The sequence below is a fragment of the Lontra canadensis genome, unplaced genomic scaffold (genome assembly GCF_010015895.1).
Source record: "Lontra canadensis isolate GAN:19392208 unplaced genomic scaffold, GSC_riverotter_1.0 scaffold10, whole genome shotgun sequence".
NCBI classification, from domain to species: Eukaryota; Metazoa; Chordata; class Mammalia; order Carnivora; family Mustelidae; genus Lontra; species Lontra canadensis.
The window spans coordinates 2,186,748-2,444,492 of record NW_022631004.1 but is presented as its reverse complement, the minus strand read 5'-3'; the positions used below and the strand labels follow the sequence as shown (position 1 = coordinate 2,444,492).

General features: G+C 35.1%; 1 protein-coding gene and 1 pseudogene across 2 annotated transcripts; both read left to right on the top strand.

Annotated features, from left to right (window-relative positions):
• The first annotated feature begins 31,571 nt into the window (after positions 1-31,571).
• Positions 31,572-32,197, top strand: LOC116866730 (annotated as a pseudogene).
• Positions 32,198-84,626: 52,429 nt separating this feature from the next.
• Positions 84,627-199,116, top strand: DDX60 (DExD/H-box helicase 60). 2 transcript variants are annotated; one of them, XM_032855454.1, is made up of 38 exons: positions 84,627-84,673; positions 91,650-91,759; positions 91,897-91,966; positions 97,301-97,490; positions 98,803-99,144; positions 100,001-100,117; positions 107,735-107,896; positions 109,698-109,856; positions 119,120-119,261; positions 120,132-120,287; positions 122,366-122,471; positions 122,930-123,045; positions 124,354-124,514; positions 129,686-129,932; positions 131,668-131,834; positions 132,382-132,537; positions 133,905-134,054; positions 136,866-136,985; positions 138,131-138,226; positions 141,112-141,227; positions 142,115-142,257; positions 142,342-142,451; positions 146,787-146,891; positions 147,468-147,596; positions 148,634-148,758; positions 153,184-153,342; positions 156,202-156,349; positions 157,665-157,817; positions 159,984-160,088; positions 162,248-162,448; positions 167,036-167,140; positions 167,403-167,544; positions 169,181-169,302; positions 180,785-180,932; positions 182,610-182,752; positions 186,598-186,749; positions 194,770-194,832; positions 197,908-199,116. In XM_032855454.1, exons 2-38 carry the CDS (start codon positions 91,756-91,758, stop codon positions 198,005-198,007), a joined length of 5,130 nt encoding a protein of 1,709 aa, XP_032711345.1. In that variant the 5' UTR covers positions 84,627-84,673; positions 91,650-91,755; the 3' UTR covers positions 198,008-199,116. The 2 variants fall into 2 exon arrangements, with proteins under 2 accessions (XP_032711345.1, XP_032711344.1); XM_032855453.1 differs by lacking the exon at positions 197,908-199,116 and adding an exon at positions 195,265-196,336 and having other exon boundaries at positions 84,646-84,747.
• Positions 199,117-257,745: the final 58,629 nt, after the last annotated feature.

Below are 257,745 nucleotides of genomic sequence, written 5' to 3'. Positions count from 1 at the left end.
GTACATAGTTATATAGTTATATGTACTAGTTATATATAGTATATAGTTATATATATATATATATAATGTTACAGTTTTTTTGTTAAGTTTTAAATTCAATATATATATTCATTATGGAGTTAAGTGTTGTGATTAGACCTGAATAATAGGAAATATATCCTCTATTATTAAATTTTGCTTACTATAGACTTTTCAAAGCATTAGAGAACATAAAAGACATTCGTCATGTGTCAGAGCATTCAGTGTTGATCATGATGATAGAAGAGCTTACTTAAATCAGTTCAAACTATGTCAGATACTTTAAGCAATTTATGTATTAGCACATTTTATCTTGGTAATTACTCTAGGATAGTAATATTATTCCGAATTTGCAGATGAGAGAACTGAAGCAAAGAGAGAGAATAAGCAACTTGCCTCAGTTCATACAACCTAATAGATGGAGAATTAAGATTTCAGTTCAGTTCAGGCATCCTGGCTTCAGAGCTCATGCTCTCGTTTGCCTTGCCATACTGTTTCTTATTTCCATTCTGTTGTAGCTAAAATGTCTGGCAGATTTTAGATTTTATCTTTGGTGCACTGAAATTTTACCAGGATGTGTCTAGTTGTGGGTTTCTTTTTCATAATCAAATTTACTTCGTTTTTGAAGAACCTTTAAAATCTAGGGACTTGTATCTTTCTATAGCCCTAGATCAGTCTTCTAAAATTACATTTTCTCATTATATTTTTGATTATTTTATTTTTATTTTTTTAAATATTTTATTTATTTATTTGACAGACAGATCACAAGTAGGCAGAGAGGCAGGCAGAGGAGGGAGGAGGGAAGCAGGCTCCCCGCTAAGCAGAAAGCCCGATGTGGAACTCGATCCCAAGAACCTGAGATCATGACCTGAGCTGAAGGCAGAGGTTTTAACCCACTGAGCTACCCAGGTGCCCCATATTTTTGATTATTTTTATCACTCATTTTGGTATCCCAGTTATTTCCTCCTGGATTTCCTGTTAAGTGGATTATACACTTCAATCTACCTTTCAAATGTCTGAATATTTCCCTGGTTTCTACCTCTTTGTCTTTTCCTCTTTGTTTTGGGAGATTAGCTTACCATCTTGGGACTCAATTTTATTGTTCATCAAACTAATTTATTTTATATCTGTAGTCATACTTTTAATTTTCAAGAGCACTTTTTTGTTCCTGTATTTTTTCTTTTCAATAGCAGTAAGATTCTGTTTCATAAATTCAGTATCTTTTTGTTTCTTTATGTGACTACTAGTTGGGATTTTTTATAGTTCTTTTCTGACTCTAAATCATCTCTTTTCTTACAAATTAGGTGTTTTTCTGTCTGCTTATTTATTTTGTTTCTCTTTATATTTGGTGTTTATTTTCTGTCTGATGATCCTTACTTTTATATTCATAGTATAAATAAATGCAGTGGTTAGTAAAATGACTGATTTGGGTTTTCCTAACCTGTTTCTCCTTAAATAGGAGTGAAAGCTAATTATGGACTCTTAAATTAGTGTTTTCTAATTGTGGACTCTTAAATGTGTGTTTCAGGGAAAGTCTCCTGGTAGATTGTGTTTAGGACCCCATATCCTCATATGTAATTTAAAAATTAGCAGAAATATCTGAAAAGTAATTTATAACATAAATTTTTATAATGGAAATCTTTGAGCATGACTAATCAAGAATAGTATGTATTCTAGCAGCAATGGCCACGGTTGCCAAACTGTGGAAAGAACCAAGATGCCCTTCAACGGACGAATGGATAAAGAAGATGTGGTCCATATACACTATGGAGTATTATGCCTCCATCAGAAAGGATGAATACCCAACTTTTGTAGCAACATGGACGGGACTGGAAGAGATTATGCTGAGTGAAATAAGTCAAGCAGAGAGAGTCAATTATCATATGGTTTCACTTATTTGTGGAGCATAACAAAGAGCATGGAGGACATGGGGAGTTAGGAGAAGGGAGTTGGGGGAAATTGGAAGGGGAGGTGAACCATGAGAGACTATGGACTCTGAAAAACAATCTAAAGGGTTTGAAGAGGTGGGGGGGTGGGAGGTTGGGGGAACCAGGTGGTGGGTATTAGAGAGGGCACGGATTGCATGGAGCACTGGGTGTGGTACAAAAACAATGAATACTGTTATGCTGAAAATAAATAAAAAAAATGGTTAAAAAAAAAAGAATAGTATGTATTCATATGCTATACTTCTATTAGAATCACCATGAATTTAACAGCTACAAATGGACCATACTGGTGTTTCAAATACTGTGGGTACTCTTACAGTGGATGCCATAATATTTTGAAATGATGAATAACTCTTGCTGTTTCGATAAAACAAACAGTAGGAGTGCTTGGGTGGCTCTGTTGGTTAAGTGTCTGACTCTTGATTTTGGCTCAGGTCATGATTTACGGGTTGTGGGGTAGAGCCCCTGTTGGCTCCACACTCAAGGGGAATTTGCTTGTGATTCTGTCTCTCCCTCTCCCTCTGCCCCTCCCAGTCCACCACATGCTCTCTTTCTCTTTCTTTCAAATAAATCTTAAAAAAAGGATAATAGGGACACCTGGGTGGCTCAGTTGGTTAAGCCGCTGCCTTCGGCTCAGGTCGTGATCCCAGGGTCCTGGGATCGAGTCCCGCATCGGGCTCCTTGCTCAGCGGGGAGCCTGCTTCTCTCGCTGCCTTTGCCTGCCTCTCTGCCTGCTTGTGTGTACTCTCTCTCTATCTCTGGCAAATAATAAAATCTTTAAAAAAAAAAAAAAAAGGATAATATTCTTTGATGTACATAAGATTGTATAAACTCCATTATATCAAAAATGTATGAACAAACTTTGTATTTATAAGTAATATAGGTTTTAATTCTAGGCTTGGAAAATTATAAGTCTATTTGTAATCTACATCAATGTCCAGCAAGGCATCCAAAACATGTACAAGGTACAGGGAAATTCTTCACAGTTGAAACTATCGATAATTTGTATAGTATTTCCCCAGCATTGAATACCAGTGTCACTTGCAGAATATTCTAGAATGTCGCTGGTAGAGTGTTGCCACTTTTGGGTACTATGGCGCTATACTTTTCTCTCCTCCTATTTCTCTACCAGTCTTACTCCATTTTATTTCTATAGTCCAGGAATTCTTTATTTTCTATAAAATTATGGATATATATATTTAACATGAGTACATTTTCTGAAATTTCAATGACATCTTGGGAGGAAGGGATGCAGAAGTGTCCTTCATCCTACTGTCTTGAACTGAAAGTCTTCATCTATTTTCTGTTCTTCCTTAAACTTCCCTCTCTCTGCTGTCTGCCCAAGCCTTATACATGCTCAAGTCTTTTCCATGTTAAAAAAGACTGGCATGGGTTTTGTACTCTCCTCTATCTACTTTTCTATTTCTTACTTTCCTAAAAGGAACAAGCTTCTTGAAATCGTAGATTATGTTTACCATCTCTGTCTTTTCTCTTTTTTTCTCTTTAAAACCTCTTTCTTTTACTGTCACTTTTGCCCTCCATACAGTGGTCCTTCAAAGAATAGCCAAAGTCATCTTTTGAAGATGAAGATCAGATCATGTCACTTCCCCTTTTCATTTTACACTGAACTTTGATTATACTTAGAATGAAATTCCTACTCCATGTCCTGTCCTGATGAGTCTGCCCTGGCCTCACTCTTCAACTTCAGCTCATGTCACTCTACTTATTTCCCTCTGCACCAGTCACAGCCGACTTCTGTCATTTCCTAGAGTGTACCAAGCCTTATCCCTGCTTAGGTGCTGTTTTGAGTTTCTTCCTGAAATGCTCTGTCTTTGCCCTTTTCATGGCTGCTTCATTCTTCGGATCTTATCTGAAATGTCATTTCCTTGGAGGTATCTTTCCCAATAATCCCATCTCATTTTTAAAAAGATTTTATATATTTATTGAATGAGAGAGAGTGAGAAAGAGAGCATGAACAGGGAAAGGGAGAGGGAGAAGCAGACTCCCCTGCTGTCAAGGGCTCTTAGGTCTCTGCTGCTATTAGGTTTGATATGCAGCAGTGGAAGTAACCAAATCCCTGTGGTGGAAGTGTCCCCATTCTGTTGGGCACCCGCATAGCTCCATCATTGCTACTGTAACTACTTTGTTCATGGTCCACTGTGCAATCTCTAGAAGGCAGAAGACAGAGACTGGCTGCTATCTACTGGATGTATCATCCTGTCTACTTAGTTGTTTAGGCTCCTGACTAGGGAATGATCTTTTAAGGGTGTGTCTGAGACACAAAGAGCTGCACGGTTTGTATCCACTTGCATAGTTTGAACCACACACTTCTCTTCCAGATTGTTTTTTCTCCAGTTTTTCAACCTTGCTTTCTCTGGGCCCTGACCAACCAGCCAAATGATTTGCTGCTGCTTAAGAATATGTGCATATCTTTATATCCAACCACTTTTCCTTACATCCTCAATTGATGACCAGAAGTACTGCCAGAGCCATGCCCACCAGGAGGATTTTTCCTCTGTCATGGTTACTCCTCCTCGAGCCTGTTATGCAGCAACATTCATTTTGGTTTACAACAGCATACTGATTTGACAAACTAAGAAGCAAGCTCAGGCTTTTTCCCTTCCCCTTTCCACTAGGAGTAGGGGACCCCATATTAGGCCATAGGTATGAGCTGAGAGAGAGGCATCAGAACAACAGAGGTGACATGTGGTATCTGTTTGTGTAATTTATGCCCATTAGATATGTTTGGCCATGATCTTTAATGTTTCATTTCCATCATTCAGTGGATATTGTAGTGCCTTCTTGTGATTTGGAACATCTGATGACATTCAGTCTTTGATAGGTGTCTCTCATTGCATAGTCATTTGATATGCCATGGTTAAAAAAAATGCAGTGGTAATTAGGTCAATACCAACAACTTCCTCCTTTATGGTATTCCCTAACTTCTCCCAACTTCCCAATACTTCTTTGAAGCTCTTCCTCATCATTGCAACTTTCTCTTTAAAAATTAGCATCCCAAACCTGCCCTCCAATGCTTCTGGTGTGATAATGACACTTCTGCTCGATGCTCCTGTAACTTTTTGTTCTAATTCTAGTCCTAGTTCTCCTTCTCTGTAAAGCTCATACATTTTGAGTACCTTATATTTTTATTATTGGGAATTGTAGGAGTTCTTAATATATTCTGGATACAGTCCCTTTTCATGTATCTTGTTGCACATACAGCCTGGTCTGTGGCTTGCCACTTCATTTTTTTAATGCCATCTTCAGATGATCAGACATCTTTATTTTGATGAAATCTAAGTTGTCATGCTTTAATAGTTATTGCTCCTGTATTTCTGCTTAAGAAATCACTGCCTATATCTTAATCCTAAAAATATTCTCCTATATTTGGTTCTAGAAATATCTAGTTTTAACTTTGCATTTGAATCTGTGATTTTTTGAATTAATTTTTTTAATGTGGTTTGAGTTAGAGATTGAGGTTGAGTTATTGCAGCATCAACTGATGAGAAAATTTTTCTCCCTTAGTGGATTTCTTTGGTTTCTATGTCAAAATTCAAATAACTACATGCATGAGTCCATTTCTGGCCTCCCTACTCTGTTTCAACAAGAGATTTGATATTTTTTTTTTACTAGTACTACAGTGTCCTAATCAATATCACTTTATACAAAGTCTTGAGATCAGTTTTGTACTTTTTGTTCAGGTGTGGCTATTTTAGGTTCTGTGTACTTTCACATGAATTTTACAATCAAATTGCCAGTTTCTATTTTTATAAAAGGTTGATAGGATTATAATTGATATTCATTAAATCTTAGGTCAGTATAGAGTTTTTCAATTCATAAACAGGTTATACACTTCCATTTATTAGATCTCAAATTTTCCTTGTTTTGCAGTTTTTAGTAAGGAGGTCTTACAAATCTTTGGTTAAATGTATTAATAAATATTTAATGTTCTTGATATTATTATCTATTAAATTTCTAAAAATAATTCTTTTGCTGTTAATATGTAGAAATATAATTGGTTTTTGTTTATTGACTTCATATTCTGCAATTTTGTTAATCCAGTTTATTAATTTTAAACCACTGAGCCACCCAGGCACCCCCAGTTTATTAATTTTAGTCACTCATTTGTACATTTGTTAGGATTTTCTACATGTTTTCAGTGAACGAATATTTTCTTATTTTTTCTTGCTTTGATTTTATGTTTTTTTTTTTCCTTTTTCTTGCCTTATTCCACTGCTGGAAGCTCCAATGGCTGACGTAGATTGAGTAGGTATCTTTACTTCATTCTTGATATTAAAAGTAAAGCATTCAGTATTTCCCCATTAGGTATTATGCTACCTGTAGTTATTTTGTAGATATCATTTATCAGAAGGAGGAAATCCTTTTCTATTTCTAGGTTTCTGTGAGTTTTTTCATAAACAAGTATTAAATTTTTTCAAATGATTTCTCTAAATGTATTAAAATTGTTATGTTTTTCTTCCTTTTTTAAAAATTTGGTTAAATCCATTGACTGATTTTTGAATTGATTTAATCTTTTATTCTTGAGAAAATCCTATCTGGTTATGACATTCAATTTTTTAAAAATACATGGCTGGATTTGATTTCCTAATATTTTGTTAATTTTAGGATTCCTAATATTTAAAAATATTAATATGTATATATGTTCATGAATTTTATTTAATTATTAGATTTTATTTAATTATTAAATTATTAATAAATATTAAATTAAAAATAAAAATTATTTAACTAATAAATTATTAATTTTTTATTTAATTTTTATAATGGCTAGATTTGATTTCCTAATATATTAATTGTTCATTGCTAATATTAGGGTTCCTAATATTTTGTTTATATACATACTTGTGTGTGTGTATATATACACACACATATATATGTATACACACACACACACACACACATATATATATATATATGATATATGGTATATGTATATTTTAAAGGGGAGGGAGGAGCAGAGAGAGAGAGAGAGAGAGAGAATCTTAAGCAAGCTCTCTGCCTACCCAGTGTAAGGCTTGATCTCACAACCCTGAGATCATGACCCAAGCCAAAATCAAGAGTTGGTCGCTTAACCAACTGAGCCACTCAGGTGTCCCCTAATACTTTGTTAATATTAATATATATTATTCATGAGGGACATTGATCTGTAATTTTCTTTTTTTATATTGTCTTTGGTTTTGGTAGCAGCATCATGCTGAGCTAGTAAAGTATATTGGGAAGTCATTCCTTCTCTTTTTTCTTAAAGAGCCTTTGTAACATTGTTATTATTTTCTCAGATAAATTTGATAAAATTTCCTGTGAAACCATCTGGGCTTGGAATTTCCTTTGTGTGAAGATTTTTGATAACAAAGTCAATTTCTTTGATAGATACAGGGCCATTTAAACTTTCTTTTTCACCTTGTGTCCATGTCAAGAAATTTGTTCATCTTATCTAAATTGTCTATTATTTTGGCACAAAATTGGTTTGCAATATTATCACATTTTCCTTTTAGTGTTTGAAGATTTTAGTGATGTTCTCTTTTTCATTCTTTGTTTTTGTTTTTAAGATTTTATTTATTTTTTTGAGATAGAGAGTGTGAGAGAGAGGGAAAGAGTATGAGCCAGGGGTGGGGGATGGTCTGAGGAAGAGGGAGAAGCCTGCTCCCCATGGAGCAGGGAGCCTAATACAGGGCTCAAACCTGAAGGCTGATGCTTAACCAACTGAGCCACCCAGGTGCCCCGTTATTCTTTGTGTTACTAATTTGTGGCTTCTCTCTTGTTGATTTATTTACTTAGAGGTTTGTTAATTTTGTTGATATTTTCAAAGACCCAATTTTGCCTTTGTTGTTTTCTCTATTGTTTGTCTGGTTTTTGAAAAGTTTTATTGATTTCCTCTCATCTTCTTTCTCTTGGAATTTCTTTACTCTTTCTTCCCCTGCCTTATTAGATTGGAAGCTTAAGTCAAGTCCTGTTTTCTTCACTATTATGAATAGTTAAAATTTCTTTCTAAGCATTGCTTTAGCTGCACACTACAAATTTGCATCTGTTTTTTCTTCACTACTTCATTAGAAATATTTTGTAACTACTCTTGTGATTTCTCTTTGACAATGAATCATTTATTTATTTATTTATTTTTAAAAGATTTTATTTATTGATTTGACAAACAAAGATCACAAGTAGGCAGAGAGGCAGGCAGAGAGGGAGAGAGGAGGAAGCAGGCTCCCCGCTAAGCAGAGAGCCTGATGCGGGGCTCGATCCCAGGACCCCGGGATCATGACCTGAGCCAAAGGCAGAGGCTTTAAACCACTGAGCCACCCAGGTGCCCCATGACAATGAATTATTTAGAGGTGTGTTATTTTAATTTATATATTTTTTCTAAGTATGTTATTCTTATATCTAATGTAATTACATTGTGGACAGAAAAACTATTTCTTTATAGTTTCAGTTATTTAAAAATATTAGGACTTATGGGGTGCTTGGGTGGCTCAGTCAAGCATCAGATTCTTGGTTTCAGCTCAGGTCATGATCTCAGGGTAATGGGATCAAGCCCCACATTGGTCTCTGTGCTCAGCAGAGTCTGCTTGAGATTCTTTCCCTCTACCTGCCTCTCTGCCCCCATCCCCACTTCTGTGCACACACACTCTCTTTCTCTTAAATAAATAAATAAATAAATAATCTTCAAAAAAATATTAGGACTCTGTTTATGGCCCAATATATGGCATGTTTTGGTGAATGTAAATGTACCATTTTTTTTTTTTTTAAAGTAGGCTCCATTCAAAGTGGGGTGTGAACTCACTACCCTAAGATTAAAACTTGAGCTAAGATCAAGAGTCTGACTGAGCCACCCAGATGCCCCATGTATCCTGTATTTTTGAAAAGAGTATATAACATATTCTGGAAGTGTCATTAAGTCAGAATGGTAGAGAGCTAAAATTATTTTTTTAAAGAATATGCTAATATTTGGATTCATCATAAAGATTTAAATGTGGTATTTTGGGGCACCTTGCTAGCTCAGTCAGTACAGCATGTGACTCTTGATCTCTCATGGTTTTAAGTTCAAACCCCATGTTGGTTATAAAGGTTACTTAAAAAAAGAAAACAAATCTTAAAAAAAAAATTATGTGGTATTTTAGTTTTATTATTTTAGAAATAGTAGGTATACATCAGTGTTCTTTATATATTATATATAATACATGTATGTTATATACATTAACATATACAATTTTGTTATGATGGATGTTTATTTTAAGGACTCCCAGAATATGAGAAAGGAGGGGAAATTTTATTGATAGCCTTTTTGTTCTCTAACCACCTATCCTTAAATTCTAGGAAGCACTTTAGACTTTAAAAGTCAGCAGGGGTTTCATTTGCAGCTCAGTAGAATGGAAAATTCAACTGAGGTACTAGGCTTGTTGTTACTTGTTATTTATGTTAAATATCCCCAATCAGGTAATATATATATAGCTTTTTAGAATTAAAAATTGAATAGATTCTAGTTTTAGCAGATCTCAATCCAAATACAGAATTTCTCTCATCCCCAGAAGCAACAGTTATTTTATTCTTAAGAATTCTGGTGTAGGGGCGCCTGGCTGGCTCAGCTTGGAAAGCGTGCAAATCTTGATCTCAGGGTTGTGAGTTCAAGCCTCATATTGGGCATAGAGCTTACTTAAATAAAAAAAGAAAAAAATTCTGGTGTATATTTGTTCAACTTTTATTTATAGGTTTTGTTTTCAATTGTTTTTTTTTTAACATTATTTAAAGATGTAAGCAGTGTTTTCATTGATACAGAAAAGTAAGGCTTCTGTAATTGACAATCTAGACTACTTCACTTAAAACACAATTTTGATCTTTTGATTAAAGACTTATATTCTTTAAGGAGGAGACGCATTACCTGAAACATTATATTTTATTTATTTATTGAGAGTAGACCACATTAGCTTCCAAATTGTGATAAAATATATTCATCCATTTGCTACTTTTATCCTCTTTTGAATTTGGAGAGAAAAAGAATTGGAAGGTGAGAAGTGAAATTGTTGTGTACTCTAAGTAGTATGTGCCTGCTTAAATATAGAAGACACTTGATATAAGTCCAAGTTTTGACCTATGACATATACTTGTGAACTGTTATTTAAGGATTGAAACCTAGACCTTATCTAGAATTCAGAGCAAAACAATTGGGCCACATTTGGTTTGATCCTATATTCCTTTATTCTCCAACTAACACAATTAACAACCACTAAATGATTATTTCAAAATAATGTACTTATTTTCCTCACCACAGTAGACTGTGTATATTTTGATTTTCCTGAACTTCTTTCATTGAGTACTGCTTTAAGTCACCATCTTCAATACAACACTAACATTGGTGTTCAGGGTTTTTTAGATGCTTATCAAGAGACTGGAAATTATTCTTGGAAAAACATATTTTCTGATGGCTTTAGAAGAAGGCCTGAATGATCAACAGTCTTTTTCTAAATCCTTAATGATACATTCCTGGAAAATAAGAGTCTAGGTTGCGCTTTCATTGGGGCAAGAATCTGATAACCTCAGACTTTATGCATTTATTATACAGAGTATGGACAGAAACAAAAGCTTTTTAAGGAGTTAACATTAATAATTCCTATTGCTTTGTCTTAGTTTTTCATTTTAATTCTCAAAATGAGTTTCATTTTAATTCTCAAAATGAGTCTTAGTTTTTCATTTTAATTCTCAAAATTAATTCAATATTTTTCCATCATTTTTTTGGAACCTGTTATAGGTAGACCTAAAAAATGAAATAAATTTAATAATAGTAGATAGATTTTCACTCTTCTGCTTTGATATACTGCAACTTAAATACTGTGATACAAAGTTAACTATTAATATAGCATATATAAACCAATAAGAAAATAAAAAAATATATTTGCTTAATATATATACATGTTTATAACAAAATATGGAAGAAATATTCATAACTATTACTGTCCTCATTTCTGATGACATGACATGATTATAGCTGGTATTTATGACTACATTCTTCTATACCTACATAATCTACTACTACTTAATCCATGTTCCCTCTGCTCTCAGAAGGTGCTTCAGCTGGTTAAGATTCTTTGCCAGGTGGGAGGTATTAGTTTCCTAGGGCTACTAAAACAAGATACCCCAGACTTGGTGGCTTAAATCAAGAGGAGTTTATTCTCTACAGTTCTGGAGGAAAAAGTCTGAAACCAAAGCACCTGCAGGTTTGTTTCTTCCTGAAGCTTCTGAAGTAAAAACTGTTCTATACCTTTCTCTTAGCTTCTAGTTATTGCTAGCATCCCTGGCTTTCTTGGTTTATAGATGTAACACTCCCGTCTTTGCCTCCATATTTGGATGTTATTTTTCCTATTTCTGTGTGTTTCCTCTGTGTCCAAATTTCTCTCCCCTTAAAAGGACAATACTCATTGGATTAGGGCCCACTCCAATCCAGATTGACCTCATCTTAACTTGATTATATCTGCGAAGACCCTATTTCACAATAACATCATGTTCACAGGTACTGGGGGTTAGGACGTAATGTGTCTTGTTCCAGAACACAAGTCAGTCTACAACATGGGGTAACCCAAACCTTTATTCCTGAAGGGCTTGGATTATTAGAAACCCGTCTTTTGAGTTGTTACAGTTTCCCTTTGACTTTAATCACATGGCAGGATAGCATTAAGAGATACTTTAAGGGATCTCCTATATTCCAGACATACTCTTTATTACCTCTATTGTGTAGTAGCAGTCCAATTTTTCCTTTGTAATCATAATCAGTTGAAGCACCCAGCACAATACATTCCTTCTTTTTCAGTTGATTCAGAGGCATTAGGAACCCAAAGTGGCAGGATAGTAGTCTTAATTTCTTTTTTTTTTTTTTTAAGATTTTATTTATTTATTTGACAGAGAGAGATCACAAGCAGGCAGAGAGGCAGGCAGAGAGAGAGAAGGAAGCAGGCTCCCTGCTGAGCAGACCGCTCGATGCGGGGCTCGATCCCAGGACTCTGAGATCATGACCCGAGCCGAAGGCAGCGGCTTAACCCACTGAGCCACCCAGGCGCCCCTATAGCAGTCTTAATTTCAATGGAATCATTGAATCATTGAATTCTTCTACCAATCCTGGTAGAAGAATTCCTTCCTTTGGAACTAAGACCTCTAGACAAACAGAGCATAGGGCTGCCACAATAGGGAGCAAAAGTTTTGCTAGGGGATTACTAGGGGTAATAGAGGAGCTATTCTCTTTCTACTCCTTCAATTCTGAATTTGTTAATCCTGCTTATGGGAGAATAGTACCATGTACTGGACGCTGATTTCGAGCTTATACAGCTTCTTGCAGAGCCTTCCCCTAGAGCTGCGAGGTATTGTTACCTAGCTGGTGTGGTAGCTGAGTTTCAAAAGACGATTTGACCATTTTATTGAACCAACTGTCTCAGAATGATGGAGAACGTGGTGAGACCAGTGAATTCCATGTTATGGGCTTATTGCTGCACTTAATTTGCTGCAAAGTGAGTTCCTTGATCAGAAGCAATGCTGTGTCAAATACCAGAATGGTGGATAAGGAATTTTTTAGGTTGAAGGATGGTAGTTTTGGAAAAAGCTTTATGTGCAGGGAATGTAAATCTATATCCAGAATAAGTGTCTATTCCAGTGAGAACAGACAATTTCCACTTCAATCATAGAAGCAGTGTAATCAGCTACCTGCTATCAGGGAATGGTGCCATATCAGAGACAGTGTTGGTCTCTCCTCCTGGAAGATAGGGCATTTAGCAGTGGCTATAGCCAAGTGGCTGTGGTTAGTAGGAGTCCATGTTGATGAGTTTATATATAAACTTCCATCTCTGTCAGCACAGTGCTTTGTTAATGAGCTCATTGGGCAATGACAGAAGTAGCAAAAGAAAGAAGCTGACTGGGATCTACAAAATGGGTCATTCTATCTACTTGATTTTTAAAATCCTTCTCTGCTGAGGTCACCTGTTGGCGAACATTCACATGGGACACAAATATCTTCATGTTTTTTTGTTCACTTTCAGGTAGTGCCTGCATATTGTGCAGGACCATTTCTATTTTTTTTAAGGATTTTATTTATTCATTTGACAGACAGAGATCACAAGTAGGCAGGCAAGCAGAGAGATGAGGAAGGGAAGCAGGCTCCCCTCTGAGCAGAGAGCCAGATGTGGGGCTCGATCCCAGGACCCTGAGATCATGACCTAAGCCAAAGGCAGAGGCTTTAACCCACTGAGCCACCCAGGTGTGCCATGCAGGACCATTTCTAAACCAAACCTGATTTCTGTCTTCCTCAGCCAGCTGGTTGTAGGGAATGACCGATGTGGTCACTGTTGCAGGCCGGCAGGGACAAGTAAATACAACAGAGTAGGGGCTTTTGTAGTGGCCATTTCAGCCATTTTTTAATGCATTTTACTTGCACCTTCAGGTCCTTTTGTAACTTAATCCTGTATATACCACTTCAATTTGAGGAAGGAGTGCTGCTGCGCATGCTCAATTTTGTGGCTTCCTGGGTCAGCTAGTTCATGATGGGAAACTCAAGTTGTATGGTAACTTGGTGGCCCATAATTAAGTACTTAATTTTTAGTAAGGTGTAGTAGCAAATCTTTCTTTCCAAAATATTAAGGTTCTGTGTTGTGATTAACCTATAGGGATCTGCTGAAGGCTTTTAATGGTGTCTGTATGTCTCAGTGACATTTCAAGTGCCATCAGATCTATTGGACCATATGGTCTCATTGGTAGAGCAGTTTGCTTGGCAGCTTGGACATGTCTTAGAGCCTTTTTTAATTCTGGACCCCAATCAGAGCTAGCAGCTTTTCAGGTCAGTTTAGCACACAGAAATGAAGAATATGTGGCCTCCCAAATCTAAAGAGGCCAGTAGCATTGTGCCTCTTTTTGGGTTGTAGCAGGGGCTAGATGCAACAACTTACCTTTCATCTTAGAAAGGACACCTAGATATTCCCTGCATTGTTGGACACCTAGAAATTTCACTGAGATGGAAAGTCCCTAGATTTTTGTTGGATTTATCTTCCACTTTTGATATGAAAACAGCTTATCAGTATGTCAGATACCTTCTATTTCTTACTCATTAGGTCCAATGTGCATAATAGCATCAATGTAATGGACCAGTATGAAGTCTCGTAGATGAGAAAAGTTATCAAATTCCCTAGGGAGTAAATTATGGCATAGAACTGGAATGTTGATATATCCCTGAGGTAGGACAGTAAGGGAGTATTGCTGGCTTTGCCAGCTGAAAGCAAACTGCTTTTGGTGGTCTTTATTAACAGGATTGAGAACAAAAATCATTTGCCAGATCGATAGGAACATATAAGTTACCAAGGTTGTATAAGTTTAACTAGTAAAGCCACATCTGGAACAGCAATTTCATTCAGTCACCTCGTGAATAAATTTATGATAAGGCAGCATCAGTCTTCAAAATTCTTCTGTTTTCTGTATAGGCAAGGTAGTCAAGCTGAATGGAAACGTGATGAAAATCCCGTCCTTATCTTTCAAGTCTTTGGTGGAGGCATTCCTCTCTGCAATCTCTGTAGGAATGTGGTATTGTTTTTGGTTCACTGTTTTTCTAAGTATAGACATTTTTTAGTGACTTCATTCCACAGGTCAGGGAACCATTGGTAGGTATTCTGCCAGTTGCTGAGTCTGTTCCAAGTTGCATCCTGAAACTGGTGAAACTTACACAGATCAATTTAGAATTTAGTAGACTGCCCATCTTATTTAGGAATACCGTGATCAACTGGTTGTGTCACAGGTTTCTGTGAATAAGACTATTCAGATTACTGCTTTGACTCCACTGTCTATTTTGGTACCCATGATTACCTTGTCTGTGGGGATTAAATGCTGCCAGTAAGCCCCTGCCACCCAGGATACAATTATCCTCATTCCCTTTAGGGATTCTGGTTCTAGTAAGCATTTTCCATAGTAATTTCTGAACTTCAGAGAAGAATAACTGCAGCTATTCAAGATAGCTGGGGCTACCCTCACAATTTTATTTCTCAGTTGGGGTAAAAGGTGTGTCCTCTGCATCTTCATGGGAGGGTGAACAGATCTTATGTGATAAATCAACTCTAACATTCTAATATCCCTAAGTTTGGATACCTGGAGTCAGTCGCATGTCTGACTGGAGTTTCAGAAGCAGAAGACAGAGGCAGTATTAGGGTGAGCAATATTCAAAAAGATAATGACTGAAAGTTTTTTGACTTATTGGAAGACATGAATATTTGAATTCAAGATGCTTAGTCAATCTCACATTAAATATGCAAACACACACACAAACATGTAATAAGACATGATTATACAATAGCAGCAAAACAAAGTTCTTCAAAGAATCAGAAAACAGTTACCTATAAAGGAATAAAAGTTAGACTGTTGGGGCACCTGAGTGGCTCAGTGGGTTAAGCTTCTGCCTTCAGCTCAGGTCATGATCTCAGGGTCCTGGGATTGAGCCATGCATCGGGCTCTCTGCTCAGTAGGCAGCCTGCTTCCCCCGCTCTCTCTGCCTGCCTCTCTGCCTACTTGTGATCTCTCTCTCTCTGTCAAATAAAAAAAACAAACAAACTGTTAGTTGACTTAACAGCAACAGTAGAAACGAAGAAAATGAAGTAATGTCTTTTAAGTAACAAAACAAAATAAAAGTCCGTTTTTGGCAGATAGTGTACTCAGAAAAAGTCCAATTTAAGAAGGTGAGATAACAGATATTTTCAGACACCACAACTCAGTAACTGAGTTAATGAGCATCACCCTCTCATTAAAGGTATTTATATAGGTTGTAATTTAGAAGGAAGTAAATGGTCCCAGAGGAATATCAGAGATACAAGAGAAAAACAAATGGAAAATTCAGATATGTTGATAGAAGGGTATTGTCCAGAATTTTAGGAATGAGGGAGGAGAAAGATTAAAATTTGTGTTTATAATTTTGATATGTACAAAAAAATCCCATTAATCCATCATCATATTCAGCATATAAGCCATATATAGGAAACGTGAAACTAAAAATTCAAGGAGGCCTTGAAGAGTATTCTCTGATGGATGAAACAATTTATTAATCTTTTTCTATTTATTTTGTCATTTTATTTTCTTGGTGGCCTGTGTATGGGTCAGTTCTGAGCAACTCTTTTCAAGTGCTATTATTTCTTTACCATGACATAGGAAACAATAAAAACAAGTATTTGGAAATGAAAAGCCCATGTGTTTTTCTGTCTATCTGTTGATCCATCTGCAACTACCTACATACCTACCTATCTGTATGGCTTTATCCTATTTCTGTATATTCTGCCTTGCTCCAGAATTTTTGGTGTAAGGAATGCATCATTGGGAAGATCTAACTTGGTAAACATCAATCAAATGCATGTAAAATATTGTGTTTGTGAGATTTGAAAATAACATTAAAATTTCTTAAAGGATAGTTGTGTATTTCCTCCTAATTTAATTTTATATTTGTTTACAAAAATCTTCTTGGGAAAGATGACTCATTTGGGTTTTATTCCAGTGATGTCTCCTGTAGTTAAAAGTTTATTGGAGACATGATGAAGGATTTCCCTTTTCTTAAGAGAGAGAGTTAACGAAGTGCCGAATTTAGTGCTATAAACTAAACTTGTGCAATGAATGTCTCATCAGAATGCCTGTGTATTATATATCTGGATATAGCAAATTAGATACAATAATGTGACTATAATATATAATATATTGAAGTGAATATAATATCTAATATTTCAATATGATTTGAACATGACCAGGTAAAAGTCTGTATAGTTTTAAACTTATAATAAAAATACTCCACCTATATTCAGTTTCATAAATACTGAATACTGTTGGGACTGTTTGAGAAATGGGTTAGAGTTAATAGAGTTAATAATATATAAATTTATTACATACATACATACATCTTTTGTGATGATGCAGTTTTTACTTTACCGGTTATACAAAAGGACTGCGATGGACTTTTCAACTGGCTTGCTTACAGACCCCTTAGTGATGACCTGGCCATGACTATGACTGTGTCATTTTGATGGTGAGTTCTGTGACCATATTAAAATCGAGCTTAAATGAATTGCCTTTTCAGCTCTTCATTGAACAGTGAAAAAGTATTATATTATAAATAAAAATTATATTTTGAATGAGATTAGTATATATATAATAGAAGTACTTCAGAAAGTATATGATCTGGAAGAAAATCACACTGTATTGCCTAGTGTGTATTGTGTCTGCATGAAGATCTATCTATTATTTCAAATACAACAGTATTCATTTTATTAGAAAGTACACATACATGGTATTTCCACTAACAATATCAGATGTTGTTATAAGTAAGAAAGATAATTTATGCTTTTAGGAGTCTGTCTATTCCCAGAAGTAAATAATGCTGATACAACCATAGCCTTCTTAGACATTTCAGCTGTTTTCATGCTAACGGTTGTCTAGTTGATTGGGTGCTGATAAATACCAGCATAATTGTTCCCACTGAAACTCAATAATAAGGAGGGACTTAACCTGCAAAAAGAGAAGCCTATGAAGCCGTTAAAAATGTGCCTTTAGAAAATAGATTAGGGAGTCTTTTCTTTCTAGTTTGTTCTTTATTTTTAGTATATCTTTTTCCAATCACATGTTTATTCTCACTTTTCTCAGGACTTATTCAACCTCTTTCCAAAAAAATCTATAAATACATATAGTGAGCATGTTAATTGAATATATAAATACCCACTTATATAACTAGCTATCAAGATTTTTTATATGTTTCCAAAAAGGTTTGCTTTGTGATCATATAGATATAGGTACAGAAAAAAAAACCAACAACAAAGGAACAATAACTCAAGCTCATTTGTATCTTTTGTTTGTAAAAAGTGTTCCTTAGGTCTAGAGTGAGTTTAATCTTGCTTGCTGGAATTTTCTATGCCATTTGAATTTCTACATGGTGAAAGATAATTGATAGTAGCTTCTCTTAGCTGTAAGCTGCTAAACCTCTGGCTATATCCAGAGTGATGGTTTTTCTTTTTGGGAATGCTGATGGTAGTCAGAATATTCTAGATCAAGGTTGACAAACTTTTTCTAAGGGCAAGGTTGTTTTAGTATTTTAGGCTTTGCAAGCCGAGAGACAAAATTGAGACTATGATATAGGTACTTATATAACCATCTAAGATGTAACCAGCTAGGATGCCAAAGAGGGGAACCCCCCCCACCAATATAGGTGTTTTTGAAACCTGACCTTGTGGGTCTTAGTTTATTGATCTTTGTTCTAAATGGATAAATTATTTGATTCTGCCCCTACCTGCCTCTTCTCCTACCAAATGATAGAGGTAATGTCCAGGTGTTTTTTTTTTTTTTTTTCCTCATTAAACTTTTGTTTTAATAGATCTTAAAATTCTGTGACAGATTTTTGGTAAATTTGTTTCCATTAAAATGTGCTGATTTTAAAAACTAATAAAACTTCAGTCAACATACACAACACAAAACATGGGCCACAAAACATTCTCCTTTCCTTCTGAAGGTTTTATCATGCATTGGTTATCATTAACTAGTCTTTTACTTTTAACTTAAAAGGCCAATTGACACAAACAGTTCTGAGATTGTTCTTCCACCACTGATAAGACTGGGGTGGTGGGTCCTGGGGGGATAATATTTATTTAGCCTTCTGAGCTTTCTGGGTGGACTGGGTGACCTTGACAGTTACAGCTGCCTTCTTGTCTATTGCTTTGATGACACCCACAGCAACCGTCTGTCTTATATCAAGAACAGCAAAAATGGCCCAGAGGAGGATAGTCAGAGAAGCTGTCAACACACATAAGCTTCCCAGGAACCATATCAATGATGGCAGCATCGCCAGATTTCAAGAACTTGGGACCACCTTCCAGCTTTTTTCCAGCATGACGATTTATCTCTTCCTTCAGCTCAGTGAACTTGCATGTGCTGGTATTCTTGGTGTGAGACTTTAACAGAGCAGATGTCTCTCTTCCTTAGATAAAGAATTATTTTTTAACATATTATAATCTGACTTCATTAGCAAAGGTAGACTAAATTACTGTTTTGGAGTTATAATAATGATGATGATGATGATAATAATAATAAAAGAAGGTGATTTGGTGTGGGATAGTGAAGATATATCCATAATTGTAATGATTTTAAGTACTTCCTGTATTTTGAGTCTTTCTATTTCAGAAAAATCTAGAGACCAATACATTCGTGATTTTGTGAAAAAGAATCAGAGTCATGAGCAATTTTATGGAAAATTATTAGAATCAATCTCTTCAAAAATCATTGTAACTCAAACTACCCAGTGAAAAGAGGACTCTAGTAGAGCTAACTGAAATATTACAGGTAGTTTCTATATATTTTACCTAATTTTAAAAAATCGTTTTACTTTCCTTAACCTGGTGTATGTTTGTCTCCTTGGAGCTTTTTTCCCCCCACTTTTCTTTCTTATGTTTGCTTATAAATGAGTTTTTATTTTCTAATTTTTTATTTTTTAAAATATTTTATTTATTTATTTATTTATTTTTTAAAAAATATTTTATTTATTTATTTGACAGAGATCACAAGTAGGCAGAGAGACAGGCAGAGAGAGAGGAGGAAGCAGGCTTCCTGTGGAGCAGAGAGCCTGATGTGGGGCTCGATCCCAAGACTCTGGGATCATGACCCGAGCCGAAGGCAGAGGCTTTAACCCACTGAGCCAGCCAGGCGCCCCATAAATGAGTTTTTGTTTTACTTATTTGACATTAGAAATTCTGAGAAAATTATATGGAATTTAGTAATTTTATCTTCCTTATGATATTAGAAGATAGACTTATCTGATAAAGAATCTAAGGCATGAGAGGGTTAGGAGCATGGATACAAATGTTGAGGGACATCTGGGTGGCTCAGTCTGTTAGGTGGCCGCCTTCTGCTCAGGTCATGATCCCAGGGACCTGGAAGAGAGTCCCACATTGGGCTCCTTGCTCAGCAGGCAACCTACTTCTCCCTCTGCCTTCTGTCCCCCCTGCTTGTGCTCGCTCTCTCCCTCTCTCTCTCTCTCTGACAAATAAATAAAAATATTTAAATTAAAAAAATAGAAATGTTGAATTTTGGGGCACCTGGGTAGCTCAGCCAGTTAAGCATCTGCCTTTGGCTCAGGTCATTATCCCAGGGTCTTGGGATTAGGCCCTACATCGGGCTCCCTGCTCAGCAATTTGTTTCTTCCTCTCCCTCTCCCTGCCACTCCTCCTGCTTGTGTTCTCCCTCTCCCTCTGTCAAATAAACAAATAGAAAACACAAAAAGAGTTAATAAGAAATGTTGAATTTAAGTTAAAAGAAACATTTGTTTACTTACTTCAATGGAAGTCTTTTTATATATAGTTGGTAAAAATTGGTCTAATGAACTCATCAGCTTTGTTATTTTGCATGAATTTTGAAAGGTGTCTAAACATTTTTAAATTATTTATACCATTGATCTATTGGGGATTTAATTTAGATTGAAGATATAAGAACAGTCTCCTTTCTGTAAGAATGAGTCTCCTCTATACCTATTTTCTTCCTTTTTAAGGGAATATTCTTTCTGTCCCCTACCCAGGGATATACTTGTGGGCACACATGAAATGCCTGTAATTAAAAAAAAATGAAAAAGGTCATGCAGAAAAGGATCAGGTAATGTAACTATGTTTATAATTGAACAAATTGTTAGATGCTGCTGCTTGTGAAGATACCAGTTGGCAATCATTCACTGACAGGATTTCATTAGGCTTCAGTACATTTTTCCTGGTCTCGTGGTTGGGAGTTAAAGAAAGACATTTGTTTCATTAAAACTCCCTTCTGAGGTCGGCAATGCTAAATATTTGAGAGAGCACATACCAAACTGATGACTAAAGGCATTTATCATAGCTGCCTTACCAAATTTGAATGGGTATGGAAATATTTTGAGGAATGAAAAATAAAGTCTGAAATAAAGGAAATTTTATCATTAGGAAAGGACCCCCCCCCCATATGAAAATATTTCCCCTTCCTGCCAGTTTCAGGAATTTTTTTTTTTAAGATTTTATTTATTTGAGAGAGAGAGAATGAGTAAGAGATAGAGAGCAGCAGGGGAGAAGCAGACTCCATGCTTAGCAGGGAGCCTGATGCAGGACTCAAGCCCAGGACACTGGTGTCGTGACCTGAGCCAAAGGCAGATGCTTAATTGACTCAGCCACCTAGGTGCCTCAATTTCAGGAAATTCTTAATGGAGCACTGGACTTTTCCTTTTCCTTACCAGATCTGAATCTAACAACAACAAAAAAACTAAGAGCAAAAAGACTCCAAGGAAGTGCATGTCATTTAGAGATAGAGGACTTTTGCAAAAGGTTTTCTAGATAACATTGGTAAATCATCCACCAATTACCCTAAAAGGTTCTTGGCACTGCTGTGAGGTCTGTCTTCTAGAACTGTTTCAAAGGTCTGTCAAGCTGCGTTTCCCCGGAACACCTGCTTTTTTCGCTGTAGAGGCTCTACCTCATCCCACAGATCTCACCGCTTCCTGGCTGAGGGTGACCAGATGGGACATTTTGGGGCAGAGTTTCAGGCTTTACTTTAAGCAGAAGGACCAGAGCGAAAAGAGTGTTCAGAAGTCACCCCCATCTGCAGTCATCTTTAGAGGCCTTGCTTAGCTTCCCCCTACCCCGGAGGCTGGCTCCTGACATGTGGTTTGAGGGCACAGGCCACCCTGCCTCTCCTCCTTCTCGTGAAGTGCTGTATACACTGCAATTCAGGCAAAATGGGAATTAAATGTTAGATCCAGCTTTTGGGGAGATGGAATAAATTACAACTCCTCCAAGAGTATGTGGGTCCTCCATTGCCTATTGGGATGTTGTCTTGTCTTGTCTTTTCCTTTCCTTTCTCTCTTCTGTTTTGGAATGTTGAGTATTTTTAAGTATTTAAATTCCAATTAGTTAACTTACAATGCAGTATCAGTTCCAGGTGTACAATATAGTGATTCAACATTCCATACATCAACTGGTGCTCATCTCAAGTGCACACCTTAATACCTATCACCTATTTAACCCATCCCCCACCCACTTCCCTTCTAGTAACCATCAGTTTGTTCTCTGTAGTTGAGTCTGTTTCATGTTTTGTCTCTTTCTCTTTTTTCCCCTTTGCTTATTTGTTTTATTTCTTAAATTCCACATCTAGTGAGGGATTTCTGTTTTTTAAATAGAAAATTTTATCCCACTTCTTTGTCTGATGTCTGCTTAGAGATTGTTGGTGTTGAGTCTCTATCACCAGGGAATGAAGGGCTCAAAACACTTTGTGGCAAGAAGTATATATCAGTAGGGATGCCTGGGTGGCTCAGTTGGTTGGATGACTGCTTTCGGCTCAGGTCATGATCCCGGAGTCCCGGGATCGAGTCCTGCATCGGGCTCCCAGCTCCACAGGGAGTCTGCTTCTCCCTCTGACCTTCTCCTTGCTCATGCTCTCTCTCACTGCCTCTCTCTCAAATAAATAAATAAAATCTTTAAGAAAAAAAAAGTACACATCAATAATTACTTTGAATGTAAATGGATTAAACATTCAAATCAGGAGACATAGGATGATGGAATGGAAAAAAGCAATACTCAACTATGTGCTGCCTACAAGAGACTCATTTTAGACTTAAACACACATGCAGATTGAAAGTGAAGGGATGGGAAAGCATTTATTATGCAAATGGAATTGCATAGAAAGTGGAAAGTAGCAATACTTATATCAGACAAAATAGACTTTAAAACACAATCATAAAGGGACTTCTCTAACAAGGAGATATAATGATTGTATTTATGCACCCACCGTGGGAACACCTAAAAACATAAGCTAATAACGAAGTAATTGAAAGAATTTCAAGAACAGTAGCGGACTTTTAACATCCTACTTACATCAATGGACAGATCATCTGAACAGGTAATCAACGAGGAAACAGTAGCCTTGAGTGACACTTGCGACCACATGGATCTAACAGATATGTTTGGAACATTCCATCCTAAAACAGCAGAAAACGCATTCTTCTTAAGTACACATGGAACGTTCTCCAAAAGTGATCACATATTAGGCCACAAAGCAAGTCTCAACAAATTCAAAAAGATCAATGTCATACCATGCATTTTTTTCTGATCACAATGCTATGAAACTAGAAATAAATCACAGGAAAAAGTTTGGAAAGAACATAAACACATGGAGGTTACATAACATGCTACTAAACAATGAAAGGGCTAACCAAGAAAGCAAACAGGAAATTTAAAAAAAAAAATATGTGAAGACAAGTGAAAATGAGAACACAATGGATCGAAATCTTTGGGATACAGCAAAAGTGCTTCTGAGAGGGAAGTTTATACCAATACAAGTTTACCTTAAGAAGCAAAATAATCTTGGGGCACCTGGGTACTCAGTGGGTTAAAGTCTCTGCCTTCGGCTCGGGTCATGATCTCAGGGTCCTGGGATGGAGCCCCACATCAGGCTCTCTGCTCAGTGGGGAGCCTGCTTTCCCACTCTGCCTGACTTTCTGCCTTCTTGTGATCTCTCTCTGTCCAATAAATAAATAAAATCTTTAAAAGAAAAAAGCAAAAAAACTTTAGTAAGCCAACCTAACCTTATACCTAAAGGAGCTAGAAAAAGAAGAGTAAAGAACAAACTAGGAGAAGGAAGGAAATAAGATTAGAGCAGAAATAAAAGAGAAACTAAAAAAACACTATAACAAATCAAGGAAACAGGAACTGTTTCTCTGAAAAGATTAAAAAAAAATGATAAACCTTTAGCCATATTCATAAGAGAGAGGAAGAGGGAAAGGACTCAAATACAAAATCACAAATGAAAGAGGAGAAATAGGGGTGCCTGGGGGCTCAGTCATTAAGCGTCTGCCTTTGGCTCAGGACACGATCCCAGGGTCCTGGGATTGAGTCCCACATTAGGCTCCCTGCTCAGCAGGAAGCTTGCTTCTCCCTCTCAGTCCCCCTCCATGTGTTCCCTCTCTCATTGTGTCCTTTCTATCAAATAAATAAGTAAAATCTTAAAAAAAAAAAAAGGAAGAGGAGAAATAAATGACACCACAGAAATACAAAGGATATGAGAGAACAGTATGGAAAATTGTATGCTAACAAATTGGACAACCTTGAAGAAATGGAAAAATACCTAGAAACATATAACTTCCCAAAACTGATCAGGAAGAAATAGAAAATTTGAATAGGCCAATTACCATCAATGAATTTGAATCAATAATAAAAAAACTCAGAACAAATAAAAGTCCAGAACCAGATGGCATCAGAGACTGTCACCAGTGAGTTCTATCAAACATTTAAAGAAAACTTAATACCTATTCTTCTCAAACTATTCCAAAATATAGAAGGGGAAGGAAAGCTTCCAAATTCATTCCATGAAGCCAGCATTACCTTGAAACCAAGAACAGTTAAAGACACTGCCAAAAAAGGGAACCAAAGGCCAATATCTCTGAAGAATATAGATGCAAAGATCTTCAATATAACATTAGCAAACTGAATCCAACAATATATTAAAAAAATTCACTGTGAACAGGTGGGGTTTATTCCAGGTATGCAATGGTATTCAGTATTCACAAATCAACATGTTACATTTCATCAATAAGAGAAAGGATAAATACCACATGATCATTTCAGTAGGTAGAGAAAAAGCATTTGACAAAGTACAACATCCAGTCATGATAAAAACCCTCAACAAAGTAGGTTTAGAGGGAATATACCTCACATAATCAAGACCAAATATGAAAACCCACAGCAAATGTCATACTCAATGGTGGAAAACTGAGAACTTTTTCCCTAAGATCAGTAATAAGACAAGGATTTCCATTCTCACCTCTTTTATTCAACATAGTACTGGAATTGTAGCCACCTAGGTGGCTCAGTAGGTTAAGCATCTGCCTTCAGCTCAGGTCGTGATCCCAGGGTCCTGGAATGAAAGCCTGCATCAGGCTTCTTGCTCAGCAAGGAGCCTCCTTCTCCCTCTCCCTCTGCCTGCCACTCCCCCTGCTTAAGCTCTCTCTCTCTCTGTCAAATAAATAAATCTTTAAAAAATGCATCCAAATTGGTAAGGAAGAAGTAAAACTTTCACTATTTGCAGATGACATGATCTCTATATAGAAAACCCTAATGACTCTACCAAAAAAATACTAGAACTGATGAATGAATTCAGTAAGGTCACAGGATTCAAAATCAATGTACAGAAATTTGTTACACTTCTATACACTATTAATGAAGTAGCAGAAAGAGAAATCAGGAAAACAGTCCCATTTACAGTTGCACCCAAAATAATAAAATACCTAGGAATAAACTTAATCAAGGAGATGAAGGGACTTAACATGTGAAAACTATAAAACAGCAAATGGAAAGATACTCCATGCTCCTGGATTGGGAGTACAAATATTGTTAAAATATCGCTACTACCCAAAGTACTCTACAGATTTAATGCAATCTTTATCAAAATACCAACAGTATTTTTCACAGCGCTAGAACAAACAATCCTCAAATTTGCATGGAACCACAAAAGACCCCAAATAGTCAAAGCAGCCTTGTAAATGAACAAAACTGGAAGTATCCCAATCTCATATATCAAATTATACTACAAAGTTGTAGTAATCAAAACAGTGTGGTACTGGCACAAAAATAGACACAGAATAATGGAACAAAATAGAGAGCCCAGAAACAATTCCATGATTATATGGTCAGTTAATCTTTGACAAAAAAGGAATGACTATGCACTGGGAAGAAGACAGTGTCTTCAACAATGATGTTGGGAAAACTGGATAGCTACATGCAAAAGAATGAAAACGGAACAGTTTTTTTTATACCATACACAAAAATAAACTCAAAGACCTAAATGGAAGATTTGAATCTATAAAAATCCTAGAGGAGAGCATAAGCAGTAATTTCTCTGACTTTGGCTGTAGCAGTTTTTTTTTTTTTTTTCCTAGATATGTCTCCTGAGGCAGGGGAAACAAAAGCAAAACTATTGTGACTTTATTAAATAAAAAGTTTCTGCATAGAAAAGGAAATAATCAACAAAACTAAAAGACAAGCTACTGAATTGGAGGATTATTTTCAAATGGCATATCTGATAAAGAGTTAGTATCCAAAATACATAAGGAACTTCTAAAAATCAACACTCACAAATCCAAAATAATCCAATTGAAAAATGGGCAGAAGACATGAATAGACATTTTTCCAAAGAAGACATACAGAAGACCAACAGACACATGAAAAGATGCTCAGCATCACTCATTGTCAGAGAAAATACAAATCGAAACCACAATGAGATATCACCTCAAACCTGTCAGAATAGCTAAAATCAAAAACACAAGAAACAAGTGTTGGTGAGGATGTGGAGAAAAGGGAACAGTCATGCACTCTTGGTGGGAGTGTGAATTGGTGCAGCCACTGGAAAACAGTATAGAGATTTCTCAAAAAATTAAAATTAGAATTATATCCCACTAGTGGGTTTTTATTCAAAGAAAACAAAAAACATTAATTTGAAAAGATTTGTGCACACTATGTTTACTTCAGCATTATTTATAATAGCCAAATTATGGAAGCAACCCATGTCCATCAATAGATGAAAGGATAAAGAAGATGTGGTATATATACAAAGGAATATTACTCAGCTATAAAAAAGAATGAGATCTTAACCATTTGCAACAACATGGATGTAGAGATAATGTTAAGTGAAACAGAGAAAGACAAATACCATGTGATTCCACTCATATGTAGAATTTAAAACAAAACAAATGGACAAAGAAAAAACAAACTGGAAAACAGACTCTGAAATACAGAGAACACACTGATGGTTACCAGAGGGAAAGTAGGTAGGTGGGTGGGAGAAATGGGTATAGGAAATAAGAGTGCACTTATTGCAATGACTACTGACTAATATAGAGACTTGTTGAATCAGTATATTGTACACCTGAAAATAATATAACACTGTATGTTAATTATATTGGATTTAAAATTTAAAAAAGATAAAATCACAAAACAAAATGCAAAGTCTGACTCAAAGGGAAAAAATTTTTAAAAATGACTCTAGTATATTTATGGAATGCAAGATTATGCTAAAACTACATATATTATCTCATTTTATTCAAAGTACTAACCTCTAAGATGTTATTGTCCCTGTTTTGCAGATGGATAATAGAATTACACAGAGGTTAAGAGAGGGGATCTCAATGGGGAAAAAATGGCACATTCAAAAAGAAATTGAAGAAAGTGTGAAAAAAGGACTCTTTCCAAAGTTGTGGACAGCATTCAGGGGACAATCAAAGCAGGTGAGGCACAGCAATGGCAACAGGGTGCATCAATGAACAGAAGCCATCACTACCTGGGAGATGTGAAATTTGCTGTTGAGAAGTGATTCTCCATTATGTCTCTTACTGTTCTGCATGCCCCGAGAGCAAAAGCACTGACAGCTTTTGTTTTAGATTATGATTTTAAGGATCTTGTATAGTGAACAGCCTTGGGAAATAGAAATTTTGTCTTCTAGAGTAAAGACCAGGTTTGTTTAGTCTCCAGTGTAATAAAAATAATGTCTTCCTCCAGGGCAAAGGTGTAGGTTTTCTTGCAGCCCATTATAAAAGACTTGAGTTTTTTTTAAGTTTTTTTTTTTTTTAAGTACCTTTCTTAGTTGTGACATAAACCCACTCTATGAATATAGCTTGTACGTGGGCCCTGTATCTCCCTTGTGGAACATAGACTCAGGGAATTAACACACACAGTGTTTATGCTATGCTGGTTATAGTGTGAATAATAAAGTTATTTGTTTCTGACCTGAGCGTCTCGTGTCTTTTTCCAGCATCCATGAGACTAAGTCAGAGTAGATTGCAGATAGGTGGAAATCTCAGCCCTTTTATAGTTCTTGATAGCAATAGGGAAAGGGAATGGTTTTCAGAACCCTTTGAGAGCTGTAGCTACTGGACAGTAGATGTCTATTAACAAACATTTACAAACTATGGTCTAGCAGAGAGAGTTGAGCAGAAATGGGTCCTGCCTGCTTCTACATGCTCCCTAAAGTTTCTGTGATTCCCCATGATCTATTTTATCAATGTGTCCAACAGGTAGAGCCATTTTTGTGAAATATATATGAGAAGTGTGTGCATACTATTTTCAGGTATTATTTACTCATGTGACTCAGATAGCCTGTGCTTTTATTCTTTATTTTCCTGAAGATTGAAATGTGAAACTGACAGCTAAGGGAAAATTTAGAGAAAAATGGGACTGAATAGAGAGGTAATTTTGATAGTAGTTGAAGTTACCACATGTCATTTCATTTCCAAACTGACAATTCTTTTTCAAGTAATTCTACTTAATCATCCTGTCTTGAGTAGTTCCTACTTGAGTAGTACCTACTTTTTCAAGGATGTATGTAGGGCCACATGACTCTTCACAGTATTCACTCTTGAAGCTCATCATTTTGTTATCCAGCAAAGCTGGTCCCTCAGTCCACATGTACCATGCTAATTTCCGTCTCCAAGCCTTACCCTATGTATTTTTACTTATCCATAATGTTATATAAGGAATTGGCATTGACTGTAACTAACAGAGAGTTGACAATGGCTTTAAAAAGAGAATTTTTTTTTCTCTCTTAGGAAAAGGAAGTCCAGAGATAGGGAGTTTATTGCTGCTGTGGCCACTCTTTGTGTCACAAGGGACAGGCTCCTCTATCATGCTCCACCACAGCTGGTGTGTGGTTTTATTCTTAAGGCTATTCCATAGATGAATTTTCATTCTTAAGGTTATTTCATTGGCTGCTGATGCTCCAGCCATTAAGACCATATTTTAGAATAAAATTAGAAGAGGAAAAAAAAGGCAAATGTGTACAATTTCAGTTGTATTTTCTGTTTAAGGAGATTTCTTAGAAATTCCACCCATTTCTGCCTATGTCTCAATGGCCAAACTTGTTACAAAGCCATACATACCCACAGGGTTGTTAGAAAATACTGGCTTTTTGTCGGGCCCATTACCCTGTCCTTTAATATAGGCAGTGATAAGGAAGAACGGGTTAATGGATATGGAGATATGGAGGTAGCAATTATCAGTCTCTTCTACAGATACCTTTTTCCTTGTCTTCAGCTGCCTAAATTCTATCCATCCTCCAAATTCAGTTTATGGTCCATCTTTTTTCATGAAGGCTTCTCAACTACTTCAGTTGTGGAACCCTCCTGCCTCTATCCCTTGTTGGACTTTGAATTATAAATTTATTTCATAATTATCTAGGTCAAGAGCAATCCCTTGTTTCACCCTCTAGACTGAAAGTCCCTGGACATAGGAACTATGTTAAATGCCTTTGTACCTTCTTAAAGCATACATCCACCTTCTGCATAAGCAGATATTCCAGGAATACTTGTTGAAGAGAGAGGGCATTACAACATCCCTGACTTTATATTAAATACTTAGTAGTTGTATAGAAATAAAGAGGCTGTATAGGAACATGAGAGTTTGTACAGAATGATTGGGATATGGTGAGTTTCTATCTTATCCCTCCATGATTCAGAATTTCTACTGATTGTTCCTTAAAAGCAAATACTGTATATGGCCAAGAATAGGCCTTGGAAAATGTTGCTCTATTTTGATCAGATAACTAAAGTCAAAGATTTTTTTCTGTGCATGTAGAAAAGAAGATATGCATGTTATGTGCAGGTTATTATGTTATTTTCCTGTAGAAACCTGTTTAGAGCTGAGTGCAAGTGACTCTTATTTCTGCTATGAATCACAAAATTTGTTCCTTTTTTTTGGCGTATATTTACACAGCCATTTCAAAGTTATTTAAGATGATGGGGAAGTGTTAGATTGAATATTAATTTTATTTAATCATGAGTTTTTTTTTTTTTTTTTTTAAGTAGGCTCCATGTAGACCCAAACTCACCACCCTCAGATCAAGACCTGAGCTGAGATCAAGATTTGGTTGCTTAACTGACTGAGCCATGTAAGCACTCCAAGTTTGTTTTTATTTTTTGTTTTTTTGTTTTTTTAGTGCCCTAAAACCTCTGCTAAAGGCAAGCAGAATTGAATTTAATCAGATTAAGTTGATTGGTTGACTAGATAGATTATTGACATAAGTGATAAAGCAATTATTACTGATGCCCTTTATGACAATTTTATTGTTTTTTTAACAAGACAAAATTTGAGAAAAGGTTAACTCTAGCTGTTCAAATGATAAAAAGGATCTATTTGCTCCTGGAGAAATACCCAGAGATTTTAGAAGAGGAACATAATCAATTTGTAGCCAAAGCCTTAAGAATTTAGGTTTTAGGGGCACCTCGGTGGCTCAGTGGGTTAAAGCCTCTACCTTCGGCTCAGGTCATGATCTCGGGATCCTGGGATCGAGCCCCGCATCCGGCTCTCTGCTCGGCGTGGAGCCTGCTTCCTCTCTCTCTCTCTCTGCCTGCCTCTCTGCCTACTTGTGATCTCTGTCTGTCAAGTAAATAAATAAAATCTTTAAAAAAAAAAGAATTTAGGTTTTAATGCTTTGACTCTTTAAATCCAACCATGAGGGTAAATGTAAAATCTCATTACTTTTAATTTTTAATCAATTTTAATATAGTAGAAAAATTAATTGGTGTTAATGAAGTATCTTATATGTGGTTAGCAACTGAACATATTTACTGATTCTAATTTGTAATATAGCAGATTTGAGACTATTCATTGGTAACCTATTTACCAAAATTTGAAGCATATTAGAATTAGAAAATTTGTATGGACACTTTGTGGAATCAGAGTTTAAATATCAAATGATTTCAAGATGACACTTTGAAGCCTCTTAGTAATAAGAATGCATCCTCTACTCGATTATGGCACTGTATCTACAAATTGTGAGAACTAAGAATAGTCTTTAATAGGCTACTAGCTTCCAATTCCAGATGTACTTTGTTTTTAACATTAATATCTGCTTTTTTATTTATCCCAAAATGATGTTTTAGGTGATAAAACTCATCTTACTTAAATATTACACCGTTTGACAACATGGTAAAAATGTGTTATGTGTGGGTGTGCTCAGTAAATATTAAATGTTTTTTCCATTTTGTGTTTAAGATGATTTCAGATAAAACTCTATGTTAAAATAATAGCAGATAACAAGAGATGAAGAATAAATATTGAAGTGATACTGGACCAGCTTGGTTTACACTATGATATATGGGCCATTACTTGATGTCAGACGAGAGGAAAAAACCGAGATTCCAAGGTCCTGGATTTTATTTCTGACACGTGGCAGGTAATGCCAAAAATCATTGTGTTTTCAAATTAGTGTGATTTTTCAGTTTCTTTTTACTGTGTCTTTACATGTTTTATTTACATAAAATTTTATATTTCGTGTAATGTCATTTGAAACTGTTTCATCAAGGTCAATTACAAGCTTGTGGAATATGACCTTTCTTTTTCTTTCTTTTTTTTTTTTTAAGATTTTGTTTATATACTTGAGAGAAAGTGAGTGAGAGAGAGCATGAACTGGGGAGGGAGGGGCAGTGGGAGAGGGAGAAGCAGACTCCACTGATCAGGGAGTCTGATGTGGGGCTTGATCCTAAGACCCTGGGATCATGACCTGAGCTGACGGCTGATGCTTAACTGACTGAGCCACCCAGGTGCCCATGAATTTTCATCTAATATATAAACCATTACTGCCTCCCTCAGATTTGGCGGAGCCCTGACAAAATTCCATATCAACCTGGTATCCTATCCCCACATTCACTTCCCTCTGCTCACATATGCCCATCATCTCTGCTGAGAAAGCCTACCATGAACAGCTTTTTGTAACAGAGATCACCAATGCATGCTTTGAACAAGCCAACCAGATGGTGAAATGTGACTCTTGCCATGGTAAATACATGGCTTACTGCCTGTTGTATTGTGGTGATATGGTTCTCAAAGATGTTAGTGCCACCACTGCTACCATCAAAACCAAGTGCAGCATCCAGTTTATGGACTGGTACCCCACTAGTTTCGAAGTTGGCATTAATTTTCAGCCTCACACTATGGTACCTGGTGGAGATCTGGCCAAAGTATAGTGAGCTGGGTGCATGCTAGCACCACCTCCACCACTGCTGGGGCCTGGGCTGTCCTGGCTCATAACTTTGACCTGCATATGCCAGATATGCCCTTGTTCACTTGTATGTGGTTGAGGGCATGGAGGAACTGTTTTCTGAGAACTGGGTGGACATGGCTACCCTTGAGCAGGACTATGAGGAAGTTGGTGTGGATTCTGTTGAAGAAGAGAGTGAAGAAGGCAAGGAATACTAATTACTATTCCTTTCATTCTCGCAGCACATCATACTCAGAACTTAAGCTTTAACATTATCTTACAGGCATTAAAGCTTTCTGGTTAGATTGTCTTCATCACGCATGAGTGGGGGGAGGAGCAGAGGGAGAGGGTTAGAGAGAGAGAATCCCCAAGCAGACTCCCTGCTCATTATGGAGCCTGATGTGGGGCTTGATTCCAGGATCCTGAGATCATGACTGAGCCAAATAAAGAGCTGGCCACTGAACTGACTGAGCCACCAGGCGCTCCTACATTGTCTTCACTTTTAACTGTGATCATGTCTTACTTTTCTATGTGTGCATGTAAGATTTTTCCATCATGTCTCAAAGTAAAGGCTTTAAGGGAAAAAAAACCACCTCTGGTTTCTTTGATTGAGTCACATAGACATCTTTGAGTTGCATCAGCCTAGAGGAGCTTCCAAATATTGCCGATAATAACAGAAAAACTTTTATGTAGGTGTACATATGTACAGGCAAATTGGGTGGTCTAAACTGGGAGTTCATATCTAGGTTCCAAAAATATTGTCTATGAATGGATAAGAAAGATAATTCTGATTCTGCATTCTTTGCTTTTTGATTGCTAGTGATACAAACTATCATCATCCAATTTAGGCATTTTTTAGAAAGTTAACTTTTTCTAAAGTGATCAATTTTGTCATGGATTTACATAGAAGAGTTGTGGGAAAATGGCTAAAACATTTAAACCAAAGAGAAAGATGTGCAGGCTCCATAGACAGTTGTATGCTGGACTCCTACTATCTTAGTTGTTCTTAAACACATTTATTTAAAATTGAAAAATATTGATTAGCAAATGAGAATAAAATGTATCCATGTAGGAGGTCAGAAACTACTTTTCTGTTTTTCCTAAAGCAGGAGCATCAGTTCCTCATTTCACTATGGATTACAAGACACTCACACATTCTTCATTATTCCTACATACATTATAATTTTTCTAATCAGTTCACTCTAGCATGTCTCTGGAAGGGGACTGAGCAAAGAGGGTGGATAGGTAGGTATGTTTTCCCATCTTCTGTGTATCATACAGCAATCAGATGGTATTAAGATTCTTTGACAAGTCATCATCATTTTGATATGGTATAAGCATGGGTCCTAGTGATGAATGTCTGGTGAGACATTCTCACATGTCCTCAAAGGTATTAGATGGTTTTCTTCTGTGTCCAAAGAGTGTAACTAGAGAATGATGAATCACTGACTTTTTTCCTTCTTGGCCTTTTTATTTCCATCATCAGGAAAAGATATACTGATATCTATCTATATGTGAAGCTAGACTAACATGGCCTTACTAATTGGAATTCAATTTTACAAAACTTTTTCTGTACTTATGAAATACCAAATAATTAGAAAACTAAAAAGGATGATTCACACAGCCTCACTTTCCATTTTTCAGAAAGAAAACCCTCCCTCCAGGCCAAAATGTAAAACAAACTTTCTTTTCAGAAGTGATGACTTCAGGAATCAGGCATTCTCCTCAATCATTTCTCTGAATGTTTACCACACTTAATCTTCAGAGATTCAAAGTTCTGGATATAGCATAATCTAGGTGAAGAAGAGAAGAATACAAATGATATCCTCTTTGTTTTGGTAAAATTCTCTTCACATTCTTGACAAAAGATGGTGCTCTGAATCCTGCAGTGAGCTCCCTGATGTTGTGGGTAATTATGAATGAGCAGCAGTGATTATTGCTCAAGGTCTTTAGGCAAAGCCTGTGCTTCCTACTACTGCATGGAGAAAGTACTGAAGGAGAGCAATGAAGGGATAGTTGTGTATGTTACACTAATAAAGGTAGCACTGAAGTGACTTGAATTTTCTTTCATTCCTCAATCTCTCCTTTAAAAATAATTCATATGGTCATGTGGTAGATTTAGGTCACTTTATTTTTTAAGTTGCATTTTCTTTTTTCAGTTTCAAAGGCTGTAATATCACTTTCCTTAGAACTAGGGGCAAGAGAAAGGTCTTCAGACCTTGATGTCTCCTCTCAGATTAGGCTTTATGCTTAGATTCAGAAGCATCTGCCTTTACTGACTCACACCTTTTTATGCTTGATCTTGTGGGAAGGTTTTCCTGATGTATGGGGATCTTTTCCTGGATTTTCCTTTGGATTAAGCCTTGTTTATCTCCATTTTACGGTTCACTGAGTGTTATCACTTAAGCTTATTTGTTTAGTCATGTAACTCAAATATAGCTATTTAATACTGAGGGACAAGAAAGGGACTAAGCTTTTGAGACTCATCGAACAATACACTTGCAGACAAAGTCTATTGTTGTTTGAGGTTTTTATGTCTGTTCTCTCTTAAGTGACTAATGGGTCTTTTTTCTTGTTGGTCAGACCCTTGGTCAAGTAGCAGCACTGTTGAGAATCATTTTACCAAAAAGTTAACCTTGTGGCAGAGCTCTATGTGGTATTTTCACAAGAGATTACCATTATAATACCTTAAACTGTCAGGTATGGCATATTAATGAATTTATAATTAAATTATTATTATCAGTACACACACACACACACACACACACACACATCTATATCTATCTTTTATTGGGAATCTGCAGAGACACAAATCCTTGTGGAAATACTTTCATTGAATTTATAAGAAATGTAATTGTTACAGGGAAGAGTTAAAGTTGTTCTACTCTAAAGAGTGAGAACTAGGATCATCATTCCCTAAGGACACTTACATGAAATTTCAAGTGATAGGTTATTATATTGCATTCTAATTTGTAAAGGGATTCAAATAGATTTAATAAACCTGAAACATTATACAATAACTACCTAGGTTCTTTTTTTCCATTTACAATTCTTGTTCTTATAAATAATATTTAAGAATATTCATAATAAACTTGTTTTAAAAATAATGGCATTTCTGTTGTTGGGTAAATCATAGAGATTTTTTTTTTCCCTTTACTGGACTTGTAGGTAAACAATTAAGACTAAGCAAATTGTAAAACAACCATTATAGAGCATACACTTTTCCAGTGTCATTAATCTAAATGCTCATAAATAGAAGGACGTAAATTATAAATATCAGAGATATACTGGATCCAAATGAAACTTTCCTCAGTGGCAATAGTCTATCCTAATTATCTGTAAGTATATATAGTGGGTCATCAGCTTGTAGTTTTTAGTTTCTTATTACTCTGCCAGACAAAATAAATGCTCAGTATAGTTAGCTACCCTAATTGTTTATATTTTTAGATACTTATTATGGTGCCTGCTTGCTTTGAAATTCTGCTGCTTACTCTTCATTGCTAAAAATGGGTGAAAACAATTAGATATGTTATATTTGATGAGATAGGTTCTGTATTAAGTCTCTGGGTCGATGTCCTAGTGTTCATATGTCCAGTAATTTCTAATTTGAAAAATGTGGGGCTGTGTGATTGAAACTATCTAGCAACTATCTGCTAACACTATTTTGTTGTGTCAGCCAGTGTATCAACAGAAAACAGATTGCATATTGCAAATTGCATAGTATTTAGAGAAGTGTTTTTATACAGGCTGTATACAGATGTTTGTGTGAGGAAAACCACAAGGGAAATGTGGTAATCCAGAAATAGTACCAGCCCCTTGCTGTTACTGTGTAGTAAAGAGAGGAGGAAGCAGTATGGAACTCAAAAAGAGAGAGGGTTTGTAAATATGGCCTCTTTGGTAAGGGCAGTGCTCTTTATGGGAGAACATAGACAGCCAAGTTTGACCTCCTAGGGAGTGAGATAATAGAATAAAGATCTTTACCTGTTTTCTGTCCTACCTCTGTCATGCCTGGGCTTTCCAGTGGCCACAGCCAGTAGAAGCCAAAGAGTGTCAGGGTGAAACACTTCCAGCTAAGTGGTTTGCAGTTTGCTCTATATGCTTAGAAAGACACTGCAGGGCTTCAATTAAATGACATGGCCTGATTTGACTTATGGTAAAAATCCTCTATGGCTACAATATGACATGTATAGAGGAAGAGTGGAATCAAAGAAAACAGTCAGGAGGCTATTGTAGAAATCCAGGTGGTGGTAGATTGAATGCCAGTAGGAATGGAGAGGGAAACATGGCCTCAGTTTCCTCAGTTTTCAGAAATGGAATTTATATGAATTAATGATATATTAGTTGAGATTGAAGAAGAGTTAAATATCAGTGGTCTGTATTGCCTGAATCACCATGCACTTTATTTAGGCTTGAGCAATCATATGAAACTGCCTGACTATTTTATTCTTCTGTGTTTTTTCCTTTTACCATTTGCAAATCAACTTTTCAACTGATAGATTTTTTTTTCTTTACTAGGTTCATAATTCTTGGCAGAGAGATTGGAGGAAAATTTGGGGAGCATTTCTTTATCATGATCCAGTATTCCTTTGTTTTTTTTTCAGCTACTGTAAGAAATCCTAAGCTTCTCATTAAGTAAGTGTAGGTTTCATTTTGGACAGAATGGTTATTATGATTTGAATAAATTATATACTCTCTATGTGGTCTGAGGTTTTAAGGGTTATTTCTATAACATTTATAAATTTCAGATAAATTTATTACCTTGTCTTTGAAAGTTCAGCAACTATCACTTCTTTAAAAATTTTTTTGAATATATATTTCCTGGAAGAGAGAAGGACCACCTCTTCCCCAAAAGAAAATCAAGATCTCCCACAGCTAGGTCTGAAACTGTGTATAAAAATTTCTAAAAATTCTCAAGTGTCATCTGAAGTGATACTGTTTTCATTTTTCTTTGTTCTTATCCAAGAAGTAAAGCCACGGGAAATAACTGGACACAGCCATTGACCTTGAGGCTTCTTAACATAGTTCCACCCTATAGATGGTGGTCATAAGAACAACAAAGCTATATTATTTGGATATCAAGTATTTTTTTGTACCAGACTTGGCTTTTCCTAGCACACAACAATCAGAATAATAGCAACAATGACAACAAATACTTATATAGTGTTTCCTTCATGGCAGATATATTAATTCCCTTAATTCTTAACAACCTTATGAGGAAGGTACTGTTATTATCCTCCATTTTAAAATGAAGAAATGAGTGGGAATAAAAGAACTATGTTTTTTTTGTTTTCAAATTGTGATTTTATTTTTATGTTATTTGTTGAGGGGAATATGGTTAGCGCTCTTGCGTATGTTAGTCGTGTGTAAAAGTATAGGTTTAGTAGGGCCGTAATTGCTATAAATGTTGATGTAATAATTATATTATCTTTTGTGAGTTCATGGATGATTATTCATTTAGGGATGAAGTCTGAGAGGGAAGGCAGACCTCCTAGTGATAGGTTAAGAAGCTTGTCCAGAGTCCATGGCTAGGAAGTGACGGTGCTAGAATTCAAGCTCCTATAATTTAAATCCTAAGCACAGGTGCTTAAGCATAAATTTTTAGACCTGAGGAATTAACCTTTGCTTAAGGTGTCTAAATTATTGGTAACTGGCTCCATTTTTTTGCTTAAATAATCTGCATATTTATTATTTAAGGTGGCTACAATCAGTAGAACAGTATTAGAAACAGGCAGACAAAATTATAAAAGAAAATTTATTTCTGAAATAAAGTCTGTGTCTCCAATTTCGTAATGACTACTTGCACACAGGTCAGTCATATGAAGTTAGACTTGGTAAGCTTGATATAGAAGAAGTATAGGGGTTTTTATATTTTCCTTTAAAGTATCTATATTCCAATCATTATGTGTCCATTAATATGGACATTCTTTCTCTTCAGTGCTCTACAAAGAGAGATACAGTGATTTAGAAAAGCATATGGGTTCTATAAAACATGATGTTTATTTTGATCATTTTCATTCATGTGCTGCACTACATATTTTAAGTATAAAGCAAAAAAAATAAAGCCATATTTACCTATTAGAGGGATTAATGTGTTTCACAACTGGAAAGTGGTTCAATTAATCTTCATAGAATTCAACATATGTTTTTTACAATAGATAATCTTGGGTCAGTGGACATGAAGATGGTAATCATTCATGCTAAGCATGGATGCTAAACATTCATGGGAGACTGCAATTCTCCCTAACAATTTTGAGTGTATACTTTTTTCTAGATTGCATTAGAATCTCAATGTTATCTGTGACATTCAAAGTTTAGTAATTACCTCTAGAGAGAAAGTAATGGAGAATTCTAATTTGGGTTCTTTGGTTAGCTAATTATTATGCTTTTCCTAGACATTTGTCTTTACCTACTTTGCTTGTTCGTAGCTTCTCCATGACTAATAGAGCAGCTACAACTGTATGGACACCCCTTGTTCATGCCAGAATCTAATGGTTGCCAAATAGTCTAAATAAGGAAGATACACCTCTTTTTTTTTTTTTTTAAGATTTTATTTATTTATTTGACAGACAGACAGCGAGAGAGGGAACATAAGCAGGGGGAATGGGAGAGGGAGAAGCAGGCTTTCTGCTGAGCAGGTAGCCTGATGCGGGGCTCAGTCCCAGGACCCCAAGATCATGACCTGAGCCAAAGGCAGACACTCAATGACTGAGCCACCCAGGCGCCCCAGGAAGAGATACCCCTTACTAACATGAAAATATTGACATAACTTTTTTTCATGCTTGATTGATAAGTTGGAAGATTTATGATATCCTAGTTGGGACACTGAATTGTGAATTGTGTGAGGATTTATTAATTTCTTTTGCTTTTCTCTCCTCCTTTTCCATCCTGTTCCCTGACTGGATGATGATGATGATGATGATGATGATGATGATGATGATTAGGTTCAACTTGCCTCTCAAAGGTACAAAGACATTAGCCAATGGGTGGTTTTTTCATTATGCTGTGTTCAAGATTCTACTCTTCCATTCATTTTCCTAAAATATAATTCTCATCCTCTCCATCTTCTATTCAACAGCTTTCAATGTGTTTTTACTGGAAACAAATACATTTCATACTTCTTACATTGGCATTCAAGGTCTTCTCTAGCCTAGATTCACTTTCTTCACCTGGAAGACATCCTCACAATATGTATTGTATATTGTACTTAGAATGCTTCACCCCAGATGCTAAACTATAGATTTATAGATCTTATTCATCTTCCATGTCTCTGCTAATGAGGGAATTCGGAAGTCTTTCTATGATCTCTCTTTCTGGAAGTAATCTTATATATGTTTATATATGACTCGTGTTTTAAAAAACAACACCAATGATGGTTAACCTGCTGTTATTGTTTTGTTTTGTTTTTTCTTTATCTTTTTGTAAAAAATTAGATTCCAAACTTTATGATGGAAAATTTTGTGCTTTTTCACCTCTGGATTATCTAATAGCTAGCTCACAGTGCCTTAGATCTAAAAGCTGCTCAATATATACCTTTGTAGAATAACAATGACAATTATATGCTGAGCATTTAACACTGTAGACAGTACTTGCTACTAAAAAGTTCTTTTTTAATTTTCATAACATCTTGATAATAAGTATACTATGATTATCCTCAATTTATAGATGAGGAAAGAGAGGGAGAGAGAGGTTAAATAGCCGAAGAACTCATAGTAATTGTCTGGCTAGGATACAAATTCAGATGGTCTGATTGCAAGGCTTAATGCTTTTAGCTGTAGTGTTTCACTGAAAAATTTGTAGATTGAATGCCCGAGTGAGTGGCTGAATGGAAATGATTTCATAGACTCTAAGCTGTGATGATCAAGGGGTTGTAAAACCTAGCTGAAGTGATTCTATTTCATGGAAGTTTTCAAATAGAAATTTATTATGTAACTTTTCATGTGCTTTGCACTGACTCAAACTAAATGTTATAGTACACATTCCTGCCCTTCAGGCCTCTCTCCATACCTGACTCCAAGCCTAGATAATAGATACACTATGAAGACACATAATTTTAAAAACTTTCTAGATTTTCTGATGTTTTCAACATAGATTTCCCAATCACTTTCTAATTGCATAGTATTTTGTAAATTTTTTTTTAATGATTTACTCTTCTTAGGGAGGTTCCAGACAGATTATCTTTTTGTTGCTGCTGTTGTTGTAAACAAGGCTTCTTGCCAAACATGGGGCTTGAACTCACAACCCTGAGATCAGGAGTCATATCCTTTACTGATTGAGCCAGCCAAGTGCTCCCTAGACAGGTTAACTTTAACAGGCTGTGAGTACAGTGGCTAGGAGTACTTGGCAAGAGTATCATTTTGGGCTACATGCCTTCCTCTGTTCTCAGTAGCTATTAATGGAGTAACTGGAAAGCAACATAACCACTACAGTGTGCTCTGACCCCATATGACTTCTACAAGGCTCTACCTCTGAAATCTTCTTAAATCTTGACTCATGTCTGGGGATAGATATAAAGACTTAGGCTTTTTAAAGTTTTTAGACAACTAGGGTTAAGTTTCTGAGCTGTGCATTTACATTAGACTTTCTTTGTGCTCTTAAGGTAGCAATAACAACAGCAAATTGACCTGTGCAATTGAACAATTTATTTCTGTTCTAGTGTAGCCTATATCATATGAAACTGAAATTGCTCAATCATGACAGGAATTAGAATAGTCTGAGGCAACAAGAGAAGAAGGAAAGGGGGCCATCTAACCTTGATCTTCTGTTACCATCTCATGGAGATGATTTCTCATGGAGATGGAACAAGATCAGTGAGCTTTCATCTGGCTGTGGTGAGGGATTACATTCAATCCATATGTTGCTTTCCTAGGTGAAAAGAAGAGCTGAATGGTCTTCACTATGATGTTTCTTGGCTCCCCCAGAGGATGTTAGCACCAGGTGGTCCTAGAAAGAACTGCTGTCAGTCTCTTTCCACTGAGTTCAGGTGATTTTTTTACCAGCACCTATAGCTTTTGACTCATTATCTTATTTTTGGAAAGTATAATGAGAGCATTGTGTATGAAGAAAATGTGTTTATGAATGAAGATGTAGTAGAAACTAGTGATCTTTTATATATCATTGTTCTGTATCACCTTATATATCATCTTGGTTGGTTTAAAGTATAATAGCTAATGAACAACTGCGTTTGATACTCTTTTAGTGATAGTGTTGATAAAATGAAAAAGAATATCTGTAAGTTGATAACTAATCACCTTTACAAATGGGATACTAAAGCATTAAAGAGATTTGGGAAGGGGGAATTTTTATTTTTTAAAACTGACAATATTATTTAATGCTTTATGTGTCATATTAAATCCTCACGTGTACTTATTTGTTTCATGTGCCACAATTTGGGAATAACTTTTATATCTGTCAGTTAACAAAGATTTATTGAGTAATGACTATGTGAAAACTGTGTGTAAAAATCAAAGTTAGAAGACATGATTGCTGCCTTCAAAGAGCTTACCCCCTAGCTTGGAATGTGTGGCATGCACGTGGGAGAAGATGGCTCACAGCACAAGGTTGTCCATGATAAGTAGCACACGTACCCCTAGCACAGTACTCAGCACTGGCACAGAAACAGGAAAATGGAAGGTATAACAGTAATATTTGTGTAATACTGAGTAATTTACACATCAACAGATTACTTTGGCCCGACTGCAGAATTGAATTTAGTGTCCTTTTCTTTGGCCTTTGTTCATGCATGGATAGAGAGAAACAGATGAAAAAGAGCCCTAGGAAAATTGTCACACTGTCAATGTAAGGATTTGGCCAGAGGCTTTATTCGTCATACTAACACAGTGTTTTCTCTTTTTTTTTTTTTTTTAATTTTTTAAAGATTTTATTTATTTATTTGACAGACAGAGATCACAAGTAGGCAGAGAGGCAGAGGTGGGTGGTGGGGGAAGCAGACTCCCTGCTGAGCAGAGAGCCTATGAGGGGCTTGAACCCGGGACCCTGGGATCATGACCTGAGCTGAAGGCAGAGGCTTTAACCCACTGAGCCACCCAGGCACCCCTCACACGGTGCTTTTTGTGAGTTTACTGAGAGATTCTTAGTGGTTTTTTTGCTGAAATAACTGTTTATTTTATAAACAATGTGAAATGTGTATGTTAACTGATGAGGTTTTCTTTCCACATGTGGCTGCTAGGAATATTTGAGTACAATTTGTGGCCTGTTTTATGCTCTTTTTCTTTCTTTTTTTTTCTTTTTACCATATTTTGATTTATTTTATCTTATGTTATCTTCACCTGTATAAAATACCTTAATTCTTGGAGTAGTGCAGGGTGTGAATAAATTAAAGAAAATACCAAGTGAATAATAAAAACAGTACTTGTAGCAGAAAAAAACAGAATATTTCTAATGTCATAGTTTTCCATTTATGCTATTTCAATTAAAGAAACTACTGCTTTTGATTCTGAAAGAATTTGTGCTTAGGTATGAAATTTGGAAGCTAATCTAGATTACAGTACAAGCTACATCTATTTCTTTACCTACTCCTTGCCTAACTTAAAGCAAGTTTACCTCTGGGATTTAGATCTTTCTTCTATAAAATGTAGATGAAAATGACACCTCCATAGGTTGTTCTAAATACTAATTGCAGTAAAATACAAGTGCTTGAAAACGTGCAGCACAGCACTGGCGCATAATCAGAACTAAATAATGAGGTAATACTCCTAGTGCTGTAATAACTTGTTACTTGTTCTCTAAATATGCCCCTCAAGTTTTTGTGGTAGATGTAAGTTTAAAATGAGTTTAGGGCATGCATCCTAGTTAAATGGTGATTTTGATTAGATAGAATCAAGGTAGATTTTTAAGAGGAAAGTTACCTGTATTTATAGATGTTGGTTGAAACCAAATGGAATTTTACCTTAATTTCACAAATGAATAAAGTAACTGCTAATTTCAGTAAATGAGTATTAACCTATAAAAAATGATGCAATCAATCATTTTACCAAGCAGTTAATTGTTTAAATAAATTAAAAAAAAACAAGAACTTTCTGGGACGCCTGGGTACTTCAATGGGTTGAGTGTCTGCCTTCAGCTTAGGTTGTGATCCTGAGGTCCTGGGATTGAGTCCACATTGTCCTCCCTGCTTAGGGGGATGTCTGCTTCTCCCTCTCCTTCTAACCCTTCTCCCTGCTTGTGCTCTTGCATGCTCTATCTCTCTCTCTCAAATGAATTAAAAAAAAAAAAAGGGAGAGGTCTTTCTGAGAAATATTTTGCCTGTAGTTGACCCTTGATGAGCTCCTGGAGGATTTTAAGGCTGCTTTCTTTACATGTGTATAACTGAAAAGTGTTAAAAGACTTTGCTTTTTTCCTACTAATTGCTTCCAAGTTGGTGAACATGAGAAATGAATATCGACTTCCTTTGTCAAGAATCAGTAAGGAAAATTTAGTTCCAGTTTGGAATAATTTAAAAAGTAAATAACTTTGCTTTAGAGAGTCTCTGGTAGAAGGAGCTTATTACAGAATAGCTCTATTACCTTGAGTATTTAATGCTCAGGCCCTCTGCAGAGTGTGACAATGCTTTTTGTTTTCCAAAGAAAGGAACTTTATGATTACCAAACATTAACTTGATAGTGGAAGAGGAAAATAAGTCATTCATGAACCATTTTGAGTGAAGGTTGCCTACATATTAAGGCTAGAAAATTAGATCAGCAAATGTGGGAGATGAAGGAGAAAATGGACACTATAAAAGTAGATACTATTTCTTGGCAAGGATGCAGAGAAAGGGGAACCCTCCTACACTGTTGGTGGGAATGCAAGCGGTGCAGCCACTCTGGAAAACAGCATGGAGTTTCCTCAAAAAGTTGAAAATAGAACTACCTTATGACCCAGCAATTGCACTACTGGGTATTTACCCTAAAGATACAAATGTAGTGACCCGAAGGGGCATGTGCGCCCAAATGTTTATAGCAGCAATGTCCACAATAGCCAAACTATGAAGAGCCTAGATGTCCATCAACAGATGAATGGATAAAGAAGATGTGGTATATATATACAATGGAATACTATGCAGCCATCAAAAGAAATGAAATCTTGCCATTTGCGACGACGTGGATGGAACTAGAGGGTATTATGCTTAGCGAAGTAAGTCAATCAGAAAAAGACAACTGTCATATGATCTCCCTGATATGAGGAAGTGGATATGCAATGTGGGGGGCTTAGGGGGTAGGAAAAGAATAAATGAAACAAGATGGGAATGGGAGGGAGACAAACCATAAGAGACTCTTAATGTCACAAAACAAACTGAGTGAGGGTGGCTGGGGGAAGGGGGTAGGGAGAGGGTTATGGACATTGGGGAGGGTATGTGCTATGGTGAGTGCTGTGAAGTGTGTAAACCTGGTGATTCACAGACCTGTACCCCTGGGGCTAATAATACATTATATATTTATAAAAAAATTAAAAAATTAAAAAAAAAAGAAACCCTAAAAAAAAATAGATACTATTTCTGTCACTGTTTTTTTTTTTTCCTGGTAGGGTAGCTTATGGTTACAAATGTAGACTCCAGAAGCAGAGTACAGGGTCTAAATCCCTGCTACTTATTGGCTATGCTATCTTTTGTCAGTTACTGAAACTTTTGTGTTTCAATTTCATTTTCCGTGAGATGAAAGGGAATAACATTACTTCTCCCCACTGGAGAATTGAGTGAGAGTATTAGTGTTAAGTTCTTAAAACAGTGCATGGTACATGGTAAACACTATATAAGTCTAAGCTATAACACCGTATAACATTATGAGACCATTTTATAGTAGTCACTATTTAAATTTCATTATAAATAAAAAAATTCTTCAGTGGCACTAGCCACATTTTAAGTGCTCAAAAGCTATATGTGGCTAATGATTTATACTTTGGACATAGCAGAGAGAACATTTTTTGCAGGAAGTTCTATTAATACAGATATCACTGTCATCTTCTATTATTATTTTCCTTTTCTAGAAATTTGGATCAGAACCTTCTAGGGAAAATAAATATAGAGAAAAAGCTAGAATAATGTAAATAATTGAGTCATGGAAATGATTCGTGGATTCTCCTAGGGGTTACTATATTCTTAATCGGAGTAAAGGACAAAGATGAGCCTTGTACTTCCCTAAGAGTTATGGATATAAGAAACAGCGTGAACAAAAGTAGTCAATGAGAACATGACAGAGAAAACATGATGAATGTCATCCACTGTGACATGACCTAGAGTAAGTTTTACAGGGTTAACAATTTTGATTTTAAGATCTATTGTGACTCATCCAATATAGAGAGACTTAACAGGTTAAAAGATGTGAAGACTTCCAACTATGCCTCATTTAATGAATTGCAAAGAAGGAAGACTGGTCATTTCACCATTTGTCTCTCAGGGAATACAAACAGTGATTTGCTTTAGCCTGACACTGTCTACCATGTAAGTGGAGAATGCATCTGATGGATAAAACATGTTTACGAGAGAATGGAGTTCCTCTGCTATTTAGCCTCTGTAAGACCTCAGCCATCAAACATGGCACATGTTCAGGCATATTAGTAGCAATGTCCATGAGAATGATGGCCTGGAAGCCAGAGTGATTTCGTTCTTTTTTCATTTATGTTGGCTTGAGGGACGCTGCTCCTTTGTAGAAAATTTCCAGACACCCCCTTTTCTCTCATTTTGAGCACTCCACGTTTGCTGGGGAGGAATTAGTTCACATTTCTCCTATATTGATTATAGACTTCATAGTGCTACCACTCAAGTCCCCAATGAGTCCTCTGGACAGGAGTCTATGGGGTAGAGTACAAATCACTCGAAACTGAGAGATTCTGGATAAAATGTTAGAGTGTCAGAAGGGTTTAGGGTTAATCAGAACTGTGAGCAATAAATTCCATTTTGATAATATCTAAGAATACTGATTGACACTTGTGCTCTCATTTCATTTCTAGGGCACATAGTCACATTTCATGTAAAGCAGTGATGCTCAAGTGTCTGCTTATGTAACATCTAAAAGAATGTCTGTTTATTTATTTTTGAAGTGGCTTAAAACAACAGAAATTTATTATCTGACAGTTCTGGAAACTAGAAGTCCAAAATCAAGATGTGAGTATGGTGATGCTCTCTCTAACAGCTCTAAGGAAGAATCCTTCTTTCCTCTTCTAGCTTCTAGTGTTTCCTGGTGGTCCTTGGTGTTCCCTGCCTTACAGACACATCACTCCAGGAGCATGGCTATCTGTTCCTCTGTGTTTTCACATTGTTTTTTCTCTGTGCATGTCTGTATTTGCAAGACGTTCTCTTAACAAAGGTGCCAGTCATAGTGGATTAAGGATTCACCCTACTAGAGTACGACTTCATTTTAATGAATCTTCAATGACCATATTTCCAAATATGGTCACTTTCTGACATACTGGGGATTAGGACTTTAATGCATTCTGGGGAGGAGAGGACACAATCAACCCTTAACAAAAACAAGCATCTTCTTAGAACTATTCTTACAGTTTTTGCACACAGTTGTTTAATTTGATAATATAACTTATTCATCACACTTGAATCCAAAATTAAATTTGTCTATTTTTTTTTTTTAGTTGAAGTATAGTTCACACACAATGTTATGTTAGTTTCAGGTGTATGATATAGTGATTCAACAAATCTATATGTTATGCTATGCTTACCCCAAGTGTAGCTATCATGTGTCACCATATGCCATATACCAATGACTATATTCCCTATGCTGTACCTTTTATCTCTGTTACTTATTCATTCTGTAACTTAACCTGTATCTCCTACTCCCTTTTACCAATTTTGCCCATGCCTCCCACTTTCATCCCTCATGGCAACCATTAGTTTATTACCTGTATTTATGGTTCTATTTCTGCTTTGTATTTGTTTATTGCTTTGTTTTTTAGATTTCACACATATAAGTGAAATCATATGGCATTTGTCTTTCTCTGTCTGACTTATTTCACTTAGCATGATACTCTCTAGGTATATCCATGTTGCACAAATGGCAAAATCTTAACCTTTTTTAAGGCTAATATTCTCATATATATAGATATAGATATATACCACATCTTTATCCTTTCATCTATCAATGGATGTGGATTGCTTCTATATTTTGGCTATTTTAAATAATGCCACAAGAAATAAAGGGATGCATATAGCTTTTCAAATTATTGTTTCTGTTTTCTTTGAACAAATACACAGTGGTGGAGTTACTGCATCCTATGATATTTCTATTTTTTAATTCTTTGAGGAAACTTCATAGGATTTTCCACAGTGGCTGCACCACTCTGCATTCTTATCAACAGTGCATGAGGATTCCTTTTTCTCCACATTCTTGCCAACACTTGTTTTTTTCTTGTCTTTTTGATTCTAGCCATTTTGACAGGTGTAAGGTGACAGCATGTTGTTATTTCAATTTGCATTTTCTTGATGATTAGTAATGTTCAGCATCTTTTCTTGTGTCTATTGGTCATTTGTACGTCTTTGGAAAAATGTTTATTCAGTTTCTCTGCCCATTTTTTAATCAGTTGGCTTTTTTGATGTTGAGTTGTATGAGTTCTTTATATAATTTGGATAGTAACACCTTATCAGATATATCATTTGCAAATATCTTCTACTTAGTATGTTACATTATTGTTTGCTAATAATTTCCTTCACTGTGCAAAAGTTCTTATTTTGATGTATTTTTGCTTTTGTTTCCCTTGCTTGAGGAGATATATCTAGAAAAAATATTGCTAAGGCTCACGCAAAGAAACTACTGCCTAAGTTTTCTTCCAGGAATTTAATTGTTTCAGGTCTTAAATTAAGGCATTTATTCCATTTTTAGTGCATTTTTATATGTGTTGCTAAAAGGTAGTCCAGTTTCATTCTTTTGGATAGCTTTCTACTTTTCCCAGTACCATTTATAGAAGTGACTGTCTTGTCCCCATTCTATATTTTTTGCATCCTTTGCCCTCATAGATTAATTGACTATATAAGTGTGGATTTGTTTCTGGGCTCTCTGTTTTGTTCCACTGTCTGTGTATTTGTATTTGTGCCAGTATCTTTTGGTTATTACAGCTTTGTAGTATAGCTTGAAATCTGAGATTGTTATACCTCCAGCTGTGTTCTTTCTCAAGACTACTGTTGGTATTTGGGGTCTTTTGTGGTTCCATATAAATTTTGGTATTATTTGTTTCTGTTCTGTGAAAAATGTTGTTGGTATTTTGATAGGGATTGCATTGAATCTGTAGATTGCTTTGTTTAATATAGTTATTTTAACAATACTAATTCTTACAATCCATGAGCATGGAATATTTTTCTATTTATTTGTGTCATCTTCATTTTCTTTCATCAGTGTTTTATAGTTTTCAGAATAAGAGTCTTTCACTTCCTTGGTTAAGTTTATTCCTAGATATTATATTCTTTTTGGTGAAATTGTAAATGGAATTGTTTTTCTTGACTTCTCTTTCTGCTACTTTGTGATTAGGGTATAGAAACAATCAATTTCTGTGTATTAATTTTGTATCCTGCAACTGCAACTTCAGTAGTATTCATTTATTGCATCTAACCACCTTGAGTTTATCTTGTTTGGAATTCTCTGTACTTCCTAAACCTGGATATCTCTTTCCTTCCCAAAGTTAGGGAAGTTCTCAGCTATTACTCTTCAAATAAGTTTTCTGCCCCTTTCTTTTCCTTCTGGTATCCCTATAATGTGAATGTTTGTTTACTTGATGTTGTCCAAGACATCCCTTAAGTTATCCTCAATTCTTTCTTTTCTTAATTAGCATATAATGAATTATTTATATCAAGGGTACTGGTCTGTGATTTATCAGTCTTACACAATTCACAATTCACAGCACTTACCATAGTTATACCCTCCCCAATGTCCATCACCCAGTCACCCCATCCCTCCCACCCCCCTCCAGTCCAACAACCCTCAGTTTATTTCCTGAGATTAAGAGTCTTCTTATGGTTTGTTTCCCTCTCTGGTTTTGTCTTGTTTCATTTTGTCTTCCCTTTCCCTATGCTCCTCTTACTTATTTCTCAAATTCTTCATATCAGTGAGATCATATGATAATTGTTTTTCTCTGATTGACTTATTTAGCTTAGTATAATACTCTCTAGTTCTATCCACGTCATTGCAGATGGCAAGATTTCATTTTTTCGATGGCTGCATAATATGCCATTGTATATATATCCCACATCTTTTTTATCCATTCATCTGTTGATGGACATCTAAGCTCTTTCTATAGTTTGGGTATTGTGGACATTGCTGCTATAAACATTTCCAGTGCATGTGCCCCTTCAGATCACTATATTTGTGTCTTTGGGATAAATACCTAGTAGTGCAATTGCTGGGTTCTATGGTAGGTCTATTTTCAACTTTTTGAGGAACCTCCATACTGTTTCCCAGAGTGGCTGCCCCAGCTTGCATTCCAACCAACAGCATAAGAGGGTTCCCCTTTCTCCATCTCCTTGCCAACATTTGTTGTTTCCTGTCATATTAATTTTAGCCATTCTGACTGGTGGTATCACACTATGGTTTTGATTTATATTTCCCTGATGCCGAGGGATGTGGAGCACTTTTTCATGTGTCTATTGGCCACTTTTTCATGTGTCTATTGGCCATTTGGATGTCTCATTTGCAGAAATGTCTGTTCATGTCTTCTGCCCATTTCTTGATTGGATTATTTGTTCTTTGGGTATTGAGTTTGATAAATTCTTTATAGATTTTGGATACTAGACCTTTATCTGATATGTCATTTGCAATTATCTTCTCCCTTTCTGTCAGTTGTCTTTTGGTTTTGCTTACTTTCTTTTGCTGGCAAAAGCTTTTTATCTTGATGAAGTCCCAATAGTTCATTTTTGCCCTAGCTTCCCTTGCCTTTGGCGATGTATCTAGGAAGAAGTTGCTGCAGTTGAGGTCAAAGAGATTGCTGCCTGTGTTATCCTCAAGGATTTTGATGGATTCCACTCTCACATTGAGGTTGTTCATTCATGTTGAGTCTATTTTTGTGTGTGGAAATGGTCCAGTTTGATTCTTCTGTGTGTTGCTGTCCAATGTTCCCAACACCATTTGTTGAAGAGACTTTCTTTTTTCCGGTGGACATTTTTAACTGCTTTGTCAAAGATTAGTTGACCATAGAGTTGAGGGTCCATTTCTGGGTTCTTTATTCTGTTCCATTGATCTATGTGTTTGTTTTTGTGCCAGTACCATAGTGTCTTGATGATTACAGCTTTGTAATAGAGCTTGAGGTTTGGAATTGTGATGTTGCCAAATTTGGTTTTCTTTTTCAACATTCCTCTGGCTACTAGGGGTCTTTTCTGGTTCCATACAAATTTTAGGATTATTTGCTCCATTTCTGTGAAAAAAGTTGATGGTATTTTGATAGGGATTGCTTTAAATGTATAGATTTCTCTAGGTAGCAATAGACAGACAGTAGATTATAGATTCGTTGCCTCTTTGGTAGGGTTAATTCCTTTTTATTTATTTATTTGAGAGAGAGACAGTGAGAGAGAGTATTCTTAAGTATCTTATGGTTTTGGATACAATTGTAAATGGGATCAACTCCTTAATTTCTCTTTCTTCTGTTTCATTGTTAGTGTATAGAAATGCAGCTAATTTCTGTAAATTGATTTTATATTCTGACACCTCACTGAATTTCTGTATGAGTTCTAGCATAGTAGCAGTTTTGGAGTGGATTCTTTCAAGCTTTCTACATAAAGTATCATATCATTTGCAAAGAGTGAGAGTTTGACTTCTTTGTTGATTCAGATGCCTTTTATTTCTTTGTATTATCTGATAGCTGAGGCTAGGACTTCTAGTACTGTGTAGAATAACGATGGTGTTGGTGGACATCCTGCTGTGTTCCTGACCTTAGGGGAAAAGCTCTCAGTTTTTCCCCATTGAGAATGATATTCACTGTGGGTTTTTCATAGATGGCTTTGATGATGTTGAGGTATGTACCCTTTATCCCTACACTTTGAAGCGTTTTGGTCAAGAAAGGATGCTATACTTTGTGAAATTCTTTTTTTGCACCTATTGAGAGCATCCCATGGTTCTTGTTCTTTCTTTTATTAATGTATTGTATCACATTGATTAATTTACAGATGTTGAACCAACTTGCAGCCCAGAAATAAATCCCGCTAGGTCATGGTGAATAATGTACTGTTGGATCCTATTGGTTAGTATTTTGGTGAGAATTTTTGCCTCCATGTTCAACAGGGATATTGGTCTGTAATTCTCCTTTTTGATGGGGTCTTCGTCTGGTTTTAGGATAATTTAATGCTGGTAATGCTGGCCTCATAAAATGAGTTTGGAAGTTTACCTTCCATTTATATTTTTGGGAACAGTTTCAGAAAAATTGGTATTAATTCTTCTTTAAATGTTTGGTAGAATTCCCCTGGGAAGCCATCTGGCCCTGGACTCTTGTTTGTTGGGAGATTTTTGATGACTGCTTCAATTTCCTTGCTGGTTATGGGTCTGTTCAGGTTTTCTATTTCTTCCTGGTTCAGTTGTGGTAGTTTATGTGTCTCTAGGAATGGATCAATTTCTTCCAGATTGTCAAATTTGCTGGTGTATAGTTGCTCATAATATGTTCTTACAATTGTTTGTTTTTCTTTGGTATTGGTGTGATCTCTCCTCTTTCATTCATGATTGTATGTATTTGGGTCCTTTTTTCTTTTCTTTCTGATAAGTCTGGCCAGGGTGTTATCAAACTTAATGCTTTCAAAGAACTAGCTCCTAGTTTTGTTGATCTGTTCTACTGTTCTTTTGGTTTTTCTTTCGTTGATTTCTGCTCTGATCTTTATTATTTCTCTTCTCCTGCTGGGTTTAGCTTTCTTTGCTGTTCTTTCTCCAGCTCCTTTAGGTGTAGAGTTAGGTTGTGTACTTGAGACCATTCTTGTTTCTTGAGAAAGGCTTGTATTGCTATATAATTTCCTCTGTATAATTTCCTCTGTGCTGCATCTCAAAGATTTTGAATAGTTGTGTTTTCATTTTCATTTGTTTTCATGAATTTTTTAAAATTTTCTTTAATTTCCTGGTTGACCCCTTCATTCTTTAGTAGGGTCCTCTTTAGTCTCCATGTATTTGAGTTCTTTGCAGCTTTCTTCTTGTGATTGAGTTCGAGTTTCAAGGGTGGTCTGAAAATATGCAGAGAATGATCCCAATCTCTTGGTACTGGTTGAGACCTGATTTGTGACCCAGGATGTGATCTATGCTGGAGAATGTTCCATGTGTACTAGAGAAGAATGTGTATTCTGTTGCTTTGGGATAGAATGTTCTGAATGTATCTGTGAAGTCTATCTGGTCCAGTGTGTTATTTAAAGCCTTTATTTCCTTGTTGATCTTTTGCTTAAGATGATCTGTCCATTTCAGTGAGGGGGGTGTTAACGTCCTCTACTATTATTGTATTATTGTCAATGTGTTTCTTTCCTTTTGTTATTTATTGGATTATATAACTGGCTACTCCAATGTTAGGGGCATAGATATTTAAAATTGTTAGATCTTCTTGTTGGACAGACCCTGAAAGTATGATATAATGTCCTTCTTTATCTCTTATTATAATCTTTGGCTTAAAATCTAATTTATCTGATATAGGGCCACCCCAGCTTTCTTTTGTTGTCCATTAGCATGATAAATTGTTTTCTAGCCCCTCATTTTAAGTCTGGAGGTGTCTTTGGGTCCAAAATGAGATTCTTGTAGACAGCATATCATTGGGTCTTTTTTTTTTTTTTTTTTTAATCCATTCTGATACCCTGTGTCTTTTGATTGGGGCATTTAGCCCATTTACTTTGAGGGTAACTATGGAAAGATATGAATTTAGTGCCATTGTATTGCCTGTAAGGTGACTGTTCCTGTATATTGTCTCTGTTCCTTTCTGGTCTATTACTTTTAGGCTCTCCCTTTGCTTAGAGGGCCCCTTTCAATATTTCCTGTAGGACTGGATTGGTGTTCACAAATTCTATTAGTTTTTTTTTTTTTTAAAGATTTTATTTATTTGTCAGAGAGAGCGAGCACAGGAAGAGGCAGAGAGAGAAGCAGGCTCCCTGTTGAGCAAGGAGCCTGATGTGGGACTCGATCCCAGGACGCTGGGATCACGACCTGAGCTGAAGGCAGCCGCTCAACCAACTGAGCCACCCAGGTGTCCCTCTATTAGTTTTTGTTTATACCGGAAGTTTTTTTTTTTTTTTTTTTTTAAATCTTTCCTTCTATTTTCAGTAGCAGCCTAGCTAGATATAGTATTCTTGGCTGCATATTTTTCTCATTTAGTGCTCTGAATATATCGTGCCAGTCCTTTCTGGCCTGCCAGGTGTCCATGGATAGGTCTGCAGCCAATCTAATGTTTTTACCATTGTAGGTTACAGACCTCTTGTCCTGAGCTGCTTTCAGGATTTTCTCTTTGTCACTGAGACTTGTAAGTTTTACTATTAGATGATAGGGTATTGAGCCCTTTTTACTGATTTTGAGATGGGTTCACTGTGCCTCCTGGTATTTGATGCCTGTTTCCTTCCCCAAATTAGGGAAGTTCTATGCTATAATTTGCTTCAAAATACCTTCTGTTCCTCTCTCTCTTCTTCTTCTGGGATCCTAATTATTCTAATATTGTTTTGTCATATGATATCACTTATCTTTTGAATTCTCCCCTCCTGATCCAGTAGTTGTTTATCTCTCTTTTTTCCAGCTTCTTTATTCTCCATCATTTGGTCTTCTATATCACTAATTTTCTCTTCTGCCTCATTTATCGTAGCAGCTAGAGCCTCCATTTTTTATTGCATCTAGTCATAGCCTTTTTGATTTTGACTTGGTTAGGTTTTAGTTCCTTTATTTTTCCCAAAAGGGATTCTCTAGTATCTTCTATGCTTTTTTCAAGCCCAGGTAGTGTCTTTATAATCGTCATTCTGAACTCTATTTCTGACAACTTACTAATGTCCATATTGATTAAGTCCCTTGCAGTTGGTACTACCTCTTGTTCTTTTTTTTTTTGAGATGAGTTTTACCATTTTGTCATTTTTGTCCAGTGAAGAATAGATGAATGGAAGAACAAAATGCTAAAGGGTTCTAACAACTCCACAAAAATATATGCTAAACAAATCAGAAGAAACCTGAAACTGGGGGAAAAGAAAGAAAAAATAAAAAAGAAAAGGAGTATGATCAGGCTGGTGAATAGAACAAAGCCACACACTAGATTTTGTGTGTATTTTGGTCTGTTAGAAGAAACTTCTTCCCAAAATTTTTAAAAAGGAAAAACTTATATAGATACAAAAATAAGGGTGAATATGATGAAGGGAAGGACTATGCCTGTAAAGATGAAAAGTGAACAAGATTTTAAAAAAGGAATTGATAAGATGAGAAATTTGTTGAAAAAAGAGAAAAAAATTAAAAAAAAAAAGAGGAGAGAATGTGATCATAGTTTGGAGACTAGAACCAAAACATACACTATATTTAGGGTATATTTTGGTCTGTTAGAAGAAACTGTGTCCCAAAATTTTAAAGAAAGAAAGACATATACATATACACAAAAGTAAAGTTAAATATAATGAAGGGTTAGAATATGACTGTAAAAATGAAAATTAAAGAGGATTTTAAAAAAGGAATTGATAATAAGATTTTGGTTGAAAAGGAAAGAAGAAAAAAATTTAAAAACATAGAAAAAGAAAAAATCAAGAAAATTAAAAAAATTAACTTTAAAAGACTAAAGAATCATGGGGAAAAAGCCATGAATTCTTTGTGCTGTATTCCCCTAGTGCTGGCGTTTTGCAGTTCTCATTGATTGATAAACTTGGTCTTGGCTGGATGTTCTTGCTGGTCTTCTGGGGGAAGGGGCCTGTTGTGTGATTCTCAAATGTCTTTGCCCGAGGCAGAATTGCACAGCCCTTGCTGGGGCCAGGCTAAGTAATCTGCTCTGGTTTGCTCTCAGTAGCTTTTTTCCCCTAAAAGCTTTCCATACAGCTTTGGAGGACAAGAATGAAAATGGTGGCCTTCGAATCTCTGGCCCTGGAGGAGCCAAGAACTCAGGGCCCCACTCCTCAGTGAGCCCTCAGAGATAAGCTGTCAGTCACTTCTGTCTCCCTGGTCTCTGGCTGCATTCCCTGCCCACCCAGCCTGTTACCAAATATTTCTATCTCTGGCACACGACCCCATTTGGAATTTCTAATCCCATTTGATTCCAGTAGTGCACTCCCATGCTGCTCCTCCCTGGGAGCAAGGGGGGGTCTCCCTGGATATACTGCTTTTTGGGTCCCTGCTCAAAGAGCAATAGCCTGACTGCCATAGATCATGGTTTATGGGAACCCTGAGCAGAGAGCCCACTCTTTGGCTCTGTCTTTGGCTCTGTTTTTGGCTCTGTCTTCCCTGCTCCAATACTTGGGAGCTCTGCCACACTTAGGCACCCCTGATCTTTCTGTGACCCCAAGGGTCCTGAGACCACACTGTCGCAGTGCAGATTCCACTCTCCCCACAAGCTCAGTCACCGGAGCAATGTTCCACAGGGGAGCCAACTTCTAAAACTTCTGATTTTGTGCTCTGTAGCTGTGATTTCCCAGTAGCCAGCTGACAGAGGCTCCCTCCTCCTGCGGTCTATCTTCCCAAATATCACCTCGGATTCACTTCTCCACACATCATACCTTCCAGAAAATGGTCGCTTTTCTGTTCATAGAATTGCTGCTATTCTTTTGTTTAATTTCCTATTCAGTTTATAGGTGTTCATAATGGTTTGATAACTATCTAGCTGAATTCCTGGGACCAGACAAAATTTAGGTCTCCTACTCCTCTGCCATTTTGCTCTATCCTCAGTTCTTAAAATTCATTTTTCTTTATCCTATTCAGCTTGGGTGCTTTCCATTACCCTGTCTTCCAGATTTGTTCTTCTGCATCAACTATTCTTGATTCCCTCTAGTGTATTTTTCATTGCAGTTGTTGTATTCTTCAACTCTGAATGGTTTGTTTTTATTTTTTTTCTATATTTCTGTTGAAGTTCTCATGTAATTTTTCAACTCTTCTCTCCCTTCCAGTGAGCATCTTCATGATCAATACTTTAAACTCTTTATTAGACATATTGCTTATCTCTGTTTTGTTTAGTTCTTTTTCTGAGGTTTTGTCTTTGTTTTTCATTTGTAACATATTCCTCTGTCTTTGTAGTTTGCTTTCTTTTTGTGTTGTTTGTATGAATTAGGTGGGACAGTTACTTTTTCTAAACTTGAAGGAATGGTCTCATGTATGGTTGTTCCCTGTGTAGACTGTGTTGGTCTTTTAACTTAGGGTGGTTGGCTAGAGCTGTGGCTGGCATGTGTTGGAGGTGACTTCATAGGATGGCTGGGGCTGACCTCATGGGATGGCTGTAGCCAAAGTTGTCATGGGCTGAGGTGGTCCTAGGGCTCTCTGAGCAGAAAACACCCTAGCAGGACAGGTGAAGCTGAAGTAGGTGTGGGGCTGGGGCAGTCTTGGTTGCTTACATAGGGTGTACCTTGGTGGAACAGCTGAAACTGAGGTGGGCATGGGCCAGGGGTTCCCAGGGTGCTCTGTGCAGGGGACACCCTTGAGGGTTGGCTGTAGTTGAATCAGGCATGAGCCAGGAGATCCCAGAGTTGTGTGTGCTGTGGGTATCCTAGCAAGTTATCTGGTACTGATGTGGTTTGGGCCTGGAGTATACCAGGGTGCTTTGTGTGTCTGTCACCTTGGTATGTTCATACTATCAAGGTGGAGGGAAAATGAACTGTGGTGCTCACCAGCCCCTCTTACCCAGAGAGAGTTCCAACGGATCTCCTACTGTTTGGTGGAGTTCTAGGATTGGCTCTTTTATATGCGTGCTGCTTTTTTTAAACTTCATTTGTGTGTGTGTGTGTGTGTGTGTGCGCGTGTGTGTGTGTCCCAGAGCAGACAGATCTGCTCATGGTCTTTCAGTATTAATTCTCCCACTGCAATTCACAGCAATAGTAGTGGGGGTTGTTCCCTTCATTATCATGTTTCCATCTCTCTTGCCATACTCCATGTGGTCACTCTATCTCAGCCCTCAGTTCATAGGAGGAGTTCCTTCATAAATAGGTATAGATTTGGTATGTCCTTAGAGGACGTGAGTTCAGGATCTTCCTTTTTCACAATCTTAGAGTTGGAACTCTGAGTAAATTCAACTTTTTTGAGAACCTTTATTTTGAGGCCTCGCTTGTGAAAAAATGTTTGTGGCTTTCATTGTCCTGAGTTAAGTCAGAGCCTTTAGAAAACTCTCTATAGAGAGTAAGAGTCTTAGGAAGGCCTTGCTTTGCCCACTAGGGGTATTTCTCCTTAGTAGATTACTGAATGGCTCATAGTTTACAAAGCTACAACCACTTTGAGCAGCCTGAGAAGCTCCAAAGGCTTTAAACATATTTTAGGAGTTGGAACAGGGTGAATAACTTGTTTAGTCAGTATTATTTTTATTTGCCATTAAATTATTAAAGTATGTCTATGTTGGGGCAGTCTTCCAAATACTTCAGTATCAGAAACTATCTTATAGGCAACCATGTGTGATAAGTACCACACAAAGTACTATGTTAACACAAATAACTTTAAGGCTAATACTTAGAATCAGAGAAAGCATTATAGAAGAAGTAATTTTCCAACCAGATCTTAAAGAATAAGTAAGAGTGTATTAAATAGGTTAAAAATGGAGTGGTAAGAGAGTGTTTTAAGCAGAGTATGATAACAAAACCAATCACAATTGCTTTCAATGTTTGAATAATGTCAGGTGGACAAGAGAGCCATTCTTGTTCACTTCTGTCTCCATTCTTGTTCACATCAACTTCCTAGTTCTAAAATATATGGATAAGGACACAAATTTCTTTCATTTAATTGGTGACTGTGAATTTCAAAAATAGTGGTCAGTTTTAGGAAACCCAAAAGATCACTTGAAGGATATATGTATGCAAAGAAAAATAGGAGTTGAATAATTTCTGCTACAGCATGGATTCTGTGGTCCTTCAAATGTATAGTACAAGTTTAGAGGAAGTAAACTTGGGAACTGCATGAAGGAGAATTTCTATATTTTCTTAACACCTGTGGTGTATTCTGTAAGGGTTTTATAGGTTAAATATACATCTTATTATCATTTTATGCATTTTCCTTTCATATTTACATTGGATGGCTTTCTGGGTAATTAATTCTGTCAATCTCCTTATAATGAATGTCAATCAAAATGTAGGGGTTTTATTATTTTTTTCTACTGTATAGTGATTACTCGAATGAACTATGTGATGATTAACAAGACGCTGTGCTCTTAGCATTTAAACAGTCAAAATCTTCTGTGAAAAACTTCAACACACGTAAACTAAAATCTGTCCAAATCACTCAGAATTTCATTGTGGGAATTTTTAAGCCCAATTATGTGGTCTTCATCCCTTTGCTAGAAAGATATATTTGAATGTATGCAATGAAATGGAAAAATGTTTCATTTTATAGTCAAACAGAATTGAATTCAATATTATCTTGCCTAGCCAGCTGAAAGATGTTGGCTAAGTTATGAAATATAACTTAGCTTCCTTTTTGGCAAAATAGGAGTAAAAATGCATACCTCTAGTTGTTTTGAGATTAAATGACAACATATAATGTATGAAAAATGATTGGGATAGAGTAGTGACTCAGGAAATGGTAATGTTACATTTAGCAGAATTTTATGTTTAATATCTAGCAGAATTTAGTTCCACAATGTCAAGTTTTGAGTATGTTTCTAACCTATTAATTTTTTCATTAATAATCCATAAATCACAAAAGACCCATATCAATTCTGAATAGTAATTTAGTTATGTAGGAAGACATCTGAGATTATAAGAAAGCCACTGCTATGGACAAAATGTTTGTGTTCACTCAAATTTTATATGTTTAAATTTTAACTTCCAACATGAGGTTATTAGGAGGTGGGTCTTGGGAGTTAATTAGATAATGAGAGTGGTGTCCTCAGAATGGGACCAGTACCTTTAGGATAGGAGACATAAGAGCTCACTATCCTCTTTCTGTTCTCTATCATGTGAAGTTACAGTAAGAAGAGAGCCATCTGTAAATCAGGAAGCAGGCCTTCACCAGAACCTAATCACCCTGACCTTGGACTTCCTAGCCTTCAGAATCATGAGAAATAAATATTTGTTATTCAAGTCACCCATCTGTGGTATTCATTTATAGTAGCCTGAACTAAAACAGCTGCTTAGCATAATTATAAACTCCTTTCCTATTGAAGGCAGAACATGTGGATTCAACTGGTTCTCTAATAACTTTGACAGAGGTTTTTTTTTTTTTTTTTTTAGTTTCTACATTTATTTGTTCTTCACATAGAGACAAAAGTATACTTTTCTATATCCTGGTAGTGAAGGATTTAAATGTCACTGAGAAAAGATTTTTACTTTGTCAGTAGTGTCATAATTAAAAAATAAAAAAGAAGAAGAAGGAGGAGGAGGAAGGGGAGGGGGAGGAGGAGGAAATTATAACCATAACATAAACAGATGAATATTTAAATACTACTAAGGCTGTGACAAATGAATATAGTACCCTGAAGGAGAAGAAATCTCTCCAGTGAGCCTTATAAGCAGTTGATTTATAAATTAGGCAATATGATTCTTAAAAATATAAAAAACTGTTTTAAGACAGTTTTAAGTAGCAAACTTCAAGTGAATTTCTTGTTTTGCTAATTTTTAAAATTTTTTACTAACATATGATGTATTATTTGTTTCAGGGTATAGGCCTGTGATTCATCAGTCTTAGACAATTCACGGTACTCACCATAGCATGTACTCTCCCTAATTTCCATCATTAAGTGAATTTTTTATGTAAATGAGGTTGTTGATACAAATTCTATGCTTGTATCTATTATATCTGTCATAGCTATTATATATCTATATATATTCTTATATATAAGAAAATAATTAACTTATAACTTGATATTATTGTACTTTACATAATAAGGGACTGGATACTCATAAAGAGATAAAGAATGCTTAATTTATTTACTTTTAGGCTTTTTGTGCTAAATTTGTTAGCTAATTTGTATACATGTATGCATTAGGTATTTAGTTTTCATTATGATCTGTCTGCACCTTATTCTTAAGCTACAGACTACAAAACATGTTTTAGACCCAGACCATGAACAAAGAACATTTGTTTCTCTGGGAGAAAGAAATAACCTCTCCTGTAATCCAGGATATCTTACCAAGACAACGCCTATAGTATGAGATTACTTACATAGAGAAACACCAGTGTTTCACCCTGTTTAGAAATAGAAAACCTATATTTATTAAAACTTATCCATAATTGGTTTATATTAGGCATTTGCCAAAATTTGCTGTGACTATTCTTTTGGCTAATCCTAATTTTTTTCTTGAAATAAACCCTTTGTAACAAATGTGGTAAATATCAATCCAACTATATCTATAATCACTTTAAACATCCATGGTCTAGGATTGCCTGGGTGGTGCATTTGGCTGAGCATCTGATTTTTGGTTTGGCTCAGATTGTGATCCCAGTGTCATGGGATGGAGACCCACATTAAGTTCACTGCTCAGTGCAGAGAAGTCTGCTTAAGACTTTGTCTCCCTCTCTCTGCCTTTCCCCACCCCCATTCCAATAAATAAATAAACAAACAATCAATGGTCTACATACATCAATTAAAAGACAGAGTTTGTCAGAGTGGATCAAAACCAAGAATCATATATAAATTTTCTATATGAAACCCATTTTAAATGTAAAGATACATATAGATTAAGAGTAAATGGATAGAAACTTTCAGTTTCCTATTCCCCCCTGTAAGGAGCTTGGAAGCTTCCACTCTATCTTAACAACAAATAAAAAACAATAAACTGAAAAATTGACCACTCTTTTTGGATATCTAAGAAGAGTAAGGCTACAGGCAAGAGTGTTGTCTCCCAAACTGAGCAGTCAGACAAATACAGAGAATTACAACAAAACCAACTACCAAAGCAGAAACCTCAGTGGGAAACGATACTGGGGTAAGAAAACCTTTATTGTGACTACAAATTTCTGGAGAGTGGGTAAGAGAACCTTCATTGTGACTACAGATTGCTGAAGACTGGTGGTGTGAGAAAGTTTGAGTTTAAAATCCAGAGGGACTCAGGAATAGGATGATTCCTCCATGCTTTTGTAAGTCTTCTATCCAGGAGTTGACTAGGGTCTTATAGTATATATTAGAGGAAAATCTCCAATGTTTCTGGCAGGATGCGAAGAAAAGGAAACATTTTTGAAATAGATCAGAGCATTCAGTTTTTAACAAGGTTTACCCTCAGGAGAAATTAGTTATCTATAGCCTAACCTGCTAAGGGTGTTATCAGAGTGTAACTTATCTGGAGGAAAGGAAATACTTTACTCTAGCTCACTTAAGCCATCTTGTTTTGCCTATGGGAGGAAGAAAAAATGCTTGTGCAGAGCACAGTCCAGATGCTTAGGATCTCAAAAATACTGAGACCTAATCTAGGATCTCAAAAATACTGAGACCTAATCATCGGCTTGTACAATGCTTTTCTTCCCTTTGCACTTTACCACCACATTACTGAAGACCTATTTAGAATAGTTCCTTTTAGCTGTTACATCACTCCAGCTACCAAGAAAGAATTACAAGGCATACTAAAAGGCAAAACAAAACAAAACAAACCTCCCCACAGAAACAAAAAACTCAAACAACAACAACAACAACAACAACAAACAAAAACAATTAACGTGCCAGAGCAAGGAAAAGAACCAAAATTGGTGGCAGTGTTGGAATTATCAATCCGAGAATTTAAAACAACTATGATTAATATGCTAAGAGCTGTAAAGTAGACAGCATGCAAGAGCAGAGGGACAGTGTAAGCAGAGTGATGACAATCCAAAGAAGGTACTGCTAAGAAATGCTAGAGGTAAGAAACATGGTGACAGAAATAAAGAATGACTTTGATCTGTTTATTAGTAGACTGGATACAACTAAGGAAGAATCTCTGAGCTTTACGATATATCAATAGATGTCTCCAAAACTGAAAAGCGAAGAGAACAAACACTGAAAAAAAAAAATACAAACCCACCAGAATATCCAAGAAGTGAGGGACAACTACCAATGCTGTAACATATGCAAAATGGGAACACCAGGTCAAGAAAGCAATAAAGGAACAGAAGAATATATGAACCAATAATGACTGAGAGTTTCCCCAAATTAATGTCAGATGGCAAAGCCCAGATCTGGGAAGTTTTGAGAACAGCAAGCAGCTAAAACATTTAAAAAAACCCCAATACCTAGGCATATAATTTTCAACAATAGAAAAGCAAATATATATAGAAAATCCTGAAAGAAGCCAGCAGGAGGAAATAAAGCAACATTTTGTCTATAGAGGGGTAAAAATAATTATATCTCAGAAACTATGCAAGCAAGAAGAGAGTGAAATCAAATATTTACATTGTTGAGAGAAAGTACCCACTGACCTAGAATTCTGTTCCTTGCAAAATTATCCTTCAGAGGTAAAGGAGAAATAAAGATTTTCTTAGATAAACAAAAATTGAGGTAATTTGTCAGTAGACAATGAGAAGTGTTAAAATAAGTTTTTAGAAAATAATACAGGTAAAAACCTTAGAACTACATAGAAAAAGGAATAGCTTTGAGGAAGAAATAAATGAGGTTATAAAATTATTTTGTGACACACACAGGAATATTATGCAGCCATCATAAATGAAATCTTGCCATTTGCAATGATGTGAATGGAACTAGAGGGTATTATGCTAAGCAAAATAAATCAATCAGAGAAAGACAATTATATAATCTCACTGATAAATGGAATTTAAGAAACAAGACAGAGGATCATAGAGGAAGAGAGAGAAAAATGGAATAAGATGAAACCAGAGAGGGAGAAAAACCATAAGAGACTCTTCATCTTAGGAAACAAACTGAGGGTTACTGATGGGGAGGGGCTGGGGAATGGGGTGGCTGGGTGATGGATATTGGGGAGGGAACATGTTGTGGTGATTACGTAAGACTGATGATTCACAGACCTGTACCCCTGAAATAATACATTATATTTTAATTAAAAATATGAGATTTTCCCTAAAAAAAAAAAAGGATCCCTAAAAAAAAAAAAAGGAACTATGTTAGAGTTTGTTCAAGTGTTTATAGACCAAGCTTAAGTCTAGTCGAGAAGAGTGCTCAAGGGAGCCTGGCTAGAGTTTGCTAAAAAAGAGAATCTTTGTCAGTCCTTTCCAACATAATGTTTTGTTCTTTTCCTCTTAAGCAAAGTTGAGGTAATTATTATTATCACAATTGAAAGAATCCTAAATAATAAATTAATATTTACCTTGTACAACAATAGTTTCCATAAACTTGATTATTTACTTGGAATAATTTTCTAGAAGTAGAATATATCAAAATATATTTAAAAAATAAAATTTTCTTATTCCTGATTGATTTAACAGGTAAGACTTTGTTTAAAATAATAATAGTAACAATGTATTCAATTATGTATGACTACATAGGTGTGCTTATATATAAGTGAGATGCACAACAATGATGACACAGGGACAGAAGGGAGGAATTGGGATTATTTTGTTATTATTAGGTATTCATAATGCATAGTCTGCATAATGTTATTTGGAATTGGGCTTGGAATAGTTATAAATATGTATTTCAAACTCAAGGGCAACCAATGAAAGAAGTAAAAGGAGAAATATAACTAATAAACTGAGAAAGGAGAAAAAATGGAATCATAAAATGCTCAATTAAAATCACAAAAGGCAAAAAGAGAGTGAAAGACAAAAATAGCTACAAAGAACAAGGGGAACAAACAGAAAACAGTAACAAATATGGTAGATAGTAATCCAGCTATTTGAATAATCATGTTGAATGTCAATAGTCAAAATACAATAGTAAAAGTTAGTATATTGTAAGATATAACACTCAAGTATATGTTGTCTGCAAGAAACCCAATTTAAATATAAAGACACATAGATTAAAAGTAAGGGGATAGAAAAATATATATCTCACTAACACTAATTAAAAGAAAGCAAGAGTAGCCATACTAATTTCATATAAAGCAAACTTTAAAGCAAGCAAAGTCATCAGGAATAAGGAAGAGCATGACATAATGAGAAAGGGGTCAATTTTTCAAGGAGATATAACAATCCTTAAAGTGTATGTGTCTAAAAACAGATAATCAAAATATGTGAGGCAAAAACTGACAGAACTGTAAGGAGAAATAGAAAATCCACTCTTAAAGTTGGAGACTTCAACATCCCTCTATTAGAAGTGGACAGATCCAGTAGGCAGAGAATAAGTAAGGACATATGTGAACTCAAAAATGCCATCAGTCAAATGAATGAAATTAACCTTTATAGACTACTTCATTCACAACAGCTCACATGGAACATACTCTTCTTGAGCTCACATGGAACGTCCACCAAGGTAGACTACATTCTGGGCCATTCACATGCTTTAATGAATTTAAAAGAATAGAAATAAAGTCTGTTTTCAGATTGCAGTGGAATTAAACTAGAAATCAGTAATAAAAATACCTAAAAGATCCCAAAATATGTATAAGTGACACACTTCTAAATAATACAAAAGTCCAAAAAGAAATTTTGGGAGAAATTAAGAAATATTCTGAACTAAATGAGAATGAAAACACTAATCATCAAAAATGATGAGATGCAGTGGTAAAGCCATTGATTCAGAAGGAAATCCATAATATTGAATGCCTACATTGCAAAATAAAAAAATTTCTTTTTTTTTCCAAAATAAATTTCTAAAATCAATTTTCTAATGTTCTACCTTAGGAAACTATAAAAAGCAGGAACAAATTAAATCCAAAGAAATCAGTAGAAAAGAAACAATAAAAATTAGAACAGAAACCAATGAAACTGAAATCAGGAAATTAATGGAGAAAATCAATGACATCAAAAACTAGTTCTTTGAAAAGTCCAATGAAATTCAAAAGTCCAATGAAAAAGTCCAATAAGTCGCTAGCCAGGCTAAGTAAAAATGAAAGAGAGGAAAAGTTACTAACATTAGAAATGAAAGAGGGACCTCAGTGTCTCACTTGGTTAGGTGTCCAACTTTTGATTTTGGCTCAGGTCATGATCTCATGGTCATGAGGTAGAACCCTTCATCAGGCTCTGTGTCAGTGGGAAGTCTGCTCAAGATTCTCTCTCTCTCCTTCTGCCCCTTCCCCTGCTCTTCTTCTCTTTTTTTCTAAAATATATAAATAAATCTTTAAAATTTACACAAGAAGAAATAGGTACTTGGATAGGCTTATATCTCTGAAATATATTGGGTCTATAAGTAATAACTTCCCAAGACAGAAAGCCCCAGGTACAGATGGGTTCATTGGTGAATTCTAACATTTATGAAAGAAACCATACCAATTCTTTAAAATCCTTGTCAGAGGACAGAGCAAGGAGAATACTTCCTGACTCATTCTGTGAGGCCAACATTACCCTAATACCAAACAGGAAAACCTTATAAAAAAAGAAAACTACAAATTAATATCTCTCATGAGCATAGATGACAGAATCCTCAACTAAATAGTAGGAAGTTCAACAATGTATAAAAAGAATTATACTCTATGAGCAAATGGATTTTATACCATTAAACAAGGCTGGTTCAGCATTTGAAAATCTGTTGATGAACTTCATCATATCAGCAGGCTAAAGAAGACAAATCCCTTGATTATCTCAATAGGTACAGAGAAAGCATGTCTCACCACTCTCTTCCAACATCATAGTGGAAGTGCAATCCAATAAAATAATACAAGAAAAGGAAATAAAATGTATACTGATTGAGAAGGAAGACCTGTTCACAGATGACAACTCTCTATTTAGAAAATATGAGTCAGCTGAAAACTGATGAGCAATTATAGCAAGGCTGCAGGATATATAGTTAATATAAAAAGTCAATCTAAAAGCCAGTCAATCTAATTCCTATATACCTGCAAAAAAAAAAAAAGAAAAAAAGGAATTTGAAATGAAAAACACAATATCATTTACATTAGTGCCCCTCTAAATTAAATGCTTAGGTATAAATCTAACAAAATATGCCCAAGATCTGCAATGAAAAAAACTACAACACTAAGTTGAAAGAAATGAAAGAATAAATGAATAGATAGTCCATGGTCATGGATAAGAAGACTCAATATTATTAAGATGTCAGTTCTTTCCAACTTCATCTATAGATTTAAAACTATCCCAATTAAAATCCCAGAAAGTTTGTGGATTTTGACAAACTGATTCTAAAGATTATATAAAGAGGGTAAAAGACCCAGAATAAGAATTAATATATTGAAGGAGAAAAATAAAATTGGAGGACAGACACTACTTACCTTCAAGACTTACTATAAAACTGTTCTAATTAAGAAGTGGTATTGACAAGAATAGACAAATAGAATGGTGGAACCAAATAGAGTTCCCATAAATTAATGCTCACAAATATAGTTAAACTAATTTTTGATAAAGGAGCAAAGGAAATACAATGGAGCAAAGATAGTCTTTTCAACATGTGGTGCTGGAACAACTGGACATCCACATGTAAATAATAAATCTGGATACAGACCTTATGCCCTTCACAAAATTAACTCAAAATGGATTATAGACCTAAATGTAAACCCCGTAACTATAAAACTACTAGAAAATAACAGAAGATCTGGATAACCTTGGTTTTGTGATGACTTTTTAGATATGGCATTAACAGAGCACAATCTGTGAAAGAAATACTTGATAAATTGGACTTCATTAAAATTAAAAATTTAAGCTCTGTGAAAGATACCAGCAAGAGAAAGTAAAGGCAAACAAACCACAGCCTGGGAGAAAAATTTTGCAAAAAGATGCATCTGCTAAACTATTACCCAAAATACACCAAAAAGAAAAAAAATATCCTCTTAAAACTCAACAATAAGAAAACAACTCAATTAAAAAATGGGCAAAAAAGCTATATAGAAAATGGATATCAAATTTCAGTCATGAATGATGAGAGAGTTCTAGAGATCTCTGTACAACTTTGTGCTTAGTTAACATACTGTACTATGCATTTAAAACTTATTAAGTATATAGATCTTTTGTGTTTTTGCCACAAAAATCATAGAAATAAATATATTATAGACATGTCCATTAATGGAAAAATTTGATCCTTATTTCTTGGCATTTATATTACATATACCAATTGATTATCAACTTTCTTCATGTATAAAATATAAATTAAATGTTAGTTATTCTAGACACAGAGAAACAGGGATTAAGCAAATATTAATTTGTTGAGTAGTGGTCATGTTAGTTCTGCCAGCAGATTTATACATTCCTTCTGAGATTTGATTCCTCCAAAGAGAGCCAAAAATGTGTTAAAATGAGTGACATGGACATTCAGTAAAGTTCTAAAGTATCTATAAATTGTTTTTCTACAAAGATGTTACATAAATTTTAAAAAGAAATAAATAGAATGAAGTAATGGGAGCTTTGCTAAAGATAATGATCAGATAAATAATTCTACCAACCTAAGTCTGGCCTAATATATTGTTTAAATTATAAATATAAATTATAAATAATATATAAATTATATAATATGTTATATAAATTAATTATTAATTAAATTAAATAATAATTAATTAGACTAAATATAAATTATAAATACTATATTGCCTAAACTATTTTTGACACTTATAAATTCTGAAATTAAGAGTTTAAATGGCAATTTTCCATGTTGCTTTTATATTTTCTTCTGTTGCTTATAGTATTATAATCAGTATTTATAGACAGTCTTTAAATGAAACATCCAGTGTAGTTTTAATGATGATTTGTTTCTTTGAGTGCCCAACTCTGGATTTGGCTCAGGTTGTGCTCAGGGTCATGGGATGGAGCCCTGCTTTGGGCTCTGACCTCAGCTGGGAGTCTGCTTGAGGATTCTCTGCCTCTCCTCTTGCTGTCCCTTCCCCACAGGTGCGCTCTCTCTCTCTCAGACAAATAAATCTTTAAAAAATAAATTAAGACCTGAACAGACAACACACCAAAGGAGATATCCAAATGGCAAGTAAGCATATGAAAAGATGCTCAACATCATATGACATGACAGAATTGCAAATTAAAACAATAATGAGATATACTAAACACATATTAGAATGGCTCAAATCCTGAATGCTAAGGATGTCAAATGCTGGCAAATATGTGGAGCAATAAGAACACTCATTCTTTTCTAGTGGAAATGCAAAATGGTCTATCACTTTGGAAGACAGTTTGACAAATTTTTTTTTAGATTTTATCTATTTATTTGTTTATTTATAGAGATTGAGTGAACTTAGGTGGGGGAAGGAGCAATGAGGGAAAAGGAGAGAGAGAATCTCAGCCAGACTCCCCCTTAAGCATGGAGCCCAACCTGGAGCTCAGTCTCAGGACCCTGTGATCATGAACTGAGCCAAAATCAAGAGTCTGTTGCTTAGCCGACTGAGCCACCCAGTTTGGCAATTTTTTATAAAACTAAAAATACTCTTAGCAGAAGACCTCACCATCATACTCCTTGGTATTTATCCAAAGGAACTGAAAACTTATATACAATAAAAACCTACACATGGATGTTTATAGCAGCTTGTTCATGATTGTCAAAACTTGGAAACAACCAGGATGTCCTTCCTTCAGTAGATTAATGGATAAATAAACTACGGTATATCTAGATAATTGAATATTCTTAGCACTAAAAAGAAATGAGCTATGAAACCTTGAAAAGACAAGGAGGAAACTTAAATACATATTACTGAGTGAAAGAAGCCAATCAGAGGGGGAGCAAACTATATGATCCCAACTATATGACATTCTGGAAAAGGCAAAACTGTGGAGACAATGGAATAATCATTGATTGCCAGAGGTTAAAGGGAAGGAAAGTATGAATGGATAGAGCACAGGGGATTTTTAGTGCAATGAAATACTCTATATGATACTATAGGGGTAGATAAGTATCATTATACATTTGTTTAAATCCATAAAACACCTAATACTTAAGAGGGGACCCTAATGTAAATTATGGACTTTGGGTGATAATGATGTGTCAGTGTAAGCTCACTGATTATAACAAATACATACTGATGTGGAAATTTTGATAGCTGAAGAAAGCATGTGTATATGGTGACCAGACTATCTGATAAATCTCTGTCCCTTCTGCTCAATTTTTCTGTGACTCTAAAACTGCTTTAAAAATTAAAGCCAAAAAAAAAAAAAAGTATATAAGCACAGAGACAACAGTTTTAGAAAAACAGACACCTGAAAACCATAGGGATTTCTGTTTTGTTTTGTTTAATCCTGTACCCAAAATGAACTTAATATTTTGCCATGTTACTTTTTAACTTCTTAGCTTTGGCCTTTGTTTGAGAGACAAAGACTTTTTTTCTGATACCTAAGCCAATGTTAACATTTCTTTTGGAAGAATAATAGAGGGTACAGGATCTCTTTCAAAGAGGGTGAGTCTTCCTAATAACCTTTTTCCAGACCTCTCTTTGGGTGTATGTTATTGGCAGTAGTTGTTTCTAATCATAATTATATTTCTTCACTTGAAATAGGTCAATAGGAAGGCTCCTTTCTGTTTTGCTTTGCTTTTGTTTTTTAATTAGGAACCTTAAAGAGCAATCTAACAGAGAGATTTCCCAGAGAACTCACAGTATTGTATATATTCCATTTATTTTAATAATGTGAAAGTTCTCTCTTAACAAATTCCTTCTCTGGGATTTTTTGGACACAGAAATACCAAACTGGATAATATTTCTTTGATGGAAGAAGCTGTGAAATGAAAGGCTCTCTGCTGTGGATCAGAAGAATAGAGTTGATTGGTTGGCACAAAGAAGAAAAATAGTAAAAACAAATACTTCATAGAAAATTGACAGAATTTGAGTCTCTAGTTCATTCCTTTATTCATAAGTATATATTGATCACCTCCTATGTGTCAGACATTGATCTAGAATCTGGACATAAATAAGTACCATATATAGGAAAAAACTCCTTACTGTTAAGGGGTTTGTATTCTTTTGGAGTAGGCAGATAATAAACAAACAAATACATAGGAGAAGAAAGAAGTCATACAATCATTTGGGGAAAAAAATTCCAGGCATAAGGAGGAGGAGCTCAGTAGCCCTGAGGAAAATATAAACTTGAATTCAAGATACAGAAAGAAGGCCAGCAGAGCTGTAGCATAGCAAAGATTATAGTAAGAGATGAATGTGGCGGGACAGGAAGACCATAGAATGTAGGGTTTGTAGGTAGTAGAATCTAAATACTAAAGAAAAGCATTGAATATTTTGGCCAGTTTATAGAAATAATCTGATCTACATTTATAAAAGATGGTTCTGGTGACTATGAAAATAGACAAAATGTGGGGATAAGAAGGGAGGCATACTACCATGATAATCATAGGGCTTAGATTAGGTTGGATGCAATTGAAGGGTATGGTATTTAGCCACCCATATTTAGCTTAAGTATGGATGCATTTTCAGATAATTGGCCAAATTTAAGTAAAATTGGAAGAATCTGATGTTAGGTCATACAAGGAATATGAGATTAAGAGGGGGAACAAAGGTGACCTTTAGGATTTTGCCTTGTGTTGAGGTGGGTACTATTTAGTAAAATAGAGAAGAGCAGATATGGGGATATGGAAGGATGAAGAGTTCTGCTTTGAAACTATTTAGTTTGAAAAGACTATTAAGTATTCAAATGAACATATATTGAACGTAGAGATTGGAGCTTGAGGTAAAAATATGTGAGTAATTAAATAATATATAAAGTCACAAGTGTAGGTTAGACCACCATGAGTGAGTATAAATAGAAGAGAGATGAGACTGGGTTCAGTCCAACACTGTAAAGTCTGAAATCAGTGGAGGAGCTGGAAATAGTGACTACAGGGTGGCCAGTGAGATAGAAGAAAAATGAGGAGAGGGTCATGTCCTATAAGTCAAGTGAAGAAAGTGTTTCTAAAGGAGGGAATAATCAACCTTGTAGACCTTTGAGTAGGATGAGGATGGATTGAACAAGTGGAGGTTGTTTTCCTTGATAAGCAGTTTAATAAGAGAATGATCAAGATAAATGTGCAATGAAGTTAAGGAGAGACTGGAAGCAAGTAGAGTAGAGTAGAGTAAATAAATTCAACTTTTGGCTTCCACAAAAAAGGAAGCAGAGATTTGGACTGACAGTTGGAGTCTGTCTCAGTCTGTTTGGGCTACTGTAAGACAGTACCATAGATCGAGTGGCTTATCAGCAACAGAAATTTATTTCTCACAGTTCTGGAGGCTTGAAGTCCTAGACTTGAGTGTCAGCATACTTAGGTTTTGGTGAGAGCTCTCTTCTGGGTTACAAACTGCTGACTTCTTTTATCCTCAAATAGTGGAGAGCAGAGTGAAGAAGCAAGCTCTCTCTTTACTCTTATAGGGGTCCCCTTTCATGACCTCATTTGATTCTGATTAATTCCCAAAGACCCTACCTCCTAATACCAGATCACATCCGGGGGGGAAGATTTCAACATATAAATTTGGGGGGGACACATTCGATCCATAATAGGGTCATTTATGAGATTAAGTGAATTTTTTTAAAGGCCATATTAACAACTTGCTTGAATGCTGTTAATTTATTAGTTACTTATTAGATTAGAGGGAGAAATCAATGAAGCACAGGGTGTTAGTTTGCTGTGGCAGCTATAACAACTCACCCCAAGTGTGGTGGCTTAAAACAACAGAAGGTGTTTTATAGTTCTGGAAGCCAGTTGTCTGAAATGAGTAACACTGAGCCCAAATCAAGGTGCCAGGAAGCTCTGCTGTCTCTGAACTCTAGGGGCAAGTGTTTCTTTGCATTTTCCAGCCTTTTAGTTGCTTTCCTTGAATTCCTTGGCTCATGGCCCTGTTTCAATCTTCAAAACCAGCAAATGTAACATCTTCAAATCCTTCTGTTTCCGTGGTCACATCACCTTCTTCTGAAATCAAATCTTTCTCTGCTTCCCCCTTATGAAGATACTCTGATTATATTTAGGGTTTATCTAGATAATGCAGGATAATTTATTTGTATCAAGAATTTAATGCGAATACATCTGTGAAGTCACTTTTGCCATATAAGACAATAGTCACAGATTCTAGGGATTAAGACATGGACACAGTTAGGGCTCATTATTCAATATGTCACAATGGGAGAGAGGGAATGATCCCAGGAGCAATGTCCCTGGCCATTGAGAGAGCTTAGGTATGGATAGGAATGAGAATATTTTACTCTTTGTAACAGTGTCTTAGGTACTGATGCTGATAGTCTGATATAGTTATCAGTGCAAAGATGGTACTATTTGCTCTTGAAACCCAGATAAATTCCAGTCCCTGGATTTTGTGAGACACTGCAAAATGTTAATAACAAATTTTCCTTTCATGTCTAACTTATTTTGAGTGGGCTTCTGTCATTTGCAATCAAGGGATTCCTGTTTAATTTATAAAGTAGTTATTTAAATTTGTATTTGATGCAATATTTTTAAGTAAAGTTTTCTGCAGAGAAAATTTCTTCTTTTTCAAATTTTCCAAAAAACAATTGATTATTTTGAGTTCCTAAGAAACGTGCCCTTCTAAACTTCTAACCTGTTCTTAAACAATTAAAAGTACAATGGCTAATTTCAAGTAGAAAAAGTGACACTTATAAGGAATGCTCTTATAATCTACTGCTATCTGCTTATAAATTTAACTCAAGTGGCAGATTGCCTTAAAATGGTAATTCTGTAGCTATTTAAAAATAGCTACCCATTTTACTCACATCAACATAAAAATGATCATATAATGATGATGATTAATATGGACACAGTCTATAACAAGATGATGAAACAGCAATCATAGAGGCATGGAACTTAAACCATTTTGCTACATAGTAGCCTGCACATCAAGAGCATCCAAATAATGTTTGTTGAAAGAATCAATGATTGAATGAGTAGATAAACCCAACTTGCATATTTTTTACAGGAAACGATTTACTCTTTAAATTTGTGTTTTCTAAGAGTCTGTCTTAGATAAAAAGGGTCAAGATAAAAAGCTGAAGGAATTCTCTAATTGATGTAATTCTGTTTGTAACAACTCATCTTTCCATTTTACTTCATCTATTAACAATATCTTAAATGAGATTACAAATACTTATAAATAACATAAATTTAAGATTAGTGTGGTCAAAGATTTCTTTATATAGCTAATAAATGTGAGGTCATAAGCCAGCAGAGGGTGTCCGATTAAATATATTCTGTCAGGTAAGACCTGTTCATGATAAGTACAAACCTTCTTGTAGTTGTAAAAATGCTCCACAACCAATATTTCACCTATTCTGTAACATCTCCTTGTAATGTAGTCTAATATTTTAATACCTCAAGTAGAAAATATAGGCAATAAAAACAAAAACACTTCTGTCTTGACATCTGGTAGCAGAACCATATCTAAGAGGCAGAAATACACAGGCATACCTCGTTTTATTGCACTTAACTTTATTGCACTTCCAAGACACTGCATCTTTTACAAATTGAAGAGTAACAACAACCTTGGATCATGCCAGTTTATTGGTGCCATTTTTCCAGTAGTACCCTATATCACATTTTGGTAATTCTTTGTAATATTTCAAACTTTTTCATTATTATTATATTTGTTTTGGTGATCTGTGACCAGTGATCTTTGGTGTTGCTATTATAATTGTTTTGGGGCACCACGTACCCTGCCCCATATAAGATGGCAAACTTAATAAGTTGTGTGTTCTGTCCCACTGATAAGCCATTCCCCTTTCTCTCTCTTTCTCTCTCTCTCTTTGGTTCTCCCTTTCCCTGTGATACAACAATATCAAAATTAAGCCAGTTCATAACCCTACAATGGTCCTTAGGTATTTAAATGAAAGGAAAGGTCATGTCTCTTACATTAAAACAGAAGCTAAAACAATTAAGCTTAGTGAGAAAGGCATGTTGAAAGCCAAGATAGGCCTAAAGCTAGGTCTCTTCAAGCAAACATCCAAGTTGTGAATGCAAAGAAGAAAGTTCTTGAAGAAAATTAAAAGTTCTACTTCAGTGAACACACAAATGATAAGAAAGTCAAATAGCTTTATTGTTGAGATGGAGAAAATTTTAGTGGTCTGGATAGAAGATAAAATCAGCCACTATATCTATATATCTATATATTATTATATATAATATAATATAATATAATATAATATAATATAATATAATATAACTATATATAGATATATATTATATATAAATGGAATAACAAGGCCTGGATGATAGCACATCTGTTATCAGCATGATTCACTGAATATTTTAATCCCACTGTTGAGACCTAATATTCAGAAAAAAGATTGCTTTTAAAGTTTGAATGCTTATTGGTAATGCACCTGATCACCCAAGAGCTCTGATGGGGATGGACAGTGAGACTAATGTTTTCATGCCTGCTAACACAACATTCATTCTACAGGTTATGGATCAAGGAGCCCTTTTGACTCTCAAGTCTTATTACTTAAGAAGTACATTTGGTAAGGCGATAGCTGCCATAGACAGTGATTCCTTTAATGGGTCTGGACAAAGTAAATTGAAAATTCTGAAAAGGATTCACCATTTTAGATGTCATTAAGAATATTCATGATTAATAGAAAGAGGTCGAATGTCAACATTCACAGGAATTTGGAAGAAGTTGAACTTTGAACTCTGAACTTTGAGGGTTTCAAGACTTCAATGGAAGAAGGAATTGCAAACAGCAAGAGAACTAGAGTTAGAAATAGAGCCTGAAGATGTAGCTAAATTGCTGCAATCTCATGATAAAACAAGCAGATGAGGAGTTGCTTATTATGGATGAAGAAAGAAAGTAGTTTCTTGAGAAGGAATCTGTTCTTGGTGAAGATGCTATGAAGATTGTTGAAATGACAGCAAAGGCTTTATAATATTTCATAAACTTAGTTCATAAAGCAGCAGCAAGGTTTGAGAGGACTAACCCCAATTTTGGAAGAAATCATCCATGAAAAGAAGAATCAGCTGATGCAGGAAACTTCATTGTTTTTGTTTCTTTTTAAAGAAATTGCCACAGCTACCTTAGCCTTCAACAACCACCACTCCAATTAGTCAGCAGCCATCAACACTAGGGAAGACCCTCCACCAGCAAAAATATTACAACTCACTAGGAAGCTCAGAGGATGGTTAGCATTTTTTTTTTTTTAGCAATAATGTGTTTTTAAAATAAAGCATATACATTTTTTTAGACATAAAGCTCTCACACACTCAATAGACTACAGCATAGCATAAACATAACTTTTTTATGTACTTGGAAAACTAAAAATTATTTGACTCACTTTATTGCAATATTTGCTTTATTGTAGTGGTCTGAAACTGAACCTGCAGTGTCTCCAAGGTAGTCGTGTGTTAAAAAGACTCTGTTATGTTAACTTAGAATTAATTACAGAGGCTTTCTTTATTTAAATACTTCATACTCACATTTGATGGGATTTCTTTAAAAAACATTTTTTTATTAACATATAGTGTATTATTTGCTACAGAGGTACAGGTCTGTGAATCATGAGTCTTACACAAACAATTCACAGCACTCACCATAGCACATACCCTCCCTAATGTCCATAACCCAGCCACCTGTCCCTACTTCTCATCCTCCAGCAACCTTCAGTTTGTTTCCTGAGATTAAGAGTCTCTTATGATCCCTTCTTGTTTCATTTTTTTCCCTACCTAACCCCCCACGACCTCCCGAGGTCGTGGGGGGTTAGGTAGGGAAAAAAATTCCTCATATCAGAGAGATCATATGATAATTGTCTTTCTCTGACTGACTTATTTTGCTTGGCATAATACCCTCTAGTCCATCCATTTCCTTGCAAATGGCAAGATTTTGTTTTTTTTTATGGTTGCATAGTATTTCATTGTGTGTGTGTGTGTGTGTGTGTGTGTGTGTGTATCACATCTTCTTTATCCATTCATTGTTGATGGACATCTAGGTGATTGAATTTCTTATGTAAAGTAGTTTCATGGTGAGCTTGGCTGGTTGAACACATGATTTTCCCTCCTGAACTCCCCACATATAGTAATACAAACCTATAAGGATAAAGTTGGAAGTAGGAGATAGTAGAAGATTCCAGAAACCAACAAAATTGTTGGAAATGATAAACAGATGAAGCAGTGGTCTAATTAAATTAGAGAGCAGAACATCAGTCAGCTGATTAATCAACCAATCAGAGAGAAGAGAAGGGAAAAACTTAAAGCCCTGTGCAAAGAGATGCTGATGAGAAGCAAATGAATTGTCTATGGAACCCCAGAGAAATCCAGAAATCGAAGGCACCAGGCACTTCTTTGTAAATACTTTTAATTTTGGCAAACTATGGATATATGTGGGAATGAGATAGGAGCTGAAAACAGGGTTGAAAGAATGTCTAAGGCACAGATAAAGTCTACCTTCCCATTCCCCACTTTGTTCATAAAAACTAAACCAGAAAAGCTTCCACCTAGTGACACAAATCCAGAAGACAGCAGATGAATCACTAGAAAGTCTGGGGGAACTGGATTATAGAGGGGGAAATAAGTTCACGTGAATTTAGTATGTTTTCATCTAGAACATTAAAAATGACCCTTATTGATTTTAAACCCCTGAAAGAAAGTGTCCTCTACTCTATGCCAGCTTTGTCTGTGGAATTGCAAATCTTTAGGTCCTTCTATAAATAGATCAGCTTTCACACACTTTAAGTGCTCCCACTTTAAAAAGTTTTTATCTTTTGATTCACCCCATCTTACTCTATTTTGAGGACCTATATGATATCATGTTTATCTAAGCATTATTTATAATGGCAAAAATGGGTGACAACCTAAATCCCTAATTTATGGAATGGCTAAATAAACTCATGGAATTTTAAAGTGGTTATAGGAAGTGATATTTTTGAAGTGTTTGTAATAGCGTAGAAAAAACTCATAGAATACTAATGGAAAATAGAAGAAAATCATATGTACTTACAATGTGAGCACATGATTAAAAAATGTAGACCTTTTTATGACTGAAGATTTTAATGTTTTAAATTGAGTTGATATAAAGAGAAACAAAAAACTTGACTGAATGAGGCTTTTTTAAATTTTTTTTTTTATTTTTTTATTTTTTTATTTTTAAAGATTTTATTTATTTATTTGACAGAGAGATCACAAGCAGGCAGAGAGGCAGGCAGAGAGAGAGGAGGAAGCAGGCTCCCTGCTGAGCAGAGAGCCTGATGTGGGGCTCGATCCCAGGACTCCGAGATCATGACCTGAGCCGAAGGCAGCGGCTTAACCCACTGAGCCACCCAGGCGCCCCTGAATGAGGCTTTTTAATTTTTTTCTTCACTAGAGGAGAAAGGCACAACTATCACAGTAACTGGATATTTAAAAATGGCTTTCAAACTTATCTGATCTAAATAAAAACTGATAGCCTTCATTTTCTCTTAAAATTTGCATTGTACATGCCTCATGGAGATACTTAGTAAGGAAATGTCAAACTCACAAGTGGAATTGTCTCTGCCAGACAACTAGGGACAGCTGTATAACAATTTCTGGAGCTGTTTACCAAAGAAATTCTAATGTAAAAGAATGTGGCTGTCACTCCTTGGGAAAACAGAAAGGAAGGAAAAGCATGGTAAAGGAGGAAGTCAGCTGTTGGACCAAAGAAGGAATTAAGTATTAAAAAAATTCCAATCATTGAAGACAGTTGCTCTGCCACACAAAATCCTGAGGTCTTTTCATTGTCTGCTTCTGTAGAACTAACAATTTGCTCAGCACTATTTTGGGAAAGAATTTCTACAGAGCTGGCCTATCTTTAGCACCCAGTGTTTCCTCTCATTGACTCATCAACAGGTGTTAAAAAGAAATATCACAGATCCAGTAAGCTCGTTTTAATTTCATACCTGTGTCTCTGGTTTTGTTGGAATGTTTTATTTCCACAGGATAAAGAAGCAAATAAATTATTGTTGACATGATGCTTTTCCATAGGCATACATATGAATTTATTAATACCATATGTTTATTTATGATTTGTAAATTTAATATTGAAAGTATGATCACACAATTCAAACCTAAACAAATTTTGTAGAGAATGAATTCTCTTTGTAATGAAAGATGCTGGCATTATGATTTTAAGAAAGCATGCAACAACATTGATGTTAAAAATAATCTATTTTATCTGGGAAAATAATATTGAAATTCCTTAAAATGTCACATGTCAGATAAGCTTCAGAAACAATAATCACATCATTATCAGAGAAAAAAATTAAAAACAAAACAATATAGTATTAACTGTTATACCTTTGACAAATAATTTTCAGGAATTTAAGCATAAGACATAATTATATGTGACTTAAGGAATGAAGGAATGATCATTCTCACTGTTTCTCCATGTAACAGCCTAGTTTGGCATATTCCTAAACTTGAAAAGAAGGAATGGCTCCTCACAGTGGATTACCACAACCTTAGTGAGGTCCACAGCATTAAGGTCCTCCTCATTAAGGCCTTCATAATCAATACTCAGTATTGTTAAAATTACTCCTTCCATCCAATCAACAGCCACTAAATAACTTGGCATTATAGAAATAGTTAATTATGTTCTGTTCAGTGCCTATTTCAAAAGTCTCTTAGTCACAATACTCTCTACCAGGGTATCCAGGGGTACCTCAGCAGCCTTGACATTGCACATGGTCTTTGAAGGCTAGATCTTATCTATGTACAGCTATGGGGAGATTTATTTATTTATTTAGTTTAATTTATTAAATTTATTTATTTATTTATTTTATATGTTTATTCATTTTATTTATTCATTTATATGTTTATTCAGGACATACAAATACTAGCAATGTGGCTTACAAAAATGGGGATGGGCCATTGCTCCACACATAGTGCAAGGTCCTGACACACAGATGACATTCTTGAAAATTATTTTGTGAGCTTTGAGGGCTGCTCTATCTCAGGCAATGTCATGACCCAGCTATTATCCCTCATAGCACCCACAATATAAATACAAGTCTAAAAACTTTTATTTTTTGGAGGGGTCTGGATGCAGCATATTCTACTTTGTTTTTTAAATCTTACCGATACTTTAACTTGCAAGTCAGTCCACCTTAAATGGGGTCCCCTCCAACAATTGTTTTGAAACCTATCTAAACTGAAATCAGGAGGCACCCCATAAGTGTCTTCAGAGACTCCCTACTGTAAATGCTTTAACAACCTCCTCTTATAACTCCCAGAGTCTTTGGACCACCTATGAGGTCCATGAATTGCCCATGAACTTCTGCTACAAAATACTACCCTTCCCTAGCTCTGTACTATATACTATTAGAGTGGCATTTACTGGCCACGCACTGGGATCTCCTGGAAATAGAGACTTTTATAGACCCAGAGCATATGACCTTATGTACTCAATTGCCCATTATACTTTGGGTCATGGAAGCAATACCTCACAAACTTGGAATTGCAACCAAGGCCTCCCTGCTATAGGATGGAGCCAAACATGGGCTTTCTGGCACATCCCACTTGTACAAGTCTTCCTTATCTCTTTTTCTTAGTCCCTTGCCAGATGCCATTGTGTTGGAGGAGGTCACCTCTCTCCCAGACACTCTGGCTACCTGGAGAACAAAACTGAGTAAACAGAATTGGAAATTTGTAGGTTTTACAGATGGACTCCATCACTGTATGTGATGGAGCTCAGTGGAATGCTGCTGCTTTCCCATATCTTAACTAAGTTGTCCCTGCTAAAGGAGAATACCCAAGGGTTAGCCTATTTGACCAAACTTTAGATGGTTATCTCATCATGGATGCTCAGAGCATTAATTGGTCCATCTATACATTTTTACATATTCTTGGGTTGTGGCCTAGGAGTTTCTCCCTTTGATAAAGAACTCTGGAAATCTCTTGCTTCACAGATACCCAAAATATAAATTAATGTAACAGGTATCTCTGCATACATTAAAGCCACACTACAATACCTCAATATTCATTATACATTTGGAGTTCCAGTCATTACTGATAGTGACTAAAGACTCATTTCACTTATTAGAAAGCATAGTGCTGGGCTCTTTAAAAAAGCATCTGTTGGAACTTCTACCTTCCTTATGTGCCCTCTGCAGTCAATTTAATTGATTTCATTCAGAAGTCCAGTGAATTCTTCCAAGAGCTTTTATTTAATTAAACATTGGCAAATGGATTTCCCAGGGGGATCCATGGCCACAGGCATTTATTAAACTAAATTCATACCTCCTGGGGACATCCACTTCCTCCATCAGTGCCACACAGATTCCTCAGCTGTCTTTGATGACCATAAAGAGGGGCACCTCTAAAATTTATGTTTTCAGTGATCACCTCTCCATTTGGTTTTCTCCCTCATGGTCAGTCAGTTACCTACTTTGCTTCCTGGGAGGAATTTCTTCTCTTCCTTAAAGTCTCAGTCATCACCACAGCTTAAATTGATGTCAAGGCATTTTATTGTAAGGCCTAGATTATCTTGTGCCCGTGTAGGGGAAGAAAAATTCTCTTTTACCCTCTTTGGGTCTCTGGCTGGGCTTAAGAATTAAATTGACATAAGACAGATTAATAGGAGAAAAGCATACAAATCTTACTGAATTTTTACATGTACATGGAAACCTTCACAAGAGAATAGAGACTCAAAGGAGTGACCAGAGCAGGAAGTTTTTATACCTTCTAGACAAACCAACAATAAATGTGTCAAGAATTGACAAGTTGAAGGTGTTTGGGCTATGGGTAAGAAATGGTGAAAAAGTAAAAAGTTAGTTTATACAGCCTTTCTGGCCCTAAATTTCTTGTGTTTGATAATAACTGTATCTTCTTTCTTCCTGGTACTGGGAGATGGGGGAAATACCTTTCACAGGAGATCTGTCTCCTGCTTTCAGGGAAGAAGGTTGTGGGGGAGGTCAGAGTGATCTTGTTTCAACTGTGCTTCTCAGCTCTTTCAGCTAATATATTCAGTATGCCAAGGTGCCATATCTTTGGGTTTCATGTCCTGAGCCTCATCACTATCTTGACTTCTTTGTACCTCCCAGGGCTACATGAGTTCCTCCAGCCAGGCATATCTCCTCTCTCTGGGCCATATCTGGTGAGAAGGGTTCCCCACTTGGCTAGTTCCTCTATCAGCCAAATTAGCTAAATTTACCTAACAGTTCCACTTTCTTGTCAGCCAGCAAAATAATTTTATTTTATTTATTTATTTTTTTAAAGATTTTTTTTTTTTTTAATTTGAGAGAGAGACTATGGCAGAGGAGCAAAGTGAAAGGGAGAGAGAGAGTCTCAAGCAGACTCAATGCTCAGCACAGAACCTGATGTGGGGCTTGAGCTCAAGACCCTGAGATCATGACCTGAGCCAAAATCAAGAGTCAGATGCTTAACTGACTGAGCCACTCAGATGCCCCAGCCAAAAAAAATTATTTAACAGAGGGACAGACTAGAATCAGGAAGGAAATAGGTTCTTCCAGTTACCCAGATGAGAAATGGTGTTGCTTACTCTAGCCTTTGGAAGATAAGAGCGAGAGGAGATCTCAGATTCTGTAAATGTTAGCAGAGTTCCAGTTCACTAAGATTTGAGGAAGGTGAAGATGCAGCAATGATTCCCAGGCTTCTCACTTGAACAGTTGTTAGGAGATAATTCCACCAATTTTGATAGGGAAGGTAGGAAGAGAAATAGATTTGAAAAAGAATACTGTAAACTAAAAGAAAAGAGGCTCTTTGGAAAACAGAGATTGGTTAAAAATCTTTCCAGTATTTCAGAGAGAGAGAGAGAGAGGGAGAGAGAGAAGTAAATGGATCATGGACTAAATAAGCATTTTTTTAGGTTTAGATTTCTCAATAATTGGATCATCATTGGTGATCTTTGACAGAGCAATTTCATCTTTTCTGGACTAAAGGGGCCTGAGGATTTGGGAACGTGGGAAGAAGTATAGACCACTAAAGTGTAGATCACTAACGGGTACTGTGCCAAAAAGAGGAGGTATGAGACAGAGCCGGAGATTATCTTTGTTATTATTTTAAAATAGACCTGAGTCTATTAGTGGAATGAATGGTGCATTTTAGTCACCTGGTGAAGTTGTGGATACATCAGTCTGAAGAAAAATGGACTGAGATGCTTGAGGAGGGAACCGAATCCAGATCATAGAGGGTAAATTATGTTGGCTATGGGCGGTGCCTGGTGTATTCTTCTCAGACTCTAAGCTGGGGTGGTGTGTGGAGTTATCCCTGAGAGATAATTGAAAAAAGAGATACCCTGTCATTAGAAAGAACTTGAGGAGAATATAGGATTGTATGTAGGATTGTAACCATCATTGTAAAATATACAAAAGCCTTGGGGGTAAAAGTAAAGTGCACTGGCTGTGTTTGTGAATAGTTTGATGGGGTACAAACTTGGTCATTTTCCTCCGTATCCAGAGACAAACAAATAAATTTTTGAGTTTTTCCAGATTATTCAGTTGCAGGCACAAGTGTAGGGGAAACTAAATAAGCTCAAGCAGCTGTACATATTAATTAAGGGAAAACTGAAGTGTTTACTTACAGGGTCATCCTGGTAAGACAAGAATTCAGGAGTCCCAAGAAGTTTAAATGCAGGAAATAAAAGGGAGGGGTCTGAAAGTTAGAAATGTAGTTTGTGATTCTGTTTGTGATGATTAAGATTCTGGACAAAGTCCAGGGTGTGCATGGGAGTAGGTGGCAGTAGGTTGTTAAAGTTGAAAAGGAAAACTGGAGTTTTTGTGTGTTGTTTAAATACACAGGGGGGAAATACTGAAAATGATTGGGTCGTGATTTATTGAGTTCTCACTTGGTAAATTTAAAGTCAATAAAAAAATCGTAAAGTATTATACACACTAAAAATCTTATCTCAATAATTTAACCAAAACAGAAAGCAAAATGAAATTATTTGTCTATTAGTGCAAGGCTGCAGAATGTGAATTTGTCTGAGATCATTTAATAGAGAAGAATATAGGGTAGACCTTTGGGTTAGACCAGATTTTCAATGTTGGCACCATTTACTAGCTGTGTTATCTCTCTAAGCCTTATTTATTTCATCTATAAAATGACAAAAATAATAGCACAGAGCTCATGAAATTGTGAGAATTAATGTAAGTATAAATATAAAGATACTAGCATATTGCTTAGCACACAGTAGACTCCTCAGTTAATGCTGCCTCTTTAAACAAAATCCATTATTTCTGCTCCTAGCAAATCAGATGTTTTCTTTCTTTCCCTCCTTTCCTTCCTTCCTTCTTTCCCTTCCCCACGCTTCTCTTCCCTTCCCTTCCCTTTTTCCTTTCCCTTCTTTCCTCCCCTCCCCTTCCTTCCTTCCTTTCTTTCTTTCTTTCTTTCTTTCTTTCTTTCTTTCTTTCTTTCATCAGTTTCTTATGAGTTTACAGTAGTGTATCATTTTCCTATTGGTACTGTAACAGATTACAATAAACTCAGTGGCCTGACACAACACAATTTATTCTCTTACAGTTCTGAAGGTCAGAAGTCCAAAATCAGCTTCACAAAGTTAAAGTCATACCTCCCTCTTTTAAGGATGCTTTGAGCCCACCAGAGTTATTCTGCGTAATTCCTCAGCTCACAATCCTTTATTTAGTTTAGTCCGCAGAGTAACTTTTGCTAGAGAATTTAATATGTTCACAGGTTGCAGGAATTAGAACACTGACTTCTTGGCAGGAGGAAAGAGGGGTATTACTATTATTAGAGATGTTAGTGAAGGACAGATATGAATATAGTATAACTTTAGACCAGTCATGTATCAAGTTCCAAACTTTTAAATTTTCTTTCTCAGTTTCATTGTCAACAAACACATCACAAATTTGCAAATAAGTGAATGAATGAATGGACACCTGATGGATGTGAGAAATGTTCACCCTCTCTATCCCAACCTTTTTCTTTAACAACTTGACTCTCCAATTTATGACCAGAAAATATGTCATTCACTGCTCTTTCTGTTCTCTGTTTTCTCTGTGGAACAGTGCCCACACATCTGCTCTTTACTCTCCTTGCAGACAAAGCAGTTGTGGCTTCCTATTGTTGCTAAGATTACCCAAATCCACCGCCACCTCCACTCGCCTCCTCCTAAATTCCAGTATATTTGCACATTGAAATTAAGCACACCAAAAGGCTTAAAAGAAAAAGAGGCTAGTGTTAAAACCCAAACTGCAGATATCACTAGGCAGAAATTTTGTGGAAATAACATTAAGGCAGAAATAAAAGTGAGCATGTTGCATTTTCATTTAATTTTTAATGGTGTTTTTGGCCCAGGAAATCTCCAAATATAGTTCACACATAACAGTAATCATTTGCTTCTCATAATGGAAACTCGGGAGTTCATGTATTCTTCCATACGGTTTCTGTTTTTTGTTTCTGCATAAAGATGGAACTGCAAGTCTTCACCTCTCACGGGAGAACTTCAGATTCCACACTGTTACAGTTCATCTATTTCTAAACAGCTGCTTCTCGAATTTATGTTTAGAGCTCTCAGATTCGTGTTTCCTCTATTTTATGTATAAATTCCAAAGCCTTTATTATTGTTTTTGCTATCTCTTAAGGTTCAGATTGAAGAGAAGGATGCTAAAATTCACTTTTCTGGAAACTGTCTTCTTACATATTTCCTGAAGGAAAATGAAACTTACCCATCCCTGAGAGGAGAAATGAAACCGAAACTCCCTTCCAGGTTATAAAAGACTGGCTGCGCAGGCTCCTCTAGACAGAAGCCCAAGTTCAGGCAATGTGTCCAACTTACACTCCGGCTCCAGGTTCGTCCTCTCTCTGTCACTTCTTCCCTGCCGGCGGGCGGCCAGCCCCTGTCAGCGCTCCTCAGACGCAGCAGGTGGGGGCCGGACTCCAGGGGGAGGAGGTGTGGGGAGTGGCAGGTGCTCCAACGCAGGACCCAGCTGGGATGGGGGGGGGGGGGGGGGAGGGTTGGGATGGGGCCTGCGGAGCCGGCTCCTAGATGACAGGTGTAACTAAGGGAGAGACTTGAAATGGAGATGCCCCGCAGGGGGGTCAAGCTCTCCGGTCTGAGCGGGAGGAGGCCCAGAGTCGCTCTGGGCACGCGGTGCTCATGGTGCGGGGCGCTGCAGGCGCCACCAGGAACCCCCACACGGTGCCGGACAGGTCTTTTTGTTGGCCTCGGGAGGCAAAGCCTGGGGAGAGAGAGTGGGAAGGGACGCTGGTTAGGAGCGCCAGGGTCTAAAGTCTGAAGGAGAGCGCCAAGTATTCAGGCATTTAAGGGATCCTCTTGAAAGAAAGGGCGCAGGGGATCTGGGGCCTTGAGGAGAAACTAAGAGAGGTCAGATCTGAGCACAAACAATAAAATCTAGACGTGGACAGCAGCAAGCAACTTCCTACTCCACGCAGAACCTGATGCCCAATTATAAACTTGCGGAATCAGAATCTGCATCTTAATATCTCACAGGTGATTCCTATGTATCCCTACATTTCAGTGGTTTCATACAATAATAATTTATTTCTTAAAAACAATTAATGTATTCATGGTCAAGGGGCACGCATTAGTTTTCTACTGCTGCATAACCAGTTACCACAAATTTAGTCGCATAAGTCAATATAAATTTAATAAGTTTCCATGAATCAGAAATCCAGGCACTGATTAACTGAATCCTTTTACTCAGCATCTCACCAGACTGAAATGAATGTGTCTGCTGAGGCTGACATCTTGTCCAGGCTTTGGGTGCTCATTCAGATTGTTGGAAAAATCCAATTCCTTGCACCTAGAAGGTTGAGGTTCCCTGTTTTCTTGCTGGTGTCTTGAAGACCATCTAGGATTCTGTCTGTTGCTGGTCAGCTCTTCTCCAGACAGTGTTTCAGGAACTAGAGTTTTTCCATCAAATGGTTCCATCATTCCCTGGGCCTTATTCTCTGGATTGGACTTTTATCTATTCCAATAATCTATGATTTCTCTTTTTTACCCTTCTCTTCTTCCTATTAAAGAGTGTTTAAATCAGAATCCAAAATAGGGTTCTGGCACTACTATGATTAGACGATATGTTTTTAAGTTTGTTCTAATCTCTTATCCTCTCATAATTTATTTATTAATAAATTGGGGTCCCTTCCCTTCCGTTCCCTTCCCTTTCTCTTTCTCTTTCTCCTTCCCTTTCCCTTTCCCTTTCCCTTTTCGGTCTTGTAGAGAGTGTCCTAGTCTTCCTGGTGCTATTTAATAGGTTCTTCTAGCTTATAAATGTCTTGTCAATTAATTGTTGCTACTGGAGTTTTGATCAAATTCAGGTTAAAATATTTTTTTGGTTAGAGTATTTCAATAATGGTATAGTTCTATATGGAAGTAGATATTTGCCTATATTTTTGTTGTGCTATCATCTCAAAATAGCAAGATCTATTAATTCATTAGTTATAATATAAATATAAATGAAATTCTCCCATTTATATTATTTGGTATCCCATTGGTTCAGTGCCTATATAAGAAAAGCAATTTAACTTCTTGATTCCAGAAACCCTTAATTTTTGGTATATTATCTTTGGATACAATCCCTGGACTCTCTTCTATGAAAAACAAAGAACCAAATATATCCTCTTCTTTTTCTACTATTCATCCCTTTCTGAACCTCCCTATTTTGTTATTACATTATTTTTATGCTGTCAGGGTTTATCATAGTTTACAGTATTTTAAAACTCTAATTCTTGTGATTTATTTCTATTTGAATCACAAACGGAGGGCCAAGTAAACAAGTTACAACATTACTTATTATGTTATTTATTGTAGAGGCAATCTATATGTTTGCTTTGGAAATGTAGTTATCATTAAGACTGCTATTTGAGGGTCACCTGGGTGGCTCAGTGGGTTAAAACCTCTGCCTTCGGCTCAGGTCATGATCCCAGGGTCCTGGGATCAAGCCCCCCATCGGGCTCTCTGCTCGGCAGGGAGCCTGCTTCCTCCTCTCTCTCTGCCTGCTTCTCTGCCTACTTGTAATCTCTGTCTGTCAAATAAATAAATAATATCATTAAAAAAAAAAGACTGCTGTTTGAAATGGATACTTTTCTAAATTCAAAGTATCATGGATCCTCCTATTTTTCTTTATGGCTTCCCCCTTCCCCGTCCCCCAATTTTCTGTATTATCTCCTTAAATAAAATTATCATTTAGGTGGTTGGTGAAATTTCTGACTTCTTGAATGTTTGGTGATACTCTCTTTCTGCCCTCTTAATGGATTGAATGACTAGATATGGAGTTCTAAGTTCAAAATATTTTCCCCTGGGAACTTTGCAAATATTGCTTTCTTTTATCAAAACATCCAGTGATGCTCCTTGTTTTATTCAGTGCTGTGTGTCACGTGCTATATTCATCAATTTGTATACATCAGGTCATACATTTTATTAGCTAAAAAACACAAACAGAGGAAAGTAACATTATTGTCTGTCTCAGTTTCATAGATAAGTAGACTGATATAGGGAAAGTAAATAACTTGCCTAATATTATAAAACTATAGTATGTGTCAGAACTAGGATTAAAATCTGGGCATTCTGCCAATAATGCTTATGCCTTTAACCACTTTACTTATGGACTCTCTGACTTACATTTCTTCATAGTATATCACCATCTTTCTCTTTGCTCTTGGAGCTCTGCAATTTAAAGTTGCTATTTCTAAGTGTGTGTTTCTCTTTTGTCATTATTTCTTCTTAGTACTTGGAAGAACTTTTCAGTCTAAAAATGTGTACTTTAACTGTGGTTCCATATTATTGTATGACTTTAAAGTTATATCTTTGGTTATTTTTATCTCCACTCATTTTAGAATCTTAGTTTTCTCCATCTGGAATTACTATGGGATGATCTTAAAACTTTTAAATCTATCCTTTGTGTTTCTTGGTATTTTTTCTATTTTCCATCTCCTTGTTTTTTTCTTCTGTCTTCTGAATTTTCTGGGGGTGCCTCAGTTGGTTAAGTGTCTGACTTCAGCTTATATCATGATCTCAGGGTCCTGGGATGGAGCCCCACATTGGACTCCCCACTGAGTGGGAAGTTTGCTTATCCCTCTCCCTCCCCCCCCCCCACTAGTGCTCTCTACGTCTCTAAATAAATAAATAAATCTTTAAAAAAATTTCCTGGATTTTATATTTCCAGCTTAAGATATCAACATGTCTATTTTGTTTTTCTGCACATGATTTTTTCCTGAAATTATATTTAAAAATTTTATAAGCATTTATGAGCATTTAAATTTTTATGAGCATTTTTTAAAGGTTTTTATTTATTTATCTGACAGAGAGAGAGATCACAAATAGGCAGAGAGGCAGGCAGAGAGAGAGTGGGAAGCAGGCTCCCTGCTCAGCAGAGAGCCCAATGCAGGGCTTGCTCCTGGTACCCTGAGATCATGATCTGAGATGAAGGCAGAGGCTTAACCCACTGAGTCACCCAGATGCCCCAAGCATTTTTTTTTTTTCTGTAGCAGTTTGTTATTGTTGCATTAGATAATATTGTAATTATTGGAAAGCTAATTTGAACTATTCTGTCCTTGAATCATGTTTATTCATCTGGCTTCTTCTTAATACCCCCCAAAGTCTAATGATTCTAGTTTTTAAATTTACACATATTTAATGGTTATTATGATGAGTAATTGGCTTTATTTTCCCTAATGTGCCTCTCCCTTAAATAAGAAAGAACTGCACATAGTGATATAAATTCTGTGTAAATGTTAAGTGGGGCATGAATTCAGAGTGAAATTTCATAAGGAGTTTCCTGTAGGCTGTGTGACAGGAGAGTAGACAGTCAGGCTGCGGAGCCCCTTACTGTCAAATTGAGAAAGGTTTTATTCTACCACGATGGCTCTTGTTGAAAAGTTGTATAGTGTCCAACATGTCTCATCAGTGATTGTTGTTATTTAATTTAAAAGTGTTACTTCTTTCAATTTATGTATATTCTATTTTCAAATGATTTTGTTAGGACTTATTAATTCATTTGGAGCTATCTATTTAATAAATAAACTATAAGGTATTTATTTTGTCCTAGGAGTACCATAAAAACTTTCCTGAGACATTAAGGGCACTGTGTAACATCTGGGAATCTATGAATTACCTTGTTTCATCTTATTTCATTCAAAAGACCCTACCGTTTCTGGAGCTCTTCCTTCTATAAGATACTTGGGGTTAATTTTTTCCTGTTTACTCAGTTCTCACTGACTCATCTTTTCTGTTTGAGCTTGGTACAATTTGGAGAACTGAAGAAAGACAATATGGCTAATGTGAGGTTAGTGAGGTGGAAGATTGCATGAATCAGATGGCAGACAGTTTGCAGGAAATTCTCTAAACTTCTTTCCTGGGCAAAAGTCCCTTATAATCTGGGCTACACCTACTTTTCCTGTCTCATTTCCAATCAAGTTATTCTGTTTTATACCATATAGAACAGTCTGTGGAACCAAACTTGTCATGTAGTTTCATATCTCTGTGCATTAAACCAGTGCTATTTTGCTGTCTGAAATGTGATCCTCTTTATCTTTACCTTCTCCAAAATGCTTCCGTAATTCTTGCACATCTTTTCAATATGTCCCTAAAACCTCAGAATAGAGGACCCCTCCAGCTGATTGAAGAACTCTTTCAATTTGCTGATAGCTTCTTGTACATTTCTGCTGGATCACTCAGCACATTATACTTTTTTATTTAATTCTCTTTAAACCATTACCAGATTGTAAGGGTCATGTTTTAGGCGTATTTTCATATGTTGCAGCAAGTATAAAGGTTGGTGAGGAGTAGATGCTCTATGTATTTGACAAAAGGTAGAATGACTGGGTAAGTGAGAAACCGTACTTTTGCCCCTGTCTTCATTAAGTGTTTCCTAAACGTTCCATTCCAACCCACGGTAATGTCTTCTTTCTATAAGCTTGTTCGTTTTTATAGTTATAAACTTCCTTGCATTGTTATTTTAATATTTAAAATCATTGTGTGCCTCACCATTATGTTTTCCTTACTGTCATATAATGTGAATATCTATCTATTTATCTATCTAATCATCTATCTCTTATCTATTCATCTATCTATCAAGTTTCATTGCCCTAAGACACTGTATGACGTATTTGAGGAATGTCTCAATATTTGGTTTTTCTGACAGAATGCTCAAGTTCATTCTCTTCTGCCTCTTTGACAGTTCTTTCTCAGGTACCTTTGCAGATGCTTCCTCTTCTCTCTTGGCATTTATTGTGTATTAGTGATCTACATAACTGGATTTTTAGTCCTTTTTTCTTCCATGATACTGTGTCTCTTTGTCCAAGCAAGCTTATCTATGTCAATGGACTTGTTTGCAATAATATTAAAATTACTCACATATTCAGGTCTAGCCCAGACCTTGTGTTTGACCTCTAGACCTATATATATATTTCATTTTTATTTTTTTAAGATTTTATTTATTTATTTGACAGAGAGAGACACAGCGAGAGAGTGAACATAAGCAGGGGGAGTGGGAGAGGGAGAAGCAGGCTTCCCGCTGAGCAGGGAGCCCAATGCGGGGTCTCGATCCCATGACCCTGGGGTCATGACCTGAGCCAAAGGCACATGCCCAATGACTGAGTCACTCAGGCACCCCACCTATATATATTTTTTAAAGTTTTTATTTATTTATTATGTCAGAGAGGGAGAGAGAGAGAAGAGGGGAGAGCACAAGCAGGGGGAACAGCAGGCAGAGGGAGAAGCATGTTCCCTGCTGAGCAAAGATCCCAATGGGGTCCTGGGATCATGAACTGAGCCAAAGGCAGTTGCTTAACCGACTGAGCCACCTAGGTGTTCCATAAATCTGTATATTTAATAACTCTTGTTACCTATCCTATAATAGGTCTTGAAATCAAGTCAAACTCAGACTTGCCACAAATTTGATTTCATGATCTTTCCCTGAAATGTGGGCTTGTTCCAAGGTTTCCTGCCATGGGAATGTCCTAGTCCTTCATCCTGCTGCATCAGGTAGAATCCTAAGAATCATCCTTGACAACCCTCAATCTCCCCTCTTCTCCATCCATATCAGATCCATTACCAAATTATGGCAAACTTACCTTCTAAATATTTAATATCTATAAGTGCCCAAACTACCAACAAACTGTATTACATCAAATTATGATCATTACCCTTCTAAACAATGGTTTTTCTCTCTGCTCCAGTAACAGGAAATTTGTTCCTATCCTATCTCTTCTCTCCATATTACTATATATTACTATAGCCAGAGTAATCTTTCAAAATGTAAAGCCATCATAACACTACCTGCTTAAAATCCATTAGTGGATTTTAAGATGAAAACGTGCCCTCAAAGGCTCTGCATGCTCTTCTCTTTCTGGAACCCTGTAGCACAGCTAGCTTTTCCATCACCCTCTCCATTTCAGCCTTGCTGGCTTCTATTTTGGATCTAGTACCACCCACATTCCTTCATGCTCTAAGACTTTTGTACATAGTGTTTGGATATGCCCTCTGCCTGGAATGCTACTCTTCCCTACTCATTTGTTTAATTAATTCTTGTTTCATTTTTCAAAAATCAGCTCAAGCATTACTTAGGGAAGCTTCCTCTATTCTCTTTGACTTTGACACATTTGTAATTTTCCACTGTTTATGTAATTATCCATTAATATTCATCTTTCCTGATGGACTTTAAGCTCCATGAGAACTGACAGCATGTTGCCTTTTGTTCATTTTTGTATTCTCACTGCCTGATGTTTTGCTTAACATACAGTAGTTATTCAATACTATTTGTTGATGGAATAAATGAATTTCTAATTTTTCTTCTTTCTTTGCAGGTCTGTCATTTTCATTAATAACTGCTGCTTAGATGTACCAAAGTAAAGGATATTTGCTATATTTAATATTTTCCATTTCCAGTTCAAGGCCCAGGTAGCAGCAACAATGGGTAATTTTCAATTGAAAGTTTTTATAAATTATAAAGTAATGATTCTTTAAGCTATACAGATTTATTTTTTTACAGATTTAATAGAATTGAAATAACTGTTATTTCTTTTTCAAATAATAAGCAATCTTTTTTTACAGGCTTAGAAGAACACATGATGTTTTTAGAGAGACTGTCACAGCTAATTTTGAGTGCAGTACCAAAAGCTGAGTGAGTATTATAAGAAATAAAGAGATGTACAATTTAACATATTTCCTATTGTCTATTTGACATTAAAGTAATGTCTGTCTAAAAAAAGTAATGCCTGGTTCCATCAAGATGGCAGAGGAGTAGAGGACTCCATTTCAACCAGCCCCCTGAATTTAGCTAGATATCTACCAGGGTACTCTGAATACCACATGAAATCAGCCTGAGATTTAAGATTATACACATCTGGATCTCTATGGGGGCAGAGGATCATGTTAAGAGGCAAAAGACATAGTTGGGATTGCACAGACAGGTACTGGAGGATAAACAGAAGGGGGAGGGAGCTACCAGAAGCCAGCCATTGTAAAGTAATACCCCAAAGGGAAAGTGCCCTGCACTTGGGGACCAGCGATAACTTGGAGACTGGTGGCTATGAGAGGGAAGGGACTAATAACAGTATTCAAACAGAACAAAGGGGCTTAAGGGATAATTGCTGGGACTGGTTGACCACAGGTGCGGACCTAAGCTCATGGTCCCGGGACTGGCTGCAGCGGCTGCCCACCCATGCCTAAGAGGACCCAGCTTGGATTGGAGGCCACAGTCCCAGGAGCAGCAGTCACCAGGGCTGGGCTTGCCTGGACAAGTATTGCTCACAGTTTTGGTCCACAGAGGCGTAGAGACAAGTGGGGACCTCAGTCGACAATTGGGAGGGTTGCTGGGGATGCTCATCGCCTGTGGGAGGCTGTGGTATTCAGTGGTGCTTCTAGAGGGGGAGTCTGTGTGTTGTGGAAGATTCAGAGAGGAACAGACTGTGTGGTTTCTCTCTGAGGCCAAAGTCAGGGTGTGGACAGTTTACTTTGCTCTGACCCACAAAAAGGTACAAAAAACTGCCAGAGAACAAAAGCCTCCAGATTTAAGAAAGCCCGAAAAACAGATTTCCATGGAGCCCAGCCCCTTGATAGTGGGCAGGGCAACTCTGCCCAAGCAGGATTGACTGAAAAACAATGCAGCAGGCCCCTCTCCCAGAAGACAAGCTGAAAGAATAAGAGGACAACCACCACAGGGTCCCCATAAAACTGTAAAACCTGGACACCAGGGTAAAGCAGTATATCAAACTCCTGGTATTGTCCCACAGACTGTATATTGCTTAGATACAACTTTTCTCTCTCTCTCTCTCTTTTTAATTCTTTCTAATGACTCTTGGTGTTTTTTGTTGTTGTTGTTTTGTTTTGTTTTAACCTTCTTATCATTTCAACTAGATGTTTAATACAACATATTCCATAGTAAAACTTAAACTTTTTCATGCATATGCTTTTTTCTTTTTTAAATATATATAGATATAAGCTTCACTGTAGTCCTTTTCTCCTTTATTCAATACCATATATATATGTATATATATATATATATATACATATATATATATATATATACCGTGTGTGTGTGTGTGTGTGTGTGTGTATGCCAGTTTTAATTTCCCTGTATCTCTGGGAAGTAGAGTTCTCTAACAGAGAACTCAAAATACACCCAGGAAGAACTGAAATACCTTTCCTAGCCCACACTGAGGGATTATAACCACCTTCCCCTCACTCCCATTGTTTTATTTTGGATGCCTTTTCTTTCTTTCTTTCTTTCTTTCTTTCTTTCTTTCTTTCTTTCTTTCTTTCTCTTTCTTTCTTTCTTTCTTTCTTTCTTTCTTTCTTTTTTGGTTGGTCTTTGTTTTTGTACTTTATAAATCTTACTCTTGGGGCTCATTTTGGCTGTTTTTTGTTTGTTTGTTTGTTTGTTTCTTTTTGGTGGTGACCAATAGCTCTGAACCTTCCTAGGAAGCACCTTGCCTAGATAGTGGTTGATATTTTTGGCTTTACACCCCCTCAACCACAACTCAACAGAATGACTAGGAGGAGGAACTCCCGACAAAGAAAAGACCCAGAGACAATGGCCTCTCCCACAGATCTAATGGATATGGATCTAAGCAAGCTGTCAGAAATAGATTTCAGGGTAGCCTATGAAGACAATAGTCAGGCTGGAGAAAACTACCAAGCCTGAAACAGGAAGGAATCAACAACATGAATAGACCCATAACCAGTAACAAGATTGAAGCAGTGATTAAAAAAAAACCTCCCCAAAAAATAAGAGTCCAGGGCCTGATGGATTCCCTGGGGAATTCTACCAAACTTTCAAAGAAGAAATAACACCTATTCTCCTGAAGGTGTTTCAAAAAATAGAAACAGAAGGAAAACTTCCAGACTATTTCTATAAAGCCAGCATTACCTTGATCCCCAAACCAGGCAAAGACCCTATCAAAAAGCAGAATTTCAGACCAATATCCCTGATGAATGTGGACACCAAGATTCTTGACAAGATCTTAGCTAATAGGATCCAACAGTATTTTAAAAGGATTATCTGTCATGACCAGGTGGGATTTATCCCTGAAATGCAAGGTTTGTTCAACATCCGCAAATCAATCAAAGTGACAGAACATATAAAGAAGAGATAAGAACCACATTGTCCTCTCAATTGATGCAGAAAAAGCATTTGACAAAATACAGCATCTGTTCCTGATTAAAACTCTTCAGAGTATAGAGATAGAAGAAACATTCCTCAACTTCATAAAATCCGTCTATGAAAACCCCCAGTGAGTATCTTTCTCAATGGGGAAAAGCTGAGAGTCTTTCCACTGAGATCAGGAACACAAGGATGCCCACTCTCACCACTTTGTTCAACATAGTACTAGAAGTCCTAGCAACAACAATCAGACAACAAAAAGAAATAAAAGGTATTCAAATCGACAAAGAAGTCAATCTCTCTCTCTTCGCAGATGACATGATACTCTATGGAAAACCCAAAAGACTCCACCCCCAAATTACTAGAACTCATACAGCAATTCAGTAATGTGGCAGAATACAAAATCTAGTGCATAGAAATCAGTTTCCTTCTTATACACTAGCAAAGTAACTGTGGAAAGAGAAGTCAGAGAATCATTTCCATTTACAATAGCACCCAAAACCATAAGATACCTGGAATAACCTAACTGAAGAGGCAAAGGATCTATACTCTAGGAACTACAAAACAGTCATGAAAGAAATTGGAGAAGACACAAAAAGATGGAGAAACATTGCATGCTCATGGATCAAAAGAATAAAAATTGTTAAAATGTTTGTGCTGCCCAGAGCAATATATACTTTCAATGCCATCCTGATCAAAATACCAATGGCATTTTTCAAAGTGCTGGAACAAACTATCCTAAAATTTGTATGGGACCAGAAAAGACCCCAGGTTGCCAAAGAAATGTTGAAAAAGAAAAATAAAGCTGGGGCCATCACATTGCCTGATTTCGAGCTATATATACACAGCTATATTACAAAATAGCATGGTACTGAAAAAAAAAAAAACAAAACAAACCAGACACATAGACCAATGGAACAAAATAGAGAGCCCAGATATGGACCCTCAACTCTATGGTCAACTAATTTTCAACAAAGCAGGAAAAAATATTCAATGGAAAAAAGACAGTCTCTTCAATAAATGGTGCTGGGAAAATTGGACAGCTGTATACAGAAGAATGAAACCCGACCAATCTCTTACACCATACACAAAGATAAACTCAAAATGGATTAAAGATGTGAGACAGGAATCCCTCAGAGTCCTAGAGGAGAATGTAGGCAGGAATCTCTTCTACAGCAGTCACAGCAACTCCTTTCAAAACACATCTCCAAAGGCAAAGGGAAACAAAAGCAAATACGAACTTTTGGGACTTCATCAATATAAAAATCTTCTGCACAGCAAAGGAAACAGTCAACAAATCAAAGAGGTAACCCCAAGAATGGGAGAAGGTATTTACAAATGACATATTAGACAAAGGGCTGATATCCAAGATCTATAAAGAACTTCTCAAACTCAACATCCAAAAAGCAAATAATCAAGTCAAAAAATGGGTAGAAGATATGAAGAGACACTTCTCCTAAGAAGAACTACAAGTGGCTAACAGACATATGAAAAAGTGTCTGTTAAATGAAACACTAAAAAGTTCATTATCATTAGCCATCAGGGAGATTTAAATCAAAACCACATTGAGATACTATCTTACACCAGTTAGAATGGCAAAAATTGATAAGGCAAGAAAGGACAAATGTTGGAGAAGTTGTGGAGAAAGAGGAACCCCCTTACACTGTTGGTGGGAATGCAAGTTGGTGCAGCCACTTTGGAAAACAGTGTGGAGATTCCTCAAAAAATTAAAAATTGAACAACCCTATGACCCAGCAATTACACTACTGGGTATTTACCCCAAAGACACAGATGTAGTGAAAAGAAGGGCCATATGCACCCCAATGTTCATAGCAGCAATGTCCACAGTAGCCAAACTGTAGAAAGAGCTGCGATGCCCTTTAACAGATGAATGGATAAAGACGATGTGGTTCATACACACAATGAAATATTACTCAGCTATCAGAAATGATGAATACCCAACTTTTGCATCAAAATGGATGGGACTAGAGGAGATTATGCTAAGTGAAATAAGTCAAGCAGAGAAAGTCAGTTATCATATGGCTTCACTTGTGGGACATAAAGAATAACATGGAGGACATTAGGAGAAGGAAGGGAAAAATGAACGGGGAGAAATCGGAGTGGGAGATGAACCATGAAAGACTATGGAACCTGAGAAAAAATCTGAGGCTTTTAGAAGGGAGGGGAGTGGGGGAATGGGTGAGTCTGGTGATGGGTATTAAGGAGGGCATGCATTGCTTGGAGTGCTGAGTGTTATATGCAAACAATGAATCATGGAACACCACATCAAAAACTAATGGTGTACTGCATAGTAACTAACAGAGCATAATAAAAAAGTAATGCATATCTATCTCAGTATATGTCATAGTATATTTTAAATATAATGTATATACATATTTATATGATTAATAGAACTTTGAGAGCTTTTTGATGCTGAATGGACAGTTTTTTCTTGCTTTATTTGTGCACAACTGTCAATGAACTCATTGTTCTATAAAGAAATAAGATTGATTAAGTGGGAAGCATTTAATACCAGTCTATATGCAGAATAGAGGTGTTAAATTCTGATTCCAATCCAGATTTTGATACGTGATCTTACATAATTTGCTCTTATCTCTTTGAGCCTCAGTTTCTGTGTCTATAGAATGATAATGATCCTGTCTTTTCCCTATGAAGGATAGTCATGCATATGGATATATTTGAAAAGTCTTAGCATACAGCCTGACATAAAATAATTACTCCGCAAATCACTTGCCGATAATAGTGATAATGGATAATAATAACAATGCTACTGCCTTTTTCGGGCTTTATTGAGTCAATATGTAATTTTTGTTTTAACTTTTTTCATTTCAGATATTCCAGTTTATTCAATGATTTTGTTGAATCTGAATTTTTTCTGATTGATGGAGATTCATTACTTACTACATGCATATGTGAGAAATCATTAAAGCCGGGGCAGGAGCTCCACTTCTTTTATCTGGTTGAATACTATCTTATGGATCTTGCCAGTAAAGGAGGACAATTTGCCATAGTTTTCTTCAAGGTAACGTGACAGTAGAGTTCTTTACTATGATTTAAGAGCTAAAACTAAAATTCCTTACTATTTTGTAATTTTCCCCCTTATTACAAAGTTAAATATATCTAAAACAATTCAGAAAAGTTAAAGGGAACAACAGAAAAAAATACTTAAAATCTCAGTATTCAGCAATTACCATATTTAAGATTATATTTTAGTGATGCTTGGGTGACTCAGTCAGTTAAGTGACTGGCTGAGGTCATGATCCTAGGGTCCTGGGATTGAGGCCTGAGTCGGCCCCTTGCTCTTCAGGGAGCCTGCTTCTCTCTCTGCCTGTTCTTCCTGTCATTCCCTCTGCTTGTACACACTCTCTCTCTTTCTGTCAAATAAATAAATAAATCTTTTTTAAAAACGAGTATATTTTATTCTCAATAATTAAATTTCATGTAAAGACACACAGGATCATGAAGGAGGATGAGCTATCCTCTCAACCAAAACTCAGTTGATCTCTGGATTCTACTTTTCCAACTCTGAAAACTGCGTCTGTCTTCAGAACTCAGCAATTTATTTGAGCCTTGAAAATGTCAAACTCTTTAATACTGCTTTGCTTATTATTTGCCCTATAATAAATACTTCTGAGGGAATATATTTGATCTTCCTTTTCCAATTATGAATATAATTAGTAAAATATTAAGAGTTTCAAATACAGGTAGGTATAACCACTACCACCCCTTCCTTATTCTGTCCCTAAAGGTAACCACTGTGTTTCTCTTAAGGATTTTGGAGTATGTCTGTTCAGTCACTTTGCAATCTACCTTATTGCTAGATTTTTAAACATTGCTGACTTCTTGCAAGCAATGTTTTAAATAAAGAGCCAGGATTCTAGTCTAATGTTGACAGTCTGGTTAACTGTACTAATTCTGATCTGTTGAGAAAAAACTCTGCTGCTTCAGGAAGATCATTCTAAATTGGAAAAGTCCTCTCAAAGTGGTTCACCTTGGCTTCCTGTTCTGCATAATTTATATCCACCATTTGCTTTTGCATGTTTTTCTGTCCTTTTTCTTTCTGAAGTGACATTGGAGAGAAAAAGAATCAGAACACAAAGGGAAAGTAGGATAAACCTTGACTATTATGTGCCTGCTTAAAGGGGACATATGTATTTAAGTCCAAGTTGTGATTTATGGCTTGTATTTGAGAAATGACTGTCAAGGCTTAAGGTTCTATTCCCTTACTAAAGCTGAACAAAACTATGGAACACATTCCTTTAGTGAATTTAATGATATATATAAACCAATTAAATGATAATTTCAAAAGAATATACTTTATCCCATCCCCACAGGATGCTGAGTATGCATATTTCAACTTCCCAGAACTTCTTCCATTGAGAACTGCTTTAATTCTTCATCTTCAGCATAATACCACCATTGATGTTCGAACAAAATTTTCTGGATGCCTGTCACAGGAGTGGGAAACTTTCTTGGAAGACACTTACCCGTATTACCTGATAGTTGCAGATGAAGGCCTGAACCATCTACAAACATACCTTTTCAACTTTTTAATTACTCAGTCTTGGGCGATGAAGGTCAATGTTGTGCTTTCCTCAGGGCAAACATCTGATATTCTTCGACTTTATGCATATCTTATGCCAAGCGTGCATAAAAACCAAAAATTTTTCAAAGAGGTAACCGATACCTAAAGACAAATTTCTTCTAGAATTTTATAAAATTTAATGACTCCAGTCATTAAACTCTTTCCAACTCTAGTTGCCTACTGTGAGTAGGAACAGCCCTGGGATTGATTTTTATATTGGGAAGAGGTACTATAATCACTTGATCTCCTTTTATTCTAGTGGAGCAATTTCTGAATCTGAGTTTGAAGGGTGCCTTAACAAACATGCTTCCCAATCTCTCCTTAAGAAGTTTTTTTTTTTAAGTGTTAGATTTTATCTTTAGTATAATAATGTATTTCCTTGTTTATTGAAAACTCATTTTAAAGAGGTTATTTCATTTATCTCTTTACGGACGTTATGTGCTCAAAATTAAAATGTGGTGTATGTTGATAGTGGGTGTTGCTGGATGATAGGTACCTGGGGGAAGATTATGCTATTCCTTATTTATGTGTGTGTGTGTGAAATTTTTCATAATAAAATACGGTGTATTAAGTGGGCACACTCTTTGAGATGTTGGAAATGTTCTAAAATTAAATTGTAATGGTGGCTGCACAACTCTGTAACTTCACTAAAAGCCATTGAATTGTCCCCTTAAAAAGTGAGTGAATTTTATATTATGTTAATTATACTTTTCATAGAGTTGTTAAAAATGCACTAAATTCCCAGACAAAAATTAATTCAGCAAAAACAAAATTGTGCTGGTTGGCAGGCCTTAAAAGAATTGATGATCTGTAATTACATTAGTGTATTTTTTTAAACTGGGAAATACATTTTAACGATTGTATCTTCACTATATGATTATCTGTAGTTGGAAAGTGATTATATACTTTATTTATGACAATTTATCTGACTTGCCTTTCTTTTACAGAATAAAAAGAAGATTGAGAGTGCTTATAAAACCCTGATTAAACAATTGGAAGAGTATAGAATTTCAGCACTAGAATCTCTTTTTGGAAAATTAAAATGGAAAAATATGATGAAAGAGGTACTGAAACCTTAAAAAAAAAACCCTTTTTACTTGAGTTAATTTTTTGATTATGAAAAAGTTGCAGAAATAGTACTGATTTCCCATAGACTTCTCACCCAGATTCCCCTAATATTAGCATCTGATGTGACCATGGTACATTTTTCAAAACTAGGAAATGAACATCAGCATAATACTATTAACTAAGCTTCACACATTATTTGAGTTTCACTTACTTTTCCACAAATGTCCTTTTTCTGTTCCAGGATTCTGTCCAGCATCCCACATCCATTTATTTTTTACTCTCTAGTCTCTTTCAATCTGTACTAGTTTCCTTGTCTTCTGTGCTTTTGATGTTTTTGAAAGGTATTGATCAGTTATTTTTTTAATATCCCTCAATATGGGTTTGTCTGGTGTTTCTAATGACTGGGATGAAGTTATATATTTTTGGCAAGAATGCCAATGAGTTGGTATTGTGAACAATAATATGTCAAAGGGTTCATGATATTGATATGTCTTAACACTGATTAAGCTGGTGCCTTCTAGTCTTCTCCACCGTAAAGTTGCTATCTTTCCTGACTATGTAAATCCTGTTTTTTCTCAGACTTTTGCTAATTAATTTTAGAACCCATCAATGGATCTTGTCTGCAACAATTATTGCTAGGTATGTTTGCCCAATAGTTATTTTGTATTTCACTCTTTCCTTCTACTTTTCTTACTTAGAATTCTGTAAGGGAAAGCTCCTATATCTCTGCCCTTTACTTGTTTATTTACTTATATCAGCATAGACTAGTGGACATTTTACACTATGGAACAAAGTCCAATATTACAATAGTTTTGGTGCCCAAATAGTTCTAGGTTTGAATATTAGAGATTCCTTCAAGTTTGCACCTATGTTCTTTTGCATACCCCACCCCCCTTCTCATCTTTTTCTCTTCTAAAACCACTTTATTGAGGTTTGATGACATAACTTGTGGTGATGGTTACATGGCTGTATATTTATCTTCAAATTTATCAGGCCCCATCTTTTTGAGCAGTTTTACTTTTTGAAACCACAACTCGTAATTTCTCTGCTTCAACCTTGAAATCAACCACTTCTCCAAGGAGTTCTGGTTGCTTTTGTGGAAAACTATTTAGAAGCCATGATCTGGGAAATATGTTTGTTCATTTCTTTTTTATTTTTAAATTTATTTATTTGACACAGAGCACAAACAGGGGAAGCATCAGAGGGAGAGGGAGAAGCAGACTCCTCACTGAGCAGGGAGCCTGATGTGGTGCTTGATCCCAGGACTCTGGGATCATGACCTGAGCCGAAGGCAGATGCTTAACTGACTGAGTCATCCAGGTGCCCCTGTTTGTTCATTTCTACTGGGGTATCATTGCAATGAGGATTTTTCAGCAGACACAGCTAGGAAATATATGTATATATGCTAAGCCATGCATCTACACCTGTCTTTTTTTTTTTTAAGATTTTATTTATTCATTTGACAGATAGAGATCATAAGTAGGCAGAGAAGCAGGCAGAGAGAGAGGAGGAAGCAGGCTCCCCGCTGAGCAGAGAGCCCGATGCGGGGCTTGATCCCAGGACCCTGGGATCATGACCCGAGCCAAAGGCCTTAACCCACTGAGCCACCCAGGCGCCCCCACCTGTCTGTTTTTTAATCTATCATCTATCGTAAATATCACATATTTATACCAGTAACCTCTACTTTGATCCAACTTCCTATGCTTCATTTTACCCTTCCCCTTTCCTTATTTGTAATTTTTCTTCAATTTATAAGAAATTTAGCTCTCATTATGCACTATATGTATATAAAGTTGTTTTAGGATTGCTAACCATATCTTGTGAGAAACATATTTACTAAATGGTTACAGGATTTATGTGCAGTTCTTTTTATCTTTAGTCATAGAATACATAAAATGCTGCTTTCCAAAGTTATTTAGGTTAGTTCTTTTCTTGCAGGCCCTATTCAGTTTGGTTGTTATTCATTACTAATACAGTTAGGTTCATTGGTTAGTATTTGTATTTCACTTTGGGTCCCGGCCACCCATTTATAGTTTGTTTTTAATTATCTGTTTATTTTGGAGGGTATGTGAAAGGTGTAGGAAGCACACTTATGATTCTAAGAATCAGAGATATACAAAAAGATAGGTTCAAAGAAGTGATACTTTGTTCTTATCCCTCCTGCTCTGATCCCATTCTCCTCTACAGTTACCCCTTTCCTAAATACTTTCTGTAAGTGATTTGTCTCTTTAGTTTCAGGTTTATCTTTCTTGTATTATTATTGTTATTATTTTTTGTACAAAAAAGCAGATGTGTGTATTTTCTTATATCTTCTTTCTTAAATAAAGGATCATATATATAGATATTTTTCAGTACCTTTCTTTTTATACTTAACAGCAAATTTAGCAATCATTTTAAAACAATTTATAGATATCTTCTTCATTATGTTATATAGCTGCATAGCACTCCCTCATATGGATGTACTGTAATTTGTTTAACCAGTTTTCTATTATGCAATTTATACTTGCTTTTAACATTTTGCAATTATAATCAATGCTGTAATAAATAATCATTTGTAACATATGCAATTTTTTTATTATTGGAGGTATAGCTTCAGAGTAGATTTAAAAAATGGAATTGATGAGTCAAAAGATAAAGATTAACCATGAGAGACTGGACTCTGAGAAACAAACTGAGGGTTTTGGAGGGGAGGGGTGTGGGGGCTTAGGTGAGCCTGATGGTGGGTATTAAAGAGGGCACGTATTGCATGGAGCACTGGGTGTGGTGCAAAAAAGAATGAATCTTGGAACACTTAAAAAATAAAATTAAATAGAAAAAATAGGATGATAAATATATATAAAGTTAAGGTATTATCATCACTTAATAATGTTATGCTGCTGGGGCACCTGGGTGGCTCAGTGGTTTAAGCCTCTGCCTTCGGCTCGGGCATGATCCTAGGGTCCTGAGATCGAGCCCTGCTTTGGGCTCTCTGCTCAGCTGGAGCCTGCTTCCCCCTCTTTCTCTGCCTGCCTCTCTGCCTACTTGTGATCTCTCTTTCTGTATCAAACAAATAAATAAAAATCTTTAAAAAAAATAAAAAAAAATGTTATGCTGTAAACTGTTTCTTTGTTAAAAGGATTTGAAATTGTTGAGTTTTATGGAGACAATGAAAGTATTTTGAGAGTTGTAAATCTCTCTGCAAAGTAATATGACTAAGAATAATAAATAATAATAAACATAAAAAAGATAAATGTATATGTTGCTTACTTAGGTTTTGTTAATTTTCATTCTAGAAGGATTATATCATTTTTTTATCTTTCAATTTTAAGTCTTCTCTCTATATTACAGATATTAGCACTTTGTGATATATATTATGAATATTTTCTTCCAACTTGTCAGTTGGTTTTTACTTTGTTTATGATTTTTTGTTGTGTACATTTTTAAAATTTTTAATGTCAAATTTATTAATTTTTTTGTTGTGTTGTTGCCTCTAGACTTTGAGTCATAGAAAGACTTGCCCTACATACATACATGAAAGAGGATTTGCCTGTGGTTTCTTCCTATACTTAAAATTTTTAAAAACTTAGATTCTTAATCTATTCGTAATTCATTCTTATAGATAGTGTGAGGTATAGATATAATTTTTATTTTTTCAAAGGGATGCTCAGTAACATTTATTAGAAAGTCCATTTTTATCTCAGTGATTTCAGATGCAACATTTATTAAATTTCTATATGTTTTTGGAAATAAATCTGGACTTTCCACTCTGTTCCTCTGGTTTATATGCAAATTTTATACTCTTTTGATTAGAAAGACTTAACAGTATTTTTAATACTATTTCTATATAAATATAGAATATTTATATATTATATATATACTATAGTATTTTATATTTTATATATTATAGTATATATAGATATATATATTTATTATATATAAATATATAAAAATATTATATATTTTTAATACTATTATAAATACTAGTGTATTTATAATACATTAAAAATGTATGGCGGGCTCTGGGAAGGGCGGGCTCCTCTGGCAGTGGCCTGTCGGCGCCCGGCACTGACCTATCTGGGATAGGCGGGCCGCTGGAGGGGCCCCGGGCACACAGGGAAGCAGAAAACCAAACATTTCGCTGGGAAAGGACACACTCCCTGGCCTCAGGAGGAGCACAGTGAGTTCTTCTCAGAGCCACGCCGTCACAGTGCGTTCTGACCGTTCTCTCTCCATGTTTGTAAATCTGTAATATACCATTCCCTGTGTTTTTCCTGGAAGAAGAAGAAGAAAAAAAAAAGGTTTGGCAGGCCATCTTTTTTTTTTATACTTAAAAGTAGCCTTGAGAACAATACTAAAATGCTCTTAAGACAAAAACAAAACCAAAATTATATTATTATATTATATTATATATAATATTAAATATTATATAAATATATAATATTTATATATACTAATACTAATATATAATAGTATATTTAATACTATTTAATACTACCCACAATACATTTTTAATGTATTGTGTAGCTGGGTTTTCCACGTATAGTTCTTCTCTTACATTCATTTTGCATTTTTATTTTTCTATCTGAACTTTTGTTATCAACTTGTCTAAGTTAAAAAAATCTTGTTATTTTTGTTGGAGTATATTGAACTTATAAGTTAAACTGGAGAGAATTGGCATTTTTATAATGTTGACTTATTTCATGCAAGAAGAAGGGGTGTTTTTACGTTTGTTCAAATCTATTTTTGTGAGTCAAAAAATTTTCTCTTATATGTTTTGTATATTTCTTTTAAAATTTTCTCCCTAAGCATTTAATGTTTTGCTGTTATTAAGTAAATTTTGCTCTTATTCCAAGATTTTATCTACTATTGTGTTCTTTGATCCTTTGTTGTTTATACATATGAAGTCTATTGATTTTTGTGTCAATTCTTTGTGCTGATTTCTCATTGGTATTTTAATTTTTTAATTAATTATTTTTTGGGGTTATCCACATATACTATCATATAATCTGTGAACAGTGATAGTATTAAATCTTCTTTATCCATTCCTATGCCTGAAATTACCTTTTCTTGTCTAGGTGCTTTAGGTAACAAACTTGGTACAATAGTGGATAGTAGCAGATATAGTGAGCATTTTTGCCTTTTTCCTAATTTTAGTGGGAATTTCTCTAGTGTTTTGGCATATATGTTTATTCATTCTGATGTTAAGATTGTATCTCTCAACTTGGATTTTTTGAGTGTTTTTATCAGGAATGTGTATTGAAAGTATAGATACAATTATGATTTTTAAATATTAGCTTTATTAATATGGTATTTTGATATAATAGATTTTTAAATATTGAAGCAAATCTATTCCTGGAATAAATCCCATTTGATCATGTATTATTTTCTTGATGTGGTGTGGGTTCTGGTTGCTAATATTTTGTTTAGAATTTTTACATCAGTATGCGTGAGTGATGCTTTTCTATGGTTTTCTTTCTGTGCACTGTAATTATTTGGTTGTGTGTCAGTGTCATTGATGCTTCATAAAAAAAGATTAGAATATTTTCTTTTTCTTTTAAGTATTCTATGGATCACTGGGATTATGTGGTTTTTGAAGATTAAAATGGAATTTCTCTATAAAGCCATATGGAACTGGTGATTTTTTGTGGGACAGTTTCTTAATTTTCTCTATTTGTCCTATAGAAATTGGTTTATTTAAGCTTAGTAACTCCAGTGGGGTCAATTTTTATAATTAATCCTTATAAGGAAGTTATCCATTTATTTACATTTCAAATTTATTTGCATAGAAGTTTACAAAGTAGGGCATATGACTTTTTAAAAATTGTTTCTATTTTAGTAGTTATTTTTCTTTACATTTTTATTCTGCTCATTTTTTATTTCTCCCATTTATTAATGATCAAATTTGCTGGTGGATTGTTTTTTAAAGTTTTTAAAAAAATCCCTGGAATTCTGATTTATTAATTAGATGTATCTACCAATTTTCTCTTCTTAATTTTGCTAACTTTTATCTTTATTTTTCACCTCTTTTACTTCCCTTTAGTCCAGTTTGTTTTTCTTTTTTAGATTTTCTTTTTGGAGCTGAGAATTAAACTCATTTTTTTATTCTTTAATATTTATTGTTAAATATGTTTAATACAATGAATTTTGTTTTGGTCACTGCTTTAAATTTATCCCACAAATTATGATATGTAGTGTTTTTATTATCATTTTTATAAATTGTATTTGAATTTCCTTTTCACTTATGAGTAGTTTTGTAAAAAATGTTTTTAAGCTTTAGATTGAAGGGTCTTTGTGCCTTTTTTAAAGAAACTAAATTCTACCTTTATTATATTTTGATCAGAGAGCTGTTTGTAGTGTTTCTACACTATGGAAGTTACTGATGTTTTCTTTTTGACTTAACATATGACCAATTTTTATGGATGTGCTGGGGGCACTTAAGAGGAATACATATTCTGTATCACCAGAGTTTAATTCATAGGATATACACTATTGATTATTCTTTTAAGTCATCTTATTTTTTGTCTACTTGATTTATCTCATAATGAAAGTAGTGTATTAAATTCTGTTATTAATAATATGTTTATAAATATAGCTCCTTTAATCTCTTGTAATTTTTGTATCATGAAGTCAGTTTATGGCATTATATGTTGCATAATTATTCATATAAGATGAATCATTCATAAAGGTTCTTTCACCATTATGAATGGCTTTTAGAATAAAAGAGTGCTTTTCTTTTTCACATTTAGTGCCCCTTTCTTTCTTTCTTTCTTTCTTTTTTTTTTTTTAACATTTAGTGCTTTTGAACTTGAATTCTCCCTATACTGCTGTAAAAATTGCTAGCCTCTCTTCTCTCCTCCCCCACCATTTGCCTGGTATACTTTTATCCAACCCTTTATTTTTAGTCCTTCTGAGTCAACTTTATTTAAGTTGTGTTTCTTGCACACCACATGTATTTGAGTCATTGAAAATTCTTCACATATTTTATTTTTACTTGATGCATAATATTTCCCTAATGCTAAACACCTAAATTATCTGAGAATTGATTTCTAAAAATAATTCTATATGAACATCTTGGTGCATAAATCTTGGTACACAGTTTGTGTTATTTACCTAGCCTGGATACGTGGAACTTGAATAGACAGTCACAAAGTATCAATATATTTAATAGTAATCATATGTGTTGCTAAATATACCTATCTCTAGCAAAGCATAAGAGAAATGACACATCACTTGATTTCCAGTGCTGTTATCATTAGAATATTCTAATATTTATTAATTTGTAAATAAAAATATGCTATTTAATTGCTCACATATTACTAGAGAGTTCAAACATTTTTTCTATTTTGTTAATATTTATATTTCTTCTGTGAATTATCTGCTCATGTCTTATTAAAGGCCAAGATGTTTTATTATTGATTTATAATAATTTACAATAATTTACAGCTCTTTACATAGTTACATTTTAATTTTACTAAAACATGTATCTTCCCATCTTAAAATTTTATCATTTTTAACAGAAATTTTATAGTTTTATGTAGTCATACCTATCTTTGTATGATTTCTTCTAGTAAGATTACTTATGAATAAAAATATTTTTAAAATATCCTGACATTTACAGTTTTCTTTTGTCACAGGCATGTGAAACTATTTCTCGGCTTAAGCAACTCTGGCCAGAAGGATCTGACATTCGACGTGTTCTTTGTGTTACTTCATGCTCATTGTCTTTGAGAATGTACCATAACTTTTTAGAAAACAGAAAGAAGACTACGTCTGATGAGAAAACTAACATCCAAGAGGTGTGATTGTTGTAGCTTTACTGGGAGACACCATTGCTTTCCACTTTTGAAATTTTACTGATTTTCATCTACCTTTTCTTCCATTTGGTACTTTATTTATTTCCCCATTTTATATAAATTTCTCCCAAAAGATGGAAACCCTGGAATTTGCTTATCAGAAATATTTATGATGCTGTTATATGATTTAGTGTTTTACTATACAGACGTTTTCCCCAGTACACATTTAGTCAAATTTATCCAATCATCTAGAAGAAGGGGTAATAAGAAAGGAAATTAGCTCTTGATAAGAGCTTACATTATAATGTTCTGTGTTCTTTATATGCCTTGTGTCTTATATTCTCACAACAGCATTTTAAGGGAGGTATTTATTCGCATTTCACATATGGAAACACCTGAGGTTCAGAAAGTCCAGGTAACATTTTTTTTTTAAAAATTGTGTTATGTTAGTCTCCATACAGTACATCATTACTTTTTGATGTAGTGTTCCAAGATTCATTGTTTATGTATAACACCCAGTGCAATACAACACTCCATGCAATACATGCCCTCCTTAATACCCATCACCAGGGTCACTCATCCAACCCCCCGCCCCTCTAAAACCCTCAGTCTGTTTCTCAGAGTCCACAGTCACTCATGGTTCTCCAGGTAACATTCCTTAATTAAATTGTGGTGTGGAATGAGGATTGAACCTGTATCTGTCTTGTTGAAATTCCATAACACCAAACTGTCTTTAGAAAGAATATTCTTGCTGTAGTGTCTTAGTGCCATCCTAGCTGGAGGAAATATTAAAGCTCTTAACCTTCTTTATGGTTGATAGAGTTCATTAAGAATCTGTTGGTCAGTATGGGTTTGCTGGCCAGCTAAACAGTCATCCCTATATATATGTGTTCATACGCACACACATACACACACACATGTACACATACTATTTTGTTATACAATCTGACTCCTGGGGGATTCTTGCCTGAATTTTTATTAAAGTAAAATGAAGCCTTTTGTAACTTTTTGTACATTCTCAGAAATGAATAGGGTTTACTACCTTTTACCTAGCATCATTTAAATTTGGTTTTCCAATATCTACTTGAATATATTCTTTTTTTTTTGTTAATTATAGTTCTACTTGAATACATTCTTAGTAAAACATCTTTTCTGTCATTAGATATGACATTTTAAATTATTATCACAAAAATGGTACCAAACCAAGTGTTTCTTGCTGGAACTTCTAGGCATTAGACCCTATTTGGCCCTGTGGAGGCACTCCGAAATAAATCATAGTTTTGTTTCACTGACAACACTGCAAACATTTGAAGATGGCTAGGAGGTCCTTGTCCCATCATGTTAAATATGCCCATTTCTTTACCCTTTTTTAAATTGGATAATTTCTTTTAGATGTGTCCTGGTTTCTTCACTCTAATAGTATTCAGTGTAACTTTTAAAATACAATGCTTTGGACAGAATAGGACATTTAAAGCATGGCTCCATCCTTGCAAAGTCCTGTTCCCACAGGAACAGATAACTTCATTAACTGCTGGATCAGCTCATGTAAAGTTAAGCTTAACTAAAAATACTAAAAAAATTCTCTATGTAAACTAGTATTGAGCTGGCAGTTCCCCATCTCCTTACCTGACATCTGTGTTTTATATGCAGTCAAATTTATGTATGAAGAAAAAAACCTCAAAAGCCTTATTGAATAAAGAATGTAATAAAGCAAAATGTGGCTGCTGACCTTTGTGGTGTTGCCTGTGTATCATGCAATTTCATAGTCTGCTGATCTCTATTTTACCTTCTTTATTTTACTCAGGTGGAAAGTAATTGCTTAGCTCTACAAGAGATGGAAGATTTGTGTAAACTGCATTGTCTCAGTGTGGTTTTCCTACTTCACTTACCTCTTTCTCAAAGAGCCTGCACTAGATTCATCACTTCTCATTGGACTAAGAACATTCACACTTTCTTAGAAATGGTAAATATGCTCCTTATTAGTTTATTTATTTTTTTGTTTCCATTGTTTGTATAAAGAAACCACAGTCACCTTCAAAAATAGATTCATAAGGGGCACCTGGGTAGCTCAGTTGGTTAAGCATCTGACTTGGTCTTGGCTCAGGTCATGACCTCAGGGTTGTGAGTTCAAGCCTCATGTTGGGCTCCATGCTGGACAAAGAGTCTATTAAAAAAAAAAGAAAAACATTTATAAGGGGATATTGTCAACTGTTTGGAGACCTTAAAGATTTAAGGGCCTAAGTCAATTTCTTCCTGATTTCAAAAATTCTGGTAGTAATAACAAACAGCATGATATATATCCAATCTAAGAATAAAACAAAACCAAAAAACCTACTTTCCTTCTAATTGTGGTCAAGATCAGGTTTATGTGTCATTAATTATAGGAGATTTGTGACCATTTTGTTCTGCTCTTGAGAGAAATTGAAGGTATAAATATATTGGTTATTTTTGTCCATTATAGATGTTAGAGAAAATTTGTAGACTTTAGGAAAATAGTAAAAACAAAAGAAATAGCCCATGACCCACTATTCAAATCAATTCATATATTACATTGGAATATATTATATTATATTATATATGAACATATATATGTAAATACTTTTCACATATTTTTAAATTTTCTTTCATACTCTTGGTTAACCTCATTTTTTAATGGCTACTATTTTTTAATGGGTATACCACAGTTTACTCACCCCTTCTTCTATTATAAGATAATAAGAGATTTTAATTGTTATATTATAAATGCTGCTATTTTCCAGGTTCTTTGAGTGTAAGACTTTTCCTTTAAGTTGGGGATATTGACTTAGACTTCATGATCAGAAGTGGGATTAGTGGATAAATTTAAACACAAAATTTTTAAAAATCTTGATACTTGCAGTCAAAATGTTCAAGGAAAGTATTTTAGAACCAATGAATTCGTACGCTAGTCCACAAATATTTATCTAATGTATGTACATTGTGAGAGCCACTGAGGATACAGTGAGAAAAATAAGAATATATTTACCCATCTCACCCCATTACTTTCATAAAGCTACATTTTGCAGGAAGACAAGTGTTAAATTTTTAAAATTATTATTAAGGAGGAATTATAAGATACTTTAAAGTCTGATAATAAAAAGATTCGATTCAGTTAGAAAAGGATGGCTTCTTTTAAGAGATGAAGAGAAATGAAGTAATGCAAATCTTGAAGGATTTGCAAGTTGGAGAGAGGATGGATACTGGATTACAGGAGATCAAACAGCATGTGGGATCACCCTGAGAATGGCATGATCAAGGAACTGGAACACAACTTGTGTAACTGGAATAGAAAGAATATGGGAAAGTGATAAAGCTGAAGAGATGGGTAAGAGACAAATCATATAGGAAGGACAGTATAGATCCTGTAAAGAGAATGGAGATTTAACTTGATCATAAGCACAATGAGAACCAACTGAATGATTTCATGCAAATGAATGACACTTTCATTTAAAATTTTTTTTTTTCTTTGGCTTGCAATGCAGAGAGTGCATTGTAAGGCAAAACTGGATTTAGGGAAACCAGTTAGGTGACTGTTACCTCAGTTCATGTAAGTGTTAATTATATTAGGGACTAAGGAAATGGTAAGTAAGAATGAATGCCAATAGGCAATTTCAACAATTATTTAACAAGTTAACTATGGGCATGAGAGAAAGGGAGAAGTCAAGTGATTCAAATCTCTGGCTGGAGCATTTGTGGGGATGATGCCATTGTATGAAGTATAATTGTGGAGGAAGATCACAAGTTCAGTTTTGGAGATGCTGAGTTTGAGGTGCCAGTGAAATACTCAAATGGAGATATCTAGTAGGCAATTTGAAATACTGGTTGAAGCTTAACAGAGTGGAATGAATTGGGGATCAAGATTTGGAAATCACTAGGCAATGGATGTTAATTTATGCCAAGGCAGTGGATAAAATGATTTTTGGAAAGACAAGAGGGCGTAGGACAGAGACCTGAGATCCTCTAATTTAAAATGTTTAGGAATAGATTGAGATGCTGGCAAGGGACACTGAGAAGGAGCTACTTAGATAAATAGTGTTGAAAGCTTAGAGAATAGACTATTGTGAAGGTCAAAGGAACTGGGCTTTTCAAAAGGTGGGTTAATACTACCAAATGCCATGGAGAACTATAGGAGGTTGAGGACTGAAAATAGTACTTTGGGTTTAATGGCATAGGACTCACTGCTTATTGTAATTAAGAGAAATATTTAAAAATATTTTTTTAAAAAGAGAAATATTAATGGAAATGTTAGAAGCAAAAATCTATGGCAGAGTGGATTCAGTAGTGAGTGGAAGGGAGAAGATAAAGGTGAAGAGAAGTTTATATGTAAGGAGTTGAGAATAAAGAAAGTGACAGGATAAAATGTGATAGGAAGGTGGGTCAATTAGGAATGTTTTTAAAATGGCAAAGACTGAGCATGTTTAAATTAAAAGAGAGGATAGGATGAAAATCAGGGAAAGTAAGGTGAAAGGGGATGGGGTCTAGCATGTGTTCTTATACAGAGGGAGGGATATTGCCATTCTCATAGGAGAGAATAAAGAAAGAATGGTGCGGCATTGGCTGTGATGGAAATTGTAAGATAAATTTGTTTCTGTGTCTGGTTTAAGGTTCTTTATGAAGTAGGAGTCAAAGTCAAATGCTGAATGCTGTGGTGAGGAAACAAGCCCAGAAGTTTAAGAATGGTGAAATATTTTGGAAATATTTACCAAGGATCTTAGGGGTCAAACTATATTGAGGGGGGTATACTAGATATATATATATATCTAGTATAGGGGGTATATAGATATATCTATATCGAGATATATAGATATATAGATATATCGATATATATAGATATATCGATATAGATAGATATATCGATATATATAGATATATCGATATATCTATCTATATCGAGATATATCTAGATATATCTATATACCCCCATACTAGATATATCTATAGTATATCTATCTATCTATATATATATCTAGATATAGATCTATATTGATATAGGTATATCTATATACCCCCTATACTATATATATATAGGGGGTATATATAGGGGGGTAAACTATATATCACTCTGTCCTACCTAGCACTTTGGAAGCTTTATTTGAAGTTTTTGACAAAACAATTATAGTGGCATCAGTATGTTTTCTTGTATGATTTTCTTTTTCTAGTAGTCTCAACAACATGCCTATAAGCACAAGAAAGCAATTGGATGGTATGGAAAAAAGGGACATGATAATTTAGGCACAAAAAAGCTATTAGTAGATTTACATAATTTTATGGAAAAGAAAAAAGGAAAAGAGATTTTAGTATCTTCACAAGAAGATGGTAAAAATGATAGACGAGAAAACAAGGTTGCATGAGGTAAACCAAATGGACTCTATTGGATAAGGTCCTATCCAGAACTGAGGTCCTGATATGATTAATAAAGAAGTGTGAATGATCATTACACAAAGTTAGATGGATGGGTCAACAGGTGGGAGTAAGGAATTATTCATCAGGGAGTGTGGCATACACTTAATATTTTCTTGTCTGAGTCTACCACTCGCTTACTTTTCCATCTTCCTATAAATGCCTGCAACTCCACACCTGGAGGATTTATTTGCTTGATCTGAAATGCTGAAGTATTAATTCTCACGCCCTCCACCAATGACAGATGAGGAATTGGTGGATGAAGACCCCAGCTTCCTTGTATATAAGTTGAGAAATGTATTCTACACTGTCTCCTAGAATTCCCTAGTGAAATTAAGTTCCAGTTGTTCCCAGTGGTCATGGATTGGATAATGTATCCTTTATTGGTTTCTTTTCTTTCCTGTCTTACTTCTGCATTCCCTGGCTGGTGTTTCTTGTGATCACTCTGTTAGTTGAAGTTGAGTCTCAGGGAGTGCAAACCAGGACGGAGAGGGAGGGTAAGTTTTGGTGACGACAAGGTCATTGGTGTGTCCATGAGAATGTGAGATGGATAGAATGGTGGGGGGGGGTCACTGGATATAAGAAATATTGCAATAATTGTCTCCTTGGAGGTTAAAGTTATACATGGTGTTGTTAAGACAGAGGCAGAGGGGGACTGTGAGCTGGCGTGAAAAAAAAAAACATTAAGTGAGGGGAAGTGAGCAAGGAATTTGTTAAATGGGCATGTTAGGGAGGACTTCTGAATAGTACAGAGAGAAGAAAGGCAGAATTTTATAGAATAGTGTAAAAAAATAGTTTGAGATGATGAGTTGGTGAGTGATGAGGATACCACTTCTATTTCATAACCCTGAGGTAAAACTGTATGTGAAAGGGTGAGCAGCTTTTCGCTGTTACGATTGCAAGGGAAGTAATGTTATTGGGGAAGAATCAGAATTTCATCCAAGTCCCTATCTTCTCACTTTCTCATTCTCAGCAAACAAGGGTATCAGAACAACCCATGAAGAATCATTTAGGGTGTCTTGCCTTTTTTTTCCTCTAGGGTCTCCTATGTCTGTCTGATGAATTCTATGAAGGGAATTCGCCCTTCCTCAGGATAATATAAATGCATAAAATAAGATATTTAGGATTACAAGGGTATCAGTTACATTGAAATAGCTATTAAAATATTAAAAACAGGGGCACTTGGGTGGCTCAGTGGGTTAAAGTCTCTGCCTTCAGCTCAGGTCATGATCCCAGCGTCCTGGGGCTTTCTGCTCAGCAGGGAGCCTGCTTCCCCCCTCTCTCTCTGCCTGCCTCTCTGCCTACATGTGATCTCTATCTGATAAATAAATAAAATCTTAAAAAAATATATTAAAAACACACATTTGTGATGTAGTAATATATGTGTTTACTTGTTACTACATTAGACAGTCCTATAACTACCATGCTTTCAATGTATGGTAAATATAAACAGTATCTCTAGATGTTTGTAGCACTTGCAATGTAATGTGAAGATATGTTATTTCTACTGGTGCTAAATCCCAGCTAAGGCATAGGAGTATGGCATGTCATCCGGGTTTATTACTGAAAATAAACATTTTTGCTACAAGTTAACAAAAATTAAAATATAATTTTCTGATCTAAATTCATTAACTCCCTAAATTCTATCAGGTAAAAATACTCCTGTGATAAGATCTTTTTTGCATGACCTCTCTCCTCACAACCCCACCTTCCAGTTGGACAGGCATGTGCTCTTACTTTAGGGATTGGAGGAAAATAGTCAAATTTCCTGCCCTTTGAAAGAATAATATTGGTCTGTATGTAACAAATATTATTGAAAAATACAATTACCTTCTTCTGCCCGTACTGAACCTTCCTCATAAAGTGTCCATGAATTGAGGAGGGCAGAGAGGTGGAGAATAAATGAAGTCACCATGAGTGGGGTGGGAAGGGCATGATAGAATCCCCATAAAGTTTCAGGGTTATGTGCATAGAGAGAACCTGTGATTAATTTTTAGGACACAGACTGGGAGATACCTGGTCTCACCTAGGATACCTGTGGCTATATGTGCCAGGGAACTGGACTAGAAAATGCAGTGTGGTGTCTATCCATGAAAGTATGGGAAATGGTGCCTGAACTTTCTGAGGGAGGGTCTGAAAGTTCTTGTAGATTCTGAATGAGTCATGCTAGTTGATTGAAAGGGAAAGGAAATCTGCTAGTCTTTACAGAATTTTCAGAAACCAGATGAGGGGATAAGTGGGAAAAGACATCTTTAAGTCTGAGGACTGTATTTCAGTAGACTATGAGCTCCATGGGACCAAATGGAAGCCACTCCACAGCCACTGACCATTTAATCTCTATTCAAGGGACCTGGGTCTATTGCCCATGTAGAATACTGAAGAGTGAGGTATAACTGGAGACAACCATACTGAGTAATGGGTACTGTTTTTTACCAAAATGTATACTTTTTTTATACACATTTTGTTGTTGTTGTTGTTGTTTTACCACAAATATATAAACACTCCTGTCAAAGCCTGGCATGGGGGACTCATGAAAAGAATTGATCTGACTGTGATTAGGAAGTAATTAAATCGGACTGATTTTACTTTTAGTGCTTACATTATATTTACTGAAATAGCATAATGCATATGTAGGATCAACAAAGTTCAGAAACAGAAAAATACATTGTGTATCTAGGTTTATATTTGTGAGCATTTAGAACTGCTCTAACAGAAGTGCTGAGGGTTTTATGATGTGGTATACACAATACCATGTGGTTCTGCTGATGCTCAGCGGCAAAAATATTTTCCTATATCCCAATTCCCATTGAGGAACTTTCCTCTAGGCATTTTGATAGTCTGTTAGGAAGAGACTGACTATGGTTAATTAAAGGAATAGGAAGACTGTATTTCCAGCTTCTTTTAGTTTATTTATTTAATTTTAAATATTTTACTTATTTATTTGAGAGAGAAAGAAAGAGAGTGCATGCATGAGTGACGAGAGGGAGAAGGGAGAGGGAGACATAGACTCCCCATTTAGCAGGGTAGCCAGAGAGATAGCTCCATCCCAAGACCCTGGGATCATGACCTGAGCCTAAGGCAGATGCTTAGCCAACTAAGCAACCCAGGCACCCCTGATTTACTTTAGACATTTCAATAAAATCATGTCAGGTTAATATGTTAAACCTATTGACATGACATATCAGATGTTGAAATAATACATTATCATATCAATATTATTGTGTTACAAATTTTGTGCTAAAGTTATTTCTCAGATAATTGATTTTTTGTCAACTTTTTATAGGTTGAATTACATATACTCAGTTACTGTAGGGTATGAATGTAATAATTGTGGTATTGATTTACAGATTTAGATAAATGCTCTGTGTGTATAGTTTTCACTTACAGACAGTTTTATAAACAATTTTTATGGACAGTGGTAATTAGGTAAAAGGATATTACAAAGTCTTTCTAAATTATGGAATGTTCTAAGATGGTTCTGCAGGACATACTTTGTGGTTTTAGCTGATGAAAAAAAAATCACTCTTCAATTAGGATGGCATGGATTGAAGACATGATAGGAATAGCTGCTAGGTGTTTTGCACCAGCTTTATGTGTGTACTTTACCTATATTACCTCATTAAGATATAACAATACACTTCTTATGTCCTCATTTTACAGGTGAGAAACTTGGGCTCAGAAAGTCTAAGTGGCCCCTTAGCACAACTAATAAATGATCAAGGTGGGAGATAAGTTCCTCTCTGTCCAGTTTCCAAATCTGTGCCCTTCCCACCATCCTTTGCTCCCTTGATAAAGGGAAACAGCTGATTACTCCAGAGTCAAGCACTCCTCTGGTCTTTTCTATCATCCGTACTTCATTTTGGTAACACCCAGTAGCTGGAAATGTAATTCAGGTAGCTTCTGAAATTTCACAATAAAAGGCATATTCTGAGGTCTGTGGAAAAAGCAACTAAGCAAACTCTGAAGGGAGAGTTTCATGTTTACTCAAATCTTGACCCTTGGAAACCATATGGAGGCCCTTCTTACGTGAAGTGAATAAAATGAGGAATGTGTGCTGTACTGTATTCACATATTACCATTTGTTTACTCAGTGGTATTATGGGATAAGATTGGGTGGGGAGAACTTTACATGTCTGTGGTTCTCCAAGTATGGTTCCCTTGAATAACAGCATCAGCATCACCTGGGAACTTGTTAAAAATGCAAATTCTTTGGCTCCATCCTAGAGCTACTAAATCAATGTTGGGATGATGCCTAGCAATCTGTGTTTTATTTGACAATCTTTTCAGGTGAGGCTCCTGTTGAGGCTGAAGAATCTTTGCTCTATGGTTTTGTGGAGATCTCTTTAGCATTTTATTGTAGTTAAAACTACACTGTAGGTAGGAGGTTCCTACGTTGATATTTATGACTTCTTTTGAAACTTGGTCAATCTCCCTGATATCTGTTTAGAGCTAGGTTGTCCAAAACAGTAGCCCATAGCCACAAGTGGATATTAAACATGTGGAATGTGGGTAGTCTGAAATGAGATGTGCTCTAAACTTAAAGGAAACACCAGATTTCAAAAAAACTTAGTATGAAAAACATGTAAAATATTCTATTATAATTTTTATATTGATTACACATTGAAATAATACTTTGAGGGTGCCTGGGTGGCTCAGTTGGTTGAGCGGCTGGCTGCCTTTGGCTCAGGTCATGATCCTGGTGTCCTGGGATCGAGTTCCGCATCAGGCTCCCTGCTCAGCAGGCAGTCTGCTTCTCCCTCTGACCTTTCTCCTTTCATGCTCACTCACTCTCATTCTCTTTTTCAACTAAATAAATAAAATCTTAAAAAGAAAATAATTCTTTGGATGTGTTGAGTTAATTAAGATAAATTTTTTTTTAATGTGACTTCTGGAAATTTAGGATAAAATATGCAGCGTGCCCATGTTATATTTTTGTTGGACAATTCTGAGTTCTCTTTCAACATCAATAGAGATAAGTAAATTGTTCACATATGGAAAGCATTTGATTTTATTATTGAGGGAGGGTGGGGCAGAGAAGACTTGGTTTTCCCCCAGTGAATTTAATTCCCCAAACACTATTATTGACTGAAAAAATGACTAGGCTCTCACTTGCTAAGGTTGTTTACTCATGTCTACCCAACTCTGAACTAAGTGTGGCCAGTGAAGACATTCTCTCTGTGTTGGCGTGAACATGGCCTCACTATCATAAACTCAGCAGGTGTAGATGGAAGGGAATCTTTGAGTTTGAAGAAGGATTCATCATCTTCTAGACCACTAAACAATCAAATGCTATTTCTTAAATCATCTTTTGACCTGAAAGTAGAATTGGAAAACATTAAAGAACAGTAAAGAACAGAGGCACATTTGAAAACAGAAGTATCTCTGTAGCATTGGGACAAATCTATGAATTTGTGTGAGGAAAGAATTGTATTGAGTCAAACACAGATTTCTATGATTCAGAATAAAGAACTATTGCTGAATTAATTTTTTGGTCAGTTTGGTTTTATTTTATGATCTAACCTTTTAAGATAAAAGCATTCAGCATTATCCAGCCTGAAAGAACTCAATAAGAATTGGACTAGAGCATTTTATTGTAGCTAAAACCACAAAGTATGTCCTGCAGAACCATCTTAGAACATTCCATAATTTAGAAAGACTTTGTAATATCCTTTTATTTCAATAAAATCATGTCAGGTTATTAGCATGGATTATTGGATTTCATTGGATTATTGATGCATTTGAAGTTATATTATAGTTTATTGCTAATATAACAATCATCAATAACTTGGTTTTATTTCTGATTTGCAGAAAAAGTGGTGTGAATATTTCATCCTAAGTAATATAAACATTTGTGAATTCTGGAATCTGAATTTAATTCACCTTTCAGACTTAAGTGATGAGCTTTTGTTGAAGAATATTGCTTTTTACTATGAAAATGAAAATATTGAAGGTACCACCTCAGTATATTTTAATAATTGTACTTTCATCCAGAGATAAACATTATAAAGAATTTAAAACTTCAAAATCATTTTCTTATATGTCCAACATAAAACATAGCAATTATTTTCCTTTTAATCTTTGTTTGTATATGTATATGTTTTATTTAGTTGCAATCAGAGTAAGTTATATTTTAAAACATTTTTAAATTAATATACTCAAGTATTCTTGAAAAAATACATGTTTGGGTATTTGACATTTCTAGATAATTTTAACAGTTGAATTTTTTTCACTTAAATATATGAATTATATTTCAAAATATTTATTTGAATTAAGGTAATCATCCGACTACTATGAGATATTTAGGGAATTTTAATTTTTTTCCAAAGATGAAGCTGATTTATATGTTATATGTAATTTGTTTTTCTTTCTTTGAATTATTTTGTTAGAATAAATTTTCTGCTATTTTTTAATAGTCAAAGAAAGAGAAAACATGTTTTAAGAGAGCTATAACTCATTGAGCATTTTTGAAGCTTCTTTGGCCTCTAGAATTTGGTTCCTACACATGGCAAACATTGAAATGAGTTAGCAACATATAAATGTAGCAGCTCTCTATAAATGTTCTTATCTCTGAAAAATAAGTTATATTCAGTTTTATTGGTTGTAAAGTTATATGTGGCATAACATTTTTTACCTTATAAAGTAGATATCCAAAATCTGTTGTTATGATAGCTGTAAATTATTTATTTAGGTGCAGTGTGGAACTTACTGAAAATTTTACAGTTTAACAAATAATTCAGAACGCTATGAATTTTGTCAAAGTGTATGCTTCTGTATATATAGTAATGACTTTTAATATTTAGTACTTTTAACTATCATACAGGCTTACATTTGAATTTGGGAGATATCATTATGAAAGATTATGAATATCTTTGGAATACTGTGTCAAAGTTGGTTGGAAAGTTTGCTGTTGGAAAGCCATTTCCTCTGAGAACAACAAAGCTTTATTTTCTTGAAAAGAATCCATCACCAATCAAAGGTAATAAATCTCCAAATTAATTTGAAGTAACAGTTCAGATCTCTGAAGTTTTTTTTGAAAACACTACTAAGTGTTGTATATCTAATTTTTTTTCTGGCACTATGCATTTAAATAATAATAATAAATTAATAATAATAAATAAAAATAACCTTTTGCTGTTTCATTGGAATGACATGCTATGACTATTGTTTTGAAGAGTTATATGTTTTGCTTATAGCTAATGTTGTTGCCAATTAAAAAAAAAAGCCAGATATATGTGACTTTCATTTCTATCAATATGGCAGTATAGGTTAGGGGGAAAATCTCTTTTGGGAAACAATTGAAATGCTGGTAAGACACACCAAACATCTTTTAGTATTATCATAGCTAAGCTCAAAACAATAGAAATGCAATTCCAGGAGACAAGAATAAAGAGAGACTGATCTCTGGCTAATACAAAATGAATTACTAGGTTGATTTCTAATTATAGGTCCATCTTCCCAAGAATTTGGGGTTTCAGTTATGCTGTTAGTAATGTCAAGACAACTCTAAGCTGGAAAATTAGCTTAAAGTGATCAGAAGAATCTAGTACATTCTTTGTAGATGAAAAACATCTTAAACCCTGGGAATGCCTGGGTGGCTCAGTCAGTTAAGCGTCTGCCTTCAGCTCAGGTCATGATCCCAGAATCCTGGGATCTAGTCCCACATAAGGCTCTTTCTCAGCAGGGATGCTGCTTCTCCCGTTGCCAGCCATTCCTCTTCCTTGTGATCTCCCTCTCTGACAAATAAGTTAATAAGAATAAAATCTTAAAAAAAGAGAAATATGATTTAGCCATCATCATAACATCATAGGAGATGTTTCCATTTGATGAATTTCAGGAAGAATAAAATGTTCCCCTAAGGAATGTGAGAAGGAAATCTAATGTGAATTTGGGATGTATCAATATAAATATATTTTTCAGAATATGGGGAAAGAATATATATACTCTTTATGTGTGTGTATATATATATATACACACACACACATACACATATATATATATATATGTATATATATACGTATATATATACACACTCTTTTGTCCAGATGAGTTCTACCAGACAAAGACTCTTGAGGAAGATCAAATAAGGGGTTTATTGATCAGAGAATGATCAAATAAGGGAGTGGTTAGGTAAGATCAGGAAGAGAACAAAACCAGTGTAGGACATGTTAATGAGTAGGCTTCCACTGTGGACAAGTACAGGCAGATTTTACTGGGAATCTTAGAATGTCATTCAAACCACCTCAGTGATATCTTACCTGAAGAGCAAGATAGCTGGGGCATTTATTTGCAACTCCTGTTACATTTTTGGCTGAGGGCTATCTATGCGGCATGGGATCCTTAGCACTTCTGGCCTTCACATGGCTGTAAGAAGAAAAGTACTCAGGCAGAGAGTTGCAGAGACCTGCAGTAAAAATGTGTCAGGCAGACAGAAACTGAACATGAAAGGGATGGGCAGAGCAATGGCAGCTTACCTATAATTGTGAACCAGGTATAAATAAAAAGGCATTCATTAACCAACTATTATATATAGGATATATGTGTGATATGTATGGTATCTATCACAGGTATGTGTATATGTGCAGATAAATATATATGTATACATATATATAATATCAAAGAGAATGTAAGAAAATACTGTAATGATAACAAGTTATTTCATTATTATCTATATATTTTCCCTTATTTTTTAAATATTTATTTCCATAAAAATATTTATGTGGGAGATCTGAGTGCAAGTTCCATGTTCAACTTCCTTGTAATAAGGGATAATGAAGGAAATAGATATTTAAAAACAGTAAACAGTTATTTTTCTACCTACCTACATACCTACATGCCTAAATACTGCCTATTTCTTCATACTCTGCTACGTTCTAAAATGTTTTAATGTGGGCAATAGCTTTATGGGAAGGTCTGGAATTGATAAATGTAAATAAATAAAAATAAATCAATGAAAAATGTTTTTTATTTTAAGGCTTTAGAAAATGATGTGTAATGTTCCTGTGTGAAAGTCTCACTTTTGACACTGTCTTAATTTTTTTTTTTAATTGTTTACAGATACTTCCAATGAAAAGATTCCTAATTTGGGATTTATTTCAATGTCATGTGAACTGGTTGATAAGTTTGTTGGTGATCTTTTGAAAGATTTGCCTTTCTTAAAGAGGTATAAGACAAAAAATGTCTCAGTAAATGGGTGGAATGGATGACTTACTCATTAAAGACTTTCTGAAATGAAACAAATTAAATGGAATATATTAAATGCAGTATGTGTTTGTAACACATAATGAGTTTAATAGCAAATTTATCAATGTCTTTGGTCTTAACTAGGTTAAAATCAACATGGTTTTAATTTTAGAGTAAAATTATTCCAGTTGGATGTTTTTAATTAGTGGATTAATTAATGAATATTTGTTGATGTTGTTGGGATTGCTAGAGATGTGGGGTAGATTCTGGGTTCTTAAGCACCTAATAAACTGCTTTTGGGATTCTAACACCTACATCGTATTATAGAAAGAAGAAGGGTGGCTATGATTTTTTAAAATATTAAAAAATGAAACCTGTGCTGTGTTCTATTTAGAGGCATGAAATTTAAAATGTGCACATATTTCTTTTGTCTCATAGCAATGATCCTATTGTGACTTCACTAGTTAAACAAAAGGAATTTGATGAACTTGTGCATTGGCATTCTCACAGACCCCTTAGTGATGATTATGATAGGACAAAGTGTCAATTTGATGGTGAGTTATGTGTCTCTGGTGAAATAAATTAAAATCAATTTCATTCTCTTTTTATTTTGTAAAAAATTATCATATCATGAGCCACAAGTTATATTTCTTGAATAATAATAGTCTACAGGATATTTAGATGTATGTCAGTAAAGATGGTAATGAAAAAGTCCCACTCTGTTTACTGATAGTCATAGGAACTCAGGAATGCAGATGTCCGAGGAAGTGCACCAATACTGCATTTGTCCCCACAAAAACTTGGAGCTGTTTTAAATAAATATGGTTTGCAGTTTAAAATATCTGTGTATTCCTTGACATTCATAATACTAAGGCCCTAGTCTTTCGAGCAATTTCAGCTACTTTCATACCACCCAAAACAAGTGCCAGTATTTTATGTGCTTTCAAGCTTGGGATGTTTGGAACTGCAAAAGGAGGCTTATGAAGCCACTAAAAGTAGATCAATAGAGATTGAATTAGGTATCTTGTCCCCTTGGTTTATCCCTTGTCTTCATCTCATCTTTGTCTATCCCTATCTTACCTCCACCCTTCTTCAAAATGACAAAACTTAACTTTCAGAAGAATCTAGGAGGGTGCATAGTAGGCTTGCTTATACTTATCACCCTGTTTACATAAATAGCTACTAAGACCCTGCAAGATGTGAGGGGACCTTTTAGATTAACCATTAATATCCTTCAAAACAATTTAATTAGATATATGTAGATACAGACATAGAAAAATCAACCAGCTTAATTATCCCCTTAATTGTAGTTTTCTTTGGGTATGGAAGTAAATCATACCTTGATTGTTGGAATTTCCTGTGTCTTTGGATTTTTCCATAGTGTAAGTGTTTTTCAGCTGCCAAACTCTTGGCTCTGTGGCTATGATTGAGAGTAAGGATTTTTCTGTCAAGCAGTGCCAGAAGCCAGGATATCCAAGATGGATATCTTCTTGATTTTGCCTCTATCTTCTTCTTAAACTCACTCATAGAGCAAATAAAGAGATAATATGCAGAATCTATAATTCTTTGTGGCATGATATTTGCTTTAGGAAGTAGATAGTGAAAGAGTGTCTTGTCACTTCCATCTTTTATTTTATTTATTTATTTATTTATTTATTTATTTTTACTCTTAAATAAGGAAAAGAGTTATTCTATAGATAAGTATTTGCCTGACTTGATTGCCTCTTTAACAAAAGTAAATCAGACTAAACTATTATTCCAAACTAAAAAGTACATGTGTGGGTGGGATGCTATGAAGGTTTAGTGAGAATGCTTTTGAAAAAAATCAAGTAGTTTCACATTTTAAGTCTTTTATTTTTCAGAAAAATCTAGAGATCCTCGTTATCTTAGGTCTGTGCAGAAGTATCATGTTTTTCAACGATTTTATGGGAATTCATTAGAATCAGTCTCTCCAAAATTGGTTGTAACTCAAGCTGTCAAGCCAAAGAATAATTTCAGTGAACCCAAGAAGAAAAAGGCACATGTAAGTTCTATTAATTCTATCAAATTTTAGAACTGTCTTTTGACTTTTCTTAAGTTGCTATTTGTTAAATTCCTCTGGTAGTATCTTTTCATTCTATGCTTTTTCTTTCTATATATGATCACTTAGATTATTTTATTTATTTGGTAAGAAAGTCTAACCTCCATATACAAGGTTATATATGGTCCTCTATACATAATAAAATGTATATGTATTTGAAAAAGAAAGACAATAGGTTACTAAAGGCTTGGATTCAGAAATGCTGAAATAAAATTAATAATATAGTTCTTTTGAGTTCTGGTCTAAGATGGCAATATAGGAGTTTCCTGAAATCATCTCTTCCCATGGACATACAGAATTTACAGATAAATATAGGAAAATTTTCTCTTAAGGCAATCCAGAAACTAGAGAACTAGCGAGAAAATGAGAAGCAAATGAGAAAAATCCCACAGTGAAACAGGTAGAAGAGGCTGAGACATACTCTCACTATAAACCCCATCCCTGATACAGAGACATGCAATTGGGAGAAAACTCAAAAGTCCTAATTTTGCCCACAGGAGGAAAAGATTGGGACTAAATTTTTGGTCTGGCACCCCAACTTTTGAGTTCCACTTGAGGAAAGGGCCTCTCAAAACATCTAGCTTTGAATGCCAACAAAGCTTGCATCCACAGGACCCACAAGACTGTAGCTTGATTATCCCCACCCAGGGCATAGAGGCAGCAGACTGAAATGCTTATTCCCAGTCTTTCCCAGAAAGAGACTGATTTGCATACTTTTAAAGTAACAAAATGAATCTGACCATACCACTACAGAAAGCTATCAAGTCACAAAGCAAGAGAAAAAAGAGAAAAACAAAGGAATTGTAAATCAGTCAGAAAAAATTAACGGTCATAGTAAGCCAATACATATTAATAATTAATTTAAATGTTAATGGACTAAATTCTCCAATCAAGGGGCACCTGGGTGGCTCAGTGGGTTAAAGCCTCTGCCTTAGGCTCAGGTCATGATCTCAGAGTCCTGGGATCGAGCCCCACATCGGGCTCTCTGCTCAGCAGGGAGCCTGCTTCCTCCTCTCTCTCTGCCTGCCTCTCTGCCTACTTGTAATCTCTGTCTGTCAAATAAATAAATAAAATCTTAAAAAAATATATTAAAAAATTAAATTCTCCAATCAAAAGACATAGAGGGGCTGAATTAATAATAATAATAATAATAATACCCTACTATATAATGTTTAAAAGAGACTCACTTCAGCTTTATTCAGCTTTAAGGACACACAATCTGAAAGTAAAGGGATGGAAGAAGATATTAATAATAATAATAATACCCTACTATATAATGTTTAAAAGAGACTCACTTCAGCTTTATTCAGCTTTAAGGACACACAATCTGAAAGTAAAGGGATGGAAGAAGATATTTCATGCAAATAGAAACCAAAAAATGCAGGGTTAGCTATATTTACATTAGAGAAAATAGATAAGGCGAAGACTGTCATAAGAGACAAGGAAAGTTATTATATAATGATAAAGGTGAAAACCTGAAAACATTTTCTCTAAGATCAGGAACAAGACAATGATGCCCACTCTCACCACTTTTATTCGGAATGATCTGGAAATCCTAGTCAGAGCAATTAGGCAAGAAAAATAAATACAAGTTCTCCAAATTGGTAAGGAAGTAGTAAAACTTGCACTATTCGTTGATGACATGATATTATATATAAAAAAAATTCTTAAAACTTTACCAAAAAAAAAGTTAGAACTAATAAATGAATTCAGTAAAGTTGCAGAATATAAAATTAATGTACAGAAATCTGTTGTGCTTCTATTCACAAGCACTAGCAGAAAGAGAAATTAAGATAACAATTCTATTTACAATTGTATCAAAATACCTAAAATAAATTTTATCAAGGAGGTGAAAGACCTGTATTTTACTTAGTGAAAACTATAAAACATCAATGAAAGAAACTGAAGATGACACACACAAAAAGGAAAGATATTCTGTGCTCATGGTTTGGAAGAATTATTATTCTCAAAATGTCCATGGTACCCAAAGCAATCTACAAATTTAATTCAATCCCTATAAAACTACCAATAACATTTTTCACAGAATTAGAAGAAATAATTCTAAAATGTGTATGGAACCACAAAAGACCCTGAATAGTCAAAGCAATCTTGAAAAAGATGAACAAAACTGGAAGTATCACAATCTCAGATTTCAAAATATACTACAAAGCTGTAATAATCAAAAGAGTACGGTACTGGCACAAAAACAGACCTACAAATCAGTAGAACAGAATAAAGAGCCCAGAAACAAACACACATATATGCTTAATTCAAGAAAAAGAAGGCAAGAATATGCAATGAAGGGAAAAGACAGTTTATAAATGGTGTTGGGAAAATTGGTCAGCCACCTGCAAAAGAATGAAACTAGCATACATAAAAATCAACTCAAAATAAATTAAAGACTTGAATAAAAGACCTGAAACCATAGAACTCTCAGAAGAAAACAGGGGTAAGTACCTTGACATTGGTCTCAGCAATGATTTTTTTTTTATTTGACATCAAAAGCAAAGGTAACAAAAGCAAAAATAAATGAGACTACATCAAACTAAAAACTTCCTCTGTACAGCAGAGGAAGCCATCAATGAAATGAAAAAGCAGTCTACTCTATGGGAGAAGATATTTGCGAATCGTATACCTGATTAGGGGCTAACATCTAAAATATATAAAGCAGTCATGTTACTTAATAACAACGCCCCCCAAACCAAACAATCTGGTTTTAAAAGTGGACTGAGTACTGAATAGAATTTTTTTTCAAGAAGATATATGAATGGCCAACAGGTATATGCAAAGGTACTCAACATTATCAGTCATCAGGGAAATACAAGTCAAAACCACAATGAAATATTATCTCAGAGGTGTCAGAATGGCTGTCATGAAAAAAACAGAAGGTAACAAGTGCTGGCAAGGATTTGGAGAAAAGGGAACCCTTATGCACCGTACATGGAAATGTAAATGGTGCAGCTACTATGAAACAATATGGAGATTACTCAAAAAATTAAAAACAGAACTACCATAGGAGCTAGCAATCCACTTCTGGCCATTTATCCAAGGAAATGAAAATAGGCTATGGAAAATATATCTGCACTCCCATGTTCATGGCAGCATTATTTATAATAGCCAAGATATGGAAACAGTGTAAACATTTATCAGTGGATGGATGAATAAAGATGACGGGGTATATATGCACAGAATGGAATATTATTTAGCTATAGGAAGGAATTCCTGCCATTTCTGACAACATGGATAACCTGGCAATGCTCAGTGAAGTACACTAAACAAAGATAAATACTGCATTTTATAATTTATATGTGGAATAAAAAAAAAGATGGTTGCCACAGACTGGGTGGGTGGGGGCAATAGGTAGAGGTTGGTAAAAAGGTGCAAATTTTCAGCTATACAGTGAATAGTGTCTGAGAAGCTAATGTAAAATATAGTGACTGTAGTTGATAACACTGTAATGCATCATTAAAATTTACTAAGAGAGGAGATTTTCAATGTTCTCATTCCCAAAAAAGATAAATGTGTGAGGTAATGGATGGATTACTTAACCCAATGGGGAAAGTTCAACTACATATATTCATATATCAAATCACCATGATGTATACTTTAAATATTTTACAGTTATATTTTTCCATAATAACTCAGTAAAGCTGACATTTTTCAAAAATTCCAAGCAGAAATGGGGACTTTTGCTTTAATACTTAAAAAGCAGCCTTTCCCAAGCCCATGTATGTGGTCATTGTTTTTCTCCTTGTGGTGACAACCCCCTTTTTATTTTCATAGCCAATTTTATTGTTGGTGAAATCATCCAATTACTTTTCCTTTTTCATTTAGGGCTACGAAGAAGTTTCTTTTTTTTTTTTCAAGAGGGATGTTATAAAATAGAAAGTTTGCAGCAAAAATTCTCATTATATGGTATAAGTTATGAAGACTGAAAATAAAACATTTTTTCTTTTACATTATTAGAAATTAAGTAAATTATCTATTGAAGATAAACACTCTCACACTATATAAAGTGCTCTTCTAGCAACCATTTAATAAGTCTGCATTTTCAGGATATGATAAGCATTGTGCATGGCAAAGGGCCAAGGGTCACCCTTTTTGTACTGAGAAAGAATCATGCTGAGTTAATCTAGAACCAAATGTTTGGCAGATTAAAACATTAGGAATCCTCAAATAATGTTGATTAGAATTATTGAGAAAATGATGACAAATAATATTGACTTCATTGTAGGCAAATTTATATGTTAATTTTATGACTAATCAGAATAATGAAAGATTTATAGAATTCTCTTGTGAATACAATTCTTTAATTTGTTTATGTAGATTAATAAATCAGATTGGTAAAAGTCTAGTAAAGAGGATCCATATTGAGTTTAAGTCAACTGGAAAAGCTTATCCAGATAAAGCAAATCAGTTGTATTTATGTTGTTTCTTTCTATCCACTCCTTTCCTTCATCTGCTTTCGCTTTTCCTCATTCACTTATCAAATATTATAAGCTAAATGTTTTGTGCTTGAAAAATACAGAAAACAATGACATATTCCTGTTTCAAGAAAGTTAATCTAGATAGGAGGTATGACAAGTAAAATCACAACTACAGTATATGTAATGAGTACTTTGATAGAGAGATGCCCTGGCAGAGAAGAAATATATGAGTTAAGCTTGGGAGTTAGGAAAGGCTTCATAGAGGAAATATCTTGAAGGACAAGTAGGAGACAGGGAGATGACAATGGAAAAATGGAAGAGGAAAATCCAATCCAGAGAGAGCAGCAGGAAGCAATGCAGGAGACATGAGAAAACAGTGGCCTGATATTTCCAATTTTATTAATTTACTCTTTGATTTATAATCTAATCTATACAACTCAGAAATCTACACAGTTATCTGCAGAGAGTCTTTATAGTGATTAAATTTAATTGTCATAAGTTTTTAATCAAGAGAGGGTTTAATTTTAAGAAATAAATACTGAACCTAAAATTGTTCATATTCAAGAACAGAATGATAGTCAAAATAACCAATATATGCTTAAAAATATTGTCTCATATATGAAATTTAATCTTGGAGTATTTCCAACTTGTTTCATGATACGCTTCTTTTCCCCCTTTTTTGGGCAGGAGACCAAGGCTGAAATAATTACTAGAGAGAATAAAAAGAGATTATTTGCTAAGGAAGAAGAAAAAGAGGAAAAAAAATGGAGTGTTCTGTCATTTTCTATTGAAGAGGAAATGAAAGAGAACTTAAACTCTGGAATAAAGAATCTGGAAGATTTTTTGAAATCATGTAAAAGTAACTCAGTGAAATTTCGAGTTGAAATGGTAGCATTGACTGCCTGCTTGAAAGCATGGAAAGAACATTGCCGAGGTAAATTTATGTGATTTTGTGTTTTTTTGTTTTGATGAACTGGAGAATTAATCAAAGGATGTAATGATGATAGCTGTCATTTATTAACTGGAAGTTTGTGATAGAAGCCTTAGATTCATTATGCGATTTTATCCTCACAGAATTCCTATACAGATTACTTCTTTTATCAGTGAGCAGTGAAATCTCAAAGTAGCTAATATACAGCACATTCCTAAGCAAATTCAAATCAAATCAGTCAAAGATAGGCTTAAGAATAAATTCTTATAAAACTGTGGGCATAGTCAAAGGAACCAGCAAAGACGGTGAGGCACTCTGGGAGATCTCTCATTTTTGAAATCTGAAGTGCAAACATTTTCTTTCTGGGTAAAACTAAAGATTATGTTTGCTAGCCATGTTGAATTCTTCTAAATGTTGCCATGACACCCATGTGCTATTCTTTGCAATTTCTATAACACATAGTAGAATAAAAAAGAAGAGACAGGAAGAAGAAGATAAGGGGAAATAAACCTGGGTAAAGATACATAAATTAGTAAGAGATAAATGATATGTGCCATAAGAACTCCAAACTGACAATTCTTCCCAGTAACCTAGTTGATCTGTCTGTCTCTGGCATCTCCACACTTGAATCCATTTAATACATGGTCACTGGATCCTTTTTTTCCCCCCTACTCTCATTGTGTTAACTTCAAAAGCCGTCAGCCTTTCACTGTGGATTTTTTCACAGTGAGAAGCATAAGATCTGGCTTATATATTTCTCCCCAAACAAGATGTTGTTATCAGAATTTGCAGCTGACTCCTACTAAGAAAGATCAGAATTAAATGGTTTACTCTCCTGAGAGGAAAAATTCTATATTAAATTTTTTTTAGTCTCTTGTAGTATTCAGCGGGTGTTTGGTAATATTTGTTAGATAGCTAAAACATAGGTTTATTGGAAGAAATTTGAAATTAAGAATAGCCTTAACATGGTAAGTATGGAAAGGTTAGCAGTTAGGAAGAATAAAAAGAATGTAATAACCATGCAGAAATGAAGAAGAATTAGCAAACTGTATTTGTCAGTTGTAATAGACTAATTGAAAACCTCCAATGATTGTATGAAATAGTTATCTATGGTCAACAGTAGGACTCAATAAATTTTGCAAAGTTTTTAACCAGATATTTAAAGTCATCTAAATATTTTTTTTGACGATAGTAGAGACGGCATGAAAATAATAGGTAAGAAAATATTTGTTGTTCCCCAGAACACTTAGTACAACCTTGAGCTTTAATAATCTTATTACTGTCATGAACTGTAAGACTTTTCTTTGTCTCCTTTATTTGCACAGCTACTTCCCAGTTATCCATAGAAATGATGAAGTAGGTATAGGCACACTTTAATTATATTTTACCTAGTCATCTGTATTCCAAAAAACTTTATAAATGTTAAATAAAATAATTAGATCAGGGGCGCCTGGGTGGCTCAGTGGGTTAAACCTCTGCCTTCAGCTCAGGTATGATCCCATGGTCCTGGGATCGAGTCCTGCATCGGGTTCTCTGCTCAGCAGGGAGCCTGCTTCCTCTTCTCTCTCTGCCTGCTTCTCTGCCTACTTGTGATCTCTGTCTGTCAAATAAATAAATAAAATCTTTTTAAAAAATAAAATAATTAGGTCAGATTGATAGCCTGGATGACTAATCTTGAATAATCAAACATTATTTTTGATGGTCCTTATAAAAATTATATTGTTTATTATTTGCCAAGGTGAAACCACAAAAGATTTAAATATAGCTGTTCAAATGATGAAAAGGATCCATTCCTTGATGGAAAAATACCCAGAACTTTTGCAGGAGGCAGATCAGCAACTCATAGCCAGATGCCTGAAGTATTTAGGATTTTATGAATTGGCAAGTTCTTTATACCCAACCCAGGTAATTTTCAGAATAGTTCCATTTTAATAGAATAATTATGGGGTGTACATAAAGTGTCTTGCAAATGCAGTCACTTCTTCTAGATTTTTTCTTTTTCTAACTGACAATATTTACTACTATATTCAATCATTACTAGTAATTCAGCTGCCCAAGCTTGAAATAAACTAGAATTAGAAAACTGATACAAATACTTGTCTGAACAAACAGATGCCAGATAATTTCTGCAGACCCTTTAATACTGTATTTAATTCTAGTAAACAATTTAAAAACTATATTGTGATTGTTTAGTTGTCTTTAAGTGTATTAGATTGTAGCTACAAATACCATAATGGATATTTGAAAATCTTGATGTCTGTCAATGTACTCACAGTTAAGATGGTGATTGAGGTGGTAAAGAACTTCATCAATAAATACTACAAAATCGAAAAGATGGTAAAATGCTTTTCTTGTAAAAAGTACTCAATAATACATTAAATTAATTACTTAACTACTTAAATAATGTTGTAGTTTAAAATCACTCTCCAAATGGACTTTTGAAATAATGTAGGTTGCAAGAGATGACATAAAGGAGAAAATAGATAAATACTCAATTGGCATTGGGCCAGTTCGGTTTCAACTACAGTACATGGGCCATTATTTGATACGAGATGAGAGAAAAGATCCAGATCCCAGAGTTCAGGATTTTATTCCTGACACATGGCAGGTAATAACTGAATGAATCAAAAATCTTATTTTATTTGTATTTTATCATTAAAGGTAATAGCAGGAGCTTCTCATTATTGTGGCTTTACATATTATATTTGGCATGAACTTCATATTGAGTCATGTTATTTAAAGTTATTTTATCATTGGAAATGATGAAATGGAAAGTCTTTTCCGTTTAAAGGAAGTGAAATTTTCATTTTGTTCATTTTTTATAAATGGAGGTACTTTGATGAATTCACATACATTTTTAAAGTTCTGTCTGTGTCATCCATTTATATCATTGTGGAACAACCTCCATGTTTTCCCTGTGTCAATAGGAGATTTCATATGTAAATGTACACAGAGCAGTTTTGGTAGTTTAAACAATATAGCAATTTTTTTAGATATTCACATGCTATACCTGTCACCATCATAGCCATTCTTCTATACATACATGTAAAATTGATGGATATAAAACTTGGGATAAAATGGTATGTTTCTGCATAGATTAAACCATATAAAATTGCTAATAAATAAATGTATTTACCTACAAACATGCAATTTCATAGGTTCAGTCTACTAGACTTCAGATTTGGAATATGACTTTACCTTTCTTATGTTGATGATAGTGTAAGATCTTTAAAAATTCCTGCCTCCCTTTCAGGAATGGGAGGACCTGTTCCTTACTTTAGTGTAGGACACAAAGCTGTCAAGTGCTCTTTATTAATTCCACACACATTTCAATTATTCTGTGTCCATCTAATTTTGAGATGTGGCCCAGAGTGGACCTACATTAAGAGTGTGCAGACAGGTTTGGGGATATTTATCCATCTTCTGCCCATCATAGATATTTTTGATTCTTTGATTAGTCATCATTTTGATGATTAAAAGCATAAACTGAGGAGCTGAAGTTTCTTGTGTCCTCCAAAGTAGGTACCTGACATTCTTTTGTATGTAAAGAAAAGATAAGTAGTGAAATTATGAAGGATTGATTTTCTTTCTCCTTAGCTATCATTTCACTATTACAAAAATACACACTGGCTACTTCTTAGAACTTAATTTCTCAAAGCCTTTAGAGAAGCACTCTACTGAATCAATGACAAATACTTAGGTAAAAAGAAATCTCAGTGACGAGATATTTTATTCAGGCTCATTTTCCATTTTTCACACACAAACTCACCTCCAGATGCTCAAAAGCATAGCAATCCTGTCTTCTGAGAGAATGCCATGAGTTCTTCAGATTTTCCTATGTGTTTCTTCATGCGTTTTCAACTCCCCATCATTCCATATGAAATTCAGAAAATTATAATAGAAGTGTATTCATCGATTTGCTTTGGTAACATGCTGTTCATATTATTGATGTGAATGGTGCTCTGAACCCTGCAGCGAGAGCTCCTTGATGTTGTGGATAATAATGAGTCAGCAGTGATTGTTGCCCCAACGTCCTCAGGCAAAACCTATGCTTCCTACTACTGCATGGAGAAGGTGCTGAAGGAGAGCAGTGAAGGGGTGGTCGTGTATGTTGCACCAACAAAGGTAGCCCTCAAGTGACTCAAATTTTCTTTCATTCCTAAACTTCTCTTTTAAAATAATACATGTACTCACACAGTGAATCTAGTTCACTTTTTATTATTTATTTTCTAGTTTTATTGATCTATAATTGACATATAACATTGTATTATTTAAGGTGTACCACACATAATTTGATATATGTATATTGTGGAATGATTGCCACAGTAAGTTTAGTTAACATCCATCACCTCATATACTTACAAACTTTTTTCCTTATGATAAGAACTTTTAAGATCTATACTCAGCAACTTTCAAATATTCAATGCAGTATTGTTAACTATAGTTTCCATGCTGTACATTACATATGTACTATTTATATATATTGTAACCGGAAGTTTGTACCTTTTGTCCACCTTCACCCATTTCACCCACTATCTCCAACTCCTACCTCTGGCATCCATCAATTTGTTCTGTTTCTATAACTTTCACTTTATTTTGTGACCTATATTTTCTCCTTCCAGTTTTAGAGGCCAATGTAACACTTTTCTCAGAACCATTGTGAGGAAAAGGTCTGGTCTTGTGATTTTGTCATTCAGCATTATGCTTACTTTGAGAGAAGCACTCACACTTTGCTGGGCAATATTTAATCACTTAGGAATCTAATATTGGCTTTGCAGGGTTTATGGAATTTATCTGATTTGCTCTTGGGCATTCGTGACTGGCCTGTTTCTCAAGCCAATTTGTTTTGTCATATTTCTTTTAAGTCTATTACTGCTTAATGTTAAATTTAAAAACAGAAAATATGACCTTTGTCATTAAGGAGAAAGTTTGACTTTCAGAAAGTGTAAATTTGCCAATCCTCACTCATAACCCTTGTAAAGTGATTACTCTTAGAAAAGACACATTTAATTTAAGTAACTTTAATTCTATAGATTAAAATGAATTCAGACTCCATTTAAGCTTCTAGGAAAAAATTAGTGAATTGTGGTCAGCCTCAGAACCAGATTGATCAATATGATTAGTTGAAATGAGCACTCTATTTTTTATTGTAGCTTTTTTGTTTTTCATGGCTTAATAGTGCTCATTGCTGGAAATTAGTAATATATATATAAAATTAACCTAGCTAGAAGCAGAATTTTAGTAACAACATGGTTACTTTTTGCCAAATTACTCTTTTAAAAGTTTAAATCCATTTTTATTCCCACTGACAGATATGCCAGTGTGTATTCTCTTATCTTCTCTAACATTTCTCTTGTTATTAAAATGTTTTGCCAGGGGCACCTGGGTGGCTCAGTGGGTTAAGCTTCTGCCTTCGACTCAGGTCATGATCCCAGGGTCCTGGGATCGAGCCCCACATCGGGCTCTCTGCTCTGCGGGGAGCCTGCTTCCTTCTCTCTCTCTCTCTGCCTGCCTCTCTGCCTACTTGTGATCTCTCTCTGCCAAATAAATAAAATATTAAAAAAAATGTTTTGCCATACTAACAGGTGAAAACTGCTATCTCATATTTAAATTTGCTTTTCTGTGATCACTAGTCATTTGGGTATCTTTATGAGATTTTGGGCACTGACATTTTTTTATTCATGGACTACTTATAGATGCATTTACCCGTTTGTCTTTTACTTTGAGGGAAGTGAGATTGTCTTTTCATTGATTTGTTTGGTATACTAAGTACATTGCTCTTTATGTATCCTAGCATATACTTTTATTGGTTATTTTGTCTTTTTACTATGTTGAGTCATATTAATGATAATGTTTTGTTAATATCTTTGTGTACTCAGGTCTATCAGTATTTTCATTTAATGTTTCCGTGTGTGCTCAGATATGTGAAAATCTTCACTTTTTAGTGTCTTTATGCTTATGTTTTAAAATTTATGTTTTATGGGTTTTTTTTAAAGATTTTATTTATTTATTTGACAGTGAGACAGCCATCACAAGTAGGCAGAGAGGCAGGCAGAGAGAAAGAGAGAGAGAGGGAAGCAGGCTCCCCGCTGAGCAGAGAGCCCGATGTGGAACTTGATCCCAAGACCCTGAGATCATGAACTGAACTGAAGGCAAAGGCTTAACCCCCTGAGCCACCCAGGCGCCCCTAAAATTTATGTTCTAATCTATGTGTTACTTTGAGGCGGGCATAAAGTATAAAATAGATGTTCATAGATTCCACATATTCAGATTCCACTAGTCACCTGATCCAAAGTATTCATGTATGTCTTCAAACTTCAGATGTCTGAAGGTAGTTCCCAAATAGAAGAATCACATATCTATCTGACAATCCTTCACTTGGTCTTTCTTCTATAGTAGACTCACAGCTTCTTTCTAAGCCTTGGTCATACAGGTATTCAGCTATTTTTTTCTGATATATGAGCAACATTTCCAGTTTTTTCCTTCTGATTAAGCCATATTTCCCCCCATTTTACTTTAAGTTGAGGTTTATCAATGTGGTTCACATGCTTAGTCAAATATCTCAAAGAGAGCATGTTAGTGTATTTAGAGTAGATGGGTGTAAGAAAGGTTCTGTTAAGCTTTCTGACTTTTTTTTTTTTAAGATTTTTAAAAAATTTAATTTGAGAGAGAGAGAGTGCAAGAGAGCATGAGAGGGGAGAAGATCAGGGGGAGAAGAAGACTCCCCGTGGAGCAGGGAGCTTGATGCAGGACTCAATCCCGCGTGTCCAGGATCATGACCTGAGCCAAAGGCAGTTGCTCAACCAACTGAGACACCCGGACACCCCAAGCTTTCTGACTTTTAACTGTACATATTTTTAGACAGTTCCTGTCATTCTCTGAGGTTTCATCTGTGCTTTATTATGTGATTATCGAATTTCTTCCCTTGTAAATCAGGCTCTTGTTAATCAAGTGGCAGCAACTGTTCATAATCGTTTCACCAAAAATCTACCAAATGGTGAAGCTCTATGTGGTGTTTTTACAAGGGACTATCGTCACGATGCCCTAAACTGTCAGGTAGGTTATATTAATTAATGCATTTGTTATCAAATTATATAATAGTACTAATATATTTCTCTTTCACAAAATTCAGCGTCTTCACAAAACTTCATGGAAATAGTTTTTTGAATTTGCAAAAGATGAAATGGCTACAGAAAATTTAATATTGTTACATTCCAAAGAGTTGAGAAATAGCACTCATCTTTCTCTAAGAACACTTAGGTTTGAACTTCAGATTTCAGTTATAGTTTATTACATTATCTTGGTTTATAAATGGATTAAAAATGATCTGAAGAACCCAATGCTATAAAAAATTAATAAACAATTTCTAATCAGAATGACTTTTTCTTGATAATCAGGATATTCTCACTTTTCTTGATGAGTAATATACATAATTTAAAAAATGTATTATTGATAGAATACCTGATGCTAAGTAAGCCATAGATAGATTTCCTCCTTAACAAATTCCATAAATACATAATTAAGACTGAACAAAAAGTGAAAAGATGATTATAGTACATTGCAGGGAAAACATGAAGATCTGTTACCCAGATTGCCTTTCAAGGATGGACTTGCTGCCCAGATGTTGGGAGAGTGGTCAAGACAAATGCCAGCTGTCAGTTCCTCTGGTTCTGCCTCCACAGTCCCTATCCTGTGGTTGAACTAGGCAGGGGTATAAATGCTGGGACATTTCAGTCTCATGTGGAATAGCTCTGACAGCCAGTATTCACTCCAGAATTCTGTGCCAGGTTTGCCAAGATTTCATTAGGCCTGTTTTGAAGTAACTTCTCCCTCAGCCCAATTCTTCTTCTCCCCACATCCATAGTTGTTGATCCTATATAGACATTTTTTAAACAAAACTATCTCAGGGTCAGATTGAAGAAATAAACCTGTGATGATTAACTCTATTTGTATTATTTTGCTTATAAATAAGAATTTAAACTTCAAATCTGGTATTTTACCACTTTGGCTCATAAGAATTACAGTTTCATAAGGTTTAACCTAATATATCAAATTTTAATGAAATATTCTCAGAAGTGATATTATATCATAATTATTAGCAGGTGTATTCAGGAGTTTTAACTCTGTTTTTCACATTCTTATAACAAAGTCTGCACATAGTAAAGTACTCAAAATTTTTGTTTATACAATGTTATTTTTAGGTACTTATTACAGTTCCTGACTGCTTTGAAATTCTGCTATTAGCTCCTCATCGCCAAACGTGGGTGAAAAGGATCAGATATGTTATATTTGATGAGGTAGGTTTGGTATTATTTCTCTAGGTTGATTTCCTAGTGTACCTAAGTGCTATAATGAAGATATTTGGTGCTTTAAGACATTTATCCTTTTGTATAGAGTTCAGGTTGTGGGGGGTACTTCCTTCTGAATGGTTTCCTCAGTGAATCATACTGTCTTTTGGCTGCATTTTGCTGTTGTGACTCAATAGTGGATGTTAGTATACGCTAACAAGGCAGAATTAACCACCATGACATAAATTTTCCTGGTAGAGATTTCAAAATCCAGTCTTTGACTTCTAGAGCAAAGCATTTTGGTCTCTAACAAAGATAGCAGTTAGGTGAATTATTTTGTCAGTCATCAAACACAACGGAAAGCAAATGGCCAGTCAAAACACAATGGAGAGTTTTCCAAAAGTGTGTGAGGGAAACTATAAGGATTAGTGTGGTAATTCAGAGCTAGTAACTTACCCCTATGCTTAAAGGGACAAGTCAAAGAAGCAGTTACTGATACGCAGAAGGAGATTGATTGAGGTAGCCGTATTGTGAGTACTTATCTTATTTGAGGGACATAGCTAGTTCAAGATAATCTTTCAGGAAGGGATCCAATGAAATAAAGATGCCATTTTCCTTCCTGCTCTTGATCCCTTGCCAAGGCTCTCCATTGGCCAAGTCCAAGGGAACCAGAGAGCACTGGAGTCTTTGAAGTGATCTCGCTGGCTAAAGAGACTAGGATGGAAAATAATGGAAGTTTATAGAGACAAATGGAAGATATTTATAACATTTTTATAGTATTTATAAATGTTATAAAATTTTATAGCATTTATAAATATTTATAACATTTTATCCTTATATTTTATTTTTTATTTTTATAAATACATATTTTATATATATACTTAAAATATATTTATATAATATAAAATACATGTTTAATGTATTATATATTAAATATATATTTATTAAATATTATATGCTGTTTATTAAATGTTTATTATAGTCATATATTTTATTTGTGTATATTATATATTTTTTATTTATATTATATATGTTATAATATCTAATTTATATATAGCATATATTTATATAATATATAATTATATATATGATTTATATAATACATACAAAATATATATTTATTAAATATTTATTATATTTATGTATTCATGTATATATAACATATGCTATATATATTTATTTATATGTTTAAATATAATTTTATATGTAATATATAAAATATACAAATTTTATATATATTTATTTAGTTATTTAATATTTATATTAAATAATATATATTAAAAAGATATTAAATAAATCTTTATAACATTTTATCCTTATATTTTATTAAGGATATTTATTGAAAGATATTTAAAATATTATAATAGGATATATTCCTTTGCTCCAAGGAATTTCAACCTGAAGTGGAAGAAGATGATAAGCTTGTATTTAACTTAACTATTCTTGTTGTAAACTTGGAGCTACCAAGTAGGCTATATGTTTTATTTGTTTGATACTGATTTTTTGGTGCTTATTTTTAGTTACTCTGTATATATTGCATCTTGAAGGCTTTGAATATTTCTGTTCAAAATAAAAATTCAACAATTCTCTGTAATCAAGAACTTGAATTGTACTCTAATTTCAAAACTCTGAAATGGTATGGTATTGGATACCTTAACTTCCCCAGTTTTATATAAGATAAAGCTGAAGGGTTTTGAAGGCTAATGCCAATTCTGGCAGGGTCAGAGGAAAGTACTATCTGCTTTTACAAAGTGTTCAGCAGAGTTGTATATTATCTGACCAGCCCAAAACCAAATGGGCAGTGGAAAAAAAAAAACTTTTAATCTCTGTCTCAGGTGGTCCTTTCCAGCTAATCGCTAGGCTTCGTGATTTAATCTGTTTAAAGAAGACTACCTTTGAGAATCTTCTCTGAATTGAGTTCAGTTTGCCTTATTTGATTAAAAGACATTCATTCATTAATTTAGCAAATATTTAAGGGATGCCCCTCCCATGCCAGGCACTGTTCGTGTTGGGAATGCCCAGGTCTAGAGTCACAGAGTAATTGAAGAAAAGAGAATTAAACAAGTAAGCACACAAACAATACACATGTGATTATGCCAAGCCCATATTGGTACATACTGTAAAGGGAAAGAGCACGCTGGCATGACTGATAATGGCAGGAAGGCCATAGGAGAGCAACTCTGGAGTGGCACTCAGCAAAGTCCTTCTAATGATGTGACATTAGCCTGAACTGTGCAAGCAGAAAAGAGGGGTAAAAGCATGTTAAGCAGAAGGAATGATACATGTAAAAGCTCTGGGGTAGGAAAGGTGTGTTCAAGGAACACTGGAAAGTCTAGTATGTCCTAAGCAGAGGGGCAGCAGGATGGGACAGAATGACTTAATAACGAAGCTAGAGAGGCAAGAGGGGGACAAGTTAAGTATAATGTACACCCTGTCAAGGAGTTAACATTCTGTTCCATTTGCAAAGGAAGATATTGAAGAAATTTAATTAGGGACATGGACTGATCTAATTTGTCTTTAAGACATATCGTTTTGGCTGTGATAGAAGAATTAGGGGACATTGAGGAAAACTAGGTGGTAGTCAGGAGGATATTGTAGTGGTGCAGCTGAGACATGATGGTGACTTGGGTGACAGTACACATTGGAGAGAAATGCATAGATTTGAAAAAAAAATTTTGAAAGTAAGAGAAATAGGAATTATTGATGGATTGGTTATGGGGATTGAAGAAAATTTGTGTCAAGATTTTCTATTACCTGATTTGTGGATATTTATATAAACTTGGCATCATCAATAGAAGGAACATGAAACTGTATATGGTGATTTGAGCTTCTGTGTGTTATTTTCATTTGCTATTTTAAAATCAGCTTTTTAAAGGAGAATTCTTTTTTAATAGGTCCATTGTCTTGGTGGAGAAATTGGAGCAGAAGTCTGGGAGCATCTCCTTGTCATGATCCGATGCCCTTTTCTGGCTCTTTCAGCTACCATAAGTAACCCTCAGCATCTCACTGAGTAGGTATTATGTTCCAATGCACAAATGCATTTCAGTTTTAAATTTTATACTTTCTATATAGGTTCTGGAGACTTTCCTAACTTTCTGGTGAGTTTATTAACTTATCTCTGGCTGTTCAAGCAACAGAGCATCTACCACATTTCTTGGCAGGTGCTGAGAAAGGCCACACACAGTAAAGGAAAATCAAGGACTGTCCCAGCCAGATCTGCTGTTGAGTAGAAAATTTCTTCCCTATGTCAGAAAAAGTCCACCAGCAGTGATAGATTTATGTTCCTTGTTTTTTTTCTGTTCTTTAGCAAGAAAGAAAAAATGAAATAGTATAATGACATCCCCTGCCACAGACCTTGAGATTTCTTCTGTTGTCCCACTTTGTAGATGTTTAGAAAGATAGCAAAACCTTACTAATTAAAAAGCCCATATCATTTTGGGCTAGATTTTTGCCTCAATCCTATAACAATTATAGCAAAGGCTACTGTGTGTCATACACTATTCTAAGTGTTTTGCAAATTATTAATATTAATAATTAGTATTTCAATAATATTAATTTAATAATTAATATTGATAATTAACATTAATAATTTATTAATACCCAATAACCCTTATGATTTACTATTTCCATTACTACTATTGATTCGTATTTCTACTACTATTATTATTTCCATTTTTATGGAATGTAGAATGTGGAAAATGAAGTACAAACAATGTAAGTGATTCAACCAAGAGCAACAGACAGCAATAAGGAGGCTGGGATTCAGTCTCAGGTAGTCTGCCTCTGAGGCCTATTCCTTTAATTATAATTTTTAAGGCATCTTTATTTAAAATATTTAATGTCAGAAGAAGTAGTATTATATTGCTGTCTGCATAATATGTAAATTTATTTTTTAAGGTGGCTACAATCAGTAAAGCACTACTGGAAACAAGAAGACAATACATTGAGAAAAAATACTGCTTTAAAAAAAAATGCTGTCTGTTGTGCCAATTCTCCCAAAGATAACTTCCAAATAAAGGAATCATATAAAGTTAGACTTGGTATGTTTGGAATTTTTCTTTTATCAAAATCATTGCAGTCCTTATGTGTTCACTGATTTGGAAATTCTTCCTCTTCATTGTTAGTGCTCTACGGTGAGAGATACAATGATTTAGAGAAGCATATATGTTCAATAAAACATCACGACATCTGTTTCGATCATTTTCACCCATGTGCTGCACTAACAACAGATCATGTAAGTAATACTTTAGCCATATTTGTCCTGACTAATATAAATTAATTGTATATATGTTAAAATTGAAAAGCTGCCTAGTTGATTCTTAGGAGAACTGTAGAATAGATACTTTGTAACAGATATTTAACGTTAGTTTTATTTTTTATTTAGTTTATTGAATATATTTGACATGTAAGTATAAATTTACAGTGTATAACATGTTAATTTGATATATTTATATATTGTAAAATAATTGTGATAGCAATATTAGCACTTCTATCACATTATATAATTATACTACAATATTATTGTCCATATTGATTATACTGTGCATTAAATCTCTATGTCGTGTTTACTCTTCGCAAATTTGTACCTTTAAACAACACTGATCTTAACTCCCCTACCTCACATCCCCTGGTAACTATCATTTTACTGTGTTTTTTTATGAGTTTGACTTTTTTAGATTCCACGTATAAGTGATATTATGCTGACACTTGTATTTCTCTGTCTGACTTATCTCTGTATAACTTAGCATAGTGTGCTTGGTACATTTATGTTGTTTCAAATGGCAGAATATTGTCCTTTCTCAGGGTTGTAGAATATTTATTAACATCGGTTTTTTAAAAGTAACAAAAATAACTTTGTAGTCTTCAATGAACCCTCAGTGATGTTTGGATCCACAAGGCTTAAAAATGACTAAAAATTTTAGTCATTTTTTGACTGAAGTTTTTTTAGTTAATTTACTTATTTTTGGACATTATCTTTTTCCATTGTCCTTCTCAGTACCCATGTCTCTCTGTCTACCTTTGTGACACTAACCCTTAGTGCACAACTATATGTGGACAGCTCCTAGAACATGTGAGAATCTGATCACTGTCAGGTTAAATAAGGAAAAGACATCTCACTAAGGTAACAATTATAACATGATTTTTTGGTAGTGAATCAATATAGTGGAGGTCTTAGGATATTATCTGGAGCATCGAGGTGTCTGTGGGGGAAGACTTCTTAATTTTCCAGGCATAATTCTCTTCCTTTCTCATACTATTCTTAGGAATAACCCATTCAAGCTCTCATTGCCTCTCAAAGTGATAATTAGTCATTATTTGCCTTCCTTTCAAAACCTACCAAGTAGAATATATTCTAAATTCTGTTGTCAGGTAAAACTCCTAACACATAATTATGATCTTGCCAAGTTTAATGGCTTTCCTTTGGAAGTGATTAAATCCATAGCTCCTTGGCTTGGCTTCCTAGGTCTTCTCTGACCTGGCCCCAAAACCTGATGTATCTTATGTGGACGTCCTCATGATTTATATTGCTCCTGGACTCCACCAGCAGATGCCAAATGCCAGTTGTTCAGATCCTGTTTATATATATATATATATATATATATATATATATATATATATATTTAAAGATTTTATTTATTTATTTGACAGACAAAGATCACAGGTAGGCAGGGAGGCAGGCAGAGAGAGAGGAAGGGAAGCAGGCTACCTGCTGAGCAGAGAGCCTGATGTGGGGCTCCATCCCAGCACTCTGGGATTATGACCTGAGCCGACGGCAGAGGCTTAACCCACTGACCCACACAGGCACCCTTGTATGACTCTTCTAATGTGAAACATCTTCAGAGTCCTTCTGTGACTCTGTTAGCTGGATGTAATCTCTCCATAGCACCCTGTCTGTATTTCTTGTATGACACCAATCATGATCAGGTTACTGCTAAAGTTGTTGATATACATGTCTTCTTTATCTTACTAGAATAACTCCTTGAAGACAAATTTCATGTCCTTATGAGTTCCTAAAAACTGTGTGTATAAAAGATTCTTAATAAATATATGTTAAGTAAAGACAGCCAATTTAAATTGATCATTTCCTTTATTTCTAAGAATTTTATGTATTTTATCCTTTTAATGATCACAACAGTTTTAGGATGGATGTGTTGTTGATACTCCCATTTTACAAATGAGAGCAGTGAGGCATAGAGCATTTAACTAACTCATTATTGCACCAAAAGTAAGTGGTGCGGCCAGGATGCAACCAAGATCAACTTCAGAGTTTGCCCTATCATCACAGTTTTCTGAATGATCTATTGAACAAATACCTAAATGATTGAATGAATGAGAATCACTTTATAGCCTTTGGGCTATGATGCAATGGCTTCTAAAAGCAACCAAATGAATCTTAATCATGGTAATTTTTTAAAATTTAATTTCTTTTCAGTATAACAGAATTCATTGTTTATGCACCACACCCAGTGCTCCATGCAATACGTGGCCTCCATAATACCCCCCACCAAGCTCCCCCAACCTCCCACCCCCCACACCTTCAAAACCCTCAGATTGTTTTTCAGAGTCCATAGTCTCTCATGGTGCATCTCACCCTCCAATTTCCCTCAACTCCCTTCTCCTCTCCATCTCCCCATGTCATCATGGTAATTTTCTTTCTTTCTTTTTTTTTTTTTTAAAGGTTTTATTTATTTATTTATTTATTTGACAGAGAGAGGGAGAGAGTTCACAAGTAGGCAGAGAGGCAGACAGAGAGAGAAGGGGGAAACAGGCTCCCTGCTGAGCAGAGAGCCCAATGCGGGGCTCTATCCCAGGACCCTGAGACCCTGACCTGAGCCGAAGGCAGAGGCTTTAACCCACTGAGCCACCCAGGTGCCCCATCATGGTAATTTTCTAATAAGATTTTATTTCAGAAGTTTTTCTTTGTGTGGCAATGGCCTAATCCAAACCCTAAATAAAACTAAAATATGGACAAAATCCCTGTGACCTCACACACCTTAGATTTAGAATATGGATGATAACCCACACATAAATAAGTCTTCATTTTCTGTCTCCTTTCTTTCCCCACTGTCACCTGTCATTTTTAAAACAGCATAGTATTTAAAAAATTATTTATTTTGTGTAGTATGGTTCCAGGCAGGTTATCCTTAAGTAACAATGAGTGCAGTGATTTGGAGTACCTAGCAAGTACCTAGCAAAAGGCATTTTGGTCCAAGTGCCTTTCCTCTATTTTCACTAGCTATTAGTGGAGTCACTGGAGAGCAACAGAATTGCTACAGTATGCTCTGACCCCATATGACTTCTGCAAAGGTCACGCTGTTTTATGAGTCTTCTTAAGACTTCTGGACATTTGCAGAAGGAATGGAGGATAAACTCAAAGGGCATTATTAAATGTGTTTTGATAGCTGTGTGTGTAGCATCTGTTTATATAGTGTGTTTCTTAAAGTAGCAGCAATACAAAGCAAGCAGACCTTCCCAAATGAGTATATTATTCCTGATGTTGTATAGTATACTTCAGATTAATATGAAAGAACTCAGTGTCACGAAAAAGCATAATAAATTGTTGTAACCTAAAGAGAAGAACCATCCACCCTGACTGTTGCCCCTCAGCTTAGTCACAGAAATAGTTTGAGAAGGGAAGGGATGAAACAGGATGAGTAGGGTGGCCTTAATCCAACTGAGGTGAAGGACTGCCCTTCAATCATATGAGGCTTATTTCTGGAAAAAGAAAAAAGAAAAAGCAAAAAACAGAGCTTGGCCTTTGCGACCAATTACCATGCCACAGAGGAGTAGCTGCTCACTCCTGGAGAGCTGTCAGCCCCAGGAAGTCGTGGAAGGAACTGTTGTCTCTTTCTGCTCAGTACAGATCAATTCTTACCATCACTTGGGGCATTAGGGACAATGTGGTTTGCAAAATAGCGTCATGATATAATACTATTGTGTTTACAAATGTAGGATGGTACAAATTTATGACCTTTTATTTCTCTTCCTTCTCAATGTAGACTGGCTCAGGTTTTGCCTGCTCATTAGGTACTAGGTAGTGGAGAACAACTAAACTGAATTCCCAGCTTTTAGCCACAGAATTATTAAACTGATTTTAAAAATTAAGACTTGTAAGTTGATCATTGACAGTCGAGACATCAACTGTCAGATATTTCACTGGACTTGTTACATACATTATCTAACTTGATCCTTGCAACAAATCTATGGCACAGGCAGAATTGTCCATTTTAGAAACTGAGAAACTCAGGCTTCTATAAAAGACTAAGAAAGAGACTTAAGAAATCACAAGCATTTTAGTGACAGAAATAAGATTTATATTTTAAAAATTGTGATAGCTTTTGGATTTATCTTACATATATGTTTTTTAGTTAGGCAAAATAATATACCACTTTCAAGTAGTATTAATAAGAGAACACAATGCTTACATTCCAAAAATAACATAATCAGTTACTATGTTGACAAAATGTAGCCTCATGTTCGGGGATTTTACACAGGTTCACAGGGCAAAGGACAGAATATAAGACAAAATGAAAGAATATTAAAATTTTTAATTTTATTTTAAATGTAGATTGAAAAGTATGGATTTCCTTCTGATCTTACCCTTTCCCCTCGAGAAACCATCCAGCTTTATGATACCATGTTTCAATTCTGGGAAAGCTGGCCCAGGGCCCAGGTAAGTAATAATTACATATTTGATTTGAATTAATTTTATTACAGTTGATGGTAACATGTTCAGAAAGACAAATTCTAACCCTTTCTGATCATGTGCATCTAATCTTTTAAAATTATAGATAGACGGTTTCCAAAACAAAATCATCCCTCCTCAGACATTCTTCTTGCTAACGTATTGTGTTTTACTTTAATGGTATATAATGCCATTGAATTCCAGAAGATATTTCTTCTTTCAGTTTCTGGGATATTTTTGATATTTTAGTCTCCTTTTACATCTTGGATTCATACTCCTTCATTTTCTCATTGTACTCCCCTTTTCCCTTTATACACTAATTGCTGTCTGTTTTCATCTTCTATGTGGTTGTGCTCTGCATTGTTTCTTTGAAGAGAACACTTCAAAATATTCCTATTCCATCCTATTAGGTTTATATACTGGAAACTTTGAGGGGATAAAAAGACATTCAATAGTCTATACTCCCAAGAAGTTTATAATTCTGTTAAATGAAATGAATAATTGAGAAACATCTTTGGATTATTTTGCATAATTTTATTTAATTTTGTGTTGTTTCTTTTCAAGGAATTTGATCCAGAAAAATTCATTCATTTTAAAAATAAAATAGTCATTAAAAAGTTGGATGCTAGAAAATATGAAGAGAGCTTAAAGGCAGAATTAACAAGCTGGATCAAAAATGGCCATGCTGAGGAGGTAATCACACATGTTTTTGGCAAAACCCTATGTTCCTTGTTTTCTTGAATTACATTGTTTTCATTATTATTATTATTACTATTATTTTAGTCTTCAATGTTCATTTTACGACTCTAGGAAGAACAGAAGTCTAATGATTCTGAGGTAGAATAGAAAGAGGAAAAGGACATTTCTTTTTGTTTAATCCTTTGTGCTTTCTAAAGCACATCCCGAAGCCACGGGTTCCTGTTCAGTGTTACAATAGGACAAGAACAGCAGTGTCACTATCCACAGTCAGTGTTTTTGATACAGGGGCAGCAGAGAGATTGAAATCATAGTAACAGTAGCTCAGAAGAAGCCTTTATTATACATTTCGTCATTTTTGTCTTGGGATTTTTTTTTTCTTTTATGATCTTTATTTCAATTTGTAGGAACTAATTGTGTTTAAAAATGTTCACCTGGGGTCATGTAAGTTTTCATATTTATATTAAATAAGTTGATGGTCTTTATATTTTGAAATTTGTTTTATTGTCATACATTAAGGTTTCTCATTTTTGGTGAGTGATTTATATTAGACTTTTCCCATTTGAGTTTTTTCCATTACATTTTAACTCAGATAATCTCCTCCCACTCAGAAACATAATTAATTTATATTTTCTTCCATTCATTTTGTCATTTAAAAACTTTCAAAAGGTATTTAAAAGTGGTTTTCATACAGGATATGAAGAGAAACTGATTTACCCCACCTTCTGCCATAGTGGTACCAGCATCATTTGCTAACAACCTCTTTCTGACTGACTTTTGTTGTCTTACATAATTTCATGTTAAATTGCAAATATGTCTTTTTGTTGTTGTTGTTCTTTGGTGTATTGATTTGTGTATTTCTTTGATGGTTCTTTATAAAATGTTATATTTTCATAAATATTTTATTATATTTTATTTTAAAGAAGCACAGAAATAGAGATTAGACAACTATGAAAATATTTTAGCCAAAAGTAGTAATTCCTTTTTTTATTGTGCAGAATTTAAAACTAATAATTTTTTATTCATTGCTACAGGCCAAAATGGTTCTGAGGAATCTTAGTCCTGATTCAGTTTTTAGTTCAGAAAACATGATAAGAATGTTTCCACTTCTCGTTGAAAATCTAAGGAAAATGGAAAAGTTACCAGCATTATTTTTTTTGTAAGTCATTTAATTTAATTAGTTTTTGTTTATAATTTGTATCAGGCTTATTCTTTTAAGTTGAGGAAAATTACACAAACTTTACTGTTATAATTAGGTACTCATAACTATTTTTGGTGCTCATTTGTTATCAGAATGCATATATAAAAAATAGACCTTTCTAGTTCAAAAAAATATTTAGTTTTTTTTTTTTTTAATGATTTATTTGACAGAGACAGACACAGCAAGAGAGGAAACAGAAGCAGAGGGAGTGGGAGAGGGAAAAGCAGGCTTCCTACCCAGCAGGCTCCCATCAGGGAGCCCGATGTGGGGCTTGATCCCAGGACCCTGGGATCATGACCTGAGTGGAAGACAGAGTCTTAACAACTGAAACACCAAAGTACCCCCCCAAAATATTTAGTTCTTAAAAATACCAGTTCTTAAAAAAATATTTTTACTTGTGCTCTTACAAATTACCATCTAAAAAATTACCATTTTTTATCTTTCTACTGTAAACTATTATATTTATTTAAGTCTTGTAAATTTCCCGTAAATATCGAGGTATTTTGCAAAATAAATTGAATGTTTACACACACAGGCATCCCACATAAAATTAAAGTATCCTTACAACATACTAGCATATTTATTGGTGTGGCATTTTATTGTTTTTAATTTATAGTTCTGAGAACTGTAACAGAGACACTGCTGTCTTGCTGAAGTTTATATGCTATAGCATGAAAATAGCTTAAAGTTGAATGTAATTATCCAGTTTTGGTGAGGTATAAGTTATACCAAAATATATTCATTAAATGGGTAATACTCTGTATCCTGGATTAATTTTGATCACATAGTTTGGGATCAGAATAATATGCTTTCTTTACTTTTGACAATTTCAAACTACTTTCAGCCATGGAAGTTTAAGCAGGCCACATATATAAACAAACAAATGAACAAATAGACAAACAAAACTACATGATCTTGTTCAGCTGGCAAAGTTTAATGAAATTTGTTTACACATAAATAGACATACAGTAATTAATCATTTATTGGTGGTATATATTTAAAATAATGATAACTAAATGCATGGTTGTGTTTGGAATTTTGGAGGTTGCAGTATAATTGGTCCTCTTACCTGTGTTATTGGGACAAGGAAAATAAATTTCTGAGCTACCAAGAAGTTACAAAGCTCACCTACTTTACTTTAGAGCATGGTTACAGATTTAGTTAGAAACAAACACAATTTTGTGCACCTGAGATATTCCTGAAAGCCTAACTACAATATAGAAATCCAAAAATAACTATTTATTTTTCATGCACACATACATACTTAAAACATTTAAGAAGTAAAATATTTTCACCCAATGTGTGAAGGAAGTCAAGAGTTAAACTTCCAGGTAAAAAATAGATAAGTGATGGGAATGTAAGGTACAACATAGATAATCTAGTTAATAATGGTGTATTTTATATTTGAAGGTTGCTAAGAGATTAGTTCTTAAAAGTTCTTGTCGCCAGAAAACAAATTCTGTAGCTGTGTGTGGTAACATGTTAATTAGACTGATTGTTGTGATCATTTCATAACATATGCAAATATTGAATCATTATGTTATATACCTGAAATTAATATAATATTGTATGTTAATTTTACTGCAATTAAAAAAAAGGGCAGAGTATGACAGAATACATAGCATTTTGTGCACCTATAAAAGCTTCTTTGGAAACTACTTAGGAGCACAATCACTATATTTTGTAGTATGGGCAAGCTAATGAGATAAATGGAACATGACTTTTTTTTCTAACGTGGTTTCTTAACTTATGTCCCATTAGTAGTTCATAAGGTTTCCATTTTGACCTGTCATCACAAGCTTGTGGGATTGGGTTTTCTAAATGTTATTATTCTGATTGTGTAAAATCATGTCTTGCTACTGTTATAATTTACATTACTCTGATCAGTATTAAAGTTGAGCATTTCTTTCAAGTAAGTAGTCTTTTAATTTTTTCCTCATGTGCTATTCAAATAACTTTTCTTTTGAGTTTCACAGCTTTGTTTTGTTTTGTTTTGTTTTTGTTGTTGTTTTTCAGGAATTCTAATTCTTTGTCAGTTATCAATTTGGTTATCTTCTCTGAGTCTAGCACCTGTCCTTTAACTTTGTCTACGCTATCTTTTGTTAAACAGTTATGTTTAATTTTGATATATTAAAATTCATAAATGCTTAAAAAAAGGAAAGTGTTTCATAAAATCCTCATAGATTTAATTTTCTTGAGGAATTGAATCTTGGCATGTCTATGAAATTTTGGGCTCTCTGCAGAAAATACTATGAAAATCCTTGGTCTTACACAGTTTGATTTAATCCTAAGTAACCCTAGATCATCAATAAATCGCGATTTTTTAGGGCTCAATCTGTACATCTGAGAATTTATCAAGTAATAGTCATCCCTGTCAAACTTCTCCAGTTTGGTCTCTAGAAAGAAATGTGTGGAGCACGTTTAATGTTTAGTGATGGTATTAGTGTGTGCTTAAGAATTCACATTTCATGGTCAGTCCCAAGTTTGTATCCTACTTCTGCTCTCAATTAGTATGGTACTTCTAGACAACTACTTAATGGCTTTGAGCCTTAGTTTCCTTATTTGCAAAATGAGGTGATAAAAATAGTAATGTGTAGGGTTGGGGTGAGAATTAAGTACAAATAAATCATGAAAGCCCTTAGTGCAGTATGACAAAATGATATTGATGGAAGTCCAATTTTGATTACATTCATTCTAAATAGGTTATCAGAGAGATTTAAGAGGAAAAATTATTTCCAAGTGATCTAGATTTTAAAACTTGATGTATGATAATGAAAATGATGCCATTTCATGCAGAATGTACACCTAAACAAAGTAAATCGCATTAAAATAAAAAAAGAAGCAACATGATTTCATGACTAAGAATATGGGCGTAGAGGCCAGACTCTGTCACATTCAAGCTGTGGAATCCTGGGCAGATCACTTAATCTCTTTATATATCCATTTTCTCATCTATGAAATAGGGATAATAATAGTACTTTCCTCATAGGGTGATTGTGAGTACAAAATGGGTAAGTGTATTTATGATACTTAGAGTAATATCTGAAGATAACATGTTTAAGTGTTTACTAACTTTATTATTTTATTGTCTACTGTATAAAATTTCTTGCCATGTGGCATAGACTGCCATTTATTTAATCCTCACTTCACCAGTATACCAACTTTTTTTTACTCCTTATCTGGTCTCTGGAAAGAAGTAGTCATAATCCAGAAAGTTAGGGCGAGAACATAACATTGTCTCCATTCCTGCCTAAGAGCAAAATTTTTACTGTAGGAACTCACTTATATATAAGATGTAAAAAACCTAAACTCATGGAAATGGAGAGTAGATTGGTGGTTACCAGGGTCTCAGGGTCTCATATAATGTATAGCATGGTGACTATAGCTAACAATACTGTATTGTATACTTCAAAGTTGTTAAAAGAGTAGATCTTTAATCTTTTCAGACTAACACACAAAAGGCAACCACAGGAGGTGATGGATGTGTTAACTAACCTTTTTATGGTAATCATTTTGTGATATGCAGATGTATCAAATCATTATGTTGTACACCTTAAACTTACACAATGTTACATGTCAATTATATTTCAATAAAACTGGAAAAAAACATAGGAGCCTCTAAAATTCACAAAAGATTTGTGAAATCTGAACTTACACATATTTATATAATGCTAAAAGGGCCTTTGATTCTGTTAGGAGGCAGATCTAAATATGAGTGGAATTAAATACAAGAGCAACTACAACAATACAAATAAATAAAGACCATAATTCTTTTTTGTTTTTAAACTTCTTTTTCGTGGGGTGCCTGGGTGGCTCAGTGGGTTAAAGCCTCTGCCTTTGGTTTAGGTCATGATCTCAGGGTCCTGGGATCTAGCCCCATTGGGCTCTCTGCTCAGCAGGGAGCCTGCTTCCCTCTCCCCCTCTGCCTGCCTCTCTGCCAACTTGTGATCTCCCTCTCTCTGTCAAATAAATCAATAAAATATTTTTTTAAAAAATGAATAAACTTCTTTTTCTCATCTTATATTTTTTTGGGGGGGGCAATCCCTTTTCTGTGTATAAATAGAGAAAATCCATTGTTCTATGTCCGTTACTTGTGGAGTATCTTACCTACTCTTATGGGAAAAATTTGCATGGGCTCTCATTGTTGTTGCCTCAGGGGTAAGGTCTGCACAAGGAGGGGAACTTACTATTTACTATAAGGTAGTTAATAAGGAGTCTGCTGACCCAGAATACCTTGTTTGCATATTCAGGATAAAACTCCTATAGATGGATATTAAAAGCTCAATAGGTATATGTCAGGATGTTAACAGTAGATGGAACTATGATTTAAATTTTATTTATGATACAATTTTCAGGGCAAATGGTCTTTTCATTTGCTTGTAGATTCAGCTTAAAAGATGTAGAAGAAACAGCTAAACAGGTGAGAAGTTCCCTGGAGGAAAAGCAAGAGAGTCAAAGGCCTCCCAAAGCTGATAAAGAAGCCCATGATATGACTAACAAACTTCGAAAAGTTAAAAAATCCATTGAGAAACAAAGGACAATGTAAGTACTTAATGAAACAAATTAGTGGTTAAGGGTTAAAATACTCCACAAGTCGAATTGGAAACATACATTGAATGTGTTACAAAGAAATTCTAGTTATTGCTTGAACTTATTTGCAAATTGTGTAAATTTGGGTGGGAGAATGGGTAAAGATAAGTGGTCATAATATTTATATATATATTCTTTAGTTGCATAGATGGGTCTCATTTAGGACTTCAGAGAGGCAGGACCACAGCATATGAGCATTTGTAGATTATGTACCTGGCATAATCATCCCTCAAAATAAGCGTATGTGACTCCAACTCTCAGAGCGCAGTCTCTGAGGAATTAGTCCTCCGACCAAAGTCAAAACACGTTGTCTTGGGCCATAGCATGGAGGTGTCACTGATTTATCCTCACGGTCACATAAGTGAACGTTGAATGAATTGGAAAATTGATTGAAATGCCAGTTTTATGATTGATAGAATTTTGCTTTTGACTCCTCTTCTTTGTTCTCATGCCTAATCCATGACAACTCTAATTCAAGATGTTTACTATCTTCCTATTATTCTCTCCACCTTATTTGCCACTTGGTGTACATGCTCATTATGTCTTTCTTGAATGACTGCAAGGGTCTTCTTTTTAGATTCCAGAGGCTCAGGTTCACTGCTCTCCAGGGTAGCTAACAATTGCTCTTGTTAACTTTCAAATTGATTAAATTATTCAACGTTCAGTATTCTTTCTTCCTTCTTCCTTGCTTCAATGATAAAGTCTACATTTTTTGGATGTTCTTGGTATGCAAACAAGTTTTGGGCTTTGCCCTAACTTTTCCAGTTTTACTTCCTACCACTCTCCTATAATAATATTCAACATTTATTGTTCTCCTTACGTGACCTGTTCTACTTCTATGTTCTTCCATGATCTGACCCATCTGCCTTAAGTACACTCCTTTTGGATTGCCCCCAAAGCTTACACTCATAATTTTGCTATCTCTTCTCTGAATCTTGCTAGAATTCCCCTGTTAAACATAGTACTCTTTTTTTTTCAGCATTCTTGTTACATTTTCAGTATTTAGTAGATCAGTTACTATAATGCATTACTGTTATTTTTCACTTGTCTTTCTTTTTCCTACATTATAATATTTTCCTCTTTTTATCTGTAGTGCTCAGCACATTGCTTGGCAGGTAATTGTCATTTCATAAATATTTTTAAATGAATCTGAATAATCAAACTCAGATATTTCTTCAAAGTAGACAAAGTTTTTAGAGCTTTTCTGATTCAGATTTCTCACATTCTAGAGCAAGTTATAATTTGCTGCTGACCTTTCTTCTTAACTTCTCTCTGCCTGTTGTGCTGTTTCCTTGGAAGTAGTGGGAGATGAAGAGCCCAGACAGGGACAGAATAGGAATTATAATCCTTTTCAGTAACTGATCTTTAGACAATTTTTCTTCAGAGCATCATTTCAAATTGGATTAGTGACCAATAATTCAAACTATAAAAATATAAAGGATGTTTTAATACCTTGTTCAGTATTGTCATTATATGGAGGAGACCCTGTGTTTTGGAGAGTACCACTCTGGCCCTCTTCTATCTATATCTATTCCTATAATGTTATGAGTCAGTGGATCTTAGGAGGCACAGCCCCCTGAAGCTCCTTCTCACCCTTTTAAATGCTGCATTATCATGGAGGTATATTTATCGACGTAGGAGAGAATATTTTTTATTTGGCAGTTTGTTACTTTGATTTAAAACTTATAGTTAAACATCAATATGTGGGTCTCCATTAGCACTCTGCCCCATGCTCTGCAAACATTAACACCAGGCCTTTCCATAGTCATATCATTCTCTCTTGAGTTAAGGGTAATGTTAGTTGGAGGAGGGAACTCTTAGCGATGGGATACCAGTGAGCTCATATTCTCATATTTGGAGATGTCTTATATTCACAGCTAAGAGACAAAATGAAAACAATTAAAGAAGGGGTAAGTGATCTGGGTGTCTATAAAAGGCCATTACATTGAGAGGTAATAGATAATACAGTCTGATGACATAGCCAGGTTTTATGCAACTATGCCTGAGGTAAGATTCTTCATTAGCACACTCTGAGATGGGGACATCTATGTAGGTGATTTATTGAAAGTTTGTGCTCATGAGGGACCTATAGGAAAGTGAAAGAAGCAAAAATAAAAGAGGAGGGGGAGAAAGTAAAGAAAATATGTGTGGATGTGCATGCCTGAGTCTCATCCAATAGGGAGATCTGGGAGCATCACAGAATTGTCCCAGCTTGGGTCCACATGGGTGAATTTTGTACCTCATATTAGTTAATTACTGGCCTTAGGCTTCTTCCTCTCTCCCAAGAGAGGTTGTAACCTCACAGGCATTTCTAGGAAGCTCTTGTCAGTTAAGGATAATTTTCCAGGGAACAGGGTAGCTGAGAGCCCTTCCTTAGCAACCAAACTCAAAGCTGTTGTAGCCTCTACCACAAGGAGAGAAGGACAATAGCCTGAAATTGGCAATGTGGAGCAAGGGGGACACCTACCTTACCTCCATGCTTGGTGCCATGAAGGCTGAAAAAGAGAAAATGATTACCACTTTAGTAAGGGGAAGTGAGGTCATCTGGGGAGAACTGACTTTGGTAAGAGTGCTACTTGCAACAGGGAGGGGAGGGAACATTCAGGGAAAATATGGGTACACTGGAAAATGTTTACTGAAGGACCCCAAGTCCAGAGGCTAATGAGGACATGGAAAAGGAAGTCTGAGTCAAAATAGTACAGATGTATATGGGAGTGAATGTCTGGGTGATGAGGGGATCGAGGAGGTCTCCGGCTCACTATGGTAGCCAAATCTGACTATTCATTACTTAAAATTTATTTTTACAAACAGAGATGAAAAAAGCCAGAAAAATCCCAGAAAAATGGATCAAAGGCTAATACATGAAGCTGAACATAATAATCTACTCAAGATTTTGGAAAAGAACCTGGAAATCCCTCAAGAGTGCACTTATGCTAATCAAAAAGCGATAGACACCGAGGTCAGCTCTTGGAATGAAATACTCCTCTAGGAAATGACTTTACTCATCAGCCATTATTTCTCGGTTATAGACAGTGTTGAATGTAATAACTAAATGCAATCTCTACTAGAATAGAATTCTCTCTGTGTGACCTTCTAGTTACACATAACTCTTGTTAACAATGAACTCTTGAGAGGGTCTGTCTTTTTGTTACTTTTTTTCCATCACAGAAGGGCTTTTTCACAGCCTGAATTCTAAACTTTAATTCCACATGCCTCATTTGAAGATTTGGGTACATGTGGTTCAATACTCTTTAAATAATGTACAATGTACACAGAATTTGTCAAAATCAGAAGCTGTCTATATTATAGTTAAAACATTCTACCAAAAGACATTGAAATTTATAAAAGTGCTATGCCATTTTTTCCTTAAAACTTTTTTTAATGCAAACAATTCATGCTTAAGGTAGATGAATTTGAAAATACAAATACAAATTAGTAACAATAAAAACAATGCCATCAATCAGAAGTAATCACTGCCCTTCTGAATGAACCTTTTATATCTTTTTCATTTATGATCACATATACACACACATGCACACACATACACACACACAGAGTTCTATTGTATACTTTTTTTTTGGAAAACTTTTTAATAACCATGAATTTACATCATCATTTGAATAGCTCCTCAATATTCCATTGCATGGATGACTATACAACTGAAGCATCTTTTGCTTTTGGATACTCAGGGTTTGTTTGTTTTTTTTTCTTTCTTTTATCTCCCCCTCATAAACAGTGTTTATCTTTGTACATATAAATCTCTACACAAGCGGATTTCCCCCTTAGGGAATGGTTGTTTTTTAGGCCATTTGTGAATGATTTACAGAGAGAAGTAAGCACTCCCAGACTATATGGGGTAAGAAGCCCGCTCTGCCTTCCTGAAGAAGTCAGTCTCTCTCTCCCTCTCTCTCTCTCTCAGTCCGTAGGAAGAACTTGTAAGGCTCATATAGAGAACTGACTTCCCCCCAGGCAAAAGCAGGTCGTACACTCACACCTCCTCTGGGGTATTTTATCTACTGTTTTGTCCGTACTAATCACCCCTGAAGTAGGGTCAAACAGTGAGAGACAGTCTGTTCAAAGATTTGGGAATATTTCCTATAGTTACTGTTGCTGCCGTAAAATGTTCTTTTTGCTCATGTACAGTCAATTTCAAGCAGCGGTGTTTCTTTAAAACTACGACAAAGTATGACTGTTACTTCTTTTAAATATTTTTTTCTGATTTAAATTAAACTTAGATAAATTATCAAAATCGCTAATACTCTTATTTCTCTCAGACTTTGCAGATGGTGTTTGATCGAGTAAAATTCACAAGAAAAGGTGCAGAACTGAAGGCTTTGGCAGAAAGGGGTATTGGCTATCATCACAGCTCTTTAAGCTTCAAAGAAAAACAGTTAGTTGAGATTCTTTTTAGGAAAGGATTTATTAGGGTAGGTAAATTTTTTCATTTTAAAAATTGCAGCTGTGTCTATATGAAAGTGAATGTTCACGAAAGGGAAAAATAGTAACTTTTTTTCTCATCTAATTATATCCTTTATTTTTTTACAACACGTGATATCATTGCATATTCTTCCATCTCATCTAATTGAGGGAGGGGGTTTGAAGTTTATCATTTAGTTTATCTCTTTTTCAGGAATTTAACTATTCCCCTAAACAGATAACTTTTTCAAATATTTCTGCAATGAAGTGTAACTATTATGATCTTGGAATAATAATCTCTTGCTTTTTCATTTATAGTATCTAGGGAATGTTGTCAGCTGTTTGTATAATTTTGGTTACAGACATTCTTTCATGGGCTTAGAGGACACTTATAATAGGTTTTGGTCAAATCTTTTTTCAGTGTAATAGCTGAAGTAAGAATAAGAATGTATCACTTCCTTAGGGCTCACTTCATATTTCGGCAGGTTTTAGATGAGTCACTACTAAATGCTCTCTCTCCCATCACTGATGGACAAGAGGAAGATTACTTTAAATAGCTTGAAAACCCAACCCTTACTATGTGTTATTTAGTATGTTACATGAGGATGCATGGGGATAGTCTGGATAAATCTATAGGAAGGATTAACATAATTTCTTAGTTTAAATCTTGAGCAGTATTTAAGAATAGCCTCTGAGTTTTTTTAAATTTTCTGTATCAGATTTTTTGTATGATGTATATTATATTTGTGTATGTGAGAGAAAGAAAGCGAGAGAGAGTGCAAAAGCAGGGGGAAGGAGAGGAGAGAATGAGAGGATATTACTCTATGTAGTATTTTTTTTTAAGACTTTGTTTCAGAGAGAGAAAGAGAGAGCACAGAGGGAGAGGCAGTGGGGGAAGCTGACTTCCTGCTGAGGAGAGAGCCTGACGTGGTGCTCAATCCCAGGACCCTGGGATCAGCACTGAGCCGAAGGCAGCCGCTTAACTGACTAAGCCACCCAGGCACCCCTCTAGTTATTGACTTTTAAAATAAATTAAGTAGCTTGTTATTAGTTAAGAGAAAAGCTAAGCAATGTTGTTAATAATATATTTTGGTTTTTATCCAGGTTAAAAAATTACCTTTTAACTTTCTTCAACATTTTGCCTTCAGCTCAGGTCCTGATCCCAGGATCCTAGAATTGAGCCCTGAGTCCGGCTCCCTGCTTGGCAGGGAGTCTGCTTCTCCCTCTCCTTCTGCCCCTCCTCCCTGCTTGAATTCTCTCTCTCTCTCAAATAAATAAATTTAATCTTTAAACAAAAAGGTCAATAACTAGAGACAAAATTTTCCACATGCTTATATATTGAGGAAAAGAGGCACATGTATTTTGATTGGCATATCTTATGTCTAAAATAGTATATGCTAAGTAGTAGTGCCTTAATTACTATTAGTTTAATGAATGAATAATTAGATCACTCTAGAAAGGCAATATGGAAATAGTGATAGCTTTGTTATAGAAAACACATTTTTAAAAAAGGTATTTACTCTACTTATAATATAAATTTAATGTTCTTTTCCATTTTTGTTTTTATTAAAGAACTTTAGAAAAATAGTTAATAAATCATGTGTTTCATTTTCACAAATGTAGACCTCAGTTATAGAATAATTAGAGAAAATTATTCCATATACTTAAATATTGCCTTTAAGACATGGAATACATGCCAATGTAAAGAGAAAGAGAGGACCGATAGAAATACCCAAAATTATATGAGAAAATGAGCAAAAGTTCGAACATTTAAGAAACTTAAAGTTTGCCCTGCTCCTTTTGGTCAGTTGTCAAGGCAATTGAGGGGGGTGGGGATGAAACTGTTTTTTTGCCCTTATTACAACATATGTTATTTTCATTGAAATAACCTTCACAAATAAGCTGGAGTGGATGAAGTGGGCAGTATCCCAGAAGGGGGTTTGTAAAAGTATTATTACCCTGCCATGAGGAAATTCTCTTTTTTAGTCATTCATTAAGAAATAGTTACTGAACACCTGTCATGTGCCAGGTACTCTTGTCAGTGTGGAGGAACAATAGCAAGTAGACCATCTCTGGCTTTCCCACTGGGGTTCAATTGAATAGCAGAGAGTTTCAGTAAGTACATGGCATTCTACTGAAATACTATTTCATGAAGAATTGTTTTATTCTCTTTCTAGGTGGTGACAGCTACTGGGACACTTGCTTTAGGAATCAACATGCCTTGCAAATCTGTGGTTTTTGCTCAAAACTCAATCTATCTGGATGCTTTAAATTACAGACAGGTATTGCAATATGCATACACTCACTATTGCCTTATGAAAATATGGCCATAAAATGGTAAAAAATGTGAGCTGTTAGTTTAAGAACATATTGCAATTCATGTGCTAGCACACCCTAACATTCATTCATTCATGCCTGACTGTCTGGTTTAGCTGTGGTTTAGTGGTAGGCACATGAGTGTAGAATTAGTGGCCATCATTGACCAGATATGTGACTTTGGGTGAGATAGATCTTAACCGCCTGGCCCTTTTCTTCCTCTCTCCAAAATAAGGGTGATAATTACTACCTCACAGCATTTGCAAGAATTAAATGAAGTTATTTGTAAGAAAGATACATATCAAAGGTGCTAGATAAACATTTACTCGTTCATTTCCTGTGCACGTGTTTTTGCACTCTGGAGTTAATACTTCTCTCTTCTTTGCTCCCAATACACAGCCTATTACCAAGCCCACTTCGTTATTCTCCTACATGTATTTGATTTTTTGCCTTGCAATTTCTGTCTTCATTATCTCTCATCATACATTCTTGGCCTTGTATTATTAAAACAGTTCTCTTGATTTTCAATTCTTACTCTTCTATGTCCCATACACAGTTTAGTTTGTCTTCATATGGCTTCTCTGCTCAAGAATGATTTTTTTTTTTTAAGATTTTATTTATTTGACAGAGAGAGAGATCACAATTAGGCAGAGAGGCAGGCAGAGAGAGGAGGGGGGGGAAGCAGGCTCCCTGCTGAGCAGGGAGCCTGATGCAGGGCTCAATCCCAGGACTCTGAGATCATGACCTGAGCTAAAGGCAGAGGCTTAAACCACTGAGCCACCCAGGCACCCTAATTTTTTTATTATATTTTTATTATGTTCTGTTAGTCACCATACAGTACATCATTAGTTTTTGATGTAGTGTTCCAAGATTCATTGTTTATGCACCACACCCAGTACTCCATGCAATATGTGCCCTCCACAATACCCACCACCAGGCTCACCCAACCCCCCAATCCCCTTCCCTCTAAAACTCTCAGTTTGTTTCTCGGAGTCCATAGTCTCTCATGGTTCATCTCCACCTCTGATTTTGCCTTTCCTTCTCCTAATGTCCTCCATGCTATTCCTTATGTTCCACAAATAAGTGAAACCATATAATAATTGACTTTCTCTGCTTGCCTTATTTCACTTAGAATATTTGATGACTATTTCTGCTAGCAGGATTATTTTTTAAGGTATGGGCCAACATTCAAGTTTTTATCAAAATGCCCTCCTCCTTTTCTCTCTAAACATGTCTTATTCTTGTAGGCTTTGTTCCTATCCAATATAACACCCCTCTTATTTCTCACTACTTTTACTAACCCCTGTCTTTCTGATCTCTCCTCCTGGGGCTGTGTTCTGCATGAGCTCTCCTCTCCTATATCATCTTTGGGAGTGATATAGCGTTTTCCACTATGTGTTATGATGTTTCAGATGATAGACTTGGGAGTCAAAATGCCAGGGTGTGAGTTGGATCTTCCACTTTCTGGGGTTTGACTACAGACAAGTTTCTTCTATCCCTCATGCCCCTATTTCTACTTTGTAAAATGGAGATAATGATTATATTTACCTCATATGGTTGTTGTTGTGAGGTCTATATAAAAACAGTTCAAAGGATTTAGCACTTTCTAAGCACTTAATATATGAGAACTAATACCGCTTCTCTAAAGAGTTTGTTTTCTACAAGTAGAATTTCAGAATTTTATCTTACTCATGTATTCCTCAATTTGTGCACAATTTTTATGGTGACTTGTGATGCAACACACTGGTGTGTAAGAAAGGAACAAGGGAGAGAAAGTGGGAAAGGAGAGAATTGGTGTAATTACTTCAGCTATAAGTGAATTTGAAATTAGGGTCTAGTCTTCTTGTTGTGCTCTGTTCCATCTGTATATCATGATATAAATATATAACATAATTTTTGGCATGAAATAATTACATAATAATGATAAATTTCTCATTCTCAGCTCTGTCTTAGCCATGGTAAATTTCCCAAGTGCTACACAGTTGGATTTTAAGTTCTGTTTATATGATGGTTGGACATATATACAATGTACTTGTTCCAACCCTATGTAAAAGGCTCAATTCTTATACTGTGATGGAGAAAGTCTCTAGGGAAGTTTTACTTTGTGATTCTCGTCTGTTTCCAGATGTCTGGACGTGCTGGAAGACGAGGTCAAGACCTGCTGGGAGATGTATATTTTTTTGATATTCCATTGCCCAAAATAGAAAAACTCATTAAATCCAATGTTCCTGAACTGAGAGGACAGTTCCCTCTTGGCATTACCCTGGTCCTGCGACTCATGCTGCTGGCTTCCAAGGGAGATGACCCAGAGGATGCTAAAGCAAAGGTACTGAGCTTGACATTTCCTGAGGTGAAGTCTTCACGGCTGGCTTGGCTATGGTTAGGTTTGCTCTTTCTTAGAAGTCTGTAGCAATAACTTTTAAGTTTCATGGGTTTTTATGCTTTGCAATGTCTTGCATAGTATAGGGTTGGGGCAGAGTGGGAGAATAATAATTAGTTTTGTTTGTCTCCTCTATTAATCATAGAATTTGTGTTAGTTGGGCATTTGGAATTAAAGATTACTTTTTTCATGTGTGATTGGTATTGTCCTATAGTAGTTAAGGGTGCTGGCTATTGATTATATTTTATTTTATTTTTTAAAGATTTTATTTATTTACTCAGAGAGAAAGAGGCAGAGAGCATGAATGGGAGAAGGGGCAGAGGGAAGGGAGACGGTCTTAAGCAGACTCCCTGATGAGCACAGAGCGTGATGTGGGGCTCGATCTCATGACCCTGAGATCATGACCTGAGCTGAAATCAAGAGTCAGATGTTCAACCCACTGAACCACCTTGGCACCCCTGGCTATAGATTTTAAAATATCTGGGTTAGATTCTATTTTCAAAAGGAACACAATTTCTTGTGATCAATTCATAATAATAGAGTTTATTTTTTGTAAAAAAACACAGTAACCCAAATTCATGAAAGAATATTTAATTAATGCACAAGGTTGAAAGAAAGCAAAATCATACTAGGTCTCATCATCTGAAGACAGTCATGTTATCTTTTGCCATAGGGGTACCTTTGGTTTTCAAACACTGATATATTTGATTAGACATTGATTGATAGGACTATAAACTTTTCCTGAAGCTTTTCCTGAGATAAATATTTTGTGTCTAATCTCACGATGAAAGATTTAAAATTCATAATGAAACAATTTGGTTTTCATCCTTATGAAGATACATTGTTTTTGTATAATGATTAATATGTACAATTAAACTAGATACTGTTTGTTGATGTGAGGAGTCTTTCAGGACTTCCTTGATGAGTTGGCTCTTATGTTGCTGATGTCTTACAGAGCAGGCACATATCATTTTAGACCAAAACTTCCCCATTTCTGCATTCTTAATTTTTGCTTCTGTGTAGGAGAGAAGAATATATCTTTTAGCAAGCTTTCAAAGATTTTTAAAGAAAGTTTATTAGAGTGGTTTATTTTCTTTGCCTTGGCGTGTTTGAGAAAATCTGTCTGTAATCTTCACACATGAAAGGCTCAAATATGGACATAAAATTTTTAGAATATTCCCTTTACTCTTCACATCAAAGTAAGAGAGTTTCATTTCCTCTGGCATATACTGTTATAGTGGAGTAGACTCTTTTAGTATCCCCTAGTAGAGCCATGTAATTCCTATTTTCTTCTAGTTGATTTTTTTTCTGCCTATGTATTTATATGAATTTTTAAAAAAATCCTTATATTTCAAATTCTTTTCCCCAGGATTTTCTGTTTTGAGGGTCATTTTTTAAATTGACCTTTTAGTTATATGCTAAGAATTTTTAATCTTTATGTTTACATAAAGCATGCTCATAGGAAGCTTCAGGTTCAGTTTTTAAAATTGTGATAAAACAAAAATAACATAAAATTTATGTTACATACATTTGCATTGGACAATGCTCAAGTAGTTTTAGAACTAAGAAGAGATATCTTAAATTAGATATTTGCTATTTGCTTCTATTTTAATTTGTTCAGTTTCTTATCAGGAAGGGTTATATTTGTAAATCAGAAATTCTTTTTCTGTACTTCATTGCTATGTTTTTCTTGATTATAAGAGAACCTGTGAAGTTTATCTTTCACATTGCTGAAGCTGCTGTCCAGAGTTTGTTCTGCTCTTTAGTAATACACATGTGGATTTTAAGTCTGCTGCTGAAATTTTAATTTTCCTGAAATTCTTCACTCTTTCTTATATCACTCTTTTACATATTAATAAAGTATTTTTAGTGTCAATTTTTAATTGTCCATTTACATTATGCTGTTTTGCCTTGTCTTGTAGAGGACATATCTTATGGCATCCATTAAGGATGCCAAATAATTTTTCAAAAAACTTTTTTGCTGCATAAAGAAAGCAATTTTTACAGGTCAGCTTTCCCCAAGCCCTTTTTTCTTCTTTCTTTCTTATCTTCCTTCCTTTTTTTTTTTTTTTTTAAGAGTAAGAGTCAGTGTTCTTATGATGGTTCTGCAGAAACTGATTCCTGATCATCTTGTTGAACTAACCTCTTCCTGATTTCCCACACGAGCCTAGTACCTGCTCCATGGATATTTCAGACACATTACAGTCTGAGGACCACGGCTTTGCTGTTTCTTTTGCTTGTAATATCTTCTCTCGGATATGTGCATAGCCTCATTCCTTTACCTCATTCAAGTTTTTTCTCTAATATTACTCTCAGTGAAGCCTACTGTCACTGCTCTTTCTAAATTTGTAAATGTATCTCCTGTCTGTTGCACCATGATCTGTATTCATTTATACATAACATGTATCACTCCTTACATAGCATCAAATATCTATCTATCTATCTATCATCTATCTATCATCTATCTATCATCTATCATGTTTTTATTTATTTTCTCTATATTTTTCACTGGAATATAAGCACTCTGTGGCCAAAGATGCTTGTCTTAGTCCCTGGTACAGACATTTAATAAATACTTTTAGTATATTTTAGTATCTTAGCAGGGTGATCAGTTTTCTTATAAAGAGTTCATCTCTTGTGGGTTTTTCTATTTTCTCACTTGGATATAGATACATTTGTTTAAGTCGGATGGGCTGCCAAAAAATAGGATATATGATTTCACTCTGGCTTCTCTCTGGCCATCTAAATGTTATTCAAATATCCTATTAAATGTGAGGGTAGCTGAATATGGCTCAAACGTTAGTGTTTGGTAGATTTTAAACTTACGTAGCTTTTCTGGACAGAAAGTTCCTTGATCTACTCTTGCCAGTCTCACTGCTGCATTTATCATATAGATGCCACTCATCACTACAAACTATGGTATACATTTCTGTCAGGGGCCTTACTATCTTAGTACGACTTTAGTTATATGTCTAGATCTCTAAGATTACAGTGAATCACCATGAGTTGCTCACTCTCCTACTACTCAGCTGTTTTCTTGCTGTTGCCATCTATGGTTAAATGCAAAGCAACAGAGAGAGAGCAAGTAGGAAAGGGCATTTGGGAAACTCTCAAAAAGACTCATCCTAAAATAAAAGTGATGTGCATTATATCCCCCTTCCTATCTCCCTTCTTTCTCTCATCTGTATCCTCCCAGCTTCCTTTCACATAGTCCACTGGCCTTACAGTGAGGACAGACTCTTCCTAGGCTCTATAAACTCTCAGGCCTAATGGTAGCCAGGCTTAAATTTGGTGATGTCAGGAAATTTTCCTTTTATTGGAACCTCATAGATGTTTTAGTGGGCAGCTCAAAGTTATCTGAACTGCTACCTCAGGGCTGTTTTACACCAGAAACAAAACAATATTTTTAATATTTTTGTTTTAATCAACCTATTCTATTTTTTAAAAGATTTTACTTATTTATTTGACAGAGAGAGAGAGATCACAAGTAGGCAGAAAGACAGGCAGAGGGAGAGGGGGAAGCAGGCTCCCTGCTGAGCAGAGATCGATCCCAGGACCCTGAGATCATGACCTGAGCCAAAGGCAGAGGCTTAACCCACTGAGCCACCCAGGCACCCCTATTCTATTATTTTTGCCACAACACTGAAGTGAATATAATAGGAAATCTCATTTTCCACCAGAATGAGCCAAGAGCTGTAAGCTCGTAAACGGGGTTCACGTTTATTATCAGGTCTTTTGGCAGTATTTCATTTCTGATGATTCTGTTTTATATGTTCTATTTGTTAAAGGAAGGATGTGCCATGTAAGAAGATGATAAAGCAAATAATGTGAAATTTAACTGAATCTTATATATTGCAGGAATCTGTGTGATATAATAGATATGGGTAATATCTATCCTATTGTTATATATTCTTTTATGTGATAGGTGCAGTGACAAGAGGAGACAGAGGTAAGGCTCAGGAGAATAAAGTATAAGCCTCAGAGACAGGAGTTATGGCACACTATGTGGGACTATATATGAAAGATACCAAGCTGGTCAGGAAGCGAGAGATAGGAGCAGCATGAAAATTTAGGTGATTGCCTTTGTAAGTTTCTTTCTGGAAAAGGCAAGATGCAGAATAAGCAGTTTAGGACTGGCTAGTTTGAATAATTCTGCTGGGTTTTGGGCTGAGCAGGTGACCTCTTGTCACCTTGTACCTGCCTCTAGGATGATTTAGGACCCCAAAAGTATTGGCTAGATGTGTGAGAATTAGGCAAGGAAGTAGTTAGGGGTATAAACTTAGGTTTGGTTAGTTTGTATATGATAGGCATGCTTTTAGGCAAGTTGTTATCGTTAGGAGTCAGCTAGCCCAGGAAGGGACAGTCTCTCCCCGACCAGAAAGATTTTTTTGTTTGTTTCTTTTTTCAGAAAGGTTTTTTAAGATGTCAAAACATCATTAGAAAAAATTTTAAATTACAATATATCTGTATCATTATTTACAAATATATTTCATAAAACTAACATGTTGTGAATTAACATATTCTTTTTTAAAGGTGCTGTCAGTGCTAAAGCATTCATTGCTGTCCTTCAAAAAACCCAGAGTCATGGAGATGTTAAAACTTTATTTCTTGTTTTCTTTGCAATTCCTTGTGAAACAGGTATGATTGCTTTTTGCCTTTTTGTGAAATAGGGATGGTGCTATCTTTACTTTTTATCCTGCTGAATTGTGGTCTTTAGAAGATTATATCCAATGACTAATATTTCTTTACTTAATATAATTATCACACTTGGCCCAGGTAATGATTATTAATCTCTCTTATATTGGCATTAAATACTGTTTTAAACCAGCACTTAATGTTAGTTATTAATTAATGGATGTGGTGCGTTGAGTCAAACTAATAAATTGTTTTTGTTCTTTAGGGCTATTTAGATCAAGAAGGTAAACCAATGGGGTTTGCTGGACTTGTATCACATTTGCATTATCATGAGCCTTCTAATCTTGTTTTTGTCAGTTTTCTTGTAAAAGGCCTTTTCCACAATCTCTGTCAGCCAACTAGGAAAGGTAAGCTTGATGTTTGTGTGTATAATCTTGAAATAGTAACAGAGACCATAGTGAAGCTAGCACTTCAGGAAAATTTTTTCTACATAGAAAACACAAGTTAATATTTAGATAATTTAGAGATACAAAATTAGATAAAGTTATATACCTACTAATATAGATCATATGGGAGATAGCCATATTTTGTGACACCTATTTTAAAATGTCTGTTTCTTAGGAACTTTAGTGATTTCTGGACTCCAAGACTCAGAACAAATTAAATAATATGTGATCTTTTAATAAATATTTTTCTTAATTAAAATGTAATATGTGCTCATCATAGAAAAGGGATATAGGCAGGCATTATGTTAAATATAATATTCACAATTAATATTTATGAATATTCTCTTCCAATTATATTCTCATAGAATATAACTGTATATTTAAATAACATGTATTAATTGTACAATCTAGAATCTTATGTTCCTTGAAATATAGTTATGCCAGTATCATATAAATTTTTTGTGAATTCCATTTTTATGTCCACCTAGTATTCCATTTAATACATTTTTTTTTTAAATTAAAAACATTTTATTTCTATAATTAAGGCCTAGACCCTTAAACAGTGTACCTAAAAGACATGTTTTCTTTTTGGTGCTTAAATTTATTACATTTCCTAATGCTTTGTAAATGCAATGCCTTTCACAGCATTGCTTTATTTGTCTTAAATGGATAGCAAAATTTTACTTTGTGCAATAATCCAGTTCATTATGCTCTGAACATGCGTTGTTATGTGAAACAAGTTTATTCAGGGAATTCTGTCCCTGCAAAAGCTCTGTAAGAGAAGAAATAATTTCCTGCAACAGGAAGTACAGTTGTGTTCATTGCTGTATGGGTATGGGTGGGGTGGGAGGGTGTATGCTATTATAATCATGGAGATAGAAAATTTGATAACTTTATGAGGCATATGATATGGCTATCACTCTTTTGTAAGTAAGGAAACGGATAAAGAGAAGTTAAATAAATTACCATGGTCACACAATTTTAGATAAGTGCCAGAGCCAAGATTCAAATATAAGTAGTCTGACTCTAGACCCCAACTTATTAAAGGTAGAACCTTTTTAATCACTGCAGTATAATGCTCATGTGTTATGAAGGATAGAAAGTAAGTCAAGTTGATTGTACCTTAATATGAGTGGCAATAAGGTAAAGAAGGAAGATAAGGCTGGGAGGTTATTTGTAAGCTGAATTTTGGAAAGCCTTAAATGCTAAGCTAAGGAGATTGGATTTTGTTTATGAGGCATTGACATGCAAACAGGGATTTTTGAATGGGTGAGAGACAGGATCATAAAATGCTTTAGGAAAATTGATCATGGCCTGAAGTTAAGGGAGGGGGATGGGTAGAATCCAGGTAAGGAGATGAGGCAATTTGTGGTTGGAATGATTTTGGTACAAACTAGTGTGGGGGTAGCAAGAATGAAAAAGAAGGCACAGATGTAAACTGTCAGCAGATATAGTCATTCCTTGGTTGCTATATTTGTTACATTATTTTCAGTTTTCATGAAATGAAATGCAGTATAATATCTAATTTAAATGTTAAAAATGGGATTGGCACTTTTTTTTTTTTTACCTTTATAACAAGACGCTTTGTATTGTATAGATTCAAAATATTTTTCTCAAGATGTTATGGAAAAGCTAGTGTTAGTATTGGCAAATCTGTTTGGAAGAAGACTTCTTCCAGCAAAGTTCCAGGATACTACTGTGAAGTTTTATCAATCAAAGGTAAAATTTATGCTTCTGGTAACATTAAATAATTAATGTAATTAAGTAGTTCCTACCATAAATGATTCAGCAGCAGTAGGATTTTATCAATATAAGGTTCATTTGTTTTATAGAATAATAGTTTGTTCTTTCTGTAATCGCTGTTATATTTAACCTCTAATTCATAAGCCTCTCCATATCAATATATCAAAAGACTAAATTTCTTGAGAAAAAATAAGGTAAAAAATTTTGCCCGTGTTTTCCATTTGATTGTATGACTCTGTCAAATTATAGCATTCAGTGGCTAAAGAAATAAATGTAGATAATTACACAGTAAATGAACAAATTGTTCCTATCATTGAATCTGTAGTTCCCTTAGAGTCTTTTTACCTTGGGAGGTAGGGCTGCAAGCAAGAAGTGTATGTTGTGAACTCTAATGTTCTCAATGAAAAAACATTAGAATAGTCCTTAAAGAAATAATTCCTTGACTCATATAGAATAAAAGCAGGAAAACTCTTTTCCAATTTTATTTGCAACATATTCTTTGATCAGGATTTGCTATTATTAAATCAACATCAAATACTGTTACTAATATACCCCACTGGAATCTGAGAAAGTGGGATAGGTGGGTTATACTAAATAACCTTAGTAAAAGGTGACAAGGAACAAAAAGAGATGAGTTAATCTATATTGTCTAACTCCACAATGTCAAATTACAAATCTTAGCCCTCACAGAATGTTCTCTTGACCAGTGAACATAACTTTAGTCATTGACCTATCATCTTCACATTTTTTTATCACATGTACACTCTTGAAGTATTATTTGTTTTGTTTAAACAATTTATATTTAACTTAAGAATTCAGTATCTAAATTCTCACAAAGAAAGACATTATAAAGATATACACTAAAGGAAGGTTTTGCATGGAGACCTCCTGTCTTTCTCACTGTCTGCCAGTCTCTTTCTTTTTCTCTTTCTCTTTTTTAAAGGTTATTGGAAATTTGTGCACTTTCAGGTAGGATATAGTAGATGGTTATCACTTGTGTTGCAACAGAGAGCTGTGGAAACAATGAGGATTTGACTGTCTAAAATTGTAAAATGACAAAAACTTACTAATGATGTAATGGGAATCTTTAATCATGGCTTTCTACCAAAGAATTTGTTGATTCTGAACATGGTATAAAAATATTACTTAGCATATACAGAGAGCTGCTTCTGAGATTAAAACAATTATTAAAGCTTTTAGTGACCACATGAGGCTAGAGTGACAGAAACGTGGGAGACATAGTGTTTCTATGAGTTTATTGAGAATGTTTACTGAGTACCAGGTCTGCATGAAATGCTGGATTACTACACCAAATGTTTGCAATCTTGTGGCATTTATTAAGTAAAAACCCACTATGCACTTATTCATAGGCTTGTATGCCCCTCAAGACATTTTTGAAGGCTTTTAGAACTGGAAGATGTGGAAGGTTAGGAAGCTCTGTAGGAAAGAGGTAGATCTTTGGTAGTCTTTTAGGACTGAGAAAACAAGTCCCACCAGCCTCATAATCAAAGTCCCAAGAGAATCATGACTCAAGAACAGAGTTAAGTCAGGTATAGATGGAAACTTAATAAAACTGGAAAACTATACCAGCAATACCAGCAATACCACTTTAATCTCTATTTGGACTGAAGTGTTCACATCTTCAATCATATAACCAGGCACAAAAATGGGAAAACTCACTCTGGTGGAAGATAATATCATTTGAAGCCTATCAGGTCCTTTTGTAAACAATTTATGGTGGAAAAAAAATCCCAGAACTAAAAAAGTGAATAAGCAAGAATATATGACCAATTGGCAGAAAGAAATGCAGGCAATAGTAGTAGACACACGGATGATTCAGATATTAGAGTTAAGAGACAAAAAATTTAAGTATGATTAATATGTTCAAGAAAATAGGAAAAATGATAGATAAATAGGAGAACTGTTAGAAAATAGGAGATAGTGATAGATAGATAGAAAAAATTCATGGAAGGTTAGAGAATTTCACCCAATAATTAGAATTTTACCACATAATTAAATGGAAATGTCAGAATTGAAAAATATAATATCTGATCAGAATATACCTATCAGAAGTCAGAATCAATGAGCTGACAGCTCAACAGAAAGTACCCAAACTGTACCACAGAGAGAAAAAAATTGAAGGCAGATAGCATAAGAGAAATATGGATTACAGTCAAAAGGTTTAATGTTATGTATTAAGAAAAGAAGGGAAGAAAATGGCAGAAGAGTATTCACAACTCTTCTAGTTGGGAATTTTCTAAAGCTGATAAAAGGCAACACTCCATAGTTCCAAAAGCTTATTAGTCAACTTAAAGAAGGATAAATATAAATGTTAAACTAAAACTACTGAAAGTCAAAAACAAAGAGAAAATTATAAACCAGCTAGAGCTGAAACAGGCATTTCCTTGAAAAAAGCAATGATATTGATAGCTGACTTTTTAACCAAAATAATTGAAGCTAGAAGAAAATGTTCAAAAATTTCCTCCTACTCTATTTTCATACATAAATATGCACATATATTTTGCATGTTTTAAACATAATTTAAAATAGGCTAAATATATTGTAATTGATTTAATAATACATCAGGAAGGTATGCATAAATCTACTTTACTTTTTTAACTTTATTAGTACTGAGGTATAACTGATATATAAGGAATTGCACACATTTAATATTTATGTCTTAATGAGTTTGGACATGTGCATATATCCATGATATCATCACTACAACCCAGGTATGACATATATTCATCATATCCCATATTCCTTGTGTGTACGGTGGCTTTCTTTCTTTTTTTTTTTTTTTGGTAGGAGCACTTAACATGAGATTTATCCTCTTCATGTATTTTAAACTTAACAATATTGTATTGTTAACTATAGGTACTCTGTTGTACAGTAGATCTCTAGAATTTATTTATCTTGCATAACAGAAACTTTATATCCAATGAAAAACAATTCCACCTTTCTTCCTCCACCCAGGCCCTGGGAGTCACCATTCTAGTCTCTGCATCTATGAGTTTAACCATTTATGATATAAGTGGAATATAAGTAGAATTTATAAGATATAAATTCCGTTACATGAAATCATGAATTACTTGTCCTTCTGTGACTGGCTTATTTTACTTAGCATAATATCCTCTAGGTTCATCCATGTTTTTGCTAATGGAAAGATTTCCTTCCTTTTAAATGTAGTATAATATTCTGTTGTTTGTATATACCACATTACCGTATCCATTCATCTCTTGATGGACATTTGGGTTGTTTCGATATCTAGCTTATTGTGAATAGTTTTGAAGTGAACAAGGGAGTACAGATATCTCTTCAAGATCCTTATTTCAATTCTTTTGATATATACATGACAATGGGATTGCTGGATCATATGGTAGTTCTATTTTTAATTTTTTGAGGAAAACTCTAAATGTTCTCCATAGTGGCTGCATCAGTGTACATTTTTACCAAGAGTGTACAGGGATTCTAATTTTTCTATATTCTCCTCAACACTTACCTTTTTGATTTTTTGATAATATCCATACTAACAGGTAGGAGACAATATCTAATGTGGGCTTCATCTGCATTTCCCTAATGATTAGTGCAGTTGAGCAACTTTTAATACACGTAGTGGTCATTTGCATGACTTCTTTGGAAAAATGTCTAATCAAGTCCTTTGCCCATTTTTTTTTTTGGCTTTTTTTGCTATAGAGTTGTAGAAGATTTATATATATATTTGGATATTATCCCCTTACCAGGTAGTTGACTTAGAAATATTTTCTCCCATTCTGGAAATGCCTTTTCACTTTATTATTTCCTTTGCTATGCATAATGTTTTAGTTCGATTTAGTCCTACTTATTTATTTTCATTTTTGTTGCCTGTGCTTCTGGAGTCATATAAAAAAAATTCTTTTCCTTAGTCCTACTTATTTATTTTCATTTTTGTTGCCTGTGCTTCTAGTGTCATATAAAAAATCATTTCTAAGATCAATGTCCTTATATTTTCTTCTATGAATTTTATAGTTTCAGGTCTTACATTTAATTCTTTAATGCATTTTAGTTTGTTTTTATGTACAGTGTATGGTAAGGGTCAATTTCATTCTTTTACATGTGTTTATCAAATTTTGCCAGCACCATTTGTTGAAGAGATTATCCTTTTCCCATTGTATGTTCTTGACACTCTTGTCAAAGATCTTTTGACCATATATACTTGGATTTATTTCTGGACTCTATTTTGTTCCATTAGTCTATATGTCTTTCACGATACTAATACAATACTGTTTTAATTACTGTACCCTTATAATGTGTTCTAAAATTACAAAATGTGATGCCTCTGACTTTATTCCCCCCCCAAGATTATTTTGATGATTCACGGTATTTTGTGTTTCCATATGAATTCTGGGATTGATTTTTGTTTCTGTAAAAAATGGCATGAGATTTTGATAGGAATTGCAATGAACCTATAGATCACTTTGGATATTTTTGATATCTTATTAGTAATTATTATTTTAATCTATGAACATGGCATTCCTTTGCGTTATTTGTGTCTGTTGTAATTTTGTTCATGAATGTTTTTTCTTTTTTTAACTTTAACCTGGACTATCACTTTATTTATTTATTTATTTTGGATGTTTATTTAAAATTTTATTTCTTTTCCTTTTTAAGGTTATGCTAGTCACCATACAGTACATCATTAGTTTTTGATGTAGTGTTCTTTGATTCATTGTTTGCATATAATACCCAGCACTCCATGTAATACATGCCCTCCTTAATACTCATCACTGGGCTCACCCATCCCCCACCCTCCCCAAAACTCTCAGTTTGATTCCTGGAGTCCATAGTCTGTCATGGTTCCTCTCTCCCTCTCATTTCCCACCCTTCATTTTCCCCTTCCTTCTCCTATTGTCCTCTATGCTATGAGTGTTTTATACTTTTTAGTGAAGAGATCTTTCACCTCCTTGGTTAAGTTTATACCTAAATATTTTATTCTTTTTGAATGCTATCACAAATGAGATTGTCCTAATTTTCTTTTCAGATACTTAATGTATAGAAATACATTTTTTTTGAAACACAGCTATTTATGTTGATCTTCTATCCTCCAACTTTGCTGTTACCATTTGTTAGTTCTAATAGTTTCTTGTATATGTGTTAAAAGAAATATCATATATTTTAGGCAGACAAAAAATCTAAACTTGGGAGACTTGAAGATGTAACAGGTCATGAAGTATACTAGAAAGGATAATGTGTGGGTAGATATAAATAAATATCTACTGTATCTAAAAATAATTATAAAATCTATTATATATATATAAACTAAAATGCATGATAATCATAACATAAGTGTTGGGAAAGGTAAATATATTTGAATATTTTAAGGTTCTTACACTATTAAGAGTTGTGAAAATTAAAAATGTATTTTGTATTCTCTGGGATAAAGACTAGCAAAATAGTGCACAAGTGTTAATAGAAGAAAACCTGATTTAAAAAAAGGCAAGAACAGAGAAAAATAATATATAATATATGGTCTAGATAGAAACTAAATATTAAAGTTGTATATACAAACTCAACTGTATAAGTAACTGCATTGGCTATATATGTACTAAATACTTCAGGTAAAATACTAACATTTTTAGATATTATTAAGAAAAAACCCACAATTATATGCTGTTTATACAAATCACATTTTAGCTATATGGTCCCAGAAAGGTTGAAGGTAAAATGATAGAAGAATAGATATGCCAAGTAAATACTTACCAGAAGAATCCGAAATTCCTGAGTTGCCTGAAAATTAGATAGATGCATTTCTAAATACATAGGTCAACAAAAGAAATAGCAAGAGAGTTTAACACGGTTCTGGGACTGAGGGTGTGGGTGGTATGACAGAGCCCTAATTAGTTGCTTATAAGCCTTGTAACACTGATTTTAAAAAAAATTTGTACTTGTAGTGCTTACTGTGATAAAATACCTTTTGAATATAAATAAAATTCTTAATGAGACTTAATGAAGTCTCAAAAGTTCATTTTCACTTTTGTTTCCTTTGCCTTTGGAGAATGTCTTAAAAGAAGTTGCTGTGGTTGATGTTGAAGAGGTTACTGCCTATGTTCTCCTCTAGGATTTTGATAGATTCCTGCCTCACATTGAGGTCTTTTATCCATTCTGAGTTTATCTTTGTGTATGGTGTGAGAGAATGGTCGAGTTTCATTCTTCTATACATAGCTGTCCAATTTTCCCAGCACCATTTATTGAAGAGTCTTTTTTCCACTGGATATTTTTTCCTGCTTTGTCAAAGATTAATTGACCACAGAGTTGCGGGTCCATATCTGGACTCTCTCTACTCTGTTCCACTGGTCTATGTGTCTGTATTTGTGCCAGTACCATGCTGTCTTGGTAATCACAGCTTTGTGGTAAAGCTTGAAATCAGGCAACGTATGTCGTCAGCTTTGTTTTTATTTTTCAACATTTCCTTAGCAATTCAGGGTCTCTTCCGGTTCCATACAAATTTTAGGATTGTTTGTTCCAGCACTCTGAAAAATGCCAGTGGAATTTTGATCAGGATGGCATTGAAAGTATACATTGCTCTAGACAGCACAGACATTTTAACAGTGTTTATTCTTTTGATCCATGAACATGGAATGTTTTTCCATCTTCTTGTGTCTTCAATTTCTTTCATGAATGTTCTGTAGTTCCTCAAGTACAGATCCTTTACCTCTTTGGTTAGGTTTATTCCCAGGTATCTTATGCTTCTTGGTGCTAGAGTAAATGGAATCGATTCTCTAATTTCCCTTTCTATATTTTCATTGTTAGAATAATTACACTGATACATATACATTGATACAAATACATCGTTAGAATGTATAAGAAAGCAACTGATTTCTGTGCATTGATTTTGTATCCTGCCACATTACTGAATTGCTGTATGAGTTCTAGTAGCTGGGGGGTGGAGACTTTGGGCTTTCTATATAAAGTATCATGTCATCCGTGAATAGAGAGAGTTTGACTTCTTTGCCAATTTGAATACCTTTTATTTCTTTTTGTTTTCTGATTGCTGTTGCTAGGACTTCTAGTACTATGTTGAACAACAGTGGTGAGAGTGGGCATCCTTGTCATGTTCCTGATCTCAAAGGGAAGGCTGTCAGCTTTTCCTTATTGAGAATGATATTCGCTGTGGGTTTTTCATAGGTTTTATGAAGTTGAGGAATGTTCCCTCTGTCCCTATGTTTTGAAGAGTTTTAATCAGGAATGGATGCTGTATTTTGTCAAATGCTTTTTCTGCATCAATTGAGAGGACCATGTGGTTCTTATCTCTTCTCTTATTGATTTGTTCTATCACATTGATTTGCGAATGTTGAACCACCTTTGCATGCCATGGATAAATCCCACCTGGTCTTGATGGATAATCTTTTTAATGTACTGTTGGACCATATTGGTTAGATCTTGCTGAGAATCTTGGCATCCATATTCATCAGGAATATTGGTCAGAAATTCTCCTTTTTGGTGGGGTCTTTGCCTGGTTTGGGGATTAAGGTAATGCTGGATTCATAGAAAGAGTCTGGAAGTTTTCGTTCTATTTTTTGAAACAGCTTCAGGAGAATAGGTATTATCTGTTTTTTGGATGTTTGGTAGAATTCTCCACAGAATCCATCAGGTCCTGGACTCTTGTTTGTTGGGAGGTTTTTGATCACTGCTTCAATCTCGTTACTAGATATTGGTCTATTTAGGCTGTGAATTTCTTCCTGATTCAGTTTTAGAAATTTATAGGTTTCCAGGAATGCATCCATTTCATCTAGATTGCTTAACTTACTGACATATAAATGTTGATAATAATTTCTGATGATTGTTTCTATTATCTTGGTGTTAGTCGTGATCTCTGCCCCTTTCATTCATAATTTATTAATTTGGATTCTCTCTCTTTTCTTTTGGATTAGTTTGGCCAGTGGTTTATTGTTCTTTTTTCTTTCTTTTTTTTAAAGATTTTATTTATTTACTTGGCAAATATTACAAGTAGGCAGAGAGGCAGAGAGAGAGGGAAGCAGGCTCGCAGCTGAGCAGAGAGCCTGATGTGGGGCTCGATCCCACGACCCTGAGATCATGACCTGAGCCCAAGGCAGAGGCTTAACCCACTGAGCCACCCAGACTCCCCTGGTTTATTGTTCTTATTGATTCTTCTAAAGAACCAGCTTCTAGTTTCATTGATGTGTTCTGCTGTATCTCTAGTTTCTAACTCATTGATCTCTGCTCTAATCTTGATTATTTCCCTTCTTGGGTAAGGGGTTGGCTGAATTTGGGGTTGATTTTCCAGTTCTTTAGGTGTAAAGAGTGTTGGTATATTCAGGATTTTTCAGTTTTTTTGAGTGAGGCTTGGATGGCTATATATTCTCCCAGCCCAGGACCTCCTTTGCCATATCTCATAGGTTTTGGACTGATGTGTCTTCATTCTCATTGGTTTCCATGAATTGTTTAAGTTCTTCTTTGATTTCCTGGTTGATCGAAACATTCTTGAGCAGGATGGTCTTTAGCTTCCAGGTGTTTGAATTCCTCCCCAAATTTTTCTTGTGGTTGAGGTTCAGTTCCAAAGCATTGTGAGAATAAGCAGGGAATAATCTCAATCTTTTGGTACTGGTTGAACCCTGATTTGTGACCCAGTATGTGGTCTATCCTGGAGAAAATTCCATGTGTGCTCGAGAAGGATGAGTATTCTGTTGTTTTAGGGTGGAGAGTTCTGTATATATCTATGAGGTCCATCTGGTCCAATGTTTCATTCAAAGCTCTTGTTTCTTTATTGATTTTCTGCTTGGATGATATATTACTGAGAGTGGCATGGTAAGATCCCCTACAATTAATGTAGTCATATCAGTATGATTCTTTATTTTGGTTAACAGTTGACTTATGTAGTTGACTGCTCCCATATTGGGGGCATAAATATTTATTAACTGTTAGATCTTCTTGATGTATAGACCCTTTAATAATGATGCAGTGTCCTTCTGTATCTCTGACTACTATCTTTAGATTAAAATCTAATTTATCTGATAAGAGAATCACTACCCCAGCTTTCTTTTGAGGCCCGTTTGGCATTTAAGATCATTCTCCATCCCTTCACTTTTAGTCTGGATGTATCTTTAGGTTCCAAATGTGTCTCTTGTAGACAGCATATGGATGGGTCCTGTCCTTTTATCCAGTCTGCAACCCGGGGCCATTTTTTGGGAGCATTTAGGTCGTTTATGATGAGAGTGATTATTGAAAGATAAGTTTTTATTGACATAATGTTGCCTGTGAAGTCCTTGTTTCTGTAGATTGTCTCTATAAATTTCTGTTCTATGTCACTCTTGGGTTCTTTTTTCTTTTATAGAATTCCCCTCAATATTTCTTGTAGTGCCACCTACTCTTTTAAACCTTGCCGGTCCTATCTCTTCTACCATTTTGAATGTCAGCCTTGCTGGATAGAGTATTCTTGGTTGCATGTTCTTCTTATTTAGTATCCTGAATATGTCTTGCCAGCCCTTTCTGGCTTGCCAGGTTTCTGTGGACAGGTCTGATGTTATTCTGATGGTCTTTCCTCTGTACATAAGGCATATCTTCCCCCTAGCTGCCCTTAAGAACTTCTGTCTGAAATTATGATTCGTGAATTTCACAATTAAGTATCTGAAAAGCTTCTGCACAGCAAAGGAAATAGTCAATAAAGCAAAGTGGCAACTCACGGAATGGGAGAAGATATTCACAAATGACACTACAGACAAAGGGCTGATATCCAAGATCTATAAAGAACTCCTCAACTGAATGCTCAAAAAACAGATAATCACATCAAAAAATGGGCAGAAGGCATGAACAGACATTTCTCCAAAGAAGATATACAAATATTTAACAGACAAATGAGAAAATGTTTATTATCATTAGCCATCAGGGAGATTCAAACAAAACCCCATTGAGACCAGTTAGAATGGCCAAAATTAACAAGGCAAGAAACAAGTGTTGGAGAGGATGTGAAGAAAGGGAACCCTCTTACACTATTGGTGGGGATGCAAGTTGGTACAGCCACTTTGGAAAACAGTGCAGAGATTCCTCAAAAAATTAAAAATATAGCTACCCTATGACCCTGCTATTGCACTACTGGGTATTTACCCCAAAGATACAAATGCAGTGAAAAGAAGGGCCAGATATACCCCAGTGTTCATAGCAGCAATGGCCACAGTTGCCAAACTGTGGAAAGAGCCAAGATGCCCTTCAAGAGATGAATGGATAAAGAAGATATAGTCTATATATACAATGGAATATTATGCCTCCATCAGAAAGGATGAATACCCAACTTTTATATCAACATGGATGGGACTGGAAGAAATTATGCTGAGTGAAATAAGTCAAGCAGAGAGAGTCAATTATCATATGGTTTCACTTATTTGTGGAGCATAAGGAATAACATGGAGGACATGGGGAGATGGAGAGGAGAAGTGAGTTGGAGGAAATTGGAGGGGGAGACAAACCATGAGAGACTGTGGACTCTGAGAAACAAACTGAGGGTTTTGGAGGGGAGGGGGTTGGGAGGTTGAGTGAGTTTGGTGGTGGGTATTATGGATGGCATGTATTGCATGGAGCACTGGGTGTGGTTCATAAACAATGAATCTTGGAACACTGAAAAAATAAAGTAAAAAATTAAGAAAATACATTGGACAAAATATAAATAGGATGAAAATAAAATGAAATCATTAAATATTTTAATTAAACAATAATAAATATACAAATAAAAGATGTAACTCATACAATGTTTAGAGCAAAATTTATAGGCTTATAATTATATCTTAGAAAAGATTAAAGGCTGAAAAAATCAATGATTTAATTTTTCAGCTTAAGCTCAGAAAATAAAACAAATAGAAAATCTAATTAAAGGTAAATTTTACAAATATTGGGACAGAAAATGGGATATTACTACAGATCTTACTTTGGACATTGAGAAGAATAAAAGAGGGTATTACAAGTAATTTATGCCATTACATTTTCTTATTTGGACAAAATGGGCATATTCCTAGAAAATGCAACCTTCCAAAACTAACCAAGGAAGATATAAAAAGTCCTGTGTCTGGTATTTATTAAAGAAATGTGGTCAGTGTTGTATGGAAGTATTGAATCACTATACTGTACACTTGGAATTAATATTACACTGGATGTTAACCATACTGGAATTTAAATAAAAAATTTTAAAAAAGGAAAAAGATGTTGTTGATTAAGTAGTGTGAAAGCAAAATTTTAAGTGAGTGTACTAGTTTTTATAAATGCAGATAGAAACAAAAAATGAATTTTATTTCAATTTCACAGATGAAAGAATGTAACAATTATATTATTGAATAAATAGGTGACTACAGAATTATATTGCAGTGTTCTTTGCCATTCTTCCAAAGTTTTAGTTTTCAAGGAAGGTATATAGATCTCTCTAAAAAACCTATTTGGCTTTCCATTGTTCTTAATGATCTCCCTGATGATTTAGGTGTTCCTTGATGATCTCCCTGAGGATTTTAATGATGCTTTACATGAGTATAACATGGATGTTACAAAAGCCTTTGCCTCCTTCCTACTAAATGTTTCCAAATTGGCTGATATGAAACAGGAATATCAACTCCCATTGTCAAAAATAAGTAAGTATATCTTAGTTCCACTGTGGAACAATTTAAAGAAAAAATAAAAGAATATTTTTTCCAGAGGAAGAGAAGAGCCTGGGAAGGATCAGTATGCCTTAAAAAAATCTGCTTTCCAAAGAAGGAAACTCTTGATTTTTAGAAGCCAAAAGGGCAATGGAGAATAAAAATAAATAGAGTCATTTATAAACCATCTTGATTAAAGATTGCTTTTGGGGCAAGCCTGGAAAAGTGCAGTAAGGACATTTATGAAATGAAGAGAAATGAGAGACCATTCTATCACTCATTTTATTGAGGAAATATGTATAGACTTAGAAGATTAACTGGACCCAAACACTGGTTCTGCTATTCTTAAAAGGGAGACCTTGGGCAAGATTCCATATTATTTCAATAATCCATATTCATGCCTCAATTTTCTGAAAAGTTATATAAAAAAGAGAATAGCATTACAAACCTAGTTTGGGTGAGCTTTAAATAATTCAGTTAATATATGTGAATATCTTAGAACAGTATCTAGCACATAGTAAACACATTAATCTTTGCTCTTATTTTTCATAAGCCATTGGATAGAAATTGAGGGGAAAATAAACAGGAAAAGCTGACTGGGATAAAAGGAAAGGGTTGAGTCATGGGTAGCAATTTCCTAATTTTATTATACCCTAACATCTTCAGTTGGAAAAAGGAAGCAGAGCCTATTACTTCCTGGGCCTATTAAAGTGAGAAGCAGCATGAACAAAAGCAAACAGTAATAGTGGATCATTGTGAGCATCCCAAAGGAGGCAAAATAGGAGTGCCTTCATTACAAATTAGAGTCACCTTTGAATGCACAATCTGGTGCTTTTTGAGAGCAGGAATAGAGGGGATGCCTGGGTGGCTCAGTTTGTTAAACATCTGCCTTTTGCTCAGATTATGATCCCAGAGTTCAGGGATGGAGTCCCATGTTGGGCTCCCTCCTTAGTGTGGAGCCTGCTTCTCCCTCTGCCCCTCCTCCTGCTTGTGCGCATGCGCTCTTTCTCTGTCAAATACATAAATAAAATCTTTTAAAAAAAGAATGGGAATGGAAAAAATATTTCTTCTTATATGCCATTTCCAAACCCTTTGACAGTGGCCTCTTGGGATAATCTTGCTGGAATGATTGTGAGGCCAGATCTAAGTTTGGTGGGAAAAAGCTTCGAGGTAATAACAATAATTCTGTGTTAAAAGAGCATGCAATTTAAAGGTGGTCTTTTATTACCTGTTGATCAAGGAACTAAAACATAATACCAAATTTCATAATATTGATAACATTAACAGCTAACATTTATTGAATGTATGCTGTGCCAAGATGTGCAACTCACTTAAAAAAATATTTTATTTATTTTTCAGAGAGCGAGAGAGAGCACAAGCAGGGGGAGCTGGAGGCAGAGGGAGAAGCAGGCTCCCCACTAGGCCAGGAGTCCAATGTGGGACTTGATCCCAGGTCTCTGGGATCATGACCGGAGCCAAAGGCAGAGGTTTAACTGACTGAGCCACCCAGGTGCCCCATGCTACTCATGCTATGTGATATACTCATCCAGTCTGTCATAGGTCCTGGAAAGTTGAATTACTCCATTGTAGCATGGTCTAGAGAATGTGCATAAAGTGTAACAATTTGGCCAATATTTTAAAAGCTAAACTATTCCAACTTATTGTGGCCAGATTTCACAGGGAAAGAATGTGAGGACTCTGAACTTGTGTCTCACTTGATGAACTGCAAAGAAGGAAGAGTAGCTATTTCTCCATTTGTTTGTCTTTCTGGGAACTCTGATGGTGATTTGCTTCAACCAAATACTCCAAACCATGTAAGTGGAAATGGGGTTTATACATTAAAGATCTTTAAGAAAGAATTGAATGCATACTTCTATGCTGTTTAGAAAGAGTTCAAATTTCCCAAATTGAAAAAAAAAATCCAGGTGTATGAACAGAAATATCCAGGAAATGGTACTCTTGAGGCCAATATGATTTCAGTTTTTCAGTGTTGACATGAAGGACCCTGCTCCATTATATAGAATTCCCAAGTATCACCACTTTTCTTCTGTCTTTGTAGGCTGATGCAAGTTTGCTGTGAAAAGAGCACATAAAACTATCTTGAGGCCTTCCTGGTTTTGCTATAGATGTTGTAAATTCCATATGTATTCTGGATCACTGATGTCCAAAATGGTGTACAAAGAACTAGACACATTGGGAATATGTTGGATAATTCACTGAATGTTGGAATAAACTTACAGAAATTTAATTTATATTTTAACACAAAGTTTGAGAAAGAAAATGTTTTGTTATATTTGATGTTATGGTTTGACACTAGGGTTTCAACTCTATTCTAGCCCAAAATCCTAGACAGTCCTCTATTATGTAAAATATTTTAGTCCAGTATCACTTAGAAGAATTTTGAAAAACTAAATAGACCTTTGTGCATTTTTTTAAAAAATTTATTTATTTAACAGACAGAGATCACAAGTAGGCAGAGAGGCAGGCAGAGAGAGGAAGGGAAGCAGGCTCTCTGCTGAGCAGAGAGCTGGATGCAGGGCTCGATCCCAGGACCCTGGGATCATGACCTGAGCTGAATGCAGAGGCTTCAACCCACTGAGCCACCCAGGTGCCCCCGCTTTGTGCATTTTAAATGGACACTTACATTTTTATCACAAATTCTAATAACTTCTGATGATATAATTTCCAGCTTCAGATAAACTTTGATATGTTAAAATAAAGCCACCATATCATTTTTAATGTATAAAATGGAATCTGAATGCTGAGGCATTTGAATACTCATAATTATGAAGTTAAAAACAGTCAAGAATAAAATTTCTAATGATTTAAAATTTGGTAAAGTTCTTTTCTCTTGTATTTAGATTATACATTCCGCCACATAATTTTACCTTAATGTAATATATTTTTAAACATTAAGCTACCCTGTCTATCACATTTCTTAGCTTAAATAGTATGCAATTTCAGTTTAAACAAGAATGCAATTTCAATAGTATACAACAGGTTATTTCCTGTTAATTGCAGAAACTTAAATATAATACAAATTTTGAGAAGTAATTACCAAAAATAAAATTAACGTTATATTAGAAATGTATTAATGGAATGGATGAAACTATTTCTTTTTAAATTAGTACAATAACTAAGAATGAATATTTACTTATTTTTAGAATGAGACAGTTCCAGCTTCAAATTTTAATTTGAATGTTGAGAAGCCTTATTCAAATAGAGAAGTAGCTCAGAATGGAACAACTTTTATGACAGTGATACGTAATTCTTCTAATTCTTTCTGAGTGTTTGCCCCAAATCACTTTCCAGTCTATTATCACAAACATATTTTTAATGATCTCTTAATTAACAACTTAATTAGATCCACTGTAATTTTGTTGAATTCAAGTAATTGGAAACAACCTAATTTAAAAGAAAAAAAGTTATTTTTTTGCTTAGTCCTTAAGTCACCCATTTTCTTAATAGGAAAGCAATATGGCTCTTTGTTGCTACTCTGTACATTTTTAAACCCCAAGTAAGTTTGAGGAAGCTTTTTGTTTTATAAGATGAGAAAAAAGCATTCATGAAAAAAGAGATGAGAAAGGACATTTTTTAAAAATTGATAATGTACATGGTTTAAAAATTACTTAGAGACCGCTCCTCCAGGTCTTTACTCTCATGTGAGTTGTATCTTAACAGAATGTGGGAGAGTGTGGAATTCTGGCATAGAAATAATAGAGGACTGAAATTAGCTTATAAGATCAATAATTTTATGAAGCTTGGGGCGCCTGGGTGGCTCGGTGGGTTAAAGCCTCTGCCTTAGGCTCAGGTCATGATCCCAGGGTTCTGGGATTGAGCCCTGCATCGGGCTCTCTGCTCAGTGGGGAGCCTGCTTCCTTCTCTCTCTCTGCCTGCCTCTCTGCCTACTTGTGATCTCTGTCTGTCAAATAAATAAAATCTTTAAAAAAAATTTATGAAGCTTTTTTCCTGTATTTTATTTCTATAATTATAATTAATTCCTTATGTAAGAAGTTTGTAGCTAATCACGTTGAAAAAAAGACATTAATTATTAAGTATTATAATTTACCTTTTTTTTCTATTTCACAATTAATTCAACTTATGGTTAGTAGGTACCATTAACTTTTGTTTCCCTTCCATGTGCACATTTTTCCGTAAAGTTTTTGAGGAACACTAATACAGTTATAATAGGATATAGTGTCTGTGTCTTATTGCCACCTAGTCACCATCAATTAGAAGAGATCTTTAAGGGACAAAGCAGGAACTAATACAGACTTTTCATTGTTCCTGCTGGTGTGTTAGAAGAAGCAGGTTCTATATCATTTATTTTGAAGCATCCTACACGGATGAGTATTTCTAGAGTACGCCTTGATGGCAACATGTCCTTTGCCTTACCCAACTCACTTTATGCAATTTTACTTTACTAATGTAAGTTATAACCTCTCAAATATTATTTTGCTTTTATTGTTTGTTACATTTTAATGTAATGCTACACAGGTATTCATATAATCTTTAAATAACATATAGATAAGCTGTAAAGCATTAAACTAGAATGAAAACCCATGGACTCAGAACCCATGTACTCCTTCTCTATTTTACTCTCTTGTCTCTCCTCTTTCCCTAGGATATAAATTATCCTGAATTTTGTGTTTAATTCTCCTTTAAAAAACATCATATTCCAAAGTTCCTTTTTATATTTGCTGCTTTTGATTTTTATAGAAAGTAAAAGAATACTTACTCTAGTCTCCTGGATGTTGTTTTTTGCTTTTGTTTTGTTTTGCTTTTTGCACAAGATTCATTCGTGTTATCAGTTGAAGCTCTATTTTATTTTCACTGCTTCATAATATTTCAGAGTGTGGATATAAAACAAGCCATTGATCTAGTTTCCTCTTAAAAACTGTTTGTGTTTGTTTTTATTCTTTACTGTTACAAAAAGGGCTGCTACAAATATCTAGTGCCCATGTACAATAGTTTCCCTGGAATGTAAATATTCTGGATTTTTGAGGTCAAACAGGTTTCTGGATCATAATGGAATAAGAATATTCCAAGAACTTACAGTGATAAAAGAACTTTCCATGCTACCACCAAATCATTTGAGAAAGTAGTTGTACTGATTAGTGTATTAGAGTAGTTCCTATTAACCCTGTATAGTTTTCATAAAATGACCAGACATGAAAGGCTATTGACTTGTTAACTTGCTATTCTTACTTTTCTTCTCTTTCCTTGTATATCTCTCTCCCCTTCCTTTTTATTCTGGTGATTGGGTTCTTGCAGTTGTTAGAGTTGAATTCTTCTCTTGAGACACAGAAGGCACCAGATCTCTGATACTCTGTTTACAAGATATCTATTATACCAATGAGAATAATGAAAAAAAATTAAAATTAGCTTTTCTTTCCTAGTGACTCTTGTTATTCTCATGGCTGGATAGTTGAAATTGCCGAGTACGCTGTGAGGCAATAATGTTTGTAGGTGGTACCAAGTCATTTTCTAGACTTGCTTAGGATAGCACCAACCCAGTGTGTATGAAAGACACCCTCTTACTTCATCATGAACAGTGTGCTTCAAAAAAGTTGAATAAAGAAAGGAACTATAAAGCACAATGTAAGAAATCATAAACTTTCTTTACACATAAATAACAAAAAGATTTGTGTTTCTTTAGGTCATTCTACGCACAATTGGTATCAATCACAATCAGGCTCCTGTGTTGTGGTCACAGGTATTTGATAACCAAGGAAGAAGAATGCCACTTAATGCTTATGCACTTGATTTCTATAAACATGGTTCCTTGACAGGACTAGTCCAGGACAACAGGTATGTTTTATCTATCTTCACCTATCCACCCCCCCTTAATCTTTCAACTTCTACCTTTCTGTGTCCATGTCTGTATTCATGTCTGTGTCTCCATCTTTCTCTTTCATTTCTACCTCTACCTGTGGTTTACCAGCAAAATCTTGGAACTTAAGGTGACTCACTTGACCTAAAGATGTACCCTGCAGATATATTTGCATACTCTCACAGATGTGTTTTTATTTATTACTATCCTATCTGTTGATTATAAGTTATTTTAAAAACTCACCATTATCTGCGAGAAGTATATAAAAAGGTATATAACTCACACTTCTGAAGACTGAGCATAGGACAATTGTTTTAGCTCTTTGGCAAGGAAATAATTTTCAAAAACAGTAAGGAAGGGTAAACCCTCTTGGATTTACTGAAAGTAGAGAAATTCGTCCAGGCACTGAAAGTAGAGAAATTGGTCCAGGCACTGAGGACATAGATGTGATAGGGGCATTCTGTCACACTAATAAGTAATTCAGTAGAAAATTTGCATAAAATTTTGAGCAGTTTTTATTGAATTAATGGATTTAAAACTTGGGACACTAGATAAATACTGATTTTTTAAAAATTTCATAGCTCACTGATGCAGATGTATTTTATTCCTTTTTAAAGTTTTTTATTTTAATCACCTTGTGTTTATTTTGACAAGTGCACTCCTTAATCCCCATCATATATTTCACCCATCCCCCTCCCCCATCCCCTCTGGTAAACATCTGCTTGTTCTCTATAGTTAAGAGTCCATTTCTTGGTTTGCCTCTCTCTCTTTCTCTTTGCTTGTTTGTTTTATTCTTAAATTGCACAGGTGAGTGAAATCCTTCAGTATTTATCTTTCTTTGGCCGACTTATTTCACTTAGCATTATACTCTCCTGCTCCATCCTTGTTATTGCAAATAGTGAGATTTATTCTTTTTTATGGCTGAAATTATATATATATATATATATATATATATATATATATATATATATCCATTTGTCAGTTGATGGACACTTGATAATGGGCTGCTTCCATATCTTGGCTATTGTAAATAATCCTTCTATAACAAAAGGGTGCATATAGCCCTTTGAATTAATGTTTTTGTATTCTTTGGATAAATATCCAATAGTGTGATTGCTAGATAGTAGGGTAGTTCTAATTTTAACTTTTTGAGGAAACTCCATACAGTTTTTCATAGTGGCTGAACCAGTCTGCACTCTACTAACAGTGCAGGAAGGTTACCCTTTATCCATGTCCTCATGAACACCTACTGGTGTTCTTGTGTTTTTTTATTTTAGTCATTCTGACAGGGATGAGGTGATATCTCATTGTAGTTTTGATTTGCATTTCCCTGATGGAAAGTAATGATGATCATCTCCTCATGTGTCTGTGGGCCATCTGTATGTCCTTCTTGGAGAAATGTCCATTCAGGTTTTCTGCCATTTTTTAATTGGACTATCTGCTTTTTGGGTGTTGAGATTTATAAATTCTTTATATATTGTGCATAGAGTCCTCTATCAGATATGTCATTTGGAAATATCTTCTTCTATTCCTTAGGTTGTCTTTTAGTTTTGTTGATTGTTTCCTTCACTGCAGAAGTTATTTATTTATTTATTTTTTAAGTAGGCTCCACACCCAACATGAGGCTTGAACTCACAACCCCGAGATTAAGAGTCCCGCAGCCTACCAACTGAGCCAGCCAGGTGTCCCTGAAGCTACTTATTTCATAGTCCAAATAGTTTGCTTGCTTTTGTTTTCCTTTGCCTCAGGGGATCTATCTAGAAAGTAGTTACTATATTCAATATCAAAGAAGTTATTGCTTGTGTTCTCTTCTGGCATTTTTGTGGTTTCAGGTCTCACATTTAGGTCTTTAATCCATTATTAATTTATTTTTATATAAGGTATAAAAAAGGTTGTCCAGTTTCATACTTTTTTTTTTTAAGATTTTATTTATTCATTTAGAGAGAGAGAGAGGGAGAGTGAGAGAGAGAGAGAGAGAGGAGGAGGGAGAGGGGCAGAGGGAGAGGGAGAAGCAGACTCTCCACTGAGCAGGAAGCCTGACATGGGGCTCTATTCCAGGACTCTGGGATCATGATCTGAGCCCAAGGCAGCGGCTTATCTGAAGGAGCCTCCCAGGCACCACTTCCAGTTTCATTCTTTTTGCATGTTGCTGTCCAGTTTTCCCAAAATCATTTGTTGAAGTGATGGATCTTTTTTCTATTGGATATTCTTCCTAGCTTTGTCAAGGATTAATTGGTGATATAATCGTGGGTCCTTTGCTGGGTTTTCTGTTCTGTTCTATTGATCTATGGGTCTCTTTTCTGCCAGTACCATACCATCTTGATCATTACAGCTTTGTAATATAACTTGAAGTTTGGAATTGTGATGCCTCCAGCTTTACTTCTTTTTTTTTCTTCTTCTTCTAGTTGCTTTGGCTATTCAGGGTCTCTTGTGGTCCATACAAATTTTAGGATTGTTATAGCTCTGTGAAAAATGCTGGTTGTATTTTGATAGGGATTTCATTGAATCTGTAGATTGCTCTGTGTAGTATAAACATTTTAACAATATTTGTTCTACCATTCCATGAGTATGGAATGTCTTTCCATTTCTTGGTGTCGTCTTTCATCGGCATTTTATAGTTTTCAGGGTACAGATCTTTCACCTTTTTGGTTAGGTTTATTCCTAGGTATCTTTTGTTTTTGATACAATTGTAAATGGGATTGATTCCTTAATTTCTCTTTCTACTGCTTCATTATTGATGTATAGAAATGCAACAGATTTCTGTACAGTGATTTTGTATCCTGTGACTGTACTGAATTCATATTTCAGTTCTAGCAGATTTTTAGTGGTCTTTCTGGTTTTCTATACATAGCATCATGTCATCTGCAAATAGTGAAATTTACTCCTTCTTTACACATTTAGATGCCTTTTATTTGTTTTTGTTGTCTAATTACTGTGGCTATGACCTTAGGGGAAAACTCTCAGTTTGTCCCCAATGAGGATGATATTAGTTGTGGGTTTTTCATGTATGGCCTTTATTATATTGAGGTATGTTCCCTCTAAGCCTGTTTTGTTGAGGGTTTTTTTTTTTTTTATCATGAATGCATGTTGTACTTTATCAAATGCTTTTTTTCTGCATCTATTGAAATGATCATATGGTTCTTAGTCTTTCTTGTACTTATGTGATATATCACATTGGTTACTTTGTGAATATTGAACAACCATGCAACTCAGGAATAAATCCCAGTTGACCAAGATAAATGAGTTTTTAAATGTATCGTTGGATTTAGTTTGCCAGTATTTTGTTGAAGATATTTGCATCTACATTCATCAGAGATATTGGCTTGTAGGTCTCTTTTTTGTGGTGTCTTTATCTGGTTTTGGTATCAGGGTAATGCTGGCCTCACAGAATGAATTTGGAAGTTTTCCTTCCTCTTCTATGTTTCGGAATAGTTTGAGAAGAATAGTAATTAACTCTTTGGTAAGTGTTTGGGACAATTTTCCCGTGAAGCCATCCGGTCTTAGACTTTTGTTTTGGGGGAGTTTTTTGATTAGCAATTTAATTTCTTTACTGGTATTCAGTCTGTTCAAATTTTCTATTTCTTCCTGTTTCAGTTTTGGTAGGTTTTATGTTTCTAGGAATTTAGTTTTTTCTTCCAGGTTGTCTAATTTGTTGACATATAGTTTTCATAATATTCTCTTATAATTGTTTGTGTTTCTGTTGGTGTTGGCAGTTATTTCTCCCCTCTAATTTATGATTAGAGGTTTATCAGTTTTATTGATTTTTTTCAAAAAGCCACCTTCTGGTTACATTGATCTGTTCTATTGTTTGTTTGTTTAGTTCTTATATCACTTATTTCTGCTCTAATCTTCATTTATTTCTTTCCTTCTGCTAGTTTTAGGTTTTGTTATTTTTAACTCTTTTGGGTGTAAGGTTAGGTTTTTTTTATTTGAGAGTCTTCTTACTTATTGAGGTGGGACTGTATTGCTATAAATATTCCTCTTAGAACCACTTTTGCTGCATCCCAAAGATTTTGGACCATTGCGTTTTCATTTTCATTTGTTTCCATGTACATATATATATTTTAAAAGATTTTATTTATTTATTTATTTGACAGAGAGAGAGATCACAAGTAGGCAGAGAGAGAGGGGGAAGCAGGCTCCCTGCTGAGCAGAGAGCCCAATGCAGGACTAGATCCCAGGACCCTGAGATATTGACCTGAGCTGAAGGCAGAGGCTTAACCCACTGAGCCACCCAGGTGCCCCCATATATCTTTTTAATTTATTCTTTGAGTTCCTTGTTTACCCATTCATTGTGTTGTAGCATGTTATTTAACCTTCATGTATTTGTGGTTCTTCCAGATTTTTTCTTGTGATTGACTTCTAGTTTCTTTTTTCTTTTCTTTTTTTTTTAAGATTATTTATTTATTTGTCTGACAGAGAGAGATATATATATCACAAGTAGGCAGAAAGGCAGGCAGAGAGAGAGGGGGAAGCAGGGTCTCTGCTGAACAGAGAGTCCGATGTGGGGCTCGATCCCAGGATGCTGAGATCACGACCTGAGCTGAAGGTAGAGGCTTAACCCACTGACTCACCCAGGTGCCCCTGACTTCTAGTTTCTTGAGGTTGTGGTCAGAAAGGATGTATGGTGTGGTTTTGATCTTTCTGAATTCTTGAGGCTTGTTTCGTGGCCTAATATGTCATCTATTCTGGAGAATGTTCCATGTGTACTTGAAAATAATGTGTATTCTACTGTTTTAAGGTGGAATGTTCTGAATATATCTGTTAAATTCGTCTGGTCCTGTGTGTCATTCAAAGTCACTGTTTCCTTGTTGATTTTCTGTTTAGATGATCTGGCCATTGATTTAAGTGTAATGTTAAAGTCCCCCACTATCATTGTGTTATTATCCGTTAGTTCCTTTATGCTTGTTGTTAACTGTTTTACATATTTAGGTGCTCTCATGTTGGGTGCATAAATATTTACAATTGTTATATCTTCTTGTTGGATTCTCCCCTTTATGATTATAAAGTGCCCTTTTTTGTCTTTTGTTACCGTCTGCTTTAAAATCTAATTTGTCCAATATAAGTATTGCTAGTTGGCTTTCTTTTGACAACCATTTGCATGATGAATGTTTCTTCATCCCCTCACTTTCAATCTGTAGGTGTCTTCAGGACTACAATGCTCTTATAGGCAGCATATAGATGAGTCTTTTTTTTTTTCTTTTAATCCATTCTGTCACTCTATCTTTTGATTCAAGTGTTTCGTCCATTTTCATACAATGTAATTATTGGTGTATATATACATTTATTGCTGTTTCATTACTTGTTTTGTGGTTGTTCCTAAAGATTTTCTCTGATCCTTTCTTGTCTTTCTCTCTTTCATGGTTTGCTGGTTTTCTTTAGTGATATATTTGGATTTCTTTTCTTTATTTTTGCAGTTTATTAGTTGTTTTTGATTTTTGGTTACCATTAGATTACATCCTCTGCATATTTAGCTGTTGGTCTATATTAAGCTGGTGGTCATTTAGGTTTGAACCATTCTTTACTCCTCTCCTCCCCATGTTTTAGATATAAGATACCTTCTTTTACATATTTCTATTTTGTGAGTACCTTGGGTGGTCTTTTACAAAAAGAATTCATTTTTACTGTTTTTGTGTTTCCTACCTTCATACTGTCACTTTTGGTCTTTCATGTCCACTCAAAGAGTCCCCTTTAATATTTCTTGGAGGGCTATTGTGTTGGTCATGAACTGCTCTAATTTTTTTTTTTTTTTTTTTTTTTTTTTTTTTTGCCTGGGAAACTCTTTATCTCCTCTTCTATTCTGAATGATAGAATTGCTGGATAGAGTATTCTTGGCTGTATATTTTTCCCATTCAGCACTTTAAATATGTCATGCCTTTTTCTTTTGCTTGGAGAGTTTCTGCTGAAAAAGCCCTTGATAGCCTTATGGAGTTTCCCTTATAGGTAACTGCCTTATTTTGTCTTGCTGCTCTTAATTTTTTTTCTTTATCACTATATTTTGCCATTTTAATTATGTCTTGGTGTGGATCTGCTTTTGTTGATTTTGTTGGGAGTTTTCTGTGCCCCCTGGATATGGATATCTTTTTCCTTCCCCTGTTAGGAAAGTTTTCATCTATTATTCTTCAAATAAATTTTCTGTCCCCTTTTCTTACTCTTCTTCCTCTAGGACTTTTATAATGTGAATTTTTAAATAAAGATTTTATTTACTTATTTGAGACAGTGAGAGAGAGAATGTGCACAAGTGGAGGGGATGGGGAGAGGAAGAAGCAGCCTCCCCACTGATCAGGGAACCTGATGTGGGGCTTAATCCCAGGACCCTGAGATTGTGATCTGAGCTGAAGACAGACACTTACCTGACTGACCCACCCAGGTGCCCCTATAATGTAAATGTTATTACGTTTGATAGAGTCACTGAGTTCCCTAAGTCTTTTCTTATTTTGCATAATTCCTTTTTTTCTTTTGTTCAGCTTGGTTACTTTCTATTACCACGAGTTCTAGGTCATTAATTTGTTCAACTGATTTTCCATCCTGCTGTTCATTCCATCAAGTGTGTTTGTCATTTCATTTACTGAGCCCTTTATTCCTGGTATGTTATTCCTTATCTCTGTGTTAAGGTTCTCACTCAGGTCTTCCATTCTTAAGTCCAGTGAGTATCTTTATAATCATTACTTTAAATTCTGTTTCACTGAGATCCCTGGACATGGCCTTATCCTGTTCTTTCATTTGGGACAAATTCCTCTGTCTTCTCATTTTGTCTGTCTCTGTGTCAGCTACTGTGTGTTAGGAAAGTCAGGTACCTCTGCTGTTTTTGAGGGTAATGGTCTTACATAGAACTCCTTGTTGGGAGTTGCAGTCTGGGAGGGGTTTGAGCTGGTCTATCCTCAGGGGGGAGTTTTCACAGTCCTGGGACTGAGGCAAGCATAACTTGGAAGGGTGGATACACCAGAGCATGGCAGGTACCAAGCTTGGCATAAACAAGTTAGGTACTGACAGTTGGCATGGTACTGGTTCCTACAACTAGCCCTGTGCTAGTTGTGGTGGGGGAGGGAAGTGGTGCTGGTCAGTTTCTTTGTTCACAGAGAGGTCTTTTGTGAACACTACCTCTCTGGGACATTTTCTGAGAAGAACAAATAACCTCCCAGAGCCCTGTATGCCACAGGCACCCTTCAATTGCTGTTTCCACACTATACATCCATGGGTTGTTTGCCCTGCCTTTTCTCCAAAAGCAGTCCTGATACCCCTGGGCTATCCAAGCCAAGCTCACTGACCTTTAAAATTCTAGCCTTTAAGCCTCATTGGTTGCAAGAACTCATGATATTCAGCCCCTCTCATCTTCCAAGCCAGTTACTATGGTGAATCATCTTCCCTTTATGCTCCACTGTGTGCTAGTCTGTCTTTACCCTGCTCCACCTCTATGGCTCCCATCCCACTGCAATGGGCAGTTCTCTCCCAAACCACATCTCTGAACTTCCTACTTTCTTCAATGTAGTTTTTTATCTACCTTCAGTTGTGGACTTTGTTCTGTCAGTCTTCAGGTTGATTTCTGGGGTATTTAGGATATTTTGATAGTTATATAGTTGTGTTCATGGGATGAAGCAAACCTAGGGTCTTCGTAGGTATTTCTGATCATTTTTAAAAATATAACTCATTATTGTGAATTAAGTTGTGGCATTAGTAAATAATTCATTTGATTCTTCCATTTTGATTCTCCGGCTCCTATTCACTCTCCTGAGCTTAACTTTCCTATTGTGGATTTCTTCTGAGATGGTCAGTCTTCTATGTGTATTGATTATGTGTGGTTGTAATACTTATGACATTTTTGAATTCAGAATCATCATTCCTGTTGATAGAATCATCATCTAAGATGTGTGACAAAAAGTTTCTAGTAAATATGTCATGACAGACAAAAGTAATTTATTATTGACAAATCCAGCATTTCAGTATGACATAAGTTCTTTAATGTTTTTATACTATTAAGTTTCAAATATTTTTGTTTAGGATACATGAAGGAGCTGCTTATCAGTTGTTGAAAGATTTTGCACTCACCATTAAATCTATCAGGTATGTTATGTATTTTAAATATTGATTTCACATTTTCCAAAAATTTAATGGTAATTTGAAAAATGTTTACCTTATACTTAAAAATGCCCTGGAGCTTCTGAGATGTCACACATTTCAACTCCCCAAACACTTTACAGAGCTTCTTTTCAACACCTTGTTGCATTGGTTCTATAATAGAATTAATTCCAAAGCCCATTTGACATAAGGTTTTATTCAGACCAGAACCTCAGCCTCAAGCACTGCATAACAACAGGACAATATTCAAAAGCCTCAAGAATTCCTAGATCCTAGTATTCTCGGTTTTCACAACCAGTGTTTGTCAGATACATGATACTTCAGAAGATCCCTTAGGGCTCCATGGAGTCCCTGGTTTATATCAACTTACATATTCTGGACTTTCTTGCTTTATTTTATATAGTGTTTTTTTTCCAGGCTTTATCTGACTCTGGTCTCTCATGTTGGCTTTCTGTTTCCATCTTTAGCAGAGTACAGTGGGGATTCAAACAACTCTAAACTTTCTATGGATATACCCATCCTAAGGGTTTATTACAAGGTCTACCCTTAGGCCCATCTAGTGTTGCCTGGTTAAATAAACATCTTCTTAAAGCCTCCTGTTTGTGTGCACTTCAATATTTTATGGGTTTTCCCTTTTATATCGCATACTTTAAAAAATTACATATCTTCACATATATGTATACATGCAATTAGCCATGAATCTCTTCATGAATTTCTTGCTAATCAGGTCACTGGTTTTTAATTTTTTGATTTGAGATTAATTAGACCTGTTTGGATGTTTTATACAAAGAATGAAACTTTGGGGATTCTAGAACAGAGGAAACTGCTCTAGATATTTTCTTGAGTATATCCAGACAGGGTATTTCTTGAGTGGTTCATGGTTATTCAAGAGTATCCCAGGAAACCCCTGAGACTTTGGAACCATCTCAAAATCTCATCCTAGAAATATCATTCATTCATCTGAAAAGTATTGAATGTTATTGGTTTGAGACATACTTCTAAGTATTTGATATATAGAGAATCAGTAAATCTTTTCCTGCTTTAAATGTAATCTTACAGTGTAGCGTGAGGAAACTGACTTGTAGCTACTAAAAAGGCAGTAAGTGCTAGGATGACAGATAATGAGGCAACCTTGGATTCAGAGAAGGATTTTCAAATGAAGTAATTTTTTCACTAAGTCTTAAAGGATCTTAAGAGATAGGGCAGAGGAAATAGTGTTTTCAAAGTACAGAAATGAAAAAGGGTCTGATATGTCAGGGATAGGCTTCAATCTCACTCTAGTGGCATGGGGAATATGGGAGATGTGATAGAGATGGCGAAGATACTGAGTTGCTTGAAGCAGCTTTAAAGGCAATTAGGATATGTATTGGAAAGAGTCTTAAGTCTCATATTATGGAGTGGGCTTAATATTATGAATAATGTGTAGATAGTGTATAGGCATGGGTATGATATGGATCTGTGGTTTATATATCTGACAGAGATGTATAAGGTTTATATATGTTTATATATGTGACGGAGACTCAAAGACTATAAGAGCCATGCAAGTGAGAGTGAGTGTGAGTCTGAATTAGGAAAGAGAAGTAATGATGTAAAGGAGTGGTTAGAGAAATACTTAGAGGATAGAATTCAGAGAAAGTTTCAATAAAGTTCATGTGGTTGGTGATGATAATAAGTTCCTATCTTAGTTAAGGATACCTAAGAAATATAGAAGTGAGGATGAAGTTTGAGGAGGACTAAGAACCAAAAATAATGAGTTAGAATTTATACATGTCCCATAATATCTGTGGGGTATAATTCAAGAGGAAATGGTCAGTGTTATAATTATAAGTTTATGATTAGGAGTATATTCAGTGTTACAGATACAGATCTGGTCATTCTTTGTGGTAGGTCAATGAAGACACTAGGAAAAATTCTGGAACTCTAGTGCAACCAAGGTAGATAAGGAATTACAAAAGGCTGATAAAATGTCAGATGCTGATTGTGGTCAGTACTTTTATCAGCCCATCTGCACTGTTCATTCTTGGATTTCCTCTCTCCTTTATTTTCACTTGCTTATACATTTCTTGTTGCTGCTGTAACAAATTACCACAAACTTAGTGGTTTAAACCAACACAAATTTATTATCTTACAGTTTTGGAAGCCTGGTGTCCCAAATAAGTCTAACTGCATTAAAATCAAGATCTTGGCAAAGCTCATTTCTTTCTGGAGACTTGAGGGCCATCTATTTTATTGTCTTTTATAGCTTCTAGTTGCTGCTGGCATTATTTTGCTTTGGTCCCCTTTCATCTTCAAGGCCAGCAATGGTGGGGAAAGTCTTACATTGCATTACTCTGAGATGAACTCTCTCCTGTCTCCCTTACAAAAATCTTTTAGACTATATTGGGCCCACCCAGATAATACAGAATAATTTTTCTATCACAAAGTCAGCTGATCAGCAGCTTGAATTCCATCTGCAACCTTAATTCTCTTTGCTGTGTAAACTAACATAGTCCTAGATTTCTGAGGATTAGAACACAAATAAAGGTCACTATTCTGTTTATTACTCCTGTTTTTTAAAAATTTCTCACATATCTAGGTAAAGGAAGTAATATTTTGCTCTTCATAGAGGTACTTGCTTGTGGAGTTCAGTATATACTAGACATGATAGCCAAAAAAACCAAAAACAAACAAAACAAAAAACACAAAATAGCCTCCAAAGACATGTGTGGCAAGAAGGAAGGGACTTTGTTTTGCTCTTGTTGAAGGGAGAAGTGATAAGTTTACATGGAATTTGGTGGCCTTTAAAATTCTCTTGGTAACTGACATGAAGAAGAGCTGCATGGGGATTGTTTTGTTATCTTTATTTTGGTTTTTTACATACTTTTTTTTAGATCAAAATATTTCTTATCAGTATTCTTCATATTTTGCTAACATTTCATCATCTAGTAAGATTTACTTAATTCTTCCTGCCTGGGGGAAAGTACTTCTTATAATGCTGACTCTCACTAATATATGTGTTCTGTGTGTGTGTGTGTGTGTGTGTGTGTGTGTGTGTATGTGTGTGTGTATTTCCATTTACAGTGTTTCCTTGCGTGAACTCTGTGAAAATGAAGATGACAACGTGGTCTTAGCATTTGAACAATTGAGTAACACCTTTTATGAAAAACTTGAAGGAGTTTAAAAATAAAGACTATCCAGACCACTTAAAATATTGCCACTGGCATTTTTAAGTCATATTTTGTGATCTGCATACTAATCAGAAATATATACATCATGAAGTGGAAAGGGCAAACAACTTGGGAGTCTGAATTGTGATCAAACCTGCCATGTTCTCTCATGAGTACCCTTGGACAAGTTTTTTAATATCTTTGGAGTCTTAGCTTCTGTATATAATTGAATAATAATGCCTATGTTTCAGTTGGTTTGTGGACTGATTGAAAAAATGCAAAGATTTTTTATGTGATTAAAGAACAATTTTTACTCTGTGAAGCCTAAACAAATATTACATTCTCAGCACTTTTCTCCTGGATGTTATAATTTGTAAAAGTCTATCAAGGGTAGAATATACTCAATATCCTGAAGTTGAAATATGTTTTCTCTATTAACTTAAATGTGATTATCTGATTTTGATAAATGGTTTTTCAAAATGACAACTTCTAGTAAACTTGAATTACTTTTTAAAAAAATATAAATGAGAGTTTTGGCATAAATTCTATGATGCTCTAAGGTAACATATAGCTGGTGATTTGGCTTGATTTTAATTGTATGTAAATGATTGAAAAAACACAAAGAAATAAATGGGTATAACAATTTTCCATTTATCTCTTTGTGTAAAGTCTATACATCTTTCTGTGCATTTGCACATACATGCATTTTATATTTAATAAATAGTTTATGTCTAATCGCTTTCCCTTCCTAGTCTAAGCCTTAGATCACAGTTTTGGAATCTATTTTAGACCCTAAAATGGAGCAGAACATTTTATCCTCAGAGAAATCTCTCTCCTTCTATCTAGGTGTCTTACTGAAGGTGATTTTTGTATGACATTATTTATACATAATATTACATTGGCTTAGAAAAACACTCATGGTTCATTTTGTCTGGAGATAAAAGAATATTCTGTTATCTGGAACTGACCCATTATTGCATGTACCATGTTAGGGGAGTCTAGTTTTTTCAGAGTAAACCCTTTTATACCCCTACCCCCAACTTTAACCTCCACCAACCTCTAGATATTCTCTATTTCTGTAATATTGTCATTTCAAGACCTAAATAAATGGAATTATACAGTACATAACCTTCTGAGATTTTTCCTTTCACTCAGCATAATTCCATCAAGATTGATCCAGGTTGTTACATGTACCAGTAGTGTGTCCCTTTTTATTGTTGAATAATATGCCATAGTATGGTTGTACCACAGTTTGTTTAACCATTCAATACAGTGAAGGACATTTGGTTGTTTCTAACTTTTGGCTGTTACAAGTAAAGCTGCTATTAATATTTATGTTTCTTCTGGAATATATATAGAGCTTCTCTTTGGCCCTTGCTGACACCAGGGAAGAGGGAAACAGGGCTGATTCACACTGCTCTGTTGTTTTAGGGTGCGGATGAAAGCTCAGCTGTCACAGGGAATATATGTAGGACAGTATTGATTAGTCTGGCTTTGCACCAACTCACTCTTTCTTACTAATATTAGTTGAAGGTAGAGGTTCAGCACCCTCCCACCCCAATACACACACACCAGGGGAGGGGGTAAGAGCAGGTTTCTGATTAATTCCACATCACACTGCCTTGTTTAATCTCATTGATGCTAGGTCAGGGGATGGCTAGATGGCTCCAATGACATCTGGAGAGGGTGAAGTGTAGTGGTGATTAGTCCCTCTTCTTACTGCTTTGGATATACAAGAGACAGAAAACTCAGAGAACTCATTATCATGTTATTTCTCAAGTCTCAAGGTTCCCATTGTTTTTGTGTTATGTCTAGGTAACTTTTGCTCCAAAAAGGACGACCTGGGAGGAATGGGATTGCTCTTACATTTTTATTGAAAGAAAGGAAGATGTTGAAAGGACTTGTTGGAAAAAGTTTGAGTCTCTATTTTTTACATGAATCAATAACTGAATCAAGGGAAAGCTTCACCTCTTTATAACTTAATGTTATGATTTCAACAGTAATTTGTGTGTGGTTCAGGAAATCTTACGGTAGGCGGGCAATGCTTCCATGGCCTGAGAATTTTCTGAAAGCCAATTTTTGCTTTTCTCAATATCCCTTTTGATCCTGTTTTACATCTTCCCTTTGAATGAAGGCCCATTCTATCATCTTCATGATATTGCAGAGAGTCAAAGTCCTTACTATCTCCAGAACTTATTAGGGGAAGTGATATCTTATCAGTGTAAAGACAAATTAGCTCTTATTATGTGGATGTGCCAATATGAAACTAAAACTAACTTCCTACTTAATAAATAGGTCAAAAATGCTTGTACCACACATCCTTGTGATCCTGGATTTGATAACAAGCCTTTAGTGTAGCTACGGCTGCTGAACAATGTCCTAGAAACCAAAGAAGGCAGACTCTTTTAATTGCAATGATTTGCTGGTTGACACAATTCTACACAGATATTTAGTTCCCTCTGAAAGAATGTATGATCGTACCCTGACCTTAGCAGATTTTATGCTGGTTGGATATGAGGTTAGTTAACACTTAAACTAAAATAAAACTCAGTTTAACAAATGGTATATTTAGTTAGCACTTTTTTTAATGCAAGTTTCCTATAACAAATATTTAAGATTTTTATGGTTTTTCTTATAGCCTCTGAACCACAAGTTGCTATAGTCATCAACGCTGGCTTCTTTTCTCCTTAGCCTCCACAGCTTCCAATATTTTCCCATGAAAGAAATTGCCACATTACTTTTAGGGTTTGTTATGAAGTAAAATAAAGAATATAAAGCTGAAGAAAAAAAGAAGAGTATTTCCTTGGTACATTGCAAGGAGAGAGAGAGAGTATATGATGTGTGTATGTCTGTGCGCGTGCATAAGGTGCATTGGCTCTGCACTATGTAACAATTCTTCCTTTATTGGAAAATAGGAGTTTTATAAGTAAACTGCCACTAGTGTTTCTAGAGCATAGTACTGAAAGGCCTGAGCTGTCCCACTGTTTTCAAGATAATTCATGTATGATCTAATAATAGAAGGAAATGAAAGCATGATATTTTCTGTAAAACTTTTATATGTCTTTGTTATAAAAGAGTTATCTGTGAGTGAATTTTCCAACTCTTGATGCAATTAATACTAATGTATTATTGATGTAGCCTTCATAGGGTCTCTCAAATTTCTATTTCTATTTATCATGTCTGCACAGGTCTATGCTATTAAATTATTAGAATACATTTATTAATTTACATTTCAAGTTCTTGTCTAATGAACAAATGTATATATCACTGCCCAGTTGAGCTTCCTGAATACAACTTTCCTTTCTTCCTTCCTATATATTCTTTTATATATTCATACTTGAATTCAGTACATCTTGGTTACATGCTTACTGTATGTCATGCACAGCAGGAGACACTGATCAAGTAGGAAGACTGAGGTAAGTAGATATTTACATTAAAGGAAAGGTGCAATAAAACATAGTCATAATTTTATCATTGGTATGTGCTAAGTAATTTACAGAAATTATTTCCTTTAATCCTTAAAATAAGCCTTGAGATAGATCTAATTGTTTTTTGCATTGGATAGATGCAGAAATTAGATGCAGAGCAGTCAGATAACTTGTCCAAGATCATGCAGCTATTAAATGTAAAGCTCACTTCTTTTGGGGGAATTTGAATTGAAGTAGTCTGGCCTGAAAAGGTACTCTCTTAGCTGCCATAGTATACTCCCAGCTGACAATAATGATAATAACAATTAATTTTTATTGAGAACTGACAATATTCTAGGTACTGTGCTAAATGTCTTACAGGTAATATATCATTTAATTCTTAAAACATCTTTGGGAGAGAAATATCTATAATACCATACTTTTTGTGAGCACAGTTATAGGTACTTGGAATTATTGAGGAAGACATAACATATAAAGTTAGACTTTATTAAACACTTAGTGGAGATACATTGGAGGCAGTAAAGCAAGTGGGTAAAAAGTCCAGACTTCTCTTTTGGGATGAAACTCTAGCAGTTGTGTAGTGGCTGAAATAAACAGTAATACTGGAGACATAGACCAGTTAGGATCCCTTAAAATAGTCAAGTGAGAAGTTATAAAACAAGATCCTTACCTTATCAAAGGCAGTGATGCTAGGCATAGAAAGAAGGGATGGATATGAAAGATATTTAGGAGATACAACTGACAAGATCTGATGATGACTTCAGTATGGGTCTTGTAGGAGAGGAGATAGGCTTCTCATCTGGATGAAAGAATGGAACATAAGGAATGGTGTGGAGGACCACAGGGGAAGGGAGGGAAAATCAAATGGGAAGAAATCAGAGAGGGAGACAAACCAAAAGAGAATCTGGACTCTGGGAAACAAACTAAGGGTTGCAAAAGGGGAGGGTTGGGGAGGGGTAATAGGGTAAAGGCATTATACTCAACTAATGAATCCTTGAACACTCCATCAAAAACTAATGATGTACTATATGCTGGATAACTGGACATGATAAAAAAAAAAAGGAAGAATTTGGGATGCCATTAAACTAAGCCAGGTATATAGGGCAAACATTTTAGGAACTAAATATAATGATTTAATTTGGAAGATATTGAGACTGAATTTCCTCATTAACATTTCTGATAAGGATCTGAGGTTCAGGAGAGATAGTCAAGCTGAAGGTAAAAGTTAGGAATACCATAGTCATCAGTGAATATTTAATATTTGGAGTCTTAGAGGCATATCATGCTCAAAACCTCATGACATTTAATCATAAAATCATAAATTGACTTTATCAAAGGTAAAATCCAAACTCTTTGGAATGCTGTTTAAGACCTCTTTAAACTGGCATTAACCTGTCCTTCAAGTTATATTGTGTACTTTTTGTCAACATGTTATATCTTTAATGACCATGTAACAAATGATAATATATCACTACATTTAATGTAATACAAAAAATTGTATTTTTCTCTTTTTAAGACCAATTCTTTGGCCCTGAATTTCTCCCTTTTTATCTAAGTCTTAACCGTACTTTACAACTCCCCTCAAATATCATCCTCTCTGCGCAGCTTCCCTACCAGATGATTTTTTTCTCTTTTTTAGATCTATTAGAATGGTGAAAACATAAAAGTACCTCTTCAAATATTCAACTCTGAGTCTTTACCAGTTAACTCAAAATCTAATCTCTGTAATTAGATACATTCAAAGTTATATCAAGAGTCAAAATCTTTTCTGTAGAATGCGCAAGCAAAACTCTTCACTGAGATAGTGTCTAAAGCTGCTGTGAAGCAAATGCTAAAAACCTAGTTAAAAAGAGCATATGAGGGGAGCCTGAGTGGCTTGGTCAGTTGAGCCTCCTGCTCTTGATTTTGGCTCAGGTGATCTCAGGTCCTGGGTTTGAGGCCTGCATCAGTCGTACACTCAGCAAGGAGTCTTCTGGAGATTCTCTGTCTCTCTCTCTGCCCTTTCCCATTGCCCACTCTAAAATAAATAAAACTTAAAAAGAGAGAGAGAGAGAACACACATGAAAGATAATATGCAGACCATTTGTGAAAAAAGAGGGCACCAGAAAGGGTAACTGGATTTGGAGGCTTCTGTTCTGATGGTTGCCAAAGGAAAGAGATAAGGGAATGGGTAAAATAGGAGAAGAGGATTAAGTGGTACAAATTTCCAGCTATAAAATAAGTCACAGGATTGAAAAGTAAAGCATAGACACATAGTTAATAGTCTTAAAATATTGCAGTATTTGTATGATGACAGATGATAACTAAGCTTTAATCATGAGAGCATTTTGAAATGTATATGAATTTCAAATCACTATTGTTGTACACCTGGAACTAATATATTCTATGTCAACTTTATTTAAATTAAAAAAAAAAGAAACATTGAGGGAGATTCATTTTGCTAGCTCTTCACATAGCACTGTTGCAGAAAAAATATTCTCCACTGTGTGGTTTTATCTTTCATTGGATATTAAACTCCATTCAGAAGATCAGTTTTGAGCATATATCAAGTGTTAGGTTCTAGTCCACACTGATTCTGGCTTTTGAGGTGATAAAAAATTTTTAGTGACTCTTAAGACCCCAGTTAATTATCCCATGACTTCCTTTCTCATTGCTTTGATTTCCGTAGAATTTAAGAAGCAAATAAGAGAAGAAGGAGAATGTAAGTGTGAGTTGAGCTTATTTCTTGGAATAGTTGGTAGCTGGGGCTATGCCAGGGCAGTGAGGAAGTGAGGCAGGTATGTGTACACTTTCAACCTTTGCCTTTAGTGTTCTCTATATATATTTTCCTAGAGGATGTGGCCTGAAGAAGTGGAATATAATGCTGAGAATCTGGAATAAGCTATTATGCTTTCCTCTTTTCTCAATATCTGAAGGAAATGAAACTGAATGCTGGGGGACTTAGATGGTGGTGAAGGTGCTGCCATTGGTGCAGTTGGAGGAGTATGGTAGCTCTGTCTGCCTTTCTAGGTCTTCTCATGAAACGCTTGGGAACTCACTCTACCATCTTGTGCCTGCTGCTGGTGGTTGGACCGTAAGAAGGAAATTACAGACCATAGGTAGAAGAGGGTTTGATGCCTTGTGTATAGATGAAGTGGTGAGGAAAAAAAAAAAAAAAAGAGTGGATATGTGTAGGGACTGTTTAAGAAAAAAGAACTGACTACAAAGAGCTGAGTTAAACTTGAATGTTCTACATAGGACAGAATAGTGGTGGTGGTTTGTGTCCCAAGACAAAATATTTGATTTGAAAATAAATATCTTATTTTTTAATTTAATTTTATTTTTTTCAGTGTTCCAAGATTCATTGTTTATGCACCACACCCAGTGCTCCATACAATATGTGCCCTCCTTAATACCCACCACCAGCCTTACCCATTCCCCCCCTTCTAAAACCCTCAGTTTGTTTCTCCAAGTCCACAGTATCTCATGGTTCATCTCCCTCTCTGATTTCCTCCAATTCACTTTTCCTTTCCTTCTCCTAATGTCCTCCATGTTATCCCTTATGTTCCCCAGGTAAGTGAAACCATATGATAATTGACTTTCTTTGCTTGACTTATTTCACTCAGCATCATCTTCAGTCCTGTCCATGTTGATACAGAAGTTGGGTATTCATCCTTTCTGATGGGGACATAATACTCCATTGTATATATGGACCACATCTTCTCTATGCATTCATCCATCTTGGCTCTTTCCACAGTTTGGCGATTGTGGCCATTTCTGCTATGAACATTGGGGTACAGATGGCCCTTCTTTTCACTCCATCTGTATCTTTGGGTAAATACCCAGCAGTGCAATTGCAGGATCATAGGGTAACTATTTTTAATTTTTTGAGAAATCTCCATACTATTTTCCAAAGTGGCTGTACCAACTTGCATTCCACCAACAGTGTAAGAGGGTTCCCCTTTCTCCACATCCTCTCCAACACTTGTTGTTTCTTGTCTTGTTAATTTTGGTCATTCTAACTGGTGTAAGGTAGTATCTCAATGTGGTTTTGACTGGAATTTCCCTGATGGCTAATGATGATGAACATTTCTTCATGTGTCTGTTAGCCATTTGCAGACATTTCTCCAAAGAAGACATACAAGTGAAAAAAATTTAACTCTAAGATCCATTTGAGATTAATGTTAAAATGGTCCTTTTATATTAAATTTATATTTTTTAAATATGATAAGACTTTTCAGTACCAGCTCCATTATTTAAAAAGAATGTGATATAAAAATTTACAGTAAGCTTTAGGCTTAATGTAATTGATAAAGAAGCATACAAAGGGCACACACACACACACACACACACACACACACATAGATATATATATAAGTGAATATTTCTGTTTTGTTAAGTCAAATGCTGGGAAGTAAGGAACTTAGCAGGATTGTAGAGAAATAGTAGTGCTAATAAGTGAGAAATCTACCTTAAATGGTGGTTTGTAAACTTAGATTTTAAAATACTATTAACATAGTTAAGTCTTGAATATATCTGTAAGTTTAATGGTTGGGAATTGCATTTTACTTTAGGATGGAGGTGATATATGAATCGACTAAGTTGGGTTTTTCTTAACTGTTAAGGCTAAGTTTCAGCAATATTTCAATAAAACTGAAAATCAAAGGGAAAGTTATTATCTTGGAGGTTATTTCTAAACTTAATTATGACACTCACAGGAGTACCCACTTGCTTTTTAATGACCCTAATAGTATTGTTGGTCTATTGAAAAAGACAGAGGCCTTGAATCAGATAAACTCAAATTTTTCAATCTATTAGCTACATGACTTTTTGAACCCTCTCTGATCCTCTGATTACTCATCTGTAAGATTAGAGATAATAATTCCAACAATATGGAATTATTCAGAAGACTATAGAAGAATGTATAGGATTTTCAAAAAAACCCCATGTATTTTTATATTACATGTGGTAGAATACATAATTTTTACAAAAGAAAGCAAAGAATAACATGATAATATATATAGAAGACCCAAAATGCCACCAAAAATCTACTAGAACTGAAGAAAAAAAAAGAATGAGACATCAATGAAATTGTGTCTTTCCAGGGTTGCTATTTAGATAATTCTCTGAGTCCTTTGTTGGGTATTTCAGGGGAAATGTTTGAGGAAAAATGGTATTGTGTCAATCATTAAGACAAGCATGATTGTCTTGGATATGATTCCAATTATTTTGTGATACAATTGACCAGTGGGCTTAATCAAATAAGATTTATACATATTCTATCTGTAGACTAGGAAAAATATTCTCTCTTTTTAGAAAAAAAAAAGATTTTACTTATTTATTAGAGAGAGAGAGCACGAGCACAAGCAGGGGGAAAGGCAGAAAGAGAAGCAGACTCCCAGCTGAGCAGGAGCCCAACACAGGACTCAGTTCTAGGACCCTGGGATCATGGCCTGAGTGGAAGGCAGATGCCTAGTTGACTGAGCCACCCATGCTCCCCAGGAAGATACTTTCTTTAAGAGGTACACTCTGAGCAAATTTGTGGAAGAGCTCCATTTGAACTTTGCTTTCTCAGACCTGCTGTTGGCCACTGAACATGCTGTTTTGTTTTTCTAGAATGCTCTTACCTTTTCTTTATCTGACAAACTCCTGATAATCCATCAAAACCAAGTTCAAATATTATCTCCTTTGAGAAGCACTTTCAGTTCTCCTAGGCACTCCTTTCTTTGTGTTTTATCCTGATGAATTTATTTACTAGCTATAATACCACCTTCAGCATATCACCTTTAACCTGCTAACTTATCTCTCTTTCTCTAGCCTGTATGCTTCTTGAGGCTAATTGTCTTGGGGATACTGTCTAAAATAGTGTCTAATACTATAGTAAATTCCCCAGAAAAGATGATTGACTGGATTAATTAGTTACGTATTTATCAAAATTAAGTTATATTTGTGGGAAATTTTATTTGCTGAAAAAATCCAGAACCAGGAAGTGTTGAAAATGTAAGAATTTGTGGCAAAGTGGTCAACATTTATTTTTTTAAAGACATGTTTATTTATTTTAGAGAGAAGAGAGAGTGTGCAAGCAGGGGGAGGTCCAAGGTATAGAGAGAGAGAGAGAGAGAGAGAGAATCCTCAAGCAGATGCCCTCCTGAGTTGTTGAGCCTGAGGTGGGGCTCTGTCCCAGGACCCTGAGATCATGACCTGAGCCGAAATCAAGGGTCAGATACTTACCCTACTGAGTCACCCAGGTGCCGCAGAGTGGTCAACATTTTTACATCATTTCATTTTATACTTACACTTATTTGCTTTCCTTTTTTTTTTTTTAAGCATAGTTGACACATACTATTGTAGTAGTTTCAGGTGTACAACATAGTTATTAGGCAAGTTTATATATTATGCTATGTTCACCACAAACGTAAGTACCATTTGTCACAACACAACACTATTATGATGTCATTGACTATATTCCTTACAATGTGCCTTTTATTCCCATGATTTATTCATTCCATAACTGGAAGCCTGTATCTCCCACTGCCCTTCATGCATTTTGGTTTTTCCTCCACCCCCATTCCCTCTGGCAGCCCTCAGTTTCTTCTCTGAGTTTATAAGTCTCATTCTGCTTTATGTTTATTCATTTGTTTTTTTAGATTCCACATATGAGCAAAATAATATGGTATTTTTGTTCAGTATGACTTATTTTGCTTAGCAAATACCCTCTAGGTCCATCAGTGTTATTGTAAATGGCACAACCTCATCCTTTTTATAGTTAATAATATTCCATTATGTATATAATATGTATTATATACATAATGGAATATTATCCTCCTTATTCACTAATCTATTGATGGATACTTTGTTTGCTTCTATTAGCTACTATAAATAATGCTGCAATAAACACAGGGGTGTATATACCTTTTGAAATTAGTGTTTTTGCATTCTTTGGGTAAGTACCCACCAGTAGGATTATTGGATCATATGGCATATATATGTTTTTAAAATTTTTAAGGAACCTCTACAGTGGCTGTACCAATTTACACTCCCACCAATAGTGTACAGGGGCTCCTTTTTCTTCACGTCCTCACCAACACTTGTTATTTCTATTTACTTTTTAAAATTTTAGCCATTTGGACAGGTATAAGGTGGCATGTCGTTGTGGTTGTGATTTGCATTTCTTTGATGATTAATGATGTCAAATGTCTTTTCATGTGTCTGTTGGCCATCTGTATATCTTCTTCAGGAAAATGTCTATTCAGGTCCTCTGCCTATTTTAATCAAATTATTTATTTTTTTTTGTATTGGTTTGTATACATTCTTTATGTATTTTGGATATTAACCCCTTATTAGAGATATCAATTGAAAATATCTTCTCTCATTTAGTAGGTTGCCTTTTTGTTATGTCGATGGTTTCCTTTGATGTGCAAAAGTTTTTTATTTTGATATAGTCCCAATAATAAATTTTGGTTTTTTTCCCCCTTGTCTTAGGAGACATACCTAGAAAAATGTTGCTACAACAGAGCAATGCCAGAGAAATTACAACTTGTGCTCCCTTCTAGAATTTTTGTGGTTTCAGGTCTCACATTTAGGTCTTTAATCCATTTTGAATTTATTTTTGTGTATGATATAAGAAAGTTGTCCAGTCTCATTTTTTTGCACATAGCTGTCCAGTTTTTCTGACACCATATTGAGACTACCTTTATCCCATTGTATATTTCTGCCTGCTATGTCATAGATTAATTGACCATATAAGTGTAGGTTTATTTGTGGGCTTTCTTTTCTGTTCTATTGATCTCTGGCCTATTTTTGCTACTACCCTACTGTTTTGATTACTACAGCTTTGTAGTAAATCTTAAATCTGGAATTGTGATATTTCCAGCTTTGTTTTTCTGTCTCAAGATTTTTTTTTTTGGTTATTTGGGTTTTTTTTTTTGTTTGTTCGTTTATTTTTTTGGTGATTCCATACACATTTTAGTATTATTTATTATAGTTCTGTGGAAAATGTTATTGGTATTTTGATAGGGAATGCATTAAATCTGTGGATTGCTTTGGGTAGTATGGACATTTTAACAATAATAATTCTTCCAATCCATAAGTTTGGAAAATCTTTCCATTGATTTGTGTCACCCTCTATTCCTTCCTCAGTCTATTACAGTTTTCAGAGTATAGATCTTTGACCTCTTTAAGTTTCTTCCTAGGTATTATATCCTTTTTGGTATAATTGTAAGTGGAGTTATTTTCTCAATTTCTCTTGCTACTATTTCATTATGAGTGTATAAAACACTACTGATTTCCAGGTATTCATTTTATATTTTGCAACTTTACTGATTTGTTGTTTCTAGTTTTTTGATGTAGCCTTTAGGTTTCTATGTACAGTATCATTTCATCTGCAAATAGTGACCGTTTAACTTCTTCTTTCCCAATATGAATGCCTCATGTTTCTTTTTCTTGTCTGGTTCCTGTGAGTAGGACTTCCACTACTATGTTGAATAAATGTGGTGATGGTGGACATCCTTGTCTTGTTCCTTATCTAGAGGAAAAGTTCTCAGGTTTTCCCTATTAAGGATGATGTTAGCTGTAGGTTTTTCATATATGGCCTTTATTATGTTGAGGTTTGTTCTCTCTAAACCTACTTGGTTGAGGCTATTTATCATGAATGGATGTTGCACTTTCTCAAATGCTTTTCCTTCACCTATTAAGATTACCATGTGATTTTTATTCTTTGTTTTATTGATGTGGTATATCACATTGATTGATTTGTGAATATTGAACCACCCTTGCCTCCTAGGTATAAGTTCCAGTTAGTTATAATGAATTTTTCTCCTAGTGTATTGTTGAATGCAGTTTTCTAATTTTTTTTTGAGGATCTTTGCATCTATGTTTATCAGTGATATTGGCCTATAATTTTCTTTTTTTTGTGGTATCTTTGTCTGGTTTTGGTATCAGGATAATACTGTCCTCAAAGAATGCATTTTGAAACTTTCCTTCCTCTTCTATTTTTTGAAATAGTTTGAGTAGAATAGGTATTAACTCTTCTTTAAATGTTCACTAAAATTCACTTGTGAATCGTTCTATTTCTAGACTTACTTTTTGAATCTGAATATAATTTCACTACCAATAATTTGTTCAGATTTTCTATTTCTCTTTTTATACTTTTATGCTTTTTAAAGAAAGTACTTTTTTACTCATATTTTATTTTATTTTTTAAAAGATTTTATTTATTGTGGCACCTGGGTGGCTTAGTGGGTTAACGCCTCTGCCTTTGGCTGGGGTCATGGTCCCGGGGTCCTGCGATCGAGCCCGCATTAGGCTCTTCCTTGGTGGGGAGCCTGCCTCCTCCTCTCTCTCTCTGCCTGCCTCTCTGCCTACATGTTTAAAAAAAAAAAGATTTTATTTATTCATTTGACAGAGAGAGATCACAAGTAGGCAGAGAGGCAGGCAGAGAGAGAGGGGGAAGCAGGCTCCCTGCCAAGCAGAGAGCCTGATGCGGGACTCGATCCCTGGACCCTGGGATTATGACCCGAGCCGAAGGCAGAGGCTTAACTCCCTGAGCCACCCAGGCACCCCTTATTTTATTTTTTTTCGAAGATTTTATTTAATTATTTGTCAGAGAGAGAACACAAGTGAGGGAGTGGCAAGCAGAGGGAGAAATGGCTCCCTGCTGAGCAGGGAGGCTGATGCAGAGCTCAATCCTAGAACCCCAGGATCACGACCCGGGCCAAAGGCAGACACTTAACCGACTAAGCCACCCAGGTGCCCCTTTACTCCTATTTTAAATAAATGGAACGGAAATCAAATTAATATACAATTATAACTATGTAGTTATTGTATTTTGCTGATGATAGTAATGATAGGTGATGAATCATAAAGATTTAAGAATACTCTTCTTGGAAGTTTGATGATGCATGATTATGTGTAGAAAAAAGAAGAGTTGTTTAGATATTTCGAGGAATGTGATAATGGATCAAAATAGTTAGAAGAAAGTTTTAAAAAAAGACCTGAAATTGAATGAAGAGTATAACAGAGATAGCAGTATGATTATTTTAGGATACAAAAGACATGGCTATGTTTATAGACTGAAGGAGAAAAGCCAGGAGAGAGAGATGAGGGAGGAGAAAATGGGTTAAAGGGAAGTAACATTTAGAGGGTCCAGGAGAGAATGGGATTGGATTGGAGCACCGATAAAATAATTTATATATAAATAAAAATATAAATTAAAAATATATTTTATATATAATTTATATATAAAATAATATATATATATGTATATATATATATATATAACACTATAATTCAGTTTTAGATACAGAAAAAAGAAGAGGTGGCTGGAGCACAAATAGTTATATATGAGGGCAGTGGCAGGAAATTGAGCCTAAAGACTGGCATCTTAACAGTGTAGAAAATCAGTTTGGTAATCTTTGGAATGTCATGTTGATTAGAGTACAGACTATATTATGATAGATGGCAGGAAATTTAACAGAACTCTGAGACAAAATGATATTCTTAGGAAAATGTGAACTGCTTTTGATCTTCTTTGTTGATAGAGATTGAAAACAAATGCATTTATGAGTGTAATAGCACCATGCAAGTGCCAGAGATTATAATCATCTCTCTCAGTAAAGATACTCAGTTGGGAAAATAGGTATGATTAAATGGGGAGACCACTTGGTTAAGTTTTTTGGTAGGTCATCCTTATCTTTTCTCATGTCAATAAATTCTACTCTTCAGCTTTTTATTTGACTCCTCAAGAGACTTTAATAACTTCAAAATCCATTTCCATACATATTCCCTCCATCCCTGAAAATACATTTTAGCTAACTCTTCAGTTCTTTTGGCATAAAACTATTCCTCCCTGAGCACATGGGCTTCTTACTCATGGACTCTGGTTAATTGCCTTGAGTCAATAAAGGGGTAGGGATTGATCTTGAGGAAAATAAACATTTTGTGACATATGAACTTCAGGTGAAGTTTTTGCGTGGTGTCTAAACAAGCAGAGGCTGTTTTCCTCTAGCAAGAGGTAAAGTACTGCTTTCCATGCCTAAAAGATTTAGGGGAGCTGGAGATTTAAGATTCTTAAGCTTATCCACCCAAATATCCTACACCAGGGCTTTCTCCTATTAGGGTTTTTGACATGAAGACATGTCAAGATTGCGTATTCTCCTTTCAGTGATGCTGTTTTTATAGTGAGATTTAAGTAAGATCTTCAGCACAGTTTGCCCCAAGACAATAGGAGATGAGCATCGCTTTAAAAACTGTCGCTGAGACATTCTGATTTCCATAGCATGCTTTAATTTTACTTAATTTCAATGGTTCAATCTATCATTTTCTGTATGAAAGTGTTTTTAGTGCTTAGGAGAATATAATTCACCCCACTCTTAAAATTATCATTGCTCCCCTATTTTTAAGTGCCAAGTCTAATAAGTATTCTCAATGTCTTAACTACCACCACTTCATTGAATGAAGCATAGAGGAAAGCCTTAGTAATTGTCATTCTCTATGTGCCAGGGTTATTAGTGCCTCTCTTTGCACCAGCAATGGAATCACTGTTGACATCACACTAAGGAATAATCCAACTGCAAAATCCTATCCTGAGAATATTCTTCCAAGCACCACTCTGATTATCAACTCTTTTTTGAGTTATAACAAAGCAGAGCCCAAGACAAAAAAGTCAAAAGTATGTGCTAATAAGTTATTAAGGCATGCAAACTGAGGAAGTCAAAGGTAAAAGAAAAGAAGAGGAATGAAGAAGAGAAAGAAGAAAAGCCAATATAAGAGTACATTGGTGAGTTGTCTATGGCTTAGTATCATACAACTAATGATTCATTCCCTTGGCGCGATCTTCTAAGAGACCACTTACAGTAATGTATTCCAGGACAATCCATACAGGGAAGGATGGGAGGACCTAGGCTCTGATTGCTACAATCATTTGTCAAATATTTGCCACATAGGGCATCATACTATTGGATATAAAGTGTTCGTATGGATGTAGTTTTCATGCCTCAACGGCAGCAGGACAATCCCCAAACAAGGAGCAAGAGACATATGATGTAGCCAAGAGGCAAAATGCTGTTGAATTTTGCCTTCCTGAATCTGACTGATGCTCATGCAGAAATGTTTGCCGCAGTGGTGGCTGGAACAAAACAAGGACCAAGGGTCCTGGAGATGGATGAGGCTAAGAAAGATCTGAAGTGCTATGTAAGAGTTTTCTGACACAATTAAGGTAAGCAATTTATTAATCAATATAAAATATGTAAAAAGTAAAAAGTATACATTTTAACCCTTCTAACAATTTTATTATCTAGGCACTTGAGAGATACTATAGTCAAATGTCTCTCAGATGCTCTTTTTGCAAAAATAAATCATTCAATTTTGTGACATCTGTATAGTTTCTTTTCATATAATTTGATATAATGTGGTTTCTCCTAAAGAGATACTGTTAAAATATCTTGGTGACACTAATAATGCTACTGTTGATTAGAATTTATTTAGAGAGATCTGTGTGTAACTGTGCTATGAATCTAAGTACCTATAGTACTTATGGTTGTATCTACTTCCCTTAGGTTTACAGTGGCCCTTTATGAGTTTGATTTCCGAGGAACCACAGTGACCTTTTCCTTCACAAGCTGAAGAATAAACATTTTGATGTAATATGAAGTTATGCTCTCTGCCAACCAACAAGGCACTGTCCTCAGTTGTTGCGATATTTCTTGGTGAACCACTTAAATATTTTACTATTGGAAAAAGAACAAATAAAGAGTATGCATATTGATACATTGAGAGAACATATAGTTTGTAAACTCACATAAGGAAATGATGGATGTCATTGGGCACCCAGAAACCAGCAGATTTTTAGCTTTAACTGGGTGCTAATTCAATGTAATCTGATTTACTATGTGCTCAACTGGGAAAGAAAAGCATAAAATTGAAATAATATTTGAAATGTGGGAAAGTTACCTATGAAGACTTCCAAAGTTGAGGCGTCATAGAAATTTTTACTGTTTTCTTACTTTTCTTGGATCAATTCCTCCTTTAAACATATACATTCTTTTTGTCTTTGGAAATGTGACTTTCAGATTTATTTTTTTCAGGAATATGTTTTGTACGACTGTGATATTTTATCTTCCCTTTTGAGTGACCTCACTGCAAAAGTGTTTGGGGAGAAGATTGTGAAAAGTTGTCCTCATTAGGAAACTAGGGATTGAAGAGATTTAGAGAGAGAGAAGGAATCAAACACATTTTACCTTAGGAAGGAGTAAACTACATTGGGATATGTTATTTTAAATAAAGTTACCAAAGTGGCTTTGTTTTCATAGATCCTGGCTTCTACACCTAGTATGTCAGATGAGAAATCAAGATCTAGTAACACTGACAGTGGCACTGATACTGGAAGTGATAGCTGTAATGTCAGTGAGACCACAGAGAGTTTGTCATCATTTGATGTGTCTGAAGAAGAAAACATCTAATCTTAGAAGACATACTGGGGGAACCAGCTTCTGGGCAACTGACTTGTGAGTTTGAAATCAATGAAGAGAAACTTTCAAAAGCTGAAGCTACAGATGTTAACATTGTGATTCAGAAAGATCAGATGCAGCATTACCTATAGATAAATTTTTCTCTCTCCTTCCTCCTCCCCCTCCTCCTCTCATTCTCCCTCTTCTTCCTGTCTGCCCTCTATCTTTCTCTCTCTCAAAAATACTGATGCCTTCCATCATTTTCCCCTCTAATATTAGACAAGATTTTTTTTCTTGTTATTCTTTAGTTGACTTGCTGGTTTGAATAGTTTGCTTTTACTGGAGTCTATATTCTGAAAAACAAAACCAAAAACAAAACAAAAAAAGTGTTTAGAAATTTTATGAGAGTATGTAGTTGGTTTTATTTAAGCTAAATATGGATCTGTTAAATTCCATTCTAGCATAGATTCTTAGACTTTTCATCAGTCCTATTGAATCAATAATTCTTTCAGGATAGGGACTGGCAATCAAAAATTTAACAAGGTTCACACACAATTCTGATTATAGGACTATAAATTTAAAAGCAGGTCCAAAATGATTCTGCCTGAAGAGTAGTCTGTTAATCATAATTCCTAAATATATTATATATATGATATATATGTACATATATCATAAATTCCTCAATATACTTTGAACCTAATGAGATACAGTGCATTCTTATTTTTCGCTAGACATATTCTAACTGTTCTTTTCACTTTTTAAGCATTTCTTTGACATTCTTCCTTAATTTTTTGAAAGATTAAATTTTAATATAAATATTATTAATGGGAAAATAGAAACTCCTTTTTCTAGGGTTAAATGTCACCTAGGCTTTGAATATTAACTCTAGTAATCACTAGACTTTTTATAAAAAACTTTACTGTAGGTACATCAAACCTTGTTTGCTTCAGAATCCGTGGCTAGGAGCTGATAGCAGAAGAGTCCTTTGCTCTGTTTCATGCTCTGTGATACTAAAACTCTAAAAAAAAGTTACATGATGCATAAGACTGTGAAAGCCTAAATACATGCACCAAAAATCATAACACACAGGTGAGATTCCTTCAAAAATTAATATTTAATTTTACTTTTAAACCTGTGACACTGCTTATGAGTAGTAGCCAAAGGTGTAACCTCAGCATCAAACAGAAAATATGTGTTTGTTATGTGTTTGCTCAATAAACATTAATATAAGTGTATTGATCATATTTTTACGAAAGCATGTAGGGTTCTTTTCAGAACAAGTTAAGATTTTTTTTCCTCTTGTGGTGAGCTTGTCACCTCTTTTTTCCCTGACCAAAGAATAAATAACTATTTTATTCTTGACTCAGCTGATCATCACTGCTGCTGAAATTTCATAGGCCAATTTCAAGGCCTAGGTGGCAATATCACACAGGAGATTTAGCTTTTATAAAAGCTCTTAGGAATGGTGTTACTGGTGGCAGTGATTATGGTGGTGATCAAGATATCTAGCCTTCTCCTCTGTTGCTTAGAACCCATGTTTTCTGTTAAGACCAATAATAATGGTGATATTACTATTAATAGCAGTTAAGTTTTATTGCGTCTTTATTATGTGCTTATACCAGGTACATTATTCACATTATCATTAATCTTCACAGCCATTTGGCACATTAGATATTCTTGTTATCCTGCTTTATAGGTGAATAAGAGTGATAGGCAGGGTTGGGATACAAACCCAAGTTTTTGTTTGTTTCTGCTGGTATACAGAGCATATCTCCTACTCAGCCCTGGTCTTCCACATAGGAACAGGTATAACAATATGAAACTTTATCAGCTTCCTTGTATTGCTGCTTTGAGATTGTAAATAAATACATAGCAGACATACCTTCAATGTGTGACCATCCTCTACCATTTTAAAAAAATGCAAGTATTAGATACAGTGAATGCTGAGGCTCTACTTATTCTGAAAAATCTTCACTCAGGCAAAATGACTAGTTATACTGCTTAGAAAAATAATACACTTGTTAAATTTTTTCATAAAAGGACTCTGAAAAAAATAAATCTGTCATATGGGAAAACTTTGCATATCTGAATTTTTACATTGTCTATCTGTAGGTTGATACTTCCTTAAATTTATGTTTTTCTAGGACTTAGGAATCACCAGCACTAAATGAGGTAGTAGATCTTTCAAGAATGTACTGCCTTATGTGATTATCCTTCAATACTTAACCTCTGTTTCAAAGAGCTAAGAATAAAATTACTACTTCTATTTGGTACAGAACACTTACACCATTTCTAAAAATGGCAGGTCAACCACATGGAAATTTGCAAACATTTTAAATTCAATAAGGCAAAAATTTAAAGGCATAATACTTTGGTTTTCCAGATACTACTTTTTTTTTATTATGCATCTTAAACATTGCTACCAGCAAACAATGCATGTTTCTAGGAAAAATAGTTCCATCATATATAAATGTGCTCAACAAGAGAAACTATTTTAAGCACATATAAAATGATACATATTCCCAAGAATTCTAATCATATAATTTCTTTGAAGAAACAATACTATTGATATATATTTACATTAAAGTAATAATTTACATAAATTTTGTGTTTATACTTTATTAATTAAAACAGAAAAAGGAATGTAAAAGTCATTTGTCAGCTATTGTGAAACTGAAGAAACTTAGTTTCTGTATTTAGCATAGTGCTTCCCAGTTTGCTATTACTTTTGTGTAGTTCATTGCAATCTCATTTTGGATTGACACCTTAGCTGGAAAGAAAGGATACATTTTGGAGCTGACTTCAACCAAAGAGAATATGAAGTGGGAGAGAGAGGTTGTTTTCTCATGGGGTCAAAGAATAAATCTTGGATCTCATGGACAAAGGAGAGTGAGTAAAGCAATAGAGTTTTATTAAGGGAAGATACAGAAAGAGCTTTCAGGAGTGAGAGGGGTTCCAACAGGGTTGCCAGGGAGGGCTTTCAGGGTTGGTCTTTTATAGAAAGCTGATGGGGGCGGTGGGGGGGGGGAACCTAAATCCTTTTAACATCTCTATTGATAGCACCTTGGAGTAAGGACTAGTGATAACACCTTCAATGGCTTACTTCCTTTTTAGGGTCCAGTAATTCTTGGCTGGTCACAAATAGCTGTTATAACAAGCCCCCACCTCTGACACCTAGACCCAGATGGTCTGGTTTATTTCCTTTTCCCTGGTTTCCTTACACCTCCACATTTTTGGAATTTTTGTGAGCCTGATCCCACAGCTACCTCTCTCTACCTAGCACCCCTGCCTGTCCCTTCCTCAAACATAGCATAATACGTTTTATAATGACTGAAGCCTGGTAAGAGAATTATTCCCATTGCCTTAGCACAGTATAAAAGGACACTAAGTTACATGAAACTAAAGCAATGCCTTTGTGAAATGTTGAGAAACCCACATAATACAATACATTAAAGCACAGTGGTGTAGTTGTAAAACTACATTGTTTCTGTCAGCACAGTATCACTCTGCATGCAGAGGACATTCCACTGTATACTTAAGAAATCCCATCTGATATGTACTTGTGTTTTATTTAAGTCCTAACTAATGAATTGATGCCATAAACAACATTTTAAAAATTCACTTATTTTTAAAATTTTACTACTTTTTTCTTTATATATAGTTTACATACAATGTTATGTTGAAGGGGAAAACTACCCAGAGCAGGCCCAGGCCAGGAAGCCCCAGAAGATGGAAAATTACTAACAATAAGCTAGAGATAACCAGAAGCCCTACTGGGAACAAAAGATAACCAGCTGTTTCTGCTTCTGTAAACAGGCTTCGTGACACAGGCTCCCTGCTGTACCCTTCCTGCCTAAAGCAGCCTCTGCTCCCCCTGTTTAAACCCACCTACCAACAGTCCTCAAAGCCTTTGGAACCTGACTGCCTACAGTCCCTTGTAAAAGCCCTATAACCATGTTGCCCAGGGCCCAGACCTTCGAGCATGAGCTAATCTGGGTCCGCGGTCATAAAATTGCATTCTCCTATTTCTCCGAGTGTCGCTTCGCCTCTTGAAGGTCTCACTTTTATTTTTTCCACAACAGTGTGAGTTTTAGGTGTATGCCATAATGAAGCAACAATTCTGTACATCGCTCAGTGCTTATCAGGAAAAGTGTAGATACCATCTGTCATCACATGTTTCACATGTTATTACAATACTATTGACAATATTCCCTATGCTGTACTTTTCATCCCCATGACTTAGTCACTTTATAACTGGAAGTTTGTACCTCTTATTTCCCTTTACCTATTTTGCCTATTCTCCTATCCCATTCCAGCCATCACTGATGTGGGACACAGAGGCAGAAGAAAATCATTAAAATTCCTTACCTACTGACAAGCCCTTGAAACAGGCAGAGTGGCTCTCCTCTAGGGACTTAACTGCCCTCACCTTGAGGTTTTGCTAAGGACAATCCTAGCCTGACCAACCCCCTAGTCCGACAGGTCCAACCAGGATCCTGTAAGTCTACTTTAACAATTCCTTTAGGAAACTTCATCTCTAAACCTCCAAGATAGTGTTGAGAATCATTCCCAAGCATATGCCCCACTGATATATATCTAAAGGGTCACACAAGAAGATTTTTACTACTGGTAATAAATAAACTTTCTCCCAACAATAGCTAGCCCCTCAAGGTCCTGGAGACCTTGCTTCCAAAATTCCTTAGAGACTTATATCATCCCTAATCCCCTTTGTCCTCACCCACCACTGAGTCCACCCCTACTCTGCCTTTAAAAACTCTGACTGTAATTTGGTTCGGGGTCCAAGTCCCTACTCCGCTGTGTCGGGTATACTTGGGCCCAAGCTTAAGCTTGTCAAATAAACCCTCGTGTGATTACATTGGTGTTGGCTCCTTGGTGGCCTCTCAGACGCGAAAACTCGGGCGTAATAATCACTAGTTTGTTCTCTATATTTATGACTGCTTCTGTTTTGTTTTTTCGATTTCACAAGTAAGTGAAATCATATGGCATTTGTCTTTGTCTGTCTGACTTCTTTTTTTCCTTTCCAATTTATTTAAATTCCTGTTAGTTAATACGCAGTGCGATTTTAGTCACAGGGTTAGAATTTAGTGATTCATCACTTTTATACAACACCTGGTGCTCATTACAACAAGTGCCTTCCTTAATCCCCATCACCTGTTTAACCCATCCCCCACCCACCTCTTCTCTGGTAACCATGTTTATTGTTCAATATTAAGAATCTGCTTCTTGATTTTCCTCTCTCCCCACCCCCCAATATTCATTTGGGATTCATATTGATTCTTAAATTCCACATATGAGTGAAATCACATGTTATTTGTCTTTCTCCGACTGACTTATTTTGCTTAGCACAATACTCTAACTCCATCCACATCGTTGCAAATGTTAAGATTTCATTCTTTTCTATGGCTGAGTAATACTTTGTTGTAGATATATACCACATCTTCTTTATCCATTCATCAGTTGGTGAATGCTTGGGCTGCTTCTATATATTGGCTGCTGCAAATAATGCTGAAGTAAACATAAGGGTCTATATACCTTTTTGAGTTAGTGTTTTGATTTTCTTGGGGTAAATATTCAGCAATAGAATTACTGAATTGTATGGTTTTTCTATTTTTAATTTTTTGAGGAAACTCCATTCTGTTTTCCAAGTGGCTGCACCACTTTACATTCCCACCAACAGTGCATTGACTGTTCCATTTTCTCTTTATCTTGTCCAACACTTGTTTTTTCTTGTCTTTTCAATACTAGTCATGCTAACTGGTATAAGGTGATATCTTATTTTGGTTTTGATATGCATATCCTTGGTGATTAGTGATGTTGAGCATCTTTTCATGTGTCTGTTGGCTTGTATATCTTCTGTATATCTGTGTATCTTCTTTGGATAAATGTCTATTCAGGTTCACTTCTCATTTTCCATTTTTAAAGCAGATTTGTTTCTTTAGTGTTGAGTTGAATAAGTTCTTTATATATTTGGGGTATTAACCTCTATCTAATATATCATTTTCAAATGCCTTCTCCCATTTAGCAGGTTACATTTTTGTTTTTATTTTCTCAGTTAAAGAAATGTAAATTTTTCATCTTAAAATAAGGAGAGGCTAGACATAATTGGAATGTGAATTTCACTGGCCTGCCTGACTTAACTGATAACATTTTGTGGGAAAAATATTGCTTATTATTATTAAATTTAATACTATGAAAGTATGTTTTAGATGAATGTATAATGAAGCCTTTTATTCTTTTTTTGGTGAGTGGGTCAGGATTGTATTTGACAAATAATTATAGTGGACTATGAATCACTTAACTTCAGTTGGGTAGGAAGCTTTCTTCACAGATATTTTCTGTGGAAAATCTGTATTTTCACAAGGGATAAATGGTTCTATTGAAGGTCTAGTAACTAACTATGAGGTAATGCCAGCTATTTGAGAAAAAAAGACATAGGAGGTTAAATTGGAGGAAAAGGGCTATAAGGGCTACTATAAGGGCTAGCCCTAGAATACCAGACAGGTGTTACCATTCATCGTGTTGCCTTTCCTAAATCAGATATCTTGCATATAAAATAAAATTTGCTGTTGATCATCTTAGAAAAGGTGTTGTTTCTTGAAAATTGAAGAGGAGTGTCAGGTTGGAGTATTATCTGAAGGATGATTATCTGAAGGAAGAGATGGACAGTTCAAGAGCCTTGCCATGCTTCATCCAGCATGACCTTCAGAATTATGATTCCTGACTCCATCACCTACCATATTGGACCCATGGGTTGCCTTCTCATTGTCCCATCTGATTTTGTTTTCTGAGTGAGAGAAAAATAGAGCAACACCAGTAACTAAGTTCAAAGATACTTTACTGTCTTATAACACTAGTTCCAACATGAAAAATATGCAAGGACCTATTCTATTTTATTTTAAGCATCCAAAATGAGATATGGACATAAACTTATGAAATAATTTATATACTCATAAAACATAAAACATGGTGACTATCACTCAGACTTTGAATATATTTTCTTCCTCCCCACAGGGGTAAATTTAGGATTGAGTGACAGTTTGATGCAGGAATATCTGAAGCTGGGGAACACAATCTTAACACTATCAGGGGATGATATCTTTGGAAGACCCATGCCCTTGAGGACAACATCCAGACCATTTCTTACACAGGAAGACCCATGTCACCAAGAAGTGCTGACAACGTTTTCAAGTTGATCTCATTCAGGACAGAAAAAGATTAGCAGTATAATCCTTGTGTAGAAAATAGATCTTGCCCTTTGAAGTTTTGTCGTTTTGCAGCACTGGTCATGCTGATTAGCTGCCATACCTATAGTACCTTCTTTGCCTTCCTGTTTTATTTGTTTAAGTGAGAACATGAGAAAGGAAGCTAACATTTTTTTTTAAAGATTTTTATTTTTTTATTTGACAGAGATCACAAGTAGGCAGAGAGGCAGGCAGAGAGAGAGAGGGGGGAAAGCAGGCTTCCCTCTGAGCAGAGAGCCTGATGCGGGGCTCAATGCCAGGACCCAGAGATCACGACCTGAGCCAAAGGCAGAGGATTAACCCACTGAGCCACCCAGGTGCCCCAGGAAGCTAACATTTAATAAGCACCCATTCTGTCAGGTATTGTTCTTTGCCCTTCACATGATTGTTGAATTGGGTTTTCAAAACAGCCCTACTCATATTAGTGTCATTTTCTATTTACAGATAAGATCTTGGGAAGTTGTCTTAAATCGCAGAGCAAATTCATGGTAGAGAGAAGATTGGAAATTCATGTCTGTCTGTCTTCGTAGCCAGGCAGAGAAGATACCTTATAGTAATATCTTTAGTGTTTTTCTACAAAATGTAATAGTTCTACTAAAGCACATTTACAGAAACCAGCTTATATTTAAGTAGGTCTCAGGGGATTGTGGTTGACAGATTAGACCAGCCTATTTATGCAGGGAAACTTAATTTGGGATTTAAAGGAAATATATAAAGGTTCTTTAAGCTTCAACTATTCAGAGATATAGAATTTGTTACTATTTCATTTTTTAGTACTGATGATTAAATTCAGAAAAAAATTATAAACTTTACAGCTTGCTTCCTTTGGTCTATGGAAAAATAGGTATATTTCTTACTGTGGTTCAGAATAAATACTTGTCTTTTCCAGGTTGCACATTGACCTTTTGATATTTCTCAAATGTGTTCAACTGTAGTTGAAAGGAAATTTCTTTTTTTTTTTTTTAAGATTTTATTTGTTTATTTGACAGAGAGAGATCACAAGCAGGCAGAGAGGCAGGCAGAGAGAGAGAGAAGGAAACAGGTTCCCTGCTGAGCAGAGAGCCTGATGAGATACTCAATCCCAGGACCCTGAGATCATGACCTGAGCTGAAGGCGAGGTTTAAGCCACTGAGCCAACCAGGTGCCCTGAAAGGAAATTTCTACATCAGTTCACTCAATATATTTTTACATTGTGATTTAATAGGTGTGATACAAATTTTATTAAAACATTCTGATTTGCAACAATTCTATTGAAGTATTGTTTATTTTGCAATAAAAACTGAAAATGTTTAGCTTTGTTCTTTTAGAAACACTTGCATCATGATGGTAAATTCCTTTTTTTTTTTTTTAAGACAACATTCATGACATTTTTTTTTAAAAGATTTTATTTATTTTATAAAAAGCAAAAGCAATAACAGAGGGAGAGGGATCACAGAGGCAGAGGGAGAAGCAGACTTGCGGCTGAGTGGAGAGCCTGAATTGGGCTTTATCCCAGGACCCTGAGATCATGACCTAAGCTGAAGGCAGACACTTAATTGACCGAGCCACCCAGGAGTCCACACAATGGTAAATTCTTTAGAGTTTTGTGTTCAAATATTAAGTGTATTCCTAAATACTACCAGAATCAAATCAAGAAAATCATAAATTGGGACTCATTCCCCTGAAAACTGAGATTATAGAATATTATGCTGGAGATATTTTGTCAAAACTACCTTTTCTAAGGAAGTATTTATAGAAAAACATTGTGTTGTTTGTGGTATTTATTTTCTGTATCACGTATAATGAGCTGGATTTATTATTGTATATATTGTACATGCATAATTAAAATTCATACTGGATGATAAATTTTAATGAGAATTTTGGTGATTTTACTTTATACATAATTGACTATTATGATTTTAAAAACATTAAAAAATTTCTTCAAACAACTTTCCTTCATCCCTTGCATGTAGAGTTTTCTCTTTCACCTTTATTCTCTATAATGGACATGATAAATTAAGGGTATAATTAAAGACAGTAAGTGTGTGGTGGTAGCCAAGGTACAGAATTTTAAAGGGCAAATGTGGAATGAATCAACAGTGTGGATTTTGAAATCATCAGAAACAATGAGAGAAGAAAATAATTAAGGGAAAGACATTTTTATATCTTCAATGAAAGGGAATAGCAAGGAGGATAATTCAGCAGGGGAGCATTTTTGGAATTGACACTGAAGTAAGGCTACATGAGGGATATTAATGTTGAAATGTATCCACTTTTTATCTGAAATTCAAATATATCTTACATTTTTATTTTCCAAGTCTATTAGTTTTATATCAGAGGCATGTATTTCAATGGAGTAGAAAGGGAAAAAGAGGTCTTGAAACAGCAAAAAGGAGCAAGGAGTGTATTAAATTGTTTCTGGGCCAATCGTAAGGGATAAAGAAAATGAAGAAAAATTAGCCAGACTTGAAGAAGAAGCAAAGGAAGGAGAAAAATCCTCAGGGAAGAGCAGTTGGGTAAAAGGAATATTCAGTGTTTATAGATATAGGGAATTATTGATGACATTCTAAGGTCGAGAAGATACAGTGAAAGGGTTTAGTGAGGTTATAGAAGTAGATTCAAAGGAACATTAGAGTCCGGTAATAATGGATAGTGACCTTGCAAGTATAGACGTTGGATAGAAGAATGAGATAACCAGAGGAGTCTGGCTTGATGAAACTAGTTCTAAAGATGGTTTAAGTAGTCCAAATACTAACCATCATTTTAGGGATGGGTCTTTTAGGCAGTTAATGGTAATGAGACAAGGAATGCTGAAATGTGTGTGGTAGGGGGAGTGTGAATTACAGTGGTCTCACAAGAAGATTGGTGAATTTGGAAGCAAAGGTGATCCTACCAATTGCATATATGGCCGATGTGACAAAACAGATCATTATGAAAATAACAAATTATTGTGCAAATATTACATTTAAAAAAAAATGAAAGTCTATCTCTAGATGACACAATGCACCAAAATAAGTTTTAAATTGGTAGAGATCTAAATGTGAAAGACAACTGTTGCGCTCACAGAAAAAAATATAGGAAAATATTTTTATGACCTCAGGGTCATAAACCTCAGGGTTTTATGACTTAGAGCATTCAATTGCTATATAAAATTTATGTCATTAAGAAACATGTGATACATTAGACAATATTAAAATTAAGTACTGTAAGAGAAAAATTGTGGACATGTTTAAAATAGACCTTTATGTTTAAAATGTATATAACCAGCAGAGAATTAGTATAAAAAATTTAGTATAAAGAATTCCTAAAATTCATAAGAAAATGATGAATGAGACAGAATAAAAAGAGCAAAAGAATAGAAGCAGTTAATTATAGATGAGCAAGTGTGGTAATTGCCAATAAAATTGTGAAAAGATGTTTAACTTTGCTGTTACTCAAGGAAATGAAGATTTAATTAGGATTAAAACTACAATTGGCCATTATTCCACACTCTTCATTTTGGTAAAATTTACAAGACTGAACCACGCCAGAGATGTGTGGCAATGGAAAAAAATCTAGGGAAGCAATGGAAACATTGTTTAAACATTGACCTGGAAATAGAAATTGGTAAAAACCTAGTGAAATTCAAGGTATGCTTTCTCTAGAAACTGCAGTTTAAGTAGAGAAACTCTTGTATATTTGCACAAGGAAAAATTGCATTAATGATCATTGTAGTAGCATTGTTTGTTGTAGTATGCTAAATATCCAGCTGTAGGATAATTTTGAGAAGTAAATTTTGGGAAATTAAAATAATGTAACACTTCTCAGTAAAAAGAAGTAACTGCACACAAACACACACACATCAACATGTATGAATCTCAAAAGCATATTGTTAATGTAACACAGAAAGTTAGAAAATGATATAACTATTATGAGGTCATTTATGTGCAGTCTGTTTAGCAATAGTATATAAATATGCCTGGGCATGATGAATACAAGGTAGCAGTTACTTTCCCAAGAGAGAAGAAAAGGTTTCTCAGAGTTAACTAGGAGGCTTAAAATGTATCTGCAGTGCTCTACTTTTTTAAAAAAATTTTTAAATTTTTGTCCACTTTTTTTTTTTTTTTAACAAATGAAGCAAACCTAGAAAACCATTAACATTTGACTAAGTAAGTGGTCATTCCTTTGATCACCTAGTGTCATGGTTTTAAATCTTTTTTTTTTTTTTGCTATAATATCAAGTCTTGAATTAATATCTCCAGCATTTTTGCCATAAATTCCCAAAATTGTACCTTGATTCAAGTCTCTAAACTTCTGATTCTAATTGGATGTTTCATATACATTCTAAACTCCGTGGAATTGACAGCTCCTGATCTCATGGGAACCTGGTTTTCCCTCTACCTCTACTTCTCTTTTCTTCTAGTTTCTCAGGTCAAAATTCTTAGAATCATCCTTCTTTTTGTATTTCTCATATCACATCCTTTTAGTCAACTTCATTTCTCCTCCTCCAAAATACATGGAGACTATTTCCTTTTCTTGCTTCTGCATACCGTGCATATCCTGGTCAACCTACCATCACCTCTTGATTATTGCAGTAGCCCCTTACTGCTCTCTTACTTCTGCTTTTGCCTCCTTCACTATGTTTTCAACATAGCAGCCAGAGTGATATTGTGGGGGGAAAATCAGATCATTTCTCTTTGCTCAAAGCCTTCCAAGGAGTTTCAACTCACTCAGATTAAAAGAACTATTGAGATTTACTGCTTTCTATCTTCCAAAACTACTACCTCACTTTTTTTTTTTTTTGAAGACTTTATTTTTTGTCAGCGAGAGAGCGCAAGCATGGGGAGTGGGAGAGGGAGAAGCAGACTCCCTTCTGAGCAAGGAACCTGATGTAGAACTCATGACCTGAGCGGAAGGCAGACCCTTAACTGCCTAAGCCAGCCAGGCATCCCTCTCTCTTTCCTCTTTGACCTCATTTCGTACTAATCTCTCCCAAGGTCTCCTGCTCTGCCCATGTTGGCCTCCTTTCTGTTTCTACCCACAACCCCCCCCTCCCCCAGCATCTTAAGGTATAATTGACATATGACATTGTACAAATTTTAGATATAAAACATGATGTTGTGATACATGTATATATTGCAAAATGATCACAATAGTAAGGTTAATGAACACACCCATCACCTTACATAATTGCCTTTTGTGGTAAGGAACATCTAAGACCTACTCTTTTGGGGTGCCTGGGTGGCTCATTTGGTTGAAGGGCTCCTTTCGGCTTAGGTCATTATGCTGGCAGTCCTGGGATTGAGGCCAGCATTGGGCTCCCAGCAGTCTGCTTCTCCCTCTGACCCTCCCCTGTCATGCTCTCTCTCTCTCCCATTCTCTCTCTCAAAAATAAATAAATAAAATCTTCCAAAAAAAAAAAAAAAAAGACCTACTATTTTAGCAACTTTCAAGTATATGCTATTAACTGTAGTTAGCATAGTGTATATTAGATCTCTAGAACTTACTCATCTTAAAACTGGATGTTTGTAGTCTTTGACCAACATCTTTCCACTTTCTCCATCCCTTAGCTCCTGGTAACCACCAAACTACCCTGTTTCTATGAGTTTGCTTTTTTTTTTTTTTTTTTTTGTTTTGTTTTTTTGGGGGGTGTCCTTTCTTTGTCTGGCTTATTTAACTTAGCATAATACCCTCAAGGTCTAGCCATGTTGTCATAAATGGTAGACTTTCCTTTGCTTTTTATGACTGAGTAATATTCTACTGTATATATACCCCATATTTTCTTTATTCATTCATCTTATTGATGGGCACCTAAGTTTTTTCCATGTCTTGGCCATTGTGTTTCTTTTAAACAATAGTTGCTCTCCCACCACTCAACTTTTCTTCTTGCTGTTCTATTTGTTCAGAATGTTCTGACTCAAACAACCTTTAACCTATTGCTCAAATACCTTCTCAGCAGGCTCTTCCTGACCATCTTGCTTAGAATGAGACCATCTCTGCCTCCCATAACTCATTATCCTGCCTCTCTGCCTTACTTTTTTCCTTTATGCCCTTTTTATCATCCGGCATAGTGTATATTTTATCTTTATATTTCTTTGTTTTCTGTAAACTTCTTTTAGTATATAACTCATAGAGATAGTTTTTTGAATTTTTTAAGTCTGCGTTATTCACTCACATAGCCTCAGAATCTGGAAGAGAACCTGGACATAGCAGACATTCAATGAATAGCTTGGAATCAATGAATAGTACGTTCGTAGGTATCTTCTATTCTCTAATCTTTTCTCTGTGTTTGAAATAATTTATAAATACACACAAATAAACAAGCTAAAGTAATCCAGAAGGGATCTCAGTTTCATAAATATCAATCTATATCAGTGAGGTTATATATCCTTCAACATTATTTGGTACTAATTCAATCCCACATACAAATAAATTCTGAGTACGTCCTCTTCATCACCATAGAGACAATTTTACAGATATTCCTGTCCAATTCTTGACTATTACTTCAGGAAATATATTGTTTATTAAAACCTATTTTGCTTATTCATAGTTATAAAATATAAAATCATTACATAAGTTCATGGCTAGAACTTTTTAAAGTAGAAACTAAAAAAAAAAAATATATGCATATTATACTGTATGCCTTTTTTCCCCAGTGATGATCGAGCTATTTTATCTCTTTTTAAGATGAAAGAATCTGATGAACTCACACAATGGCATTCTTTCAGACCCCTCAGTGATGATTTTGAAAGGACTAGGTGCAACAGTAATGAAAATATAAGTAATATCTAGTGAACATTTTCAACATTCTTATTTATTAAAGAATTATATCATACGTATAAGAAAAAAAAAATGACTCCTCTGAGATGAATGAAGTCTATGCTCTCCTTTCTCTCTGCCACCATGCAAATTCCCAGTGTTTCATAGTAGAACTGGGAAGAAGCTAGTTTCCATAGTATGAAAAATGAGATTTCGATTGATCTATTGGGGTAAAAAGCTGTTTTGTCTAGACAGGATTTTTAGCTTTTTATTTGTCTTAGGTTGCTACCATAAATTTACATGTTATTATTGAAGTTTCTTTAGTTCTTTTTTCTTGGTTAAAAATTCCTGTTGCATTATCTTGTAAGATCCAAGGACTTCGCCCTCATTAATCATGTTATATTGTCATTATTTCCCAAATTACTAACTACATTAGTTATTTGCTCTAAAATATTGTTTAATAATTGTATTTATTAAGTGAAATAAGGTTTAAATGTTCAAATAACCTAGTAATTATTTTGGCAATAAGATATTATGGGCCAGTACAGTTTGGTAATCTTGTTCTCTTCTTGGATTTCAAACTGGTACAGGAAAATCAGTGTAGGAAAAACTAAAAATCAGTTGCACACAGTTAGGATTTCTTACAGCTTGGGAAGAGGCAGCCAGATTGGTATTGCAGATCTCTGACACACTCAGTCAACATCTGTCCTATGAACTGAGACCTACTATGTGCACAGCTTTGTGTCAGGTTCTGGGAATAGAACTGGAAATGTGAAAGATGTTTCTGATCTTGCATTGCTCACAGTCAGGCAGAGCAGATAATAGGCAAACCATTACAGAAATACTTCTTTAAAATTAAAGATAACTATAATTAGGTGCAAAGGGTTTGAAGAGGGTAAGCTAGAAGGGTTGGGAAATTTTTAAACCAAATCTGAAAGATGAGGGTAATTATCTGGGCCTGGGTAATAGGGGCATGGTGTGATGTAGTCAGTAGAGGGACGCCATGACAGGAAGTGGCCAATGAGCTCAGAGTAGAGAGTGAAGTGAGAAGAGTCTGGATCATGCAGACTTCTGTAGGCCTTAACAAAGATTTTGAATAACATCAGAGCAACAGGAAGCCACTGAAATGTTCAAACCACATGAGAGACATGATCAAGTTTACATTTTAAAAGATTTGCTTTGGCATCATATGGAAAAGGGATATCTATTTTAGTTGTGTGCAGTACTACTGAGGACTAAGGGAAGTCTGAAAATTGATAATACCTGGTTTCCAAAGTCTATTCTATGATATCACCTGGAATCTGATTTAATTGTTTTAACCAGTTATTTCTGACTTAATTCTGGGGTAGTTTTCAGAGACTCTTGTTTCCATATATAGTACTCTTATAGAGTGTTCACATGCTTTCTTCTTGAGCTTGTGCTATTGCCATCAACAATGCCAAAGAGCCCGTGTTTTCTCTCATGCTTTTGATGGCCTGGAAGAAAAGAAGGGCATAAACAAACATCAGCTTTTCTATGGGGTATACCCATAATGTTTAGTAGATTGTAATAAAGTGATAATGCAAATACCAGATGCTGATTTGGATCCCTCCAAGATACTTAATATGGCTCAAATAATTTTTGAGTTTCTATATCTTTGTGTCTAAGATGTTTGTAATTAGATTAATGTGAGTTGTAAGGGTATCTGTCAAAGTCTTTCTCATTAATGAGACTCATAAATAGCATTGTCAGCATATTTTAATAATTGCTTTATTTCCTACAGCTAAATCCAATGATGCCAAAGAAATAAAGAAATACAGAAATTACATCATTTTATCACATCTTTGGAAACTCTTTGGTACGAGGTAACAGATCAGTAAGGATTTTAAGAGAAATATCTCTGCCACCTCCAGAAAATTTTGTGCAGAAGGAAAGAAAATACCAGGTACATTCTTGACTAGCAGGACTTAGTCATGTGGGGGTCCTCAGGCTCTACTCTTTCCATGTGAGATCCTCCTTAACAATATCCAGGACTGGGGCACCTGGGCGGCTCAGTGGGTTAGGCCTCTGCCTTCGGCTCAGGTCATGATCTTGGAGAGCTGGGGTCGAGCCCCACATCGGGCTCCCTGCTCAGCAGGGAGCCTGCTTCCCCTCCTCTCTCTGCCTGCCTCTCTGACTACTTGTGATCTCTGTCAAATAAATAAATAAAATCTTAAAAAACAAACAAACAAACAAACAAACAATATCCAGGACTGTAACATTGATAATCTTGGGTTATTAGAGAAGAAAAAAATCATTTTTCTAAAAAAAAGTAATAGCTGCAAATCAAGTATACTCTAAATACTAACCATGAATTACAAAAGATAATTTATTCTCCTTTTAGAATAATTTTAAAATGAAGAAACATAGTGAAGAGAAACATCCTAATAGGATCTTCCTACAGAGTTAAATGCTGTTAACATTTTGGTGCATTTCTTTGTAGTCATTTTCCCTTTCATATTATTAAAAATCTTTTGAAACACAATTTTGTAGCGCATAATTTATAATATGGCCATGCTATTATTTGCTTATTTCCTTTTGAAATATGGAAAAATAGATAAGAACAAAAAGGAACAGTCCATGCTCCAATCTCACAGATAATCTTTATTAACATTTTGACATATAAGTGTTCATTTTTATTCATATGGTTTATTTTTTTATAAGAAAAACCCCTTACATATTTTTAACATATTCCCCCACCTATCAACATATAATGGGCATTTTTCTGTTATTAAATATACTTCCATAATAGCACAAACAAACCAAAATTTGTTTCCCAAATTTTAGATAGCTTTAAAAAAAAAATTATACAGGCCAAACACATCTAGTAAATTTAGATTATCTGGAGATGTATCAAAAAATGAGAAATCACTAAAATTTTACCCCCCTAAAGTTATATCTATCAACTTTCTGGTGATTGTCCTTCCAATATTTCAATCTGTACATATTTATAAATATATACAAAATTTTAAAATGTACATGTGGTTTTATTATTTTCCCCATTACCCAATGTATTTTGAAGAACCTTCTGTTTCAATGAACTAGAAATAAAATTTTCCTTTTAGTATTTGCATTATATTCTATGATGTATTTATTTATATAATTTATATTTATAAAAAATAAATATTTATTTATATTGTTTATTTATATTAGGGAAACTTTTTGATATCTAAAAAATAAGATGTTCTCTTGTTTAACCCAATAATAATATTATGTTTTCATTGTTTTACTATGATAGCTTGTGCTATGAATCTTCCTACCTTTTCTAATTACTTAAAGAAGTAATTGCTGGATCAAAGACTATAAAAATTTTAAGATTTTTTTCATGTATGCTGATACATTCTTATTTAAAAGACTATAACAATTTCTGTCCTTATTTTATTACTAATACATGTAATAATAGTAACATGTTACCAGTTTATCTAACTCTTATGTGAAGAACACTATGCTAAGTTACTTAGTGAGTCACTGACCCAGGCTTGACTCTTGAACCTGCTTTTTGACCAGTCAGCTCTAATTACCTTCACAAGTTTATGAGAGTTCCTGCTTTTTCTTCCTGAATTCCTCTCCAACAAGGGTTTTTAATCTCGATTCTTTGAACACCAGTGACATGGGTATCTTTTCAAAATTTAGAGTTCGTTTGTGTCTCTTCCTTATTAATTTCTCTTGCACGTCCTTTATCCGCTATTGCTGCTGTATTTTCTTTTTGTTTATTCATTGCTTGCAGCTATACATATTTAAAACTTAATATTTCCTGTTGTATAGGATGAACATATTTTCTTTCTCTCCATTCTCTATTTTGTGCTTAAGGAAGATCATGTTTCTAGTTGCTACCACACTCTTCAAGGATATCTTTTTACCCCTGGTTAAGTCTGTGCTCCTTCCCAGGAGCTAACATTACTTCATTGGTAACTCAGGAGTCCTTGCAGCCATTGTTTCCATACTGAGGAGGTAGATGGTGAAGGAGAACTGAAGAAGGACATGCCCTGAGTTCTGGAAAGGAAAGTTTGTCACAGAGATTAGCTCTCACAGCATTCTCTATTGCATATGGTAGTCTAGATATTAAAATATTAGACCGTATGTCTGCTTCTATTGTACCACATTCAGACTCATTAGATTTCTTCTGGGAATCTTTGGGCAAAAGTTCTATTTCTTCTTTTATGAATTGCAGCATGCAACATGGCTGGGAAGTTTTTGTGATTATACCACAATTTTTCTAGTCTTATAAATGATATCTATGTCAATTGAATATTATTTTGAAATAGACTTTTCTTAAACTCAACCCCAAAGACTTGAAATGCCAGACCACTGATTTTCAGCATAATGGATTAAGGAAATAATAGCTGAGGAGACAGAGAAGGGAATGGCAAATTATCATGCTTATATAATGTGTATAGATGTTTGTGCTTTATTTGGGAACCCCAACATCCAATTTGATGTACTACTTGAATGTCCTAAATGGTAAACTAATGGCCTGAGATATTAAAGATTTGTCTCAAAAATATCAAATGTATTATCCCCAAAACATTTATTTTTCTGGTAATTTTTGTTCTATTTCTTTGTGTTTTAGAAGGCAAATGCAGAAGGAGTTATTGAAGAAAATCAAGAGACCGCTAAACTAGAGAAAAGAGAATAAGAAAGATGGAATAATTTGTCCCTATATTTTGAAAAATAAATTAAAGAAAATCGTAGTTCTGGAATAAAAAGACTAGAAGATTTTCTCCAGACATGCTCTGTTAAATCTACAAAATTTACTGCAGAAGTGGTAGGATTGGATGCCTGCTTCAAATTATGGATAGAACACTGTTCAAAACCAGGTATATATATGTTAATTTTAGAAATGTTTTTGAAATAAAAGGTCAAAAGAATTGGTACTGGCCACATCATTCTCATTCATCAGTCCTGTATGACTTTGGGAAACTTTTTGATGTCTAAAGAATAAGATTTTCTCTTGTTTAATCCAATAATAACAGCATGGCTATTTGTGTATGTTATAAGTGTTGGTGGATGGATTCAGCTTGAAATTCAATTCAGGAAACAGTTCTTCAAGATCAATCATGAGCTGAGTATCTTGTTAAGTGACCTTGGGGCTTCTGAAGAGAAGAGCACTTGCTCTGCTCTGAAGGTGGTTCATAATCAGTCTCTCAAGGGACTCAGGCACATTCTTAACTAACCACAACGTAATCCAGTAACCACAACCATATGTATATATTTATATGTATTTAATTTTTATGCATTTATAAAAACATAATAATTTATATATAAATTATAAAGAATTTTATTATATACAATTCATTGTTTATATAAATTATCATTTATAGTATAAAATAATATTTGATATTTTAGCAATATATTATAAATGTATACATTCTCATTTATTTCTCATAATTCCTTACAGTAGCTTCCATTACCCTGATATTATATATAAGAAATCAAGTTTCTAGGAGAACAAATTATGCCCAAATGTCAGTGGAAGAGCAAGGATTTTAATATAATACTCTTACTCCAAGGATATGCACAAATTAAATAATTGGCAAATTGGGGCACAACTGGGTTGTAGATTAGGGCTAGATAATGTTCATTTTTAAATGAAATTAAAACATTTAAATGGATGTTCCAATTAAAAATGAACATTTCTAATGAACATTAGAAATGTTCATTTTTAATTGGAGGGAAGATGAAATATATTTATCCCTTAATTATGGTCACAAGAAGGTAAATATTAAAAGAGTGAAACATGGAAAGACCATCTTCTTTAAAAAAATGTCAATTCAGCCCATACTCTATATTAATCCTTATAATTAATAATAACTACTGTCATTATGATATCATTTCATGTGGATTAATTTGCTTAAATTATATAATAGCCACATGAGGTGAGACCTACTATTAATATCTTCATTATATGTATAAAGAAAATAGGGCTTGGAGATGTAACTTTTGAACTTCCTAAATCAAGCACAGGCAAGTTAAATTTGAATTTCAGATAAACAGTGGATTTTTTAAATGAAAGTTTTTGTCATCCAATAATATATATCCCATACTGGGTCTTCTATATTTTGATTTGCAAAAGCTGGCATTACTTCTCTAACTCAGGAGCCCATTCTCTTAACTGCTACTGTTGTTCTAAGTATTAAGTGAAATGATGTATGTAAAACATCTCATATATTGTCTGGATATAAACAATGATCAATAATTGGCACCATTCACACTTGATTTTTTATTCATCTTATTGCTTGAAACTCTCGAGCTCCAGCAGTTATTAAAAGACAGGATTTGACACTTTTGAGAATTTTGCTAAAGGAAACCATCTGATGTCTGTGCCAGGATCACATGATTTAAGAGAGCATGAACAGCAGTGCCTGGGTGGCTCAGTTGGTGAAGTGTCTGCTTTCAGCTCAGGTCATGATCTCAGGGTCCTGGGATGGAGCCTGCTCAATGGGGAGACTGCTTCTCCCTCTCCACCTCTCCACCCCCACCTTCTTTCCTGGTAGTTGTCCTTACCTACTGTTGAAAGAAATGACCATAAATAAATTATTCTCTTCTGACTGTTTTGGGTGTATTTCTAAGAAGGGGATATTCGTATAGAATGGACTTGGGTCTAGAAAGAGTGAGATGGCACACATCTGTGCACCCAGGTTTCAGTGACCCAGAGGCCAGTTGATCTTTTACAGGATGGCTGATACAGTCTTGTTTTAATAACTCAGTAGGCTCTTCTCCCTTCTTCTGTGTATCATTCCACCCAAACAATGAATTTTGATTGAGAAATACCCCAACCTATCTCAAGGCTAATTTTGGCACCTATAGAAAATCAATTACAGTGCAAGTTGGAAAGAAGAAATTCTGGCAGATAAAATTTTTCTATACTTATCCAGCTATAAAGCATTTGAATTTGTATGTAATTGTTAGGAAAATTAAAATTTTTCATCAAATTTATTGTTAAAAATGTAATTCCACTGGATATAGAAAATAAATAAAAATTTGGTAGGTAGGAGAAGTGAGAGATGTGCAGAGGTTTTTAAATTCCTTGTTAAATATATGTTAATACAAATTAATGCAAATTAATTAAATGGTAAGGTGATAAACAGACAACATAGGTAATGCCTGATGAGTATCTTCTAATAGGGGCAGTTATGTTTTGGGCTTTAATTATCCGGAATTCTTTTGACCAGGGGTATGTAGACAGAACCTTAAAGTTAAAAAATAAAGGGACATGTTTTAATCAATATGTCTACTATTTTTTCTGAACATAATTTCATATTCAGTTTTTAAAATCAATTTCAGCGGTTTGAATTCAAAGAATAATTTCATAGGTGGCTGAAATAAAGGAAATGAAGAAAAACCTTAAGAAGCATTGTGAAATTTCTCTGCACTGTACTCATACTTACTGTGCAGTTGTGGATAATCAGGTAAGAGAAAAGAAATGGGGATACATTTGGTTTGCTAACACTGTTGAGACAAGTACCACAGACCAAGGGCTTCAACAACAGAAATTTATTTTCTCTTAGTTCTGCAGGGTAGAATTCTGAGATGAATCTCTCCGCAGGGTTGGTAACTTCTGAGGGTCATAAAAGAAGAATCTATTCCAATTCTCTTTTCTTGGCTTATAGGTGGCTGTCTTTTTTCTCTATCTTCACATCACTCCCTTTTCGTATCTGTGTCTGTTCACTGGTATCAGATTTCAAGCTTGAATGTGGGGTACTATAGAACTGTTCTACTTAAATACCATGTATCAGATATTTTATAGGTTAAATAGGCTTTGGGAATGTTGAAAAACAAAAATAAAACTGGGGGCATCACGTTACCTGATTTCAAGCTTTACTACAAAGCTGTGATTATCAAGACAGCATGGTACTGGCATAAAAACAGACACATAGACCAGTGGAACAGAGTAGATAGCCCAGATATGGACCTTCAACTCTATGGGCAAATAATCTTCGACAAAACAAGAAAAAATATACAGTGGAAAAAAGACAGTCTCTTCAATAAATGGTGCTGGGAAAACTGGACAGCTATATGTAGAAGAATGAAACTTGACCATTCTCTTACACTGTACACAAAAATAAACTCGAAATGGATAAAAGACCTCAACGTGATATAGGAATCCATCAGAATCCTAGAGGAGAACATAGGCAGTAACCTCTTCGATATCAGCCACAGCAACTTCTTTCAAGATATGTCTCCAAAGACAAAGGAAACAAAAGAGAAGATGAACTTTTGGGACTTCATCAAGATCAAAAGCATCTGCACAGCAAAGGAAACAGACAACAAAACAAAGAGGCAACCCACGGAATGGGAGAAGATATTTGCAAATGACAGTACAGACAAAAGGTTGATATCCAGGATCTATAAAGAACTCCTCAAACTCAACACACACAAAACAGACAATCATATAAAAAAATGGGCAGAAGATATGAACAGACACTTCTCCAATGAAGACATACAAATGGCTATCAGACACATGAAAAAATGTTCATCATCACTAGCCATCAGAGAGATTCAAATTAAAATCACATGGAGATACCACCTTACACCAGTTAGAATGGCCAAAATTAGCAAGACAGGAAACAACATGTGTTGGAGAGGATGTGGAGAAAGGGGAACCCTCTTACACTGTTGTTGGGAATGCAAGTTGGTGCAGCCACTTTGGAAAACAGTGTGGAGATTCCTCAAGAAATTAAAAATAGAGCTTCCCTATGACCCTGCAATTGCACTACTGGGTATTTACCCCAAAGATACAGATGTAGTGAAAAGAAGGGCCATCTGTACCCCAATGTTTATAGCAGCAATGGCCACGGTCGCCAAACTGTGGAAAGAACCAAAATGCCCTTCAATGGACGAATGGATAAGGAAGATGTGGTCCATATTCACTATGGAGTATTATGCCTCCATCAGAAAGGACGAATACCCAACTTTTGTATCAACATGGACAGGACTGGAAGAGATTATGCTGAGTGAAATAAGTCAAGCAGAGAGAGTCAATTATCATATGGTTTCACTTATTTGTGGAGCATAACAAATAGCATGGAGGACAAGGGGAGATAGAGAAGAGAAGGGAGTTGAGGGAAATTGGAAGGGGAGGTGAACCATGAGAGACTGTGGACTCTGAAAAACAACCTGAGGGTTTTGAAGGGGCGGAGGGTGGGAGGTTGGGGGAACCAGGTGGTGGGTATTAGAGAGGGCATGGATTGCATGGAGCACTGGGTGTGGTGCAAAAACAATGAATACTGTTACGCTGAAAAGAAATTAAAAAAAAAAAAAAAAGGCTTTGGGTTCTAGCCCAAAACACAATTACTCTTCTTAGAAGTGTGTTTAATTCTGTACTGATTTCTAAACATTATTCTTAAAAATTTTGTATTTAAATTCAATTGAATTATCATATCCTGTATTATTAGTTTCAGAGGTAGTATTTAGTGATTCATCAGTTGCATAGTATACTCAGTTCTCATTCATTACTTCAAGTGCCCTCTTTAATGCCATCACCAAATTACCCCACCCCTACCATATGACACAATTGTTAAGTTGAAGAATAAATGCTTTAATTTGATATTGTGTACTCTCTGGGTATTTCAGACTTTAACGAAGATCTTAGTAGACTGAGAGGAATAAGACAATGCTATAATTGTCTGTTACAGTGAAACATTGGATATCATCAGAGATCAATGGAATATAAACAAAATAAATTGTAGAGATACTTTCCAGACTGAGACACATCAAGGTTGGTAAAGTTTGTTGATCATTGTCCTAAAAGCACTGCTTTCATTCCTTTGGACTAAGTAGGGGAAAGAAATGTACCCTGGCGGCTTATAGGAAAGTCACCCTATCTACCTTCTCCATAATCCTTCCACTTAGAGGGATGCTTTGCTAAGGTTTTAGCACATTTTATTCCATTCTTTTAAATACATTTATACATACTTAATATGTAATGTGTGTACAATTTGGTATACTGTCTAGTTGCCCATTAGTAAATAACTAACAATATTTTTAATTGGCATTACATAGTAAACATTTTAGGATTGCATTAAAATATACACATATAAAATTTACTTAAACATTCTGCTAAAGTTGAAACTATAAACATATATCAGCATTTCTGATTTTGGACTTAAAAATCAATTGATTCTAAAAAGTGAAGTAACACTTCAGAGGGCAAAAGTAAGTTTAAGTCTCCGAGAATATATTGTCAAATGGCTTTCCAGAATGACTGTTTACTTCACTTTGACAAATTTTGAGTATTATGGTTAAAAAGTGGAGTTGTATTTATAATACAGAGAGTATCCTATACAACACATACCCAATTTCCCATATTATAAATATCTTACATTAGTATGGGTACATTCACTACAATTAATGAATAATACAGGTTATTTATGATTAACTGAAGTTCATTCTTTATTCATATTTCCTAAGTTATTCCCCCTAATGTCTTTTTTCTGAAAGTTCCAAGATCCCATCCAGGATACCACATTACATTTAGTTGTTGGATCCCCTTGGTGCCTCTTGGCTGAGACACTTTTTCAGATTTGCCTTGTTCTTGAAGATCTTGGTGGTTTTAAGGATTAATGGCTAGGTGTTTTGTAGAACATGCCTCAATTGGAATTTCTCTGGTATTTTTCTCAGCATTAGGCTAAGGTTACATATTTCTTATGGGAAGACCACAGGGGTAATGTCCCACTCTTACCATATCAAATCAAGGATAAGACGACTGACGTGACTTACCACTATTGACGTTAATTTTGGGCACCTGGCAAAGATAATATTTGTTGTATTTTTCCACTATAAAGTTACCTTTTATTCCTGCTTTCCATACTCTCTTCTTTGAAAGGAAGTCCCTCTGTGTAGCCCCCACTTAAGGAGTAGGTAGTTTTACCTCTTTATAGTTGGAGTATCCAAATAAATTGTTTGGAATTCCTTTGTACAAGTGATATTTCTTTTCTCCTCCATTTATTTATGTATCCAACATTTATTTATATCACTATGGACATATAGGTATTTATTTTATGCTTTGGATTATAGTTCAGTGCTATTTTACTGTTTATATTGCTCAAATTACTCCAATTTTGACCATCAGGAGCCCTTTCACCTGCATCCTGCATTTCTTCAGCATGTTTCCATTATTGTGTGTTGTTGTTGTCATTGTTGTTGAACATTTTTTACTTTCTAGCAAAATAAAATGTTGCAAGCTCACCTTGTATATTTCTTGTCCCAGTCTTAGAATTGGTCATTTTTCCAAAGAGACCTGATTTTTTTTTTTTTTAAGGCAAGTCTGAGAAACTGTTACAATTGAGAAGAGCCTAGTGACCAATATGTACTAAATGTAAAGTGATATCTGGATGGATCCAGGGAAGGGACATTAGGTGAAAACTATGATAATCGGGAAAAATGTATGAACTTTAGTTAATAATCCAATAGTTTTCATTAATTGTAACAAATATAAGTACAAATTTAAAATGTTAGTAATAGGGGAAACTGGATACAGAGTATTTAGGAACTTTGTGCTATCTTTGTAAATCTAAAAAGGTTCTAAAAGTAGAGTTTATTTAGAAATGTGTTCCATACATGAATTAAAAGATGTGTTCTACACGTAGTGTCCTATCAGGGTTCTTAATTTAAATCTGTTTTAGTTATATATATATATATATTTTTTTTTGTCTTCTATCAGTTACTGAGAGTAGAATCATTGAGAATAGAAAGTTTTAAAATCTTTCATTCTTACTATAAATTTTTCTATTTTCTTTTGTAGTTCTGTCAGTTTTAGTTTATGTTTTAACATAAATTATGTTGTATAAGGATATAGCCTTAGGGACAAAACATTGAAAGCTCCCTGAGGAAAATAAAGAGATTACTGAAACAGAGTGACATCTGACTTCCTGAAAAGAAAAATTAAATCCAGATATAAGTAAAAATTTATCCATAAAAACTGGAAGGAAGTAATTGTCCACTTAGATTTTTATACAAAGCAAAGCTGTCCTTCAAGAATGAGGGCAAGTGGAAAATTTTGAACTAATAAAAACTGAGAGAGTTCGTCATCTCACCTGTTCACCAAAATAAAACTCTAAACAATTCAGGCAAAATAAAGATGATTTCAGGAAAATAAAATTGGTCAAACATACAGAAAAGAAAGATTCTAGAAAATGGTAAATGGAGATAAATTAAAACTATTATTATCTAAATAAAAAAATTTAAAATAACATCAAAATAGATAAAATATGTTACAGTAGTATATGTTTCAGAAATGGGAGTTGTTTGAAGTAATGTTCAAAGAAAAAATAAATTATTGATCAATTTTGGACTTTTATCTTTTAAAGACTTATTTATTTATTTCAGAGAGAGGGAGAGAGAGAGAGAGAGCAGGGGTTGTGGGGAGGACAGAGGGAGAGGGAGAGAGAAACTCAAGCAGATTCCATGCTGAGCACAGAGCCTGACTCAGGGCTCAGTGTCATGACCCATGAGATCAGGACCTGAGCCAAAACCAAGACTGGGATACTTAACCAACTGAACCACCCAGGCATCCTAGTTTTTTACTTTTATAAGATAAATACAGATTATGTAATTTTGTCAGTACCCATCAAGAGAACAGAATTTGAATGTGTAATATCCAAACTGCAGAAGGAAAAATAAATAGCATGATAAACATCTAAATCAATCAAAAAGTAGTCAAGAAGCAGACAAAAAGATGTAAAGCACAAATAGCACAATATAAAATGGTAGCTACATCATTTTTATGTCTTATCTTATATATCTATATCTATATCTATAACTATATGTAACTAATGAATCATTGAACACTACATAAAAGACTAATGTACTATATGGTGGCTAACTGAACATAATTAAAAAAAAGATGTTTTAAGCAATCATTGAGTAGCTAAACAGATTAGTTTTCTTTAGAATATTCTTGCTTTGGTAAATATTATTGAACTTGAACAAAAGTAGTATGAAGTACTCAACATCTTTGGAGTACCTGATTGGTTCTAGGCACCAGTGAGTATAACAGGACTGTCTATGGGTGACTGGGCAGCTCAGTCAGTTAAGCATCTGCCTTCAACTCAAGTCATGATCTCAGGGTTCTGGGATCAAGCCACGCTTCTGGCTCCCTTCTCAGTGGGAAACCTGCTTCTCCCTCTCCCACTCCCTCTGCTTGTGTTCCTTCTCTCGCTGTGTTTCTCTTTATCAAATAAATAAATAAAATCTTTAAAATAAATAAATAAATAAATGGACTGTCTACAATGTTCAGTTCAGACTGGTTTCTAGAAATACACTGGTAAATAAGATGAAAATTGTCTTGCTTAAAAATCATGATCGTTGAACAGGTATTACTAAAAGAGCAACCAAATTTTAATAATATATTTGTAAAACAAAATATTTTAAACTTTGCTAAAATTAGCATACCAACCAACAAAAAACTCTTTCAAGATTTTTGAAAGTTTAGTATTCCATGTAGTATAGGTAAGTTAGACATCAACCAGTTAAAGAGATAAGACATGAAATTATTTAAAATTTATGTGATCATCTCTTTAGATGTCCAGTCATGCAGGAAGACGTGGAGATGATCTTATAGGAGATGTGTTCCTCTGTGATATTCCAGTACCTATGATAGGCTCTTAAAGTCTAATGTGCCCAAATGGAAGGGTCAATTTCCTCTAAGAATATCTTTGGTTCTCTGATTTATGCTGTTAGTTGCTAAAGCAAATGACAAAGAGGATGCCAAAGCAAAGATAAACTGTTTCATATTATTTAAATTATTTTAATGAATATAATTATTTCAGCTCAACTTTATAAGTTACATAACATGAAGGGAGTAAAATGACAATGTGCTGTAAATAAACTCACTGTAACATTTGTTTCTATTTTACTGTATCCTTATTTAACTTTTAACTCTTAAATTTTTAAATTTTAATTTAATTAAATTTTAATGCTTTTAAATTAATTTAAATTTAATTTAATTTTAATGCTTTTAACTTTCATGCATTCAAACATATGGAAAATTAAGCCCATGATTTTTCTGTTATAATTATCCCTGAGCTCTGCATATATTAAATAAGAAACTTTTTTCTGCAAATATATACAGTCTAAACATTTTAAAAATCAAATTTCAAAGGAATAATGGTTCAAAAACTTTACAAAATACTGAAATGTTCATAATTCTTGTTTCCAAATTTTCATGTTTACTTCTCACGTGTCATGCAATTGTAATTATTCCTCTCTCCCCCTGAATTTTTCTTAACATTTTCTGTTTATACACACATATATTTAATATAAAACATTATGAAATATCTAATTATAATAAGTTATAATAATATAATAAGTAATATTAAAAAAACAATATGCAATGCTTCATTTAAAATGTTCATAACAGCAATGGCCACAGTCGCCAAACTGCAAAGACCCTAGATTCCCTTCAATGGACGAATGGATAAAGAACGTATGGTCCATATATACAATGGAGTATTGTGCCTCCATCAGAAAGGATGAATACCCAACTTTTATATCAATATGCATGGGACTGGAAAAGATTATGCTGAGTGAAATCAGTCAAGCAGAGAGAGTCAATTATCATATGGTTTCACTTACTTGTGGAGCATAAGGAATAACACAGAGGACATTGAGAGATGGAGCGGAGAAGTGAGTTGGGGAAAATCGGAGAGGGTGACAAACCATGAGAGACTGTGGACTCTGAGAAACAAACTGAGGGTTTTGTGGGGAGTGTGGGGGGTGGGGTGAGCCTGGTGGTGGGTTTTAAGGTGGGCACGTATTGCATGGAGCACTGGGTGTGGTTCATAAACAATGAATGTTGGAATACTAAAAAGAAATAAAATGAAATAAAATGGAAAAAAATAAAGTGTAAAAATATACCATACGTTGTATAGTGTACATAAGTATATATAATAACATGTTCTATGATAGAAATGTTTTAATTGTCATTTTGGATATTACATTTGGAAGACCCTTTATAGAATTTGCTTAATATCTAACTCGATATTTTGATATTTGTCGTATAGACATTATCAGTTCTCCAATATTCAAATGCATGTTAAAATTTTATATATTTTTATATATATTCTTTCTTTATATATATTCTTTCTATATTCTTTGCAATTCTTGGTCACAGAGGTAAGACTTAAACCTATTTTTCACTAAATCAAGATGTTAGTACCTGTATGTACCTCTACTATACTAACATCTCCCTGATTATTTGTTTGATATTTCTGAGATCAAGAGACTGAGAGTAACATGTTAAAATTGATTTCTAGGAGTATGTATATCAGGAATGTATTCCCATTGGATATTCTAGACTTGTGTCCCATTTATACTACCATGAACCTGTGAATTTTGTTTTAGTAAGCTTTCTAGTGAAAGGTTTTTTTTCACAGGTTGTGTATTCTGAAACATAGATGGTAAACACGTTTTCCTTTCTCAAATTTCCATTCATTAGACAATGTGCTTATACTGATAGGATTATAGCAAAGTGTTTTTAGTTCTTTATTCCTTTAATGTTGTAATACAATACATACAATATTTATGAAATAAGTATAATTCAATCATGATTACTTTTTATGATACTTTCATAGAAAAATATGGACTCATATAGATGAAAGTTTTTATGGTGTGATCTAGTAGTTACTAAGGATATAATATTGATATAATATTATTTTAATGATATTAATGATATAATATTATTTTTAATGATTTTTATATAATGGAATATTACTCAACCATCAAAAAGAATGAAATCTTGCCATTTGCAATGATGCAGATAACTAGAACTAGAGTGTATTATGCTAAGTGAAATAAGTCAGTCAGAGAGACATATACCATATGATTTCACTAATATGTGGAATTCAAGAAGCAAAACTGATGAGCATAGGGGATGAGAAGGAAAAATAACATAACCTAAAAACAGAGAGAGAGGCAAACCATAAAAAACACTTAACTAGAAACAAACTAAGGGTTGCTGGAGGGAGGGGGGTTGAGGGGATGGGGTAACTGGGTGATAGACATTAAGAGGGACACATTATGTAATGAGCATTGGGTGTTATACGATGAATCACTAAATTCTACCCCTGAAACTAATAATACAGTGCATGTTAACTAACTTGAATTTAAATTAAAAAAAAAAAAAAGGAGAAGCTGAAAGACAGAAAAGGATTAGAAAAAAAAGGCCAGATTTGTGAACTCCAGCTCTGTCTCTTAACAAGTAGTATCTGGGGTTATTTCTTATCTATAAACTGGGAATCATAGTACTATGTGCTTCAAAGAATTGTTGTGAAGATTAAAATAATTAACATAGGTAATTGGTACTGTTAGCTCTTATTTTCATAACTAGTGTTATTTTCAGATGAAGCTACTGGCCACTAAAAAAGCCAAAAGAATCAACAGAAAAATGATTACATTAATGACAGTTTATTAAGTCTTCAAATGCAAAATAGGTATAATAAGTTGTATAGTTTTTCTATATTATAAAGTTACAGAGAAAATAAAATGTGAAATAATCTAACAGTAAAATATGGAAATTCACAATATACTACAGTTCATTTGTTAATTTGGCAAAGATTGCAATTACCAGTTATATTGATATGACTATAAATAGAAATATCCTTTAAAAATATTTTTAACATAGTAATTCTACTTCAAAGAATTTTGAAGTATATAATTATATATATATATAGAAGTATATATATGTTGAAGTATATAATTATATAATCAAAGATACAAAAATGATGTTAAAATTTACACAGAGGACATGGGGAGATGGAGAGGAGAAGGGAGTTGGAGGAAATTGGAGGGGGAGACGAACCATGAGAGACTGTGGACTCTGAGGAACTAACTGAGGGTTTTGGAGGGGAGAGGGGTGGGAGGTTGGGTGAGCCTAGTGGTGGGTATCATGGAGGGCATGTATTGCATGGAGTGCTGGGTGCGGTGCATAAACAATGAATTCTGGAACACTGAAAAGAAATAAAAAAAATATTTTACTAGTTTCCTAAGGCTGCTGTAACGAAGCACCACAGATTGATGGCTTAAACAATAAAAATTTGTAAGCTCTCCGTTCTGGAGGCCAAATGTCCAGGCAGGATTCATTCTGCCCCCCCGAAGACTGAGGGAGAATAATCCCTGCCTCTCTCCTAGTGCTGGTGGTTTGCTGGAAGTTATCGACATTCCTTGGCTTGGAGTCACATCATCCCAATCTCTGCCTTCATGTTCATGGTGTTCTCCCTGTATACGTGTCTCTGTGTCCAAGTTTCTTTTTATAAGGACACCAGTCATATCAGATTAGGGGTCCATCCTACTCTAATATGACCTCATCTTGATGAATTACAACTACAGTGACCCTTTTTCCTAATGTGGTTACATTCAAAGATACTAGGGTTTAGGATTTCAACATGATTTTTTGAGGAACACAGATCAGTCTATAACATATCATACTTATCTATAATTAAAAACTGGTGCTACCTATATATCCAACAATAAAGGAAAGGTTAGAAAAATTTTAACATACCTGTATGTGGCTCTATTTTATGGCCACTAAAATTCATCTTTGCAAATAATATTCTGTGACATGGCAAATGCTCCCGATATGGTGTTAAGCATAAATATTAGAATACTACATCATAAATTTGTATATACAAGACTGGAAGGGAATACTATATACCAAAATCTCTATGACTCTGTATCTCTTTAATTTTTATATTATACTTTCTCATAAATAATAAAATTCATACTTAGAAATATATTTCCATCCAGACTTAAAAAAAATATTTTGACTCTGTGTTTCACAGACTCTGGTAATCCTCTGCTTTTGTTTTGAATGTTTACATTCACCCATTTCATTGTTCCCAGGTAATTCTAGATGATATTGTCAAGGACTTTGCTATAGTGGATGAGGAACACAACGACAGAGTTCAAAAGAATTTTGATTCCTTCTTCCTAACAATTTCTAAGTTGTCTGAATGAAAAAAGCATACCAACTATCTCTGTCAAAAACTGGTAAGACTGTGCATGAACAGAACGTGAAGTCAATAAAAAAATAAATGTAAACATTTTGAGATAAAACTAAACTTTAGAAAATGAGGATAAATCCATTGCAAATAAAATACACAGGAAACAAACAATCTTTCAGATCTATTTTCTAGAAATTTTATACCAGAAAGGTCTTATATTATTTGGAATTAGTTAAATCACCATGGATTTGACTTGACACTAAATGTGTAAAATATATCTGTATTTTCTAGTGTCATTATAGGCTAACAGACTGCTGCAAGGTCTCAGTTTATTCTAGAATATCTCCTCTCCAGTTGATGCTGTTTGCCTTTTAGTAGATATTGACATTCTTAACTAGTGAAACTTCTAAATCTGGATAATGTTGAAAATAAATGAAAAGGAATTTTGGTGTATTTATTAAGGGTCATTAGTGTCTTATATTTCCCTGAGTATTATGGGGGGAAGCAAAGAAAGTATTTCCCATGTCTTTGAGTAAAGGATAGAATAAAAGACAAAGAAAATAACAAAAATATAGGGATAATTCTGTAATGTATGCCTTGTAGAGTAAAGGAATTAGAAGTAGAGGATATGCTTAGTGCCCCAATGTAAAAAGGAGAGGAGAGAGAACACAAAGGGAAAATGGAAAGGTGGCAGAATTTCCCTTCCCTCACTTCCAGAAGCAGGAGAAAAAAATGGAGCAGTAAGGGCTGCTTTGGTTTATTCATATTTCTGGATAGATTATTATGTTGGAATGTAGAAGCTTATGAAGGACAAGAGAAAATTGTCAGTTTATTCAATCGTGGAATAAGAAATTAACTAATAATGAATCAACTTCATGGAAAAGAACTTAAGTGTTCCAGAGCAATTGCCTGCATTTGGGACTTAGAGGGGTGAGTATAATTATTTTTCCTCTGGAATGATTTCTGTGGTAGGCAAAATAATCCCTGTCCCCTAAAAAAATGTCTGGATCCTAATCTTGGGAACCTGTGATTATGTTATGTAGCAAAGGGGGAACTAATATTGCAGATTGGATTTTCTGGATTGATCCAATGTAATCACAAGGGTCCTCATAAGTGAAAGGGAGTAGCAGGAGAGTCAGAGTCAGAGAGATGTGAGAGCCAGAGAAATTTAACTGATCCTTGCTGGCTATGAATGTGGAAGGGTCCATGAGCCAAGGACTGTGCAGCAGCCTGTAGAAGCTGGGAAAGGCAAGGAAGTATATTCTCCCCACTGGTCTCTGGAAGGAGCCAACACAAGCTCTTGAGGTAACATTCATATAACATACAATTAATCATTTTAAAGTGTATAATTCTATGGACATTTGGTATGGTAAAAATGTTGTGTGATCACCCTTCTATCTAATTAATTCTATCTAATTTATCTAATTAAAACAAATACAATCCAATGATTAGCTGTTCTTTTTTTTTTAAGTTATTTTTTCTGTTAATTCCAGCTTAACAGGATCATATGATTGTAATGGTTACAAATTTAGAGTTTCTTATTAATAAATCCAAGTCATGTATTTAATTTGGGGGCTTAAGGGTCAAACTTCAAACCTTGTGTTTCTCCTCTAAAGTTGGGATTGACAGAACAATTAATGTGGAAGTGATATGGATGAAGCTGAATTAACATGATTTTCATTCTCAGTCAAATGTGGTTTATAAAGCATAGTCCTGAGTGAAATTGCAATTACCTGTCTCCTAAATAAAACAGCAATATCCTCCTCCCTAAATTCTGTCATCTACATTACTACATAATAGGGGAAATACAAGCGTGTATCTTCTTAGTAGGAGGTGGATCTGAAATAGAGAGAGACTAAGAGAAAGGGGCAGACGGAAAGACTGACAGAGGAAGGCACATAGAAATGTGTGCAGGAAAGGCAGAGCTACATAATGAGAGAAACAAAAACAGATATAGAGACAGACCATCAGGGAGAGGAGAAGTAGGGAGAGATAAAGAAATGAGACACAGTGGGACGCTTGGGTGTCTCATTCAGTTAAACTTCTGCCTTCTGCTCAGGTCATGATCCCAGAGTGCTGGGATGGGGTCCTACATTGGGCTTCCTGCTCAGAGGAGAGCCTGCTTCTCCCTCTGCCCGCCCCTCCCCCTGCTTGTGCCCTCCCTACTCTGACAAATAAATAAAATCTTTAAAAAAATGAGACACAAACACAGAAAGACAGAGAGAGATGGACAAAATAGAAATAGAGATGAAAATACGGGCAAAAAGACAGACGGAGTGGAAAGACATAGACATTAACAGAAAGATAAAGAGAATGAGCAGAAAAAACAGAGGCAACAGAAGAGAGGCAATATGTTATTCAAAGAGAAACAACGAAACACACAGAGCCAGGTGTCAAAGAAGTCAGAGAAGAGAAAGGAAGTGGAGGGAGGAAAAGAGGGAGGAAGACAGAGGAAATGATATGAGTCAAATGACAATAGCAGCTCCTTCTCCCAAACTCACCACTCAGGCCTGAAGTGACAGGAGAGAATTTGACAAGAGCGAAAAATGTTCCTCTATGGCTTTTGCCTCCTGGTGGCTAGCAAGAATTTCTTCCCTTCTTATAGAATATGAGAGTTAACATAAGAAAGTGGGTAATGATGTCAGTTTTAACTCTATTAGGTGAAAATTTGCAGTTTTTGTCGTTTCATAGGATCTTGAGAAGAATTAGCTGGCAATGAAACATATTTAAAGGACAAATGGATAGTGCTCATTCTAGTGTCCAATGAAGGGTGTTTCCTACATTGCAAATGGCATCTATTTAATTTCTGAGTGGATAGCCATGGAATTATCCAACAGGACCAACTGATGACTACAAATAATAATGTCACTAGCACATGCCAGAATGAGCTTAGTGTAGGAAAAAAAGGTTTCCCCATGATGATCCAGCAACATAATTCTTAAATTTTCACCTTAAACATTTTACTTTAAAAAAAAAAAGTCAATAATTTTCCTAGTAAAAGTGGCATAAAAAGTATAAATTGTTTTAAGTAATTTGTGTTTAATAGAACTGTTTTCAATTTATTTATTTGATTTTCTAATTAATTTCTTATTAGACTCTTTAGGTAAAGAATGTTAAGACTCTGAACTGGTTTCTCATTTGCTCCCTGGGACTGAAAATAGAAAGGCTGTCCTCCCGTTTGCTTGCCTGTCTAATATAACTGATCAAGATTTATTCAGTAAATGATGTATATGAATTTTGGCATCTAACTTTATTTTATACTGTTTATTCATTTAAGGAAAATTATTTTTATGTCATTGTAATAGCCAAGTGTCAAGTAAAACAAAGGCATCTTGCTCATTCCAGAATAGTAGTACTTTGCACTGAAATGGAAAAAAAAATTTTTTAAACTACTTCAGTAGTTTTAGAATAAAAAGAATTGATATAGATAAAAGAATGTTAGTTTCTCAATTAGTCATCATGTAAGAATTATGTCTTACTATGTGAATCACTATACCATAAGTCCTTGCCACTCCAGGTGTGAACCAAAGACCAAAAACATCAGTGTCACCTGCTAGAAATGAATTTGGGAGCCGTTGCAAAACTAGTGAGTCTAAAATGCACAAACATTTGAGAAGCTCTGCCATAAGGCTTTTGAGGGCAGTTTGCATTTGTTTATTTTTATGATGCTTGCACCTAAACATGGTGTATGGTACAGAGTAGAAACTCAATAAACAGGGGCACCTGGGTGGCTCAGTGGGTTAAAGCCTCTGCCTTCGGCTCAGGTCATGATCTCAGGGTCCTGGGATCGAGCCCCGTATTGGGCTCTCTGCTTGGCAGGGAGCCTGCTTCCTTTCCTCTCTCTCTGCCTGCCTCTCTGCCTCCTTGTGATCTCTGTCTGTAAAAAATAAATAAATAAAATAAAAAAAAAAAGAAACTCAATAAACATATATAAAATACTTTAATTTTTTAAACTATCATAAGAACCACTTTATTTACTGCCCGATGTGGTTGGAAGTAATGACACTGCCAGCCTTAGCTGGACTTCTGATAATGTACCCATAGCACATCGATAGGAAATAAATTCCATGACTGTACTCATATCATTTGCCAAAATCAGACAGTTATACCTGAAAAGCAGTTTAAGAAAAAATAGGTGCGTATGGATAGGGGAAGAACAAACACTATTACTGTTATGTGCATCTGAGGCCAATATAAGTTTGTGGGCTAAGAAATATTTTTTCAAGAAAAATGATTTTTTAAAATGCAGTATATTTCTGAGGTTATAAAAGTTAACTATGTAGCTTCAAATTTTGAATAAATTGGAGACATTTTTTCTGTGGTTTCAAAAATAGTTTTAATATCTTAAGTACTAGCATTTTTACTAATTTTACTTGGTCATTTAAAGTTTGGAGCATCCTAATACACTGAACATTTGACAATATTTCATTAAAATGTATTGGGTTATTGTTTTAGTTCTCTACATGTAATGAACCACAGTAAGCTAATTTTATACAGATTAAGTTATATCTCAAAAGAAAAATGCTAACCAAGCTAAAATTTCTGCATATCCACAGGCCATATTACAAACAGTTGATGTGAATGTAAGCAAGGTGTCAACTGAATGCTTATGTATTGGACTTCTACAAACATGATTCCCTGTTCTCACTGATTGGGGGTAATTGGTATAACCTCTTCTATCTTAACATTCTTTAGAGATGTATTTGCGTAATTAATGTTTAATATGCTGGGACATTATAACATGAGAATAATTTTAAGATGCAATAATGTAAGAAGTCATTAAAATCCAAAATATTTTAAACTATTTTTAAAACGTGATTTACTATTGTTATTATTGTGGTAAAGTTTACATAACATTAAATAAAATAAACCACTCTGAAGAGAATTATTTAACAACATTTGGTACATTCATAATGTTGTGCAACAACCAACTCTATGTAGTCACTAAACATTTTCATTAACCCAAGGGGAAAGTTTGTGCCCATTACGTGGTAACTCCCATTCTCTCATTTCTTCATTGACATGACCTTGGCAACTACCAATCTGTTCTCTGTCTGTATGGCTTGACTAACTGGGGATATTTAATATGAATGGAAACATACAATATAGGTAACATTTTGTGTCTGATTTCTTTCACTATAATATTTCAAGGTTCATACCTGTCATAGCATTAACAGTACTGCACTTCTTTCTATAGCTGAATACTATTCTTTCGTATGTTATATACAATTTACTTATCTAGTTGATGACTGTTTGGGTTGTTTCAATTTTGGGCCATAGTGAATAGTACTTCTATGAACATGTACATATATTTATTTGAGTGCCTGCTTTCAATTCCTTGGGTATATGCCTAGGAATAAAATGGCTGGGTCATATAGTAACTGTGTGCTTAACTTTCTAAGAAATCTCACCACATCTATAATTTTCCTTTAAAAAAATAGCTATTCCAGGGTATATGAAGTGATATATATCTCATTGTGGCTTTTATTTGCATTGATGTTGAACACCCTTTCATGTTATGACACAATGTATATATTCTCTTTGGAAAAAAGTCTACTGAAATTCTTTACCAAATTCCAATTATGTTGTTCTCTTTGTTCTTGATTTGTAGATATTCTTTGTATATTTTATATAAAAACCCTTACCAGATACATGATTTGCAAATATTTTCTCCTAGAAGGTATCTTTTTCTTTTCTTGATAATGTTCTTTGGTACACAAACTTTTTTTTTTTTTTTTTTTTGAAAATTTTTTTTTTTATAATTTTATTTTTTATAAACATATATATATATATTTTTTTTCCCCCAGGGGTACAGGTCTGTGAATCTCCACGTTTACAAACTTCACAGCACTCACCATAGCACATACCCTACCCAATGTCCATAACCCCCCCCCAACCCCCCTCTGCCCAGCAACCCTCAGTTTGTTTTGTGAGATTAAGAGTCACTTATGGTTTGTCTCCCTCCCAATCCCAACTTGTTTCATTTACTCTTCTCCTACCACATTAACCCCCCATGTTGCATCTCCTCTCCCTCATATCAGGGAGATCATATGATAGTTGTCTTTCTCCGATTGACTTATTTCGCTAAGCATGATACCCTCTAGTTCCATCCATGTTGTCGCAAATGGCAAGATTTCATTTCTTTTGATGGCTGCATAGTATTCCATTGTATATATATACCACTTCTTCTTTATCCATTCGTCTGTTGATGGACATCTAGGTTCTTTCCATAGTTTGGCTATTGTAGACATTGCTGCTATAAACATTCGGGTGCACGTGCCCCTTCGGATCACTACGTTTGTATCTTTAGGGTAAATACCCAGCAGTGCAATTGCTGGGTCATAGGGTAGTTCTATTTTCAACATTTTGAGGAACCTCCATGCTGTTTTCCAGAGTGGTTGCACCAGCTTGCATTCCCACCAACAGTGTAGGAGGGTTCCCCTTTCTCCGCATCCTCGCCAGCATCTGTCATTTCCGGACTTGTTAATTTTAGCCATTCTGACTGCTGTGAGGTGGTATCTCATTGTGGTTTTGATTTGTATTTCCCTGATGCCGAGTGATATGGAGCACTTTTTCATGTGTCTGTTGGCCATCTGGATGTCTTCTTTGCAGAAATGTCTGTTCATGTCTTCTGCCCATTTCTTGATGGGATTATTTGTTCTTTGGGTGTTGAGTTTGCTAAGTTCTTTATAGATTCTGGACACTAGCCCTTTATCTGATATGTCGTTTGCAAATATCTTCTCCCATTCTGTCAGTTGTCTTTTGGTTTTGTTAACTGTTTCCTTTGCTGTGCAAAAGCTTTTGATCTTGATAAAATCCCAATAGTTCATTTTTGCCCTTGCTTCCCTTGCCTTTGGCGATGTTCCTAGGAAGATGTTGCTGTGGCTGAGGTCGAAGAGGTTGCTGCCTGTGTTCTCCTCAAGGATGTTGATGGATTCCTTTCTCACATTGAGGTCCTTCATCCATTTTGAGTCTATTTTCGTGTGTGGTGTAAGGAAATGATCCAATTTCATTTTTCTGCATGTGGCTGTCCAATTTTCCCAACACCATTTATTGAAGAGGCTGTCTTTTTTCCATTGGACATTCTTTCCTGCTTTGTCGAAGATTAGTTGACCATAGAGTTGAGGGTCTATTTCTGGGCTCTCTATTCCGTTCCATTGATCTATGTGTCTGTTTTTGTGCCAGTACCATGCTGTCTTGATGATGACAGCTTTGTAATAGAGCTTGAAGTCCGGAATTGTGATGCCACCAACTTTGGCTTTCTTTTTCAATATTCCTTTGGCTATTCGCGGTCTTTTCTGGTTCCATATAAATTTTAGGATTATTTGTTCCATTTCTTTGAAAAAAATGGATGGTACTTTGATAGGAATTGCATTAAATGTGTAGATTGCTTTAGGTAGCATAGACATTTTCACAATATTTATTCTTCCAATCCAGGAGCATGGAACATTTTTCCATTTCTTTGTGTCTTCCTCAATTTCTTTCATGAGTACTTTATAGTTTTCTGTGTATAGATTCTTAGTCTCTTTGGTTAGGTTTATTCCTAGGTATCTTATAGTTTTGGGTGCAATTGTAAATGGGATGGACTCCTTAATTTCTCTTTCTTCTCTCTTGTTGTTGGTGTAGAGAAATGCGACTGATTTCTGTGCATTGATTTTATATCCTGACACATTACTGAATTCCTGTACAAGTTCTAGCAGTTTTGGAGTGGAGTCTTTTGGGTTTTCCACATATAGTATCATATCATCTGCGAAGAGTGACAGTTTGACTTCTTCTTTGCCGATTTGGATGCCTTTAATTTCTTTTTGTTGTCTGATTGCTGAGGCTAGGACTTCCAGTACTATGTTGAATAGCAGTGGTGATAACGGACATCCCTGCCGTGTTCCTGACCTTAGCGGAAAAGCTTTCAGTTTTTCTCCATTGAGAATGATATTTGCGATGGGTTTTTCATAGATGGCTTTGATTACATTGAGTTATGTGCCCTCTATCCCTACACTTTGAAGAGTTTTGATCAGGAAGGGATGCTGTACTTTGTCAAATGCTTTTTCAGCATCTATGGAGAGTATCATATGGTTCCTGTTTTTTCTTTTATTAATGTGTTTTATCACATTGATTGATTTGCGGATGTTGAACCAACCTTGCAGCCCTGGAATAAATCCCACTTGGTCGTGGTGAATAATCCTTTTAATGTACTGTTGAATCCTATTGGCTAGTATTTTGGTGAGAATTTTTGCATCTGTGTTCATCAAGGATATTGGTCTGTAGTTCTCTTTTTTGATGGGATCCTTGTCTGGTTTGGGGATCAAGGTGAGGCTGGCCTCATAAAATGAGTTTGGAAGTTTTCCTTCCATTTCTATTTTTTGGAACAGTCTCAGGAGAATAGGAATTAGTTCTTCTTTAACTGTTTGGTAGAATTCCCCCGGGAAGGCGTCTGGCCCCGGGCTTTTGTTTGTTTGGAGATTTTTGATGACTGTTTCAATCTCCTTACTGGTTATGGGTCTGTTCAGGCTTTCTATTTCTTCCTGGTTCAGTTGTGGTAGTTTATATGTCTCTAGGAATGCATCCATTTCTTCCAGATTGTCAAATTTGTTGGCATAGAGTTGCTCATAATATGTTCTTATAATTGTCTGTATTTCTTTGGTGTTAGTTGTGATCTCTCCTCTTTCATTCATGATTTTATTGATTTGGGTCCTTTCTCTTTTCTTTTTGATAAGTCTGGCCAGGTGCTTATCAATCTTATTAATTCTTTCAAAGAACCAGCTCCTAGTTTCGTTGATTTGTTCTATTGTTTTTTTGGTTTCTATTTCATTGATTTCTGCTCTGATCTTTATGATTTCTCTTCTCCTGCTGGGTTTAGGGTTTCTTTCTTGTTCTTTCTCCAGCTCCTTTAGGTGTAGGGTTAGGTTGTGTACCTGAGACCTTTCTTGTTTCTTGAGAAAGGCTTGTACCGCTATATATTTTCCTCTCAGGACTGCCTTTGTTGTGTCCCACAGATTTTGAACTGTTGTATTTTCATTATCATTTGTTTCCATGAATTTTTTCAATTCTTCTTTAATTTCCTGGTTGACCCATTCATTCTTTAGAAAGATGCTGTTTAGTCTCCATGTATTTGGGTTCTTTCCAAATTTCCTCTTGCGATTGAGTTCTAGCTTCGGAGCATTGTGGTCTGAAAATATGCAGGGAATGATCCCAATTTTTTGATAACAGTTAAGACCTGATTTAGAACCAAGGATGTGATCTATTCTGGAGAATGTTCCATGTGCACTAGAGAAGAATGTGTATTCTGTTGCTTTGGGATGAAATGTTCTGAATATATCTGTGATGTCCATCTGGTCCAGTGTGTCATTTAAGGCCTTTATTTCCTTGTTGATCTTTTGCTTGGATGATCTGTCCATTTCAGTGAGGGGAGTGTTAAAGTCCCCTACTATTATTGTATGATTGTCGATGTGTTTCTTTGATTTTGTTATTAATTGGTTTATATAGTTGGCTGCTCCCACGTTAGGGGCATAGATATTTACAATTGTTAGATCTTCTTGTTGGACAGATCCTTTGAGTATGATATAGTGTCCATCTTCATCTCTTATTATAGTCTTTGGTTTAAAATCTAAGTGATCTGATATAAGGATTGCCACTCCTGCTTTCTTCTGATGTCCATTAGCATGGTAAATTCTTTTCCACCCCCTCACTTTAAATCTGAAAGTGTCTTCGGGTTTAAAATGAGTTTCTTGTAGGCAACATATAGATGGGTTTTGTTTTTTTATCCATTCTGATACCCTGTGTCTTTTGATTGGGGCATTTAGCCCATTAACATTCAGGGTAACTATTGAGAGATAAGAATTTAGTGCCATTGTATTGCCTGTAAGGTGACTGCTATTGTATATTGTTTCTGTTCCTTTCTGATCTACTACTTTTAGGTTCTCTCTTTGCTTAGAGGACCCCTTTCAATATTTCCTGTAGAGCTGGCTTGGTGTTTGCAAATTCTTTCAGTTTTTGTTTGTCCTGGAAGCTTTTAATCTCTCCTTCTATTTTCAATGATAGCCTAGCTGGATATAGTATTCTTGGCTGCATGTTTTTCTCGTTTAGTACTCTGAATATATCATGCCAGCTCTTTCTGGCCTGCCAGGTCTCTGTGGATAAGTCTGCTGCCAATCTAATATTTTTACCATTGTATGTTACAGACTTCTTCTCCCGGGCTGCTTTCAGGATTTTCTCTTTGTCACTAAGACTTGTAAATTTGACTATTAGGTGACGGGGTGTGGACCTATTCTTATTGATTTTGAGTGGGGTTCTCTGAACCTCCTGGATTTTGATGCTTGTTCCCTTTGCCATATTGGGGAAATTCTCTCCAATAATTCTCTCCAATATACCTTCTGCTCCCCTCTCTCTTTCTTCTTCTTCTGGAATCCCAATTATTCTAATGTTGTTTCGTCTGATGGTGTCACTTATCTCTCGAATTCTGCCCTCGTGGTCCAGTAGTTGTTTGTCCCTCTTTTGTTCAGCTTCCTTATTCTCTGTCATTTGGTCTTCTATATCGCTAATTCTTTCTTCTGCCTCATTTATCCTAGCAGTGAGAGCCTCCATTTTTGATTGCACCTCATTAATAGCTTTTTTTAATTTCAACTTGATTAGATTTTAGTTCTTTTATTTCTCCAGAAAGGGCTTTTATATCTCCCGAGAGGGTTTCTCTAATATCTTCCATGCCTTTTTCGAGCCCAGCTAGAACCTTGAGAATCGTCATTCTGAACTCTAGATCTGACATATTACCAATGTCTGTATTGATTAGGTCCTTAGCCTTTGGTACTGCCTCTTGTTCTTTTTTTTGTGGTGAATTTTTCCTCCTTGTCATTTTGTCCAGATAAGAGTATATGAAGGAGAAAGTAAAATACTAAAAGGGTGGCAACAACCCCAGGAAAATATGCTTTAGCCAAATCAGAAGAGATCCCAAATCGTGAGGGGGGGGGGGG

Coding starts and splice junctions, on each gene's coding strand:
- DDX60 (XM_032855453.1), top strand. Junction 100,118..107,734: donor GGAAAAATATGATGAAAGAG/GTACTGAAACCT, acceptor CTTTTGTCACAG/GCATGTGAAACTATTTCTCG. Junction 124,515..129,685: donor CCAAGAAGAAAAAGGCACAT/GTAAGTTCTATT, acceptor TTTTTTGGGCAG/GAGACCAAGGCTGAAATAAT.